Genomic DNA, 272,085 nt, shown 5'->3' with positions numbered 1-272,085 from the left:
TCTTTTGTGTACTGATCCTAGAATGTCTTCATATGCAATGTCTTTTTGTAAGTACAAATGTCACCAAACCATTGTAGAGACTTTGTTAGTAATCATTTCCATGCTTATGGCACAGCAGATAAGCAAAGAATTATTCAATTCTGGTCAGAGAAGCATTCAAGACTTTTTTATTATATTTAATTCACAGCTAAAATATAAACTGAAATATAAAACATGGTAATGCAGACTTCTGCTTCTAAGACTTAAATTTATCCCTTACACCAGCGTGAAGATCCAAGGTAGCTCAAAGAAGAAATTACACAGGCTCTTTTTGCCTTAGTTTCTCTGAGAGTAAAGTGAAAATAAGCATTCGTCATTACTGACTATGACAAAGTTTTCAGAGACTAAAATGCTCTATGTAATATTCTTCATTATGAAGCGTACAAAGGTTCTTCCATCTTCAATATTCACAATGAGTGTTTAAAGGCCTCAAACTTGAAGAGCACATTGTTAAACTTCTCTCCTGAGCAGAGCTGTCAGGGTGGAATAACAAAAATACTTCTCAAGCTGTTTTTATTGTGCATATCTACAGGACATAGGCAAATACCTATGTGATCTGCTATTTCTTTAAACACAAAAGTGTGGATGTGAGAACCACACCCAGATTCCAGTTTACAAACAACCCCTGTAATCTCTTTCCAAGTCAGGTGTTTCAGAGTGCTCTGTCTCTCTACTTATTAGCATTTTTCTAGTTATTTCCAAATCTATAACCCATCTCATGGAAGTTTGGTATTTTAGACAAGAAATTAATTTTTTTTTTTCCAAAGATAAATATTTTACTGGGCAATGCCATCAAAATAGCAGCTCAACAGGGCCAAGGACATCAGATACTGATCTTGTAAATCTATGGCTTTCAATTCTGCCTCTAATTGTGGAATAGCATGGATTCAGTAGAGCACAAAAGTATTTTCTTGTGTCAACAGAACCATAGCAATGTTCAAATACTTTTTGTACTTTGGCTTCAGTATCTTATGATACAGCTGTTGCTTTTAGTAGTCATGTCTCAGTCCTGATTCACATTCAGTGAACCAGGTGAACTTGATTCATGCCTATGCAGATGGCCATATTCAGGCTCACTGGGTATCTCACACACCTATGAGATCACCTGTCCCAGGCCTCTTGGTTCACATGCATTGCTTAGCCAAGCTGTATTGTGCACCTTGTAACAAAATATCTTCCCTCTTCCAGGAGGCCAAATACATCACCAGCCCTTCACTGTTTGTATTGACTTTTCTACGTTAGCCCAGTGTCTCAGTTAGCAAGTTAGCAACAGGCACCTCTGCCGAGGGCAATTCAGACTTCCTGCAGAGCGTTCAGGCAGGCAAGAGCACGAGGGATGTGCTGGTTTTAGCCTCTGATCTACTTCCCGGGTGCTGCAATCACTGCAGGCAGAGCTGCATACAAATATCCAAATGCCTTTTTTTTTTTTTTTCCCCCCATTGCAGAGGACAGAACCACAGCTGCATCTGTCCCTTCTCCACCCTCCAAGGGCTTCCTTTTCTCAAGAGCAGAGACTAAGACCACTGGTGGGATGATCCAAGCTGGGAGGAAAAGGAGAGGTACAGAAGCTGTGTTTTCAGAAAATGCTGTTCAGTGCTCAGTTACATGGTGAGAAGGGCAGAAATGACAGATTGAGTGATACTAGGGGACGAGAGATTGGCAAAGAGAACGTGGCAAGTAAAAAAGGAGTGCTGGGGTCTGCTACATCACTGTGGCGTGCTGCAATCCTGCACAAAAAATGCAAATCTCTTTTCTTTCAGTCAGTTAAGTCCTGGATTTCTATTACGCTCGCTGGCAACCTGCATGCAAACTCCAGAAGTTTGTACTAGGTCCTGCATTTGACAGAAATCTGTACTGGAGAGATGGCAATAGACGACCAAAGGCATCAACAGGCTATATGAGTGCTTCCAGGAAAACACAGCACAGATACTAACTCAGCAATAACAGCTCTGCTCATGCTTCCTGTGAATCCTCATAAGATGGACACATATTTAGAAACTAAAGGCTCTAGTTCAGTCCTCTGTGACTGACATACCCATGTTCTTCAAATTTCCATATTTTACATCAACAGGCCTTTTGGTAAAGGTGCCTTGAGATAGATGCAGTGTGATTGCCACAAATTACTGTTTTCTGGTATGGCCAACCTCAAAGCCTCCCTCAAGCTGTTGACAAGAACTTTGTATCTCTAGAATATAAGTAAGGATTCTGCTACCCATACAGCCAAAAGAGTTCCAGAAGAGGTACCCAACGTTCAAACTTTATCCCATACATATTTCCATAGTGGACAAAGTGGCATGCCTCTTTGGGCAAAGTTTAATACTACACCAATCCTTGTCCTCATGCTAGTATTGACCTGGAAGGGTCACCCACCTTGCTTCACATTTGAGTCAGGGCGTGAGCAGTGGGGACAACCATGACATTTAGACTGAAGCACGAGGCTCAGGTAGCAAAATACAATTGATACAAGTCTGGAGAAGGCTATCTGTTTCCTCACTTATGCAAAGAATAGCATGAAGCTATGCAAGATGAGCAACAGTAATGTCTACCCCCTCTCCAAATTCTCTCCTGAAGGATGCTGTTTTAAAGTCAATATAAGAACAAAAGACAATGTTGAAATGCAGGCAATTAAGTCTTTTCACTCCCTCCAAGACTTGTCACTAACTAAATAAGGTGGCTTACTCCTCTCTGGGGAACCGATTTGATGTCTCTGCATCTGTTGTGGCTTTATTCAATACTGTGCTGAACAGCAGAGAACTGTGTGGCCTTTTGCAATGCAAATACCTTTTTTCCACCTCTCATTTGCCTGGATCGGCCCCATTTCCAGCTCATGATAATATTCTGATAACTCTGTTCCACCCTTACTTTCCACTAACAAAAACAACATCTGCCATCATTGATGTAAATATGGCACAAAATACCGTTTCTTTTTGCCTTTACTAAAATGTAGAGTCCATACCCTCCAGAATAATTTCTCCAGTCAAACATGCTATGGACTTCTGACATGAGAGACTACAGCAGAATGAGCTGTCACAGTATTAAGCCACTCTTCTGCCCCCTTCTCTACAGCTTCTCCTACAGCTATACAATTAAAATATATGTAATTAGGACATGTTACTCCAGTCTCCAGGGAATATTTAGAAGATACCTACCTTTGACATGTTTTCCACCTTAGGTAAACAACACAGGTATCAGATCAGAAAAGTGCTTAAATATACCAAAATCTTAAAAACAATCAGGGAAGCAGACCAAGTTTATATAACTCAGACTGTTCAAACAACATAAGGAATGAATAGTTAAGAGAATAAAAATGATTGCTTACTAAAACAGTAATAGAAAACATTATACTTGGGACAGCAGTTGTATCATAGAGGCTTACCCTACACACAGATGAGTTCCTGAGATGCCAGCAGGTGACAAGCCAGGTAGGAAGAACCACAGGCTACTATGAGGCAGGAGTTTCTCATATCCTTATCTTTTAAGATAGCTTGCCAGCCAAGGATGATGTGCTCTAAAGCTGGAGAGTCTAAGCAAATGCCAAAGGCTAAGAAATTTGTGGCAGAACAAACTGAACTCAATCCCTTAATCACTGCATCATCATTCCTTACCAACATTAAGGTTAAGCACCTGCAATTTAAAAATCCTTGTATGACACTTAAAAGAAGAAAACCAGTTAGTGTATAAACAGAGGTTAGGTGTCTACTGCAGCGTTAACTGCGCTTGAGTTTCACACCAGGGGAAACTGCTTGTAATGCAAGATTGCAAGGGTGTTATCAACTGTCTCTGGAAGATTACTGAACTGCTGTTTGCATGCACCCACCTTGCCAGTAAGAAGCATCAAGGAGAAGCATCAAAATCTACAGATTTTGCACTGAAGTCTAGCTTTCGTATTTTCTAACCAATTTTACCTCACCATCAACTGTAATACTGAAAGGAGTAGGACAGTTACAATCCTCAGGGAAAAACCCAGTGACTTCTATCTGCTATACAGTTTCAAAGCTGTGGAGAGTAGCACAAGCTGACTAACTAATCAAGACGTTTGAACCGCAGATGGAGGTTTAGGCACCAAAATCTGAGGGTGCACTGCCGGCCAGTTTAGTCATTAGCAGGCAGAGGCCAGACAGGGATGAAGTCACCTCACCATGTCAGAGGGCATCCTGGAAAATAAAAATCTTGCTCTTATGTTGCCATGCCCTGCTAGGGATGAGGGAAGATGAGCACAGTAAGAAGTCTTCTAACCAGATGATTCACTTACCTTTCTCCTTTTGCAGGACAGAATCATCTATATTTTGTTCACTGCTGAAAGACTGTCCCTGCTACACAGACACAGTGCACCTAACCTCTGAGAAGCACTGCCTTTGCTTTAGACAGGGAGATGTGCTTCCCGCCCTGGAAAGGATAGATGCTGGAGAAGGCTCTTTAGGATTTTCCCTAAACATCCTTAGGAACTAGATTTCACACAGAAATGTCACTATGCTCAGTCCCAGGTGTGGTTACATGCTCCATAAACATGCTTTGGCGATTCAAAATTAGGTACAGTGGCAAGGTGGCACAAACCAACTTTCAGGTAATTTAGATCATCTAGAGGTCATGAATGAAGAGAAAAAAAAAAGTAAAACGGTACCCTGCACATCAAAGCTTCAACCAGCAAGCACATCAATATCAAGAGTGTGAAATGCTTTGGATCACAGCTAAGGATGAATCATCAGGGTTCCCCTGCCTACAGAAATCTGTGATGCAGAAAGCCAGCAGACTTTTACTCAGCCGCTAGAGAGCTTTGAGATGGGCTATATACACACTTGCATGCCTAGAGTATAGACCTGATAGAATAGGTAGTATAGAAGAGGGGTCCTCCTTATTAAAGTTGAAATCTACTCCAAAGATTTTTTTTTTTTTTTTGTGTCTGTATACTCTCTCTTTACAATGAGGAAGAAAAGTCCTAGCCCTAAAAAAACAAACCCAAATGGTTCCTTACATAAGGCCTCTAGAGTCAATGGCAATTTAAGCAGTGGGACAATAACTTCAGATTTTTCACAATATGTTTTCAGGAGCTTTATTTTAGTGGTATGTAGAAAGTATTTGGAAGCTGTGACCTGAAACCTGAAAGAGCACAGAAGTTCATAATGAATGCTGACATCTGCTTAACCTCACACCTCTATTTCTGTTCCTGCTACAGCTATGACTGTCACTGATTTTAATCAGTACCACTAACTTTCATACTAATTGTGGAACACAGAAGATTTCAACTTCCAGCTGTAAGCATGGGCAGTAGCAGGAAAAACTGAGGGAAAAAAAGCTACAGCAAAAAATTTGACTTTCTGTATTTAATTATCAGCATGACCTGTCTTTAACCCAAACACTATGGTTAATAGGTTTCCTGTAGCCATCATGTGATTAGACAGCTCTTGCACCTGTTAGCATATTTAGGCATATATTTTTGTGTTAACGGCCAGTGTGTCTTTCTAAATAAGCCACGACTACATTTTAAATTGCTTAAGTCAACTTCCTCAAGCAACCACAAAGCGAGAGGTTCTCGTGGGAAAAAAAAAAAGAAAAGAAAAAAGTGCTAGGCATCAGTTTTCAGTTCAGAAAACCTCAATTAAACCTACAAATTATTTTATCAGAAGGGAAAAGAAATTAGAAACTACCTGATTAAAATGCAGAATAATAGAGTGAAATAATAGGGTCACAGGTGGAAAAATATCTCTATGTTTTATCTTCGCTTTGAAGTGCTGTTCCTTTACCCAGATTATCATAGATGACAAGTTCTCCAAGGGTAAGCATTGTAGTATTAGTCTACAACACCTCAGAACAATATAACTAATTCCCATTTGCGGAGAGGACAAAAGGCTTCTGGCACAGGGCACCTCACAGAGTAGCTCTAACACCTGGAAAATAATCTCAGTAAAACAATTAAAGGGTTGTTTGTTTGTTTTCCTAAGAAACAGCACAGCTGTTTATCCTGTTCCTCCTTTCCCTTGCACCTCCAAGCGTTATCATTAATACAGTTTTCTCCATCCAGATTATGTTTCAGGGCCAAAAATTTTGTGAGCCTAATTTACACTGCTCCCCAAGTAACCCATTTTGACTCAATCCTCATCTCCACTCATTCCTTTGATAGCTCCTTGAAGGGCCAGACTCCCTGCCCGCACAGCACACCTGGCTCCTTTCCCATTGAAGGCGTAGGGGGATGACCATGTCTGGGGTGGGTTTCACTTAAAGACTCCTTCTGTTATCAGTCACGTAAAGGTCTATTGACTGCAGTTAGGCTTTGTGCGTAGTGATGCGCGCACGCATGCAAAGTGTCATCATGCCAAGTCCTCCCTGGTTACCAAGCAGTTGCTGCGACAGTGAGAAAGTGTGCTTGAGACTTTTGGTACAGCGACATGAAAACAGCTTTATTTAACTATCTTCTACCAGCATCGTTAATGGTTTCATATGTGGGAATGAATGGGAAAGATACTCTAATATAAAGTACCACAAGACTGACAGTACCAGTTCAACTGTATTTGTGGGTTGCATAAGACACAGTTCTCTAGAATAGTGAAGGCTGTGCACTTTTTTTTTTTAGCATGGACAAGACCTCAGATACTATCTGATTATCTGATTCTGGCTTGCAGTCAACTAATCCCTTCATATTTCCACACCGAGCTCTCGCACGAGCTCTGACCAGCCACATCCCCATGCTCAGCCTGCTCAAATTGGAGCAAGTATGCTTCATAAAAGGCTGCTCTGTGCTAAACATGCAGCCACCACCCAGCATCACACAGAAGAGAAAGACTCATGATTTGGGTCTTTCTTCCAGCTTGCCTTTTTATTTGCAAAAGAAGCCATTTCTGTGAAAGCTGAGAGCAGAGAACAGACTTGTGTTCAGGTCTGACATTTGCCCAGGGTGACAAGAAGTCTGGTAGCTTGTAAAAGAATTTGATAACTAGATAATACAAGAGTGGAAAAGGGGACCTGCTAGCTTTCATCTAACTATAGACAACAACCCGACAAATAACTAGCAGGATAAGCAACCTAATCTGCCACAAGGAAGCAACCAGGAGTTTGTTACCCACATAATCGTAATCAGATAAAGCCCTTCAATTTTCGTACAGAAATTGTGTTAACCTTCATAAATGCCTCCTATCTCATCTTCCCATGAAGCCATTCACTTCCGTGTGTCATTATTGCCTCTATAACACGCTAGTGACAACCAAGATGTGGTTATGTTGCCTCGGGGTTTATTGCTTGATTTCTGTTTTTGAAGTTGCCATATCTGCTCTGTGTACTAATTATGGTTTTATACTTATGGTTTGAAGAATGAAGTTTAAAAAATAGCAAGCAAGAGATGAATTGCTAATATGGAAAAGTAGCTGTGTTGTTTTGCCTTCGGTTTTGCTATATGGTTTTGACAAGGATGATGCATGTGTGTCTCAGGCATTAAGCATGTTGGGTGGCCACGAATTAGCCAGCTACAGATTTGGGGTTTCCTGCTTACTCACATTTTCCCTAGCCATTTATGAAGTTGAAAAGAAAGCCTCAGGAGTGTTAGGCTATATGATTAAAAAAAAAAATCCATCTGCACACACGCAAACGAGCACAGAGAGATAGCGGCGGGACGGGAAGCACAAATTATACCCTGCCCTGGCTATTCCCAAGCCCATCGAGGGACACATCAGCCCACCACAAGCCCAGAGAAGCAGAGAGGCACAAGGGCTGGCAGGAACCCAAATTAAGGACTTGGAATAAGGGGCACCCTGCTTGGGCCCCTCCCAGGGCTGTCCCAGCAGAGCCTCAGTCCCAGCATCCAGGCATGAAACCCATCAAGATGGGTCAATACTAGACCACCTTTTGGATGGAGAAAGGCTGCTGCCCAGGGGTATAGGACACACGGGATGTGGGGGAAGAGCATTTTGGGATTGCACAAGACTTACTACGGGATGTTTAGGGAAGGCACCAGAGGTAGGAAAAGGGATGGATTTAGGTGATTTGGGGATCAACAAGAGTGGGGAAAATAGAGAGGTAAGGGGATATAAAAGGTTGGCCAATGTAACCACTTGGCTGTTTGGGACACTTATGTGACCATACACTGCCTTATCTTCTTCTTTAATTGGTTTCTAACTCTTTTTCTGAGTGAGGGACTCTCTATTGATTATGCGTGTGTGTGTATGGGGGGGGGGGGGTGTGTCTGAGTGCAACTAGTGGAGTCAGACCACAGGTGGGAGGGCCCGTGTGTCCATGGAGTGAGTGCAGGTGTGTGAGTGTGCAGTGCTGGCAAAGAACAAGCTGACCTAGCTGGTGAGGAGCTGAACCAGCCTGAGAGCAAGGGGACTCTTTAGCAGTGAGAATTGTGGGAACTGGCTACTAGAGACCAGGGCCAAAAAAAAGAAAATATATTTGTTTCTCCCCATTCCTCATTGTCCTGCTCAGCCAGAGAGGAGAGTGGGATGCTGTCTTTGCTACTGTCTGGGAATGCATCATCAGCCTCACTGCTGGTTGGACCTGGGGACGCAGCAGCCTCACGTATCTCAGGCCACTGATGCTGTATTTTCCCCTAACAAAGTATTCTTTTCTGAATAATTATTATTACTCACACATAAGTTGTTGTCACTACTCCATACCACAAGCCTGTTTCATGATGTACTCTAATTGTCAAGAGAGACCTATACGCAACAAATTATTGTTTCAGCACTCTATCTTCTCAAGTACATTCTGACCTTTAAAAAAATAAAATGCAGTGGCTGCTATATTAATAATTCTCTGGAACTTGGATCAAGGCAATTTAATAGAGGAAAAAGTAACTTAACAGTCATGACAGAAAGAACCATCTATTTTTCACAGGAAAGAGCAGATGTGTTTGCTGTACACAGGCAAATCCCTCACTGGGATCATGATGGACCTCCCCATCTCTTAATTTATCCACCATCAGATGTTAAGGGCCATAGCCCTTCAGAGATGAGAAGTAGACATTCGACACCAAACACAGAAAACTCTGCCTGAAGAGTGTGCAGGCTATATAAACAGGAAAGGAAACACAGGCAGGGAGAGGCAGAGTGCCCTTCCCCAGGTCATACACCAGGTCCTTGACAAAGCCAGAAATAGAGCTCTGACTTCCTGAGCCCCCTCCATCCCGCAGCACACCTGGTCTCCCACGCGGTTAGGCTGCAGACATCGCTCTCGCGTAGAGACGCTCGTCAGACATCGGTGCATCTGGAGAACAGAGCAGCAGCAACCTCACAGGAGTAGCACGTTTACTCTTTTCAGGAACTGAAGTTTCAGCAGAAAAAATTGGGCCAGGAGGTATTACATAGCAATGACAATATTTTAATATTCTTCACTCCAAATTGGCTTTCTGTCCTTTTCTGGATAGCATTTAAGGGATTTGTTTTGCACTATAAATTCATGGGTTTTTTTCCCATGTAAGAGACTATTTTTATTACCAGACAACATCGCCGCAGAGCCTAGTTATACAACTGCTAAGAAAAACTCCCGTTTTAATCACTAATAAAAGAAAAACCTATCACAAGAAGAAATCACTCTACTGGACAAACTTCAAACCAAATATACAGCACTATTGTATCCCTTAGCCTCCGAACAGTGATGCATTTCACCCTAGAAGTGATACTTAATTGTGCAACTGATTTGAAATACAGAAATATTCATTCTTACATATTCAGTATGATGACTACTGCAGTGTCTGAAGTGAATGCTGGGGTCCCAAGCCTGTTGACCCACAAGCAAAATTCATCAGGTGAGAATCAGATCTGAATTTGCTCTTCTGGGCCCTTTTCTATCAGACACAGGGCAGCGCTTGGGATCGTTAGGTAAGTCACAAAATCAGAGCTCCAGGCGGTGGTGCCTCATTCAAGAGTAGCATCTGCGTCATTCCCACCCAGCAGCATACGTACTCAGTGCTCTACTTCATACCCCCAGGCCTGTTTGGCCATGTTAATGCAATAATAAGTAGGCGGTTTGGTTTCAGTTTTCTTATTTTTACTATAGCAGAAGGCTTTGGAGGAGGGTTTGAATTGTAACCTAAGGAAATTTTATATACAGTTTACATAGAGTTCTTAAGCCTCTGGGCTTCTTCCTCTTCCAGCAAAAGCACACCTCAGCTTAACAAAATACCCCATCCCTCTCTCCCAGGTTTGAGGTAATTGCACATATGTTACTCAGTGGTCACCTGTTGTTACCTCTCTTCACATTAAAACAATCATTCAAGTACCAAAAGGTGAGCGCCTCGGTACATACAGACATACACCATCACCACGTGAGCATCACTAGGAGTGTGTCCTGCCTCATGCAATCCTGTGCCGCACTGGTCCTGCCCCTGCTCATTCCCACCCACAGCTGAAGGGAATCCACCTGTAAAGCCTCCAAGCCAGGGAGAAAGGAGGTCTGGGCACAGACTGTGCTCCCACCTGCTTCCCATGGCATTTCAGCCCCTTTATCCTTGAGGTTTAATTGTCAAAGTCAAGGCAGAAGTGGCACAGCCCACCCTACTATCTCCTGAGGAGGGAGCAGGGCAGGGGGAGAGGGCAGCAAAGCACAACTCCGTGCTCAGCCACAGCCTTGTGTCAGGCAAGCGAGCGTGGCGACAGGCTGCTGCCCGGGAAGGAGGGGGGGGAAGCTCCTCTCACCCCACTTCTGCTCCTGCCCCTCCTGCCAGGGGCAGCTCCCCATGCACCACCAGGTAACTCATCAGAAAAAAAAAAAAATCCCTATTTTGAGACACAGTACTTTTATTTGGCAAAATCTTGCTGTTCTCCTCAAACAGCAGGCTATGCTGGGACTGAAGAACGAAGGCCTGAACGTTTCAATGATGCACATGCAGCCTGGAGTAAACCAGAGTGAATTAATAACGCTACACCTGGGCAGTCAGTGCACACGCTGCCTATTACCAGGAGGCTGCAAGCCAAGTGCCATTAACCTCCAAGGCAGATCGTTATTAGACCATAACACCCAACCTGTCATGTCTCATTGTTTCATTAACACAGTTCTGGAAAGCCTCTAATAAAGTCAGGGAAACTGTTGCCTCAAAATTAGCAGAGATTACAAGATTTTCCACGTGGATACTGAAGAGAAAAAAAAGGAAGTTTATTACAATAATTTTAAGGGCATTAGAGATAACTGTGATAATTTTGCTTCTGATCTAAAGCCCACTGAAGGCAGTAAACAGGCTCCTACTCTTTTCTTCTGAAACAGTGATTTTATTATTATAAATATGATTCTCCCCCACTCATTTCTTAAATTAAATTAGAAGTTGCCCAGCCCAGAAGAAACCTGTAATGCATGTACCAAAGTATTTGCATGGCTGACAAGCTGTGTCTTTGAATCTTCATGAAAGGCATATAATTGTGTTTAGTGCAATTTATTTGTCATTAAAGAAATAAGCTTTGATCCAAACATCTTTGCAACAGAGATCCAAAGAAACTAAAACTCCAGGTCTATTTTAAAGCAATGTGCATTTAACATTCATTCCTTTCCCTAACTAATTAGGAAATTTATTACCTAGTAGGTTATAGAAATATAACAAAGAAAAAAGTTATACTTATGTAACTTTATTAATGCCTCATAACTTATAGCTAGGCTAGTTTGTTGGATTATTTTTTTAAAGAAGGGATATTCTCATCTAATTTAAACTGAAAATCTTTGGGACAAGGATTATTGACCACTCCACCACCCTGGAAAGCTTAGATAGCACCTAACCAAGTAGGTCTCCAGTGTTTCAATGGGTCCTGAATGCCAGCTGAAAGAAATAAACAGAAATTTAACTGGGAAAGAAAGAAAAAGAGACTTTAAAATCATTCATGAATATGTTTCCATTAAAGTTGTTTAATCACAGTGGCAGCTTGTCTGCATTTAAATAACTCTCTGCAATGTACTTCTATCCATAAGGAAGGAACCAGCTAGCTGGGGTTTTTTTGTTTATGTTCTTTTTTCTTTCTTTCCTTTTTTGGTTTAATCAAGACATGAGCAAAACAAATGCTCCAGAATGTGATCAGAAAAAAAAGAAAAGAAAAGAAAAGAAAAAAGAAAAAACTCCAATAGAAAAAATTGTGTTTTTTCCTCTGCCAAATGCCTCCAGGAAACTTTCTGTGGGAGTTGGGATGTTCATCTCCCAGAATCTGGCCCCTAGTGAGGAACTGCAGCATGCCAAGCCAAGGGGGGGGGGGGGGGGTGGTAAAAAAGGAAGCAACTTCTACACCGATTGTGAAATAATCTGGATCATCTAATTTCCTATTACGCATGTGAAATATTTATTTAAAAGGAGGAAAGTTAGAAGTTCTGATTGCTTAAAAAGAAAGCCTTTAAAGACTGTACTAATTTGACTTTCAAACTGGTTCTTATCCACATGAAAGTTAGTTATTACAGCATTTTAAAAAAAATCACAACACTCGTAGCGGATGGGACTGTCTTTTGGCCACATCAGTGTCTGCAGCCTAGGTTAGCCTGTTTCCAACACTGGCAAATACCAGCTGCTTGGGGAAAACCGTAAGGCTGACAGAAGCACAAGGTAACACCTCACCAGATTACTCTGCCGGGGTCAACACAATTCACAGGTCTCCTTTGAGACTCCCTGACCCAGAACTCTTGAACCCACATGAAGTTCTAGCAGCTCTAGCCTCTGCTCAATAGCTTAGATGGCATTACAAATCACCACCCCTTGCTTTAAACCCTAAACCCACTAAAAGTTTTCAGGTCCCCTGGATGTCATAAGCAGCAGCAAACAACTACTTCTTTTTCATCTTCTCCTTCGCTGTGGCATCAAAAGCCTTTGTCCATCCTTTCTCAGTGGCTTCTTTCCCAAGAAAGGAAGCCCTGAGCCTATCTGCCCCTGTCCAAAGCTGTTCAGTGTTTTTGCCATTACCGCTGCTCTGATTTGAATCTTCTCTAGCTCTAATCTACCTTCTCTGATGTGGAGCTGCCCTTAGCCCTTTTCTGCGCTGTACTTATCCCATAGTGTGAAGCCTCAACGCAGGCAACAGTGGAACCAGACAACTCTTCCAAAAATCAGTAGCAAGGCAGGCATTTTGATTTTTGCATTCATCAATTCCTCAGGGTCTGGCAGACAAACACATTCTTAAAAACCCCACAAAACAAAACACCAAAAACCAAACAACCCGTACCCAAACAAAATCCAGGTTTTCATTTTAAGTCACAATTTTTGAGTGAAGGTAAGTCAGATTCGTTAACCAATATTTTTTTAAAAAGGAGAAGATAGTCCTAGAGCAGCCTCACTGATACGATCAGCTTAGTTAAATGAAATTTCTAATGGTACCATGCTAGTTTGAATTATCATTCATATGAAGATCCTTTTATTCCAACCAGACTGACAGAGAAATTGTCGTAAAGACAAAGCTACTTTACAGTGCCTGCACAGTACAAACAGCTCAGTCCTAGTGAATTTGTCTCCAGAATACCCCTGTTAATTTAGCTCTACCTTAAGGAGGGCCTGAAATATAGTTGTCAGGCTCCTAAGTGCAAAAGATCCATTCTGGAAAGTCTAGTTTTCCATTTGTTTTTAAGTAGCAACCAGCGCATGCCTTTGAGAACGTCCCAAGAGGTAAACTTGTGTTTCTGTCCCCAAATGGAAAGACAGAATTAGCTGCTGCTTCAGACATTTTCCACTCCTTTCCTTAGATTCATTGAGCTCTCCAGGGAGGCGACTGCAGAAGTAGATGAGGAAATCATGTGTATAAGGATGCGATGGGGCTGGAAACATCAGGGCATGAACTGCATTCCCCCTTGTCCTGTGATGACCATTGGCCAGATCTTGCAGGAGGATCCACAGGCTCATTGCTGCTGTCAGACCCAGCAATGGCTCAGGAAAAACTTTGCCTGTGGAGCGGTAGAATCCAGACAGGGAAGTAAAATACAGCTCTGCCACAACAACATCAGTAAGCAGAGAGTGGCAGCTCCACAGGGTCTGAATTACAACACAGGAACAGCTTCAGCTCCTTCGGATCTGACCCCAAACCAAGTGAACACTGGAGAAAGCAGAAAGCTTTGCTTGTAACTGAAGAGTACAAGTTCAGGCCTTTGGCACAGTCTTTAGGGAACAACATTTTAAAAAGCTGTGGAAGCCCAGCCACAGATGCAGAGATGAAGCATTCATAGCATGCATTCTAATAATTTCTGTTTATACAGCTTAGGAAAAAAAAAGCCTAACTAAAACTAATTCGTTTTTGTGTGGGAATCTGCTCTGGTTTAACTCAAAGGTCATTTTTAAGTCTGTGTGCATTTACAGTGCTAGACAAATATTTGTCAAATATACAGGCTGCTGGTCTCGTTTAAAGATAAAGGTTATGGGGGAGGAGGGGAAAGGAAAAAACCCAACCAATGCAGAACAAAAAACTGAATGAACCTTAAGGAAGAGCATCCATCTGCCAGAGGACACATTCCTGCTAGCAGAGACTGCCACCTTTTGGGGAACGGCTTGAGAGGCCGACCAGAAAAGAGGATGCTCCACCTTTCCCATAGATTTCCAGTCTTCTTTCTGTATTTGTCTGTATGTCAAGAAAGTCAAACAGCTTTAATTTCTCAGCTAACTTCCAGCATAGGAAAAAATAATATTTACAATAGGATCCCTGAACTGTGCTAGTTTGGGTTTTTTTTCCTACATTCCTTAAAATACAAGGTATATTTTTTACAGTCTGTTCATGTCATCTGCTGCTACTGTTTTTGAGTCTGTTAGCCAATTCCAATCAAATTTTCTATAGGGAAAATCTCTCCAATAACAACATCCTAACTTGCTGCCTGACAATTAGCAGCTGAGAAGAGCTACATTCAAATTCATGCCTCATTTGGGGAAAGCAAAGGAGGAACTTAGCTATGACACTTCTTGGCTGGTAGCAGCCAGACAGCATGGCCATGGCTCTCCACTAGCTACTGCAGATACTCCTTCTTACCCCAGGCCCCAGTGGTCACCCCAGACACAGACAACGATGAGACAAATGGGGATCATTACGGTAGGTAAGCCAGGAAGGAAAATAGATCACAGGTCAATTGGATTAAAACATCATTGGCTCTTCTACTCTTTTGGTGGCTTGTCTTGCTGATACACTGGGACAGAGCCCACAGGGAGAAAACTAAATACTTTCCATTCTTTGGATATGTTTTGTATGGATGCTTTTATATCATGTGTGAAACATTATTATTAAAGATATTAGCTTAGGATTTTTGGATATGTTTTACCTGCCATCTGTCATCAAAATAGGTCATCAGATTTAAAAAAAGAAAAATATTAATACTACAAAAAACTGAACTGTTATAAGTAATCTTACCACATTGTCCTGACTTCAGGTGGGATAGAGTTAATTTTCTTCCTAGCAGCTGGTTAGGGCTGTGCTTTGGATTTAGGATGAGAGTAATGTTAATAACACACTGATATTTTAGTTGTTACCAAGCAGTCAAGGACTTTTCAGCTTCTCATACTGGCCTGTCAACAAGGAGGAGCGGGGCACCCAAGAAGCTGGGAGGGGACACAGCCAGGGCAGCTGACCCAAACTGGCCAAAGGGATATTCCATACCATATGATGTCATGCTCAGTATATAACTGGAGGTTGGCCAGGCTGTGGGGCAGCTCAGGAACTAGCTGAGCTTTGGCTTCAAGTGGTGAGAAATTATGCTGTTCATCACTTGCTTTGTATATTCTTTTATTATTCTTAATCTTCCTTTTCTGTCCTATTAACTTGTCTTTATCTCACAAGTCCTACTTCTTTGTTGTTTGGGTTTTTTTTTTTTGTTCTCCCCCCCATCCCGCTGGTGGGGTGGGGAGTGGTGAACAGCTGCGTGGTTGTTCTAGCTGCTGGATGGTTTAAACCACAACACAGATCTGTTGAAGTAGAAGCAGCAAATTCAGTAATTTCTGCTGTCCTTCTACCCTCTCTTGACAGAGGGGGTTTGGGTTTTATTTTCCCTTTTTAAGCCTAATTGCCCAATTTCAATCCCATTTTGACAGAGACAGAGGCTTCAGGGATATTAGGTTCTTATAAGAGTCCTGACAACAGGCAGGGAAAAGAAAGACAGCCTCAACACCTCACGGAGGGACAGACTGCAGCCAGAGCTCAGCCACACCATTAGACACAAGTGCAGGAAACCAGACATCAGTTGATAGTTACAAGAACGTGCAGTCGCACACTGCTGCCTGCTCTGACTGGCAAGCGTTTTATCTCTCAGCACAACCTGTGGCTGCACCCCACTGTGAAGTCACTCTTCTAACCTGCCTTTTTCTGCTTCTATAAAAAACTCTTCTCACCAACACTGGATCTCCCTCACTTGCTTTCTCACGTAGGGAACCCTGCAGTTTCAAACTACAGCACAAACCTTCTGTACAGCCCCTGGGGGCAGTGACACCAAGGGCTGCATTTAGAATCATGGAAACGTTTAGGTTTGAAAAGTCCAATGTACACCCAGCACTGCCAAGTCCACCACTAAACCATATGCTTAAGTGCCACATCTACATGCCTTTCAAATTCTTCCAGGGATGGTGGCTCAATCACTTCCCTGGGCAGGAACTTGCCATCACTGGCCAGCTAAACTACCTTTCAAACCCATAAGATTTTTTCTTCTGTCACCATAAAGGAGACTCTGAGGACATTGTCCTTCAGAAGGTTCAAAGCCCATATATTTTGCCCTTGTACTGCAAAAGGGAAGAAGGCAAGAGACTGGCATTCAGTGTGTCTTCTAGAGCAATCTTTCCCAGCAAGTCTTCCACTCCACCCAGCTGCTGTCCCTGTAGGCTGCTACCTTGACCCCACCTGCATTTATGTAAAATTGGATCTACAAAGAGTTACCAGGACTGTGAATGAAAAATGACACCGAGAGGGAGGAGCAATGAATGCCACACGAGGTTCAGTGCTGGAAGGGCGAGAGTAAAAAGCTATTTGGACAGCATGAGAAATTTTGCTTGCAAGGGGCATGCTTCTTCCTTCTCAGCTTATTGAAAAGGAGAAGCAGCACATTGGGCTGCAGAGGGTACTGAAGGAAGAAGGACTTTGGCACAGCCATGTCAGACCCAGCACCTCAGCGGGACACATGCTAGGAGACACCCTGGTCTTCCTGTGCTGCTGATTTTTCTCTCCAGTGAGGAAGGGGAGACAAAAGATTAAGCTGAGCTTGGTGCCTCACCTGAAACATGCTGACACTACACTGGTTAGACACCACAACCCTGCAGCCTGAAAACAGCAAAAAAGCACCAGATTTCTCTTTGTAAGTCCTTACAGGCTTTCCTAGTCTTTAAAATGTACACTACAGATAAGTTACTACCTATTTATTCACATTTTCTGTGCTGAAATACTGTAGTAGTTACAAGCAACTGAAGCCCACATATAAATTCAAAACCCAAGGCAAATCTTGCAGCAGCAATTCTAGACTGAATCCAATTAGAACAGCACTTGTTACAATTCTGATGGTAGCCAGGTGTGAGGAGAACGCTTAACCTTAGAAGATTTATTCAACTGCAGCTTAAAGTCTAAAGCATCTTAGGGAAGGATGCTCTTAAAACTCCAGCTATCCAAGGGGCTACAAATTCAGCACCTCTGAATAAAGGATTGAGGCCATAATAATTTTCCACCTCATACAGGCTCCGGAAAGAATGTGCTCCCACCACCACAGGAGAACGTTCTCAAACATCAGCTTGTGCAAAGAGAACACAAGTCAGGCATTTTCTAGTCTTGACAGACAGAGGGATTGTTCACTGCACAGGAAGAACACAGAAGATGAGTTATTTCACCCTTGAAAAGCTAGTCTTGTCAGAGACAGAAATTCAGAATATCCTTTTTTAGACAGACATCTTTGAAGGATGCCACAACTCTGGTGAGCCAACAAGAGTTAATTCATTTCCTTGTTCTCCTGGGAAAAGAAAAAGCATCTTCTCCATTGGAATTGCCATAGCAGAACTGACACAGATGCCAATTCAGCAAGCTGAAGAACACTGTTGGGAATATGTGACAGCTAAAGGCTTGTCTGAATCTTTGCCCAGCCCAGACACTGACACAAGATTGTGCTGATCCCAAGTTTCCAGTATTCTATTAAGAAATGACAAATAACATGACCCCAGACAAGCCAAAAAGTAATTCAGCCCTTTGCAGTTCTCAACCCAAAGGTAGGTAGGCTCACTCTGAGAAGATGTCCCTGAAAACCAGTTAAGTGAAAACAATTTAAGCTGTCATGGTCTTACTGAGCTGCCTACAGCACTGCTCTGGATTGCCTCCCTTCTGCAAGCCTTGCTGTCTGTTGGTTTACTCTCAGTGTCAAGGGCTTACTTGGCTTGGCCAGGAAAATGGATCAGGGCAAGAATTTCTCCTCTGGCCATCCTATGGAATGGAGTGAAAAAAATCAGGCTCCAGGGGACCATTGCAGTAAAATAAAATGGATAAGCTACTAGACCAGCAGAAAATGTTCAAATATGTTTTTCCTTAGAACAAACAATAAGCTACTCACCAAAACCTATCGAGACAAGCTTTAACACCAGGATAGGAGAGTTTTCTGCAAACCAGCCACACCAAGAGTGTGCCACCTTAAATCACCTGGGAGAATTTTTTTTTTAACCTTGTCAGATGAATATATATTTTCTGTTCTAGGCACCAGAATGATGCTGGATAGACATGTCTACCAGCCTAACTTGCCAGTCTAGCTAAATCTAAACAAACATGTGAGCATTATTTTAGTCAAAGACAATTTTTAGTCCATATCCCTTTCTTGTTGCTCTGGTTAGATTACTAAAGAGATGTTACTTGAAACAGTTAAGTAGAATAAAATTCTAAATCATATATGATCAACTAGGAGATTTAGGACACTGCATACTAACATAGGGCAAGATTTCTTACAGCATTGAGGTACTTAGAAGTTGAAATATCTCAAAAAATTCAGCGAGGTTTGGTCATCTACATCCCTTTGGCTCTTTGGAACTCTACCCTTGCTACATTTAAGCAAATGTTTTCAAAGGTTGTTTTACCTCTAGTCTTCCATCAACCTCCCTTATTTCTAAAGGAAGGGGAAAAAAGAGAAAAAAAAAGAAAAAAAATCACCTAGACAACAGTTGTCTGCCCTGAGGTGAACATAGCAGCAAGTGTATTGAATTATTTTGAAACTTTCTAGCATTTCCTCTAAAATGACAACCAATATTTAAAAAACACAACAACAAAAAAACACCCCCAAAACCACAACACCGATGTAAAAGCAAGGCTGAGTTACAAAGCAAAGATGCAAGGATGACTTTTAGTTGGAAACCCCTCTGCACCCAGTGCAGCAAATGATAATCTCCAAGAGAGGGCAGTCTTAGACTAGGGATGATTCTCAGAGGACTTTATTATTGTTCTGCCTGATTTGACCACATGTATTAAAGAAGCTTGGTGTTTAGCACCGTCTATCAAAAAAAAAACCCCTGGATATATGTCAAAACTTACAAGTTAGCCTCCTGCAAGCTTCAAAGGGGAGGGAAATATTATTTCCCTTTTACAAATGATATAACATAAGGGACAGCATTCTCTATGTGGATTTAGTCCAACAAAAAAAGTATACGGTTAAGCACATGCTCATCTTTAAATGCACCATCAATTCTACAGCAGTCAACAATGCTTCTCCTCATTTCTGAGTTCACCAGCAGCAAGATCAAGGTGAGGGGCAATCACACAGATTCTGAAAGACCAAATATTAGCACAGCAAAAATAATGAAAAACCTCACAATTTATAGTGTTTTCCCCCCAAAGACAAAGGTTCTTCTGGGCTTTTTTTTTTTTTTAAAAAAAAAGTCAATATCAGCCAGCTACACTATGCCAGCCCTGCTGTCTGCTGAGTAAAGCAGAGGCTTTACTACCTAAATAATTAGGGAGAGAAAACTATAGCAGACCAGAGTCTTTACCTTTCTTCAAATCCTCAGTGAAGGCCATCTGGAAAAGTCAGCCCCAAAATACAGTCCAGTACGTTCTTTCTTGCCAGTGAGCAGACTAGCTTCTAGAAAGACACAAAACTTTCCACTAATTCCCACTGCTTCCAACCCCTCTGTGCTTTAGACTTATTTTGACAATGGTATTTCCAGATTGATGGTGGTTCCCAGGCCCTGGAGCAACACCACATCTCAGATGTCACAGAAGACAACCTGGCTGGAAATAACCCAAGTCCTACAAGCCACTTATCTCTACTTACACTGATGCTGAAGGCAGAGCCACCAGTTGACATGCAGGAAGAAGCACCCAGAGCTCTGGGGACCAGGGGCAGCAGTGCTTGTGCCAGAGTCAGATGGAGCAGCAGTGCACTGGGAACAGACACAGGCTGCCTGTCCTTCAGGAGCACTGGAGAAACACTTACCAAACTAGGGATGGACGAACAACAGTGAGCACAGTACTAGTTCAAATCATCTAAGTAACAAGATCACGATTCATGTACATGCATGTCCTGCTAGGGCACTTAGCCCAGCTGCACACCATCACACAGCACCTGTGAGATTCACCTGCTTTTGCCTTACAGGTGACAAAGGCCACAGACATGGTCATCCCAGTCAGAGAAACTGGAGTCCAGTGAATTCTGTTCCTTCAACCAGAATGACCCTCAGCATCTTAGATATGCACCTCATCCTTTTTCTCCATATGTCTCTCCCAAGCACTCACATGAAGCCAGTTTTGTCCATGCTGGTGACCAATTCCATTAATGAAATTGAACTTCAATTCCACTAACTGGTGAAAGAGGTCACACGCTCATTTCTTTTCTCCAGTAAGGTTAACCCACATAGATATCAGGAGTTTCATAACAGCAATAAGACTTTCGGGGCAGAACACATACACACACACCCAAAAAGAACACAGAGGAGAGATTTCTTAATGGAAATTAAGGTTTTTACTGTAATTTTAAGGCTGCAGAAGCAAGCAAACAAGGATCTATTTTCTCGCTCCCCTCACTGAAGTACTCAAAAATCCCCCAAACAAGCACTCCACCAGCTTCTGCTGCCAACAGAACATCACCATGGGAAACACCAAACAGCTCAAAGTTGCTGCCCAGCCTGCATACCTGGAAAGGTTTGTGGGTGTAATGAGACTTACAGCTGTACTATCCCATCAGCCTCCACAGTGGTAATATTCTTGGGTACTTTTGCAAGCCAGAACAGCTAACCCAGCTACCACTGAGGTTAACAGAATGATTTTCACTGGTTTCAGTGAAAGTTGGACCAGGCTGTAGCAGAGATGCTATCTACGTGGCAAGGTCCTTGGATGGAAGCATAGAGGCAGGCTTTTAATATTCTCTTCAGACAATAAAGCAAACAACTTATCTCAAGAGACCATGGCTTTTAAGAAGCCAAATGACCATTTCAGTAACACCCATACAATGCTGGGTATTTCAAATGGTTTGAAAGAAGTTGAGTCCATGAAGAGCTAAGCAACTACAATTCCCCAGCTCCAAACAAGAAGGGGGGAATCCAAAAAGCATAGAGTTAACCTACAGGTTAACCACAAACATGTTATTTTTTAAAGAAAAGCCAAGAACACAACTGTTTTTACCTCTCTGCAGAGATACGCTGTGTCTGCAAAGTGTCTTATTTTTAAACATGCAACAGACACGAAAACTAGCCCTTTTACAACCAAAGCACAGACAAAAGGATAATTCAAGAACATTACTGTAATTTAGGCCAAATGGTTTGGGTCTTCGGAAATAAAATGGCAGATGATAAAGAGCACTGGGATGTAGGGTGTGAGGCTCCTCTAAGGAGGCTGAGCCCACACCTGGCTGTGATCAGTGGCATCCCAGGTGCAAGCACTTGCCCAGTCAGGCCTCACCTCCCACCACTGCAGGGGAAGGGCAAGCCACTTGCATACACAAACACACACTCTTTACACCCCAGTTTTGTACATTGGGGAGTCATTCCCCTAACAGTAACGCAACTGGGAGCCCATTTTATTCCACAAAACAGTTTATAAAGCCGAAGGCAGCAGGCAGGACCAAAAAACATTTTTCTCCAGCAGAGCTTATATTAATCTAAAAAGGGATATCATAAGATCTGAAAGTCTCCTCTCCCCACTTCCCCCAAAGCCTGAGTCCATACAGCATACCTGGCAGCTGCTCATGACTGCTGACAGTAGACTGGCCTTTAAACCAGTCCCAAAAAGACTGGGAGCAAAAGCATCCAGCTTAGAGGAACAACAACTCCTTATGAAACTAGCAGAACCACACTTAACTCTTTGCAACAGACAAATTGCTCCATAAAACTGGGGGATGGCAGGCAGAAGTCCCACCATCTGCCTTTACTGACACCATCTTCCCCCACCCACGCCCGCCAGGCTCAGGGTGGCAGGGAGCACACCTGAGCACACAGGTACTGCCGAGCAGCCAGGACACTGCTGCGTTTCTGCGAAGGCACTTTCTTAATCTCTTCCTATCACACCTCTTCACTCTTAACTGCAATTTGTAAATCATTCTTCACAAATTATTCCAGGTTTCTTATCTAAGCAATGCTGCTTCTAGGATTACACAGCTGAAAACAAAGTAAAATTAGCTTCCCACACTTCAGAGCATGAAAAATCACCCACAGCACCCCCTCCCCTCATACAGGAGGGCTCACATCACTCACCCCTGCATGATACTGAAGCTCTCCAAGGTTTCTTTGTCCCATGCTCCCAGGGACGACCAGTGATTTCCTCTCGGCTGTCACTCCCTGTGCTCTCAACCTGCCCCTAAGAGCAGCTTGCCTTGCCCTGCCCTGCCCTGCGGCGGGCGGGCCGGGGCGGGGCTCCCGCCGCCGCGATGCCGGAGCCGCTGCTCCCCGTGCGGCCGCGGCTGTCCCGGGGCAGTCCCGGGGCACTCGGGGCTCGCTGGCAAGGCAAGGAAGCTGCGGGATCGGACGCGTGCCGAAAACAGCGTGCTCTCCGGCGTTCCAGCAACGCCAAGGGGCACAAGGCTCTGGCTCGTTTGAGTTTTGCTCAGCTGGTACTGCGAAAGCAAAAGGTCTCACTGATGAACTTACAGCTTTCAGCTGAGGCTTGTTTGACCTGCTGAGCTTTGCAGCGTTGGGATCGAAATATTGGACCGTCTTCTAGCAAGATCTTCCTTTCTGCTGCACTGCCTTTCTCCTCATCCCTTCTTCTTAGCCTTCCACTGCAGGAAAAAAAAAAAAAAGAAGAAGGTTTTGATCAGGTTCATCAAGACTGTTTATAGATAGGACCTCATCCTGGGCTCAAAGTACAAATCTGAGGTCTGGAGTCATCAATTAAATGAAAAGAGCCTGTACAAACTTTTTTTTTTTTGGGGGGGGGGGGAAGCTGACCTTGCAGCCTTCTTAAAAACCCAGCTTTGAGTTTAGAAAAATGTCTGGCTAGAGGGCCCCGGAATGAAGTTGCTAAACATGAAACAAGTTTTGGTTATCTGGTGGGTTGGTGCCTGCTTCCAAGTTTGCCCTTTGATTTGGTGCAGCCAGCCTCTTTGTGGGAGAATGATAAATAAATGCTGGGAAATGTAGCCTTGACTTGTAGGTGAATTAGCAAACCTTTTGTTTTGCCAGGATCAGTAATTCCCAACTCAGGTACTGATAAATCACAACTTAGCTGCCAAGAACCATGGGAATTATGACATTACTATTTTTAATTGTTAATTTGGGGCTCTTTGTAGTGGCTTCTGATACTTTAGAATAGTTTTATGCTACCACCCTGAGGGTTAAAAACCTCTTTTTACTTGTGGTGGTTCTCTTGAAATCAAACCAGCTGTAAAATACTGTCTAATTTTAGCTTAAAATAGCTGAAACCACCATGTTTCCTGTGGTTTCACATGAAACCATACACTTTGTGATGAGTGTGCCCGCTGTCAAAAAATGAGGGTGTAAGGCACAGCCAGGCAACTCGAAGGGTGTATTTGTCACCCCAGGGAAAGGCAAGAGCTGATCAAAGCTCAGAAGGACCTGAAGCAGTTAGGGAGGAGCTTTTTCTGTTCTTTGCTGTATTGCTACTTCTCATGACTTTATCAATGGATTAATGGTATTTCAACAATTTTTTTAGCTGTGGCTCCCAGAGGCTAGGCAGATACACAGAAATTGCCATTTAAAAAAAAAATCTAGCTCTCATCAATGTGGGAATAAGTTTAAAAGTATAGCATGGTTACCCAGAATGGCTCAGAGAGCACCTATCAGGGAAAGGCTAACTTATTTGTCTCCTTGATTTTATGATTTGAGGATACGTGTGTGTTTGGAATATGTGTATATGGTGAGGCAGCTGTCTTAAGACTATTTAGTATTACCTCTTGTGTGCAGTAAATAAAATGCAAAAGACTACCAACTCCTTCTGCCCCTCCCAAAAGTTAGCGTTAAACCAGTATCAAAAATAGTGCTTCTGTGCAGACTCGGTGTTCTGGAACTTCCAGTGGTCTCACATCTGTGACTAATTCTAGCTGTCATTTGAATTAACAACAAAAAATGCAGATTGATATCATCTGTCCTGTTGACTAAAACCCGAGAGTTAGCAACAATGAAGAGAAGTATTCAAAGTCGCTTGTGCTATTGCAAACCATACTTATATACAGGTTATCTACAGGAAGTGTTGTCAGATTCTGCAGAAAACAAAGGACAGGCCTCTCTACTGCCTTCATTCAGCCAGCCTTGTACATAGCATTGCTTTTGCAAACACATTGCCGATGGCATGCCCAAAGAATACCATCTTGACTGAGGTCAAACTTATCATGGATACATGATAACCTGAGTAGGGTTAGGTAACACCCATTTCACCTTGACCTGAATGGATTTTTGCATACCCAGCCTGATTACCAAATACTGTTTAGGTTGTTTTCTTGTTAAGAACACAATGCAAAGAGAATGCAGACTGAGACAAGACTTATTTAAAAAAAAAAAACAACCAAAACAGAGTAAGGCATGTGCATGGGGATATATAGGTGAATTATGCTCTGATTCTAACAACACTAGAAGGTTGACAAGATTGTACTTACTCTAACCTGACATACCATATGGTAGATGACTCTTCACCTTTTCTCTGCTAGAAATACCCTCTATTGCATGGCTCAAATAGTATTAAAAGGGTCTAGTCACATTCTCACGAGACAAAATGCCTTTTTACTTGGGCTACATTTGATATCTTTCCTTATCAGTGTGGATACTTCAGAAATCATGATACCTTAATTATAAAGAATGTATGTGCTCACCAGTGCTTGCTGGTCTGTTGCTGATAGAAACTGTGTGTAACTACAGGGGATGGCACGGCACAGAGGGGAATGCTTCCATCCCAGAGGTAGAGACAGCCCTAGTCCAAAATGAGGTGTCTGCCAAGAACATGGTAGTGAACACATAAGAGAATATTAAATTCTCCTGAGCACCTTCCTCCATGCTTATGAATCCACCCCTGAAACCTCTCTGTGATAATTTATTATAAATAAGCCCAAGTCATTGTGATAATCCAAGGAGGTGAGATAAAATAGAAAGAACAAAAATCCAAAATTATTTCTTATTGCATAAACTTTATTTCTAGAGATGAATGCCACTGAATGAGACAGCATGAAGTCAAATGATGTCATTCAGTCACAATTTTCTTGAGGAAATCAGTTTTCCATAATTAGGCTACTGTGCATATAACAATAGCTGAAATGCTTCATATATGATTGGTGTAGTGAGGAAAAGATTAAAAAAAGGCAGTGAAAACAGGGGCAAAAAGTGTACAATATGGTGCCTTTTTTTAAGAACTTTTTTCCTTATTTTGATAATCCCGGAAAATCTTTTTGAGAATGAAAAAGAGCACTATAGCAAAACAGAACAGGTAATGGTTTTGGAAAAAGTAGAAGGCCAGTTCCTTTACTGTATAAATAGCATGAATAATGATGAAGCAGTATAGGAACAAGGCATACTGGTTTGGGGGCCGGAGTAGGTCTTGGAGTCCTTGGGTAAACTGTAGAAAAAGGAAAAGATACACATTATGTCACACGACTATGTCCCACTTGCACTCAGTCCATGTGCTTCTCTGAGCACACCTGGCCCTCTGGCACACTTAGCTCTTAAAAAGTTGCTGTGAGATAAGCTGGCATGTGAACTGACGGCAAATCACCTACCCTGTGTTAGGTCATAGGTGATTCCCACCCATATCCATAACACGAGCTAGGTTTTCTCTCTCTGAAATGAAGGTAAGTGACCTCTGAATATTTACTGCAAGAATGAGCGTGCAGGTACACAAAGCAGTTCATGTGAAGTAAGTGCACACCCATGGTGAGGTTTTTGTGTATCCATCTCTACATCTGTGTGGCACAAACTGTTGCCTGCTTTTTTTCACTGCATGGTCATTTTCATACATTTACACATGCTCATGGGCAAACTTCCAGGTCTTAATTTAATAAGAGAATCCAGTAGTTAATTTTCTTAGTCCAGATGCATGTCACTTATTTAGCCAAATATATATTGGACCTGATCCTCATCTGTTTCACTCTGGTATAACTTCATTGATTTCATTGGAACTGTATTTACATAACGGTGATCCTATCCAGGCCTATGGTTTAGCTATATGGGGAAAAAAAAGCATATGGAAAACTTCAGATCTTCTATGGTGCTTAGCCAAGTGCCATTCTTGTGCACAATCTGAGCTCCTACGTATAACCGCAACACAAATGCTACAAATACTGTGTAAAACACACCCTTCTATCCTGTCCTGATTCAGAGCACAGAACATGCAAGAGAAGACCAACATGCAAGTACTTCTAAAACATTGCTGATTTAGATTCAGAAACTCTGCTTACTCTCTAAGTCAGTTCAATGTCAAATTGCATTAAATTGGAGGAGAATCAGGCCCACAGACCCCAGCGTGATCAGGAAAAGCCCAGACAACCAAGACTTGCAGCTGTCCCATTTGCTAAGCTCTGCGAAATAGAATGGTCTCTTCTGGGCTGGACTACTGGTAACAACAGACTCATATCCTGAACATATGATAACTTCATCTACTTCTGTAAAAAACAGGCTTGCAAAATCTGACTAATTGTATAGAAAATTTGCATTACTTTGGTAGATTCTTTCATCCACTCATTTATCCATGCATTTATTATCTGAGTCATCTAACTGTAACCCAGGAAATTGATCCCACTGTAGAAGCAGGAAACTGATGAGAATGGTGTTCAGAGCAGTTCCTCTGATGTTCAGGGGGAAAAATAAGGAAAAAATAGTTCTTGGATCCTTACATCATAAACTTAATGTGCGAGTTAACTGTTCTTTAATATATTTTATAGCAATGAATGTCACCATAGTTCATATTCTAGGGAGCAGAACAACTCCATTCTCCTTAAGTACGTGTACAGGCTGTAAAGATCACCTAGACTAGTTAAGTCTAACTTTAAAAGAAGTCATAGTACTATTCAACATGCAAAAGAATAAAACCTTACAAATAGCTTAACATAGAATGTGAATGTTGCAGTCTCTGTTGTGTTCAACCCTTTTTCCTTTCCCTACTTACTGATCTTTTTACTGCCTGTTGATGAATCTGCTCCATTCTCTCTTCATGAAGCCTTTGCTTTTCATTGTCCTCATGTTCATATTTCAGTTTAGCCAGCACAAAATCCCACCTCACCCTCTCAAGCTCAATATCAGCTGCTGTGACCTGCTTGCCACAGAACTGTTCCAGATCCTCTTCACTGGTGGGTACTTCACACTGCAAAGCGCTGGTTCCGCCCTTCATGTCCAAATGTGCCATACGACACTTTGCATCCATGCTCCCTGCTTTACTGTCTGAGATGAAAGATGATGTTGCGATGTCTCTGATGGCTCCCTGATATAAATTGGAGAAAGGGAGGATAAATTCGTATTTAAGCTGATAGATGAAAATAGAACATGTTCATCTAAGTCAACCTGAATATTTGGTCAAGTGATTATTCACACATTTGTATAACAAGTCACTAGTTCTCCAACATCCATTATTTCCCTTTAAAAAGTTTGTTCCTAGAGTTGGAAAAGAAATTTTCCATTGAATGTTGTCTTACAAAATAGGAACTATCCACCATATAAAAATTTTCTGATTTGAAATGTAAAGAAATTTTTAAAACTATTTAATTACAGACTGGTTGATCTAAACCAAACACTATGGCTCTTTTGACCAAATGGAAGGATTTCACATGTTGTGAATTTGATGTTAATCCATGAATATGGAACCACTGAGGTTACTTACCTCTGAGAAGTAACTCAAATATCTCATGATCCTCACTTTCCTTTGCACACTCCATTTCCTGGCTGATCTACATCTTCCATAATGCATTGTCATTTTACATCTGGAAGAATTGTATTTTCCACTTACCACCTTTTCATGCTGCTGCTTCTTGTTATCATTATTCTGGATTTCCTGTAAAGTTAGTTGAATATCGTTCTGATTTTCCTCAAGCTCTTCCATAGTTGTTTGGAATGAATATTCTGATCCCTCTAGATTGCTAAGTTCTTCCAAATCTCCTTGTATTTACTGGTCTTCAGCAAACAGTGTTCCTGTCTCAACATGGGAGACCTGCACTGATGTTAAAGCATCTCCATGGATGTTCTGGAACAGAATGGGGTTATCTATGTGCTGACAATGAAGCAGATGCCCTGTATGTAAGAAAAGGAGTAACTCTGAGAATAGTGTAGGCACATACACATAGGGCATACTGGAGCCTATATGAAAGTGGCTAGGGGCTTAATTCTCATTTACATTCCATCATGTTCCTTGCCTACATAGGAATGAAAAAAAAAAATCACTGGATATAGGTCTGTTGGTATATCTTCTGAAAATCTAATTTGTAGGCTTTTTAAGTTGAGAATTTCTCAGCAATTCCCTTTACAGTAACCCATGGAGCTGGCTGGGACCCCCAGAAAGTAAGAACAGTATATCACATTTCTTTAAAATGTAACATAATCAATATCCTTCTGCAGCTCAAAGAAGGATGGCTTGTCTTTAACAGAAATCTACCTTAGACTGGGGAGTTTCTTACTGCCTCCAGCATAGACAGATCACAACTTGTAGGGGTACATCTAGTCATTAGCTAGAAGTCAATACTATACTTTTAACTGTCTGGAGCTAGGTAGACATTTCAGCATGTGAACCTCTTGTTTCCAGGCTCATAGTACTTGCTGCATTTTATAAAAGTGATATAAGGCATAGATTTCACATCTGAGAAAAAAATTAAGCAAGTAAAACAATTAACTTATTTGTTATTGAGTTTGAGGAAGAGGAGCAGAAGAGGAAGAAAGTAAAGCAAGCTGATTCCCATGGGTAACTGATGTCCAAAGACAGGGCAGGTAGCAGCCTAAACATAAGGCAATGGTCTCCTTTTCACAGGATTTCCATACAGAAAATGTGAAACCAGCTGTCCCAGTTCAAAGGCGAGGCAGGACACAATGACTGCAGAGATGCTGCCCTTGGCTGACTTCATAACTGCCCTGTTCCCACAACAAACTCAGTTCTGTCACACTCCTTGTTCGACCATTGGGGCAGTATCCAGACTCTTTGAGGGGGACAGAGCTTACCTCTTCTGCTGTCACAGACCATCCTTCTTGGTCACTAGTTTTTCCCTTGTAAATACATCCAGAATGTCCTTGTGCCCAAATCAATTAGCTCTTTCTGGGAGGCAGGTTTATTGGATCAGATAATGCACCATGACAACAGCTATCCCATTTCAGTGTTCCTGAATAGTTTCTCTTCCAGGTGTTGCACTGAATCTCATGGATGTAATTAGCCCAGGAATATCTGCACTGTCCTCTATTCCCTACTGTAGATATGCCAGCATCTCAGTTTCCCATCTATAAACTGGAATCCCTTACAGGGACTGGTCACAAGCTCACAGTGACTTCATGATACAGTAAAGGATGTCCCTGTAGTAAGGTAATGTGAGCACTTCAAGAATCTTAAGGAAAACTTCCTTCTTCTCTGTTATTGAGAAGTAGGGAGACTCTTCTACTGTTATTAGTCCATATAAAGCACCTTTCAGAAAAGGATCTATCAGTTACTGATTATATCACGTAAATAAACACAACAACCTCAATTGCTTTTTGCCTTGTTCCATATATCATATACACTAGCACAAATTCAGTATATTTGCTCGGTAGGTGATGTGTGGAGAGATGAATGACAGATCCAGTGAAGATAAGAAAGACTAATGAAATTAATGAGACCACTTCCTGTTGCATCATTTATCAAGTGTTTTGCCAGTTTACAGCTGGATTTTCAAATCCCAAGGCACACAGAAGACAGAATGATACACAGGGCTCTGGAATTCCATCATTAGTTTTGACTGAAAATATTAGAGCGTTTTTAATTGGTTTTGGTGCCAATGATCCAATTACTTAGTTAAACATAGGTCCTATTTATTGAATAATCAGAAAAAGAGCAAGAAGGGATGTAGGATATTTGTGTATACCTATGTATTTACATCTTTACCTTATGCTTTCCAAAGGTAATGTGTATTTTCTAAGAAGACACTGAAATGGAGCTGTGGCAGTCTTTGTGCTTTTCCTGCAGTTAAGTTTCCAGAATTCCTGATGAACAATGCAGATATCATAATGCCTTAAATGATTACTAATGATATATTTGTTCAGACAGTCTCAAGACATCCTCATGAATGTATTTCCCCATAAATCTCAAAGAACTACAGAAAGGATTTTCATCTCTGTCCAGAGATCAAATATTGTAGTGCAGTTAGGAAACCAATATGGTTTTGCTGAATGACTTAATGACAAGTGGAAGGCATAGGATGCTGTATGGTAGGCGTGGAACATACAGTAAACAGGTACTTGCAAAATCATTCACTCTCCCCATACCCAAAACATTTTGATCTTTTGCAGCCAGACTCACTACAAGGTACTTTGGAGAGCTGTGAAGTTCTCAGCATCTCACATGCTCTTGTACTTGATTTACTGTATTAAAATATTTGCCTTCACATTCAAACCAGAGAGGAAGCTAATGTCATCTCTCGTCGCACCCGAAGAAGTGGAGGCTGCTACTTCCATTTTTAAATGATTACCTCTTTTGCTCTGTTTTGCTTTCCTCTTATCTCTCTAAACTTGCTGTCACTTTGCCAGCAGAGCTGATGTTAACACATAGCAGGAAGGTATACTGTTGCTGTCATTTGTGCTGCAGTTATTGCCATATATTGCAAAATTTTACTTTCATTTCCTTTTTGATATGATGTTTCCATGGTTGTAAGGACACAGTAGGCCATATAACGGTTGGGATAACTGCATCTAATTAGAGAGTGAGGAATGTTCATGCCTAAGTAGGAAGTCTGTCTTCACAACATATTTTAATATCTGAAGATAATTTCTTTATAAAGCCTAATGCGTGTCATATGGGCATCTATGTTGGAGGCCAAATTTAGAGCAGGATGAGATTGTGAGCAGGTGCAAAGAATTCCAAAGGAATTCCAAAGATGGACTTTTTTGGTACTCAGGCACTGCAAGTTCCTACATAATATTTAATAAATGGTCAGGTCAGCAAATGGAGTTGTATCTAGACACTTAACAGCTGTTTCAGTCCCCCCAGGTTAGATGACCAGGATCATACAGTGCTGTTACACTGATACAGTTACAGCAATGTTGTTTGGAAAAATGAGAGAGGGTAGGCAAAATACTTCCTTAGACTGCAGCTTTTAGGCTGTCAAAATAATAAGGTAGTCTTCCTTAGACACCTCTTGGAAAATAAATTAGTATCTGCTTTGTGGCACACATACTATTGCTATAGATTTTTATGGACTTGGGTTAATTTGTGAATTAATGGTGTGGTAAGAGGAGTTGTCTCCTCTTTACATACAGGGAATTGAGTCACTGGTTAAAACAAATTACATACCCATGTCTGATTTTTAGTCTTATGCCTTATCTGTGCAACCATCCTTCTTTGCTCATATTTTCTCCTTGCGAATAGTGCAGCAGTAGACAAGTTAAAATTCGTCTTAGAAAGAAAATAAGTATCACATTTCTCCTACATACATTGCCTTTTGAAAACACACATAGTTATAAAGTTACTGATGCACAGAGGCATTCATACCAGAAAGAGTGGCATGCATAGGAAAATCCTGAGCAGATACAACTAACACATGCACAATCATTCTCACATTGTGATCACACTGTGCATGCAGTGGACAGTCAATTTCTGTAGAGTGGCAACATCACTAGGTCTTCCAGGATGCCAAACATTTAGAAATTCCAGACAAATGGCCAGATTCTTCTTTTTCTGGTTAGACAAAACTTAGATGCAAGAAAAGAGTATGCATTTCAGTGAAATTAAAATAAGGGTAACCCTCATCAAATATAATGGCCAAAAATTATGATCACCAACTTTCCCAAGCTCTTTACAGGCTAAACTGCCTCCTCTATGTATTTTTTGATCAATCCCAATGAACCATTTTAAATTATTCTAGCTAATTGTACTTCACTGTTCTTTTTAGCGAATTTTGATGACCACTCAGAATATACATTTGAATTTCCTGAAGATAAGCACAAAACACATGGGCTGTACACACTGGATAACAAAGACAGTAATACTTAAGGTGTACTGAGAGAAAGTGGCATAATTTTTCTGTAAAACTCATTCTTTTGCTTTTTCTACAGTTTGCCTGATAAACTCAGGATCTGTTCCTGTGTTAGCACTGGGATACTTCGTATTCATGAGCTGATTTATCATGGTTTCTTTTCTTTGTGTACCAAGAAAAGAATTCTTCCATTTTGTTAAAACAGTGCACAGCTATTTGCCTGTAACATTTAATTACCACATACAAACATGCATGCATACATAAATATCTACATACATGATTATTTTAAGATAATTGTAAGTCATGAAGAGCAGAACAGGAAATATGAATATTTCTGTGGTCCATTAGGGCAAATTAATTTTCTGAGCGATGGTTTGGTTGAAGGATATGTGTGTTACAGTAATTCATCAAGATATGAAAACCCTCCAGGGATCAGATTACCATCTAGAATAGGTTAGCAAACCTCATTTTCTTCCATGACATTCTGCTGTTTTTCATCATCTGAGAATTTGGCCTAGAATATTTCATAACATTTCTGAGGCACTACAGGTAGAGTTCTGTTCTTTTACCTGACAAATAATACTGAGATGCCCAAACCCAGGTACTTTTTACATCAGTATTTCATGGAACACTGACAGATGTGTTTCATTGGCCCTACATTTTGGAGCTTCCAAAATTATTATTATTTCAGACTTTACCCTGTACTCATTAAAAATGTAACTATACTCCAGCAATAATAATTTCTTGAAGCCTGGGTCCAACCCCACTCACCCTGGTGAAAAGGTGCAGCCTGGCTTCTCCTAGCATTAGAACAATGCTGTCCAGTTGTCTAGGCTTGCAAGACAGTTAAAGATGAGAGCAGGAGGCTGTGCATGTTGTGTCTCACTGCTTTGAGTAAGCAGAGAAAACCAACAAGCATCAACAACCAGCATAAAAGAAAGCACCACCATTTTGATTGTCCTGAAATTTTATACTCATTTTACACACCTGTAATTGACATCATGAGATTCAAGACAGCACAGTATTGCTGTCATGGTATTTAAAGGCAGCTTTTAGTCAGAAATAATTATATGGGAATTCAAAGATATCCAGAGTTTCCGTAAGGAGTTGGTGGTTTGGTTTTGGCATAGGACCTTTAAGAACTATGAATGCATTTAAAATGGGAAAGGACTTTTCTGAACACCTGACATGAACTTCTACAGTTATTCCAGGTAGTATTAGAAATAAGCTCTGACTAAACAAAATTCTTTGTAAAACCCAAGCTACTTTTGATGCTGGTTTCACTGCAGTCAGCATATCAATCACTGAAGAAGTTTTTCCTTCCAAGTGAATTGCTCCAAGATCTAAGCCCAAAGTTTTGGTTAGGTTCTGGATCATTGATAAAGTCCATGCGAAGGAAAGGCCAGTCCTGAAAGATGAATGCAGTCTTTCTTCTGTTGGCTTTGGGCCATTGCTATAGAAGATAGTTTCTCCTATTGCTTATGCCTACATGAGTTTCACAACTGCTTGCAGATCTATTGGAATATAAGATCTCTTCAAAAGAATGACAATCAGCTGTCAAAATGTCATTTCTTCCTATGTAGATGTTGGTTGCGTGGTGTCTCATTTGAGGTAGTTCTACATTCCTCTTTATAACCACAGTTTACTGCATTCATTGGAAGGACAGGAGCACTTTCAATAGCTGGCAAATCTCATTTTTTTGAATATTCAGGATATCTGTGTTCAAATGAGATGATTCACTAAAATTATAGTGTATCATATCTCTGCTTAGAAAACTTAGCATATACACTGAGAAAGGAAGGAGATGGAAATACAGCTACTTGAGAAGCCATCTCCAGTGTTCTGAGAACAGAGAGGTACAACACATGCTGTTAGCAATCGGACCTGTGCTCAAGCCAGAGACACCATCACAGAGCTGACACCATGATTTATTTGGATACCTGCTCTTACTCTCCTCCTAACCTGGGAACCAGCTCATGATGGCAGCTGTACTTAGAAGTATCCCCACACTAACACCACTCACATTAAATGCCAGTCTAGTTACTCAGCCTGCTCCATTTCACACTATGTGGTCAGAACTGTCTCACTATGACATTAGCATTTTAAATATGTTTCTCAGTTATTAGCAATCCTCCTCCAAAAGAAGATAATTATTACTTCAAAGAGAAAAAAATCACTTCTCAAGCCATCAAGACTACATTTCTTCTTTTCTTTTTTTTTTTTTTTTAAATACACATCTGACATTTCTATAGACTTTTTGGGATGGTATTTTCCTCTTTATGACTAACTTTACTGAACACCAATAATATGTCTGTCTTGATACAAATATGTAGATGAGTCCCTTCTCCCAGGACCTTACCATATAAACCAAGGTCAGATGATTCAGTTAAAAGCCCAAGTTGTTCCTGGCACAGCTCTACTTCTGTAAATGGAACACATTACTTATTTACACTATCTGACTTTTATTTTTTTTTTCCTTGAAAAGGAAGTACAATTATAGTAAGAGCAATGGAAGCACAACAGTGTTTCTTAGTCTGGTGGGTGGAAGTTGATAATTCAGGACACACATACAAAGAGCAATTTGGGAGATGACACTTGCTGTTTCAGAGAAGTAAGGCAAAAAAGAAGGCAAGAAAATCCTTATAGGACAAAGATAAAAAAGGAGAAACAAGTCAAATACATGGACTGAATGAAGAAAGGAAGCTAACAAATAGCTTTAAATGGCAATTGCTCCTGAAAAACAAAGCAGATTAATATCACCAAGACTGAACTCCCTCATGGAGAAGGTCTAGGAACAAAGAACAATAGATGACTCAGGGAGAAGCAAAAGAGCAAAGAAATATTAACTGAACATAGACACTCTTGATGTGAAAGGCAGTCTCTGTCTTCAATCTGCATTTGTGTGTATTGCATGGGGAGGAAGCCAACATTGCACCATCCCAGGGCACACATCCCCTTGGCATAGTGTAACCCTGCTAACGCCATGTCTCTCAGCTCCCTTCACAGTCTCACAGCAAGTTAGTCAAGTCCTAAAGAACATTTCCCTTTTGGAGATTTGCACTTACTAAAAAACTTAACAAGCAACAGGCACCAGGTCTTCATACTTAGTCCTTAACATAATTCCTGCTGAGGTTTTCTACCAGCACAACTCATCTTCATCATCCAGGCTATCAGCTTCTTGTTCCCTGAAGGCAAATACTGACAGATTCTCTGTCAGCAAAAATCACTACTACCTAAGCATGCCCTTTTTCCAAGAAGCAACTCCCAGAGCTTCCCCTTCAACACTTCTCTGAGGCACCTAAAGCTGTTCTTTTAATTTTAACCAGGAGGTGTCTAGCTAGTAACTACTTGGCCCCATTTTCCAGCTTCTCTGCTGCTGCTCCAAGCAGCCATCTCTTCAAATGGTAACATCATGCAATATTGGGAAGGGCAACAGGGGAAGGTCATATCATAGCCTATACAGCACAACTCAGGAACAATGCTGACTATCGTAACACAGTCAAGGCTCCTTTACCCCCCAGTTTTAAAGACAATGCTATAAGGAATGACAGTCTTATATAATGAAGAAGAAAAGTGCTCTATCACCCTAAAGTGACCTGCTGTAGTTATCATTCTTGCTGCCAGATAAACTACTGTGGCAACATAATAACAGCAAAGAAAACGCATCATACTGACATAAGGCTTGGCAAACTATTCTGGAGTGAGGCCAGGAATGGCGAATGGGCTTGAACAGCCAGATGTAACAGCATGAAAGATTGGGCTATACAAAGACATAACAAACTTCAGGGAAGTGTCTATCACCGATACAATTACAAATGTTCATAGTATTGGGAGATGGAGCACACGCAACACTGAATAGTCTTGTGCTCTGTGTCTCCACTTGAATAGCAATTCGACTGTTCTTGAGTGGATATGTGACTGGACTGGAACAACCAACAGACGACTTTTCTCCATTACTGAGCTTTCTGCAAAAGCACTCCACATTCAAAAGGATGTTTCTGGGTCTCTCTGTGTGTGTGAACAGTATGCCTAATTATTGCCTGTATTGTCTAGGTGGCCACATAATGTATTACCAGTATCCAGAACCAGGCAACAGCATCAGTAGATGTGGGAAGTTCATAAACTTACTCTTAGACACAGTTTACGCCCCCCTCCCCCCGGCCCCACCCCCAGTGGAGAAGCTAAAGGAGCAGTATTTCATCTAGATCACAAAAAGGAAATGGAAACCCAGAAAAACCAGTCTCGGTGAGAGAGCAGAGAACATCTGCTGCAGCACTGTGCTGCATAGCCACCAACTCACTAGGTGAACAGGATATTTGGTGTTTGAAGACAAGATGAACATGAGTCAGCAATGTGCCTTTATGGGGGGTCAGGGGGTCAAAGCCATACTAGGCTGCATTAGCGAAAGTGTAGACAGCAGGTCTTATTCGCTCTCTTCTGCACTTTTGAGATGACACCTGGAGTACTGTACCAAGTCTGAGCTCCCCAGTACACAAAAGACACTGTCAAACTGAAAGAAGGCCAGCAGATGTATCCTAAGATGACTAGGGGACTGCAATACTGCATGAATGAGAGACCTGGGTTTGTTCAGCCTACAGAAGAAAAGTCTAGGGGGGGCATCTACCTGCTGTATTAACTACCTAATGGGCAGTGGTAAAAAAGACTGAGCCAGATCCTTCCCGGAGGCACAGAGGAAAAGGCCGAGAGGCGATGGGCACAGGTCACAGCCAGGGAAGCTCTGATCAGATACTAGCAAAACTTCTTTACAGGGAGAATGGTCCGGCACTGGAGCTGTTACTCTGAGAGGCCAAATGACCCTTGTGAACAAGGGCTCAGAGTCACTTTCAGGTGGGAAGAGCAATTCCCAGCTCCTTGTGTGGAGAAGCACTTAACTGAGCTGAGCTTTAACCATCACTCTATGAAGGGAGTTACCTTCAGCCCACCAATTAATAACAGCTTGTTTCTGTGTATGCCCGTGGCTCCATGCTGACCAGCTGCTTCGCTTGAAGTGCTTGCTGCAGGGACTCAGACTGTGCTGGGAGCTGCAGTTCTGGCTTGGGACGTGGGAGGATGTGGGTTGCTGATGTGTGAATGAGAGGGAGAGAGAGGTGTGAGATTTGAGGGTGGTGCAGGTTCGCATACTGAGCTGAGATGCCGATTTGTAGGAGTGAAGAAACACAGTAGGATGCTATAAAAGAGGGCTGTCTTTTTCTGTGTATATGCATTTTCTCTCATAGAAGGTGTCAAACATACCTAGAAACTCAGCGTCTCATAAGTCAGATTTGAAAATGTCATGTTTTTCAATCACCTACCATGGAGAAAGGGGAAGAAGAAAGTACATTTATGTTATTGTGAAAATCAGAGAACCCAAAATCTATTTTGTGAGTAACAGAAAAATGTCTTTATAAATAGTACTGTGGCCATCAATGGTATGCACTTCCTTTTATGTAAATCACGGTACTCCCCAGAAATCAACTAACTGGGAAGGAGAACAGATCTTTTCCACCCATAACTGGCTCTTGATTTTAGTGCCAGTTTGGTGATAAATGCCAGTTGAAATCATAGACATATGATGTGTTAGCATTATACGTGAGTTTTCAGAAAGTAGAGATGAGGTTAAAGGTTTCAAATCAATACATACCAGAACAAGGAGATAAAATAGCTACTAGTATATGACTGGTAGGTTCTATGCCGACAGTTGTAACAGGAGATAAAAAAGAAAACAGAAGGGAAGAGATTTTGAAGCAGTCACAGCTATTTCACACTCAATATCTGAAGGAAGTTGAAATAGAAAAGAAGTGATGCTCAGAAGGAAATACCTATCAAAGAGAAAGGAACTTGTTCCAGCTCTTAAGAATGGATGATGGGTTCGCTATTAGGTCAGATAAGCTTGTTGCTATGAACAGTGTCAGAGGCCTTTCAATCTTTATCTGTATGGTCTGATATTTTCCAAAAAGAGGAAAAAGCAAAGGGACGAGGTCACGGGATTTACCTGTAGGTAACCCATTAGGGTAATGTATGGAAAAATATGTCTTGAATGAACATTTGCCAAAGCTGATTAGAGAGCTTTTGCTGCCAAAGAATCTGGAAGACCTGGAACAGCTTTGAAGCATGAAGATCACAGAAGATGATACACAGCTGGCAAGATGTGGTGGGATTCAGAAACAAAGAAAGTTAACCAAATGTAAAAGGTGTTTGAGGAGGAAATGGAGGAGGTATGTCAATCATCAGCCCAAAAATCAGTAAGCAGGGATGGGAAAAGGTGGGTTGGACAGGACACACAAGAAGGCATCATACCCGGCTCAGTTGTTAAATGCTTCTGCATTTTGCTAATGTCTCCTTCCTTCAGAAAATACTCTTCAGAAAACCTCTTAGCCTGTTTTAAATTAGATTGGGGAATATGCCAATAGTGCAAACATATTCTCAGACAATGCCAAAACACTTCTTCTTGGGAAGCTCAAGTAGATGAGGTAGGTTATTAAAATATGATGAGTTCTGCCCTGAAGAAGGAAGGTTAAAAGTTCAGAAGAAAAAGAAATTAAAACTGAAAAAATATATTCAGACTGCTGAGAATAACTCACTTGATGGATGACTTCAGTGTTTTGACCTACCTCCTAAGGAAAGTTAGCTCACTCAGGTGACCACCTGACACCTGACATAGACTGTTCAAGACCTTATACCATCAAGTATTCAGGTCCTCATTCCCAGTTGCCTGACAGAGCATCCAAACTCTAACTCCTGCTGACACAGGCCTAGTATGCATTTTCCCTATTTTGCACAAAATAGTCATAAATGCAGCCTCCCTGTTTGACAATCCTAATATCTACTAATTCAGTGATTAGACTGCTCACTTGGTGAGATGCGGAGGTCTAAATTCGTATCTCCACTCCAAATCAGATGAAGGATTCAAACAAATTCAAATTCTACTTTTCAGTTTTCTGAAAATGTCACAGCTTGAAGCCCTCATCTCCAGCAAATGTGAATCCTAAGAGGAGAGTAAAAAGCTACCTCTGAAGAAACACGAGACAAAGTCTATTCCTCCCCTTAGCATTTCCAGATGGCTATCTTGAGGTGTCAGGATACCGAGCAGCAACTTTTAAATTCCATTGAGTTACTGTTGAATGCTATAGTTCCTAAGTCCCTCTCTGGGTTTTGTCCTTCATATATCTGCCTCAAAAATTTTAGGGACAGGTTTCTAAAAGTATCGGAGCACCTAATGACATCTCCATGATCATGTGAAGGTTTAGTCAGTATAATTTTTCAAGAGCAAATAACCATCTTAGGTGTTTGGCACTCATTAACTAAAAAAATAGAGATGCCAAAGTCATTAACTGGGTATTTGCATTAGTACAGCTAAAGACAACAAAAAATATGGCTCCTCTAGAGCTAGTAGGCAAGATCAAGAAGAAATAATATTAACTCAGTGTGTAACAGATGAAGATCTGACACAAAGCTCTCAGAATTCAGTTGATTTTTGTGGGTTGTTAGGATTGACCTTAGGTTATCCAAGCTGAAGAGAAAGTCTGTGGAGGTCTGGACAATGAATCCAGACAACTGAGTCTATTCTGTTTTTTAGCCACATGACCATCTAATGAGATCCATAACTGAGCTAACAGTTCAATTTTTTAAAAGTTTAAAAAAACCCAAACAATACCACTGCAGTATTTAGCAGCCCTATGTAATTTACTGTCAGTCAAAAATATAACACGTGGTGGAGAGGCAAATAAGATTTATTTTTAAATCTGAGAATGATTCAGTTACAGTAGGTCATTCCCCCCACAAAAGGCTACATTCTCCTTTCTCCATAGTGAATTCTATAGAAACTTCCTTGAAATGCTTTCATGCAATTTATCAGATTCTCTGCTGCCTTTTTTTTTTTTTCCAGGTAGTGAAGGTTATTGGGCATTTTCTTGCTCTTCCAATACAGTATTGCACGACTTTCATATATATATATACACATTTTGAGAAATTTTGTCTAGGCTTTCTTTTATCACTGCTCATGACATTTTCATACAAATAGTTTTTAGTGCCATTGTTAAAAATGGGAGATGTCTGCAGTCCTTTGTTTTTCTTTGTATTTGTCACACAAAGTCAAATGAAACTACCTCTTTCCAACTGGATTTTTCCTCGCCTGGTCTCAACCCACTAGTGAAGTACCTGGACATTCTAAAATGCATTGTCAATGTTTTCTGAATACTGAGGTATTTTTCCACAAAGACGGATACACACTACTTTGAAGAGGAGTCAGCAGGTCAAAAGCCTGATCCAGCGATGACTGAAGTAATTGTCCTAATTTTGTCCATATTTCCATATTACACAAGCTCTGTCCTACTAATTCAGCTCATGTCTATGAGGATGTCATCAGTTCTGGTAAGATTTCACATTCTTGTTCTGGCATAGCTCTAATGTAGGTGATAGATCAATGGGACATTCCCTGGGAACACTGTTTTGCATCTGAGTCCAGAAAACAGACTCTTTGTCTGGCTTGGGACAGCAGTCATCTACACTGAGCATCTAACACCTGCTGTGTACAGTTTGCAAGCCAGTGTCATCCGAACAGAGTGGGTAGCAGCAACCCCACAATTGTTTCTGTCTGCTGTTCTGGACACCTCCCACACACAGGCTTTTCTAGTACCTGCTTCTTATAATAAACTGACAATATAAAAGATGTCTTCCTTTTAATTTCACTTGATTCCATTAAGTCTGGCCTACAGCCTTCACCTATGGATAAAAAGACCTATTTTGTTCTGCAATGGTTCCTTCACCTTTTCTTTCATTCTGAAATATGCCAGACACTGGAATTTATACTTCCTCAGGTTTCTTCCTCAACAGTGATTACTTCAGTGCATGCACGGCAGGCTCTGCATTTACAGATTTCAGTGATGCTATGTCACGGGAGATACACTTTCAGAAACATTAAGGGAATGTACCAAAAACGTCATCCACTCTGCAATCCTCCAAATGACTCCACTGTCACTGGGACCTAACCAGCTTTACAGACTCAAGGCCATTCTGTACATGCTTTTTGCTAGCACACATTCATTACATAGAGACCTAAGTTTTATGGTTTTTATCTTTGCATACCCCGGCTATATGGAATAGATATGTTCTGTATCCTGTGAGTCTTTCCGATACTGGTAATGTTAATGCTTTAGAATGGGCCATGATTCCTTACATGTTATCTCACTTTATTTGTGCCTTACTATGGTACTTCTTCTGCATCCATGAAAAGAATTTTGCATAGTTTGTCACTGTTTGATAAAGCCAAAGCCCTGATAGAAATTAGTCTGGCCAGGGATGTCAAGGACAACAAGAAAAGCTTCTATAGGTATGTCAGTGATAAAAGGAGGACGAGGGAAAATGTGGGTCCCCTCCAGAATGAAATGGGTGACCTGGTTACCCAGGATATGGAGAAGGCTGAGGTGCTCAATGACTTGTTTGCCTCAGTCTTCACTGGCAAATCCTTGAGCCACACTGCCCAGGCCACAGAAGGCAGGGACTGGGAGAATGCAGAACCGCCCACTGTAGGAGAAGATCAGGTTCGAGAATATCTAAGGAACCTGAAGGTGCACAAGTCCATGGGACCTGATGAGATGCATCCGCGGGTCTTGAGGGAACTGGCGGATGAAGTGGCCAGGCCACTCTCCGTCATATTTGAGAAGTCCTGGCAGTCCGGCAAAGTTCCCACCGACTGGAAGAGGGGGAACATAACCTCCATTTTTAAGAAGGGTAAAAAGGAGGACCCAGGGAACTACAGGCCGGTCAGTCTCACCTCCGTGCCTGGCAAGATTATGGAGCAGACCCTCCTGGAGACTATGCTCAGGCACATGGAAGATAAGGAGGTGATTGGTGACAGCCAACACGGCTTCATTAAGGGCAAATCGTGCCTGACAAATTCGGTGGCCTTCTATGATGGGGTTACAGCGTTGGTGGATAAGGGAAGGGCAGGTGACATCATCTACCTGGACTTATGCAAGGCATTTGACACTGTCCCGCACGACATCCTTGTCTCTAAATTGGAGAGACATGGATTTGATTGATGGACCACGCGGTGGATAAGGAATTGGCTGGATGGTCGCACTCAAAGAGTTGTGGTCAACGGCTCAATGTCCAAGTGGAGAACAGTGACGAGTGGCGTGGAGAACAGTGACGAGTGGCGTTCCTCAGGGGTCAGCACTGGGACCGGCACTGTTCGACATCTTTGTTGGCGACATGGACAGTGGGATCGAGCGTGCCCCCAGCAAGTTTGCCGACAACACCAAGCCGTGTGGTGTGGTCGACACTCTGGAGGGAAGGGATGCCATCCAGAGGGACCTTGACAGGCTGGAGAGGTGGGCCCGTGCGAACCACATGAAGTTCAACAAGGCCAAGTGCAAGGTCCTGCACGTGGGTCGGCGCAATCCCAAGCACAACTACAGGCTGGGCGAGGAATGGATTGAAAGCAGCCCTGAGGAGAAGGACTTGGGGGTACTGATTGATGAGAAGCTCAACATGAGCCGGCAGTGTGCGCTTGCAGCCCAGAAAGCCAACCGTGTCCTGGGCTGCATCAAAAGAGGTGTGACCAGCAGGTCGAGGGAGGTGATCCTGCCCCTCTACTCCGCTCTGGTGAGACCCCACCTGGAGTACTGCATCCAGCTCTGGGGGCCCCAGTTACAGGAGAGACATGGAGCTGTTGGAGTGAGTCCAGAGGAGGGCCATGAAGCTGATCAGAGGGCTGGAGCACCTCTCCTGTGAGGACAGGCTGAGAGAGTTGGGATTGTTCAGCCTGGAGAAGAGAAGGCTCCGTGGAGATCTAATTGTGGCTTACCAGTACCTGAAGGGGTACTAATTAGGAAAGATAGTGAGGGACTGTTTATCAGGGAGTGTAGTGATAGGACAAGGGGTAATGGGTTTAAGCTGAAGGAGGGTTGATTTAGATTAGATGTTAGAAAGAAATTATTTACTGTGAGGGTGGTGAGGCACTGGAACAGGTTGCCCAGAGAGGTTGTGGATGCCCCATCCCTGGAAGTGTTTAAGGCCAGGTTGGACGAGGCTTTGGGCAATGTGGTCTAGTGGAGGGTGTCCCTGCCCATGGCAGGGGGGTTGGAACTAGATGATTTTTGAGGTCCCTTCCAACCCAAACCATTCTATGATTCTATGATTCCATGAAAAATATGACAGTATCCCTGTTGCTGAGATTCTATACCTTGAACTGTTCTCCAGTTATACACACTCTGTATCTTGTATTCTTCTGCATACTTGTGAGGTATATTTGTGAAACAGTGAAAACCATTTTGCACTCCATACATATTTTCCATATTTTCTCATGTGCGTGACATTCCTGTTGCTGTGCATGAGGCAACTCACATCTACTGTAAGCCTTTGGTCTCTATGCCCTTACATGATTTTTATCTTATAATGATGGATATGGCTGGCACCTACCAATTGCTTCCTTATCTCTTTTTTCACAATGAGTCTGATTGCTGGTTATGTTCACATTTCTATTATATGTACATTGTGATGCTGCTATTGAGTACTTTCATCTGCTCTTCTGAAATTACTTTGACACTATTTTTGTTTTTTAGTATTTTTGGTTTTTTAATAACTCTTTTAATAGTTTTTTCTGTATTTCTTTTGGACATCCATGACGTTATCCAACAACAACTACATCTGTGAAAGTTCAAGCTTTTATAGCTTTCCCTGTGGAAAACAACAGGCTTTGAGTAGTTTGAGCACACTCATCAGTTCTTTCTATCTGCTTCTGTGTGCTTACCGTTGTAGACTCATGCTCTTCCAGGATTTCTTTTTGCACATCTATGACAAAAGAAAATTGCCTGCCTGTCAGATATTTTCCTGCCTCAGTTCCTGTGAAGATCAGTTCTCACAATTACTTCCTCTTTGTTCAGTTCTCAAAGTCTGTTTCGCTTCATATTCTGCAAAAGGGAGCACAGTTCATCTTTTCTTCTTTGACGTTCTCTGTTCTCTTGATTAAAACTGTTCATAAGAAATGGAGACTCAAGGATGAGGCAAAATAACCAGGTATTTCAAAAGTACACTTGGGCTTAGCTGTTCAGTTCACAGGGAGAAGAGAAATGACATGAAGGAATCAATACCTTAGAAATATTTTGTGAAACTCACTTAAAAACATTCACTGTCTATCTAACCGTGAGAACACTTCAGTGTTTGCTGCAGGTCTGTTATTTTAATCTAAGACTCAAACTTCTTTCCATTTTCCCTTCTCTCTCCTTCTCCTCTCATCAGGAATGACAGCAGCATCTTCCTACTCACTAAGCATAAGCAGGGCACCATCTTTCCTTATCCCCCCTCCCAGATTGCCTTATATCTTGGCTCTGTTTAAATCTTATCACTCCTTCCTCCATAGTTTTGCAAAGACCGTCATGTTTTGCCTGAGAGACTGCCAAAGTGTTTGTCGATGGGCTGATAATCCTGTTGCTTGACTGCTGTCTCCTCCACTTTTCCAGCTCCATTGCCTCCAGTCCTTTCGCCACTCACGCCTATGCCAAACAGTACTACTATTTTCTACTTTGCCCTTTGCTTGTGTCTCCAGCTCTACCTTGCTTTCTTTTTCCCATCTTAGTACCTTGAACATAAGCTTCTTTCTTAAGGCTTTAAAGACTGCTACAAGGTAACATCGCTATGATAACTAGATCTCCTCTGATACAAAAATGACAATGCCAGTCCATGTTATTCTGCTAACAAACACCTCTGTGAATAACTTTCCTGATCTCTCATGATTGATATGTGACATGATATGAAAATCCCTATCAGAACCCAGGAAAACTTCTCTAGCACATTCTTCAACTTCCTTCTTAAGTCTTTTCTTCTCCAGGTCTTCCAGTTAATCATGAGTATTTTGGAGAGTGAACTAAGACCACTCTGTAGCACGCAGAATCAAATGGATGAAACTGCATCTTCTCTACCACAGAAGCCAGGAAACAGGAAGCAGACAGGAAAGAAAATAGGAAAGATGGCTTAGTAATCATGACTTTAAACCAGGTCTCAGGTAAACTTCATCCTGGCCTAGCTCTACTCCAGACTGCTCATATCAAGGAAACTCAATGTCATCCAGTTTTCCAGGCTGGAGAGACAAAGGGCTTCACAACCCCATGGGGACAACTCTGGCACAGCAGGCAGACAGCAAGGTCAGCACAATGGCCAGTGAGGTCAGCATGGCTGCTCCCTGCTCCCTGCGCCTGGTGCTGGGCTGACCTCAGACAGGCTTCACCAAGTTCTCTGCAGGGAGGATGAGAGGCTTGAGAGACAGAGGCTACTATTTATGTGCCCAGCCACATTAGTTTCTCGGATTTTGTATCTAAGTTCTCAATGGTAAGAGTAATACTGTCTAGTTTTAGAGTTTACTCACTCTTTTTTATGTAGATTTTGAACTACAACAGAATTTAACACCTGTGACAGGGAGAGTTTGCCTTTTCTGTTTGATCTTTATTTAATGAAAGCTCTTGTCCAGGTTTCCTGCACTTACTTGCTAAACAAACAGATCTTCAGACAACATCCATCAGCTTACCTCAACTAACGTCACCTTGAAAGGGCACAGAATTATGCAAGTTTACACATGATGATGAAAGTACCCAACAGTTCTTTCTTTAAAACTTTTTACGCAGCTGTAATTAGATACCTCCAGTTATAGTCAGTATGAAATTGTTCTCTTCCGAAAACAACGAGAAAGACTTTAAAGGTTCAGTCATGAGGATACATGGCCTGGAAGACAGAAGAAGCTTGAAAGCAGAAGAGTCCGTGTGATATAACAGGACTCAGAAGTGAGATAGGCTTCAAAAAACTAGGTGGGAGAGAAGCTTCTGCTTATAAGCACAAGTGACCTTTGATTTGAGAAAAGGAAGGTAAGCATGACATAGTCATCCTGCCAGACATTCATATCATCACTTAGAGCTCAGTCCCACATTGATGGTTTGGCATTTGGCACAGATGGCAGGGGAAGACATTTCAAGAAAGGAAAAGGACAAAAGCCTTTCAAACTGATAATTAAGTTTGTGAAAATGATAGTCAATAAATTGGTTAACATTGACAAGCTGTACTTCACACAGCTTAGAGATGCTGAACTATTCAGAAAAATGCAAAAACCACAATGTAAGAATGTAGAATACATGGTAACTCCAGTTAAAAAATGCTGTAGCATTAACAAGTAAAAGTTTCTTATATTGGGAGGGTAGACATATTAATGACTCTGGTTTCTGTATGGCTGGTTCCTGCTGTACCAGAATTCTAAAGGGAAGGCCTCGGGTTAAATCTGCTCTCTGCATAATACCATTCACTAGATTTGTACTGATGACAAATTTTACTTTTATCTCATTCTCAGTTTCATTCACTGTGACCCCTCTGCCTTTTCCATCCTGATGTCAGGAATCTGGGTCTTCAGTTTAGTTACCCTTATCTTATCCTTATCAGTAACAGAACAGACAAAAGACAAAGCAGCAGAGAAACCAGTCTGTCACTCCTCAGCATGGCTTCCTTCTGACAAGCAGTGACTCCCTTTTCCCTCTAGCCCAGCAGAGCTGGAGGAAGCTTCCTCTTGCACGTCACTATCTTCAGCTCTGAGATTTGACTAAAGGCAGCAAGTCCCTTTTCCCTTCCTCATCCAAAACTGTCACTCTTCCCAGATGCTTCCTGGATCATCAGTGTCCTCCAACAGGCAGCTTCACTACACAAAAATCTTCTGCATTTTCCTTTCCAGCTAACTTGCTGTGTGATAACCTTGAAGATACTGCCATACCCTCTGCAAGGAGGAGCAGAGGCCCACGGACTGTTCTCTCCTACGCTCTCTCTGGAGTGTTTACATACAGCCACTCATCTTTCCAGAATTCCTTGCTGAAGCTACCTGCCTGGAGTGTATAGCCCCAAATTTCTTTGGTTGGAGGGGAATATAGCTGAGGTCAGAACCTGTATTACAGAGGTCACATTTTCTTCTGAGGCAAGGGAATACTCAGTCAGCTCAAAAATACCCTGTGACTGAATAAATTCTGAAGGAACTGAAGCAGAGATTAGAGGAACAAATCCCAGGCAAGGGAAAACAAGCAGTTGTGATGGTTAATAGACACAAGGACAGCTCATAGGAAAAGAATAATGAGACATGGAGCATGATGTAAAAGAAACAGGCCAGATGGCAGTACAGCTGTGGGGAAACTCGACTAGCTCTGAAATGAGTCTTCAGTTATTCTGACTGCTGACTGCAGATCCAAGCCACTGACCGCAAAAAAAGCTCTAGTTGTCTCAAGAAAGTGGCAGTTCGTTAACAATTACCCAATTGAGAGAAAAGTGGAGCAGGTGATGTAAAGAAATCTACTACGGCACGTCTCATGAAGAGCCGTACAAGAATGTCCATGCCTCTCTTTCTTCCAATAGCACAGATTTAGTCTTTTGAGGTCATGCAATACCTCCATGGATGACTCAGTAGGAAAACAAGAAAATAAATCCATAAAGTAGGGTTGTGAAATAGTTTGAATATGTAGTAGTATGGAATTTCTGTGATACCATACATTTCATGAATACTTGTAGTCTACCAGTGAAAAAGACCACAAAGGAAAAACTTAATGCTAGTCTAATTCAATTTTCATAGAATTATAGAATGGTTTGGGTTGGAAGGGACCTCAAAAATCATCTAGTTCCAAACCCCCTGCCATGGGCAGGGACACCCTCCACTAGACCACATTGCCCAAAGCCTCGTCCAACCTGGCCTTAAACACTTCCAGGGATGGGGCATCCACAACCTCTCTGGGCAACCTGTTCCAGTGCCTCACCACCCTCACAGTAAATAATTTCTTTCTAACATCTAATCTAAATCAACCCTCCTTCAGCTTAAACCCACTACCCCTTGTCCTATCACTACACTCCCTGATAAACAGTCCCTCACTATCTTTCCTAATTAGTACCCCTTCAGGTACTGGTAAGCCACAATTAGATCTCCCCGGAGCCTTCTCTTCTCCAGGCTGAACAATCCCAACTCTCTCAGCCTGTCCTCACAGGAGAGGTGCTCCAGCCCTCTGATCAGCTTCATGGCCCTCCTCTGGACTCACTCCAACAGCTCCATGTCTCTCCTGTAACTGGGGCCCCCAGAGCTGGATGCAGTACTCCAGGTGGGGTCTCACCAGAGCGGAGTAGAGGGGCAGGATCACCTCCCTCGACCTGCTGGTCACACCTCTTTTGATGCAGCCCAGGACACGGTTGGCTTTCTGGGCTGCAAGCGCACACTGCCGGCTCATGTTGAGCTTCTCATCAATCAGTACCCCCAAGTCCTTCTCCTCAGGGCTGCTTTCAATCCATTCCTCGCCCAGCCTGTAGTTGTGCTTGGGATTGCGCCGACCCACGTGCAGGACCTTGCACTTGGCCTTGTTGAACTTCATGCGGTTCGCACGGGCCCACCTCTCCAGCCTGTCAAGGTCCCTCTGGATGGCATCCCTTCCCTCCAGAGTGTCGACCACACCACACGGCTTGGTGTCGTCGGCAAACGTGCTGGAGGCACGCTCGATCCCACTGTCCATGTCGCCAACAAAGATGTCGAACAGTGCCGGTCCCAGTACCGACCCCTGAGGAACACCACTCGTCACTGTTCTCCACTTGGACATTGAGCCGTTGACCACAACTCTTTGAGTGCGACCATCCAGCCAATTCCTTATCCACCGCGTGGTCCATCAATCAAATCCATGTCTCTCCAATTTAGAGACAAGGATGTCGTGCGGGACAGTGTCAAATGCCTTGCATAAGTCCAGGTAGATGATGTCACCTGCCCTTCCCTTATCCACCAACGCTGTAACCCCATCATAGAAGGCCACTGAATTTGTCAGGCACGATTTGCCCTTAATGAAGCCGTGTTGGCTGTCACCAATCACCTCCTTATCTTCCATGTGCCTGAGCATAGTCTCCAGGAGGGTCTGCTCCATAATCTTGCCAGGCACGGAGGTGAGACTGACCGGCCTGTAGTTCCCTGGGTCCTCCTTTTTACCCTTCTTAAAAATGGAGGCTATGTTCCCCCTCTTCCAGTCGGTGGGAACTTTGCCGGACTGCCAGGACTTCTCAAATATGACGGAGAGTGGCCTGGCCACTTCATCCGCCAGTTCCCTCAAGACCCACCGATGCATCTCATCAGGTCCCATGGACTTGTGCACCTTCAGGTTCCTTAGATATTCTCGAACCTGATCTTCTCCTACAGTGGGCGGTTCTGCATTCTCCCAGTCCCTGCCTTCTGTGACCTGGGCAGTGTGGCTCAAGGATTTGCCAGTGAAGACTGAGGCAAACAAGTCATTGAGCACCTCAGCCTTCTCCATATCCTGGGTAACCAGGTCACCCATTTCATTCTGGAGGGGACCCACATTTTCCCTCGTCCTCCTTTTATCACTAACATACCTATAGAAGCTTTTCTTGTTGTCCTTGACATCCCTGGCCAGACTAATTTCTATCAGGGCTTTGGCTTTCCTAATCTGATCCCTGGCTGCTTGGACAGTTTCTCTGTATTCTTCCCAGGCTACCTGCCCTTGCTTCCACCCTCTGTAGGCTTCCTTTGTTTGTTTGACTTTGCCCAGGAGCTCCTTGTTCATCCATGGGGGCCTCTTGGTGTTTTTGCTTGACTTCCTCTTTGTTGGGATGTATCGCTCCTGAGCTGATTTCATGTGAATCAGAATAATTCTTCAGGGACAGCAGAGCTCTCAAGTCAGATGTCTAGCTCTCATGCTAGATTTTAAAGCAGCTACTAGCTACCTAATATACAGCATGGTGCTGTTCTTGCCATAGTTAAATCGAGCAGCATTTCAGTCTTGCAGTAGTGTGCTGAGTGGAAGTTCCAGAATTCTCTTTTGGATGAATGGGCTATGAACCAAGAACCAGTCTCCAAAGGAGTAAAAAGTGAGTAGCAGCAATAACTTTAAGTTACTTCACGTGCAGGTTCCTAGAAGCTGTATATTATTTGACTCATCATCTGGGATTTAAAGAAAAATTCTGCAGCTGATATAGAAACATCCAGAATATTGCTGTTCCTTCCTATGCTACTAGAGCAGAAAAATAGCTTCAAACATAAGAAAGGCAGGATTCAGTGCCAGAATATTCAGGTATTCAGAGAAATTTTAGTGTACACCATCAAACACTAGCTGAATGGTTTGCCTAACTAAGCAGTGCCATCAGTCTGCAAGACATTGGCACTCTCCCATGCAGCTCTAGTGGTTTTCAGTGGATCATGACAAGTGTCAGTGCCAAGTGCTTGTCCTTGAAATATTAATGGCTGGATCAGGCTGCAATTCAGATGGGATGTCAACTGTCCCACCAGTGCTGGGAAAGGCAGAAAGAATACATTGGATTTCCTCACCTCACTAAATTTTCTGCTGTATATCATCTATTTTTGCTTTTTCCTACAGCCTTTTGAAACATTACAGGACATCTATGTGCCCCAAGACCAGATTGCTTTGTTTTTGTACTGCTTCATTATCACACTCCATATCTACATAGGAAAGGAACTGCTGTTCTTTTTCATTGAGAAGCATCAGCTGTTTGTTATTGTACTGACTCTTTTATATCTAATTAATAATCTCTGGAATTATTTGCTTGCTATTAGTTCTTCCTCTCCCATACCAGCCTTCACTGAAATTCCTGACCATAATCCACAACGTTCAGATGTAAGGATGAAAGGCACCTTATGAGAAGGATTAGCCATGTGATATGAGCCATTGGGGCTTTTTTCTGATACTTCACTTTTGGAGAAATCATCCTGTCCTCCTGATACCCTATCAGCCCTGTTTCACTGAGAATAAACTGTTTCTTTTATTAAAAAATAATTTAACTAATTGAATATGGTATAAGAATGGATGAAGCAAATATGTATTATGACATTTTGTCAGCTTCTTGGGAGCTAACAAACTGTTTTCTCCAATGCAATGCCAGCAAGAAGATCTGACTTTACCATGGGAGGTTATTCTAGATTATAACAGCTATTGCCAGGAACATCTGACATTGTACATACTTCAATGCTTTCTTCTCCAGGTATTAGTCTTAAAGTAAACCATCACCAAGGAAAGAGAAGATCATTACTTTTAACAAATAATGGCACAATCTTCTCCTGTGCTCACTTTAGGCAGTGCTGACCAGTTAGATTCTAGATTAAAGAGATTTCTGTCAAACCCCTTGATTCTAGATGATTGCTAAGCAGCAAAAAAAAGAAAAAAAAATCACTAAGCAAAACAAGCAGAGAAAAAGAAATTAACAGAAGATCAGGGGAACAAAGACTAGATCAGGGAAGAAAATACTAGGAAAGATCTGTTTAAAAGAAGACTGAAGTTCGCAGGTAAAGCCCTAATGCACTGCTGGGATCAACAGAGCATGGCAAGAGGTTATTTTGGGAGCCGAACCAGTTCACCGAGACACTCTTCATTATTTTTATACTGATGAGAACCAACTGAAGGGTATAAAAGGGATTACATGGCATGGCTGCCTACAGTAGCTGAGAACAAAACTAAGGAAGTCAGTTCTAGTCTCGTCTTTCTAATTCAGCCTGCACTAGACAAAAGCCCCACTGTGCACCTCGAAACCATTTAGAAAGAGAATATTCATACCTCTCTTCAGTCATAAATTCTACTACTCATTTTTAGAAGTTCTCTATGAGCCTCAGCTTGGCACCACTGTAAACCTATTTAGACTGTGGAAGCGTAGACTTCAACTAAAAATTAGCAAGCAAAAAGAAGACACGTATATCAAAACTTCATTCTCCACTCCCAAACTCTATTTGGTAAATAGAACCAGCCATAAATCCTGAAAATGTTCTTGGCTGGTTCTTTTTTATTAAACTTTATCACCCATGCAAGTCTGGGTTATCAGCTAGACACACACACTAATAAAGAGGAAGAACTCTTACAGCAGCCAGAATGTGAATTAGGAACATTATGCTTGATTTAGAGTTTGATGCAGAAGAAACAGATTTTACATCTGCCTTACTGGTGGATGCTTTTGCTTTGCAGCTAGGTTGGCATTCTTCACTTCAGGAAGAAGAAAGTTACTGGTATGCTGCAGTTCCAGTCCACTAATTTGATACTGCAAGGTGAAACTGAGATACCCACTGTTCAAGCATATCATCCTTTTGCACCTTCAACTGTCTCTGTCACTCCCCTTGGAAGAGTCTTTGTGGCTTCTAAGATCTCTACAATCTCTCTCTCTTTCCACTTCCTCTGTGATTTTTTTGGTCCATCCAGCTGTTCACTGTCTACTAAAATCTCTCTCTCCTGGGGATAAGTGAGGATAAAAATAAATATTTCATAATCTGCAGATCTCTTAAAATTCTAGAAGAGGAATGGTAGGCATGGTTTCCTTGACAGACTCTGGTTTCCCCACACAAGTTGGTTTGGTTTTTTGGAAAAAAAAAAAAGAAAAAAAAGTGTTTTGAAAAAAACCAACAAACCAAACCAGACCAGACGAAACCCAAACACATTATTTGCTTTATTGAGAGAATAACCCTGATTTCAATAGAAGGCCATCAAGAAGATTCCTAATTGTGTTGAAGATCTGAAAGTATTTCTTACCAGGCATAAGAAGTATGCCTGGAAGTGCCCTAACTGATCTAGAGCACCACGGCTGGCAGTGAAAGACCTCTGCCATTAAAGAGTGAAGAAATATGCTGCCAGTTGTTGGTATGGCCTGTGGCCTTATCTCCATCTTAGTCCTTTTGTCACACAGACTTCTCATGGAACAATGCCACTGATGAGGGTTTGTCTTATTATCTCACTAAAAAAATTATGTTCTTGCACAGGAACTGTGATCAGAGCTATCTTGTGGAGCATTTCATACATGCATATGCTTCTCACTGTAGACAATAACCACATTATTATCTACATTTATAAACAGCTACCTTTTTTTTGCAGTCCAGTCCTATGACTTCTCACTAAGTTGCAGCTGAAACACAACTTATGGTGAAATAAAGGATAGGCATCTTGCACTGAGCAGCATGCAGCAGCAAGGATTCTTAGCTGTTTTCAAGACTACAAACTTTTGGCCACACAGTAGAGTGACAACACTGACAAAAGTCTAAACATTTTGCCATAACAGAAAGCCAAATTTGTTCCTGGACAAACACCTGCCTGTTACTAAACAAATACCTTGGCTATTAGAAGAACGTCTTGTATGGTGAGATGTACAGAGACTACTTCCTTTCTCTTTGCAGGGTAAAAGATTGAGAGGACCTGACAATACTTACACCAACAGATTTCTGTAAGCACCCTGGCAACTCAGAGGCACAAAGACCATTAACCGTTTGAAAGCTAAAGTCAGAACACGTTAAAAACATACAGAAAAAACAATTTAGTCTCTCCAAACAGGTCTTCCTGGAGTCCCTTATCATCATGCCCTAAAGCACTGGTGAACTGTGACAGTTTTTTATAATTGTTTTCAAACACAGAACATTGCCCAGCCACTTAGACTGAGCTCTGAGATGACTGCACAACAGCGATCCGTTAAAGGCTAAACTTAGATGCTGCAATAAAGAGCAGTTGTGGGACCAGGGTTAGGCACAAGTCATTCTATGCCTTCCTATATTCCTCGAACCTTGGGGGCAGAAAGGATCCAATCTGGTCTCTGGCATGATTCAGAGCAGCCAGATCTGCTTAAATTTAGACCCTGCTTCTCTGAGCCAGTGGCCTTTGTGGAACTGTCTCCTGTCCTACTTCCTTACTCTAAGGGACATCACCTTTGTGGGTAAATAAGGGTTGATTATCTCCCCTCAATAGAGCACTTTTTTTTTTTTTTTTTTTTTTAAGGAACTCTGTTAATTATCCAACTTTTATAGCTGCAGAGTGATGGCAGCTGAAGCAGACCCAAGAGTCAGGTCCTACACATTATTAAGGATTCCTTTCAGGACAGGAAACCAGCTTGCTACTCCTCCATTGTTAATTCACTTTCCGGAGTGATGAAATGAGCTAAATGGCAGGTGCTGGCATGTGTAGTGGAAGCGTGTGTAGTAACAGGAAAAGCGGATGAAAGCTGCTACAATAAAGGAGAGAAGAAATTAAAAGAAGGAGCAGCACCATGAGGACAGGAAAGAATTGAGCAGCAGATTTAGGGTGACAGGCATGATGATGCTGTAAGAAAAGAGGAAATGACATGCTGTTTGGCATACGTAAGTTATGCATAACCATAAAATGAGGATTGAAACAGGCTTCATTACAATGCCTATGAGGCAAAGCAATCCTTATCGGATATAAGGATAACAAAGGAGGAAAAATAATGCAATCACTTAAAAATACTTTTCACCATTTCAAGTCAAATGATTTCATATTTTCCAGATGCCACTTTTTTGAAAGCTTACTTCATATAAGGAGAGACAGATATCTGTGTATAAAAGCCACATAATGAGTAGTTACTAAATGCATCTGATACAAAGTCCATTTTGGAACCTACTCTATATATTAGGACACATTGGAAATGGGCTTTACTCTGCTCAGAATGCCTCCCTGTGCTCAGTGGAGTACCGGACCTTCTGGGTGAAAATTAGCTGTTCTGATGTGAAAAATCTGTGCCTTTTCTAAGGATATTGCTAACAGTAAGCAGAGTCTTTTCAGCCACTACTCCGGTTTCCCGGTGAAATGTGAAGACCCCTTTCTCCTCATCCGGGGGGCTGGGTGGCCCGTCGGACAGAGCAGCCAACCCCGGACTGGGGGGCAGAGCCGGGGCATGTCACACGTAAGGCACTACACTGAAAGCAGATGTGTAAGGCAGAAGGTGCCGGCAGCCGGAACAATTGGGGGTGGGGGTGGGGGGGTGGGAGTGTGAAGTCAGCGGCGCACAGAGCCTGATTTAATCGCTCGGGCTCCGCAGGCCCGCCCGGCCGCCCCCGAGGCGCCGCCGGGGGCAGGGGGGAGCGGGCTCTGCGAGGAGGCCCGGCCCAGCCGACGTGACCCGCGTGGCGGCGCGGCGCCGCGGGCGGTCCCGCTACGTGCGGCCGCGACCGCCGCTTCCTGGGGCCGCCTCACTGCCCCCCGGCCTACGTGAGCGCCGGCAGCCGCCCGGGCTGCGCCGCCGCGGGGGAGCTGTTAGCCGACCCGAGGGGGCCCGGCCGCCAGGCGCCCGTCTCCTCGCCCGGTGCCTTCGCCTCGCTTCCTGGGGCTGCCGGGGGGGGAGCGAGGGGCGGAGGGAGGCGGCGACACCGGCCGCGGGTGCGGCGGCGGCAGTGTGGGGCTGGTCCGAGGTACTCGTTAGCGGGCCTGGCACAAGCAGTCGAGATCCGCAGACGAAATCTGCCCATGGTGCAAAGGCGGAATGTGCTATCCGTATTCAAGGAGATGGGCATCACGCAGGAAGAAAGGATGCCCTGTGGAGACTGAGATAATACAAATGGGCCGAGTCCAAGTCCATACCTTTAAGGATGAATAATCACAGTTTGTGTTTCAAACCGGGGCATCGTGAATTTGGAAGTGAGTGAGAAGGAAGGATGCAGGCTGTGAGCTGCCACTCCGATGCAGCTGTGAAAAAGGAAATGTGATGCTAGGTATTTCCAGTATGAAATGCCACAGTAGAAGTATATTCAGGAGACCATAGCTGAGATGCTACATGCAGTTCTGGTTGAGTCCTGCAATTCTGGTCACTCACATTCAAATACAGGTGAACTGGGACTATCATGCCTGCTGAGAAGACTTAAAAGGGAGATAAAGAGAATAGACAACCTGTAAAAGACTGAGAGCAGATACAGTCACTTTGCATAAATACCTTGAGTGACTTAAGCCTGAGAAGGAACAAGAACTATGTAAGCTAAAGGTGAAGTGTTTGCACAGAAGCGATCAGTGTGCAAATGGGTCGCAAATACTTTTTGGTTGGAAATCAGGAGATTTTTTTTTTCCCTGTAGAGAGTGGTAGCCTGCAACAGCCTTTCTATGGAAGTAGGAGGGGGAAGAATACTGGATACTTAGCTAGCTAGTGCTCTATCAGTTCATGACAGAAATTATATAAATATTTGCAGTAGCAGTGGAACTAGACTTGAGCAGGGTGTCCTTTCCAATCTTCTTTTCTTAACTGGGCCAGGAATGTCTAGATACCACAGTGATAGATCATGCAAATAAGTAAATACATTAATAGTAACAACATTTCTACTGTACTTATCCAGGCATCTCCAATGGCTATGCAAACGTGAATGCCAGATACGTATCTATCACTCAGGGAAAAGCTAGGCAGGTATTACTAGCTTCATGTTGAGCTGGGAAGACTGAAGTATAGCGAGGCTGAGTATCAGGCATGAGCCCATTCCAAGGGTTTTATTTTCAGTGGCAGCAAAGCTCCATTGGGCTGAACTAGCAGCAAACAGCAGCTCTGGAGTACAAATACCCATGTAGAAAGCTTTCCTAGAGCCAGTAAGAGCTCTACACCTGCCTGCTTTAAGAACCATCAGTTGCTTAAGCCTGGATGTGGACCCAGAGTTTCTTGGGAGTGGCCTACGTTGTACTGTAACACAGTTTTCTTTATATCCTGGAGATAATACAAAAGAATCAGAAGTAGCTGTGTCAATTAGAGCAGCCTCGAAGTGGCTCTATATTTCACTTGAGGATATCGCAGTAATGGAAGAGTTCTTCCCCTGAGTGAAAGAACAGTGTGACTGAAAAATAGGCCATGTGAATAAGTGGCAGAACTGAAAGAAAACCACAGTAACCCTAAATTCTCTTCTAACCATAGTGAATGCAAGTCTTCATTTACATTCAACCAGCAAAAATGAAGGAGCCTGTTACTCTGCATCAGCCCTTGTTCACTGGCCCATACTTCCCAGATACTTGTCCATGCTCCCAGTACAAGCTTGTAAATACAGGCAGTCCAGTGAAAAAGCAGACACTTGGCTAAACTTGGTGTAGGAAAAAAACCTGACAAAACTCACGGACAGACTTTTAAGAATGTATCGAAAGAAAAGTGTTGGTCTACCTGTGTAGGCACATACCTTATACAAAGGTCAGCTCTCAGAATGCTCATCTGCAGTGAGGAAAAAGATGAAGTCTGTCCCTGCTCTCACACGATCCTTTCTGTTCCACACCCCAACCCTTTGGTCTCAGGCAAAGCTAAGACACAGATCTCACCTAGAAACCATCACTCTCCCATTATATCTGAGTTCTGGGTTTTATATACAGCAAATAATACATCGGTCTATAATGAGTTCTCACTCGTCTTCACTTTTCCCTTGTTTTCCCCCCGCTTTTCCACCACTTTTCCGTTCCTTAAATAGCCAGCTTCTTCCCTTAAGCGCAGCAGAGCCCTAGCACCTCAACTTTGTAGCACTTCTGATACCTTCAGCACTCAACTTAGTGATAAGCTGAACCAGACATTCTTCTATGATGCTGGTTAAACCTTGGGAGTTTATTCCAGTTCTTTCATTGATTTGTTACAGGGTTTGTACAAGTGAGTTATTCTGTGTCAGTTTTCCCCACTGGAAAAATAATAGTTCAGTTTACTCTTATGATGTATGAGTGCTTCTTGAGTTAGAAAAGGCTGTCAATCTATCAGAGAGAAAAGAATTACCATGGAATGGCATCTGTTTATATGTGGTTTTGTTACAGGTGAGTTACTGGACAGCTTTACCTCATAATTTTTTATACTATCTATTTACATTTCTACAAACAGATCTCCACACTTCAATCCTTCACCTTAGAAATGAAATGGAAGAAATGAAAAAAAAAAGGCTTTAAACAACCTGTTTTCTACAGCAGACATCAACATGGCTTTTCTCTGTTATCATTTTCCTTTCTGTGAGCCGTTCATCCTGTTGACGCAGTACATATGACAGAAAAAAATTCTGGGCTGGACTCTGCACCATTGATGTTGAGTCATTAACACCATTGCTAGCAACCACCAAGTGAAAAGGTTGTATAAAACTCCTCCTTGGACCTTTATAAATGATGCCAAATGCAAAGCACTATTCTGTACTTTCTCACATATTCTAGGCTTCACATTTTGGCACATACAGTATAATTTCCCCATATTTCTTGGCAGCAGTCATGTTTGTATTTAGGCCTGCATCAAACAATTCCATAGGTTCATGTGAGGCTAAAGCTTGTCTTAAATAACTAAGAATGACAGGTAGGAAAATCCATTTATTTGGAATTTATGAACGCTGGATAAGGTTATAACATTGCTGTATCATGGAAAGGTTAAGGTTATAGTGAATCAACAATTTGCTACCACAGCTGGTGTCATATAACTCCCTGAAAAGGGAAAAAAATCTGAGTCACTGACATTAATAGTCTTCCATTTAAATAGGACTGTTGTAGAAGAAATGTATGGCTGCCCTTGCACCCCGTGGTCTGTAAGAGCTGGAATGTGTCACAGAAAAATCCCAGCAAAAGAGAAGGAACAAAGAGCAGGAAGTGGCTTTTGAAAACACGGGTGTTAAGAGTTCAGGGGACTCAAAGGAGCAGACTTTGACTGAGGGAAGTCTTTTGACCATTGTATTGGGAGAAGGAAAAGGTAACTTGTTCTGGGAGAGAAAATGAGACAGGGTTTGAAGCATACACAGACAGTCTGTGGCAGACTCCCTCTTGGAAGGGAAAGGAACAGGAGAGAAAAACATGAAGCTACACAGATTCTCCATGTCACAAAGGAAGTAGGAGTATGAAAAATATGGGGCACAGAATACGGCTGTTAGGGAGATATGCAAGAACTCTGAATGCCTGCAGTAAAATCCTTCCACAGAAACTAAAAGGCATGTGCCTCCCTCATCAGTAGAATTGGGGTTTTACCCAAGAAACCTGAAAAGTTGTGGATCTATGGTTTGCTGTTGTTCTAATTTCAGGTGCTTGCTTTCTTCTGCCTTCCAGTTTCCCGTATGTTCAGTCTCACTGTATTAAGATGACTGTTCTAAATTGGCCAATAGCGCCACTTGCAAATTACTCTCCAAGCAGTGTAATGTTCGGATAAGCTACAGTCATCACAACGTGTCTGTGAATAACCACCTACTCTGGTTGCATTTCCCTCCAGAAACCAGAATAAGTGCTGGGCTGCGATAGGAACCCAGACAGCAAGGTAAAATGGTAATAGGGACAGGGGCATCTTCATATTAATCTCTTTCAGCTGGTGATTTCCTGGTGTGATGAGTGTGTGCTGAAGCAAAACAGAGCACAGTGTAGGAGACTTTCTTCAGTGTTGCCATGGGGCTGGAATGACCATCACTACACCCTTCAGGAGTGGAAACTTCAGCCACTGATGGGGGAGTGCAACTTTGCTTGCGGAGAGCAAGCAGAAGGGGCAGACAGCCCTGCTCTGGCTCTGCTGGGCAAGCTTCAGCCCCAGAGAAGACCCACCAAGAATCATCTCAGGTTTTCAGTGCTGACACACTGGGGCCTGGCTGGCAGCTCCGTGCCCTCTTCTCTGACTAGTGGCAACGGGAAGGAAGGAGAGGCACGACCTTAAGGAGTGGTTAGCTACTCAGTTTTTATGGACTGGCAGGACTGTACCCTCTGTCAGTGGTCAGAGGGATAAAAGCAGCTCAAAAGCTTTAGGAGAAAGATGGTATCAGAGACTTCTACAAATGTCCTGGGCTGGGGGCTGGGAAACTCAAACCAACAAAAACAATAAAAAAGTGGCACAGCTGCGCTTGGTTTTCATTATCTCCAGACTGGGCATTAGATTTCAAGAGAACCCATGGGAACTGGGCCACCAAATAAAATTTCTCATAAATGTAAATTAAAGCACATTTAATCACAGGTGCAAATTGTGCTTTTTAGCTGTTCAGAGAGTACATTTTAGGTTGTATTGATGTCTATGTCTAAGCATTTCTTGTGTAAGAGCAATAAGATCCCTAGGTGTCTGAATAAATAAAGCATCTTTGCCAATAACAACAGATACAAAAATTGAAGCCACAGGTTCTAAATGATTACAAAATGTTCTCAGACATGTGAGGGCCATGTTAAACCATGATTTAAAATAAGCGATAGCTAATTTTTAAGGACCCTGTCTCTTGGTGACATCGGTTAGTCCTGAGCCATTGACTCAGACTATCTAAACAGGGAGAAGCTTAGGTGCTTTCTCTTTTCAGCTATGAAATGTAAACATTTTTATGAAGGCAGAAATTGTGGTTAACATGCTATATGCTTGAGAATACCTTAAAGGTCTCATGACTTAGTTGAAAGTAGCTGACAGGAAGCACAGAAAAACAGGAGCCTGTAGTCTAGTAGCAGGGACCTCATCTGAGAGATGAGAAAACAACCTGATTTGGAGAAGGGACAAGTCATGTCTTCCATCTCTTAGGTGAGTGTGCTAATCCATAGGCAATAGGTGATTCCAGGATGGGAGCTTTTCCTTCTGGAGCCACTTCTATTTTGAATCAAAAATAAATACGGTATTGAGAAAGGCACCAAGAACCTGGCCTTACAGCTAGCTGATGAGAGTGGTCTTCTAGGGTGTCCTAGACTCATGTTTGAACCTCTAGCCTTCTGGACCTAGGATGTAATCTTGAACAAGGCTCCCTTGTAAGCCAGGAGAGTACTTTAGCTACCATGCTTAGACTTACCAGATCCATCTGGAACATACTTCTTCTGTATCATTAATATTACAATGGTGAACTCGTTTCATCTGCACCTGCACCATCTTTAATGGTTTGTTTTCACTCTGACCTAGTTACGTAACCTAAAACTTTGATTGTCTAGGTCAAACTCAGATGTCTGGAAAGTCTAAGCATGCTTATCTGGGGAAAAAAAAAAAAGAGAAATATTTGCTTTCTGGAAAGTTCATGGTTTTGTCTGATATGAAATGGAGAAATACCTTCAATTTCAGAAATATTAATGGCATGGGAAAATGACTTCTTTGCAGTTGTAGTGCTGTTGTAGAGAACTGCAATAGAAATACTAAGAGAATGGTATGAATGGGAATTTTCTAGGTGTGGAAGTATTGGAAGGGATACAAGGTCAGAAGAGGACTATAGGAATGGCCTTTGCCAATGGCACCTAGATTAGCAACTCATTAGGGCCCTGGCGCACATACATGTGCAATTTCTCAGAACATCCATGTTGAAAGACAAAGGACAGTAAATCCTGATTACTCACATAGGTGGGACAGGATGGACAGACTAATCACTGTCAGCTCCAAAAGAATACAAAAAAGCATATGCAAAACCAACACATGGTCACCAACCTGCAAAGGACACAGATGTGAGGAGAACTCAGTAGCTGATGTCCTTGTCCTCTGCAACTCAGCACATAACTCTTAGTCTGTGTTTGAAAGGGTATTAGCAGGGCAATGAATAACTGATGAATTTGGACAATCTAGAATCTATGGTCTTTTTAATCCTTCATAAAATATGGTTGGTTATTACACTACAGTCTTCTGACTGTAAAACAGTTTAAAAAGAGAACTGACATACATCATCTCAACCTTTCTACTTACCCCCGTCATAACTGCTGGATGTCAGGTTTGTTAAAGTGGGTAGTACACAGGCCTCAGAACTACAACACCTGAGCTTGGATTTTGCTTATTCCACTGGTTCCTTTACTTGTCCACAGACAAGTGGCCTTCTATGATGGGATTACAGCGTTGGTGGATAAGGGAAAGGCAGCTGACATCATCTACCTGGACTTATGCAAGGCATTTGACACTGTCCCGCACGACATCCTTGTCTCTAAATTGGAGAGACATGGATTTGATGGACCATGCGGTGGATAAGGAATTGGCTGGATGGTCGCACTCAAAGAGTTGCGATCAACGGCTCAATGTCCAAGTGGAGAACAGTGACGAGTGGCGTGGAGAACAGTGACGAGTGGCGTTCCTCAGGGGTCGGTACTGGGACCGGCACTGTTCGACATCTTTGTTGGCGACATGGACAGTGGGATCGAGCGTGCCCCCAGCAAGTTTGCCGACGACACCAAGCCGTGTGGTGTGGTCGACACTCTGGAGGGAAGGGATGCCATCCAGAGGGACCCTGACAGGCTGGAGAGGTGGGCCCGTGCGAACCGCATGAAGTTCAACAAGGCCAAGTGCAAGGTCCTGCATGTGGGTCGGCGCAATCCCAAGCACAACTATAGGCTGGGCGAGGAATGGATTGAAAGCAGCCCTGAGGAGAAGGACTTGGGGGTACTGATTGATGAGAAGCTCAACATGAGCCGGCAGTGTGCGCTTGCAGCCCAGAAAGCCAACCGTGTCCTGGGCTGCATCAAAAGAGGTGTGATCAGCAGGTCAAGGGAGGTGATCCTGCCCCTCTACTCCGCTCTGGTGAGACCCCACCTGGAGTACTGCGTCCAGCTCTGGGGGCCCCAGTACAGGAGAGACATGGAGCTGTTGGAGTGAGTCCAGAGGAGGGCCACGAAGCTGATCAGAGGGCTGGAGCACCTCTCCTGTGAGGACAGGCTGAGAGAGTTGGGATTGTTCAGCCTGGAGAAGAGAAGGCTCCGGGGAGATCTAATTGTGGCTTACCAGTACCTGAAGGGGTACTAATTAGGAAAGATAGTGAGGGACTGTTTATCAGGGAGTGTAGTGACAGGACAAGGGGTAATGGGTTTAAGCTGAAGGAGGGTTGATTTAGATTAGATGTTAGAAAGAAATTATTTACTGTGAGGGTGGTGAGGCACTGGAACAGGTTGCCCAGAGAGGTTGTGGATGCCCCATCCCTGGAAGTGTTTAAGGCCAGGTTGGACGAGGCTTTGGGCAACGTGGTCTAGTGGAGGGTGTCCCTGCCCATGGCAGGGGGTTTGGAACTAGATGATTTTTGAGGTCCCTTCCAACCCATACCATTCTATGAAGTCATCTAAACCAAAGTTTCAAAATCATCAGCCTAACACTGATATTGTGTTGTCATTATCAGATACCCCTTTGTGACCTTCAGTCCAAAATCACCAGCTCAAATTCAGCTTTGCCTAAGCAGAGCTCTGATGCTTACAGAGATCTCATTCTTTTGCTGCTGGAGAGTTTGGTGGCATTATTCAATGACATGCTCTCATATCAGAGAGCGTATGTATAAGGCAGAGGACATGTATCAGGATAAAGATCAGAAAATCTAAAATTAGCCATCACCATTAAAGTAATTATTTTGCTGAGACTTTTTATCAGATGCCACTGTTAATGCCACCCCTACCTGGATGGCAAGACATGACACCTTCCCAGGAGAAACACATTCTTTTCCAGGCAACTTCAAAAGTCTGAGGGCTAATCTGTGCCTCAGTTGCTGCTGTCCTGCATCACTGCTCTTACACCAGACCAAAATGACTCAGCACCTCCTGTTGCTTTAGAACAGCAAACCAGAGATGGTATTTTTTTCTGCAATTGCCTCACAGCAGCAGCCAATGGTGAAGACTGTCTGTGGTGTAAGAAAGCTAACAGGCTCTGAGGCTTCACTCCTTAAAGTACCACAGGCTCCTTCCATAAAACCTGATCAGGTCACTTAAATGCAGTGTCCAAATCTGTTCATTTCTAAAACAGATCTTAATTCAAAGCTCATTTATCTCAAAATACAGTAAAATATCAGTATGTTTTGGATTCACTACAATTTTTTTAAACAAAAGATAAACTCTCTTTAACTATAGACTTTGTGCATATGTATGTGTGTGAAATGTGTATATGGGCTAAAAAATGTGAGCTCTTGTATGCAAAATTTAAAATAAAATGGTTTTTTCACTTTTATCATTACTTTCTGGGTTTCAGGAAACTTCTTTTTCCTATTCCATTTCAAAAAGAAACTTGCATTAGAAAATATATATAAAAAAAGAAAATGCAAAATAATTGGCATATTTCAGCTAGCTCATCTAAGAACATTGCAGATTTCACTTGGGTATTTCCTGCCTTGAAATCTGTTCTGGTATCATTAGACAGAGATAAGTAATCTGCTGAGAGTACCCTCTGCTCCAAGGGCCCCTCTGGGCTATGAAGAACTGGTTTAGGATCTCCCCATTGGCTTTTCTCCCAGCTCCAGCATATGGGGAAGATCAGGAGCACAGCTGGTAGGTGCTAAGCCCTAACTAGTCTCTGCTTCACAGGACATTAAGTGGCCCAGCACAAATTACACTAGCCCTGGGGAGGCTCCAGCTCACAGTAAGAGTTGTTGCGGCCCCTGCAGGACTCCAGAGTATGAATCCAAAGGTAACTTCAGATAATTTTGTTTCCCTGCCTGCAATCATTCCCCTCCTGCCTGAAGTGCAGGAACGGAGTAACTGAGCTGAAGATCGTTCGGTCCCTCTTCAGCACTAGGCTATAGAAGCCAAATTTCTTTAAATATTTTTCACTGTGAAAGCTGGATATACAAATCAAAAACAGTACTGCTGGCTCTTAAAGATTTTATTGTAAATCACAGCCACTAGTCATGTGATTACACCATTACACAATAAAGACTTTCAGGTTCCCAGTTCTCATAATTATGAAAACTCCAGAACAAGATTCAAAGCCCAGAAACAAGATGACAATTTAAGGAGCTCTAAGGCTCTTATTTGCTTAAAAAGAAAATTCTTGTGAGTTTTAAGCCAATTGTGATTTTGAAATATGAGTCACTATTTCTGAATATTTGGGTTTAGCAAAGGTGGGGAAACTACTGATTTTGTAGCACTAAAAAAGTTGTGGGTGCACACCTGAATACTGTTTTGGTGCATACACTGTTCTTTGAGAAGCATCCTGCATATCGAAGAGGAAGAAGAAACAAATACAGTGCAGTGTTTTTTATGGCAGCTGCCCCTTTTTTAACTGAATTTTGTGGAACATCTTATAACAATACCAGTTCTCACTGCAAAAAGTTGTGAAATGAGAGTTTGTCAAAGGCTGCTCTTTTCTTTCATTTTAATAGATGTTTTTTATGGCTCAGTTTTTGTTTGGCTCCCTTCTGTCCTCCTACTTCTGCAGCACTGCAGAGCCTCAGGATCATAACGGAGAGGAGATCACTTCTGTATGAAATAAGGTGGTTCCATAAATCTTGAGTCATAGTTGACCAAAAATAACCAGTTTCCCTTCTGTGGGTACATTCACAAACTGTACTCTCAGCATGTAACTTCTACAATGTATGTTCTTTACCTCAGCTTGCTTCAAACTTCAGGGTAAGGGGCATGTCTTGACATTACAGAAGTGCTCACTGGGCTGTGTTTTTTGACAAAGATGAAACTGGAGAAATTCCATATATGTTGCCAAACAGACTGTAGCTACCAAAGATGCCCATTGGGGTTAAAGCCACCATTTTCTTTCTAGTTCTGTGTTATACTTTGAAACACAGGTTTGGTTCTTTTCTTAGTAAAACCATTTGATCAGACAGGCTTAAATAGCAACAGTGCTGAATCAGAGGACTGGATAGTTTGGGACAATTTCAGCAGATGCTAAAGAGCCAAATGGACAAATACTGCAGTTAAGACATACTTTTGGAGTGAAAACTTAGAGAACAAAGCCTGAAAGAGTGAGAGCTCCATCTGCTTTCACAGTTCTCTGTGACCATCATAAAAGTGCTGTGCTGCAGTGACCATTTACACATGGGATATTTAGTGTTAATAATTTTCTTTTTTGCCAGGCAACTGGATCAAATAATCAGTTAATAATAAGCAGAAGTAAATCTCACATGAATATCTAACCAGAAATTCCTGAGGACTAGAAGTATAGTCTTAGAGATCAGTCACTTCCCAGGTTTATGGCTTTCCACTTTATGTATAGATATTCACTGGATATATCACAGCTAATATGCCCCAAGAAATGGAGACACTCTTGGAATTGACACAGAAACAGACTGCCTTTGATTTTCCTGTATTTTTTTTCCTGGCATGTACCTTTCAAATGTAAAGTTACCTGCTACAATTTGCAAGGACAGAAATTTGGCTACTTTGCTGCTCTCAACTGCCGCCAGCCACTAATGTAAGAATTAGATGAGGATAAACATCTTCTAGTAAAAAACCTCTCCTTTCTGACAAGAATGACATTTTCTCCAAACATGCTTTGTTTTGAATCCTTTTAAACATTTCTTATATTCCCAAACCAAAAATCCTGGAACTGCAAAAAAAAACCCAAATGAAAATTTCCAGAAGAACCTTTGGAAGAAATGTGCATTTTTCTTTTCAAGAAGGTATTTCCACCTCGGTCTAAGAATAATTGCAACAGCTTTTGAAATTCCATGATCACCTCCTTCCTGTCATGACAGAGAATGGAGCAGGGAACATGTGGGACACCATCTCCCATATAGTTAATATTTCTTTTCCAGTGACTAAAGAATATAGGGCTGAAGCCTCCTAAAAAAAAAAAGAAGTTCATAATTACTTTGAGCGTTGCCTGACTGAGGGACTCCTGGTCCTTGAAAAAGACCACTTACATAATCCTCTTGGTACCACCTCGGTTCTTTGTGGACCCTAGTCCTTGACCTTTGGTCATCCCTTCAGCAACTTCAGCTCTGTTCTTTTCCTCACCATTTGACTCCAGTGAAGTTCATCTGTGAGGCCTATAAAGCATGGACTTCATGCAATGAATGCATCTGCCTGCACCAGTTTTGGGTGCTGAGCCTTGGCACCCACAAGCAACTGCAAGTCACAGTGTATTGGCTCTGTCTTTGATAGTTCTCTTTGGTCAAGCTTGACAACTGCATTAGGATCATGGTGTAGGAATCTGCACGTTTCCCTGTCAGGGAGAAAATCTGCTTACATACGAGTGAAGCCATCTGCCTTTTGTGAAATTCAAGTGCAAACTCCAGTTTGTGTAGTTGAAGTTAGCAAGTTGCTAACACAGCCTCGATGTATCGCTCTGCGATATTTGCCTTGCTTATCATGTTCTTTCAAGTCAGATTGGGGAACAGTGCAAACACTGCAGCAAAAGGAAATAATGTGAGGGAAACTAACTGGGTTTTTGAAGGAACCCACTGCAGTATTAGGGAAACACTGGGAGGATAATGACTTTTCTGTCCTTTGGTGTGATTAAGCACATAAACACTCTGGGTTTAAGGGCACATTGGTAACTCAGATTTTCTGGTATTTGAAGCTGTAGGATGTATGTCAGTTTAAATCCAGATAGCCAGGGATTAGTATCAAGGCTTATTTTAATACAGAAGCCACACAGGATTAAAGGAACTACTTGCTTTTCTTCTCATACAGAGAGGGTGAAAATAACTCCTGGAGAGCTCAAGATTTATGCATCATTTAAGTCCTGTTCTGATGCTGCTAAGTAGAACATTGTGATGTCTCTGCATAAAGGTGACCTTAACCCAGCGGGAGTACCCCAAGGTGTTTATCTGTCCCCTGTCAAGACATGTAAGAGAACTGAAAGTGTTTCTAAGGGCAGATTTTATAGCACCAGCAAGAACCCAATTAAATTGTCCAAGAATTCTCCAAGGGTTTTTGGCAAAACCCTCAATCCAAATATTTTATTTAAATATTGCTTGAACTCCAGTACTGTGTTTCAGAAAAGGTATTTGTATTATTTAACTGTCTTCCACATAACTGTTTATAAATCTTGCTTCTAATCTAACCCTTTTAATCAAGTTCTCTATATTTTAAATTAAACCTCTATGTTGGGATTATACACTTTATTGCTGATTTATATCCTAAATCACTGGCTTTCTACAGTCCTCCAGAATATAACCCATACTGCAGGAGACTGGCATGCCAGACTTTTTGCTGGAGCCTGCACACCAGCAGATGTACAGCAGTCTTCACTGGACACACGCAAGTTAAACTCCCAGTAAGGTCAACAGCACTGTTCTCTTGTTGTTATTAGCAAAACAAAATCTCTGTCTCAAAGAGTTTAAATTCAGCTGTATTAATTATGATCCGTTAATCTGACTTCTGACAAAGGATAGACCAAATAAAGTAACACGGGAATTCCTATTTAAAGCCCATAGCATTCCTTTGAAAAGTAGTCAAACTTCTAGGAAGGCATCCTCTCTTGACATAAAGACTATGAAAAACAGGGAATTCAGTACACCCAACACCCAACTATCCTTCATTGTTAAAAACATGCAGCTACAACCTGAACTGTTGAAAGACTTTCAGATACCCATAACAGGCTAGATCTCTCAATTCTAATTTTTTTGAGTTTTCCTCCCCACCTTACCATGGGGATTATTGCCAGTCTATTGCCTACAGAAAGGCAAGCGCCTCTTTTTTTTTTTTTTTTTTTTATCCCTTAAGGAAAGTTTATTTTGACCAGCAATCATGTCACTGAATAAAGGCACAGAATCTAGGAGCTCTGGATGGCTGTGACTCCTGGGACTCTGTGGGAGCAGAAAGAGTACATTCATCTCTATGAATGGCAATGCCTGGCATTCAAGCTACCTTTCCAGTAACCACTGCCCTCTACTTCTGTGGGTCCAGAAAACCCAGGGTCTGTAGAGAGGCAGGCAGGCAGACAGGAAGACACCACGCATGTTCAATCCCCAAACTTTTGTATCAGCACAGAAAACAGTCACAGACTAGTTCCTAACAGAGACAAGAAAGCAGGATCTGTGCATTGCTATGGGTCTGAGGAACAGATAAATGCCACACCTAAATGTTCATTGAGGAGTTTTGATGATTTAGCTAAAAATATGGCATCACGCTGCTTTAGTTCAACCAGTGCAGCTCTGTGTCTATGTGCTTACTCTACTAGTCTGAGGGGGACACTTCACCATGATAAGTATGGTTTAAAGGGAAACACAGTTAAACTGGTGCAACTTTGTCCTTCTAATAAAACTGATACATTTCCTCTGTGCAGTGAACTGGCTTTGAGACCCCACTGCTTTGTCTGCATCATCATTTACACCTACAAGCAAAGGGTACCTTACCAAATCAGCAGAGGGATACTTCTTATCAGATCAAAAGTCCCAAGGTCTGCAAAATCAAGGCTAATCTAATAATGGCTTAATGTCTTTCCTCATAGGTTTCTTATTTTTTAAAGCAATCCAGGAAATGGCAGGAACTAAAGGTCCGTATGATTGATCTCCATAAGCTTCTGAGTATGGGGGCAATTGCTTATTTGACATGTTTCTGTTTCTATCCAGGTTTCTTAGCTAAGCAAATTCCTCTGTGTAAATAATCTCATCAAATGACACAGGGCCAAATACTGTCCAGCCTGTACTCTGTATCCGAGGTGCCAGCAGTTCTGGGACGCTGTATCTGTGGATCCCAGTGAAATGAAATCCTGTCCAAGAGTCCACATGACTACTACCATCTGACTAATCACAGTGAAGGTCCTTGCTGCTTCCTCCAGTATAACAGTGCTGGAGTGACTCTGTGAGGCTGAGGTGCGCTGATGTCCTGCCTACCAGAACAGTAGACTCCTACTCAGCTCAGTAAGCTACAGCCCTCAAAGAGCGTTAGCCTGAAAGAGAGAGACAACACTCAGAGCATGCAGTATTTCACGGATTTACCCCTGAAATATGGCAGGGATTCAGCTCCAGCTGTGACACATGCATATAATGTGCAGGCTCCGCAATTGGGCTGCGGTTCACTGTTCCAGGAATTGTCAAGCTATGGAAAACAGAATGCAGGAGGGGGTGAAAAATGGATTGAAGGTCTATTTCATTCCTTCTGCCAGGTCCTCTGCCAAACATATATGCCAGAAAGGTCTAATTTCTGTTCTTTTCTCCTTGAAGATCTCCCATTTGTGGCACGGGCTGCATGGACGAATATACACTCCACAGATAGCTAGCTCGCTGTGAATAAGCAGAGATCATATTTATCTAAGAACTCCCCTTCCCGAGTAGCCCCAATGGCTTGTCCAGAACAGAGTGCAAATTCTTGCCTGGCTGTCTCTCTTTATCTTCAGGAACAGGGGGTCCAGCACATCTGTATGTTTTGAGGTAAACAGAGGCCACAATGCCACTCACAGACAAATGAGAGGAGCTAGGGTCTGTCATAGTCTGTTTGGTTGTCAACTATATTCTGATACCTAAGAGAAACATTATCCCTTGCTTTGTTAAGCTTATTTGCTCAAGCTTTTTATATGAGGGATGATTCTAATGCTGTCTGCTTTAGTTATTCTGCAAGGCAGGAAATCTGCAGTCTCTCACTAAAATTATAGCAAGTCCCATATTTGCTATGTATATGTTATGTAAGAGTTACTATTCTGGGCTGTGCTAAATTTAAAAGAGAAATCTATCAGGGACTCCTACCAGCAACTTGGGCATTGAAATGTTCAGGAGGATCTCCTGCTTTGATTACACAGGTTGTGAGCAGAAAAGCAGAATTTAGAAGCTTAATTTAATTCCCAGTTCAAGTCAAGAGAAAATAGTAAAGCCCTAGACAAATTGTCAATGATATTGTCATTTAACATACTCCTAAATTTTAGTTACAGTGACACATAACATTTCTAAGGGGGCATATCCTGAAGCCCCTCACCAATAAATTACATTCCTTACCTAGACTGGCTGGGGACGGGTCTGGTGTGTGTTATAAAACCATGGATGGTCTATGCTCAAACCACATAGTCTTACTGGAAACTTGTAAAAATAACCTTTCTTCACTCCTGAATATTCACTCCTTAGGTGGGCTCACACAGAGATCTTGTACTGCTTTACCTCATAGAAGTGAATTTTAACTACTTTTAAGTGGTTAAAAGTGTCATGTGAATACAACAGAATATGTGTTAGATTGTTTGATGCTTTCACTCTAACATTTTACTAAATAACAATTTGATAACTACTTAATTTACCAGTACTAAGAAAATTAAGAAAAAAATGAGCTAAACACTAAGAGCTAGATTTTCAAATGTTTACAGGCACCTAAATGTAAGGCATAAACCTAAGTGTTTTGATCAATGTTTGTAACATGGTGAAGGCAGACTGTCTCTGAAAACTTTTCATTCAATGATATAGGACAGCAGATTACAAAAAGACCTAAATAACACTTTTTAGAAAGCTTTAGCAAGGCGGTGGATAAAGTGAGACTCCCCAAGGGATGATGCTATGACAAACAGGTCAATGCCTGAAACCGTGACTGATTCCACTTTGCTATCTACCCTACCCCAGGCCAATCTCATTCAGTTCAAATCCAGCTCCAAAGGCTATGTAAGCCATCAGAAGGTGTGGGAGCTTTCTCCCAAGTGTTACTGGAGCTGCTCTGTGCCTGCTGTCTCTTGGTGTAGCCCAGCAGAGGGGGAGGCCCATTCAAAACAGGGAGTAAATCAGCTTTCTCCAGCAGCCTCAGGGTCACACCACCAATCACCACCACCACCACTGGAGGAACGATGGCACTGGGGAGCAGATTATTTTTCCCAAATAATTGCAATTCAGTATTTTACCAGAAAACACGTTATCACAGGCCAGGCTCTAGGTGAAAAAAAGGTGTCTGTGGATTTTAAATCTCAGTGAAATGCTGGGAGCTGTATTTTCAGCTACGTGCACTTAGAAGAAGTTAGGTGTAGGCTCACCCTGAACAGGAATAATGCACATTTATCTCCATGGTATTTTACCTGTTCAGCAACCAGTGTGTTGTAGTGTGACAAGCAGTCCTTTGCTGCTGACGTGGTTTCCACTGCGAAGGTGCTTTCTGGTACACTGGGAAGGAGCTGGGGCTCGTCGAGACACCCAAAAATCCCCACACTGAAGTGGCAGGTCTCCGCACTGCTATGGCTCTCCACCCGGGCACACACCCAGCACAGGGAGGCATCGCAGGGGGGCTGCTGAAGCCCCTCGCTTGCTGCACCGAGAAGCAAGCGGCTCTACAACACTTTGAAATGCTTTTATTTCCCTCCATAACAAGAATGGCAACGGCTTCATCAGCCGCCCCCCTCTCCGGGTGCTGGCAGCGCCCCGTCCCTCCCGCCTGTCTCCTTGCACCACCCTCAGGGACCACAAGATGGCGCCGTGCCGGAGACGCGGCTCCCAACATGGCCGCCACACCAGAGGCGCATCGCGGGCAGTGAGCTGGGCCAACCCCTTCGATATTACTGAGCATGCTCGTTGTTCCACGGGCAGGCTTCCCCTGTGTCTCGCAAAGGCCTCCCGACTGAAAGTGCTGTCTGCAAGCATCCCAGAGCCTCGGATGTGAAAGCCTGGGCCTTTGGCAGAGCTGGACCAGGACAGGCAGCACCACGGTGAGGGCTGCGTGGGCCCCACTGCAGAGGCAGCTCCCCAGGCACTCAGGGGCATGCATGTTCAGTGACTGCAGCTGCTTTTCAGGTCCCTAGGAAAAACTGGAGGCCAAACATGGCCTCTTACCCACCCTTGTGCCCGGTGCTTCTCCAGCAGCACCTGTCACAGAAGATGGCAAGAAACAAGCTGGTTTTGTGCCCTAGAAGCTTAGGAAGGGGGAAAAAGAACAAGAAAACAGAACAAGCAAAAATACCCCGCAGAGCCGGAGCCCCTGGAGGTGGTCGCAAGTGCCACGGAGGAGAGGCACTGCGCTTGGTGGGGTGCAGGCTCAGTCACCCAAGCGTGTACCAAAGGACTAGAAGACCCTTGCTTATGGTCAGTCAGTAATACACAAAGAGCTCTTCTTGTCCCCAAATTTTCAGTTTTCATTTTCCTTCATTTAAGAAACTGAATAATCATATGAAGGTCTTCAGCAAAGTCCTCTAACAGCTCAGCAACAAAGCAGGGCACAAGCAGCAGGCCACCGAGCTGCTGGCTCTTTTGGGAGCGCTCACACTTCAGTTGGGATAATCAAAATAATGGTTACCACATCTAGTCAGAGCTTTTCAAGCAAAAGCTTTCCTGGAGCTGAAACCCAAACATGACTGAAACTCTGTTTATCCAAAGCAGAGAAATCCCATCCTGGTCTGATATGCTGTCAACATTAACGAGGATAATTGGGATCTTACTGCTCCAAAGCATTACCACTGCAACCAGTAGATTAGAATAACTGTGGCACATTTCAATCCAAAGAGAAGATAAGCCACATCAAGCAAAAGAAAAGAAGGTTTAGAGAAGAGTAGTTGTACAGAAAAATCTTAAATTTTATCTTTTGAAGCTGTATAAAAAGTTTCAGGTCTGTAGTCTACGAATAGCTGCAAATTGCAGATTAGTGAGAAAACTCTAAAAAATGCAAAAATCCCTGCACCTTTACAACACTTTCCATTGGGATAACTCAGCAACTAATTGCTATTGTCATTTCATGCAAGACATGACTTGCCATGGGAGTCAATACCAAAGCTGGGATTTTAATTTAGAACTTTCAGCCCTCAGCCAGCCTCAGCTTTGGTCTCTGTATAACAGTGCTGTGATAGAAAATTATCCCCACAGGGCAGATAGCACCTTTGGAAATTTCCTAGGTGGGGTTCCCCTTCATGCTGAAGTGGTGTTCAGCTGTCAAGAGAGCATCATCCCATGTCTTCCTCCCAGGACCCTCCTGGGACTTTCATGATCCAAAATCTACACAAAAAGGAGTGGACAGGCTTAAGAGGATGCTCAGTGCCCCTTGAAAATCTCCAGAAAATTAAATACTATTCCAGGCTGTTCCATCCTCCTGCGAAATCACCCTGCCAGAGCATCCAGAGTGGCTTCTGGGGCGGTGTCCGGGCAGAGACGACCTCCTCATTGCTGCAGCCACAGATCCCTGGAGGACATCTGAGCTTGCAGCAGCCCCATTGTCTGCAGAGGATCATGGAGGCATTTCTTTCCTCTACCGCCCCTCCTGCAGATTTTTCCTTGGGAAGGGATGATCTAAGCCCATGTGACTTGGGATTCAATATTTTTACCCTAATAGTAACTGTAGTGTGCTTCCCAAGTGGAAAAAAAAAATTTTGCTTCACTGCCACTGTTGAGCAGCTGCTTAATAGTCTGTACAAAGTATATCTCTGTGTTCAAATTCAGGCTTCTCCTTTAAGTAACTTACAAACTAGCCTTCTGTAAATGTCTTCTGCTTATGTGAGTGCCAGCGCTGCCCTCATCACTGGGGGAGGAGGGGAGAAGGACGAAATATGAGGTCATGTTCTAGTCACGTGACTGCTGCAGCATCTGTCAACTGTGATACAATTACTAAGCCATAACTGTGCATTTATGACATTCAAACCTGCTCAGCAAAGCCTCTCCTCCGCTCCTGGTGCCTTTGCCCTTTCTATACTGAGGGATCATCTTAAAAGTTGTCTAAGCAAACCCATACCATGAATCACAAAACATGCATTTTGGCGGCCGTCTGTTATACCGAATACTGCAATTCACCAGGAAAATCACATTCTGATTAAATTCTTTCCCTGTAAAAAGCTTCAGGGCAGTCTCTTGGGTGGGACTGTTTGGAGCAGCAAATTTAACCTCTGTGTTTCAGGAGAGCTCTGAGCCTGCCAGGCTGAGCAGGAGTGAATGCAGTCTGCTGCCCAGAGAAGCTGGGGTTTGAGACTCTTTTTCCAAACTCTCTGACTGCATGATTCTCACCTCAGCTGCAGTGTGGCTGCGTAGCATATGCAATCACTGGATAATGCAGTATTATTTTTTTTCCACTGACTGTTTTATGACTACAAGACAAGCCAGATCTGCTGCAGGTTATACATCGGGAGGTGCAGCAGCACACCAGTGGTTTCTCTCTCTCTGTAGTCTGCCTTCTGTATTGCGGACTCAGAAGCATTGCAAGCACAGTGTGGACAGATTCTCATTGTTTACAAGCTTCCATTTTTAACTGATGGACCATGGCAGAGAAGAATGGGTACTACTGCATACTAGGTAAACCCCCAGTTATTAGAACCATGTATGTATTTTATTGCATAGGGTCCAGCAATATCCTACTGGTTGCAAGTAGTAAATTCACCAGAACTGTACAAGTCCTTATAGATGAGCCCCTGTATGACACAGTTGAATCACTATACTAAACATATTAGCCAAATGCAGAATTTTTAGGAGAAATATAAGAACATTCATGCCATACCAAAGTTCAGCTAGCTCAACATCTTATCATCAACATGGGCCAAGGTTGATGCTCAGGGAATGTTTTTCTCTGAAGAGTGTTTCTTCTCCTAGAACATTGTGGCACCTTTTGGCAAAGTTGAGCAGTTTCCTGAATCAGAGATTGTGTTTGGATCATCATATTTAATAGCCAAGGATGGAATCATCCTCCACAAATCTTTCCAATCTTTTTAAAGCCCATTTATCCATTTTTGCTGCCATAACAACTGATGGCTATAAGTCCCACAACAGTATTAAACACTGTGTTAAAGCAATTGTTTTCTGTTTGTTTAAAACCTGCTGCCTGGTAATTTCCTTACATTTCAGTTCACATCAGTTCACATTTATCTCATATATTAAGCACCATAAAACTATTAGTCACATTTGATGAGTTATAAGCTGATGCATATACATGACTCCCCACTCAGCAGAGAGTCAGAGAGAAAAGTAAACAAGCTATCGAACTGGTGGGAAGAAGGACTAGAATCTTTGCTGGCAGCATTTCGGCTGTCTCTGACGCTGGTACTGGTGATGTGGGAGATGAGCTGTATTCTGTAGCTACCCCACAATACCAATCACATACCCCCAAAGGACGGAAGAAATCCGGTGAAGGGGGAATGACAGAAGAAATCCGGTAAAGGAGGAATGCAGAATCTCTAAGGCTTTTCTAGCTGTTGATTGGAAAGGGTGAACTGAGAATAAAATATCACCAGCCATTCCCTCTCAAAGCTGTGAGTGCCTTCTGCTTCTGCAGGCCCATTGGAGAGAAACTAAAGACACTGAGCTCTAAGCTTCTTCCCCTATTCTCCAGCTTGAAGGAGGGTGCTTACCCAGGTGGCAGTGAGCTGAGGGTTAGGGCAGGCTAAAGATCGTAGCAGATGATCATACTAAAGTGTCCAGAGGATGTGTTGGCCAACAATGGTTCAGGATGGAAATCGCAATCGCTGGAAAATTTGTGATTCCTGAATAATTTTTATGGAGTCTAAAAAATTGGCAGAGGTTAATTGATTAAGATATTATATAAGGGAGAGGTTTCTGTGAATGCTGGCAAAGGAGAAGTTAAACAGGCCTTGAATACAATTTCCTAGCAAAATTCTTAGTGACTAACACAGCTCTGATACAAGTATCAAGAGCAGCGAGAATGAGACCATCCTTTACATAGCCAAATTTGAATCAGATAAAGCCTCATCCAATGCTTTAGTGATCTAATTAGAACGTGTGGTATGAATGCAACGGGGGACAGGAAGTATATCACATCCCTTGGCAGAAAATGAAATTGTATGTCTGCAGGCATTGGTATACAAGAGAAATCAAGAAAAAAAGAACAGCGGAAAACAAGGAAGCATTTCATGTTCACTCCTAGGTATAGCTGTCTACTTGGTGGCATGTAAAACATAGCATGGAAGCTGAAGTCATCCCCACAGTATTTAATGAATTAAGAAGCAGTGTAGGGCCCATCTTCTCACTTCAGACTGTGTGATTCAGGCTGTAGGCTGCGAGTTCTTGTGTCAGCTCTAAGAATTTGGTGTGCGCTCTTCTGTCCTCTGCTTTTCTCCTGCCTGCCTTTGATTCTCCTCTTGCATTCTGCATCCCTGCAGCAGCTGGGTTTTTCTCAGACTGGAATTTCCTTGAAATACAGGAACATTTTACTGTAGTCAATAATACGATAGAGCCTCCAACTGCAGCAAGGTCTCCAGGAGTTGTATTACTATGAATGCCTTCATTTGGTATATGTCTTCTTTCGCATTTGATAAAGCAGCTGTGCAAGGAGAGATTTCCAGATGCAAGAAATTCTCTGAGAGCTTCCTTAATAGAAAAAGCATTTGATGCTTGAAAGAGCATAGTAACAAGTTGGCACTGCGTCTAAGCCTTTTATAACAGTTTAATTCACACCCTCTCTCCAAATGTAAATTAATCCAGATTGGGAAATGTTGGAAATCTGAAGCAATGTATATAATTTGGTACTAGTCTAGGGGTAGGAAAGGAAGAATAAAAGCAAATAACCTGCTGATATTAAGCCAATTTTTAAGCATTCTAATCTTGAGTCTAATAGTGCTGCTGACCCCAACAATCAGAAACTGAGAGTCAGACCCCAAATTTCCATCCCCAGACCTGCTGAAAATTCCTCTAGTGTTTGATTCACCTTTCCACCCTTTCTTCACAATCAGGATGGTAAAAATTTGAATGAAACCAAACTAAGTTAGGACTTAGGAAATTATGACTCCAGAGCATGGATTTTGAGGAAAAATAAACCTTTTTAGGTTCTTAATAAAACAATATGGTAGAAAAATATGATCCTTGCAAAAAAGTGTTTGCTGTGCATGTATAGGAAAAACACACACATGCAGACTGAATCACAGGTGGAAATGCTTTGTTCCATTTGCACAGATATTCCGTAACGCAGTTGCATTCTTTTTTCACAAAATTTTCCCCTCTAATGATGGCTTTTTAAAAACTAGGCCACTTCCAGTTAAAATGTTCCTAGGCATACCCCAGCAGAGCAGAAAGGCTGGCGTCCTGCAGTCAGTCAGACAGGTGGCAGGGCACTTGCACAAAAGCTGCCATTAGCATAAGCGCTCCTCTGATCTGCTGGTGCTGCTACTGCTTTTTGCAATTAGCTCTTCTCCAGTCTCTTTTGAAAGGATGGGTGGATTGGGCCCCGAACCTAGGAACTGTCTGGGGGGTGAGTGCACATTTGTATAGGTGATGCAAATGAGATTGAAGGTGTTTCGGTTACTGCAGCTTACCATTTGAGAAATGCAGGACGTAGCAAACAGGACTGATTCACCGTGGCCACAATAGAAGTAAATTAATGAAGATAGCAATAATTTTGCAGGCCTTGTGTTAATGCAGCATCGCTGCATGCAAACACACAAACCTGACTTCCATGTAACTATCCTACATCCAGCTCTACTGCCAGGAAAGGATTTGAGGTTTTTAACTCGGTTGAAGCTGCCTATGATTTTGGAGTACTCTGTAAGGTTGTTCATAATAATGCCGTGTTACTATCTTAGGAGGAAGGTGGCCTATATTACTTTCCTCTGATGTCTTTACTACATGCACTGTTATTTCTGCAAATGCTTGTGTCCCCAAGTTCCTGTCTGTATTTTTGGGCTTCTCATAGTCAGTAAGGTACTAGAGATCCACACACAGGAAGCAGCAACTTCTTTATCTTTTCCAGCTTGAGGACAACACAAAGAGTGCAGTTCCCCGTCTGAAAACATTAAGTAGAATTTTCTACTGGCTTTTCAGATAACCTGAAGCAGGATGACCAGTAAAGGAACTGGGATTTGTCTGAAGACAACAGGGAAATCTAGAACAACTCATCAAGCTTGAAATTAAAAAGATTTACAACCATTACTGCCAGCATTTTGGCAGTCATTCTGGTGAATGAATGATCATATTACTTATTTCTGGGAGAGGAAGGAGGCACAAATGGGAACATGTGAGATGATGTCCAGTTTCATTTAAGAATTTGTGAATTCAAAACCAAGCCCAATTTGACTTGGGAAGGAGCAGCTCTCTGAAAATATTTTGCCTGGTTCCAATGACACTTAATCACTGGTTGCCACAGAAATCTTCCTCAGGGGGAGTGTTGGAGTTGTCTGTGCCTGAAATCCTTTTGTTCCTCTCTTGCACTGCTCAACAGCACAAAGGCCATGTAAAATTTATTTCTAAAGCAAGATCTGCTTTGTTTGGATTCGTCCACTGGCCAAATTCAGACATCACAGAAGCTGATGCAACCGGGCTGACTCATGCCACCGCTGAATTTTTTTCAGTCTATTACTATAAGGTAAAGTCTTCATCAGTTTTATCTCCTTGGGCTCTTGTTATTGCCCAGCATCAACTGTCACTTTCCGATGATGGTTCAATGGGTGGAAGGAGCAGGAATTTGGTAGCAGTGCACTCATGCATATTCATGAATACGTCTGAGGTGGTTTGTCATTCCTAAGTTGGCATGATAATACCAGCTTTCCAATGGAAAACGTTTCTTCCTGTTATTCTTTAAAGATTTAATTTTAAATGCTTCATTTTAAATGCTTGAATTTATCTTTAAAACATTTTTTCTTTGCCCTCATCACCACAGCTTTTTTCCAGCCTTCCTGGGAGGAGGTTTTTCAGGTTATGGGAAAGGAAGGTCAAGAAGGTTGCAGCCACCTTTAAGAGACAGCTGTGGTATATAGTTTACATCACAAGGTGGAGGGGGCAAGAGGTGTGCATCCCCTGTTTCCACTGACACCACTGATCCTTCACCCCTATTATCCTGTCAACATTACTGATGTGCCACAGCATTTCCATCCTGTTTTAGAGACGTAGAACTGAAAAATGAAGTGATGAGTTCATGGCCGAGTTTTGACAGACCTTGGACTACAGGGTTTGATTACTTGTAGTCCTAGGTCAAAACTTCAGCTTCGCTCTATCTGTTGTCCATAAGCAGCTGAGTTCAGAGTTCTAAAAGGTGGTCATGTACCACACAAAGAGCCCACTCAGGTATTTCTGAAAATCCAGCTGTAAAATGTGGCAGTGAGATACACTGACTATTTTGGGATAACTCTCCTTTTTTTTCCCTTTTTTTTTTTTTTTCCAGAGAGGTAGGAGCTGAGCTTTGTTGAAAACTGGTACAGTGTTTGCGGCTTCAAACAGTTTTACATACATTTTTAAAAGCTAGTTTCTCTATATATACCTGCTAAAGAAGCCTGCTCATCCTTAGCTCACTGTTTTCTGACTGCCATTAAAAACAGAACCCATGAAAGCAATAAAGAAAATAGCAAACCGGTGATGAACCCCACCACCTAGTCAGCAGGAAAATGTTGAAAATCAAACCACCACCCACACACACAGCAAAAAAACCCCAGCCTACCATTCCCTCATGCATTTGGTCCTTACTAGAAACTTCAGGACTCCGGTAGCTTCAGATTTTTTTTTCTCATCCTGAATTACAGACCAACACATTGCAAAGATGCTCTCTCTGAAGCCATATTTTGAGGAGCAAGGAAAGAGTGAATTTCAGATCCTTAAAGCATCTGTCCTTCTTACTGACTGACAAACCCTTTTAATTAATGCAGAGGTAAGATTTCCTGGCAGTAGCTGTAGCTCTTATAAAATACCAGCTTCAGCAAAATTCAGACTTTCAGAAGCCAGGAAATACAGTCTTTAGGTCAACATTCAGGCAACTTTTAATTTTCCCTCCTGGGAGCTGGCAATAGAAATAGGGAACTGACAGTATTTGCTGAGTTGAGTATTGCCGCAGCCCTATCACTTCTGTGGGTGGGATCAAAAGACCACCATATAAAAATATAAATATAAATATATACCCCCCAAGACAGCTGCATGCCTCTTTTCATGACTGAGTTCTGTACATTGAGTCAGCAGCACTGGGAGACAGAGACATTTTAGTCACTGGCACTTGGACAAAGTAAAGTAGGGAAAATATTCTGTGGGCTTAATAATATATATATATGTGACTAAATGTTGTCATCTGGTGTGTAGTGGGAAAGATACAATTTAATTCTTATGGGATTGTTTCTAGGAAATTGGGTCAGAGTATGCATGTAAAGAAAGTGTCACTGTAAATACAGCCCACTTTTCCAAAGAGAAGGCGTGCCTGTGCTGTGGTAGTTACATAGGATGTTCTTCGAAAGACACTGAAAACGTCAATTATTTCCATTACAGATATATTGAGGCATTGCTATAAAGGTTGAAGTTAATATTGCTTTATTATCCTCTGTATTTCCTGATTTCTCAGGGGTTTGAATTATGCTGAGCTCAACTTTACGGAAGCCAGTGAGCAATCTTAACCACATGTTAGCAAATCTTTTCAGCAAAGTAATGTTTTTAATAGAGACATATTTTTTGTAGCTCTTAGAGGTTCTTTAGGTTCTTGTAGTTACTATTGCAATGACGGCACTACTGAAATGAAGCAAAGGGAGCCCTGTGACTCTGAAGGCCTGTTCTCTCCATTGCTATATGGAAGGTCACCACTCATTGAAATATTTGGAAGGTGAAGTTATTGACAGTGTGATGAAAGAATCCTCAGAAATCAGGGTTCCACATTGATTACAGTAAACACCTAAGAAGAAAATGATGGGTCTCTCCTCTTTTCCCTCTCCTCAATTTCCTATCAGGATATATACATAACCCTGCCTGAGAAAATTTCCAACAAGCTCTTCTCTTCCAGCCCTATTAAGCTATTAGCTTTTTGAAACTATTAGCACTTAAGGAGCTTCTCTTTGCTCTCTGAGACTCTGCTGCTGCAGGCATGCTTCACAATGAGCAACTCACAGCCCCATGCTCCCCTGTATACTCTAGATTCCCCAAGTCTGGATTTCTGTCCTCAGGTTTGTTTTTGAATCCCCTCCAGCATTCTCCATATGCCAAATTACATGGCAAGTTGTTGAAGAGGACAGCCGAGGAAGGACTTACCCTTTCCCTCCTAGTCCAGGGTGGGTTCAGGTCCTAGAGCTGCACTGAGCTGGGGGCTGCGGGGTTCCCTGCTTTCCCATCCACTTCTCCCATTCTCTGCCATCCACCCCCATTTCCCGGTATCCCGTCCATCACCATTCTTTACCTCCACGTGACACTAGACTTTACAAGCTGCTTCACTAGGAAGCTGATAACTGGCATGAGTTAAAATATGGCTACATTTTTTCTGTGTGAAACATCCTCAAATCAAGAAAGAGGTTTGTTTCAGCATTTACCTTTACAATTGAATCTTGCTGGTGTACAGAACATTAACTAGTTTTGGAGCTTACTTCCATCTATCAAGCAGATCAAGAATCAGCTTCAAAGAAGCTGATGAAAGAATTCCAGACTTCATGAAAATTCAAACCCAAATCCAGACTTCAGCAAAGGTTGGGGAGAATCCAGAGGTCAGCTTTAGGCACAGATTCATTTGTAATAAGTGGAATTTCAAAAAGGTATTTTTTCATGTAGATTTATTTAGAGTTGGAGGATTTGTTGGATGGTTAGTTGTTTTTTTGCACACAGGGAAATATTACCAGATTTACCAGAATTAATCAATAATAAATACTGGTAAGAACTAAGGGAAATAATTTGCACTGGAATTAGTACAACTCAGTAAAAATGACATTTGGAACACATAAGCCTTGCAATGATGACATCTATGCTAGTAAATTAAACAAAGGCAGGGTATATTCTTGAATGCTAAGACACCATTGTCAGCACTGTGACATCCCTAGAACATTTTTGGGGGTAGTTGTGGGCAGAGCAACACCAGGACTCTCCCAGGGAACTCACCAACGCCACACAGGAGTCAGCTTTCATAAGGCACCATTCCCAACAGGATGCGAGACATCAATGTCATGGATGTGGCCAGATCATGCCTGCCATGGAGTAGGCTCAAGCACAATTTAGTTTAGCTGAAGGGTTATAGCTTGTGGCCTTTGTGGCTTCTCAACGATTGCTTTCATTTAGCTAAAATGAAAGATTGCTAAAGCTTTAATTTTGCCCTCCAAGAGCCACATCTGGGATAATCACAGGCACGAGCAGCAAACTGAGAAACAACACAGCAGTGATCCTGGTGCCCTCTGGAAGTCTAGGGTGCAGAGAAGTACAAAACAGGAAACCTCTTATCTCATCGATTCATCATGCAATGCCCTCAACTTCCAGTAAGGCCAGTAGAACTGGAGGATGATTCGTAACGTGCAAAATGATGCTCAGTTTTAACTTTGCAGAACTAGATGTTTCAGGGGATTAGTTTTGTTGCAGAATACATGGTGTCAGAAAAGGGTCAGTATTCCCTATGCAAATCCTGCCCCGTTCCTGTAACAGGAACGCCTCTTCTGGTCTCTGGTATTGAGCCAAGGTTCAAGATCTTATTTCATTTCTCCTTTTGGTACACTGTGATACATAATAGCCATGCCAGACTACACAGTCTTCAGCACTGGAATGAGTCAGAGGTGTACACTTCTCAGAGGAAAGGGATGTTCTGGTCCCATGGTGAGGTATGGAGCCATATAGGTAGCATCAACAGAGGGTGTTAAGTGCTTAGAGGAAGCGTTTGCTTGCTTAGTCCTCTCTTCTGCGCCTGGGAATGGTGGAGACTCTAGCTGTACAAAAAGGCCCACCATAATACAAATTTTATTTCCAACAAAATGTCTGGTGAACTGCAAGTAATTGTCACCAAGCTGGCCTGAGGAAGAGAATTGCTTCTTTTTGACACTTAGCCCAGTGCTAAATAGCTGAGTAGTGATTTAATCTGTTCAGGCTCCTTCACTGAATAGGGAATAGCACCAAAAGAGCTCTAGCATAATTTACTTTATAGTTTAATACTATATCTTGAAATTTCAGATTTTTCAAGAAACCTCTGGGAGGTAGGTGCCCTAACAAGTTTCCAAGAGATTTATTTTCTCCGGTGCTTTAAAAGCTTGTGTAGAAAACTGCAATTTTTGTTGGCCTGAATGAAACACAAGCTTAATTTTAGACATGGGCCTGGGTCTGTGGACTTCTCCTATTTGAAATTAAGTACCATCTCAGAGCTTAACTGAATCAGATGCTTTTGCTCCTTTTTTGGTTGGCTGTTTCTTTTTCTTTCTTTTTGTCTTTTTTTTTTTTTAATATCTCTTCTACTTCTATCCATCATTTTCTTGTTCTTCCATCTCCCTCCATTTCCAGCAGCATCTTTCACCCTGCTTTGGCTTTCCCACTCTTTTTTCCTTCCTTTCTCCTTCAGGAATACTCTTTTCCAACTGTAGTACAGTATTATTATATTTAATTTCTTCCTTAATTTCCTAAGAGGTGCTGGTAAATAGCACGCTAAAGAATTTGGCAGAAAACGCTAAGTTGGGAGCTATTACAGGGGTCAGCATGGAATAAATAACCCTAGAGAAATCAAGAAAAAGCTTAAGTAAGATCTTAAGGAACATATTTTGGGGAAAAAAACAATCCAACTCACAGCTATTTCTTAGGACAGAGAAACGTGGAAAGTTGAGTATGTACCCGTGGTTTGTATCAGCTTGATCCTGTCAGTTTTAACCCTGGCTTCACTCACTCGCTCACTCACTCTCCTTTTTATGTGTTGTGTGCTGGTTGAATTTTTTTCAGGAATTAGACCATAAACTCTGCAGAAGAGAAACTGTTTTCCACTCTATATTTGAGCAGTTCCTATTAAAATCAAACACTTGCCTTAATGAAGGACGTGAGACTCTATTGTGATACAGTAGAATAATTATTAATAATAGTATGGCAATACAGCATTGCTGCAAAATGGGATGTATTCTTGGAATGTGTATCTAAAAGAATTGCAGCTCAGAAGTGGACAGCACTTGTTGGGTGCTTCTGCTTGGACAATAGTGTTGAAAACTGGGCACTTCATTACTGAAAACACTGACAAAGAGATTTCAAGGAAAAAAGGTATGAGTTAGAAGGGAACGTATTCTCTTACTGTAGGTTAGCATGCCATGAGCGTGAGGGAGTGCATTAACTGTGCAGAGGATGAAAATTCACTTTTATGAACATTTTTGAGATTTGTCTTTGTCCTAATTAGGAATGCAACCTGAAAATTTTGAAATCCTTTAAAAAAAACTCTGAGAAGAAAAATGAGGATGATTTAAACTTTCAATGATGTCACCTTTTCATTTATGTTACACTATATTCTAACACAATGCTACCTTAAATTGAAACCATAGTGATTTAGAAATGAAAATGTTTTGCTCTAAAAATATAAAAACTGGATGCTTTGAAGGTGACAGAACATTTTTCTGCCTTTCTTAAAACATTTTTATGGAATTGACATGATTTCAAAAAGTATTCACCTCCAAGGAGCTGCCGTTTCAGAGAAGAGGATTCTGATGTATTTTCTTTGACCATCTTTAAAGTGCTCCTGCACTACAGTTACTAAGAAAAAGCACACAGAGTAGTGTTTGTGACACTTTTCAGTGGCTGGTGCCAAATTTATTTTTAAAATATTGTATCTCATTCTCAGCAAAGGGCTTTAGTTTTGGTCCCGGTGCCACTGGTTTGCTACTGGAAAGCCATGTGTAAAGTTCACTAAAGACTCCCACGTCAGTTACAGCTGTGCAAAGAGGAAGGGAATTATTTAGGGTGGTTAATAAAGCATCACAAGCTGTAATAGCGTAGAGTGAGATGAGACAGTCGCGGGAGCTTGCCGTGCAGCGGACCACAGTAGGTTGCTCCCTGAGGAGAAGTGATGTTTCCCCTGCTTGCACCATTCAGCCCTGCTCTGAGAAGAGGACCACTACAGGTACAGCAAAGAGCCAGCGTGCTCTAGCAATCAGATGACTACAGCAGATGACCTAAAATGTGTCATCCTGGCTTATACCGATTTTATATACTGCATGCCTTGGCTTGGAGACATCCCCGTGTTCGTAAAACGTATTGTGAGGGGAGCAAGCACACAGTTGGGATCCTTTAAAGTGAGAGGAAATTAGTACCAGTGCTCTTGTAAATGATTAAAAAAATATTTGGGATAGAGTAGAGACTGACATGCAGAAGGAATTGGATCTGCAGCTACTGAATTGCCTATCCATTTTTGGCACATGAGAAGTGATTTGTTTCCTCTATATTAGCTGGGATACATAAACATTCTCTGCACTACATAATCTTGGGTAGAGAAGCAAAACTGTAATGATTGGATTCATAAATTGTAAAAATAGTGTTCTCACCATTTATGACAACAGTAGATCATTCTGACCGAAAGCCAGGCTTGCGTTACGTCCATTCGGATGTTACCTTCTGCTGCTTAGGGACAGCTCTGATCGAAAATGAGAGATTGATTGGTCTGAAAGACAATATGCTGCAGACAGGGCATTCAGATGACATTGCCCTTTTCACTGACTTTTCGCTGACTTTCCTAAAGATTTAATGTTCCTTGGAAGTCTAAAAGTTTGTTTTAGAGAATCATAAACTGTGGCTCCGATCTTGCACAGACAGGGATGCCTAAAAAAAATGAATCCTCTGAGTTTTGTGGGACCAACGCGAGTGTTACTCACACATCACTTTGAGCTTTTGCTGGGACTTGGCATTTTTAGGGGTGTTTCCTCAAATACTGACTACTCCCATGAAGTCATTTCACCCAACATGGGAAGACGTCCACCTCCATAGTGAGATGCGTGGCCACTCTCTTGCCACAGATTTATCTTTTCAAAATGTGTTGAGTTTAGATGATTAACAACACTTATTCCCTGGTTTCAGAGACCAAACAGGTCTTTTGCTGCTTACTAAGGCCTGGCTCCATCACTTTCTCTTCTTTTTTTCCTGCTGCTGGTAATTTCACATGAAGGACTTTGTGATTCTACGTCATGGTCCCACTCCATGTTCTGACTTGCAGAAGTCTGTATACCCCAGAAATTGCTTCCAAGAAACGTTTCTCTTCTGTCATCTCCGGGGTTTCACTAGGCTTGTGTCCTCATAGGCTTCCCATCATTTCTTAGACCTTCTCCTCTACACACTTTGCTCTGTTACTGACCTGAATTATTTGGAACAGGCCTTATTTCTAAGGGTAATCTAGCTATGTTTCTTCCTCCCAGTGAATGCTCAGCCTCATTTGTATAGAGAGGTCTTACAGAAGTCCTACAAAGCAAAATTTTAATTCCTGAAATGTAAAAAAAGGACTGTTTAGCACTCTTAGGTGCTGCTGAGGTAACTGTTCAGTGCATAAGCTAGAACTGGTCACAAACTATCCTTAGAAATTATTTTTTTGTGAAAAATTAGATTTCCCTGAACCATTTTTCATTTCCTAACAACTTTATAGTAAACAATGAGAAATAAAAGTACATTTTAAATATCACTAAGCTGAGAAGAGTTTCCCTTCAACATTCCATACTGGTTTATTTTACTACCTTATGAAAGAAGTTAGGGAAAAATGGTTAGATTTAGTGTCTTTATTAAAGATATTTAAAACAACATTTGTCACAGGTAACTAATTATTTTAACACATTTTTTTATATTAGTACTGCTGAAAAATGGAAGTGTATCACACAGATCAGACTGTTAATCTATCTGAAAGAAGGTGTGATTCCTGGTAAGGCATTCATCGTGCTGAGATAGAGCCGAGTTGAATTCCTGCACGGAGCCCCGTCAGTTGACACCAGCAGAGGCTTTAAGACATTCTTAGGGAGCTGCTGAAATTCAGAAAAGTTGAAGAGAAGAAATAAATTTCCAGGAACTCTCAGTGAGTATGCTCTCCTTATTGTTGTGCCCTCCTTATTGCACTGCTGTGGGTGCTTGCCGGAAAATGGCATCTGCAAAGGGTGAAAAACAAGTGCAAGAAATCCATCGTGGGTGAAACAGCCTGAGCACTTCCAGTCCTATGGCCCTAAGGGTCATTTCCGAGAGCCATATCGGCCATGGGGCTCGTGTGAGGTTTTATGAGGTGCCACTCCTGCAGCTACGCAGCTCCACATGGCTGTGCGACCAGCCAGCCTGGCGAGGAGAGCCGAGGTGAGCGTTTCAGTTTACCAGTTCTGTATCTTCATTTTCTCTAAATATTTATTGCAGACTAATTGGCCATCCATTGTCTGAGAGAAATGGGAGACTGGATGAGAATCATTTGGCTGAGATTGTGCAAGTTCAGAATGATGATTACGGGATTCAAGAAACAACGCTAGCAATTATGCAAGCAGCAGACTGGAGGAAGTACGCTTCCCGTTGATTGTGCAGGCGGCGGCCTGGGGTGCTGTCGCCCAGGGATGCAGGTGTTGGGTGCTCCTGAACATACACATTGGCAAGTACAGCAAAAAGGAAGTGGGTGTCACCTGAGCCGCTGAGTATTCGCATGGTTTAAACTCCCTCATGGGCACCTGGGAACCTCCAACCTCAGGTAGCATGAGTCAGATCACTGGAAAGCAGTTTCCCTGGACTTAGTCCCAAAACCCATCCAGGAATAGCTGCTTCTGTGGGACGTACCTGCTCATTAGGCAAAGTTGCTCTCTGGGAGACCTGTGCACCGAGCCCTGCGCTAGCTGCCAGCTGCCTCCTCGGTAAATCCAGCTTTCTTTTACAGCTGGCATTTTCCAAAGGGCTGAGGAAATACCTCCTGGTGCAACACTGGGGCAGCCTCTGTCTGCTCGTGGGTTTGGGTTGACACTGTCTGGATGAATCGGGAAGAGATCGCAGCAGAGCAGTCTTGGATGTCCTGCTTTTCCCCTCTGTGGTCTGAAGGCGTGAAAGTTTGATTGACTAAACTGAAAAACTTGCCAAGTAGTAACTTTTCTATTTTGCCCTGGTTTGAAAACATGTTTTATTGAATATTCAGGTAAGCTTTGTGCAACGTGGGATTTGCATTTATTTTCTCCCTCAAGCATGTCAGATCAAATAGAAACACAAACCAGACAACACAGAGGTCTCCTCGTGGTTTGTGCTGTTGTATCTTTTGTCATAATTGGATAGAGCTTACATCATAAATCTGAAAAAAAATACAGGCTAGAAAAGGCAATTGGTTTCTGTCTGACTTATAAGTTTATTTCACCCCATTTGAAAATGTGAAGTTGGAAACAGGTTGTTAGGGTGAAACCCTAGTGTTGCTGAATGGTGGGATTTTTGCCATTGACGTGAGTGGGAGCATAATTCCACTCATTTTTCATGCAGTAGCTACTCTATTTAGTTCTTGTCCTCTGGTCCTTCAGCCTTTCAAATGGGTACTCAGGACTGTTTAAACCACACGCGTTAATGTTCTTAAATACGTGCCCGCTCCTGAATTTCAGACCCGAGGACCATAAACTCAGTGCAGAAAAGAATCATTTCTCGTCCCGGTGATTATTTTCATACTTCGCGACTCAGTTACGGGCTAATGCCAGAGGATGCGACCGAAGTTTCCTTTGTACGTACAGGGCGATGGTGGGGGGACGGGGGTGTCAGCACAGGGGAATTAATGAGCCCCCGGGGCTTTCGCGGGGCAGGAGCTGCCCGCCGCGCCCCAGTAACTTGCGGAGCGTGGCTGCTCCCCGGGCAGAGCCGGGTGTTGCTGTGCATGCGTGTGCGGACAGCGGGGCCGGGGCGAGCAGCCGCTCACGCACGCCGGCTCCAGCCCTGCAGCCCCGGCGGCCACCCGGCCGCCTCGCCCCGCCGCCAGCCCACGCGTGGGGCGCCCCTCCCCGCCCCGCGGGGGGCCGCTCCCCGCCTCCGCCCGGCCCCGCGCCCGGGCGGGCTGCGGCGGGCGCTTCCCCTGCGCGGCGCGGCCGCGGCCGGGGGAAGGCGGCTCCCGCCGGGCCCAGCGCGGCGGCGGATGGCGGGGGGGCCGCGCCCGGCGGGGGCCGGCGGGGGCGCCCGCTGAGCGGCGGCGGCGGCGGCGATGCCGGGGGGCCCGGCGCGGCGGGGCGCGCCCGTGGGGCCATGAGGGCGGGCTCCGGCCATGGCCCATGGCAGCGCGGCGGTCATGCTGAAGTGCGTGGTGGTGGGGGACGGCGCCGTGGGCAAGACGTGCCTGCTGATGAGCTACGCCAACGACGCCTTCCCCGAGGAGTACGTGCCCACCGTCTTCGACCACTACGCAGGTGAGCGGGCGGGGGCCCGGCCGCCGGCGGTTGCAGCCGCCCTCCCTCCGTCCCCGGCCTTACCCTGCCGGGGGCGGGCGGGGGGGATCTATTTCGGCCGGGGTTTGCCCCGCTTCACCCGCTGTGTTTCTCCCCCCTCGCAGTCAGCGTTACCGTCGGGGGCAAGCAGTACCTGCTGGGGCTGTACGACACCGCCGGCCAGGTGAGTGCCGAGCGCTGCCCGCGACCCCCCCCCCCCCCCCCGACACCGACCCCGTCCCCCTCCCCGTCCCCGCGGCGCTCCCGGCGCTGAAGTTATTTGCAGGGCTGCGGTCCGGGCTGGGTGATTCAGAGGCGGGGTGGCGGAGGCCGAGGGGGGCGATTGATAAAAACCGGCTTTAAAAGAAAACCATCGATCCAAGCCTTATTCCTGAGGACAGGCTGGCGGAGACGGGCTTTATTTTTAGCGGTGCGTGGCCGGGTCCGGGGGAGCTGCGGCCGGGGCGCCACGGCATCGCCCGGCGCGGGGGGAGGCGGCGTGGCCGGCCCGGGCTGGGTCAGCTCTTGCGGGGCAGCGCTCCCGGCCGGGCAGCGCCCCGGGTCAAACCCCCCCCTCCCCGCCCCAGAGTGCCGACCCCCCGGCGGCCTTCAGGTGGGGGAAATGCGCCTCGCTTAGCACGGAGGGAACTTGCTGCCTCAAAGGAGTCAGGTCGGATAGAGACCCAGGCTGCCGCAGCTTGCCTTGTTTGTGCTGAACAGCTCTTCAGTAACTGGAAGGAGTTGTTCAACTTCAAGGTGGGAAATAATAAAATGTAATTCTCGGGCACTGCCTTTGAGATATCCTGGGTTTCTTCTGCTATCCCAGACAATTCGAGTGATTCATTTGGTTAAGATTATCACAGCTGTTGTGAAAGATGCTATGTCAGTGTGTATCTTAAGTAACTTTATGGATGGGTAAAATGCTGGATGTTTGGACGGGTCACTGGTGTAGCGGCTACTAAAGGGCTCCATTACTTAAGTCACTTCTTGGTCAGCTTAACTCGCGCGGCACCAGCTGCGGGCCGAGCGTGGTCTCTGGGTTAAAGTACTGCCCACTCTCTGGAGATGCCTTATTGAAAGAGAACAAGTTTGTGAAGGGCCTGACCCCGGGAGGTGCAGGCATCTGACTCCCAAGGAGATGCGGAGCATATACGGAAATGCTGCACGGGTTTTTGTAAAGTTGTGTATTCCTTATATTAAAACTTCTTCTTGCAATGTGAGCATGTGTTCTGGTCTCACATGACCTCAGACATGCTTCCTTGTTGTACAGAGCAACTAGTAAGATAATCTCACTGGACTTGCGTAGTCTGAAGCCATATTTTTAACCATGTTATTCCTATACTTTATTGAACAACTGCTGCCTGAATTAGGGTACCTTTTCAGATCTGCATACAGCCTTAAGTAAGGGAAGCAGCACTGAACCGGTCTTTTATATCTTTATTAGGCCTGGAAACAGTAATAAAATGAATTCCATGAGAATTATAGGAAACAGCCCAATTTCCAGAAAGCTGATACCTGAAGGGTGAGACTGTCCCAAAAAGACTGACTTCATGATTGTCATCTCACTGATGTAAACACAAACTAGTCAAACTTATGCCAACTAAGTGCGTTTCTTATTACTGTCACAGTCCTGGTTTTCAGTAGTAATTGGTTCAAAACACAGCTTATAAAATATTGCTTAAGTAGGTTACAAAATGAGGATCTAGTGCTCAGAAATATAAGGCATTTGGTTAATATGCTACTATTTTTTGCTTTTTTTATAATTAGCGTCGGAGAATGTGAAAGCGACCCTAGCACTACTGCACATATGCATAGCTTATTTGTGGATACTGTCTCAAACTGCTTGTGCTGGCTTGTTGCTATTAATGGGAGTGTGTGTTGTTAGCTCTGTGTAACCTTAACTAAAGTGGTTTTGTGGTATCCCACTCTGCCTGAATGTGCTGAATACAAAACCGAGTGACCTTTGGCCTCCTCAAAAGCTAGAAGGGTAAAGCGGCCAGTTTGCAGCAAACAGCAAGCGATGGTATTCCTGTTATACTAAAAAAAAAACCTTTTCAGTGTGAAATTGTATATCCAGATGTGTAAAAAGTTGAGGTAAGCTTTCCCCCCCACCCCACCACTAATTCTGAGAAGCTGAAATGTTAAGTTGGAATTACGGATCAGTTTCTGATGTACCCAGGACCAGGTCTTGCAGGCCTAATTCAGAGGAGCCTCACCTCACTTAGGGTGTTTTAATGAGGCTACCTTTACAAATATGTCTGGTCTCGGCAAAACTCCCCCTTTAGTTAGACTGGTGGTGCTAATAAAATCTTCACCATTATCCCCATCCCACTTCAGGTTATTTGGGGAACTGGTGGACATCTGGGGCTGCCCACGGGAGCCCCATCCCAACATCCAGCACAACTAAGGAGATGCTCATGGGGAGTCTGTGTTGCCAGTCTAGCAATTTCATTCTTTCAGCTGCTTTGTCAGAGAGCGTGCTGACAAGCCTGCCTTCCCAGAGCTATGTGATAACAGAAAGCTTACTTTAAAGCCTAAATATATATAGTGAAGAGCAGAAAATGGCATGAGTGGATGGTGCCTTCCCTGTGTTGAAGAAACAGTGTGCTGCATCTGGTATGTGCCTGCTGCTTGCACAGACTTCTGTACGGCTTGGATTCTTTGCTGCTCAAAGTCGGGATTTCTGTGCCAGCATACATCAGTGCTTTTATTTCTAATTCCGTCACCCCCAAATAGTTTTACTGTAATGTACTGGCCTGATAGTATCATTTTATCAAAACTTGGCAGTGCGTGATCGCTATGGTATCTAAGCAGTGCACAATCTTCAGCGTGTTTATACTCCCAGCTCTGGACAGAGTACGTAGGTACAATCTATAGATCTCATTTTGGGGGAAGAGGGGGGAGGGGGTAGATGGAGGTTCAGACAGTGACCTACTCTAAATGCATGCAGGAAGCCCATAGCAGAGGAAGGATTAAAGACCTTTTGATTTCTAGCTGGTGCACAGCAGGCTCATTGCCCTGCAATACTGACTTACCAGCCAATGGGTCTCTTCAGCTTGCACGGTGATGTATTTAGCACCTTGTGACAGACTTCTCTTTGGCAGAGGAGTTGCAAGCTTTTGAGTTCATGGCATCCAGAACTCATTTCAAGCTTGCTTCTTCACAACACACACAGGATCACGTGTAGTAACTACACCGATGACATAATGCCTCACATCTTTGCCACTTTAAAGCAGGTTGAGAATAAATGTATTAAAATCCTATTTTTTCTGTGTTATATATAGCAGGAAAAAATACCACTAGCAGTTCACAAACTTCAGTTCGTACACAGACAGACCTTCCCCCCTTTGTCCGTGTGTGAATTCAGGCGCAGGCTTTTCTCTGGCTGAAAATACTGAGGCCCTGGTTCAGCAGAAAATAGTACAGCTGCTGGGCAGTGGAGGCTCTTGGAGCCCGTTTGGGTTTGCAGCTGTGGAGGAAGGCTCCCATGCCAGGGCAGCGGGTGGGAATTCGGTGCTGATGGTGTTCGAGAGGACATTCCTCCAGCAATTCCTCCCAGAGGTGGAGCCAGCAGCTCCATTTAGCCTTGCTGCTGCACATAGCTGTGCACTGAGCCTGGGTGGGCTTGGAGTGGGTCCTGGTTTCCCCGGGAAGAAGAGAACTGTGGAACCTGCCTACATCGTGTGGAGCTCGGAGCATCAATGCACTGAAGTTTAAATGTGAGGCGCTAGTGATACTGATGTTTGGGTGCCTTTGGCTTTGCAATAGCCTCTCTTGCCTTGGGACACTGTGTGTCCGTACTGCTCTTCATTGAGCAGAGGCATGTAGCAAAATCAGCCTGGGCAGAGAACCATGGCTTCAGCAGGGATCTGTTAGCTTCCCCGTGTTGGAGTGCTTTTGAACTAGTGACAAGTGATTACCATTTTGATCTGCAACAATACCAAAAATAATACTGCCAGCTCTCACGATACTAAAACTTTTGGAGGAATGTCCGTAAGCACTAACGAAGAGGTGTGCTGCGTGTCCCCTTGCCACGTCCGAAATGATCAGGGTAAGCGGGAGGACACCCAGGAGTTACCTCTTGGGGATTTCGCTCCGTATTGAAGTCTGCTGCTTAAAATGGCAGTTGGGGTCCATCCTCCTCTCAGTCCCTTTTGCTGTGGGGTTTTCATTCATGGTATCCTTTTCCTCCAGTATGCGCTGACCACATACTGGTGGAAGCCGTGCTCTGTTCCTGTGTCTTTGCTGTGAAGGACTGTCAGGACCTGGAGGGAGGATGGGGGGGATGCAGGAGCAGAGTGGGAAGAGAGATGCTGAGGCATGGCACCGCTGGCTGGTGCAGGTTTGGCACCACGCCAGCCTCTGGGCAGCGCAGAGCAGGGTACAGAAGGAGCAGAGTGAATCTTACAGTGGTGCAGTGCCTGATAATAACATTTATATCCCTCAGCATCACTTACTGTTGCGATACTAGCGTGGCCTCGTTGGACAAGAGCTGAGGTAAACTGTGTTCTTTGGCTTTCCACTTTTACTCCTCTGTCTTAAAGGCCCTAATACGTGTAGGGCAAGCTGTACTTCTGATACAGTAAAGCTCTCGGTGCCTTCTCAACTGTCCCCAGAACAGCAGCCACAAAACATGCTAAGCCCTAGAGCAGAACAAGCCGCTTCTTGGTTCCTCTCAGTTCAGATACCGATGGCTACTCCGGTTGCAGCCGCAGCCATCTTCATTCAGATACACTGATTTTTTGGTTGTAATGGAGGCCCTGATGTTAAAAGCAGTTTTATATAAAAGTTGGTTGGGCTGCTGAAGGGCGTAAAGCTCTTTCAAATATTAGCAAGATCAGTGCCTGCGTTAAGGCCAGGTGTAAAAACAAATGGTTATAACTGTGAATGTGCCTGTGGGAAAGAGAGGGGTGGAGGTGTGGTTATTAAAATGGATGGTCACCAAACTTGTGGTGGTTGCTATAAATAAAACAAGAAATAGCAGTAATCTTTGTACTCCTTGCTGGCTATTTGTCTCAGCTTTGGTTGGTAGCCCTGGTCTAGCAGGTCCCACTTCAGTATCCTGCTGAAAGGAGAGGCAGCTGCCTCTCCTTTTGATTTTGCCTCTCCTGATTTTGGCTGGCCTGTTCTGAACTAGAACCGTCCCTCCTCAGACCACATTACTCCTTCTGAGTTGCACCTACCAGGCAGCCGTAGCACCAAGTGCAAGCCTGGAACGTGCAAGCACAGTCTCTCACAATGCAAAGCCTGCCACCCTTTACCGTAGAGCTGTAAACATTGAACCTGTAACGTGATGTTGGCAGATCTAAAAATGAAATGGTAGCCATTAACATCCTGTCCCCTTTCTGTCCCCCCCCCGCACCTCCCTCCTCCAACATGCGTTTTCCCTTACTCCCTTTACATTGTCCCAGCTGAGCTGGCAGCTGGCGCTGAGAAGCTGTGAGCTCACTCCCGGGTGAAGCTGTGAGCTCACTCCCAGCCAGCGTGCTGGCCTATGAATAGCTCAGCCTCCGCTGATGCTGCTCTGCGCTTCAGGACGTTGCCAGCCATGTAGATTTAATGGCTGTGCAGCAACAACTGAATCTATGCAGATAAAATAAAACCACGCCTAGATTCTCCCTTTGAAATTTAAGTTTTTCAACACAAAAGAAGGAGGTGAAGTGCCTGAGCTTACAATCTCTTATGTTGAGAGTTCTCTAGACAGGTGTTTAAGCAAAGACAAGCTTTCCCTTTAACAGGAAAGGGACTTGTACCTTCACATTTGCTTTTAAAAATGGCCTTCCAACAATAATAATCCCAGTGCGAAGCTTACATTCAAACGCCTCTTTGTGAGCTGTGACTCACGCTTTGAAAGCGTCGTATCTTTCCTAGAAAGGTAGGTAAGTATTGTTGTCACCAGATGGGGACTCTCAGGATGGGAGATGCTGCTCTGAGTTCCCAAAAGCATCCACTAAATATATGTGGCTAACTCCAGACAGTTATGCGTCATTTTCAGAGTGTCAAAAGCCCCACAGCATTTCTGAATAGCAGCACTGAGTTATGTTAAAATCAAATGTAAGGGATAGGTTTGAAAATGTAGATCCAGACTGTCTTTGCCAAATTAATGGTAAGTTAATGGCAGACCAAAGTAAAGGACCCAAATTGGCAAGCCAAGTTTGAGAGGTTCTCTGAAACTTCAATTTTTGATATGTTAAAAGCACATTTTTATGAAGACTGTTGACCTAGAGAGACTCTTGCTAAACATTGATTATGTGGTCAAGTAAAATCCCTTTTTCCAGGGTTAAGAGTCAGTAGATATCCTTTAGTTTGTGACAGGGTTTTCTGTGAATTTTACTCATTTATAATTTCTTCAAGGTACAGTCACATCTTTCAATGCTATCCAAACATCACCAGCTAAAAAGGCAACACTGAATACAAGCAATAATTTCTGCTCTTCCAGCACAATGTTATTGCATATCCTCTTACTTTCCGACTTCATTTTAAGATGGGGTGTGCACCCGCACTTATTTGAGTATCGTGTACTGTACAGCTGTACTGCGGGAGGCAAGAGTGAGGGAATGGGACAACTGGGTAAGGTGGCGTGAGCTGGCTGAGCTTTTCCGACAGAGAATGTAGGAGACCCTGGGAATTTTTGGCAGGCCCATAGTCAGACTTCTTGATTGAAATCTGTTGCCTTTGCAAAGAGCTCTTTATATTTTGGTAAATATGAAAAGTATAAAAAATGCACTATTTTTCATTTATAGCCTAACTTCTGATTCATCCTCCAAACTACATCTTAAAACAAACCAAATATAATTTAGACTAGAGTCCTGCCTCTATAGCGCAGACCTGCAATGCAGAAGGACTTACAATGTGTGCTAGGGTCTGATCCAAAGCTGTGTGTTAGCAGGCACCCTAGTGCTGATTTCGGGAAGCTTTGTTCCTGTTCCTTTATTGAGAACACATGGGCAAAGTGGACGTAAGACTTACTTCAGCAATACCGAGGTTTTGTCAGTCCCAGGCATTCAAAGCGATGAGTCAGCTATTCCTATCCGCAGACAGCACTACCTAAAAACCCTAGGAAATCAAAACGGCTTGAGACTTTTTCTTTTGCCCCTTGCTGGATTTGGGTTTTCTTCAAGCTTTTGGGTTTCATGTATTCAAGTTTTCTCAGTGTCTGTGGGAGACTAGAAATTTATCTTTCATTTAAAGGTGAAAAGGATGTGGTTTTTCTTTATATGATCATGAGACTCCAGGAACCTAGGCTTTAAGAAATAATAGAAAGCACACTGATTCCAAATCCTGCAGTTTTAGTGTGAATTATAAAAATGAACATTACTAAAATGGATGCTTTGGGACAGAGCTTCAGGACTTTTTTTTTAAATCTCCAAATTAGCAGTTACATTTCTAACAAAACTGCCCTTCCTCTAATTAGAAAAAAAAAAGCAAACTGAGGGCAGAGAGGAGTTGCATCTTTTTGCTGCTCTGTTCTGTGGTTTTATAAGCAGTCTATTGGTTTGGACTGGTGACTGGATGATTTGCGTTCAGAAGTTCAGAAAAATGTGTCTGAAGGCCGCATGGCACTTCCAGCAGTTGTGAAGAAGTTGTGTCATTTGACGCGTTAGTGGCTACTGTCCTTAGTCTGTTTTGATCCTGCTCTGTGCTGCATCCACGTTGTGGTAGGTGCGCAGTAATTCTCTGCGATGGCTGGCGCTCGCTGGTGTGTGTATAAAAATGCAGGTGGCAGCGTTATTCTCCGGAGCAAAGGACCATCGATCAGCATCCTAGGTGAGCTTATTGCTTCAGATGAATAAAACACAGACTGAAAGTGCCTCAGGCAGCTTGCACTCTAAATTGGATGTAGCCACGAATGCTAAAAGATCATCTGTAGGACTTAATGCTCTTGTTGGTCTCATTTCCAGTGGCGGAGTCCGTAAGGGATGGATGCCAGGCGTGACCTGGGCTCATCTTTAGTTAGGACCAACAGATAGCCCACCCGTGGGCAATGAGATGGCTTACATATTCCTCACTTAAGAAAGAAAAACTGTGGGCAGTTTTTCAACTGCCTTAACATCTGCTGCTGTGAAATCGTTGAGTGTTTTACCACATTCTTCAATGGAAGCTGTTAGCCCTGACAAATCGGGAGTTGACATAAAACGAGGCGCAGAAGACTCTAAGGAGCTCTTTTAATTCCAGAAACCCTTTCAACCTGATGCGTTTATTCAATGTGGACATGATGGCACCGGTACTTGGCACTTCATCTTCCGAGGAGCTGCATGATGGGAATTAATCTTGAGGAGCTAGCGTGAAGGCTTAGTCTTCTATCTTACAAAGCTGTTGCTCAACACTGGACTCAAGAACGTGCTTTTGGGGGTTATTTGTAAAAACTGGAAGGGAATGGGACACCTAACTGATCAGTCTTTCTTGCCTGGGTAGGATTTATATAGTTACTAAATGAAAAGATGTGTCTGATATGATACAGATAACTATATTAAACCATCTCTGATCCATAGTCTGTTTTCTGTGTGAGAACAGATTTATTGATGGTCATGCTTCTGTAAAGACAAAGTGAAAGAACCCATCTTTCCTAAGAGCAGGTTCTGCAGAGGATCCGACCAGATCCCCCCCGTACCAGAGTGAATTTTATTTTTTTCCTTTGATTGCCCATATCTGAAAGAATGGAAAATCCTGATTGTTCATGGCTGCAGTCACCAAAACTGGGGTGAATTCCTTTCTTGGAGAAAGTGGAAATCCTGTGTGGGAAGAGTGCTGTTCATAAGGTCACTGATGGTGAGAGAGGAACCGGCATGGGACTGCGCCACAGCCTTGTGATTTCTCGTGGGTAAGGAGCGAAAGCGCCTGCCCACGGCAGGCAGTTTGCCACTTCTTAGGAGCTCCGTAGTGGATAAGCAACTGGTATAAGGCGTTTAAGAGAAACTGTGCTCACCGATACTGCTTCCAGTCAGTTGAATCCATGTCCTGTTGTTATAGACGCTAAAATAAGTCTTATAGAGAAAATTCAGGGACTTCTACTTTTAGAAAACCACGAAGAAGCCAGCAAGTTAAAGTTCCTGTGGTGATGGAGAGGAGGGAGGGAGTGTTGTGTTGAGACTGTCTAGGAAAATAGTTTAGCATCACCACATGGCAAGATGCAGGATTTGGACAGTATTTAATCCCGCATTAAGACCGGGATCAATTCTGATCACTTAAAGGCAATTTTATTTATAATTAAAGGAATATTCCATCCTTGTCTCTAATGCTTTAAAATCCATCTTACTAGGCTCCATCTTCCAGCTAGTTATTTCTCTCTACACAGAAAAGCTTTTCAGACCTGTAAGCAGCTGCATAGTCCTTAAATATGCCAGAAGGAAAGTTTTGTCAAAAAAAAAAAAATCGTAATTCACAAACCTCGGGCTTTTTCAATGTATAATTCATACCGCCTTTGAACAGTCCTCCTCACAGGAATTTAGAGATGGATTTAGATCAGCTTACTTCATTTTTAGAATACAATGGAAGAGCACTTACCCTGCATTCTTGCAGCCTTTTCTATAAATTAAAAATAGATGCTGGGCCCAAATCAGCAGCTTTTTGCACTGCCTGGGAAACCCGTGCGGATGAGCCACAACAGGACAATTCTGCTTTCTTTAGCAATGCAAGCTGTATGCCCAGAAGCCTGTGAAGAGACAGAGGGGTCTGTAGTGCCTTTCTCCCCTGCAGCCAGGGAATAATCACCACAGCTTGTTTTGCATGTTCAGAAGCTAGCGGCTACAGATGTAGGTGACCAAAAAATCAAACGTAGCCGATCAGCGTAACAGGGCTTGGATTGCAGAACTGGACAAGCAGTCGTTTTACGGCAATGCTGTGTCAGGCCAAATCGCCGCTTGCCAAATGGCCCTGCATTAGCGGTGCCTTGTCAGCGGCAGTGCCAGGAAGTCAGCGTCCCGGGGACGCTCCGGCCTCCTTCCCTGCAAAGGGTTACAGCGTCACACACCCCAGGCTGAAAAATTTTGGAGAGTTATTTTAGCCAGGGAAGCAATTTGTGCTTGGCATGGGGCAGTACAGACCACTTCCCTCCCTCTCCTCCCCCACCCAAGCATCTCATGGAATCAGAAACCGCAGGGTGATTCAGTGGGGTGAAGTCTTGTTTCCTGGTGTGCTTCTGGAGCTGGCAGTTGCTCTCAGAGGCTTTGCCTGGTGCTTGTGGCGAAGTTGCAGATCAGCTTTTAATTCAAATAATCTGGGGGACACGGCAGGATGTGTCCACTGGGGTAACGATGAGCTGTTACTAGGTCCATGGGGCGCGTGTTAGCTACAACAGTTGTTATGGTTCACTTGTTATGTTTTCCAAAAATTACAGGGGGCCTTCTGAAACAGAAATTTCTTTTCAGGAAAACTATGAAAAATGCGGTCTTGAAGGATAGCTTTGAAATGCATTTCAAAAATTAAAGCATGGCAATTCATATTGAGAGAGGACTTTTGACTGTCGTTACCAAGCCCTACTATGAAACGGGTTACAACTTGGGCTTTTAGCTGGGATTTTGCTCTGCAGAAACTGGCTAGTTGCATATGTGGGCCTCACTGAGACCCTTTTCAGCAGCAGCAGTCATAACCCTTCACTGCGTAAAGGTTGGATTCCTCTAGCAACTCCGCCTGATGTCTATTTTTGGCTTCCCCTCTAAAAACAGATGGTTGGGAGTGAGAACCTCCTCTTATGATTGCTGTTGTAAGCTGTGAAAGCAACAGATGGTTGCTAACACCGAGATCACAAACCTAGAGTTGTTGAGCTCGTTTTTCTTCCAGTCATGCAAGCTTTATTTTGTTCCCCCCCATCCACTTTATACTTTCTCCAAATAGAAAAGAAAGAGGCTTATCCTTTTGTTTATAAGAGTTTGTCAGTATGATATAACTAGAGACATAGCGTTAGCATTTCTTTCCTAAGCTGCAAAACACATAAAATCATTAACTGCTTGGTTGCACCAGAGTATAATACGTCGGGCCTGAATTAAAACAGAAGCATGACACATCTTGCTCAGGGCCCCTGACATACCAGAATTCAGTTTTTCCTATTTGCTTAAAGACGCTAGCCTTCATACTTGGACGAAAAAAAACATAAAATCAAACAGATGTAGGTTAACATCTTCGCTACTTCTAAGCAGATCTGAGAGGTATGAATTTCCCCAAAGGTCTTGGTCAAGGCGTGGGAAGATACTGACTGCAAAGGTGACTCTTCTAATTGCCTTTCATCTCCCCAAATTGGCTAGAAAGCCCCACTACCATCCCAGAGGAGGAAGAGGCCTGTGGTCCCACATTACTGAGAGAAGGGTAATGGGTTTAAGCTGAAGGAGGGTCAGTTTAGATTAGATGTAAGGAAGAAAATCTTCACTGTGAGGGTGGTGAGGCACTGGAACAGGTTGCCCAGAGAAGCTGTGGATGCCCCTTCCCTGGAAGTGTTCAAGGCCAGGTTGGATGGGGCTTTGGGCAACGTGGTCTAGTGGAGGGTGTCCCTGCCCATGGCAGGGGGGTTGGAACTAGATGATCTTTGAGGTCCCTTCCAACCCAAACCATTCTATGAGTCTATGACCTCTGTCCCTGTCACTTTAACTTGGGCAGGGAGGAGCGTGATACCATAAAACAGGGGAGCTACAAGGGCTCTAGTATTACGGGATCTCAGTATGCCTGCACCTCTTACTTCAGTTTTCTAATAAATACAAGAAAATAATGCTTTTTGTGGGTCAAGAAGGTTGTCCAGAAATTATTGGACTTCACTTTGTCTTAATTTATTTTTTTAAGAATATCCCACTGCACGTAAGCCCTGTACATCAAAGGCTTTTGGAGTGCTCTGCAAAGACTAATGCATTATTAAGCTGGCAAACCCCTGCGGGTCACTCCAACAGATGGGAAGATGCAAGTAGAGAGAGGATAATAATTTGCTCAGGGCTACCTATTGTGTCAGCAGCAGAGTTAGGAATACAGTTTGTGTGTTTTTAACTATGTGTCTCAGCTGATAGCCATGGAATTGAGCAAAAGTATTAGTTCAAAATCAATTCTGCTTTTAGTCTGAGCAAACCCTTGAAATGAAGAAGAATATAATGCTGCAGAATTGCAATACCAGTCTTCAGTCTGCATACCAAAAGTTCCTCAAGACCTGTTTTTGAGCAGGTAAATGTCAGGAAAAGAAATAGCCAAATTTTGGACATGTTAAATCAAATCCACCTGAACATCCAAAATACAGTGAAAATCAGTGATTCAGTATTCAAGTACAAGGCAGCAGAAAATCTCAGAGGCAGATTATTAGGTACTGTAACATGGAAAAAGAGACCTAAACGAGAGATTTTTAAGGAGCTAAGATAAAGGCAATGCTAGATTTAGCTGCAGAATATCAAAACTAGGGCAAATGAAAATTTAAAAGTATGAGTTTCCATTCTCCCCTCTTAAAAACAAAATAAAACCCCCAAACAGTCCTTCACAGTTTGTAGTTGAGAAGCCAACTCATTAGTTTCTCCATCTCCTCACAGAGATACTACGTAAATGATGGATGGTCCTGCTGCACTGTAGTATCTTTCATAGGGATCACAGCTCCATGTAACATTAATTAAGCCAACATACTTGTGTCCGATTTGTTTAAAGTTATTAGAACTCTCATATTTTCAGCATGTTTTTCTATCTGTATTCATCTGCTTCAGCAAACAGTGAACAATTTTGTCTTGAAGTGCAGAGTATGGTGGAAAATGAGCCATTTCACTATTATAGCCTGGAGTTTTTGAGACTCGTACTGCATATTTTGATCCTTACTGGCTTTCTTGCCCATCTTATTCACATTCTTAAAATATTCCAGTTACATTCTTTAAATATTTTTAATGCCTAAATATACACGCAGTGCATCCTCCAATTAGATTGGAAGTCTAATTGCTGTACAGTGTGGTGTGTACATGCACTCAAATTGGAATTTATGTTGACTGGCTAGTATAATTAGATTTTGCCATCGCATTTAATTTTAGAATAAACCACGTTTATTTCCCTTATACTAGATTCAGGAAATAAATTACAGTTGAAGCAATGAGATTTTTCCAGGCTTCTCTAATATTCAGTCTAAATTAATTTGATATTTCAGATTCTTCCACCAAGTGCAGCAATTATTTAGGCGCAATACAGCAGGGAAAGTTTTCGGGTTCGATTGCTGAGGGGCTGTTGGGGAGCAGAAGGAGTCTTTAAGCCCAGACAGCCTACTAGATGCCGGTAACATTTAAGCCAGGGTCTCTCTTAGGAGGACCCAGGACCGGTCTAATCATGAGGCTTTATTAGAATTACCTGCTGTTATTAGTATTGATACAAATCTAATTTTCATATCACAGACAAGGTTCAACGGAGAGCCTGGCAGCACTGACTTGTTTGAAGCAGCAGGATGGGTGGGGATAGCCAAATTCTCTGTTAATTTGAGTAAGCGTGAATGCAGTGAAGTCACTGTAGGGAATACCGTGTACATCTTTGGCCGTGGTACACGATGTATTCAATCACACTGTACTTGCCTTCAGTTTAACTTCTTCATTACACGGGATGGACCCACAGCTTTGCCCAGTGCAGATGGGACAGGGGATAAATCAAAAGGCATATAAATAGATGCAGGGACAGGAAGAGTTCAGCAACGCACATGCCTTAAAGAGCAGTAACATTGCTCGCTCCCACACGACTGCTGATGAATACTTGGGAAGTAAGGTGCAGAACCAAGATGTGGCTAAATGTACAAGGATTTCTGTCTAATGGGATTTAAAAAGATAAACTAAATATGAAAGTTTTGAAGTAAACCATGCAAACATAACTCAGCTTTGAGATCAGAAAATGATTAGTATTTGCTATGAATAAAAGGTCCGTCTCTAATTTGACATGGATTAACTAAGAGGTATTTTAAGGTCAGTGGACTAACAGTAATTTCTGGTGACAATGACATGTTTTCTCCATTCCAATATTTAATGCAGACAGTACTCTAATTATTGCAACCCAGGTGTGATATTTTTAGAAGATGTTGAGTGTAGTGAAGGCACCTCTTTGATATTAGGCATAAATTATGACTTTAAACTAATTTTTTTGTTTTTTAAGAAAACTTTTTCAGTAATACCCTGCATACGATTTAGTAGGGCTGAATTTGAGAGCAACTGACAGATCTGCCTGCGTGTTCTTGCATGCAGATTTTGTACTCCAGGGACCAGTGTAATTTGCAGTTGGGAAGCTTCTTTTAGGATTTCAATCTCCACCCTAGATAACAGAGTGGCAACCCCGAGCAGGATCTAACTACAGTCAGTAGTAGAAGTGAACCATAAAATACATGCTTAAACACAGAATTGAATGCTAAATAGTTTCAAGTTGCTATTGTGATTTTTTTAAAAGTTATTTCTGCCTTCTATGATGAACATCCGCAGATGTGGAAAAGACGTGGTTACTAGTTTTTTTTTCTTTGGACACGGGGTAGGAGCCTGACACTAGCAGGGAGACAACTGATCTTCAAAAAGGCCTGTCAAATGTTGCAGTTTCACAGTAGTTTCAGTTACTGTGGTTGTGAAATTAGGAGCCCGTGTTTACAGCTAAGCATGCTCTAGCTTATTGACAAAACCGTAGAGTATACGAGACTGGTATCAAAATGACACATGAGAATACTGATTGCAAATAAAGAATATTGTGTAAATAGACACTGAAGAGCATTGGCCAGTTGGCTTCCTTGCTAGTGCAGTCTCCTCCGGTGCTTGTTCCCACGTGTGTTTTCTCCATTTCACGATGAGGGTAAGGGCCCTCCTCCCAGAGCTGTTGACTTCCAAATGAAAACATGGGTCTAACAGAAACTCTTCTGAGGAAGTTCTCACGTGTTTTCTGAAGTTCTAGTAACACCATCTTTAAAACTCAACAACTAATCAATGAAGGGCTTTTTTGAGGGTGCAACTATACGTTAATAATCTGGTAATGTGACAGTTGCCAAGGAAATGAAAATTTAATTTTCTGGCTCATTTCAAACATGGAGTTGAATTACATTTTTGTCTCTACATTTAATGAACAAATCGTTCCAATATTTGTGAGATTTAATTAAGATGGGGAGCTTCCATGGGGAAGAGGGAGGCTGCTGCAGCAGCCATAATAAAATAGTGTTTATTGTGGAGAAGAAGGACTAAAACCAGCATTCTTTGCTGTCTCTGCAATGCCTGGGCTCAGTCTTAGTAACTGATGTTAAAAAAAAAAAAGAAAAAAAGCAAAAAACCTAAGGTAGGAATGGTACGGCACTGGTTCACTGCTATAGGCCAAAGGAAGCCCTGCAGAGAGAACCTGGGGCATGTTCTTCCTTCCTGCTCTTAGATAAAAAATATGGCAAAATCTACTTTCTTTCTCTCTTGCTAGAGGGACTCTGTTTTACAGTAGGGACAATGCTTCTAGGTACCTCTGTTGCCAGGGTATTGTATGCCCTGGCAGTAGGACTCATGTCTTTAAATGATATGATTCTAAATGACCAAATAATAATCTTTTCACATTACCACCCCCCCCCCCCAAAAAAAAAAAAAAGGCATTAATGTTCCCCTGATAGTGTTCTTGATCTTTAAATTCTGTTTCTCCCCACTCATTGCTGGGCTTGTTTATAGAAAGCAGAGTCTGGACAAAAAGGGTCCCTTCTGATCCTTACTTCGTCTGCCCTGATCATTAGCAACAGGACAGTAATTCTTCTAAGAGACAGAAAGAAAATTCTAAGGAGGGACTTAAATATCACCTCTACACATGATCTAAAAGAGAACATGTAATTTAAGTGTGTTAAATAGCCTAAATGGAGCCTAGCATAACCTGGATGGCTCTACAGCAGTCACATCTGCAAACAAATGCTAACCTTTGATCTGCAAGCATGTGTGAACCATAAGCCTTTCTTTTTCTTTCCTCCTTAAAGTGAAAACTTTTTAAAGGGTAGTATTCTGTATATTCTCATACAGAAGTTAAGTTTTTATCAGTATTAACACACAGGGGGGTTTATATTATATTCACATATAATTCCCCTCATATCACACTTTGCTTTCACAGCCACACTAACCTGGAATAGTTGTAAACATTCAGAAAGTTTGCTTCAACAAAATTCCTGAAATGTGAATGTTTCTGAATATAACTGTTAAAATTAACAAAATACAAGCAACAATATTGCAGATAACAGAATTTTTCTTTCTCAGGAAGACTATGATCGTCTGAGACCTTTATCTTATCCTATGACCGATGTCTTCCTTATCTGCTTCTCAGTGGTAAATCCTGCTTCATTTCAAAATGTGAAGGAAGAGTGGGTACCGGAGTTGAAGGAATATGCACCTAATGTTCCCTTTTTACTAGTAGGAACACAGGTATATCTGGTTCTGTTCTACTTTATTTAAACAATTCAGGTCATTGTATGGTGCCTTTTCTTTGGGCTGTAAGTTCAGGCCTGACAGGACCCGAACAGCATCTCCTTCTTGCTTTGGAGGAACGACCCTAACATGTGGCAGAAGAACGTAGATCTGTGGTGTTCTCTAAAGAGCTACCTCCGTTTTGTTAAAATATATGCATTTTAAACAGGGTGGCAAGATTGGCTGCATCCCTCTGTGTGACTTTCTATAGTCATGGGACCTAAGGAATAAAATTGTCTGTTCATGCCCATGTTACTTGGGTCTGCAACTATTGGTTACATCCAATATTTGCTGAAGCAAAGGAGCAAGGGGAAAAGTGAGACAATTTCCTCTTGCTTCTTGTGGGCAGTGGTCTGGGCTTCAATTACAAAGTGACCCACATGTTGGTATTATGTTTGGGTTAACCCTTCTGCCACTGCTGGGTATAGATTCTGGTATTCCAAGATGATCACTTCTAATTGAAGAGCTGAATTACAGAATAAACATTTGTTCCTTCTGGATTAAAGGTAGTAGTTCACAGCTTAAATTTCCAGGGCTTTTGGATCAGGAAGGGTCCACAGTCTGAATCATGACATGACTCCATTTTTATACATTTAATACTCCATTAATTAAATAATTTTGCTTTAAAAAGAGGGTATCATATAGCGTGCTGACTTTTGTTTAGAAAAAGTATTCCAACATGACTGCAATCTTTCTTGCTAGATTGATCTTCGCGATGACCCAAAAACTCTGGCAAGACTGAACGACATGAAAGAGAAGCCCGTATCTGTGGAGCAAGGACAGAAGTTAGCGAAAGAGGTAAACCAGATACTCCTAAATGAAACCAAAGCAAAGAAGCAAAAAGCCCTATTTCCAATTGACTTTTTCTTCCTTTATCACTTTGCCCATTTTTTTTACCAGTCAACATATGAAATCTTATGACTTGTTACCAGTTAGCAATATTTACTTACATTGTTGAATACAGCTAACAAGCAGACCTGTGTAATAGCACTTCCCTATTAGTAATACTTGTAACTTTCTGCATAGACACTTATAAAAACTACATAAGCATTAGTCAGAGAGAATTAAAATCAGAGTGGTTGAGGTTGGAAGGGATCTCTCCTGCTCAAGCAAAACGTTGGAAGCATCTTTAAGAAATCATTTGAGAATGCTACACTACCATTTTAACACACTGCATGGATAATGCTTCTCAGGACACTTATTTTTGAAACATAAATTGGTTGTGTAATTCTTTTTTGCTGTTTAACGATCAAATGACCTTAGGACCCCACTGCCAATTGAAAGAGCTTATTTAATACACCTCCTTTATAAACCAAACCAACTTAGGTACATTCCAGATCTTTGGCCAAAAGATAAATCTTTCCTCCTACAGGGGGAAGCAGATTTAGAAAAAATTCTAGATCACAGCCAAACATTGTGATGGCACCGTAGAAAAAAAAAAAAAAAAAAAAAAGCAGAACTGCACAGATAGAACTGAACAGCTGAAATATATTGCTATTGAATGAACTTATTTTCTTGACAGATAGGAGCCTACTGCTATGTGGAGTGTTCAGCTTTAACACAGAAAGGACTGAAGACCGTTTTTGATGAAGCTATTATAGCCATTCTAACTCCAAAGAAACACACAGTGAAGAAGAGAATAGGCTCAAGATGCATAAACTGCTGTTTGATCACGTGAGATACATTTGACAATGGCCAGGCTTACTGTGAAATTCTACTGAATTTAACTACAATGCATTAAGTACACGGTGAACTTGCTACAGGTTTGAAAGCTAAAACTACGATTCTGCCTTCTACAACCAGTGAAATCCAGAGGAATAAAATCAAACTCAATGAACTTGTAATAAGAAGCCACCACATCTGTTACAAATATTTTATTCAGACTGGAAGGTACAATCTCTCAGGGTTACATAGTCTAGAGGAAGCAAAAACTGCACCATGTTGAAACGGCATCTATGTGATTTTATTGAGTGGAGATGCTTGGCCTGAAATACTCTAAATGAATTTGGATAGTCTTCTGCTTTGACTATACATACATACATATATATATATATCTTATAAAAACAACAACTTTTGCACAGTCTGTATGGAATCTGCACAAAGAAATACCTTGTCTCTTTTTGCTCCAGTTATCTGCTTTTGTATGTAAGCTGCTTCCGGTTCCAGTGTATCCACAGAGGTGCAATAATCAGACCAGCCATATAGCCAAAGGTAGCTCCGAGGGAACAGGAAATGGGCCATACCTGAGGGGAGAACACAAGGTAAAAGCAGACATTGAGGAAAACGTTTGTGGTTTTTTTGTACTTCGTGAGCACAAATTCTCAGTGTAATCTAGGTACTGAAAGACAGTACAGTCTTATTCTACTTTAAAGCTTGACGTGCTTTCCTAAAAATGCCAAAAGTGTAACAATCATCTTCATGAACACTAAATGCTGTTGTACAGTTTTTAATTAATATGCATTAAAATGTAACCAGGCTTCTGGCTATTGCAGACTTTAGTTTGATATTCCCAAAGCTATGTGAAAAACTTATAAGTATTTGTATCCCCTGAAATGTTCAGCTAACCTGACTCCCTGTTCTGCTGCACACGTTTGGAAACCTACAGATTTCTTGGCAATTTCTCCTTCTAATCTGTCATGGTGTTCTGAAATTTTTAGAGTTGTGTGTATAAATGAACTAATATTCAAATAAGGCCAGAGACTGAGATGGATAGAGGGTTTTTCTTTCTTTTGGTCTTGAAAAGTAGGCAAAGGGATGAATTTCCCTCTGGCTAGCAGTAGGGAGGGAAGAAATTTGGAAACTGACTGAACATCTTGCACCCAGGTTCAGTAGACATGTAGTAAGCCAGTTACGTTGAAGACTGCAAGAGGGCGTTAATTATAAGCTCTATTTCCTAGTAAGAGAACAGGGAACTGACTCAATACAGCTGACTTCACTTTCACAAACCATCTAGTACTAAGACAAAGTAGTAATGGGGTTCTTCTCCCCCTCATTTTTTTTTTAATTGGTATTGATTTGCAAGGAGGAAGGGCCAAACCCAAAACTTAACCAGTCTGTCCTCAGATGTAGCTTATATTACTAGTCAACTACATATTACATCTGATGACAGTCTCAACTAAGTTGGTGATTAAAAATATTTATTGTAGAATAAACTGAATTCCCATCCCTCCTCAAAATTCTCCTTTGCATATATATTTTTTTTTTGCAAGGACAATTTTCCACTTCCTGCTGTACAGTGCATCTTCCTGAAGCAAGTACAGACTGCATTCTCCTATTCTTTTTAATTTTTAAATTGAGTGGGATATTTCCACCTTCTATAGTACTTCAGACAGAGAAATGCACTAGACATTAAAGAAAATATCCACATCTCAGTGTCCAGCCTTCTTTTCTACTTCATTTTGACTTGCAATTCATGGACATCAAATGAACTTACTCTTAATGGTACTGGTTCCTCCTGTCATTCATTTTCCTAGCTCTGATTCTTCTCTTTACTTCATTATCACTTGGAAAAATGCATTTATTCACATCCTTTGATCATGGGAATTTTAACTAGGAATAAGAGTAGCGTATTTTGTCCTCAGCTGTTTCATCTTCACAGTGTCCTCAGCTGTTTCATCTTCACATTCCTTAGCATTTGCAGTTTTATATATTATTTGGAGGTCTTAAGGAGTGTAGCAAAGATGACTATAAACAAGGTGCCTTAGGTACTCTTTATTGACCTTGTTTCATTCTTCCATTTCTGGACATTCTGTTTCTGCTACTTGTTTTTGTTGCTGGATATTTTGGCTGTTGCCTCTCAAACCAAAGACTTGCTTGTTTTCATTCATTTAACAATGGCATTGTAGATGTTCTATAAAAAGCCTTGAGATGCTTTGGCATGGTAAGATGTTATGTATATTTAAAACTCACATGAGTTTGTGGCCTTGGCTAAACTTATGCTTCAGGTGGATCTTTTCAACTTTAAAATGAAATGTAATCAAGTTATTTATAGCATTTTGCAGGCTATTACACACGTATAAAGGACAAAACAACAAAAAAAGTCCCTGCAATCCCAGCTGCTCACTCAGTAACGTTCAGTTGAAACAGGACTCTTACTTTCTCATCCACTGAGGAAGTCAAAAACCACCCTAATATCCACAAAACTATGGACAGAGGCTTCATAACTCAGTCTTTTTGCATCAAATTCTCTCAGTGATAAATAATCCTTCATTAAATTTTACCTACATTAGGTGAATCTGTAGTTACCTATTTGCTTTTCAGAAGTATAGGTAGGTGTTGGACTCTGAATTTTCCATGTTCCCTGAACAAAAGAGTCAATATAATATCCCTGATGACCCATTGACTCTGTATCTTTTGGTATTTTGTGTATAGTGGGCAATTGTTGGTATGATTAAAAGGTTCTCTGATGATTGTTGTAGCTTGGAACTTTTTTTTTTAATAGTTATCTAACTTTTCATATTAATTATGCCTCTGTCTGCCTTCCAAAACATTCAATTTCTGCTTCACTTTTCAAAAATCAGTGTTACCTCACACACGTTTCAGGCTGTCTCAACACATGACTCTGACCTCTGAAATCCAACCCTCACTGGTGGCAGCTGGCAAAGATAGCGGGCAGAGGGAAGAAACCATACAACACTTCAAATCACACAGAAAAGAAACGCCACCTCATCCCTTCTAGTGGCATAGAACAGATGAGTACTAGGCCAGGTACTATGCTGGTCAGGTGGTCCAAAATAGTGCTGAAGGCAGTTTGATTGGCCTTTTGAAAACTCCCTAAGCACAGGAGTTAAAAGCCTGGACTTAAGAGCATTGCTGTGCTTTTGCTATTTTCTCTAACCCGCAAGGCAGGGCAAACAAACCCTAACAAACAGGTAATGATACTAGTTCTGCACCTTTTATTCTTGACTGCTGGCCTTTAGGCTACATATAGCCAGATGCACCCATGGGTATATCTAAAGCAGCAAGTTATCAAAGACAGATTAAGATGTGGCTCTTAAGCACATCAGCTGCACTAAAATAACAGCCCTTGCATATGCTTTTTTGTCCGTCTAGAAAAATGAGTTGCTTTATTCTGCATTGGCTGCTGCCCTCATTTTTATGAGACTCAATCACTTTCCGCTGGACCTTTTTAAGTGAATTCAACTTGCTTGATCGGTCTGCTTTTGCCCTGTCTTTCATATTACCTTTTAAACTTGGTTTAGCTTCCCTGACTTGGTACAAACTGCCTCTAAGTGACAAAAATCTAAGCAGCTAATATCCTTCTGCTTGTTCTAAGAGATTCCATTCTGCTTGTTTAAAGTATGCAACTTGTAATACACCCCTCTCATACCCTGAGAACTTTTCAGCTCAGTTTCTCTTACTTCATGCTCCTTTCTGCTGTGAGGAAGCTGACACATCCTACCCTAGTACTGATGTCATGCCTAGGCTAGGTCAGCAGCAGGGCAATAACCACATTAGGCAACATCACCCAATTTTTTTGAGGGGCAAGACGGTTGATTTGGAGAGAAAAGTGTGGGGAGCACAGGAAACAGGACAGAACATTCTTCAGTGAAGTGTCATGAAATGCCTTGTCTGTCCCAGTACCTAGGAAGCATCAGCTACCATCCTCATAGCCTAATACAAGAACAGTCAGTTTATGTATCAAACACATGCAGAAAAGTGCAACTGTAACAAACTGCATATGATTACTAGGAATCTGAACAGAGGCTTGGCAAAAACAAATCTCCACCTACATGCTGAACAAGCACAAAAATTGCATTTTCAAGGGACAGAGCATGAACCACTGGTTCATGCAAAACAATCCCGACTTCTGCTATTTGTTTAAATTTTCTTTTCACCTTTTCATTTTATCTGGCAGCAGTGATAGGACTACATTTCTTTAGGCTAGCTAAAAAGACACTGCAGAACTGCAAGGCTTCTAGTATATATTAGAACTCATTTTAAGAATAAGGACTCAAAATAGGAATTGCCAACCTTTCAGGACACAAATGAGCTAGTTTCCTCAGCGCTCTTTAGAACACCTATGAACTGATATGAGAAAGCTTATCATATTGCATGGAAAGCAGAGCATGTTGCAGGACTCCAGCAAGGTATCTAGCTCTGCTGTACTATGCATGTAGCCAGTTAAATCAGAATTCTTACTGCACGACAGTTTTCTCATCTATTGCAAGCCTGTAACTTGCATCCCATGCAATGGAAATTACATAGACGTTGAGAACGACATAAAGGCCAGATTCTTGCGGGCCAGAGCAGCAACACCCTCATAAAGTTTTCAAAGATACTATGAAGTAAGCAGATGACTGCTGGAACTTTAATTACACAAAAGCAAATACAGTGGGACAATCTACTGTACTTTTTTTTTTTTAGTAGACTAGTCCTATTCTTTAGATGAGTGCTTTTCTCATATTCCTAAACTATATTTTTTTTGTGTGCTTACTATTTCAGAAGATCCATTTCTGACTGTCAATTAGAAAGCTATGTAATATTTTTTGTTTCATTTTAAAACTGAATAAATGAGCACAATTACTTTCCTTCCCTGTTTCTAACATGCCTTAAATTCCTGATTGTTTAGTCTGTACTGTCTTAAAAATTTCAGTACCTGCCTTCAATCTATTTTGGTTGCATGCACATGTTAACTAGAAGTGTCTTATCACATTGTACAGAATGTATGTGTTGACAAGCACATGCTGAGGAGAAGAAAGCATGAGGTTTTTTTCAGGCTGGCATTTGTAACTAGAAGTTGGTTTTGTGGATTTCTGTTCTAAAGTTATAGCAAGCATAACTGCCTTTGATCTCACCATTAAGGTTTACATTATGAAAACATATCATTAAATAAACAATGATAACCCCACTAAAGTGGAACAAGCTTCTACCTCTGTTTAAAAAAAACCACAAACACTGGATATTATCTCTTCCATTCACACAAAACAACTTCTTTTACAACAGAACTTTCACAGTAGATAGTAGATCCAAAAGCAAATAGAAGAATGAAACTCTGAGCTGTGTTAAGAATAACAAAGTAATGTGAAAGTTTATAGCCCTGTTTCAGCATAGTCAAGTAACCACCAAGAACTGTACCCAAGATTTCCAGATTATTTTTCAGGTTGCAAATGTTGGAGAGGTATCTAGGTTAATATTTACAGTCATATTGGCTAAATTACATGGCAGTCAATCAACTCATCTGAGTTATATCAGCATTACCTATTATGTTTGTGGTATCCAGTATAAAGTGAGAACACATCAATTTCACTTTTATCTAATGAGATGAAAACACTAGGCAGAATATTGTTTCAAAGTCACTTTTCATCATTAGTAACAGGTACTACAGATCAAAATTACGTTACAAGAAAAACAGATGCATAGGTGGGCACGTGCACCATAAACCCAGGAACATGTTTTAAATTAAAAGTCTGGTATCAAGACATGCAATAAACCCAGGAACTTCACAACTTCCAAAATGCAGTTGTTGTCAATGACTGGTGTCTGGAATACTAGTTCCACTGCATGTGAAGCGTGCTGATAAGGGTTTGGTCTTTAATTATACCATCTTGTTCTGCAACTAAATTACCTCAAGCTGAGCAGAGAAAGGATGTCACAGTGTGTCTAGTAACACCTAAATGACGCTGTTCTGTTTCAGGTGGTGGTGTGCCTTAAGGTGCCTCTTCTCAGATGACGCATGAAGCTAGGATCCTAATCACATGCGTTTATTAAAAATACACCATCAACTTCAAATAGGCAATCTGAAAAAGCTGAGCAACTATAACAAAGGAAGTTATTTTCTATTTCTTTGCTAGAACTGCCTTATATACACACTGTGCATCAAAGGGCTAGATGCAACTAGAGATGGATGTACAACTCTTTAAACCCTTTGAACATCATCTAGAATAGGCTTATTGAATGATCATAATTAAGTGATGCAAGCTATTTTTAAAATTGTTTAAGAATTAGATAGTTATCTCAAAACATTGGCAAAATTATTCTATCACCTGACACTTGTAATAAACTGAAACACATCTTGCAGAGTAAGTCTTGAAAAGTTTCTGGTTTTTTTTTGTTGGTGGTGTTCGGTGGTATTTTTAAAAACAGAAAGGTAACTACTGTAGGGACTAACTTGCATTCCTGTAAGGCAACTATCTTTACCTTTGTCTGAAATAGGCTTAATTCTGCAGACCTATAACCAGGAGCAACCATAGAGTAGTAGGCCTCCCCGACCAACTGTTTTGCATAGCTGTAAAATAAATTTTTCTGAAAACTAGCAGAGGGGCAATAGGCATGGCCAAATTAAAAAGTTACTTTAAGAACATCAACAGAATAATGAAAAACAATGAATCATCAGGATGCCAACTGACTTCCAGCAATATATTTTATACTTCTAACAGAAATGCTTTATATATTTTTCATTTCCATTCTGAAACATTATTCAGACAACGAATGTAATTTTATTTCTAAAACAATATTCTGTTCCTATTAAGTAATATTTACTTAGCGTAAAAGTTGTTGTGTGCTAAAAAAGGCACATTTTACATTATTATTATTTTTAAATGTAGACAGGCCCACTAATCTGAATATCCCCTGTATGCAATATTTTTCAAACATAAACATGGAAAATAAAGTGAAAATTTTCTGAGACATCTGTATTTATCTTGGTTTTGTTGCATGTCACAAGAGGTATGCGTAAAGAACCAACATGTTTTCTTTGGTTTATGAAAAACTCAGGATGAAGTAGCATTTTGGTCTTAACCATCAGCACATGAATTGGAACTCCTTATGATGAATTTTGTACCAAGTTTACTCCACAGAAATCTGAAGTACTTTGAAATAAAACCAAATTCTAGTGAATATACCAGACACATTGACATCTGATTTTCTGATCAGGTAAGATATAGGTAATGGTACTACAGACTTCTCAGCTTCTACTAATATATCTCAACCATGATGTAAAGGGATGACTACCATATAATTTTTCAGTTGTTCTATTACGATTGCAAGAAAAGATGCTAGTCTCAATAGACAGCTAAGGACTGGGAAATAGCTTAGCAAAAGTGAACCTCATGTCCCTCAGTCGCTTTTTCTTTTAAGGCCACAAAGCAGCAACAAAGTGACATCAGAAGTGGTGCCTATGTATCAGTGTGGCAATTCAGACAAGGGGTGCCTTACAGAAAAGCGCAGGCAGCTTTATTCAATACTGCACTGGAATTCCAGCATCCTCAGTACTCTCTTTCTTTCCTTCAACCTCTTGTTTGCTTCAAGTGAGTGACTACAGGCCATTTTCATTTGAAGTAATTTCTGTGAACAAAAGTGACTTCACTGAAACAGCTTTACATACTCCACTCTCTGAACTGGACTACAGTCAATTTAAAAATAGACTGTAGACACTCTGAAACTGTCTACAGTTTAAAGTGTAGACATTAGATTTGATAAAGTTCTAAATCCTGATCAAGTGGAAAAACATACCAATTCAAGACACAATGCTTAACTTTTTGATGTGAACCTCAGGCTGTATTAGATTGTTCTAACAGAGCTAAATCAATACCAACAGCACTCCCCATTCCAAACTCATAGTGCATTTCTGGACCTGCTGAACGTGAAATGTTTTTGCCAACCTTTGACATTTCAGAGCTACAAACAGCACAAGGGCGGCAGCAGGAACTCTTTGGTTTGCTTTATCACATGTTATTTCTCAACTATTGTTGTCCCATCCAATTCTTGTAGTACCAATTTGGCCTTGTCTACAACAGTCCTTAAATAATGAATTGTCTGAAGCGAAAGGTACAAATGCAGCTGTGTTTCCGTAACATGTTACACCACAAACATTAACCATAGCCAACAGAAACATAAGAACCAGATTTTGCAACAAGCAGGCTTAAAGGCCTTAACACTGCTCTCTGAAATAATACCACTTTAGTCTTGTCCATATAATAAGATTTAAACCACATTTTTGTTCTAGAGTAGAACCATTTCTACTACAGGTGTGGGTTTTTTTAAAATTTTGTTTACAACAAAAAGTCTAAAATACAAAAAGGAAAACAATCATTAATGAAACCTGTTCTTATCTCAAAAGCTTGTCTTGACTCCAAAGACTAAGCTATTCTGTTAGAGTCCCTTTTTGGATCTGAGAAGAGTAAATCCAAAATTGTAATCCTCAAGCTCTCTGCTTTTAGGCTAATACAAGAAACAGCTGATGTCAAAAGCACAAGAGCTTAATACTTTATTTATACAGATGCCTAGAAGTAATTTGGTTTTGACTGGGCTCTGATTACTTTTAAGCCTACATTAAGATCTACATGGTTTGGTGTGGGCTTTTTGGTTGGGTTTTTTTTTTTTTAGACCTTGCTTGGGACTTAATTTGTAGGTGTTCCCGCAAGCATACCGACTGGATTAGGTTCTATGCAAAACACTGTCAGTCCATGTCTTTTTGGGGGATTTTTTATTAATTATTATTTTTAAAATAAAGAACCTCTTACTGCAACTGCATTATGTACAGGTATCTTTACGTTTAATAATCCAGTGGTTAGATCAGTCACTCAGGAGATAGGCAATCTGCACTAAAGATTTTCTTCCCAAACGAAGCAGATCTGCAACAGCAGTACAGTCCTTTATGAGGGCCATTCTTCTTTCCCCTGCCTTAGGCTGAAGACAGCACAGAAAGCACCTCTCCTCTTTCATTGCTACAGTGAAAGAATTCACTATGAGTTTCTGCAATCACCTGACATCAGGTAGCAAAAGGAATACTCTTGCAAAAAGGGGTTTCGTTGCTAGTGCCCAGTGAACTTCTGAAGAGCAGAAATGTCTCTTGGCTCTGAATATTTCTGAGACAGCAACGCAGAGCTACTACGTGCAACTCAGTATCTGTGTTGTTGAATCCATAACTACTCAGTGGGCACAGCAAGACGTCAACTGTTGCATGAAGTTCAGTGCTTCCAGTGAATCTGATTTATACATATCTCAGCTTGGCTAAACTGAGAAGCAGTGTTTCCTGGGCAACTACAGAAAATGCCTGGCCAGGATACTTTTTTTTTTTTCTTCTGTGCCTTGGTGACCAATGTTTAAGTGATCACCTTCACAAAAAAATTATCAATAGGCAATTGAAAACTTCCGAGAGTAGTGAACAGGATCTCTAACAAGCTACTTTAAAGAGGTTCATTTCTGCCTTGAAGATTTGTTACCATTTTGGTGCTTCACTGTGTTGCTTTGCTGAAATAATTTGACTTTAAAATCTACATTATGTTTTAGAAGGAGCTTCTTTGATTTCCCCTTATACTGCAGATCTTAAATAGCACTTAAAACTGCAGTTTTCAAAGGCTGTTGAAGTGGCAGCCTGCAGGACTGATAAGCAAACTTCTATGGCTTCTCTTGAATTGCTCATATGATGATTAAAGTAATGATCAAGCAGTTCAAACCCAAAATGGAAAGCAAGATTTCTTTCCCCACCCCAGTATTTTAAACCCTACAAGGTAGAAGATGGAAAAGTGGGGATAGGGAAAAATGAGGGGAACTTAAGGGAAAGAACACAGCAGCAAATGCCCTGGATCTATGTACAAGAAAATTGCTTTGATGCAGGAATTGATAGAAACTCTCCCCTGCCAACTTTGGTATCAGGAGTGTGTCAGAAATGATGGTGGAGGTGGTGAAGGAAAAGGGAAGTGCAGGTATACAGCTTCTGCTGCTGCCCGAATTCTCTGGGAAGCTTTCAAGCCCAGAAACAGCTAGTGGCAAGTTATGGTATTTGAGGTTTCTGCAGATGCTTTGCTGTTGTGAAGAGTCAGATAATATTCAGATGTCTAAGTATAAATTCTAGAGTTTAACTTTTGTCAGTCAAGTTTGGCTTTTATTGACTTGGAAGAATTTTCAAACAGAAAAAGCTGCCAGACCACTACCAAACTTGTGTCTCCTTCTACAGGAAGATGGGAGAATGGACAAATAAAGTAAAAATTTAACTGTACTTTAAGTATCTGTCTTGATCTATTAGTGTCTTTGTTTTGTGAATCAGAAGCTACTGACTTAATAATAAGTTTTCCTTACATCATTGATGCATAAATGGTGAAATTTTAATACATGCCACCTTAGCAAAGTCAGATTTTGTGCCTGTGTGCGCACACATGCATGTATCTGCATCTGCCTAAAACAAATAGTCACATGTGTGGGATTCATTTGTCTAAACATGGGTGTCCAGTATGGTTTCAGGCATCCTACTATTCTGTCTAGTCTCCAGCTACTGCTCTAAGAGGCAATGGGTCTCCTTTAGGTCCTGTGCCATAGCCAGCAGTCCCACATGATTTTCTTGGATGCATCAGATGGCACTCAGTATTACATTTAGGTTACTGAATACCATCCAAAATACAGGTACGTACTCTAATCCTAAATGCTGACCAATGTTTTCTGCAATTATTATTCACGCACACAACTGTTTTCATGCCAGAGGACCAAGTTCTATACTAGGAAATGCAACCCTCAGAGTAGCTTACTTACACCAGCAAAGAGGAGACAGAGCATTTTGGATTTTTTTTGACAAACATAAACAAAGTATGGAAATGGACAACATGCCATTATATGCTATATAAAAGCAAGTTTTCATTAACACTTCTAGATTGAGTCAAAGCACAACTGACAGTGAAGACACTGCGACAAATCTTGACTGCAAGAATGGAAATACAACAAAACAAAACCTGCCAGATGTGACATGCCATTTTAAAAACCCAGATGAGCAAGAAAAAAGTGCTCACCTCTCACTGGATCAGGAAGGTGAATAAGACTTCACAAGAAGATAAGAGATTGCATTTCAGTGAATCCTTTGATTTTTGGGTGACATTCACATCCATCAACAATTAACTAGTGCCAACACAAACCTATGTCAGATTGATGGCGAAACATCGTGCAAGAGTAAACCCAAGTGTGTTTAGAGAAGAAAACATGATTTTTTACTTCAAGTATTAACCTAGTCCTCTACTATTATTTTTGAAATAGAAATTTTAATATCTCATTACACTGATGTAAAGAAAGGCTGGTGGCATGAAAGCAGGTTGTTAGCTACTTCCGGAAGACAAATTTCCATTGCAGCTGTAAGCCACAATGTCTCTACATTATCAGAGAGAAAAGTGTATCACCTGTTACAGTGATTTCTGAAAGAAACCTTTGAAAACATTTGCTTAAGAACAGGCCTGGCAGATACTACTCAGCTAAGAGTGTATGAATTTGGTAACCTGAGGAAAGAAAATATCCACTGAGGACATTAGGAAAAAGCGTTACTAGTGTAATCATTTTCTGGCAATTGCAGACTTCAGTTACATTTAATGGAATCACTTCTCCATGCCAACAAAAATATTAAGAAAATAGCGCAGACGTTTGAATTTATAAAGACAGAATCTGCAATGCCAGCCTTACATTTTTTTATTGTACAACAACAAAGCTAATGCTTGCCTTCCTTTGAAATCAGAAGGTGAGTTTTTAGTACAGTGCTTTGGCCACACCATTTCCACAAATCAATCCAAATCCATTTAAAATGCATTCTGTTAAGTGCTTTTATGGAAGCTAGAGGGAAACTAAAACACTAGGAAAGCATCTTTCCTTCCCTACCCATAAACAATAAAAGATACCAGACTGAAGGCAGACAAAGTTGGAGCCATCTTCATCATTCCACATTTCTCCTCCTGCTTGTCTAGCTTCTTCACATCAAAATCCTTACAGCTCTTATTTCATGATAAAATTTGCATACCACAGACACTCAGAAATCTATAACAAAGAACCTATTAAAAAGGGAGGTAATAATTCTGCATTTTACATCCTTACACTGTAAGCATAGATGCTTCCAATGACTTTTTAAATGTTTGGCATAACCCTGTAGGAACAGCTTATGACTAAGTCCAATATATGCCTGTACATTTTCAGAGCAATTTTGTGTAGGGTGCATATGCAGAAAATTTTTATATTTATGATAAAGGTGCAGATACTAACCTGCCAAGGCCGATCCCAATCAAGAGGGATAGGAAATGCTCCAAACCAAGCTCCTAGTATACTGCATATGGTGGTAATCTGTAGACTGCTTTCCCAGATGGACATAGCTCTGTAAAAACAGTGTGTTACAAGATTTCAACAGCAGTAAAAGTTACCGTGTCAGAATGTTAGATCTGATTTCTCCAAACATTTTTGAGACTACAAACAGATCTAAAAATCAATATATTTGATAAATAGCATGCAGGTTTCTCCTAAGAGAGAACACACTCTATGTAAAATGTAAATTGCATATTTTAGCTATAATCATAATCTTTCTATACCGAACATTCAGATTTTTTTTTTTCTCTTGAGATGTTTACTGCAAAAGCTAATTTATTTTACCTGGAAATACTCCTATTGAGCTTGAAACACTGTTTGATTGAGCAAGTTAAAATATCACAACGATACTGTGTGCATTGCAGGGAAAAGCACATATAAAAGGGTAGCGCGGGATTGTACAGAAAAGAGCAAACACAGTCACAAAGTACTCTATGGTGGTGTCCTGTTAATATCTGATGGCTACGACAATTTGATATTTAAAATAGAAGTCCACTATGTGAATATTTTAAAGCAAATTTCCATCAACTGAAAAGAAACATTGCAAATAAACGTAACCTGCATGTTGCAGCCCCTCAGCAACACTGCATCCACGTTGAAGTACACTGGCTGCAGGATAAATTTATTGCATGCTAAAGAATTCTTGCATCGCCAATCACGGCACATATATTGTAAAAGATGTTAATGACTCCAGTTGTCAGTTTATGGCCTTCTACCACTACTGACTTCAAAATTTTGGAAAAGTTGGGTTTCCATTTAAAAGATAAGCACTTATTGTCCATCATCCATTTATGAAGTAATTGTTTTGCTTTTCTCAAGCCATGACCACTTGAGTACTTGATACCAGTTAAGAAACAAGAAGAGAAGTTCAGAACACAGTAGGGAACAGTTGAGACAGAAGAACCAGGTTCAAATCCCTGCTCCAAATCAGAAAGGTAAAAGGATCTGAATCTTAACATTCACTATATCTCAGATTATAAACACAAACCTATCTTTTATGATTAGAAGACTAGCTGGATAGTAAACTCCAAATTTCACATGTGCTCTTTAGGCTGCAGACACAAAAGCTTTAACCCTAGATCTTGTTTTGAAGAGCCTAAATTTCTGACTTTACTTCTGAGTACTGATATTGACCAAACAGCTCACAAGTGTAAAGCAAACATTTTTTATTGTTTGCAAAATAAAGGTCATTACAGATTATAATATTTACAGTGCAACATTGACATTTTAAGCAGAAACAGGAACTGTTTCTTCTACAATAAACCCATCACTCTAACTCACAACACTTGATTTCAACTCACAATCCTACTAGCTTTCCCTTTAAAGGGAAAGGTCCTGATTTACCTCGAAAACTTTAGGAGTCTGCACAGAGAAAATGACTGTAAATTATTTTCAGAAGATGAATAATTAAGCAGAGAGCTGTTAGGCAGCATGGGAAAGAGAACATTCACTATAGCCTTAAAGGCATGAAAGAGCCAGCAGAATATACCAAGGACTGACTGAGGTACATTTATACCCCACATGACATTTTATCTGGTAAATCTACACACATACTGCTACACCATATGGAGATATCAGACTGAGTCCAAAAGCAAAACAACAGAATTAGCACGGCACAGTGCCCAAGTGAAGAACAGCCATTGGCAACCATTCGAGCTGCTAATTCAACTGCCGCAGCGTGGACACTGGCTACTCAAATACAACCTGACTTGTCCTCCAACGTTATCCTGCAGGAACAATGCTTTGATTTACCACGAAGTTAACAACTCCAGCAACATTTATAAAAAAATAAAGAAATCTATAAAACTCAAATTTTAACTAGGAATAAACTATAACTAAAAGTATGCTGTAGGCAAAACTAATGATATTTAAGATGATAAACGGCCACTAGTGGCACAAAGGCCTTTTAAAGCCCAAAGTAATTATTTAACCCCTTGAAATAATACAATACATTATGTGCTGGTTTTAATTAAGAGCATGGTTAACATAAAAGAATTTACTAAGACAGCTACTGGATAGACAAAATCCGGAATTCTGCACTGTGGCAGGACTGAAATACAAAGTAGCACACCACTTTGATAACGCCCACCTTTACAAAGACTATTTCCAAGTCTGTAAGAGTGTGCAGTTCTCAAGCAAGTGATGAAATAGGTGAAATAAATTCCGGAAGGAGCCCTAAAGTTATAGTTTTATACTATTTTTCAACGAGCGCCAAATAAAATCTATTTCCCACCCAGGTGACATCTTATAATTGCTCTTATACCAAAAAATTTAACACAATTACTCAGACTAGCGATTTGAAACAAACAGTCTCCAAAAAGAGCAATAAAAATCAGCCACTAAAAGCTGCTTTCTTCAAGGCTTTTATGCAGGAGGCTATTTCGGCCAACAATTACTGAACAGCATTTAAAGAACAGTCACCTGCTTCTATTAGTGCCAATAACCCTTTCTGTACCTTTTATTTCCCTCTACCCACTTACAGCAGCACATGACAGTATATGATCAGTGTTGTGACATTGGTCACAACACTAGACGTCAGAACACAGAGTCCAGAGATAGCTGGCATGGGCCCACTCCTTCCCAAATGTAGAGATAGTGAAAAGAGCCCTATTTACACCTTGCTTGCTTAGAACTGAAGTTTTCATGATGTAGCTTACTTTACTCACACATTCTATGTACATACAGACTACAAATATGTGCATAAGAACAAATTGTTCAAATTTCTTAAAGTAATTAATTAAAAAAAAAATCTATTTTTTCCATCTAATCAACATTTCCAATTAAAAAGTGTACTCAGTTTGAAAACACAGGGCACATGCAATTTTCTGTCTGAGCTACAACTGTGTTTCATACAATTGTTTCCTGTATACAAAAACACCCAAGAACACCTCCCCTCCACCCTGCCAACAATCCAAACTTTATAACACAAACTATAAACCTGCGGTGCCACAGATTACACGTTATCATGAGACAGCACATATAATCCACCTCCTAGAGGCATGGGCACTTAAAGACCGATCTTGTAGTAACCGTATTACAAGGGATTTTGCTAGCAGTGACTGCACTTCCAAGTGCTGCAAGTGGAAACAGAAAGCTAAGCATCTCTGCAGAAAAAATAAGCACTCTGCAAGATTATCCTCCAAATATTTAAGTTGGACTGACTCAGTTGTACCATAGTTACTATGATGCAAGAGATTACATACACGTTACCTGAATGTAACTTTATGAATCATCCTATGACGACACATTATGCGCATCAGTATTTTCACACTAGACCACCTAACACATAGCAGAAAGCTATCCAGAGCAATAGCTAGGTAATTAATATCTGTTACTTTTTACATTTGATATATCAAGATAAATTTTGTTTTTCTTTTGTCTTTTATTTCTGCAAAGACAATTGCACAAGCACATTTTGATCTTATAAATATTGCACAGGTAAATAAGAGTAACAAAAATAAATGCCACTAGTTACTTCGGTCTAAATTGTATTCTGATATTTTTAAAACAAATTTCTTTTTCATGCTAAGCTATACTCTTAACGAGACTGTCCAGCTTGCTGTCCCAGCACAATTCAATATGCTAAACTCATCTTTCAAGGCAAACAGCTGTGTTGATCTTACCTAACTGTGCTTTTCCCCCGTTCAACCAGTCCCACCTCATTCCACATGGTTAAGTTAGAGACAGCCTTTTAATACATCATGTCTATACTCAGCTCACGCCTAAGTGCAAGACGTTCCAACTCATTCATGAGGTCAAATGAAAACCCAGAGAATTATTTTTAAAAGAGCAGCTTGCTACAATCCACAGAAAAATTTGCTACAATATTTCTTTGTAGTCTATTTTCATTCAAAGGCTAGTCTAAATAAACATCATTATTAAAGACACATTTTATTTAAAGAATGTCACATAGCTCACTAGTAAGAGGTATGCACAAGTTGTCACAGCAAAAGTGTCAAAACAAGACAACCCTGTTTCCTATGCAATAATTGTGCTGAAATAGCATTAAGATCTAGACTAGGAAAGAAACAAATTGACAGGCATTCAAAAAATTTAACCTGGCACAAAGACAGACTTCTGACAAACATCTATCTGACAAACATCTGAATTGAACTATTATTTCCAGTTTCAAAACCTCCAAAGATGACCAAGTGAATCAGCAATGATTTGTTTTACTAAATAACTCCATGCTTTTATTAAATTCTTGCAAGGTGTCATTTCTATTACTATATTCATGCCTTGCACTGAAAATAAAAAATCAAGCATAACAGACTTGAATAAGGATTCAAGATACTTTTCAGTAAGCTGAGACCTGAAATAAACCAAAAGTCAGTATCTGAAACTACTATGAAAAGTCTACTTTTGTCCTCCTCTACAGAAGTTTAAACCAAAAGTAACTCCACAGGTCAGAGGTGTTATACAACTTTTCACTTTCTTTTGAGATGAGACTTCACCCTTATGAACTATTAAAAGGGAACGAATGCTAACATCTTATTATTAAACCTCAAGCACATGTGGGGCTGCTTTATGTTTCAGTGTCCCAGCCTTTCAAAAATCCTGTTATTTAGTGAGTGAAAAAAGGCAGAAGAGAGAGAATATTTCTGAAAAATACATTATCCTTGATAGATGCTAATGTCATGGCTGTCACTGAAGTGAAAATGAGGTAAAAAGGCTCATTTTACTTTAAACATACTCTTGAAACAATTTAATGGTTGAAAACTCTGACACTGAAAACAGCTTTGAAATTTGAAAAAGAGCATGGGCAAAAGTTACATACTTAAGACCACAGTAAATGATATATAATTTTCACCATTATATTCAAGTTAAAAATACTATTAAAATAGTGTTTGTTTTGGCTTGTTATTCCTATTTGAAAAGCTGCATTCACAAAGGTACTATTGAATCTTGTGCAAGAGTTTCCCTTTACGGCTTAGTCTCAGGTCTCCTCTTTATTTGACAATCATCATGCTGGACTGCACAATGCTTTTACAGCAGTAAAATGTGCATTTGAATCTTCACATCCTTCAAACACATATATAGTGAGATTTAGTGTCTGGACACCAAGACAGTTTTGGTGTCTGGACACCAAAACGCCAGGTTTCTGACTTAATGCGTTCAAAATAAATAATAGTTTTGTCAGAAAAGCCTTCATAAGCCTGTAATTACAAATATGAAAAACATCAATAATTCTGAAAATTTTCCTTTCTTTACAAAAAATTCCATGATATACTGTTTACATTAATTCTGTCCATTTCTATTCTGGGTAAAATCAGAAACTTTAGAATAGAACTTACCCATTTTTACTAAATACCCGTATCCATGCCTGTATGTTTGGTCCCAGCATACACAAGCATTGTAAAGTAGTAAAGGTAGACAAGAGAACTGCAAACAAAAACGTCTCAGTCACTGACCTACAAAGAAGGAATATTACAAAACTGAAGTGAGGTAGTTACTAATTTTCTAAGAGTTCCAAGCTTTAGGAAAAAAAAAACCCCTCTAAGTCAACTTGTGAAAGCATGCATGGTTTATTAAACCTCATGTGGAAGAATGAAGTATTTTCTTCTTACTCTGTAGAACAGTAAAGATGGAAAGAATTCTGGTATCTGTTATCTCAACAAAGACTGAACTGCAGCAATTATTTTAAATGCCTGATACCTGTAACATTTTAAAAAACACACGTGTACCTCATACAAAACACAAGTTCTGAATTGAAGTACACTTGGATATTTACTTCATTATTCCATTTATTTTTCTAGTTTGATGTTGTGGAAGCAACCACGAAACCAAACTACATGATGCCATTGTTAGTCAATAACTTAGTACTTCTCTCAGAAATCAGACTGCTTCATGATCCTCTTTTTTTTTTTTCTTTTTTAATCATTCCTAAAAATTAAAACACTAATATCAAAAGGATAAAATCTATGCCAGATGCATGTTTTAGAATCTTACGGGGAAAATGACTAAATGAAACTTGGAAAAATGTTTGTACCCATATGTTTAACATAAATAGTAAAGTAAAAGGAGTTGTTTGTAACTGTCTTGAACAACACATCTCCAAATATACAGAAATTGTAAGAGGCAGCTTCTAAAAAAAACCCCAACCAAAAAAACCAACCAAAAAAGAAACCCAAACCACGCAAAACCCAAACCAGCCACCCTTCTTCCCCCAGCCAGGAGCTTATCCTTTAACTTCCAGTGTACCATGAAATACACAAGTACTTATACCAATATCTGCAAGGAGAACTGCCCCTTAAAACGTTTAGAGAAAAGTAGAGTCTTCTGACTTACTCTATGAGAGGTGCTCCATAAAGAACAATAATCGCATGAAATAGTATGCAAGACATGAAAAAGTATATACAGCATTTTAGAAATCTGGATATCTAAAAAAGAGCAATAAAATATCAGAATGTTTCAAAAGAAAAGAGAACATAAGTAAAATACATAGTCTATATCTTATCAATAGCACTGTACTCTAACCATTTCTTTAATTTCAGCTACAGCACAATATGATAATAGCATGGCATATTTCAAAACAGTTTTCTCTATGTTTAATACTTTAAATAATTAATTAAAAATGACCACACTCCATCTACATTTTTTTCATGCACCCTAATTATAAAAGGCAAACATACAAAAAAATAACTGGAAATTATGAGATAAGAAGAGATAATTTTATTAGATATTTTTACATTTCTGTTTTACATCTGTTATGTCCTTTCATTAAAAGACATCTTTCACAGAAAGTGAAAAAATATTTAAGAGCAAGAAAATACGTAATATGAAAAAAGACATTCAGAAACAAATGTAATACTTAAAATTAGGTGAAATAAAAACCATCACATTTTGAACTTTGCATCTTACGTTCTAAATCCATTTAAGAAATGTCCATGACTTTCTATAAATCTGCAAAACACATATAATTTTCTATGAATTTAAACAACAGTTTCTGGGTACTCACTATATCATACAGAAGCTGATAAACAGTTCTGGTAAGGTCTGTTCTGATCAGGTCACCAATAGAGATCCATAATTTCACTTGAACACTTTTTTGATATTTATTCCTTATGCTAGGTTGGGATGAAATCTCACCTAGAACATGAAGCTTGCTTCATTTTAAATCACAGATGGTTAACATACTAGTTTCCATAATGATTTTGTGTATTTCACATCCCCCTCAGTCAGCAAAACTAGACAGAACTTTTGCATACAAAGATACTGCTTTTAGGGATGTTTGCTTAAATGTTTAAGAATCACCACATCAGAGCACTTAACCCTGTCTGACTCAGCAAGTTGAGAGTGCCAGACTATCTACCTGACTTCAAAACACTGCTGTAGTCCCCTACTCCTGAATAAGTTGTGCTTCTCCAAATTCCCTCTGTTCAAACCTATTTTGTTGGGATTCATACCTTTAACGTTCCCGCGACAAACTGTTACTACAAAAATTTCTCCCAGATTTAGATTCTTCTGTATGCAAACTTCATCATTCAAGGAAATGTAGTCATTTTAACACTTTTCCATGTCATTTTTTAAAATTTACTAGCTTTGTTTAAATTGTAATGAGCTTATCTCAAATTCTAAAGACTATTCTTCTTCCTTTAAAGTTATTAGAAACTTATGACTACACATGAAAAAAGTGTTTCTTCATAACACTGAAGGTCAGGCCTGGACTATGAAATGAGTTCTGCACCCATTCAATTTTGCTGTTTTTTGCCACCATGCAAATTGTTGGAAGATCAACGGCTGGGACTACAAACAACAATATATTGACAAGAAAAAAGAAAGGCACAGAGTCACTCACCTGAACAGGTTATTTACAGGTAGAGAAAGTTTTACATTACAAAAATATTGGAGAATTTATTATTCTGAAAGGTGCTACACTCAGCTCATTCATGGAAAACAAGAATTCACCACCAAAAATTGTCTTCTTTCTTTCTTATTTGATTATTTCAGTGAAAGAATTTGCTTCCCCTCCATATTGTCTGGTAGCAACTTAAGAATAAAAATCTTACCTTGTGAGCAAATGAACTTCTCTTAGGAGTCAGATTTGGTTTAAGGACTAAGTGCAATATTATATTAAGGGTACTAACACAAACAGAACAAATACACAGCCACGCGAGGTGCGTTCCCAAAATTGTGAATCCGTCCCAGAAGAAAGCCGGCACAACTGCCGTCAGAACAATTGTAAAAACACAGAGAAGGTTGGCAGCCAAGAGCCTCCTTATTTCTGCTTCTTTCATTGTGTTCCCTATTAACCGGCCACCTGCAAGAGAGCAAGTCGCACCCCGTTACTGAAACACCACAAGCACTACAGCGTAAGGTTTTTTCCTCGTCGCCGTACACAAGGCAAAACTCTGAGCTCGGTTTGGGGCAAAAGCGATTATTTTAAGGCAGAAGAATATAATTCATTTGAAAAATCAACCCCAAACCCACGGACACAGCAGCACTGCGCTCTGAGAGCGCTCGCACCGAGCGGGCAGCCTGCCCCCGCACCGGCACCCCTCACGCCACCGAGCGCGCTTCCTGACAGAGGAACCGCCTCAGCCCCTTCCGCGCTCGGGCTTTCCCGACGGCCCGGGCCGGGCTTCTCCTCACCGCCCCCTCTCTAGCCGGGATACAGCGGCGAGGCGGCCCCCTGACAGGCCTCGCTCAGCGGCACCTGTCCCGGGCTGTAGGGGGTGGGTAGGGGGTGGTGAGGGGCTGGGGCCGGGCCCGCCTCTTACCGCAGCGTCGCTGCCGCCGCCGCGGTGCGCGCGCGGGGCCGCCCGGCAACGGAAACCGGCGGCACCTAGACGTCAGTTCCGGGGTGGGTTCGGAAGCGGCTGTTTGTTGTGGTGGGGGCCGCCATGGTGTGCGAGAAGTGTGAGTGGGCTGAGGGGGTCTGGGAGCTCTGCTCCAGCCCGCCGGGCCCTGTCCTGTCCTGTCCTGAGCAGCAGCTACGGTTCCCGGGCTGTATGGGGCGGGCTGGAGGTGGCGGTTCCCTCTGTGTGAGCTGTGTTTATCCCACAGACAGCGCCTGTTGCGGGTGTTAACGCAGTGTAGTTTTAATTTTTTTTTCCTTTGTAATGTTTCCTTATGTAGGCGAGAAGAAACTCGGTACGGTAATCACTCCCGATACCTGGAAAGATGGTGCAAGAAACACTACAGGTAATCTTGGGGAGGTGTAACGCTTGTTTTTCAGGTCTCTTAAGGCCATTTGGGCACCTGAGCTATCTTATGATCTTAAGGCAAAAATTTGAGATAATTAATCAGGTTAATTTTTGACTCCTGCAGTTTCTCTCCTATGATAATTTAACGCATTGGAAATTTATTTATCTTGGGCTCTTTGGTATTGAACTGGGGTTTTTTTCCTCTTTGTATGGAATGATGATACACAGAGCACAGTATAAAGTATTCTGTTGTCCTGTGCTTTAATGCTGTGCTATAAGTTTTATTTTTCATTGTGACTTTATTTGCACGTGTGTAAAAACTATAAACTAAGTTTTTTAAAGTATGTTTGGAACTGGGAAATTTATTGGTTTATGGTTTTATTCTTTTTGTAGAAAGCGGTGGCCGCAAGTTAAATGAAAACAAGGCATTGACCTCAAAGAAGGCAAGGTTAGTATTTAATACCGATTTTGACTAAAAAAGTCACTTTGCTGTAAGTGAGGTCTGTTTTCTGCATATCTGGGCAACTGCTCAAAACTTATCCAAAATACACTTTAAAAAAAAAAAAATTGTGGGCATTATGACATTTGATTAATTGGTATAAGTATGTCCACGCATATTTCATGGGTGCTTTCTGCTGAATTGTAGAGCGTGGACAACTATTTTACTGCAGTTCTCACCCAAATTGCTAGGGTTTGATGCTTTTGTTAGGAGAGGAGCTGGGAAGACTTATTTTCTCCAAGATTGCCGGTACAATCTCTTGAGCATTTCCTTAATGTCCGGGGGACGTTCTGTTGTGCAAGGAGGGCAAGGCACTGCTGGAAGGTGTTTTAAGTTCAAAATAGTCTTGTATCTTACTAAAAAGATATATTTTTAGTTCTGCTTTTGTTAAGTTTTTGTCCGTAATGCAAGAAATCTCTCTTAATGGGCAAAGTGGGAGCTTTTCTGTAGACTTTGTGCAGCATATTAGAAATAATCCTTGTATGTCCCTTTTCTAAATTACAGTTTTTGCTGGAGTTTCTGTCTGTGCCCTCTGGCTTAGACTTTTTAGGATGAGGTGGAGGAAATACTTTATTTCCAGGTGTATAAATAAAATGATTTTCCTTTTTCCCAGGTTTGATCCTTATGGAAAGAACAAATTTGCAATATGTCGGATTTGTAAGAGTTCTGTCCATCAGCCAGGGTCTCATTATTGTCAAGGATGTGCCTATAAAAAAGGTGAGTTTCATCGAGTACCAAGTTACCTGAGTTTGGTTTGAAACTAGAGAGCAAGTGGAACTCTTAAATTTGTTTTGCCTTACAAAGAGAAAGCTGAGATTTAATTGCTATCTTCAACTACTGATAGGCAGGTGTAGAGAAGATGGAGTCAGACTCTTCTGAGGTGCACAGTAATAGAATAAGAGACAATGTACACGGGTTAGAATGTGGGAAATTCTAATTACATATAAGGAAAGCAATTTTCATTGTGAGGGTGGTCAAATATTGTAATAACAGGGACCCACAGAGGTTGTGGAATCTCTACAGGAGATATTGACAGCTTGACTTGAAAAGCTCTGAGCCAGCCTTATCTAAGTTGGCCGTGTTTTGAGCAGGGCAGAGGCAGGACTAGACACTGCTGGACATCCTTTCCAACTGAAGTCATTCTGTGATTCTGCTTCTTTTAGAATGTTTCTAGTATCTAAAGCAGTAGAATTGGAAGAATAACTGTAAACTTAATCTTGGCAATTGCGTAGAAAACTCATCTAGCAAGTTTGATTTTTCTTAGTTTAAAAAAAAAAGTGATTTTTTTGTGAAAACTGCTTGTTGCAGTCTCTTTTCTACTTCCTTCTCCCCTCTCCCTTTTTTATAATAGTTAAATCTAAAACTCTAAATACTGGTCTCAGAAAAAAAAAAACAAACCCACAACAAAAAACAACCCAACCCCACCAAAAAAACTACCCCACCCTCAGCCCAAAACCCCAACACCCCAGGCCCATCTACCCGCCAAAAAAACCCTACAAAACAACCAAATATCCAACTTCTGATCTTGGTAAAGTGATAGGCTAGCTTAATAAAAGTAGAATAGCTGGGGAGTAAAAGGCAAAGAGGAAAAAAAATAAATAGAGTTGTAAAATCAATTAAGAAAGTGTCTCTGAAGGCAAATCATGCTCATGGTTGTCTTTGTGCCTGCCTGTATTCTTACACATTCAGTGGCTTAACATAAGCCATTGAAAGGTTCGATTCTCTAAAAGGAGAGCGTGGTCCAGTTGTGAACATGCTTGATGCATTGTAAGTCAAGCTTGGCTTAAGATGAAACTGAAAAATGAAAAAGAAGAATGTAATCGTTGTCTCTAGAAAGCAAGATATTGCACTGTGCAGTACATGATGTATAAAATCTTTCTGTACTTACGAATTATGTGTGAATTTACGGCACTGAAATTATGCTCATACCTGGATGCTTTCTAGCTCCCATGTTATAGTACATTTTCAGTATTGTTAAAAACTGTTCAAAAATTCCTGAGAGGGGAAAAAAAAATCGATTTCAAGCAAATTTGTTGGAGAGCCTTAAGGACATCAAACTTTTACTAGTCTTGTGATTTTGAGTAGGTAAGCAAAAGGGCTCAAACTTGTAGGGGAAAAAAAGCAACATGAACATTTATTAATACTGAGGAATCCACATAGCACACAAGACATGGAGTGAACCAATTGTTAGATGTAGAGCTACAGCTAACCAGTAGTAACTTTTGTTTATGAAATTACTTTAATTGATCTATAAATGTGTACTGTGTCATTGAGTCAGTCATTTAGCAGCCTGCTGTAGGAGGGTTGCCTTTTCTATTTGCTAGATGCTCACCAGATGGCTGCCTGAATCCCATATGGTAGAACCTCGTCTTAAACTTACGGCTGGTTTGGGTGGGCTTTGGGATTTTGTCTTTGCTTGTGTATCTTTACAGGTTGAATCTGGTTTCTTCATAAAATTTAGAACTCTAAGTGCTTTAGGTTCTAGTTCAGACCATCGAAGACATGATTGTGGCATGTTTCTTGAAGCAAATGCAATCATATGGCTTAGCGCTTCAACTGTTGCCTATCTCTGAAATTGAAAGGCAATCTAAAGTTAATTACTCCTCAATTTAGACCTGAAGTGAACAGCTCGTGGGCTGGACTTTGCTCTCCAAAGTAAATCATGTGGCATGTTCGCTGCTGTTCTCTTTCCTAATGGACTCTTACATATGTGTCCAGTCACGTAATGTCAATATATGAAAGCACACGATTTGGAGGCAGTTAACAGGAATAGTTGCCACTTGACGGGTTGTTTTTTTTTTGTGTCTGCTGATGAATTGTCTTGTAAAACGAGATGTGGCACTACCAGACAAAAGATTTAGCACCTTTCTGCTTTAGGAGGGAAACAGAAATGACCCACCCCTCTGCTCCTCCTGACCTTGTGTACTTTTTGCTCCTCTAGTCTTCTGACTTGTCACTCTTTGGGTTTAGGTTGAAGTCCTCTGAGTCATCAGTGGTGATCTTCAACTCTGAAGTATTCTTGGTGTCCATTGTTTCTCACTTCTATGACTCTGAATAGCTTAATCCTATGAAAGTGTATTCTTCTCAACTTTCTCAATTGTCTAAAGCTCCCCATCTGTTAGTCTTCCATTTAGCAGTCAGTTTGTTGGTGACTATATTTTCTTAGCCTAGCTACTTTCTGTCCATCTTGGGCCTCGGTTTGGCTGTAGGACTTACAAAGATTAATAATACACCATTTTTACCAGATGAGAGCCTTTCCTGGCTCTCTTCCAGTATTCCAGCAAATGACAAAGGCTTCAGGCAGTGTTGTGAATCATAATGCTCTCAAAATAGAGCTTTTTTTTTTTTAAGTGGCAGTGTTACACATATGCTGCAAATAGTAATTTGTATTAGAAGTCATATTATTACTTCTGAATTTGCAATATCCGGTGAGCAAATGCACAGTTAGATTGTCAATGAGAGCTCACTTAATTCTTTGAAAGTGATCTTTACAAAAAACATAGCAACTATGTTTTTGAAGAAAAACTTTAATGATTATTTTAAAATAATTTACACACCTTTTGTGTGCTTATAGGCATCTGCTCAATGTGTGGCAAGAAGGTCTTGGATACGAAGAACTACAAGCAAACTTCTGTCTAATTGTATTGATTAGTCTTTTTATGAACTTCTGTGTCTTTGTACAGTTACTTTTCTCTAAAATAATTTGTGAATATTACTTTCTGGAAGATAATACATTTACTTGGAATGAGATGAGAGGTAAAGACAGCCTGATTGTTTGCCTAGAAATGTACATACTATCTGTTTTTTATTGTTTTAGCACTAATGTTAACTGATACTTTAAATTTAATGGTTTGCAGCAACTGATACAGTTCAAAGTGAATGAGAAAATCCTAGTGGATGGGTCAAAACTACGTTACCATCATAACACAGATATGAGATTAACACTTGTATTCTTTTGCAGTATCTTGAGTCTTCTGCTTGTCTGATAGTAATATTTTATAGATGTATAAAATATGAGCTTGTATCACCTCATTAAACTAGTATCTTCATTTAGTTCTATGCTTATAGATATTTATAATTATTCTCACCCCAAACTATTACATCCTCCCTTCTAAGTATTTTTTCCCAGATTTTAATGCAATTGGCGTGTTGAAGTTAACCAACCCTACTGTAGGTAGAAACAAAATTACACAAATTGTTAAACTACTGGAATCTAGTGTGTTACTCTGCCGGTAAGACTGATTAGCTATTCCCTTGTTAGCCTCTCAGGAGGCTTTACATATGGTATCTGGTGGTCCAAGGCAATAAAATAATAAGCATCAATTTCTAATGCCAGGTCTCAGTCTCATCATTTCCTAAGTTAGTCTGGCTTTTGAATACTTGTTTTGAAACTGGCTGTTGAATTCTATGATGTAATTGCTTATATACATGTCAAATTTGAAAAATCAAAACAGGCTGCCTTCTCTTCAGCATTGGTTTGATAAAAGTCCTGAAGTTAGTTTCTCTGGACGTGAGAGGCTGAGTGTGGCTCTGCATTTCTTCTGTCCTTTGGTTGATTTCTACATAAGAAAGCAATTTCTCTCATGGAGAGTAGTAAGTGTCATTGTGCATGCATTTTAGGGGAAGAGAATGGTACTGTTAATTCATGGTGGGGTTTTTATGAGACCTATTTAAGTGTTTACTCCTTCCAGCAATCTGCTCTTGGCAATCTCTTATGCTTTGCAACTTTCTTTCAATTGTAACAGAAAAACTATCAATGGGAATTTCCTTATGAATAGATACTCTGGTTTAGGTTTCCTTTTGTTTTCATATCTATTAGTGAGACAACTGCATGACTACTGGAGACTGAAAGTCGCTGTTCTTTCTATGTGTTAGTGGGAGAAAATAAAACCTACGGGAGATACAGTTATCCTCTTTGCTTTTAGCTCTTGCCATGCTGTGGTTGTGCTGTATGTAGCCCTCTAAAGGGGGTTGCCTGACATTTTCTGTCACCCTTAACTACCCACTATTGAGCATTTGTCACCAAAGTTTCTTGTTTCAAATGTGTTGATGTGCTGCAGTTGCTAAAATGGTAATTCTTTTCAGCATTTTATATTTACTAAGAAGCTTTGTCTGGATAGTGGAATGAGCTGGGTCCCCCAAAAGAAGAGGGGAATGCTGCTGCTTTTCACTTTAAAAGCTTCACTGACATTAACAATTCAATGGAGGTACATGGATTAGCTAGCTGGTAATAGCTGGCAGCCTGAAAAGTTATTTCCACGTGGTGGTGGCCACTTGTTTCCAAACATGTCAAAGAATTGTAATATTAGTGTACATCTCTATGGCACATCCTTTGTATGGATGAAAAGAAAATTTCTATAATTGGCTTCAAGTTCTGCAGTAAGTGCTTGTCAGCAGAGTGTGTGGCAATTTCAGGTGGCAGATTCTCCGATGTTCTCCGAACTCTTCACCCTTTATGGGTGTGTTCTATAAGAATGATTTGATTTTTTCCTATTCTGTGAACAAAACTTCTTTTCTTGTCTTCCTAAAACTTGCCAATATTTCTATTTCAAAAGCATGACTTTGTAATTCTTGAATACATGATATGAATTGAATGTTTATTGTACTCTGTAAATATTGGCACTGAATGAACTCTTACCTGATTTTGTAACTGATTTAAGAACAACAGGGATTAAAATAATATGATCCTTTGTTCATAATTGTGAATAGAGCTTTTATGCACCTGTATCTTATTACTGGGCAGCTGCTTTTGCATGTTAGAATATATTTTTGTTGGAAAAGGACAGGTTTTGTTTTTTAATAGTGGATACAAACAGTGGTTTGTTCTAGTGGTTTGTACATGCTTGGGATCTTCTATCTGTAGCTCTTAAACCTTCTTAGCCTTGTGAGAGGTTCAGTTCCTGAGGTCTGTAAAATTTGCTGATGTAACAGTCAACTTTCAGAAAAGCCCATTTTTCCAAGCATTGTTTTGGAGACCTATTGCTTTAAACTTAGATTACAAGCCCTCTCCTGCACCTCTGAGATGCACCACTGTGCAAGGCAATCTTGGCAAAGAAGCATTTAAAGTTAGCTTTTAAACTTATATACACCTTCAGTATAATTGAATTGTCGTATAAAAGCGTTTTTGTTGATACTAAAAATGTCTTGTTAGTATGGGACGCTTTTCCTGAGACATTATGCAGTGAAAAAGAAAAAATCTGTACTGGAAAGTTGCCATTTTTGTTTAATGTACTGAGAAGAACACATTAATGTTCCCAGATGATCAGACTGTCCTCTAAATCACAGGTTACATAAGAGATTTGTGCTGCCAAATTTAGTAGGATTAGAATTTTCCTCAGTACTGCTGAATTCCTATACTGTCCTTGCTGTTTCTGCCTGTTCGTTGGCCAGAGCTATTACTGAGCTAAGTATAAGCAACATTTTGATGCACATTACTGAGACAAGATATTAGCTATAAAAATGTTAACTGTGCCTGTAGCAGCCTGTCAGATGAAAACTCAACAGGAACTGTTGAAGGGTCCGTGTTGTGACAGGATATTCTCATGGTCTTCCTCATGCTGTTGGTTTGTGTTTGGTTTGGCTTGGCTTGGCCTTTTTTTGGTTTTTTGTAACCCTTTTCTTTCTCCTGCAGAAGCTGGAGAAAGGGCCATCCAGGATAGTCATTCGGCAATACTGTTCCAATGCATTAGGACTATTTTAATTGTTTACTTGTAGAAATGTGGCTTTTTTCCCCCCTCTTAGGTTTATTCTGTTCCATTATCAGAAGGATAGCAAGAAAGACTTTGTCTTATATACAAGGATGTCACTGACCACTCTGCAGTCAGTTTTTCTTGAAAATTGCCCAGACTTGCACCAATCTCTTTTTAGCAAGATAAGAGATGTACAGGTTTCAGATGGTAAGTCCGTTGCACCTACATGCTTGTTCTGTTATCACTCCTATCATCAGCCCTTCTCTCTGCAGTGCCTCAGACTGCACAAATACTGCAGTTCTGTACTAACTGAGCATCGCTCTGCCCAGAGACACTTAGGCCAGGACCCTCTGCCAATCTCACTGTCATGTATTCTGAGCAAGAGTGACTGGTACCTTTGTATTATCAGTGGACATAAAAGGTAAAAACCCAGCAGATTGAATGAAGTGGCTGCTCAAAGTAGTGCAATGAACCATGTTGCTATATTTTCCTAATACAAAGCTGTAAGTTTCCCAGACGCAGAAAGAATTCATTATTCATTGCAAGACAGTAAGCCAAGAGCAGGACCTGTGGCTCTTTACATCTGGTATGGCCTCTACACTGAGAGTCAGATTCTGGGGCTAATAAAGTCTTTAATACCCTCCTCAGGCAAGTCATTGTTTTCCCTGGATTGAAACTGGGGTTCCTGATCTCCTGTAGGTATATGTGGCCTAAAGATGGGCCCCTTTCTGTCATTTGCTTTGGATGTTGGAGAATCCAAGAATGGTTTTTGGGATGTTGCTGCCCAGTCACTGACTTACTGGTTGCTTAATAGAACGATCTGCTCAGTGAGCCTTGGTTCAGCACGGGATCATGCAAGTATCTCTTTTGCTTACAGTATCTTACCAGATCAGTAGTTTAGGAAAAAAAAAAGTGGCAGGGTACAAAACAGAATACTGGTGACAGGAAAACTCACCCTGAATATCATGAGAGAATGAACACATTGCCACATCACAGCTGAGGTTTGCTGCTAAGCAAAAATATTTTTGCTGTCCCAATCAGCAGAACTGGTTGGACAGTCTGATAACGCATGATGACAGCCCTCACAAATAACAGAGCCAAATGTTGTTTTTAGTGAGGATTATAAATGTGCTTCACGTGAAGACCAATTGGTTTTGAACTGCTTGTCTTCCTCCCAGACTTGTGCTTTTATGGAAGAAGTTATCATCTGAAATTAATCAGAAACTGATGTTTCATCAGCTTTTATGGGTGGGGGGCATAGTTCCCTTCACAGAACGTGCTTGAGGTATGCATGTGTTCATTACATCTGGCTAACACCTGCTGAAAACATGAGTTCTTTCTTGACAATGAATGCTTACTTCACCCACTTAAGGGCAACAGGAACAGATGCGTTGAAGGGACCTGGAAGAATTTGTTTGAAATCTTGCCAAGAAACTGAGGGAAGAGCTGAGTGGAATTTTCTCCATATGGGTATCACTGATAAAGATTACTTTCTTACATGGTTCACGAAGAGACTTTTGACATTTTTTGGCCTTGCTGCCATTCAATTGCGATAAATAGCAAGTAGATTTTTCAGGCACTACTGAATTGATGGTCAAATAACTACCCAATTAAGCAGACATTTCCAGATTGACTTTCTAGTAGAAAACCTCTAGAAACTACTCCTTCCTTTTTGTCTCTCTCTTTGCACTGAAAGATGCAGACTGAACGTAGCAATGCTAGTGATTCATTAAGCATAAGCACTTCCAGCAAATGTACATACTATACGCTTGTCTGCCAAGTGGTATTAGGAAAACAAATGTTGAGGGTTTTTTTTTTCCCCCCTGCCTCATCATGGTTTGATGATTAAATATCAGTGTTGTTAACTGTTTCAGGTCACATGCAAACACAGAACTCACAGTTGCGATTTTCTACTGGTTAATGGGTCTCATCACAGGCATCTTAAATATATCATTATCAGTCCAGTCTTCAGGAAATCATTTCTTACTGTTAATTTTCTGTTACTCCTTTTGCTGCCATAGAAGGTAAAGATTCCAAGTTTATACAGCTCCTAGATTTTGTCATGGGCATTTACTGTTTTGATATGTTTGCTACTGTTCAGTAAAACATCAGTGGAACTGAGACTGTGTGACAAAAGGCATGGCTGTCAGGGAGCTGGCATCCAATTGTCATCTTTTATTGATTAAAATATTTAAATGCTAATTGGATTAAGCAAAGACTTTACTCTGCCATCTTAAATCTCTTTCTATGGAACGCTTTTGAAAAAGTGATGATGACATTTTATGGCTTCCAAAATTGTTTCCTAAAGGATGGGAAGTAAGCAAAAGTGATATAAGGGAAGACTTATTCTACTGATTTTCAGATTTGTTTGTTTTGTTTTCAGGTAGTCCCTACTTATTAGGCTTTCATAGAAATCTTTAAAAGGTCAGGCATATTTTGTGTGTGCAGTGGTGTCAGCCTGAGTTTGAAGAGAGCCTGAAGCAGTGACTGAGATATTAGTTGCTCTAAGCTTAAAATAGATCCTTGTTTGGACAATGAAATATTAATAACATTAATTGCTGCCATTCTCATCAGAACATGTGAAATCTAAATTCAGAAACTCACCAAGCTGGCACATTTGGTCAGGCATTGGAACAGGCTGCCCAGAGAGGTGGTGGAGTCATCATCCCTGGAGATGTTAAAAAAACATGTAGATGTGGCACTTTGGGATATGGTTTAGTAGACATGGTGGTGTTGGGTTGATGATTAGACTTTATGATCTTAGAGATCACAAGAAGCTGGGAGAGCACAGCCAGGACAGCTGACCCAGGCTGGCCAAAGGGATATTCCCTGCCATATCACATCATGCTCCGGATATAACTGGAGAAGCTAGCCGGGAGGCGGGATTGCTGCTTGGAAACAGACTGAGCATTGGGTTGTTGTTTTTTTCCTTCCACATGTGGTGAGCAATTGCATTTGTGCATCACTTTATTATTTTTATTACTACTACTATTATTATTCTCTTCCTTTGTTATCCTATTAAACTGTCTTTATCTCAACCCACAAGTGCTTAGTTACCTGCTGGGGTTAAACCACAACGCAGCATCTTTTTCACCAAGTATTGCTCCTTGTTTGGTTCAGAGATGCAAATATTTAAAGGTAGCTGGGGACCTAATTCCCATTGAATTGGTTTCATTGAGAACGGGTGCTCACATCAAGCTGTGTAATAAGGTATTGCACAGTATGAATGAGGCACAAAATGTGGCATATTAGTGATGGTATATAAAAAATGTCACTTGTTCTATCTGATTTACTGTTACGGCATGTTTATTTCCAACAAAGTTTTAATAAAAATTCAGCTTGCCAGTAGCAGGTAAATAGTGACACAATAGTAGCTGATCTTTTCCTTATGCATAAGGATCTGGAAAGAGTTTGATTCCAGAGATCTTGAGAAACACCATCATGTTACCTTGTTGGTTCTGTATTCCCTTCAAAAAGTGGCAAACAGGACTTCTGAACTGGAAGTTCTAGCTAGGGATAAGTAAATTACCTTCACAGGAGGAATGAGGCAGCCTGTTAACTGATGATTGAGCCTTTTCCATATATCAAAACAGGCTGATAGTGCAGTACTGACTTTATATGCATGGTATATCATTGCATGATACAATGTAGTATAGCATTCAACCATTTTCCAATCTGTCCTTAACCAATAGGTTAAGAAAAAGGATTAAAATTTTTTTTTGAGGGGTAAATAAATACAGCTTTGTCCTCTTTGAGTCCTGCAGAAGGCCCCGTACATAACATTTCTATGTATTTGAGAGTCCTAATTTCAGGATGTAGAAACATTTGTGCAGAGGAAAGGGGCAGTTCTGGAGAGAATGGCTCTTTGCAGCCACTTATCCATATTTCATTGTAGTCCACTTAAGCAAATTCCTGCTAGTGACTTTTAGGAATGGGCAGATAATTGCCTCACTGTTTTTCCAGAGGGCTATGACTTCCAAAGGGCGGCTTACAAGGTAGCAGTTTCTCAAGCACTGTGGCATGCTTGTCTTGCCATGCCAGCTGGGAATTTTAACTTGCACCCTAATTCTGCCAGCCAGAAAGGATAGAGGGCAGTGTAGAAGCAGATTACATCAATCTTGTATCTTCTGGCTCTTCAGAGGGGGAATGCTGGCTGAGGATATATGGGGGTTTTTTTTGTTGGATTTTTTTTTTATCAAAGCATCTTTTGGAAAGTAACCAATAGAATCCTTTGAAATGGGACAGAATCCTTAGGAGCACGGATTAGGGGTCTGGATCCTCAAAGGCGTGTGGTCACCCAGCTCTTACTGAAAACTGGGTAATGTCTGAGTGTCTTTGGGGATATGTAGCTAAGTTTGTCCTCTGTAGGCTTTGTTAGTAGTTGAGATGAGTTGGTTTGGTTTTGATTTCTTGTGTGGGGATGAGTAGGTCATTTTAGGTTCTGGCTAGTAAAATGTTACAGTGGCATTATGCTGCAAACAGTGAGAGAACACCTTGTCTGTTTTTTGTTGGGTAGCTGTGAATTAAATACTTTTATCCTTTAGCAAGAATTTTAGGAGACTGCAAGGTGCTAACAAGAAGTGAGAACAAAGCTGTGAAAGAGCTGTTTCTCTTGTACAGATTCTCCAAACATAACACAAACATACCACATATGGTAATCAGTGTCTGGCAATTGTTTTTACTCTTAGTGCCGTAAAACTGTGATTTGGAATCTGTTTCCATTTGCTTGATCAGCATGAGAAAATTTTTGCTTGGATTTTGAATGACGCTGGTGACTGTCCTGCTGTTTATCAACACTGAGCAATACCATGCATATGTGTCCACAAATGTTAAATGTTCAGCCTTAGTTTAATATTCTAAAATATAAGTCTGGATAAAAGTTCACAGGAGGATCATTCTTAACTTCTGAGAACAGCTCTGAAATGAAGTGCCAGTTTTCAGTAGTCAATATTTAAACATGCTTCAGTTAATCAGAAAACCTGTATATCACCCACTGTGTATTCCTCTTTCCTCTAAGAATGATCTGCCTTTTGTCTCTAGAATGGAGTTCATTGTGAAAGTCTGACTGAAGACATGTTCCTCCTCTTCATCTTGGGAATCTGATACCTAGAAGCCTTTAAGCATTAAGACCTTAACACAGCTTAGGTAGCTTCGCCCTCAGATTGTTTTTTGAGGATCTCATCCTTCAGCCCCCAACACCACACAGGCTTTTGTGCAGGAAAGCTGCAGTGCCCATCTCAAGGCTGAAGATCCAATTGCGCGTGAGTTGGCCTAACAATGAAGCACTGGAACACCTATGTCTCTTTTTGTGGAGCTAGCTGCAAATGACTTCACCAAGATCATGGTATCTGGGTCATTAGCAAAATCAGCTTCGGGAGCTGGCTCAGAATCTCCTAAAAGGGAGATCACAGTGATACATTGGAACTGTGTAGCTGTTCCTGATTTTTTAATAGCAGAGATTATGATTAAACACCAGGAATTATTTTACTTCTACAACTGTGGGCACCCCAGCAGGTTTCTGGGGTGCATTCAAAGAAGGCATTAGGGACTCCCAGTCCTATTAGCATAAGCCAGTGAAGCACATGCCTTGCATTCTGCAGTTCAGCTATGGTTGAACTCCTTTGCTCCTCCTCTCCAGACCAGTCTTTGTCAGGCCAGAGTTACACCAGCACCTACTTATTTTAGTCCATGTAGTTTATAAATGTAGTTACAATCTTCTAAGGCCAGCATATGAAAACCTCTGCTTTGCCTGTGAGACCTCTGTCAGCCAAAACAAAGAGATTGTGTTTTACCAGTGTGATCTCTTTCCAGTGCATTATCAGCCTTGCTATCAATTATAAAGCAACCTCCAATACCACAGTGTGTTTTTTGCAGTTCAGAGTACAGTAGGAATATAGCTGCATCACTGGCAAACATTCTTATTTTTGGCTCTTTGGTATGTGGACCATTTTTTTTCAAAGGTAGGGAGCATGCTCATTATTTGATAGCCTCAACCCCTTCAACAGAAAGGTGACCCCCTCATTCGTGAGACGTCTTTTTTTCTAGCCAGAAAGAGGCACCAGTCTGAAAGTTACAGGGATTCCTGATTCGCTTACAAAACTAATCTGGCAAACCTAGCAGATGACCAGCAGGGCCATCAGCAGTTGCCAGTAAAATATGTACGCTTGGTGGTTAGATCTTAACTAAACAGATAACAGAATCTACCCTTCATACAGACCTTACCTTACTGCCAAGCACCTCCCCACTGAGAAGTCTGGGCAATAGGAAAATATTTGCAGCATGCCCATGAGGCTATTTCAGTTCAGGGTGAGGTGCCAACTCCTCAATTAAGTACCTCTCACAGAGAACGCCCTCCTGCCAATCTCTTTCTGCTTGTAGATGATGGCAAGTGTTTTGTGTGCAAGCTTTCAAGAAGGCCGATTGGGAAATGCTGTCAGAAAAGATACCATTTCTGTGGCATGAAACAGTCCTGCCATGAAAAAGCTGCAAATAACTGTATAAGCTATAATAAAATCATCTTATGTAAACCCTAATTTCCTACTAAGAAAAATATTTTTAGATCACTGTCATAATTGTTGTTACTGGAATAAGCAAACCACAAACAAACTATCATTGGCACTGTTCCTGTTGTCTGTAAAAGACCCTTACCTCCTAATCCTGTGTGAAGGGGAAGGTGTTCCCAGAACTTGGGATGGAGATGGAGTTTCACCTCTGTACCTTGTAGCTGTTCCCTGGAGGTCTTTCCAGTTCTTCAAGTTGGGAGACACTGCAGAACTATCTGACAGGATTTTTTCATGGCTCAAAGGAGGCACAGCACTACCACAGTATCAAGACTTCAGTCTGAGCTGTGAATCTGTCCCTTTGAGTGGTTCACCATCATGCAGTCTCAGTTCTGAAAATGAGATTTGCCTCTTGCACCTTAACTATAGTATTTCACAGATTTGGTTGTCTGTATACATCCAGTTACCTTGCAAGCTTTTGTAGTTGTCCTAGTTTTGGCTGAGATAGACCACCACAAAAGGACTGTGGGGGGTTGACCCTGGCTAGGGGCCAGGTGCCCGCCAAAGCTCCTTTGTCACTCCCCTCCTCAGCTGGACAGGGAAGACAAAATATAGTAAGAGGCTCGTGGGTTGAGATAAAGACAGGGAGAGATTGTTTACCAGTTATCATCATGGGCAAAACAGGCTCAACTTGGGAAAATTAATTTATTACCAATCAAATCAGAATCAAGTAATAAAAAATAAAATCAAATCTTAAAACCACCTCCTCCCACCCCTCCCTTCTTCCCAGGCTCAACTTCACTCTCAAATTCTCTCTCTCCTCCCCACGAGCAGCACAGGGGGATGGGGAATGGGGGTTGTGAGGTCGGTTCATCGCACGTTGTCTCTGCTACTCCTTCCTTCTCAGGGGAAGGACTCCTCACACTCTTCCCCTGCTCCAGCGTGGGGTCCCTCCCGTGGGAGACAGTCCTCCACCAAGTTCTCCAATGTGAGTCCTTCCCATGGGCTGCAGTTCTTCACGAACTGCTCCAGCGTGGGTCCCTTCCATGGGGTGCAGACCTTCAGGAATAGACTGCTCCAGCGTGGGTCCCCCACAGAGTCACAAGTCCTGCCAGCAAACCTGCTCCAGCATGGGCTTCTCTCTCCATGGGGCCACAGGTCCTGCCAGGAGCCTGCTCCAGTGGGGGCTTCTCATGGGGTCACAGCCTTCTTTGGGTGCATCCCCTTGCTCTGGTATGGGGTCCTCCATGGGCTGCAGGTGGATATCTGTTCCACCATCATCCTACATAGGCTGCAGGGGGACAGCCTGCCTCACTATAGTCTTCTCCACGGGCTACAGCGGAATCTGCTCCAGTGCCTGGAGCACCTTCTGCCCCTCCTTCTTAAATGACCTTGGTGTCTGCAGAGTTGTTCCTCACATATTCTCACTCTTCTCTCTGGCTGCAAAAAACTGCTCCTAGGGTTTTTTTTTCCTTGTTAACTATGTTACCCCAGAGGTGCTACCACTGTGGCTGATGGGCTCGGCCTTGGCCAGTGGCAGATCCGTCTTGGAGCCGGCTGGCATTGGCTCTGTTGGACACGGGGGAAGCTTCTAGCGGCTTCTCACAGAAGCCACCCCTGTAGCCCCCCCCCACTACCAAAACTTTGCCATGCAAACCCAATACAGTAGTGCAACTGCTTTCTTCATAAGTATCTGATGCATACCTGTAAAAAGAAAGGGTATAAGTGCTGAATGACTTTTAGGAGTGATCCTAGAAGGAAAGGTGAAGTCTAAATAAAGTAAGGACTGAGGAGGTTTTCTGTGCCAAGTCTACAGGGCTGCCCATTGTCACAGCAGTACAGGCATGTATCAGAAACTGTAAACACTGAGCTCTTGAGCTGTGGTCTTCAAGCCTGCATGTCTTCCTATTAATACCAATAGGAAATTCAATACTGCATCTGAAATTCTCAAGAGGTCATTAGTAAGTCAGACACACAAAGCATGGTAGTTGTAGAGGTAAACAGTGCGCATGTAGAGGTGCTTTACAGCTGAGATGCTAAGAAGCTGAGCAACTCAGTTTCTACCAGTTTCAGAATAAACTCAGGTTCCTCCAGTTTCAGAATAAAATTATGTTTAACATTGTGAAGGATGGGATGCCCAGGAACAATCATTCAGTTCATGAAGATAAGGTGACATTTAAAATGGAAATTTTGTTTTGACAAGCCTTTTTATTCCTATAGCTAGGCATTTCACCTGATTTTATTCAGCTAATAAAACACTACTTTAATATTCTAAATGTTTGTATCATATTTGAATTCCAATTTGCACCTAAACGTAGCTTAACGCTAATCAGGAATCAAAAAGAAATCAACCGTAAGAAATATCAGCTACCTTTTTCTAGCAGCATAAAATATAAACATTAGAAATCTGAATAAATCTATGTCATGTTAAATAAGTGCTTGTGTATGTAGAGAATGTGTCTTACTGATTAGCAAAAAGAAGACCCAATTTAATGTAGAGGCTATATTCTGCTGCAAATGAATGCTAGATTACTAATCAATGAGAAACTAACTTTTTTTCAGGAAGTAACAAAAACATGGGAATGGAAAATGATAAACTTTTCAAGTCAGGAATTACCATTTGCCAAATTAAATCATAATTAAAACAGTGATTCAAATTATTAATCAGTCTACTTTGAGGCACAGTTTATGCATGTCTGGATCACAAGTAGGATTTTTGGTAGGGAGGAAAGCAGGCAGGTATATTTTTGAACATTCCAAATGATTCAAGCTGCCAGGGGTTCGCACAGAGTAAGTACTGGGGCCATAAACAGAGAAAGCTTTAGCTAAGCAGCATGCGTATAGACAAAGTGTATGGCTGAAGGAAAAAAAGTAAGTTCTACTGGAGAGAAAAAAAATAATCTGGTTTGTTTAAATGTCATTCTAGCAAATAAATGCAGTGGGAGTTTCACTTGTGGAAGGATCTCAAGATTAAGCCAGTGAATGTAAAATTTGGATTAAGTTTGCATACTGCTCAGCTTTGGGTAGAGATACCTCCTTGGTGTAGCTTGCATAGCGTTTACATGAGCAACACTCTTGCTATAGTCATTCACTTTGGTGGGAATTATGAATTCCTGTAGGAAAGCAGCAGCTTTACCCTTTACTAGGCCATCAGCTTTCAGCTACCTAGCTACAGAAATAAATGTAACTCTTATCACTTTTGGTGGATATCTAGAGTGACCAGCTCTGGACTGCTTTATGCCACAGATACAACTACTTTCACATTTCACGCTCCTCAAACTACCTTCTTAAGAAGCTACTGTTTTACATATCCCTTTAAGGATGAGTATTTGCTATTCTCGTTTACCTTCTTGGCATAAAGAATGCACAGCATTTTTGCCTTCTTTATTCTCTTTACTATTATCTCCTGTTTTATTTCATTTTATTCAACACAACATCTAAGACTCTGAAAAACAGATCTTTTCCATAAAACGGCTGGACAATAACTAACTTAGAAAAGAAGGGTAGTAAGTGGTGCTTATAAAGGGAGAAGCTGTCAATATCATTGATGGTCATCATCTCATCATGACCTTCATCAAGACAGCGTCACTAAGTGTACCTGAATGGACAGAGATGAGCTTTTACTGGAAAGGAAATATCTGAAGGGATTTACGGTTGTAATGCAACAAATAAGCTGTACAGCCCAAAGATCCAAAGAGAAGTTTGCCAAATGGGAAATGCAGGTATACATTCCAACCCTTGAAAATGGCTTTAATGAAGAAACCTGCAGTTAACCTCTGGGGTTACTCTGAAGACTCAGTAGTTCTAAGAGGAGGTGGGGCTTTGCATCCAGACCTGCCCTTTCCTTTTTCTGTGCATTCAAGAAAGTGAGGATTCTGCTCTGGGTTCAAATCTGTGACTGAGGTACATTTCCAGTCTCGAACTGTTCACCTGGATCTGAATGTTGCTGAGATTTCACTGAGTTTGAGTTCTGACCAATTTCAGTCCTGGTCACAATGTAATAAATTTCTAGGATTAAGCTTGATCTGTTTAACTGTTTGTTTTACTGATTGCAAATCAAGGCACAGTGATATGCCCTTCTAAATGTGAAGTCTTACAATACTTGTAAGGTCATTTTTCAATATTTTGACAAATGACATGGATTTGTTATACAGGAAAAAAATCAAATAAACTCTGAAAAATCGAAGTAGAATCCCAAGTTTACAAATAGTGAATGTGCTGAGATGAGGGGATGAGAAAATAGGTCTCCCATGCACAATGCAGCAGTAGAGGAACCTCTTCCCAAACATATGAATTACAATGAGAGCAAAATCAAGTTGACACACAGAAGCCATGATCCCTGAATGAAATGCTAGTTGCAGCAAAAGCACTGGATAAATCATTATTTTCAGTTTCACAAATAAAAGGCTGCAGCCCAGAAAGCAGTGATAAAAAAGAATAAGTATTTATTTGAGAGGAAGGAGGTTTTCCAGTATTGGAGAAATTGAGCAGAAGAAGATGTAATTCACTGAAGGAGATTTTTTGAGTAAAGCAATTTTCACATTTTCCATAATGTACCTTTCTTTTGTACGTACTTCTTCCCTGCAGCTTATCTCGCATTTTCTTGATTCAAATAGTTCCCTTAAGTCATCACTGCAGTACTGCCTAAAAAATGTCTTTGCCAATTATTAACAATGTTAGAGTACTATCATAGCCTTAAGCTGGCCAAAGAGCTGAGCTGCTTGCCACAGGAAAACCAGAGGTAAAGGCCAGATGAACTTAGCAAAAGAAGGGGAAAGCACAGTCAGGCTAAGTACAAAGGATGAGCTCTGTAAATCTCTCTTCTCATCACACACTAAATGTTCATTCTCAGAACAAAGGATAAACAAAATTGTGTATGTTGGTGTTCTTATTTTTGTTTCATTAATGACAAATATGTTTGTAACTACTTGCTGGTTCTTCTCTTTGCATGGAGATAGCTTTTTTAGTTGGTCTTTAAATAGTGACTCATAAAGGACCCCTACTAAAAGGCTTATCCTTGGCATACTTTCAACAAAAGAAATAATGGGAGGACTTTCCTACCTACTGCTATGTGAATATCCAGAATTAAAAAAATAAAAATAGCAATGGTTGAACTAATGTGTGCAATGGATTTCCAAAGGAAAATGAAGATTTTAAAGCATACAAATATAATCTGTGGGAGTAAAGTTCAGATTATTTATCATCAATATTATTAAAAATGGAGAAAAGGAAATAAAAGCCCTGGGCAGTTTTGGAAGCAGGACCTTTTAGAAAAGAAACATTTTTTTTCCACTAAAAAGATTCTTTACACGTCTGATGTGGTAGACCCATGAATTAAAATAGGCCATTATAGCAAGAGGATATCTCATTAAGTAAAAATGATTTCTCAAGATGTAGGAATATGGTGCTGTTCAGAAAAGAGGAAACCAGCCAGCCCCTGGCTGCCTCCCTTGTATCAGGAATGGCTGGTTTTCCTGGTCTTGGGAGGCACGTGCTAAAATCTTACAGCTCAGACCTGTAGGGCATATTTCATGCACTGCAGGAGACAATGGGCAGAGAAGGTCCTGAAGAGGTTCATAGCTAGGAAATGACAATTACTGCCCAGGGGCCCTCCTGCCCTCTCGCAGGATGGGGTTATAACTGGTCTGGATGTCCTGCTGAGCCCTACAGTGTCCCCAAGATGGTGGCACCAGCAGCCCCAGATGGCTCACTCCTTTTTGCATCTGACATTAAAACTGGCACAAGAGGAGGCTCTGGGAACCCTCCTCCACAGCCTTGCTAAAACAGGACGTCCTTAGGTTTAGGGCCTTCCCACAGGGGAAAGGACCTCTGTTTACAGCAACTCGACTAGCAAAAGAACAGGTAGAAAAGAATCCTATTATCACAACCTTCTCCTAGTTGACTGGTATTGAAATTTATCTCTTTTGGGGAAAGGCTGTCTTTACACAACTCTCAAAACTTTCCATCAGAAGGTGCAGACCTTACTGAGTGAATGGCTCTATTTACTTGCAGCAATTTGAGCCAGGAAAATCTAAACACCCCTGATCTCAACAGCTAATTTCCCATTACAGAGAACATGTTCTTCCCATACCGTCTAGGATGGAGAAATTAAGAAGAGGGAAATCTAGAGGAGTAATACTCAACCACCAGTGAGAGAGCAAAAAGAGCAGTGTGGTGCTAGCCAGACAGGCTTGCCTGCAGCTGAGAAAGGGCCATGCTACCCCATAGGTGCCTTTGCCCAAAGAACAGCTTGCCATTCCTGGGGCATCCCTGCCTCCCCCAGTCATCCCCCAGCCTGCTAGTGAGATTGTGGGGGCTGTCAGCCCAATATAGCACAGCATGAGCTGGTATGGCATGACCTGTCACAGCTGGCTGTGGCCTATCCTGGTTTGGGACATGCCAGCACAGCATGGCATGGCACAGTCCAGTATGGCACGAGCTGGGCCATTATGGCACGGCACAGCGTGGCTCAGTGTGGCATGGCACAGCTGCCTGCCCCTCAGCTCAGCTGCCTGCTGCCTGGCACCCACAGACCCCATGTTTCCTTGGTACAGTCCTGGCCCAGCTTTCCCTCCCTGCATGCTGCATCCATCTGAAGCTGCCTTTGAGCGATGCTAAACAGCCTGTTTTCCTTAGTCTTGCTTCATGTATCTTGCACTCCAACCATCCAGGCTTTCCCTAATGACACAATGGCACTTTAACCCATGCTATTATGAAATCAGTCTTGTACTGTGTTTGGAAAATGTTCATTACAAAGAAAATTCTAAAGCTAGCAGAACTGGTGTTGGGCTCCCAGTACCAGCATGAGCTGTGCACACAGCATTAAGCAAAAAGCAGGTTTGCCCTGCTTGGTATGCAGAAGGAACCTGTGAGGCTCTGTACTGGCCAAATCAGAACAAGGTAAAATCTGTTCATATCTATCAATTTGAGACAACATCTTTATGTATAGTAGTGGCTGTTCTGGATCAAACAGTAGATAATCTGCAATTATTCCCCGATTTTGCCATTCACCTGAAGTATGACATTACTGATTTTCCTTTTACTCAAGCAATTAGCTGAAATTAATCTGTGAACCATTGGCAATCATCTCATAGATATCTGCAAGGTCTGGTCTGCATTCAGCTCCAAAGGGAAGTCAGAAATGATAGACTCATCAGCCTAACTTCATGCCCTGGAGAGTTTTGGCATAAAACACTGAAGAATGACTGTGTGAGAGCTGAAATAAGGCACTGATAAGTGTCCACCCACAACAACCCCCCACTCCCTGCCTCAATTTGTTATTAGACGAACCAGTCTAATTTTCTTCTTTAAGAGGATAACTAGCCTAGCAAGGAAGGGAGAAATTGTAGATGTATGTATAGAAAATAACCACCTAAGTAGCAGTACAGCAGAAAAGTATGTGGAAACAACAGTATTTTACAAACTACAGATGAGTCAACTAAATAGCGTCATTCTGGGCTGAATGAACAGGGCTGTCATATTTTAAACAAGGGAAGTAATTATTCTGCTCTACTTGATCCTTTCAAAGACTCGGTTGGAAAACTTTGTCCTCATGGCAGATTTTAGAAAACACAACTTAGAGCAAAGACTAAGGAATTAGTTTGTTCACTTAACAACCAGAAGGTTACAGGTAGAGATTTTAACAATTTTCCAATGCATGTATGGATGTTATGAAATGTAGTGCTCAGCTGTTCTTCATCCTTACAACAGTAGCATATTTCATAAGGTAAACATATATCATAGAATCATAGAATTCTTTGGGTTGGAAGGGACCTCAAAAATCATCTAGTTCCAAACCCCCTGCCATGGGCAGGGACACCCTCCACTAGACCAGGCTGCCCAAAGCCCCATCCAACCTGGCCTTGAACACTTCCAGGGAAGGGGCATCCACAGCTTCTCTGGGTAACCTGTTCCAGTGCCTCACCACCCTCATAGTGAGGATTTTCTTCCTTACATCTAATCTAAATCTCCCCTCTTTCAGCTTAAGACCATTACCCCGTGTCCTATCACTCCATGCCCTTGTAAACAGCCCCTCTCCAGCTTTCTTGTAGGCCCCCTTTAGGTACTGGAAGGCTGCTGTAAGGTCTCCCTGCAGCCTTCTCTTCTCCAGGCTGAGCAAGCCCAACTCTCTCAGCCTGTCCTCACAGGAGAGGTGCTCCAGCCCTCTGACCATCTCCGTGGTCCTCCTCTGGACTGGCTCCAACAGGTCCGTGTCTTTCTTGTACTGGGGCCCCCAGAGCTGGATGCAGTACTCCAGGTGGGGTCTCACCAGAGCGGAGTAGAGGGGCAGGATCACCTCCCTCGACCTGTTGGTCACACCTCTTTTGATGCAGCCCAGGACACGGTTGGCTTTCTGGGCTACAAGTGCACACTGCCGGCTCATGTTGAGCTTCTCATCAACCAGCACCTCAAGACCTTCTCCTCAGGGCTGCTCTCAATCTGATATATCTTCCTTGCTGCAGATAAGGCTGATTTATTTTCATCATTTGATTACATAAAGTGCTAAAATAGGTAGTATAGGGATGCTGTATAGTTGCCTTCATTGCGGCTTTTCAAGAAAACGGACCAATACCTTTGTGCAGATCACAAAAGCTAATGTCTTGACAATAATACACTGGAAAAGATAAGGTAAATATACCTAGGATGGTTATCTAAGATATATATTTATGTTTATTTGTTTATATTTTCTGGTATGGATGTATATAGATACAGATCTTCTCTATATCATCATAATTTGTATACTTTTTTTTTTTTGGCATATGATGCTTTATCATCATTTAGCTAACATAATACTATTAACAATATTTTTGCAAAAGTCTAGTTTTAATTGGTTGGCATGCTATTGAAAGTAAAATTGTTCTAATTGTCCCAAAGTTTCCCTACAGCCTTTGATCCACCCATGATTAAAGCTGGTACAGAAAATTTTCCTGTCTCATAAAAGAGAGAACACTATAACACGAATAGTGTTATTCCACAGTGTGGCACTTCCACCAGCTTTCACAGTTGTTCATAAAAAGCAAAGCCAAAACCCTAACCAGCTAACCATGAGCACCCTTAGTTGTACAGGAAGGTCCTCCTACAGGAGGAACCCTTTCCAACACCCAAACAGCTTCCTGCACTCACATGGGGTGAAGGGTACTTGGGTGGGGATGCTGTCTTTACTTTCCTCGGATCAGCATATTGAAGCTCCCTGTACTGTATTTTGAAAGAGTCTTGTTGCCACCTCTAGCTAGGCTTCACTTTATGAATAAAAAGGTAGAGCACAGCACTTGGAAAGACAGATGGGGAGAACCTACCAGCCTACAAGGAGAAGAGCAATCCATCAAGAACTCATGTCTAGCTGTTACTTAACAGCATGTTACTTTAAGCATGGCCTACTAGGCTTGCTGACCTGGGGATTTTTGTCTCATGAATCTGGCTTACCAGATCCTGGTTTGTTTTAGAAAAGTTTTCTTGCTTATCTTTTACTATTTCTGCTAAGTCCCCATTTTAGTGCAGGCTTAGGTCACAGAATTAGGCAGAGAGGTGGGTGTTTCCAGATTCAAAAATGAAAGGAGTTGTGAAAGTCACACGAAGAGCTAGATCACTGGATACTTGCGGAAGCTGCATAAAATCCTGGGCTTACACAAAACCTGTTGACACAAACCCTGCCACTCTTACAGGCATGTGGAGCCTCGAGACTGAATGTGGAGAAGCCTCATTCAAGAGGTGGAAGCTGCTCTGACAGGCAAATGTCTACCTCCATGCAGAAACCCATCTAAGACCACAGCCTGTGCTTAGAGTCACAGACTGTCTGGTCAATTGGAGAGGAAGTTTTGCCGGAAAGCTGGGATGCATCTGAGTAAATCTAGATGTCAACATCTAAATGTCAAAATCTAGATGTCAACAGGGGTATACACAGGAGCTGTCTAACCTCTAACTGCTGCACTACTGTCTTTTTTCCTTTTCCTTTGTGGTGATTATGGTGGGTTGACACTGGCTGGAGGCCAGGTGCCCACCAAAGCTGTTCTATCACTGCCCTCCTCACCTGCGCAGGGGAGAGAAAATATAACGAGAGGCTTGTGGGTTGAGATAAGGACAGGGACAGATCATTCACCAGTTTCCATCATGGGCAAAACAGACTCAACTTGGGAAAATTAATTTATTTTATTGCAAATCAAACCGGAGTCGAGTAATAAGAAATAAAACCAAATCTTGCAACACCTTCCCCCCACTCCTCCCTTCTTCCCGGGCTCAACTGTACTCCCAAATTCTCTCCCTCCTCCCCATGAGTGGCACAGGGGGACAGGGAATGGGGGTTGTGAGGTCAGTTCATCACACGTTGTCTCTGCCGCTCCTTCCTCCTCTCACTCTTCCTCTGCTCCAGCGTGGGTCTCTCCCACGGGGTGCAGACCTTCAGGAACAGACTGCTCCAGCATGGGTCCCTCCCATGGGGTCACAAGTCCTGCCAGCAAACCTGCTCCAGCATGGACTTCTCTCTCCATGGGGCCACAGGTCCTGCCAGGAGCCTGCTCCAGTGGGGGCTTCTCATGGGGTCACAGCCTCCTTTGGGTGCATCCCCCTGCTCCAGTGTGGGGTCCTCCATGGGCTGCAGGTGGATATCTGTTCCACCATCAGCCTCCATGGGCTGCAGGGGGACAGCCTGCCTCACCATGGGCTTCTCCATGGGCTACAGGGAATCTCTGCTCCAGTGCCTGGAGCACCTCCTGCCCCTCCTTCTGCACTGACCTGGGGGTCTGTAGAGTTGTTCCTCTCACATCATCTCACTCCTCTCTTCCGGCTGCTGTTGCACAGCAGATTTTTTCCCCCTTTCTTAACTCTGTTATCCCAGAGGTGCTACCACTGTGGCTGATGGGCTCGGCCTTGGCCAGTCTTGGAGCCGGTTGGCATTGGCTCTGTCAGACACAGGGGAAGCTTCTAGCAGCTTCTCACAGAAGCCACCCCTGTAGCACCCCCCCTACCAAAACCTTGCCATGCAAACCCAATACAGTGATTCATCACACATGACCTGGAAGTTTGATGTCTGGTCTGAGCTAATCACCTTGTGTTCTCCTTACCATTACTGGAGAGAAAGATCTATTTCCAGACTGTGATTCATCCCATCTTAGATGTGCATCTTACACATCTTCTTCTGGCATGGCTCCTGCAGGCTGGAAACACACAGTGTGAGTCCCCCCCTGTCACTAGGTCCGGAGATGGCTTTGTGCATGGCCTGTGGCTCAAACTCAGACACCCACTGCAGACTGAAATTAGGATCTTGGAGTTTCAGTGAAACGTTCAAACTGAACTTTTACTCCCTCTGTGAATTTAGCTCACATTCCCTTCTCATTCCCTACCTGGCTTGAGAAATAAAACCAAGTGCCTTTTAGACTGTAGATGGTAGGGAGAGATGTACAGAAAATGAGAGTCAGTCAGTCATGCATGGATATTTAGATAGTACTGCCATACTTTGTGCATGAGGTATGCATGAGAAGTCATACTGGCAGTGAAATCAGCTGGCAGTGGGCTGTAGGAGTGGATTTCTAATACGTTGACTGTTACCTCTTCTGAACTTCAGAACTGAAAATATTAATGAAAATCCCCTAATCACAAAAAAGGCTAGGTGCAATAAACAGAAGTTCCTTTTCCTACTAGTGTTTTATCAAGGTTTTCCAGCAAAGATGAGCCTGAAATATTGTATTATGACTTGCAGACTTAGGTGTTAATCAGACAGATAAAGAATAATATGTAACAGACAAGAAGTTCCTTGAAATTTCATCCATGGTCCCCTGATTTGGTGGGAGAGTCTGCGTGCCTCTCATGGATCAGAATGCACTGGAAATTCACAGGTGATACCACAAATTAATTCCTGTGAAAACAGCAAGCAATTTTCTTATGAACAGCAGAGTAGCATAAGATAACTAGGTATGCAGAGCTAAGAAAGTTTTCAAACATTTTATGAGCGGTGTATTATGTAGTTGCTCTTTCAGTCGTTTCTGTGTTGAAGAAATTTGGGTACAGTGGATGAGCAGCAGATCATACAGAATTAGATGGGATTGTCAGTAATCATTTTGTACCAGTAACAGAGCCTTGCAGTTTCAAAGAGCTATTCATATATGCATAAGCATTTGCATGTATAAATGTTTGCCAAAGCTATATTATATTCTGTATATGACACAGGTTTCCCTCTAGAAAAAAAATAACTTGATGCATTTTTAGATATTTTTGCAGGTCTTCTAACATCTCTTCCAGTTTGATTTTACAGAAGGATCGAGGCAGACTATAATGTTGTAGTTTAAATAGCATTTTTTAATCCATTTGCATATTAGCTTATGCATATTAGCTGACATGCTACATGACTTTTCCCCTTTTTAAATTTTGACTTTTTGGACAGCCTCTGGCATGATGGCAGTGCTGACTCTGTTGAGAGTCTTTGGGAAATGTCATGGCACAGAGAATAATTATCTAGCACAGTGAGACAGAGGCATTAACAATACTAAGCATTTCAAACTGAATCAGACCTCCAAACTATCATAGCATTTTGCCACAAATAATTTTGTGAGGAGGGAATTGGCTGCCTTATTTTGAAGCTCTTAGGATTTATGGTTTTCCACCTTACTCTGTAGTCTTAGAAGCAGTTAACTTACTTTTTTCCTTTTGTTCTTTTTCTTTTTCTAAGATGAAAGCTGAGAGTTTCACAGAACTCTGGAAACTTAAATCAACGGATTGCATTTCATGAAATTCATGCAATTGTGAACAGCACAGAGATCCTACCTTCTCTCCAACTCAATAAAGACCCAGAAAGGGTAAAAACATCTGGTTTTTACATTAGGTTTTCACTTCTGGAATAAATCCTGGAATAAATGTAGTTCTGATGTTCAGCTCTAGCTCAGCTTCCACCGCAGTAAATGAAACAGCTTCTGCTGATTCCAATGAGAGCTGAGGCAGACCCTCATGAGCAATGCTGGGTTTTTTTCACATCTCTGCATTCAGAAAACAGTCCAGTACTTTGTGACAGTTCCTAACTCACTTTAAATATGGGGAACCTAGTGGAAGAAAAGAACTTTAATGTCAGATCAAACCAGGCACACAAAAGTGCATCAATCCTTTTAGGTCAATAGGAACTTTCCATTGACTTCACTGGGCATTGAATCAAGCCAGATAAATCAAAGCCTATCCATAAATTTAAAATCTGAATTGAATCTAAATAGAACTGATAGCCTCAAGAGAGGTCCTAGGTAATAAGCTTCATACATTGCCAAGCCAACATTCAGAGGGCATGTGCACAGCAATACAAAAAGTTTAGACAGAGTGCGTTGAAGTGTGGGGGGGAATTGCTGAAAGCATAAGTGAGTAGATTTAAATATAGCAGCAAATCAAACTTAAATTATCAAACATATTTTAGGCTATGTAATGTGTAAAAAATACTAGATGCATCTTCTGACCAGGTTATGGCTGCAACAAATATTTTTCCAGAAGTCCTATGGAAGTAATATCTGCAGCTCTGGCTGCAGCCTGTATCAGCACATTCAATCAAAAATGACTCAAAGCAGGACTTGTGTAATGTCAGTAATAGATGTGTCAAATCAGGGCCTGCGAATACTCTACACAAATGACATTTCTTAAGACTGGATTCTGTTAATGACACTACATAGGACTGCATTTGGCAAGCAGTACAGATAAAATGTAGTAATTGTGCACTGGCAGTTTGTCTGCTTTGTCCTGCTGTCACTCAGATATGCCCACAGCTTTCCCCATTTCAGTCCTGACATGCTTTTGTCTTTCTGGTGTCCTTAGTTTTGAACAGAGTTACTGGTGATGATAACAGTAATGCCATATGGTTCCAGTGCAGATGAGGTCTGAGTGGCCCTAGTCCACCAAAAAAGAGCAAATGGAAACTGCTGCCACCACTAGCTGAGATACTGCTGTGTGAGGGGATAGATGCCAGCATTGCTACTGTCATTTTGCCAAAATGTCTAAGTACCAATAAAATGTCTACATGTGGCCAGAGAAGATGGAAATGGCATCACTAATTCTGAGGGATTCTTTATAGAAGCAATGAATAATGTTTCAATTTTGAGTCTCTGGCTTTTCTCACGTTTCACTTTCTTCAAAGCTTTGTTTTGGACCAGGCTGTTTCTGCTAATCCTTCTTTGTTCGGTGGGATAGCTGGAAGTTTCAGTTAGTTTTGTAAATGTTTATTCGGCTCTACAAGTGTTAATGAAGGTTTTGCAATGACTCATGAGAGCTCAGACCGTGATTCATCTAACCTCTACTGAAAATTCTTTCCAGAGCCAGGTCCCCCAGACGGAGAATGCTTTGTCCTATGCTCTCACGCGCTGTATGCCAGGCTTTGAGATCTGATTCATTCCCTCAGCAGAATCCTTCAGCATTTTAACTTGAATGGCTTTCAAAATGATAAGATACAATTTAGCTTTTAGTCTTAAAGTAGTTCTTCATGTAGTATTGCTATCACTTCAGTGTATTCCTACTTATTTCTTCCTGCAATTTATCCTCCAGATTACTATTTCCCTTTTCTTCTTGCCTAGCCATGTCTTACACTCAGAATATAATGTTCTCCATGACTCATATTCCAGGCAAAATGCCATTCATCCTAATAGAGTGAAACAGAGTATATTTTCCTCCTATTAATTTACCCAAATCTGGTTTTTGTTCAGATCATTTTCTGTACTTTGAAATAACTCTTATTTGTTCCTAACATCTTGTAGCTGAGGATCTCACCACATTTTACAGTTTAATAGATTTTACCTTAAAACTTCACTATGACGCATGTAAATACTAAAATCTGTTGGGGTTTGGGTTTTGGGTTGGGGTTTTTTTCAAATGAAAAATTCAGATATAGATAACTTATAAAATTTCTTAATGCTTATAAACTGGTAAGTGAGCTGTGATCCAATTAAATATCTCATTATTCCTTAGCCTGAGCTTAACTCCTACTTACTTGGTATATAAGCAGAGTTTCCTAGGTGAACATGTGTGTAAAACTCACACTTTTGGAGGTAAAAATTCTGGCATGATCTGTATCACATAACAAGTTTAGTTTTAAGTTGGGAAAGTTAGGAAACACAGTTCTGACATCCGTGGCCATTTTAATGCTTTATAATAGTTCTGTATTGTGGATTGAAAATACTGATGTGGTCTGTATCACAAAATGGCTCTATTTTTGTAAGCTGCTTGCCAAGTCTACAGAATGAGCATCCTCTTTACAGGCTGCTCATAGATGCACCCACCAGCTCATCCCTTTTGAACCTGAACATCAAACTGTGAGCAGTAATTGTTTCTTTCAGCCATTCCTGATAGCTTTTGGAGGAGAATTATGATGGATCTATTTCCAACCTCATATTGGGAATGATATGGCTGACCTGTACATTACGTACTATTCAGGCATATCTAGTGGATATGTTGTTATTTTTCCTTTTATCTTGTCTCCTATAAAAAAGGGTTAAATTAAACCCATTTATTTGATGTTTTGCTTGCTAGAGGGGAATTTTTGCTTATTGAGCATTGCAGCAGTTATCGTTCAGTTTTCAGATTCCTGGCTTTGGGCTTGAGTTGATGCTGTGTAGGTGGTTTTGTAAGGACACCTAGAAATTGAAGTTAGCCTTTTGAAGCTAATCAATCTTTGGCACATGATCTACAATTACAATGTTAGGAAATGAGACCCTGTGTGTGAAAGGAGTGCTTAAGGCAGGACTGCTCAATATCAGGGCAACAAGGCTGGATTTGGCCCACAAATGCAGTACTACTCTCCAGCTTGTGCTCATTCTCAGATTGCCTGAATTGTAGTCATGTGTCAGCAGGACTTGCCTATGTACTCAGGACTTCCCTGGATTTCGGGGAGCGGTGTTGCAGCAATTAGCTGCTCAGACAGACATGACTTGAACCTTGAGGTGGCTGATTCTCAGAACAGGGTTTTTATCTAAAGTCCTTATTTCCATTAGATTCCTAATGAATGGGTAATAGATTCATGTCCTGTCACTGGTCCTCTCTTTCTTTAAGAATATTTAACCTAACTTGCAAAAGATAACTGTGTCAAAATGAGACTGAAAATGACTCCATCCTAGGAACCTGATCTACCCACATACTAGAAGAGTGACAGAGTGCATCCAGTGGGCATGTGAAGTAATGCTAATCTGCAGAGGAACTGCACATGAGATTATGGATTTATGTTTGGTTCACAAGCAAAGCAAATTCCTGAAATATTTCACTACAAAATGTTTTCCAATTTTTAATGGCAACTGTGAGTCTTCGCTAAACCTTCTCACTGAATTTAGTGGAGATCAATCACACTGATGTGAAATAAGCCCCTTCACTTTAGATTTATAAGTACATTTATGGATTGCATTAGTGCTCTTGGCCTGAGAATCAGACCAGAAGCTGAATGCTCAGCAGACAAGCCACCTTACTCATTGCCAAATCCTTTCCAATGTCACATCTTCACAGGATAGATCTTCCAGCTTTCACCTGTTGTCTGAATATGATCTGCATGCTTTTGTCCTAGATCTATAACTTTATGTTCAATTATATCTTCTGCTTGTGTCCAGTTGACCATGCCACCCAGATTATTCTATATTATCGACCTGTCTTCATTCTTCACAACTCCTGTATCTTTTTTGTATCTCTAAACATCATTCTCAGTTAGGCATAGGTATACTCTTGTTTTCCCTTTGGCATGTTTGTCTGCCCTATGCACCCTCACACCACAGCTTCTGTATGCAAGTTTGTTGAGGCAGCGTAGTTCTGGTAAATGCAAGACGTACAAGCGACAGAGACACAGTGCCTTCTGTTTGCTCAGTCTGCTTTATGGTGGGCTACATCACATCGTTTCTGTTGCCTGTGGACTGGGCCTCACTCTGTAAGCCTGTAAGCCTACTGGCAAGAAATACCTGTAGTCTTGCATCTGTACATTGACATCTATAAGAGGTTCCTTACGACAATCCTTCTCATCGCAGGACGAGGATCTAGCATCTGTACTGACAAATAACTGCAAGACCTGAGCCCCCAAGAGACAGATGATTGCACCCTCTTGCATATCCTTGGCAGACAGAAATTCCTCTTCCCACAGAACTCCAACTGTGTACAAACAGGAAAATCTGACTGGGAAAAAAGAACAGTGTCAATAACTTGAAACAATAGAGTATCAGAATAGAAATGCTGATGACCTGTCAAATATTCCTTTTCTTTCTGTCCTTTCTTGCTAGTAATTTAATCGCAGTCTTCCTGCAAACTATCAATATCATTATCTCACAGATAATAGTCTCATACAAACTGCCTCAGGAAAGTCTGATACTGGCTTGCAGAATGGCTGCAGATTTTTTTCCCAAAATGTTGCTGTAAAGCAGTACACAGTAGATATTATGCATTTCTGATTTAAAGTTATGGTAATTTGTTTCTCATTCCCTAGAGTTTGGTCATATAGTGAGACCAGTAAGACCATCAGATGACCAAATATGAAATTTTCTATTCAAGAAAACACTAAATCTAGAAAAAAAGAAAGTTTTTTATCAACTTTGTTATTATGTAGGCACAATACAGTTTGTAGCCATTTCCATTTTTTCATCTCGCAATCAGTGTCCATAGTTAAGTTATAAAATAGGTCATCTAGTTTTTTATATCTAGCAAGACCACCCAATTTTTTAATCAGAAACACCTTTTTGCAAAGTTTGGCTTCATATGCTAGAGCTTAAGTCAACCTGTAAGTGTCAGGTATCAGGCTAAGACTGAGGGCAGGACTCTGACCATCTGCTTGCCACAGGGCTGTTATAAGTTTCTTTGAAGCACTTTGTACCAGTGACTGTCAGAGAAAAGGTTTTAGACTACATGAATCTGGACCTGCCCATGCTGGTAACATCCCTGTATTGAAACTTGATTTCTGAATTGCTGTCCTCTCTGTAGACTCCAGCACTAAATTACCTGTGAGTTTACTTGGGTTACTATCATCTTCTACAGAATTTTTTTCTGTCACTTCCTAGGTAATGAGACATTTTAACAGTAGATTTTGAACTAATTCACAGAACTACACAGAGACCAAACTATGCCAGTATTGCCATTACATGGAACATTTTTGTTTGTTTTAGTCAGCCTTTCTTTATGTGTGGACCCTTGGCACCATCTAGTGTTTGAAAATGTAGACCAACTCTAGACCACTGAGCACAAGCACATCACTACAAAGTGGTTTCAGCCATAATAAAAGCTAGTGGTGCTCTGAACCATCACTTAAGTAATTTCACACAATTACGTTTTTCCAGTTATAAAATACAAATATATTGGACCAGGATATGGAAAAGACTTTCCATGCTCGTGATTTCCAATCCCTTGTCTCTCCCATGATGTTACACTGGAATTAAAAGATGAATTCAGTATCGCAAATGGACATCTGTGTGTCCACTAGTGGCAAATGTACAGTACTTTTCATGGAAATAAATATGGTGTTAGATAAATCTTCAAGCACAGCTTGGATGGAGAAAATTATTTTCTGCTCCTGTGCTAGATTAGTGGCAGCTTCTGACCCAACCATAACAGCAGCCCTCTGCATCCCAAATTTAGCTGCTGATTATCCCTCTTTCTAGGGAATGATGTTGACCTTCCAGTTCTTGCATGAAGTTCTGCAGAAACAGAACCAAAATTACATATATATGTACTGTATAATTACATATGCTACTCTGCAAAATCTACCAGCAAATCTTTTCTGTCAACAGTTTGCATTTCATGGGTTTGCTACCAAAACATTTGTTTTAGTAAGATCAGTAAAGTCTGTATAGTTTTAGCACAGAATTCTATGGCTTCTAACAAAGCTGAGACAGCGTAGTCTCTGATTTCTGGTACCTTGGGACCATTACTTGCAGCAACTGAGTGAAAAGATCTGTGTGAAATGTACAGTGTGGTTAGCCAAGTGTGAAAAGGAAAAAATTGCTGTGATAGCAAATTACGCTTCCTTCTATGTGCTATAGAAATGTGGTCAGGCAAAAAAAATGACATCCCTTTGTTAGTTTATGCCAGGCCGAATGAAAGCCAGGGAGAGGAGATAATAATTTTTAACTGATAGCTTTGTCTTGTTCTTGTGACTCCATGAATGTGACCCAGCTGCTGGTTACTGAGGTATTGCCAGGAATGGCTGGGAAAAGACAATCTGCTATAGATAACTAGAGCTAGAGGCAGAGGATGTGTGGAAGACAGAGAACAGAGAGGATATTCAGCATTTAAACTAAACTTTATGGATTCTCATACATACACTGAATTTGGCTATGCATGGAACAGATTATGAGTGCTTTCCTGGAAAAGCAATCAGCTGGACTAGAGAGCCTGGCCCATCATTAAGGAAATAATTGTGATTGCCTTTCCATGGCTCTTGAAGAATTGGACACCTGGCCTAAGGCTGTCCTGGTCACTCCTCGTCCTGGTCAACGGAGAGAGGCAGCACATTTGGGAGGTGATTCAAGCCTTGTCTCTAAGACATTTATTTTGGAATGGGGTGAATTCAGAGCTCAGAAAGTATTTTTTCCTTTCCCAGACTGCAGAGGAGACCAAAAGGGGCTTAGCCATGATGCCAGTTTTAGATCAGTTAGGTGGGATGAATCTTCTACTAACTTGGAGGAAGAAACAAGGCAAGAAGACAACACCTGAAGAAAAGCGCACCATTAGTGGTGTGAACTCCCTTCTCTGTTCTTTATTCAGCATACTGAGGGTAAAGATAATAGGCATGACAGCCTTGAGACCCATGCCCTGTAAGTATATTAACTGATCTGGATGCACTTGACATCTCTGTTCCCCACTGTCCTCTGCTGGTGGACTCCATTTACATTTGTTTCAGTCTGGTTTTGTTGTATTGAACAATCTGATGAATGCAAGGATCTACTCATAAAACAAGTGGCAGGACCAAGCCTTTCTCTGGGACTGATCGCACCCAGGTCTCTGTGCAAACTAACTGACAGCACTTTACTTGAGCTGTGACTAGTCTGGTTGTGGCTGGTGGATACAGGCCCTGAGGCTCTCTTTCCTCACAGCTGTCACAACATGACATGATCTACCCTCATCTGTCCCTCCGAGTCAGCTCAAGACCCTTACGCAGGGCTTGCCACAGTCCTTTCTGCAGACAAGAACCCGGGGTTACATGGGTCACAAGCTGAGCGTGAGTCAGTTATGTGGCAGGATTGCAAAACAGACAAATGATGTTCTGGGAAGTGTTCATAAAAGGGCCACACATGAGCCAAATAAGGTCATTTTTAGGGGTCTGTTTGCCACTTGATTTTTCTTCCACAGCTGGAATTGAGAGTCTCATTCTGGGCACTGTGTTTTAAAAAGAATGAAAAACTAGACAGAGCTGAGAGAAAAGCAATGGAGATGACAGGCAGTTCAGAAATCCTGAGCTCTGAGAAAGGACAGAAGGAAGTTAGGCTGAAAAAAAAAAAAAAGAGGAAACTGAGGGAATGGGAAATACAGCAGTTTGCTGAGTATGTTTTCAGTTGTCATGAGGTTGATTCAGCTGTTGTCTATGTCCAGTGCAGGTACAAAGTTAAGAACTAATTACCTTAATTTGTTACAAGAGAGATTTGGATTAGCAATTAGAAAAAATTTCTAGTTAGAAGGGCAATGAAATAGCATGAGGGGATGCTGCTTGTGGTCACTGTGGAATCACTTTAATTGGAAGCTGTAAAAAATAAGCATCTGTCAGGAAGAGCCTGATATATGTCATTCTGTGCTGGTGCTAGGGAATGGAGTAAATGATATCAGGAAATCCCTTCCAGCTATAGATCTCAAAGTCTTGTTAATGCTGTCAAAATTCAGGAAAACCTGTATTTACTTTGCTCAGATAGAGTGACAGATATATATATAAACCTATCCCATCAATTTAACGATATGCCTATTTTTTTTTTTCCCTAGAGCTTGCATTCCTTGGCTGCCTCTGGATGTAAATTGCAGTGGAGGCAGGAACCCACTTGTGCCTGACTACAAACCTGTGAGTACCTGTCTTGGACAAGGACTGTGCTGCCTTCCTCCGTGGATTTCTCACTTCCATCCTGGATCACTGCACTCATTCTCATCAGAACAAAGGTAATCTGAGCTAATTCAGAAGTGTGTACCTGTACACTATGTTGTATCATACACAGATGATGGCATGGTATGGGGGTTAATCACGGTAATGCCTTGTCTCAGAAAAAAGCCAGTAAAAACTAAATGCAGTGAACCTATTTAAATGTTTGTATCACTTATATTTTTAAAGTACAGACCAATATAGAATGTAAGGTCCTGTGAAAGATAGATTCCTCACTGAATTGTGCCACATAGGGACCACAGGGGCAGGAGTTTACACTTTATTGATGCAAGCGCTTACAAAGTTCTCCAGCTGCCCAGATATCTGAAAGATAATTATTAGTTTTTTCTGTCTGATGCAGAAACAGAAGAGGGGAAGAAAAGTTACTAATGGTGACTATCCCTTGGTAAGAGGAAGAGGCAATGGAGCCTTAAGAATGAAACATTTTTTATGCTCCCATTTATTTGCTTACACACTGCCTGCTAGAGAGACTATGCCTCAACAGAGAATATGGATATCAGAATGAAGTATTAAAAGAGATCTTGTACCTCACTTCCTGTGCTGGTTTTGGCTGCAATAGAGTTAATTTTCTTCCTAGTAGCTAATATAAGGCTATGTTTTGGATTTGTGCTGAAAACAGTGTTGAAAACACAGGGATGCTTTTGTTACTGCTGAGCAGTGCTTACACAGAGCCAAGGCCTTTTCTGCTTCTCACACCACCCCACCAGTGAGTAGGCTGGGGGTGCACAAGAAGCTGGGAGGGGACACAGCCGGGACAGCTGACTCCAAATGACCACTTCCTAAGATGTTCATAATTGTCAGTCATCCTGCAGATTTTACAGCTGATACTAAAAGGAGAACAGTTTATTGCCATATTGTGTCTTGAAATTTATATGTGCCTATACTCTTTAATTAATGACCTTGTCAGGTAAGAGCTGAACAAAGGAGGATAACATAGTGGTTAAGCATGTAGTTCTTCCAGTCCTGCTGTATGGTATTTTAAATAGTAAGGTGTAATATTTAACAAACTAAATAAACAGGCCTCCAAATTGGCAGGAGAGATAAATAGTGGAAGAGCTAGAAGTATAGGATATAGGATGGCTCCTATGACTGGAGTGTTGGAATGGAAGGGTACAGGCTCTTTAGCAAGGACAGGCAGGGGAGACGAGGAGGGGGTGTCGCCCGTTATGTCAATGACCAGCCCCACCTGGGGATGGATGAGGAGCCAACCAAGAGCTTATGGGTTAGGATTAAAGGGAGGACAGGGACAGGGGACATTATAATGAGGGTCTGCTACAGGCCACCCAACCACGAAGACCAGGGAAGAGAGGCCCAGGAAAGCTGGTTAGTATTCAAGGATCACCTCCTCCAAGCTCAGAAGTGATGCATTCCAACAAAGAAGAAGTTAGGCAAAAATACCAGGAGGCTTGCATGGATGAACAAGGAGCTTCTGGACAAAATCAAACGCAAAAAGGAAGCCTACAGACAACTCTTCTAGATATGATTGTTTGCATATACAGATGCAGGAGCTGGTGGGTACCACAGTGTATGGATTTTGTCAACTATCCTGTTTAGGTGCGGTTTTGAATGTTAGACACTAGGTGGTTCATTTGCCTAATCAGAAGCATCTAGTGTCTTCTTAGAACCTGACCAGTCTCCAGCTGTTGCTGCAGAAGGGCTTAGATCTCCTGTAAGTCCTTATCATACCTGTCAATATAATGCAGATGTCTTGGACAACCTAGGTCATCTAAAACAGCATAGAGCCCTAGCTCAGATCTGTCATGATCACTCCCAAGATGTCTCTGTGGCTGGGAAAATGGGATACATTTGAAGTTCAAAGCTTGTATTTTCTGTATAGAATAAAAGGATTTTCTTTGTCTTAGCTAAATGGGTCATTAGGAGAACTATAAGCCCTTCATGTTTTTGAGCATGAAAGGAAACCCAGGTCATGAGCTGTCACATGCAATGAAAAACTGTAAGTATATAGTGTGTCTATAATCTGTATATAAACCACAGTGAAAAGTGCCAGTTTTGATGTCACCTGACTATTTTCATGCAATCAAAGGCTGTGGAGTCCTTTGATTAAGTATTTATGAGATTTCAGTGGCAGCAAAGACTGTCACTATTTAAACGTGAGTAGACTTTTGTGAGAACTCGAGCCATTGTGTGATAAGAACGTACTAGTTATATGACTTGCATGCTTCATCGCAGTTTTCTACATCTATGGATTTCTTTCCAAAGATGATTTAAATATGCTTCATGCTATGTGACTCAAGCAATTTCATGAAAGCAGTGAAATGAAATAAAATGGAATAACCTGAAATCTTAATCATTGCTCTAGAAGCACATAATTTTATTCTGTATCTTACAATAGTAGGGTGATGTGGAGTTCTTAAATCTAAGTTACATCATATGTAATGGCAAAGAAAAATGATGGATTTTAAAACTCTAAAAATGTTAACAAAAAACCCCACAAACCCTTATGATTTTGGGGTGCTGCCTCATGAATTTTGAATACTCGTCATTAGCAATACTGAGATAAGATGTTGCGCTTTAACTTGTCAGGGTCTTGAGGCTGTTACGGCTATTCAAGCACAGCGCACTCTGTGTGTTGCTCCACTGGTCTACACTGGAAACCTCAGTGTTTCCAGTAGCTTCAAGCTGAAGTTCAGCACTAGTGAACCTGGAGTGCCAGCAATCCCACACACCTCTCTCACTTTGTAATTTCTGTGAGCTTGACAGGAATCCCCTACACCAACACTGGATCTGTAAAGGCAAGTCATTGCAGGATTTGCTCACCCAGACATCCACACTGAAGGAAAAGCAGCTGCAGAGAAAGGATGGTGGATCAGGAGAGGGTGCATGCAATACTATGCTGTGTTGGGTTTGCATGGCAAGGTTTTGGTAGCGGGGGGGCTACAGGGGTGGCTTCTGTGAGAAGCTGCTAGAAGCTCCCCCTGTGTCTGATAGAGCCAATGCCAGCCGGCTCCAAGATGGACCCGCCGCTGGCCAAGGCCAAGCCAATCAGTGCCTCTGTGATAACATATTTAAAAAGAAAAAAAAAAAGTTAGAGAGAGCTTTTGCAGCCGGAGAGAGGAGTGAGAAGATGTAAGAAACTCTGCAGACACCAAGGTCAGTGCAGAAGGAGGGGGAGGAGGTGCTCCAGGCACCGGAGCAGAGATCCCCCTGCAGCCTGTGGTGAAGGCCATGGTGAAGCAGGCTGTCCCCCTGCAGCCCATGGAGGAAGGATGAGGGGGTGTAGAGATTCCACCTGCAGCCCATGGAGCACCCCACGCCGGAGCAGGTGGAGGCACCTGAAGGAGGCTGTGGCCCGTGGGAAGCCCACGCTGGAGCAAGTTCCTGGCAGGACCCGTGAAGAGGGGAGCCCACGCCAGGGCAGGTTTGCTGGCAGGACTTGTGACCCTGTGGGGGACCCCACGCTGGAGCAGTTTGCTCCTGAAGGTCTGCACCCCGTGGGAGAGCCTCACATTGGAGAAGTTCGTGAAGGACTGTCTCCCATGAGAGGGACTCCATGCTGGAGCAGGGGAACGATGAGAGGAGTCCTCCCCCTGAGGATGAAGAAGCAGCAGAAACACCGTGAGATGAACTGACCATAACCCCCATTCCCCATCCCCCTGTGCTGCTGATGGGGGGGGAAGGTTGAAGCCGGGAGTGAAGTTGAGCCCGGGAAGATGGGAGGGGTGGGGGGAGGTGTTTTAAGATTTGATTTCATTTCTCATTCCTCTACTCTGTTTTGCCTAGTAATAAATTAGATGAATTCCCTCTCTAAGTTCAGTCTGTTTTGCTCGTGACAACAATTAGTGAGTGATCTCTCCCTGTCCTTATCTCAACCCACAAGCTTTTCATTATATATTTTCTCCCCTGTCTAGTGAACAAGGGGAGTGAGAGAGCGGCTCTGGTGGGCACCTGGCCCCAGCCAGGTTCAACCCACCACACATGCTCACATGGGCATGCCCCAGGGGCAGCTTGTGGCATTTTGGCAAATACAACCAAACTTCAACAATCTTTCACAGCCCTGTTTGACCTTGTTAGAGGAGCAATCACCCTTCAGTCTTTTCCTGATAGTCCCTGCTTTGCCTTTGGAGTCACTCCCCTACATACCCCAGTGATCTTTGCTGATGACATCTGGGCATGTGATGTCATAGGCTAGCCCTGGAGAGGTGATCTGCTGGCTGGTAGTCAGACTTCTCCTCCATGAATCCATTGCCTATCCAGGGGTGTCTCTTTCCTTGCGGGATCTCCTTCAGAGGCAACTTCCCTTCATGCCACAAGAATCAACCAAAACACATACCCCTCCCAAGGGCTTCGGCATGGCTGATGCGCATATATGTCAGAGTTCTCTGCAGACTACCAAGTAAGGAAATGATAGCCGTGCAAATGCCAACCTTTTGCCCTCAGCAACATCCTGGATGTTTCCTTTCTGCCTGGCTTAGGGCTACAGATCAATCAACTGTTCTGGCCATTTTGGCCATCACCACACTGGCTGCTGGGAAGGCAACTGAATTTGCTGGAGTTGTCAGCAGTAGCGCCACTACTGTGACTAGCCTAGAAGTTGATCTGTGACACACAGCAGCTTGGGTTCTGCATGTTTGCAGGTAAATCAGTTCTCTCAGTAACTCCAGCATAGCCTTGACTGGCCAAAGCTACTGCACATGCAGCAGTCAATTGCAAGAGCATCCGTTTTTTGCATCTTTTGTGTTGTTTTGTTTTTTTAAAGTGGCCAGCTAGCAAGCTTATCTTGGTTCTCTGCTGTTTGGACTAGAAAAAATGGACACAGGGAGGTACCAATTAGCCAAAGGCCTGGTCAGTTCTTTTGCAACCTCTTCGGTGCTTTCCATCAAGGCTTATGTGTCCTGTGTGACATAGGGCATCCAGTGTGCTTGGTGGGTTTGGTCACACTTGTCAAATCCTGTCTTGGGAACACCTAAATTTGGTACACCTTTGTACTTGCTCTAGCACCTCCCCTCCTGGGATCCCAATATGTCCTGGTTTCCTACCTCCAGCCTGGGTGGACTAAGAACCTTCCACCTCAGCTGGCCTTGGGGGAGTAAAAAGCAAAGGATTAGGCAAGACAGCATGCCTTGTAAGGTAATCAAACATTCTTTAAACTATGGTACACACTATGATAAGCCTTGTTCTAGAAAAAGATGTAACTTGAGAAAAAAAATAATTCCTGGAACAGTAGTATCAGGGATGGGTACACCTCCTGGAAGGCCGAGGGTGTAGCTAGATTGATGCATGTGGCATGCACACTTCTGGTATGCAGTTTCTTGAGATCTGGATAAAAATCCACTTTTCAGTGCAAAGCAAGTCAGTTGGGCTGTGCCAGAGCCAAGTCTGCGTGCACAGTGGCTTCTGGACACCTTGTGGACAACCACCAACTTTGACCTTGAAAGTGGGTTTGAAAGCAAGCTTCGAAGCCATGGATGTATCCAGGAAGAACTAATTCTGCATCCTTCACTTCTCTGGAAACTTAATCTGTGAGTCACTTAACTGACTTTCACATCCTTATTCACTGATCACACAGCAATGTACAAAGGGAAGATTACAGAAGTAGCAAGTCCAGGATTTGGGTACTTCTGCCTCAAGTCACAGATGCTACATCAAACTAGTTGGGTTCTCCTCTAACTTGGATTTTGAATCTGCAATGAAATTTTGTACATAAATAAGGTATTGAATGGCTTCCTTATGACCAGGTTTGTCTTTTTTTAACACATGTATGCATTTTTTCTCTTTCAAAAAGTGCCTGGAGAGAGAAGGATCTGTGCAAAATTGCAGGATTTACTGAACGAGCAGAGGGGGAGCAGGAGGAGTGAAGGGACGACAGGTCGTGCAGGGCAGGACAATAGAGAGGAGATCTGGAGACAGAGGCAGAATCGTTTACTTCAGAAGTACACAAACTTCTGCAAACTCAGAGCTTTGTTTTGGTCTCATTTGAATCAGTATAAAAGACTGACTTTGCTGAAATCTAGAGGTCAGAGCTAGGCCTCTAGTCTCCTTTCTTTCTGGGGCCTTCCTAATTTATCCATAGCTTTGCTCTAGATCCTTAGCTTTCCAAGGTGGAATATGCAGTAGATGACCATAAAGGCCAGATGCTCAAAGAGTGCAAATGCACCTGCTCATGCAAGGGCATGCAACTCTGCCTCAGTGGCCACTGTTACGAATCTGCACATTGCACAAACAGATTGAACAATACATGGGAGGCGAGCTTCGGGCATGTGCAACAACGATGCACTTGAAATGTTGCCACCAAGTCATTCTTGAGGATCCGTACATCTAAAAAGAACTATTAACTTTATATGTCAGTTAAGCAGACAATGTTAGTTCAAATAATGGTTTGGATTTTTTTTTTAACTGAAAAGGAAATGATTAACAACAGACAAGGTAAACAATTATCTAAACAATGAGCTTTATTGCAAAAATATGCAGTAGGCTGAGATGCAATTTCATATGATGCCATTCTAAGTCCTAAAAATCATGTTAGAACACTGAAAAGCTGACTGGCATTTAACTGTAATGGAGCTGTAACACTAAGAGAAATTTATTTGAAGAAATATTAAAAGTGCCAGGATTATTAATGTACTTATAATGCTCTCTACTGTCTCGCAAAGCCCCGTATTCTTCCCTGCTGATTTTTTCTCTAAAGCAAAATAAACGTTAGCAATAATAGTGGCTCATATCACCTTACAAAGCTGTAAAATCATATACCATAAGAAATGGGAATTCTTTGCCAATGAAAATAGAAAAAGATTTTCACATTCTCAACTGTCTTAGCTTTTGGTATTTGGAGTAAAACCAACTCTCTTTGAAAAATAAAGTTTTATTTTATGGAAAACTTATGTTCTTTAAGAGCCCAGAAGCTATAAAAAGAGGCTTTCTTGAAATCACTGCAATTTTTAAAAACAATAATGCAACTCAGATATTTTCCTAAACAAATTTAATTCATTCCAGTAAATATCTCACAAAAAGAGCAAATCTTTCTAGCAAGCCAACGTATCATACCAGAATTTGCAATTGCTTTTCAGTGTCTCTCTGTTGTAGCATATTGATGAGATCAATCAATAAGAGTTGAAGAAAATTTCAGAGGTAGAAAAATGTGTTGCGACAGAATGAATGACACATGGGAATCCTGCAGCCACAGTGTCAGTGCTGTTACAGGGCTGTGTCAGTACTACTCCGTCAGGAGCAGAAGGCAATGACTACACAAAAAATATAAATTTTTTCAGATTTCCTAAATGTGTCACGTGTTCAAATTACAGATGAATTCTATGGAAAACCTTTACCTTAAAAAAAGTAGAAAGCAAAGTTTGTGGATCTTGGGATATAATAATTTGAAGGTCATTTAGGTCTCTAACTCTGCTTCTTGTGCATGTGAACATATTTACTGTTCCTCATGTGCAAGAGGAGTCCCCAAGAACACGGGCTCTTTCTCTATGCCTCTTCATCTCTTCATTTATTCATATGCCCTGCAGCCAGAAAGACTCATCGCAGATCATCTTGTCTTACTCCGACAAAATAGAGGCTGTTGGATTTCACAAATCAAGCCCACCATTTCCAGTAGAAAGATACCCAGCCTGGCTTTTGAAATAGCAAATGCCGAGAGGTCCACAAGCCAGCCTTCTCCAATTTCCCTGCAGCCCTGAAGATAAGCCCAAGAGCTCTGGCCCCCCAGATGAAGGGAGCTTACCTGTGTGGAGTGAGTGACTTGCAAAAGCACAGGAAAGTAGGAAGGATTCCCTCGGAGTCCCTCTTGCTGAAGGAAAGCTCCATTTATTAGGGTAGAATTTCCTTAAGTTACATGCAGAAGCCCAGAATGAAATCTACAGTGTTGGATAAGGGTAGACTACTGAAAATTTGATGAAAGTGAAAACTCCTTTTCAAACTTCTTGATTTTGACAATATTTACTGCAGATCACAGAAGTCACAAAGCAAACTGAGTCTTTTTTTCTGCCAGAGAATCTGAAATCACACAGCAGTACTAAATGAATAAAAAAGAAAAAGAATAATTTCTAAGTCCTTTTCTTGGCTCACTTCATCATAAAACACATTTCAGTCATATTACAGAAAGCCCTCTGAGCAAAGCATGAATCTGCCAAATTTTACACCCAAGGAAGGGGAAAAATGTGAAGAGACATCTACAGATAATTCCTCAGATCGGAGCGTGCTGTATTGCTGCACCAGTAGGTATCAACCTGCTCTAACAGCACCATAGTTCTATGCTGTGTGAAAGGATGACCAAGAAAGTCAAACAGATTTCAAATGCATTCAAATTTGAAGGGAAAGTGAAAAAATCAGTTGTCTTTATTCATAGTCTAATGAATTTCAGCAGTACTTCATAAAACGCCCTTAATTATCAGTGTAAGTTCAGAGCATGCTGAAAAAAGATATGACCATCTTTGTAACCATTCTGAGAACACAGTTTAAACACTAATAGGAATTAGTATCTTCCTGACAATGAGAGAACTGCACATCTGACTACAAATTAAAGCAGAAATTTAGGTCTCATTTGAACTGAGACACCTCAACCACGACTCTGGAGTAGTCAGCAGAGATCTCTGGATTTACTCCTGTGAAGAAGACGACAGAGCCTGATCCTGAATGAGTTTATTGCTTTCTGCTCTGTGTGCGCAGAAATCATACAGAGAAGAAGAATTTCGCAGATTTTAATTGAGCACTTTGATAAAGAGGCAAGTCTGTTCTAACACACTTATGTTTGTGGGTACAAAAGGGAAAAGAATAATAGAATGAAACCAATCTTACAAAAGACAAGTAAAGTTATATAAAAGTCCACATTATTGCTATTAAGTAAAAATAGTTTTTAGAATTACTGAGACATGAAACCACATAATCATGGGATGGGGGTAGGGGAGGCATTCCACTACCAAAAAGGAGTTACAGAGATTTGGGAACACAACAAAACAGCTGTGAAAGTTCTTATCTAAACTTGCTATCTTGATAGTGTCCATCACAAGTACACTGCAAGCATTAGGAGGACAAAAAAGAAGTTAATCGTAAGCATTATTCATGGTTGTTGAAAAACTGTGAAATCTCTGCTGTGACACAACCTGATAGCTTTTAGCATTTGGTATTTGTAAATCAGAATGAGAAGCTAATGCAATCGACCCAGAAACTCAGCTAACGATCTTCCAGCAACTCACCACGAAAATTTAAAAAAAAAAAAAAAATTGAAGGCAGAGTTAAACTGAAACACTGACAAAACTAAATGAGTTCCCAGTAATAAGAAAAAAAGAAAGCCAAAGTGATATTCCAGATGGAGATTATTTGGAGTTACAGTAGTGAACTGTGTAAAGCTAAAGGAATGGTAATAAAGAATGAAAATGAATCCGACTATTAAACGGAGGGGATAGGAAATGGTGCCACTGAGAGATGGGTGCGATACTCAGCAACATGAAACGGGATACTCTTTGCAAGAGAGCGGCTCCAGAGCTGACAATCCTGCAACATGTCAATTCTTTTCAAAGCAAACCCAGCAACTCATTAAATGTCAGATCATTCATAGCGAGTTATGAAAGCCAACTTGCCCATGCGCTATTACTTGACAACAGGGATCAGAGAACGGCTAAAATAACTCGCTCCATCCTTCCCTTGCGCCATAGAGCTGCTCTGCAGTACTGACTCTGGGAGCCTCCTGCTGTAATAGTGAAAGCTGACAGAGGACCCCATGCATCAGCGAGATGGGTGCTGCAGCACCTTTGCACGGGAGCCCTGAGGCCCTGAGGCTTAGTGACAGTGTCCAGTGAGCATTCACCAATTTCCTCTTCACTCTTAAAGGTGATGGGATAAGGGATAAAAAAGATATCTGGAGCGAGAGAGAGAGTTTGAAGAGGGTACCCTGGTACCATCAAAACTAATCATAGTCAAGGTCTCAAGTGCTTAGTAGGGTTTCTGAACTTCTGTGCCCCAGCCAGGCAGACAGTGCAGGTCAGAGGGCCTCCCTCCCACTGGGGGAGCAGCGGCAACAGATGGGAAGAGGACCCCAGGCACAGATCTGCCATGCTCTAGGGCATCAAGGCATCCGAATCTTTCTTAAGGCTGGAAGAGTTAATTATAAATGTATTTTATTTCAATGTGATCTTAGGCTGCAGATGACATTCACACTTAGAGGCTTCTGCACAGCTCAGATTCCAGTTTGCTCTCACCTTTCTTTACCAGAGACCACCTCCACCCAGCTCCGCTCCAGCTGGATCCTCCACTGCGCTCTCAGACAGCCTGGGGCTGCATTAAATATTTAACCTGGGGAGTGGCAAAATCTTTTCCCTGCTAAGGACTGAAAGCCTACTGAACACCTTTAACAGGTCACAACTTGACACGTCTTAGCATTATCCAATAGTAACCAGAAAAATAAATAAACCATGTGTTGGCAAGCAGCCTGAAATAAAATCACAAGTCACATTGAGGCTCGACTCCTATCTCCCTCTCCCTTCTTGTTCCTTTCTCTCAGCAATTTAAAATCTTATTCTTCCTCAAAGCAGCCATTTAAGGCTGAGATCACGGAGTAAAGCCATAGCCTTCAAACACCTTTCTTTCTCCTATTGTCTAAAGAGGTGCACAGCAGTAGCTGGGAAGGGCCTCGTCCTCCTGGACAAAACCATGAACTCCAAAATCTGGGTATCTTCTATTTCTGCACCAGCCTCCATTTGCCTGGCCTACTGCTGTTGTTTGCTGCTTCTTCAGTTTATTCACCCCCTCTTCACTCTCCCTGCCCATCCTGGTTTTCACTCTCATCCTCCTCTGTCCAGCCTCCTTCCTACACAGCTGCCCCTTCCTTTCTTCACCTCCTTAAACCTCAGTGCCTCCACACATTCCCCTCTAACATCCAACACCAGTATCTTCTCTAACAGTATGTTTTGACCTCTCACTTCATTCACATGTGCACACACCCATTATGTGACTCTTACACATGAAAAGACATGCATAATACAGAAGTCAATGGTTAGTTATCTTCATTCATCAGGTTGAGTGGAGATGATTTTTTCACACAGGTATCTGCTCTTTAGAAAGGATTCAGAGCAGTGGTTGGTTCCCTACTTTGTTCCTTGATACCATGTTCAGGATCATCCAGGAGGGAAGGGACAGATTAGACTGGTTCTGTCCCTAGGGTAAAAGCAGCAAAGAGAAAAAAACGCAAACAAACCATGTGAAAGCAAGCAGAAGAGACCAAAGTCCTTCTGACAGAAGTCAGCCCAGACCAAAGGTTTAGCAGGAGGAACAGTGTCGCAGAGGAGAACTTTGTATGCCAAAGATCACATCATATGTGGTAAAAATGTGAAGCCAGATGTCACTGAATCTTCAGAAGTCACATGTGTTGACATCCTCTGTACAGTTCCTAGGGGAAGGAAATATTTATATTCAAAGCCGTCTGCTTCTATATTGTTTCTTGTTATATTTATTGCTTGACAGTGAAAAATTGATCTACACCTGTTATATCTAAATCTTTTAACCAGTTTGAAGTATACCAGAGCAGAACATCTATTTGACATTTAAAAGAAAGAGACAGTTGTGTACTGTCTTTAGCTGTGACACTGTCAATCAGCTCATTTTTATGTTTAATACGTTGTGCTCACAAAATACGTGAAATGTTTTCTAGATACAATGGGAATGTAATCCTGACCTTTAAAAAAGAGTAAAATCTAGATAGTTCACTGGCACATTTGGTATATTTTACTGCTAATACATATTTAGCACAGTCTTAAAATTGAGACTCTTACCAGAGCTAAAGTAGAGTGGTAAGTAAAATTCAGTAAGAATGTCCTGAAATTAAACTGTATCAGTCTTTCCCACAGTTCCTGTGATATGTTCCAAATGGGTGGCAGTCAGATGGTAATTATAAATCACTGCTTTCAGTTCTCTAACTTGAGCACTATCCAAGATAGACAGTGAACACCTCTGAAATAGCTTATACAGTCACCTCAAAGACTTCAGGAAGACGCTAGGTTTGCTGTCGTTCTGTAGGACTTACATAGCAAAATCTGAAAAGTGTCTTCTCACATCAGTTTTTTTCACTCCTTTGCAATTTGAGAAGGCGTTGGGCAGCAGCGGAGACTCTGGAATTATCTTCTGCAGACTCAGGAAGATGGCACTATACTGTGTCATTCTCAAATCACATTTGAATTTTTTTTTCAGGAGCAGCATTAGAAAAACTTTTTTTAAAAATGAAAGTTATTGGTACTCATGGGGGGGCGGGGGCATCCTTACTCCTGAGTGGAATTCAGACACTTTTTATTGGATCAAATTCTTCTATCTGTCACTAACTCACAGAGATCTATTAATATTGTTCGAAGGAACATGCACTGTTGATCTGCGAAAAGTACAGACTAGGTAGGTTTCCTACTTGCAGTTTCCCCTTGCACAGTTGACAGGATCCTGTGAAATGTTCCAGCAAATTTAGGCTGGAATAATACTAGAACAGCTACAGAAAGTGTTGGATACACAAGAACAACTGAACAGTGGGCAGTAGGGACCCTTTCAAAATGAAGGTTAAGAACACATAAATGTATTTCAAACAAAAGTCCTAAACGTGGTGAAATTTGTGCAGATGCTTAACATTTTACTTTGTGCGTAGCTCCATTTAAATCAATGAGACTCTTCACAGCATGTAAAACTTGACACATACACAAGCTTTTGCAGGAGGAGGGCCAAAAATTTTTTTTGGAAGAGTGTGACTTGCTTGGAGATATTCCAGGAGAAAAAAAACATGTGGGGCTTTGTATAAAATTTTTGGCACCATTCTACTTATTAAACAGACATGAATTCACTCAAATAAGATAAGGTCTAGACATTTATATCAAGTATGTGGAAGTTTGTGCCTATTCCTAAGTTTAAAAAAAATAGCAATAATGCTTATAGATTTGTATGCTGGGTTAAATTATTGATATATATTTATTTAGAGTTTTATAATTACCTATCTTACTTATTTTACTATCTTACCTACAGTTCTGCTACCAGGCAAAATTTGCTCTGTTAGCTAATAAACTGCTATAACTTTCAAGCAGACTGCACGGAAAACAGTTTCTATTATTTACTTTATGACCTTAGATATGGCGAAAAGTAAATCTTCCTGTCTTACCTCAAACTAATTCAATTCTAAGTATATAAGACAAGAATTTATTGTTCAATTTCCAGCTTGCATATTGAAGAGCAATATATTCATTTCAGGAACAGGGTCTAATTTTAGATCGGTATTGAAGGTGCGATGAAAATGTGAATGCTGGGAGTGGCAGTAGGACTTTTCAAGAGCAAGCCCAGTACAGTTCTTGAACTACAATGACTATGAGATGAAAGAAATCATAGAATAGACTTAACTAGTCTAAGTGGAACCTCTTATATACCTGAAATTATTCACCCCCCCAGTTGTTATCATGGGCATGGCCTCAAACTGCTTCAGATAAATGCTTCGACATTATAGCTCTTCAAGAAAACAGAAACAGTCATTTGGCGCACTGGGTGCTGCACGGCTCGGTGGTAGAAGTTGGCAGAACTTTAAATAAGCAGCCTAGGAAGACACGTGGAACATCTGGCAACAGCAGCTACTTTTAATCACACAGGCCACAGGTCACATTGTACCACAGTGCACAAAATCAGTGTCACATTTAGCAAAGCACGTTTACTTGACCACAAGGTGTCTTGAGGTCAGATTTAAAAGCTTCTGCAGGTGTAGACAAGAACCTAGCAGGATTTTCACAAGCCCCTAAGCACTTATTTCCCATTGGTTTCTCACTAGGACTGTCTTTGTAGAAATAATTTTAAAATACTTCAGAAATACAGTGTTAGGCGTCTCAAGGCACACTGCCTTGCTTCAGGCTGCAGAAAGCCAGAAGCTGCCGGCTGGGTAACTCTTTTTCAACTACAGTTACTTTTAGGCCAGCTGTCCCATGTCCGTACCAAAATCCTCTAGGGCTCCTAGTCTGCAAGTGCTGGAGACCTGGGTGAGTTAACAGGGACGACTGCTACATGAACTGGGTACATTTTAGTTAACAGAATTGCACAGAAAGTCTTGGAAGTCTTTTTCGTCCCCTGTGGTGTGGTAATCCCTGTGGATTTTTCCACACAGATTGCACCCCATATATAATAAATAAAAATAAATAATAAATAAAATAATAGTTTCTTCACCATTTGGGCTGGGCTTGGTGCTTCAAAATCATTTTTGCAAGCAGAGATAGCTCCCCTCTCCTCCCTGGTGCTCTCCAGCCCCCCACCCAGACTGGCCACGCTGGACTGTGTCAGGCCCTTCCCTAGGCGTGCTTTCCTGCACAACTTCTGCATTCCTATTTTTAAAAGTTGTACATTTTGAAGACATGGGAACACATGCTCTTTGCAAGATAATCTCTAGTTCCTTCCCCATTCCACACAGTCACGCTGCTCAGTGCCAATTTTAATGCATTGCTGGAAGGTCTGTTATAGAAATCTATATAATCTATATTATGGCTTGCCTGAGAAAAAAAATGGGGGGTGGGGAACGTTCCCAAGGAAGTTAATTGCATTTTCCATTTTCAAGATTTCAGAGTGTTTAGAACTAGCAGTAATGAATCCAGAGCAAAGTCCTTGGAAATGCTATACAGCAAATGCAAGGATCAGCAGAGTAGCACTAGATGGCACTACAGTAATTTTCACTCAAAAAGCATAGGCCAAGCCCAGGGAAAGACGGACTCGGGTCCAGCTCTGAATGGGCAGCTCAGATTTACTGCCTAAATTTTACCTGGGTGGCCTGGGGAGATTCTAAGGAATATGAGACATAGCAGTCTTTCCAAGGATTATGATATATAGCCTCGAATAGGTTGATAAATGATATAATATATATGATGAAGATGGCTGGAAAACTACCTGATGCTTTCATTTCACAAAGTGTCACCACAAGGTACCTGCAAACCTGTCATGTTCTGTTCAATCCAAGGTCAGGATATCCAGATTCAGTACATCTAAAACCATCTCACTCAAAAGCACACCAAAAATGTTAATGTGTCATCTAGGCAACTGGATAGTTCAATGTCTGCCTGCAGACATAAACTGACTGTTTATAACTACAGTGGTTTGTGTCTAAAAATGAAAATTTGACTTAGCATGCCAAAATCAGCTAGATTTTAGGACTAACCTCAGAGCATTTCCTATCATACAGAGTTAAATGCTGACTACTGCCAATTTCTTTTAATGTTTCCCACAAGTGATAGCTAACATCAAAGCTTGATGCATATCTTGTTCCTAATAACAGACAATCTAGCTTGTTGTCTCTAACAGGTACTGCAATAAGCTGATTTGAGAACTGCTTTTAGAACTTTGCAGAAGCATAGTCTTTTATAGGAACAACTGAGTGCTTCTGTAGCTTATATTATCAAATACTCATAGGAGAAAATAGAGGCTGTCAAAAAAAATCATATTCATTTTTGTAATTTGAACTGTTTTAAACTAAATTCAGGCAGTTGTTGCAATTCAAAGGACATGGTCTATCTCAAATTTGAATTCTAAAACATCGTAGAACCAGATTTATAAATCTTGTAAATCCTTTTAAAGGAAACATCTAAGTGCAGAATATTCACTACAACAGCACTACAAGTTATTTTTATAATATCGTGATTATTTTTCTATTATGCATTTCTGGGAGTTATATTTTGCCTTCTGTTATGCTCCAGGTTCAAATCTTCGAAGGGTAATTAGTATCTATTTCACTGGAATCAGTGGGAGTTAGATATTTCAGAGATAGGGAACTCTGACATTTAAGTTTTAATGAGAGATTGGCATGAATGTTTAAGTTTCTTCACGTAAATCTTATTCTAGTTATATAGCTACATACACTTTAGGGATATTGCCAGCTAAAAGGCCATATACCTGTCAGTTATAAACAAAAAAAATCTAATAGTACATTCCTTTACTACAAGAACGGTCTCTATCAATGGAAATAGCCCAACTGGAGACAATAGGTTTGCTTAGAAAAATAAGCACTAGAACCAGGAGTATTATTTGACCAGAAGTTGTGCTCCCACCCAGCCAGTATGTGCAGGTTAACCCAAATGGGCTTTCAACACAAGAAGGGTGGAGAAGAGAGGTCATAAATGTCAGAACATAAAAATCTAGCATTGCACCATTGCTTCAAATTGTGAACATTTAAATAGCATCATTTCATAAGAAATTAAATGCCCCTTGTGCTGGAATTGGACTGTTTGTCCATGCAAGGCTAAACCTGTGGTAAAGATGAGAGACATATGGTGTCCAGAAACACTTTAAACTGTCTCTTTTAGTCATAAGCCACTGCTCTTTGAAACGATTCCTGTGTGGTTCTGAATATATCCTGAGAAAATGTTCTAGCTGTCCTACTTCTTCTAATGTGTACTCTAATAAGGGTTGCTTTAATCTGTGCTTTAAATCTTCTTTAATCTGGTCACCATTTTACACTTTGAGACGTACCCCCGAGGCCTCCTCTTGCCTCAGAAGAGGCTTGAAAACAACCATAACTTGCTGCTGCTTTCTCAGACATGTCTATGTCTACATTCCTGGAGTCGATGTTGGTCCTGATAGACGTGTCCTAAAAGCAGACTCCATCCTAGATGCAAAAGTGGTCTGTGTAGCTGGCAATGAAGCATGGCATTCACAGAAATACACGCTGGTGAAGTGAAGGTCTGATGAGACATGCCGTTTGTTGTTCAGCCCATTTTGCAACCTGAGTGACTTAACCAAAGTCGATCGCCACAGCCCATTTGAAATCCAGAAGAGCAACTGGAAAAGTTTCCCGAACAGTGTGGTAAGCCTGTGGGAAGCGACAACAATGCCCCAAAGCTCACTGTTTTCACTGTCACCCCAGCAGTGCAGGGTGACACAGAAGTGGATGAAACAGTGCCTTACCTTGAGCAAGTACAGCCACAGCGGTGGTGTATCGCTGCCCAGCTGTGCAGGCTTGGGAAGAGGTATGTGCTTGACAAATGTGCTTGGTTCAGTGCTAATTACATTGCCAAGCCACTCTGTGTGTGTGTATGTGGGTGTGTGAAGTGAGGGATCAGGGAGTTTGTCTTACCTACCTCTGTTACCTGAGCAGCGGGTGTCTTGCCTAAACCAGTCACCTATGTTCCCTTTGTGTCAATGACAAGGTAGGTAGGGTAATACATCCTGTTCTAACCCGGGAGATAAAGCTTAGAAAACTAATTTAGAAAATGAATAGCAGCTATTTAGTTAGCTGACCATGTGATAAAAATCTTCCCTCGTTTAAAAAATAAGTCAAGTAGCTGGAACTGCAGGTGTGCACCACTGTGCCCAGAAAACAGCACACCAGCAGCATCCTGGATTGCATTAGGAGGAGCATTGGTCAGAGGAGGTGATCCTTCCTCTCTACTCAGCCCCGGTGAGGCCACACATGGACTGCTGTGTCCAGTTCTGGGCTCCCCAGCACAAGAGAGATGTGGGCTTACTGGAGAGAGTCCAGACAGCACAGGGTCACAAAGATGATTAAGGGACTGGAGCCTGTCTCATAGGAGGGGAGGCTGGAAGAGGTGGGACTGTCCAGCCTAGAGAAAAGGAGGTGCAGGGGGATCTTATCCATGTGTACAAACACCTGATGGGAGGGAATGAAGAAGAGAGAGGCTGGCTCTTCTCAGTAGTGCCCAGAAACAGGACAAGAGGCAACAGGCACAAATTGAAACACATGAAATTCCATCCGAACACAAGAAAACGCTTTTTAAGTGTGAGGGTGATTGAACACTGGCACAGGTTGGCCAGAAAGGTTGTGGAGTCTTCATCCTTGGAGATACTCAAACCTCAACTGGACACAGTCCTGGGCAACCTGCACTAGCTGACCCTGCTTGAGCAGGGGCTTGGACAAGGTGACTTGGAGAGGTCCTTTCCAACCTCAACCATTCTGCAACTTTGTGATTCTGTGAATTTGCTTTAAGAAAAGAAAGCTTCAAGTCTTTACTGAGTCAGTACTATAAGGACAAGCTCTTTTAATGTCCAATCTGTAGTAAATCCAGACAGCCCTGACACAAGAAAGAAGCGCTAATTTTAGCATAAACCTGGTTTACCCTTATGTAAATGACACTGGATTCAGATGAATTGTATGTTTATTAGGATTCCATCCCTTTCACTCTCATCTGTCTATAATTTTCATTTGTGCAGCTCTCTTCAATTATGGCTTTAGTTGTATTTAGTTTGTATTCTCAACAAAAAAACCCCCAAAACACCAAAATCAAACCCAAATAAATAAATAAACACACAATGTATTTTCTGTTTCTTGATGGACAGTTAAGACAATTTGAGATGTGCTCTCTTTTTACTACCTTGCTATTGATTACTGATCTATATTTGTATTTATGCATACACACATGCACATGCTCAGACACAAGATCATTTAATTTAAATCATTCAGGTGTTTTGATATTGTATGGACTCTTTCAACACTTTCTCGCATTCTTTAAGTTTAGCCGTCAGCCTTCAGAAATCACATTAGTAGCCACTAACACCGAACATTGCTGAGTATAGTCAGATTTTTATGAGAGTAAGAAATCTAAGTCCTCAATCCTACATCACTGATCTTCAGTGCTCTGAAAACACAGAGCAAGTTCAAAGCTTCTTTGCTGCAAGTGTGGAAATCTCCAAGTGGAGTGAAGCCACCAACCAGAATGTCTCCCAAACCAGTTCCTGGGAGGCACTGCCATAGAAGAGTATCGCCTGCACAGGTATTCTTGGGGACTGTTTGGCTGCTTCAGTTTACACCAAAATTATGCTGACAGTCAAGTGACCTGGGGAACAAAGAGATGTTTTAAAGCAACTTTGTAGGTTGCTCATACCTGTATTCAAAAATCTTGGCCCATGTCTCTTGCATTGATTCCTTACCTGTTTGCACCTCAATTTTGTTCTAAAACTCACAAAGATGAAATAACACAACCCTGTTCCTTCTGGTGTTGGGCAGCTGAGTTACACATCATTTTGCTTTGCCTCTTTCTAAGTATCTTCAGATGAAAAGAGGTATATCAGTGCTGAAAACTGGTCTTGTATCGCATTGTATCGCACAAGGAATGGTCTATGCATCTTGCAGTACAGCGCACAGTCACAGGGACCGAGCACTGAAAATACAAACCTGGAATGTATTTGGGTGACATTAACTAGGTTTCAACCCAATCTTTTCCTACTGTTGCTGTAGCCTGAAAAACTATGCAAATGCATTGCTGCTGAAGAAAGGAGGGGAAACGAAACAAGTCCAGGCAACAGAACCGCCAGCTCACATTGGTATTGTGCCATGGTGAAATAAACGACATCGTTCAGACAAAATAGTGACAAAGAAAGGTCTCATCAGGAATATAGCTGCTTGAATAGGAACGGCTCTAATCTCAGCAGTGCCACAAATCCCCTTTGAGAAAATGAATTTTGGAACACTTTAAATTTTTAACTGTTTTTCAGTTTCCATGGAATAGCGCTGTGCCTCGGGCCACTTTAATAACATTCCTGGCTTGCCCTGCTATAACAATTTGCAAAAACTCATCCAGATGATTTGGGTTTTAATATCAAGTTGTTTTGGAGAACATTCATGGTTGGAAGTGTATAATAATATGTTTTATTATTGCTGTTTAAAAAAAAAAAAAGGAAAGCTAGGAGATAAACACTTTGCTTTTGCCCATTGGGGAGCTCTGGTTTGTTATTACATTCTATGCAATGATAATTAATGACTCCACAACCAGCACTAAAAAAGTGTTCCCTGGCTAAAATTTTCAAAAGTAACTAATGATTTGGGGTTTCTTTGCTTTTATGTGTTCAGTTTGAAATATCTTAAAGAGGGACTTGGTTTTCAGAAAATGCTAATTACTGACATTCTGCAAATTGTCTACCTTCCTCTGAAAACCTTCAGACCCTGTCATATTAAGTTCATGGTAGATGCTGTTTACTGGTAACAGAAGAAAAGTATGTCAATTCACAAATTAGTAATAGAGCACCAGAGCAGATCACAAATAAATCCATTTCAAAGGAAAATATTTTAAAATGATACCTTCCTTGCACCTGCAAGAACAGACTTCTAGACTCTTGGGATGATTGGAAGCTACTTAATGAACAAGCATGTAAGCAAAGAGGGTAGGCTAGGGACCGGTTCTAGCAGTTGTTTTGTATTACTCAGTAAAAGAAAGATCAAGACCACATCCTACAGTCTTGGGTGGTGCTCGGACATGTCAGAGTACTTTTGAATGTCACTGTATGCGTTGTGCCTGCCTGCAGCTGTCCTGGAGCCTGGCTGTCCTTTGCCCAGCAGGAGGAATCGCTATTAACTGTATAAAGTGGGAAACCTGCAACTGAATCAGAAAGCTAATGTTTCAGCCATGGTGTCAATGCTCCTTCAAGGTACCCAACGATGGAGAAAGGAGCATCATAGATGTTCTTATTTCATCCACCCACATGACTCAGCTTCAGAAAAATCCAGAAAGGCTTCTAGGTCTTTCTCCCAGCTCAGCTGCACTGGAGCAGGCAGAAGAAAGCAAAGGAGTGAAGGAGTAAGCAAGTAGTTGCTTCTGAGCTCCTCCTCTGCCACAGTGATTACACCAGGGTATCCATATTTCATGCCCCTCGACTTCTAGTCATGTTCAGTTAGCCCAGATTAAAAACCTTTGGACCTGTGGCTCCCCAGCTTGGTTCCAGTCATTTAAGCAGCCTTGCCTTTTCTTCAAAGGGCAGACCCTGGCCAGAGCAGGTGTGCTGGATGTTCAGGTCAGCATTTCAAAAATACATTTTGCATACCTGATGGTCTCACATTTTTAAGTGCAAATTTGCCTTCTATTCATTTGGGCAAGATGCAACTTTTGGTCCTGTAAAATTAATGATGAGTATGCTTGCGAACAACCAGATTGCTGAGCTGCGGCTGATTTTACATGCAAGCAAAACTGTCAGAGGTCAGTGAAGGCAAAGCAGGGTAGCACTTGGTAGCTCAAGGTGCCTGGCTGCATGGAGCTGGCTGGCCTGCTGATGAGGGTTCCTCAGTTCTTAACCCTAAGTCTATCCCATGTTGTGATTATTTTTGTTGAATTAGACATGGGGCAAGGCTCTGCACTTGTGTGAGCTTGCTCTGCCTTCCCCAGGATTGTCCACTTTTGCTTTGCAGAGGTGTCTGTCCCTAGTGCAAGTCCCCCTTCCCAAATCTTGTGGTTTATCTAGTACATGCTCATCATCCTTTTGCTTCAAGGTGTCATTTGCTGACAGGATTTATCCACAGACACCAAGATTTCCTTCAGTAGGATAATGCAAGTGGTTATTGTTTTACTCCACCTCTCTTTCCTTGCTATTATCTCAGATTTTCCATCACTAATTCTCCTATGCCTGGCTGAAGGAGAGAGGAGTGTTCATCTAGTTCCAATCTGAAGGGAAAAAGCCTGGAAGGAGGCAGCATTAAATGACCACACTTCTGAGGACTGCTCTGACTTGCATGGGCAATCCTCTGGCTGTGTGTCACTATGGCCTAGAAGAAGCACCCTCGCATGGGAAAGTCCTACCACTATAGCTGCACCATGGTTCTCACAGACGTACAGACTTCTGGGCACAGGGCAGGGATGCTGGGTCTGCAGAGAAGGCTGCTTGCTACGTCAGCCAGAATTGAAAGGGTGCCATTTTGCTTTGCTGAACTAAATTCAATTTTACAACTCCCGACGCACTAACTGAGGTTTGGTATGCGACTGATGCTGCTGCTAGGAGTGAGAGAACATGTGCCTCGACTAACTTCATCAAAGTTCATAAAGTTGTGTTCCGAATTAAAAAGTTTGATTTAAGGTCTATGCCTGCATTTGCTTTCTCAGAATTGTTCTAAGCTGCAGAGAGGATAAACCCTGGAGAAGGGAGCAGGAGAAGGTGCTCGGAGCCAGAGCTGCAGAGCTTGCATGGGTCAGGCAATTTCTCACACAGAACCATCATCAGTGAGGGACACACTGAGAAGCAACGATCTGGCAGAGCTGGGCTAGGGAAATGCACTTAGTGTGGTAGCTCAGGGCTAGTGAAGCCACCACGGTGGTTGACAGCACAGAAAGTGGGTAGCATCCCACTGCCCAGGAGTGGCAGGCGGAGGGCACTGTGCACGGCATGGCCAGCAGTGCTGCGCTGCATTGTTGGCAGCACACACAGGAGCTGGCGGCAAGCCTGGGAAATAAACATCCAAAGATGAAAGCAGGCCAATGTGGGAGGTAGCAGCCTGCTCGGTTTCCAGCCTCTGATCACCTTCTTCCAAGCCCTGTTTCCTCACAGTGTTCCCTTGTCCTCCCACAAGGAGAAGGAAGGTTTCCTCTGTCGGGAAAACAAACTGCCTTATGAAAAAAGGGATTGCCCAGATGTTTTCCCAGAGAACTCCTTTGCATTCAAGGGTGTGTGTGCAACCTGAGAAAGAAGGTGATCTGATTTCTGTTTTAGACTCATTGCGGCCTCATAGTCTGGAGCATCCACAACTGCCCATAGCTTTCTCATATCCTTCTGAGTCTTACTGATACAGCTCTTTAAGATGTCCATACCAATGCATTAGTACGCAAATACCACAGCAAGTAGTGTCATGGTTTGAGGTCTCAGTGTGGGTCCCTTCACCAAAATCTAAGTATATCTCACAGCTGTGGGGTTCAGGCTGGTGAAGCCTGGGGACAATAACCACCAATTGCACAGCCTCCATCCTGCTGGGCTCTGCCTACAACCTAGCTCTTCTGGTATTAGGAAATTTTCTTCTTCTTTACAACAAGACATGTAGATGTGGCCCAAGGTCTTTTCCAACCTAAAAGATTCTATGATTCTATAAGTAGCAGTCTATTTTCTTTCTTTTCCTCCATCCTATCATCAGATCCCCAAAATGAAACATATGGTAGTAAGAATAAAGCAGTTGATTATTTCCCTCTATTCAGTTACTAGTTCTTTGCCTGAGTAGCAGACCAGAATTGCAGGTGATTTCATTAGGTGAAGATGACTCTTGTTGAACCTTAATCCTGACAAAAATGGTGACATCAAGAGGATTTGCTTTATGAATAGAAAAGATATAGCAAAGCTGGGATTTTATGTTACTAAAACTTTATACTTCTGAGAAGTTTCTAAATAGCATAAAAATATTTAGTACATACTAGAAATGAAAATGAATGCTAGTTTGCTACAGAAGTAATTTACAAGGGAAACAGCCTACAAGTTGAAGTTAAAACTGACTTATGGAACTTTTATACAAGTGGAGTCAGTACTGGGTAACTGCAGAAAAGATTGTCATGGTTTAATCTCAGCCGGCAGCTAAGCCCCATGCAGCTGCTCGCTCCTTCCCAGTGCTATGGGGGAGAGAATTGAAAGGGTAAAAGTGAGAAAACCCATGGGTTGAGACAAAGACATTTTAACAGGTAAAGCAAAAGCCGCGTACACAAGCAAAGCAAGACAAGGAATTCATTCACCACTTCCCATGGGCAGGCAGGTGTTCAGCCATCTCCAGGAAAACAGGGCTCTGTCATGCGTAATGGTTACTTGGGAAGACAAACGCCATCACTCAAAATGTCCCCCCGTTCCTCCTTCTTCCCCCAGCTTTATATGCTGAGCATGATGTCATAAGGTATGGAATATCCCTTTGGTCAGTTGGGGTCAGCTGTCCTGGCTGTGTCCCCTCCCAACTTCTTGTGCACCCCCAGCCTACTCACTGGTGGGGTGGTGTGAGAAGCAGAAAAGGCCTTGCCTCTGTGTAAGCACTGCTCAGCAGTAACGAAAGCATCCCTGTGTTTTCAACACTGTTTTCAGCACAAATCCAAAACATAGCCCCATACCAGCTACTATGTAGAGAATTAACTCTATCTCAACCAAAACTAGCACAAAGGTAAGCGATGCTTTTGAAGCAAAAGCTCTCAGGTGATGCGGTGATATTAAATGTTACAGAATCACAGAATGGTAGAAGTTGGAAGGGACCTCTGGAGGTCATCTCATCCAACCTCCCCCAGTCATGCAGGATCAGCTAGAGCTGGCTGCCCAGGACCATGTCCAGATGGCTTTTGAGTATCTCCACAATCTCCCTGGGCAAGCTGTTCCAGTCCTTGGTCACTCCCACTGTGAAAAATTGTTTCCTGACGTTCAGGCAGAACATCCTGTTTCAGTTTGTGCCCATGGCCTCTGGTCCTGTCACTGGGCACCACTGTAAAGAGCCTGGCTCTGTCCTCTTTACGTCCTCCCTTCAGATATTTATATACATTGATGAGATGCCCTGAGCCTTCTCTTCTCCAGGCTAAAGACTCCCAGCTCTTCCAGCCTCTCCTCATAGAGAGATGCTCCAATCCCCTAATCATCTTGGCAGCCCTCTGTTGGACTCCCTCCAGTAGCTCTGTATCTCTTGTACTGGGGAGCCCAGAACTGGACACAGTACTCCAGGTGTGGCCTCACCAGTGCTGAGTAGAGGGTAAGGATCGCCTCCCTTGTCCTGGTGGCAACACTCCTACCGCTGCCCAGGATACCGTTATCCTTCTGAGTGGCAAGGGCACATCACTGGCTCGTATCCAACTCGGTGTCCACCAGGACAGGTGTCCACCAGGACCCTCAGGTCCTTCTCTGCAAAGCTGCTTTCTAGCCAGTCAGCCCCCAGCATGTAGGGGTGCCTGGGGCTGCTGCTCCCCACGTGCAGGACTTTGCATTTCCCTTTGTTGAGCTGTTAGCCTAACTAGATCCTGGCTATGCTGCCTCTATATTTATTTTGCCTGTTGTTACTACTTGTTAGCTCATTCTTTCTTGCACTGTTTACGTAGGACTGCCAAGTGGCAATTTAGCTGCATCTGTGCTGGGTGCACATGAATCCTTCATGAGTGCTACCCTGTTCTAGAAAAGTGAATTCACAGATTGGCCTCATCAGTATCATTTTAAATGCAACTAACATCAATTATGTATGTTTCATTATATTTTTCATCCTCTTCCAAGGTGCAGAATTGCTTATACAGTGTATTATTTCATCTTTGGGGGTTTTGCTGGTAATGTATATGCTAGGCTGTGTTCTATATGCAGAAGTATTCTGAAGCTGCCTCTTCTCCAAGCCTTGGCCTCTCCTCACAGGGCAAGCGCTGCAGCTTCCCTTGGACCTGCACAGTGGCCTCCACTGAACTCACAATTCGTTGAGGTTTTCCTTGCATTCAGGGACTCAAAACTGGACACGCTATTCTCCATGTGGCTGAGTAGAAACAGACACTCACTTTCCCTGACCGACTGGCTACGCTCCTGGTGGTACAACCCAGGATGCTCTTGGCCTCCTTTGCTGCCAGGGCACACTACTGGCTCGTGGCCAACTTGCTGTTCACCAACACCCCACGTCCTTTCCTGCAGAGCTGCTCCCCAGCTCATCAGTCCCCAGCCTGTACTGTTGCAGAGGGCTTTTTCTTCGCAGGTGCTGGGAAGTTGAATTTCCTTGCATTTGTCCTTGCTGGATTTTAGACTTCCCATCAGGCCATTCCTCCCAGTCTAATTCCCTTTGAATGGCAGCTCTGTCCTCCAGCTTATCAACCGCCCCACCTGCTTTGGCATCCCCTGCACACTTAATGAGCACACACTCCATCTCCTCCCCCAGGTCACCGAGAAAGATGTCAAACAGAACTGGTCCCTGCAGTACTCCACTTGTTACTGGCTTCCAGTAGAGTACAACCCATTGACCCTTACCCTCTGAGCCTGAGGATCTAACCTTTTTTTTCCCATCTAACTGCCCGCCCTCCATAGTGTAGCGTCCCAGTTTGTCTGCTAGGTGCAGAAAGATAAGATGCGCTCCATTACTTGGAATACCAAGTTGTCTTTTTGTACTGGTGCACCAATGAGCGATTCCTTTGTCCGATGTGATCAAGTGTTCTTCATCTGTACTTCAGCCAAGCAATGAATTTGCTCCCTGTTAAAGGGAGGGAAGCTGCTTTGAATGGGGTATTACTCCCTTCCAACAATACCCACGTGTCTCCAAGAGTGTCCATTTGTAAGGATTTAGTAGTCCCTTCTGCTTACAAGGAACCATTTGACTTCTTCAAACACAACGCCAGGGCAGCTGGAGGCGTTAGCTACACGAGCAGCTGCCACAGCAGGTATGTCAGCCAGGCGCCCGTCTCTCTAGGAAAGAAAAAACCGCGCTGGGGAGCTGCTCTGAACACTTCCTAAAAGCTGTTAAGGGCGAGCGGTGGGGCGCTGGGGAGCAGAGCCGGGGCCTGCACCGCTCGCGGGAACCGGCCGAGCCCGGTCCCATGCCGGCGCTCGGTGCGATTTTGGGAGGCCGGGAGAGGTACTGCCTCCTTGGGGCTGTCCCGCAAGGCCAGGGCGGCCGGGCACGTCTTAACCGGTGCCCGCGGGGAGTCTCTCGGCCTCCGCTCCGGGGAGAAGCGCCGGGGGCTGCTCCCGCCGGCCTGCTCCTGGCGGCCACGCCGCTCCTACTCTGACGCCGAGTATCATGGGTGAATTTCGGCACGGCTGCGGCTTCCGCGTGCTGCGGGCAAGCACGGCCCAGCGGCCGAGCCGCGCTCCGACCCGGCACAGCGGAGCGAGGCGGGGCCGGGCCGAGCCGAGCCGCTGCCCCCCGGCCCGGCTGCAGCCGCCACCGCCCCTTCCCCCGCCGCTTCCTCCCGCAGCCCCCTCCACGTGACCCAGCCCCTCCCCGCGCCCCTCGCCCGACCCCAAAATGGCCGCCGGCGAACCCCTTCCCAGATTGGGCATCGTGCCCGACTCCAAGATGGTCGTCAATGGAGGCTATCCGGAGACATCCTAGCGGGTCAATCCGAACGCTGCGGCTCGGTAGGCTGAGCTAAACCCCGCCTCAGCCAGCCTGCCGCTCCCATTGGCGCTGCGGAGGGCCAGGCCCGCTCTCATTGGCTAGCGAGGTGTCGCTCCCGCTCTCTCCGCTCCAGGGCCCGGGGAACTATTTTCCATTCGGCGGAGGGGGGCCGGGGAGGGGGCTCCTCCGAATCGGTCCGTCCGCGCCGAGCGGCAGGCGGCGGGCCCGGGCGGGGCGGCGGAGGATGCTGCGGCCGTTGGGGCCGCCGGGACGGCGCTGAGGCGTCGCTGTCCCCGCCGCGGCGCAGCGGTAGGTGACTCCCCGTAGAGGTTCGGGCTCGGCGGACGGGACCTGCGCCGCTCGCCCCCCGGCGGCGAGAGGCGGCCGCTCCCCGCCGCGGCCCCGGCCCCGCTGCTGCCCGCCGAGGCCGCGGCTCCGTGAGGGAGGCGGAGAGCTGCCGCCGTCTCCCGGCCGCGGGCAGCCAGCGCCCGAGGGAGCCGGGGGAAGGGACGGGGCCGGGCGAGCGGGAGGGGAGGACTCGGCTGCGCACCGCTGCCGCGGGGCTCGGCCGGGCTGGGGCGCGGCGAGGTGCCCGCGGGGGAGAAGGCCACCCTGGGCCGGGGGAAAGGGGGAGGTAGTGGGGGCAGCTCCGCTCCGTGCCGGCCGCCCTCCTGAGAGAGACGGGGAAAGCCGCGGCTGGCGTTTGCAGCGAAGCCCGGGCGCTGGGAGTTAAACCTGCCCCAGCCCGGATCCGGTGCCAGCACCCCGAGGCAGTCTGCCGGGGGTGCCCCGTGTCGGGCGGCTGCTCCTCTCGGGCTTCCAGGCTCGTTTTGAAGGTGGTGCAGGAGCAGGGGGGTTTGGTCGGCGGTCTCCTGTAGCTGTGTTCGCAGGCATGTTTGGCCATATGGAAATCAGCCTGGCAAAATCGCCGTTAAAGAGTCTTCAGGGCACAGGACCTACTGTTAACCCCTTCTGTGGAGGGCTGGTACGTGAAACATCAGGCCGCTTCTCTCATGAGCGCTCGCGAAAGTTTGGAAGTCGTCTTCATATGCATCTAACGCAAAGTTATGAATGGCTTCTGGGAATTGTAGAAGCAGTAAATCGTGTTATTGCTGCTGCTATTAACTTTGTAATTCAGTACTGGCACTGAATCACAATAGCTTAATCCCGTGGAATACACTTCTGTCCCTGATGTTTGTTTCATCAGGTTTGTGTATCATATCAGCATGTGTTCTTATGGACACAGGATGTACAGTAGTTACGCTTTCATTCCCTGAATACTTACAGAATGCTGCTTTTTTTTTTTTTCCTGCCTTCTCTAAAGATTGTCAAAGTTTTCTACAATGTTTCTATGATTGTAAACTGTAAATTTTATGCTAATCATCATATGGGGTACCATATCCCATCCTGTGAGCTGCGATCCCTGACCATGCCATGCAAAAACCACATTATGAAAAATACCGTGCTTTTCCACTGAAACTAATTCCATTATGGTTTGTGGCATTGCCTCATTTGGTAAAGGTACAACTGTTCTCGCATAAATTGCAAGAACTTCAGGAGCGCTTTTGTTAGTGCAGTATACTCCTATAACAGGAAAATACTTTGAGGATAGATGTGGCCTAAGTGAACTATTTGCAGGGAGATGACATGAATGGATAGTGCTACTAAAGCTTGCATTTATAGAAATTTACTTAAAAATAATTGTTCCATAAATTTGCACGGAAGTTGACTGGATCTCATTTTAAACTGATCTGCCTCCCTGAGAAGACAGGTGAACTAAGTATGTGCATTTGGATATCAAGACAAGAGTGAAAATCTTGAGAGATTTTTTTTCCTGGCTTTAAAACATTTTGCATGGCTATCTAAATACTTCAAATGCTTCAAATACATTTGTGTGTTCTGTTTTTTCTTGAGTTTTTACTTTATCTTAACATCTTCTGTGTAATTATTTTTTAAACTTCAAATTCCCTTAGAGAAGAGCAATTGCATTTCAGGGCACTTTTTTTTTTTTTTTTTACCTTCTAAGTGAATGGCAAAAAAGATCCTTCTTTGGTTGCAAGTACCACAGTAAATATTTTAGTAGGTTTTTAAGTGTGTTATCATTTAACTTTAGAGTAGTTTCACTTTAGTAATTTTGTTAATATCATATGAATTAGCATCCAGTACTGGAAGGAGATTTTTCAGTTGCTGGACCTTTTAATATGAACTGCTTTGCAGAATCAGTGTCTTAATGTGCCTTTCTGGAGGTGCTTTTATTTTTATTATGGGATTATACAATGAGGGTGTAATTCTTAATTTCCTTTCATGTAAACCTGGTTAACATCAGTTTAGGGATGTTACTCCAAGATATGATACTCTTACAAAAGAGACTTCTTACACAAAGTGTATTTGCACATCATGGAGACTGTAATTTATGGGTGCCAGAAGTTTAGAGTCCAACGAATTACTGAGGAGGATGGAATGTCTTTTCATAAGTCCATTTCAGGAAGGGAAGTTGGGGTTATGTCGCTAGATAATGACCATGGAGTACATCATAGCCCCCAAATGCCATTTGCCTAATTCACTTAGATCTCATAACTTTTCTTCTGAGTTCAAATCTCTCATGGGCCACTGTGCACACAAATGACATTAGGGCAATTTTGTAGTTAAATTGTGTTACATCCATAGAAATTTTGAGGTAGTTCACACACCTCAAGATCTCGTGTTGTGTGGGTTTGTGCCATTAAAGGTTTCCTACTGAAGATGTCATGCAGCCCTCAGCCTGAACATAACCCGTTACCTTGAATATCCCCGGTTGATGAGGTTGCTACAGTGAGATATTGAAAGAAGACAAGTTTCCATGTTAACAACCTCCTATTCATTCAGTTGGCAATCTGTAAACCAAGATATTCAAGTGGACCTGGTATCAAAGCAAGGTCTCTGTCAGAACAGATTTAATTATTTTTGTGGGTTTTGTACATTAATAACTATGGCAGAATGAATTAACTATACTTTTAAGGTGCATTCTTTGTCAGTCCAAAGCAAACTCCAAAAAAGAAAACAAAACAGTTTTGAGACCTGATGGACTGAGCTGCTGAAATCTGTTCTGCTTTTCCAGTTGGTCTAAATGTCTTGCATCTACTTTGGTTTCAAAATTACATTAGCAATACAGCCAGCTAGTGAATTCAGACAGCTGGGTAGCATGCAATAGCTTGACATGACTTCATATGTATGAAAGCATTGGAAAAATGGCTGGGCTAGTCCTTGGAGGAATATCTAGAATTTCTCTTCTATTGCTCTTTTAATGATGGCAGGTACATCTAAGAAAGAGAGAGCAGATGGAAGGTATTATAAATCAAATGTGTTCTATTAGAAAGGGGCTTTTTTAATCTTCTTTGAAACATGTGAAACCTGTCACTCTGTGCAAGGTTCTAGAGAGATGACTGTTCATTGAATTTGATGTGGCAGTTCATGTGTTTCCCTGATGGACTGATAACCCAAGATGGTATAATACACATTTTCCTGGTCTCATTCATTATGCTTAAAGTTAAATAAGAGATGTATTTTAGTCTAATCATCACTATCCTTTGTAGTGATGACTGCTGTTAATAGTTGTAAACCACCTTGTGCTGTGTTAGCCTGTTGCTAAATATCTCAATTTTTGGTAGCTACTTCATGGGATGCAGATGACTCCATGTAACTTTCATACAGTAGGTTTATTATTCTTAATACTTAATTAAAGTGGTAATGTTTCATTTACTGCTACAAACAGTGAAAACAAACATTAAAATTTAAACAGGATACCTTTTTCTTCACTAAAATGTACGTTCCTGACTCTGTAGATTGAAAGAAAGAACTTTTGATGTAAAAGCTTGACCATAAATTCTTAAAATATTGATTCTTATTCCAAAATATTAGAATAAGCTGGCTAGTTAAGTAATTCTTGAGTAGATGTCTATTTTAGGCTGATTTTCCTTCCATCTTGTTTCCCCAAGAGCTATGCCTAGTAGTTTCTTTAACCTTAAGGGGAAATTAGCACGTAGTATTATGTTGTGGTATTTATGCCTAGAGGCTTCATTAAGGCCACAAGGTTTGGTTGTGTTGAGCAATATGCAGTACCTCCCCTCCATCTGATCTTGGCCTGCACTGTATTGAGATGCCTGCTGCCTTCTAAAGATGTCTACCTAGTTTAAAAAATGCATTTTGATTTAAGGGGTTTGGGGTCAGAAAGATGATCAACTTTTCTAATACTGTTAACCTATGCATTAGTTTGAAACAAATATGCAATTGCTCCATTAAATAAGTGCCCCGAAATCGTATGTATTTGTGTGGCTCGATTGTTGGACAGCTTATTTTAATCTTTGAGCTATATCTAGTTAAAATATTGTATTTAAAGTTTAGTAAATGTATGCTATACCTTCTGGAGTCCTTATACTTTGTCAGCTCTATAAATTATCTCTGACACACTGAATATTTTTCACCAGCTAACATAGCTGTTAGTTAAGTTAAATAAAGGAGAAAAGCCCACATGCTCTCTCCATGCATACAGCTGGACATCTCTGTTAAATTTTTCAGCAAAAATGAAATTTTGATTGCTTTTTAAAGCTTCATGAATACACTAATTGGTGAATCATCTAATGTGCAGTTTAGTTTCAGGAAATATGAAATGGCTTACTAACTTCATGGTTATAAGATTATGCAGACCTTCTGAAAATCTCAGTAAGAAAATGTGTGCAGTGGTGGTGGTTGATATTTTTGGCTGTGAGAGGCTGGCTAAAACTCAGTGTAGTTATGCATAGTCTGCACTAGTTTATATGGTAGAAATTCCTTTGAAGAATTATCTGGAAGGAAGAAAGAATAATTTTACAGGTTTTTCTGCTCTTGGGACCCTATCCAGATTTTGTTAAAGATGATTGCAGTCAGGAACCTCTTCTGGATCTGTAACTGGTCCTGAATTCCTGGATAACGTGCTAGTTGCTTTTCACCCTGTGCTTTTACACAGCCGTGGTTGTTGAATTCTTCAGCCTTAATGTTGGACAGCTGCAAAACATTTAAAGCCTATCTGTGAAAGATTGGGATAAGAAGGAGGGGGAGATAGAGGTTGCCCAGCTCAGTAATACTTCTTGAGGACTCTGAAGTATTTTCTTTATGTAGCCATATACGGTGTGTTCCTGGCTAGCTGGATACTACTTGATTATGTACTGTGTTATCAGCTGAAATATTTAAATCAGTAGTCCTTTCTTGTGAAAGTTTGGGTCTTTACAGTAGTTGAAGAATCAAAGAGATCAGGAATTTGCTTTTTTGCTGCAGTAGAATAAGAAAAAACTTCAGTGCGGTGCATGAGGTCTCTTTGTAAACTCAAGGTTTTTATAAAAACTATTCTTGTTGTTGAAGATGCATGGAGCATTTTTAGAATATTGTTGTATTGCAGTATATATTGCAATACTTATGGTGAGCACCAGTTTCTTATAGGCAGAAGCTTTTACAGTGTGTGGAAGTGCTTCAGTGATTGCTGATCAGAGTATATTTACAGAGGTGAAATTTGAAAGATTGTTTAAAAATTTAAGTACAGTAGAAACAATCAAATAGTTTTTCTGCAGTACTAAATCTGCTAACATTTTTGTTCCTCCTCAGCAGAATGAATTCTGATAGTAATTCAACAGCCAGCCTGGCTCCCAGATGAAATCATTTGGGCCTATTGCTCAAGGCTCAAATGTCAGTCATAGGATTAAGAATTGTAATTCTGGGATAAAAAGGTCTGGCACTTAGCACCTTTTACATATTTTCATTAGGCTCGTAGAGACTCAAAGACTGCAGTTGAATGAATTAGGCTTGATCAAGGCTGTGATAAAAACTAATCAAGGTAATCTCTTAGAATATTTGGCCTTTAATAACAAAAACTTAGCTTGTAGTGATTGCTTGTGCTAGTTGGACTTAATTTTCTTCATGGCACTTGGCTAGCTAGGGATGAACAGGTTTAATGGAGCAGACCTGCAAAAAACTTGAACGCCAGACTTCCATCCCCAAGATGTCTCTGACTTCTGATACCTTGAATTCTGTCTGCTTAGGTACATATGTTTTTATATCTGACTATACACTCTGCCTCTGTACCTTAGGCTTTTGGTTTTGCAGTAAGGCCTGTGCAGCAGTTTGATTTACTGACCGATTCGCTTATGGAAAAAGTACCCATTACTAAACTTCGGTTTTGAGAGCTTTTACATTTGGCCTCTGTGAAGAAGGGGAAGTATTTAAATCATTCCACTAGTGCCATAAGAGGTCTCTTACTCTTTTGAAGTAGCATATGAATAAAGTGAATAAATTCTAGACTACAAATTATCTTTAATCTTCAGTTGACTGGAATCTTTCTGTGATAGATTTGGTTAAAACTTATACGGCTTAGATGATGCTTTGTTTTCTTAGATCTTTAATTTTCACATTTCTGTTGGAATGGTGAATTACATACTTTTTTTTTAAACATATGTTAAACCTCACTTGGATAGCAAGTGGAATTCAATTAAAGATAAAAATAGCATTTTAAAATTGGTTTGTAGCTTATTACTTCAGATGTGCTGGATGAGTAGTTAAACCAGCAATTTTATCAAAACACATTTTTATTTTAAATTTGCTCAATAAGTTAAAATTTATATTCACTTGTGTCTTGCAGTGTTTTAGACTTGGTAGATCTTATTTCTCATTCATTGGTCTTACTCATGGCTTGGAAGAGGAAAATAACTATGTATTTTTAAGCTGCTAAGTAGTTGTGGTGGTAAAATTATTAATGCATAAGATTGAGAAGTCTGGCTTAGAGGTTATCTTTACTAAAAGAACATTCCTTTCAACTAAAAGCTAGCAGTCTGTGATTGTTTCCAACTCCCTGCTTCTGAGCTAGGATAATGCCAAGTGTGCTACTCCTATAGACTCCACCAAGAGCCATCTCTCCACATTGTCATGTTATTTACAGCTTGAGTCCTCCTTAGAATTGTGGCTGTTTAGCAAGGGACTTGAGTCTGTCCCTCCTGGGGATACCTGGCTTTGTTAACATTCAAATGATTATTTTTCCTTTTTCTGAAATAATATATAGGTTGGGTTTCTGTGATCACTTGGCAGAGAACCAGGAGAGATGCTGTCAATGTTCTCTCACCTTGATCGTAGTTAATAAAGCTTCTGTCTGACCTGTCCTAAATTGTACCTGCATTATTACACACTTGGAGTCCCCAAATTCTCTGACACAGTTTTTCAATTTTTATTCAACTAGTTCATTTAGTCCATGATATTCTCCTTTCTTTCATCTTCTGACTTAGTTGGTAATGGCTTGTTGAGGGAGACCAGCTCTTGAGTACCGGCATTGGCCTAAGAGTGGGCTGGAGGGTGTGATGGGGTGAGGGGGTGCCAAGGGGTGACCGTGTTGTGTTGTCCCTTCAGGCTGCAGTGACTTGTTCTCTCTTAAGTCTGTCTCATCTAACCACACCCTTAATGTAAGAAAAGTCTCTTGAATCCAGTGAGCAAAGTTTTCTGCTACCAACATCTCACTGGATATTTCTATAAGATCTCGCTAGTGGATTAACTCATTTGGACATTTGATGTTCTTTAAAACTTTGGGAACAAACATGATCTGCTTTGATTTTGCTTCATTTTTGTTTATTTCTTTGTTTATTAATAGTAAGTCAAGGCCTTAATGCAGATTGTCACAATGCTGGGTAGATTTGGATATAAATTGGATTTAAAGTTTCAGTATCAGACCAACTTTATCTTCAGTAGATAAACCACATACTTTTTTGAAGAAGATCCTCATAATTATTGTCCTTAAGATTTTATTTATGGAAGCAAGAAATTTGACAACAGGACCTCTGGTTCTTACAGATATAAGACAAAATATATGTACTAATTTAGATTAAGATTATGAGATTGAAATTTCTGTTAATATAGTCTTGGAGAATGCAAAGGTACTACCCCTGGGTTTAAGGCCCTGAACTGCGAAGTACTGACTCTGGGAGAGGATATCAAGGATGTGCTTATAATAAACAGTTCACCTCTTCTTATATTCTTTGCTGAGCAGCATGTATTGGCCAGACAGTTGAGGGTTGGTTTTTTTTTTCTAGATATACCTTTTGATGGTCTGGGCTATTCTTAAGTTGCATCCTTTTACTGTATTTCAGGAGCGTGTTGTCTGCCTGTTAGTATTTGCTGACATCATTAGTTTATAGCCTGGTTTGTCCCATCTTGGATTATGACATTGTGATTGTTGGTTTCTTTTGACGACTTAGTTATCTTCAGAAGAGAATGTTTGGAATGGACTTTTGGAGAAAATCTATGTTTATTCTGGAAGCTTAACATATTGTGCCCTGGTAAACTTTGGAGAAATACTGATTTTTCTAATTCCTTTTCACTTCCTCACTTTGAGGATGAAAATTCTTTTTTGTTCTTTATTATAAAGATAACTTAGCAATTAGTCCTCGAGTATGACAATTCCAAAATAACTTATCTTATGGTCTTCTATGGTGCTTTCATATCTCAATTAAAATGGTTGCAAGTCAATTAAAATGGTTGCAAGTTCACTAAATCCACGTGGTAGTCTATTAGAGAGGTATTTTTATTGTGCATTGAATTATTTTCCAGCAAAATTTATTTGAATAAATACAAGGACTCTTTCAGATTGACCTGCTGATCTATTGTTTCCCTTTACTGGAACTAAAAAGAGAAAATCTGGGAATCTGTCAGAAGTTTTAATTTTTAGAATGCTGAAACAGTTGTGCTGTAAGAAGTGAGAAACCTGCTTTGCCTCAAGAGTCTGGATTGACCAGTGTCAGTTCTCATGTGCAGATGATATGGTTTTGTCCTCTCAAATTCCTTGGGGTCTGAAGCATCTGTTAGAGGAGTTAGCATTTTTGTCGGTAGAACTGTTAGTCCTTATATGCATATGACATGGTTTTGTTCTCTCGAACTCCTTTGGGAGTGAAGCATCTGTTAAAGGATTTTCCTTCTTGTCAGAAGGAATGTGACTAAAATTCAAAACTATCAAGTAATTACAATCATCTATAGCTCAGAGTTGCTTATGTGGATGACTGACTGCTGCATTGAACAGGTTTTCTATTTTGGTATTTGTCTACCAGTTGTGAACAGAATAAACGAGGGTGGGGACCTTAACATCCAAACCAGTGGAGTAATTTGTGTCTGAAAAAGTAGGTGTCATCTTGTATTTTAGATTAAGGTTTGGACTTAGATTCAGTATGGCATGTGGTTTTGGAAAAACATTTTGTTCTGCTGTAGACTATCGAGATGTATATAATTCAGACAAAACTGACTTTTTGTTGATTAAACTTATACTTGTTTCCAGGACTAGGTCTGGAAGCCAGCTTCTAGGGGCTAACTCCTAAGTGGTCTGAAAGTTTGAAGTCTGTCTGGTTTTGTGTGTTGTTTGGTTTGTCCCTTCCCCACACTGATCACTGTTGTATTTTTTTTGGTGAGTGCTGTTTGGCTTTTTTGCAACTAGTTTTGATCAGAATTTTAAGAATGGAGAAAAAAAAAAAAAAGCATAGCATGATTAACATATCATCAGTTGTCTTTTTGAGGCTATCTATATTTAACTGATATTTGGAAGTCCTTGTTGGTAGTGAGCTCCAGAGGAACCTTACAGCCCTGTTTTCAGCAATACAGTTGGTGTATTTGGGTAGAAAATATTGTCCCTGAGCATCATAGATGACAATAGATAAGCTGAAGATTTGCAGTTATACCTATTTTGTAAATGGTTCTTAACATATAAATGACTTTGGTCTTAGTCCTGTAAGTTCTTGTTTATAGGCTCAGAAATTATCATGTTATGAAATCATGTTTTCTTCCAGTTATGCAAATAATTCCCTTATTTTGACTGTGTAGCAGTAGAAACAAAGACTGCAAAAATGTACGTAGCCCATGAATTCTATAATATTTTTTAAACTTTAGTCAAATAGGAGAGATGAATTGGTCTTATACCATGATAAGCCACTCATCTCAATGCTAGTAAAGTTAACGTGGCATACTAATAGTGTATCTATGCATGGTTGAGGAATATGTCATCCCTGTACTTCCTTTAAAGCCTGTAATAAGTGAAAAGAATCTCGATTTGCCAGTTTCATCGACAGAGGCGTGTATAATTTCACACAAGTTGCTTAATGGGACATCTGCAATGGCGTTTTCTGTTTTCTTGAGAAATACAAAGGCATTAAGATTTTTTTTTTCTTTCCTCATCATCCCAGAGAGCAGTGAGTAAAGCAAACCTGAAAATTGTGGAGAGAAGAGAATATTGTTATGTAAGGAGATAAAATGCTGTACAGCTGTGGTTTACAATTTGTTCATTACTATAAAATTATATTACTTTTTTAATATGCTTTGTTTGACAAAAGTTTGATACAGTGAAGATGTGCAAAGAAATAGCTTTGCCTTTTTTGTTATGCAGTATAAATCTAGAAAGAGGCTAGTCTTGTTCAGGGTCCGTTCTCAATTTTTTCCTGTAAACTCACCACTTATATTTCATTTTCTGAGTTCTCACAAATGTTAGGCTTGGTTTCTTCTGTTACAGACTTGTGTTTCTTTGTACCTTTAAGTTATAGCTCTAATGCCAAAAAAATCTGCTTTGCAATTTAGTTTTGGCTAACTTGAAGAGGGTCAGTAATTATAGTTACTGTTTCCAGCAAGTTGAGTTTTTCCAGCAGTCTTTCTATGAAGAATGTGACTGTGGATTAATTGAACATAAAAATGAGTCAAAAACTTTTTTCTGCCAAAGGCAAGCATAGCAGTAGGTGCTAGTGAGGTTTTCAAAACTCTGTTACCTAGGTGATTTGTAGATCTAATGTTAGCTGTTGCTCAAGGAAGTAAAAAAATGATTTAATTCAGTGAGAAAGTTATTGGGGTGCAGCTTACTTGTAAAATAGATAGCAATTTTGTGGACGTTTTTTAATTTTTCACTCTTAGAAACAAGTCAATGTCAAGGCATTTTTAAAGCCTACTGCCTCCGAGTTTCCTGCCAACAGTGAGGTTGTCTCCAAAGCATGGTACCCTGTCTTTCTCAAGTTATTCTGAATTCAGAGAGGATAGTACGTTAACAGTTGTTGATTTAAGAATGTGCTGACATCACGGATGACATTCCTAAGAGAACTACTTCTGCCTTGCTAGTTTACATGCATTCCTTTAGTGTCCTGGAGGGGCTGAGGAGGCTACAGCGGTGCTCTGTGCAGCAAAATAGTCATTGAATCGTGTGTGTGATAGTATTCAGCTGATGCCTCTCTTCTGAAGGATATTTTAGTTCTGTGGTTTCATTAATCACTGTAAGTTTTCCTAATGCTCGGTGTGCACTTTTCTTTTATAAAAGCACCGTAGTACTGGTATAAGGAATGATCTGGAGGGAAACACTTTGCAAATATAGCTGAGTTTATTATTAGCATGGAAAAGTATTCTTCATCTTAGCTGTCATTACTGTGCTGTCAGAAACCCTCATGGTTTGCGTATAGCAGGAGTTACGGTGGTGTTACAGATACAGGTGCATTGGCAAAGATTCTGATTTGGGACAGTGATGGAAACCAAATCAGGATAAGAATGTCAATGTACAAAGCTACCGCTCTGGTACAAAAGCTTGCTAGGTAGGCCTAACGATACAGCACCACGTGCAAATCCCTTAAGCGCAGATGAATCCAGTGCTTCTGATCCTTGTTTCCTACGCATTTAGCTTTGCATGTGTATTTTATAATCTTTTTACTCGTTTTGGAGTAGAACCATGTATTTAGCTCTAATGGGAAGTGATTGTACTTCAACACTGGAGGCAGCATAGGTAGTTAAATGCCTGTCTGCAGGAGCTAAGCCTGGGACTCAAATAAATGCATGTAGAAAACTGCTACTCAAAAGACTTTGCAAGCATAGTTATCCTATACATGCAGAAATTAAGTAGATGGGAGTAAACTGTATATTTGTGGACTTTGATTGTCATGCAGGGAGTGCACAGAAAGAAGATAGACTTGAGCCTCCTTGGTGAGGAGCAGCAGCAAAGGAGTGTATCCATAGAGTGAGGGAGGAGAAGGGGGGAGGATCTGCAGAGGTGAAGCTTGCAACATGTCAGTAGTAGCTCAGCCGCTGGTGGTGGTGATACCGAACTTGGGTGCAATCCCTGGGCTGTAATTTAATGCCAACAGGTGATGGTGTTAAAAGAATTATTGCTGCTTTTGCATCTTTCTCTCCTCTCATCAGGTAGAGAGGACATATCACCATGGAAATCTGTTGTGGGGGAAATCTGTTGGAGGAACATGTTAAAGTCCTTGAATGTGTCCAGAGGAGGGCAACAAAGCTGGTGAAAGGGCTGGAAGGCATGTCCTGTGCGGAGCAGCTAAGGACTTTGGGCTTGTCTAGTTTGAAGAGAAGGAGGCTGAAGGGCGACCTCATTGCTCTCTACAGCTTCCTGAGGAGGGGAAGTGGAGAGGGAGGTGCTGAGCTCTTCTCCCTGGTATCCAGTGATACGATGTGTGGGAATGGTTCAAAGCTGCGCCAGGGCAGGTTCGGACTGGACATAAGGAAGCATTTCTTTACCGAGAGAAAGGTCAAACGCTGGAACAGGCTTCCTAGAGAGGTGGTTGATGCCCCAAGCCTGCCAATGTTTGCGGCATTTGGACGATGCCCTTAGTAACACGCTTTAACCTTGGTCAACTCTGAATTTGTCAGGCAGTTGGACTAGGTGATCATTGTAGGTCCCTTCCAACTGAAATAGTCTATTCTATAAAGCAAACTAAACCTATCCCCTCAACAACAAACCACCAGTATTTAGAGAAAGGTGTAACTTTGGACCAAGTGTAGCTATATTCAAAGGTATTCCAATTTTAGGCTAGCTGCCTGTAGTGCTCTTCTTGTGATACTTCAAATAGCTTTAAATTTCTCATAGTGGAAGTTGAGCAATGGTAACTGGATGTAAAGAGTTAGTTACCAGAACTGTTTCTGGTTTTATTTATATATGATTTGAGGTTAAATAGAATGTCCGTGACTGCTTGGAAGGGAGTCAGATGCATGAAGAAAAACCTCTCATGGTCATTGTGTTTTCTTACTGTTAACGTGGGGTTTTTCACCTCTTCAAACTCTTTGAGGGGTCTTATCTGGTCCTTGTGGACTTTAGCTCCTGCTTACTGTGGGCCTAAAAGTCTGCTATTTTCTGTAACAACATAAGAGGATATTGTCTTCTGTGTATGTCCATGTTTCTTGTTCGCTGCCTCCACTCAGTGCTCTTAGGATGGAGTATACTGTTGTACAGGATCAGGGCTGTGAAGTCTTCCAATTGAGTGTAATATCTCTGAGGCTTGCAAAGGTCACTTTGACTTGCCTTTCATACAATATTTTCTGGAGAAAACAAGATGCCACAGAGGATATTAATGTTACCTGATCTCAGTGAGTAAAAAAATAGCTGGAATTTTTAGAGAAGAAGATAGTTTTATGTTTTATTTGTGCTTGCTGGATCATCCTGCTCTGTCATTTCACTGGGCCTGACATTGACCATTACACAAATAACTCCGAGAGCATCTAGCTGTTCACCCATCAGTTTGCAAACTCTTCATGGACAATTTGAATAGTTGTGATTCTGTATCATTGACAAAGGGTCCTATTTTGTTGCACAGCTGCAAACTTCTGTAGCAAAGTGCATTGCTGCATAAGTGAGAATGGGAGTTGACATGAGTCATTGTTCCCACTGGTGTTCTTCCTTCATCTCTTACTTCCATAGATAATAGGAAGTGTTAGAAAATTTTAAGAGGTACTATATTCAGTTGTTTATAACTTTACTGAACCATAATCTTTTGAAATACTTCATACCTTTTATGTGCCTTGAATTTAATTTTGTTTAAGGCTTTCAGCCAAAATTCTTCATCTGTTTTCAGAAACAAAACTAGAATAATTGTCTGTGCCATTTTTTTTGTGGCAGTCTTTTCTTTGAAATATTGTAGTGCACCTCTGAACTGGAACAACTACTTGAAATTTGTCGGTGGGTGACCTCTGGCTGAGCTGTAATGTTTTAATTTTATATGAAGATCTGCCAAAATTGAGCCAATTCTCTTTTTGAAAATTTGTGATCTGGACATGGTAACATTTCCTGGAGACTGTCTGTACTCTGTGTGCTCAGCAGGATTTTTCTTTCAAGTACATCTCTGGACTGCGGTAATCTGTGCAGAGCCTGGGAACCAGAATTGTCCCAAGTTAATTCAGGGGTTGAGGGGGGTCTTACGGCACAAAGCCAGGTGGGAAATCTCTGGAAGACAGCCGGGGCACACATCAGCTCCAGAATCACGCACTCATTCCTCCTCCTCTCCTGTCCCATCAGTTCCCCAGTACCTCCAGATTCCTACCAACACCTGTAGTCTTGACTGTGACTTTGACTGTGTTAAGACTTTTTTTTTAGAGAAGGTGAGGTATTCGTACTGGGCTAAAGCTTAGCTTCTCCTGTATGATATGTTACTTCTGAGCATAACAAGGATGCTACTCATCATACTAATGAGTAACTGTGAGTTGTAGGGAGCGTACTCAATCACTCCATACGAGTAGGGTGTACACATTGGTTGGTACTGATTGCTGTGACAGTCATCCAAAAAGGCTCTATCTGGTTCTTCAGAGACCTTAACAGATAAAATCTGGAAAGACTACTGAGGCAATGAACCTAAAGGTTTATGCCTTCAGGAGTTCCAAACTGGACTAAGTTTGGCTGTACTTCTATAAGGATAGCTGAAGATGTTCCACACAAAGTCCCTACTTCCTGAATTTATAAGATGAAGAGGTGGTGGTTTTTTAAAGACAGATAAAATATAACTTCGAAGAAGTATTTTTAGGTAGCTACTCGGCCTATAAAATTCAGACTGAATCAGAAAGCTACAGAAAGCCAATGAACATGGTCTGATAATGGGAAGTGTTAGGTGATGGTGATAAATAACTTACTAAAAAAAAAGGGGTGGGAAGCCTTTTCAAAGGCATATCCCTCTTGTTGGGAAGAAGGCTTTAAGCCCACCAAGTAGGCTGAATTTCTCTGCTGCTTTTGAGATGGCTAATTCAAGCTTTAAGATGGCCTTGCCCATTGCCACTGTACAGCTTAAAGTACCTTTTTTTAATGCATTTCCCCTGTAGCAAAATCCATGCCAGTTACGTAGATACTTCAAGTTGTGTGAGGTAACCTTCACTGAGCTTCATTGCTGTCCTTCCTCTGAACTAGCAGCAGAGCCCATTTCTTTCACAGGTAGTTAGTACCTGGTTGAGCAGGAGTTTCTTTTCCATGTTTGTTCAGTCTAGGAGAGAACAGAGTTTGCTGAAAGATGTTCCAGTCTGGCTGCTTATCAGAACTCTTATGAAGGAAAATCTGTCATGACCTGAAGAAAAATGAAGATTTAAAGTTACCTACAGGTTAGTCCTGTGTGCTTATGTGCCACTGATGCCAGTGCTATCAGAAGTTTTCAGTCTTATGTATACTCAAACACTAGGTAGTGTTCTCTGGTTTTCCTCTTCTTCCCCCCACCTGACTGGTAGACTCCTGCCAATCTGTAGCAGAAGAGTTTGAGATCTGTGTGAAGTTGCACAACTGGTTTTAGTTATTCAGACCTTTCAGCTTTATCTAATGGTTTGAGGGGTCCTCAAGCTGTGGCTAATCATGGGGAAAATTTCTTAGTTTTCATCCATGAATGAGAATTTGGAATTCTTGTTCTTGTGATCACGGTGCATGTTTTCCATCAGGAACTCCTGGCCACTATGTGACAGTACCTAGATGTGGAAAGTGCCACGTGTCTCCTAATGATAAATTGAGGAAACTTATGTTTCTATATCAAGAATCAAATTCTTTTTCATCATGGAGGATACTTAAGGTTCATAGCTTCCTGAAATCATTTATTGAACAGGTTGTCCCTGTCTTGAAAATGTTTATGTAAATTGTCTGGTATTTTAAGTAACAGTTGAACCATCTTTTTGAAAAAATGAAGAGGAATAGTTCTTGTCTTATGTTAATAGCTTTTCCTGTTGACAGTGTTGTGGCTCCTGGATCTTCTGAAAACTACAGTATTTTTCTAGATGAGTCTTAGTCTCAAAGTTTCATTTTATCTTTTTGCTGCACAATTATGACTTTCATTTAATCTCATTTAACAAAACGTTTCCTGGTGTAAGGAGCATCTGTTTTAACCTTAAGGAGTGGGATTTCAGAGAAGTGGCTAAATCAGTGTTAACAGCTCACTGCTGCTGGCAGAGATGGTTCTTCTCCCTTTCTTTATTTGCCTAAGACCCTGGAGCTTCTCTTACCCTCAGGCTGTCACCTGTGTCTTCTGGCTTCTTTTTCCTAGCTGAAGTGCTGTTTGTCTGGTGCTTCTGTTAAGTAGCTTATAGTGAAAACAGAGGTAAGATGAATATTGGAACCTGATGCAAATGTATGGGAGGGAAGCAGGGATATCCCTTTTAATAGCAGCAAAGCAATGGGAGGTTAGTTATGGACTATCACCCTTAGGGTGCCTTGGCTATGGCTAAATTCTGTTAATGAGAAACAACGTAGAAAGACTTGCATGCTTCTGTTCCTTTCATGCAGGGAGTGATAAATTATCATCTTGGGCTGATATGGTGAAATAGCATCAATCACTCACTTTGTCTCCATTGTGTTTTGGGGTTTGTTTGATTTTGTGTGTGTGTGTGTAGGTGTGTTTGTGGGGTTTGTTGTTGTTTGGTTGTGGGTTGTTGGTTTTTTTTTTTTTAAAAAAAAATACCTGCTCTCTGACAATTTAATCACCCAGTAATCGTTGTCTGATTTAGGTTTGCTCAGTTTTATGTGGTGCTGCAAACTCTTTCTGCATGAAATGCAGTCTTTTAAACCATTCATACAACTGGATTTCTGCTTTCATAGATCTGATTAAGGGCAAAAGAGGATTATTAGTTTTATTTGTCTCGTGCAGCTGGTAGTGCTGTTGTAAAGATTCATTTTTCTAGTCTGTTCCTTTGCTGCATCTTCTTGGAGTTCCTGCAGCCCATAACTTATACTTACCTGTATCAGACAGGAGCCCATAGGTACTCAGGAATTTCCAATACTGAATGAGCTGTTGTGTGTGGGTATTAGAGCGGTATCGTGGGTTAGTGAGTTGCCATTTTCCTGTTGACTAGCAGGAATGCACATTAGCTAACCAGCAGGTTATTGGTCTATGACTAGGTCTTAGTGAAAACTGGAGTCAGCCTTTTGGGTGAGATGGATAGCATCAAAAGGCAAAGCAGTTATATATTTTATTTTCAGAAGAATTTAGGAGCTCACCAAACACATTTTTCTTAGAAAATTCTCATCCTGTGGGGGCTCACTTACTTAATGCACGCAGGTGCTTCTTTGCTAGAATAAGCATTTCATTCAAATAGTTTTGATGTAACTGATTGTATTATGTAAAGCCAAGAAGAAAGATTACATTTTAACAAAAAGTATCACTTCCTGTGCAATAGTATCCAGTGTCCTAAAGATAAGATAGTAACATAATAACCTAGTTAACACCTCAGTTGTAATGGACTGAGGCAATAGATGCTCTTAAGAGGAGAGACAGAGCTGATTTTCTTACCAATGGTTGTTCAGTCTCTCTAATGCATCACCTGCGCATATAGTCATAGTCTTACATTTTTGACAACGCAAAGAGTTAGGTTTTTTGCTTGAAGCTTTTATGGTACATCCCGATAGTATGTTTCATGGTCATTCTTGTTTTACATGGCACAAGAGAAGTGTTACTTATTTTTTTTTTTTTTAATTTTAAAAACACAGAAGTCTCCTTGCTCATGAGTAGAGACCAAGAGAGCCTCTAAATTTACTCATTAGTCTTTTTTTATGTAAAGGTGCAGAATATAACAGGAGAACAGGTATTGCAAAGAGCTGGATCCTTTACTGTGCTGTCACTCTAGGAAATGTTTTTTTTGTGTTTGTTAGAGCAGTAACTCTAAACTTAGTAGTTTATAATCTCGTTACCTGGAGCTTTTTCTTTTTAAAGATTGCTAATGGATTTTTGTATTAGTGTTGTTTAACATCACTATCAGTTAAAGGATTGGTGCAGTTGTTTGTATAATGTGTTCAATTAAAACCAGAGCAGTATACGCCATGCTCTAGTGATACCAGTGGATTGACTATGAAGTGGTTCCATTACAACCTCTTGTTTTCACAAACACCATAATTCTGCATTAATGCTTATTGATTGAAATGTCTTTCATACAGAGACTATGTACAAGTACTGACTTCACCTTTGAACATGTCTAAATCACCAGTTATTTAAGTTATGGAAATATTCATGCTACTGTACATTGTTGGAATTCTTGACTAGCAAGCTAAAAGTAAAACACCTGAAATATGAAGCTTGGCAGAAGCATAGGTAGAGTCGCTGCTGAGCAATTTGCTTTAAAGAAATTTAGTTCTGACTTTTCAATATTTATACTTAAACTGTCTTGCATAAAAAAAATCTGAAGTATATTGATGTCATGTATATATTTTATATATATTTTTGTGTGTATATAATTAGACACTTGTTGGTTCAGTAATATAAAACTCTGCTAAGCTAACAAACTGATATATATTTTTTTCTCTTCTAAGAAAAATCCTCCTACCTCAGGGGCTGAACTTGTAAGACAAATGCTTTAAACTTTATTTATTTGAGTTTTAATATTGCAAAAAGACCGGGTAGAATTTCAGAAAGCTTCGTTGATTTCACTGAAATCATGATTCCTAGTAGAGGTCAAAATATATTCAAAGTGTCTTTTCACACTTCTGGAAGTGCCACTTGAAGTTCCTCATGCAGCCTACTTTTAGCTGGTTTCTAGAATGTTGTGGGGTTCTTTACTTCCCCCCTCCTTTTTTTAAAGATGCACTGTAATTTACCATGTATCATAAACTGTCATTGCACATAGTTTATATGTCCAATATACAGAATATCCAGGACAGTCTTAGTTTTGATTTTCTGGCATTAGTCCATAATTTTAAAGTTATAACAACACCTTTAAGCTAATTTTTGGTGGCGTTTGAAACCCAAAATTTCAATTCTGCTGCACTTCAGTAGTAGCGTTGATGTTGCAGTTGGCTGTGCCGCAGCGTGACCCTGCACAGTGAGGCTTGGTGAGCGCTCAGTGGCAGGGCTTGCAGGTACAGAACCATGAAGCATGGGTTCCTTTTAGCTGGAAAGTTGCAGAAAACATGTTTCCGATAGCTCCAACAGGGTATAGTCTAGGATAAAGTTGCCTGTGGATCAAAGTGAAAACATGAAACAGGCTAGACCTACTGGCAGCCTTCCAGCAGCTTCTCCTTTGCAGGGTTTATATTCTTTTACCTACCCCAGCCCAGCCTAGGGAACCAGGTGCTTGCTGCCAATTAGTCTTGTCAAGACAGCCCAGAGCTTCTCTTGACAAGCCTGACTGCCGACAGCAGCTGTGGGATAGTCTTAGGTAGGATTTTAACTCCTTGCTTGCCAAATACTTGGCAGGTTAAATCCCCAGTCTCATTCTGCAGTTATTCAAATATGCTTCTATTTTATGGAAACATGTTTTATACAGAAAGTGATCTAAGATTGCCAGTGGTGCTATAGTGATAAGAGTTTACTTGTCAAACTTCTGGCATGAAAGAATGTAACTCAGGAATTAAGTCATTATGAAGGTCACTTTATAAATTTGTGGATGCTATTAGAACTGTCCATCTCAGGCCACCTTCTGCTTCATGTAGAGTGGAGCTGGATAAGACACCGGGCTGGTCCAGCAATTTTCTTGCAATAGCTTGAAGTTCAGTCTCTCCTCAGTATTGCAGTGGCACAAGGGAGTTTGACAAATGTACAGGTCATCCATTAATATAGTTCTACTATAATTTATAATTAAATGTTTCATATTTTTAAACGTTTCAAGTAACTTATGTTGCTGCAAAGACAAGCTCATTTTTAGTTGTGGAGTTTTCCTGAGTTTTCTTGTCTCTTACATGCATGTATGACCTTGTTACTATCAAGTGCTTTGCTCCAGTAATGTTAGCAGTGAACAAAAAATACAGATGCTATCCTTAAAACCTCAGTGGGTTTTTTCTTTTCATCATAAATGGCACATTTATTAACTGAGCAACTCATAGTGTGAGAGAGTATTTCTTTTAAGTGCATGTAGCAATATTTAGTCTTCAGGTTAAGACTAACTTCTTTAGTTGCGGTTCCTAAAAAATTACAGCTTAGGCTTTCACTCTTCTCAGTTGTTGTGGTTCTAGAAACTTTAGAACTTTTGGGTCCCTTTCACTCAAATTTGAAAGAAAGGCAGCTTTATTTAATAGGTCTTGCAAACTGCATGAACAGCAATACTGCTTTTTGCTATATAGTAACCATTACAGATACATCACTAGAGAAAGACAAGTAGAACTTTGTTTTTATGCATTTTAAGAGGTGGCAGCTAGCTACTTTGTGTTAGTGAATATGGTCTTTTGCTTGGTCAGATGGAAAGGAAACATGGGAAGTAGCTGGGTGCACTGTAAAGGAGATGCTTGTAAGCTGCTGGGGGGCAAGGGTACTATGGTGGGGGAGAGGCATTAGGCAGGCTGTTGAGGTTTTGAAAAATGTAGTGAGAAGAAATAAGACTGTTAAAACAGTGTAAATTGATTCCTGAGCAGAAGAACTATCTGTTTGCAAAATAGCCAATTTGCAATTGAATGAAATGTTCTGTTTACAAAATATCTTAAATGGGATGTTTCTACTGAGATAGTCAAGGATGTGGGATATGATTGACCCATCTTTTCAACTTTGCTTCCAATTTTCTTTGCTTTTAGTGAGGCATAGCTATTAAGGTATGCTTTTCCTTAACTTAGAACTCCCAAGAACTACATACGAATAACCATTAGATCATTCTTTATATCAATTTGAGACCTATTTATATTTTAGAACTTGATAGAGGAGGATATGCTTCGTTTGTGTTCTTAAAAGTAGAAACAAATTCTGCCCTGCTAGGGGAGAGCTCCATAACTTTTTCTCCGAGTACTTACAGCTTTTGCAGAGGTCATCAAGAGGGCTGCCGTACTTAACTTGAACGCTGACTGGAACCATTTATTCTGCCCGCATAAATTTAAAAAAAGTATATTGGCAGTTTCTGTTTGAGGAGAGTTAAACATAGCAGTACAGACAACATTATTTCAGCAATTCACCTAGAGTTCTCTTCCCTAGCGGGTACCTTACTTTGTGAACTTGATGCTTTTTCTTTTACTTTTTCAAATGATAAGGTGTCTACTCTAGGGGGTGGGGAGGTAATTTGAAGGAAAGAGCTTCCATTTAATGTTGCTTGGGTGGATTTACATGTCACAATGTGCGACTATCAGGATACTGTCTAATTGATTTGAGAATGTCTTTACTTGGAATTAATATGCATTACTGTCTTGAACGTACAGAGCTTCTACCATAGATATCTACCAATATGTGGAGTTCTCAGTTGATCTGTATGGCATTATTTCTGTATTAATATCTGAAACTTATGCTTGCTCTATGTAGTTCTGTGATCCTTATGTCATCAGAAGTACTAGCTTTGTTCACGATGGTTGTATCATTATCCACTAGGCTTGTGTAAGTGCAGGTAAAAGTATTTCAGAAACAGCAGTCTCTATTTTTGGTTCAGTTTTCTTCACATTCTGTTCTTTCATTGATGATTTTTCTGTTTCAAGGATTTTAGATTTTCTGAACAGAATTGAACAGCAACTGTACAGTATTTTCTAATCTAACATGTGAACACTTGTAGTCCTGACATAGTCATTTTTGATCCCCAAAACCTAGCAAGGGGCTACAGGGATGTATCCCACTGGTCAAAATATCTTGGAACGATATTTTTGAACTGAAGTTACCAATGTGTATCTGCTTGGAAAGAAACTGGCAGAACATCAGCTATGCAAGCTAAGACTCCTTCTGCTCATTGTTGAATCTGCACCAAGGAGAGGGAGGAGATTACTTCTTACTTTCAGGTTGGAACAATGGCAAAATATCATTATTTTTCTTTGACTTGACAGTCTGCCAGCTTTAAGACCTTGAAACTTGTAGCTTTCCCTGTGTTTTAGCAGGACACATCAAGCCAACTCAGCATTTTATTTTTGAAGTAAACATTTCAGTGGCTGAACTTTCAACATGAATGTTCAAAGCAGCGGCTTAAATAGAGTCCTAATCTCTCTCTCTGCAACCAGAGCCCAACAGTTGATTAATATATAGGCTTTGAATAGAGATTTCTCTTCAAAGTAGCCGTCTAAGGTCTTAATATCATGAGCAGAACAGATCAGTGCTTCTGTGGAAGGAAGCAGTCTTGCCCTGGCTGCTGCTTCCTCCCTCCTCATCCGCTCCTCCCTTGTGTTAACATGAATGTTTAGACAGAAGCCATAAACCAGATGGAGTAAATGATTGAGACTTTTTCTGAGAATTCATTTTAGTCTGGATCAGTTCCTTGAGCTGGTTGACTGAGCAGCCATACGGTGTACAGACCACCTCCTGTACCAGCACAGCTGGCCAGGAAGAGGCTGATGCCATTTCTTTTTGTTGCAATGCTGACTTACGCCAATTTCATGTGTTGTTGGAATTACAGCTCAGTGTCCTTTACCTCTTCTTGGCAGGCTTGAGTTTTGAGTTGAGGGTTCAGACCTTCAGATTCTTCTCCCTATGCAACTGCACTCCCAAATTATCAGAGCCTGATAGGGCAAAATACTACTGGTTGTTTTTTTTTTTTCCTAATAAGGCTTTCATGAACACTTGGGACACTTGGCCCCTTTACCTTGTCTAGTTTAAAAAATAAGTGACCTCTTCTTTCCAGCCCTCCAAATCAGTTCTTCAAGCTGTCTGCAGCGAGCACATTTTTGTGTGTGTGTAGAAAAATGCATGGTTCCACTTATGCCAACATATTCCTTGGTTTTTTTATGAAATATTGTCTCTAGTATTACAGTAGTAATTCATTATTTCTGGCATGTGTATTGGAAGGGAGGAAATTGCTTTGTAATCCTTAGTATTGCCCTTTTTCCTTCCTCAAGTGGATTACTTTAAACAGTAGGTGTTTGCCAGCCTTATTCATTTTGACTGAATAAGGTTGAGGAGTGCTTATGTGAGCAGCTTTGTTAGTGCTTCCCTAGGAGTTGTAGCCTATAGCAGGCATTTGGCAATGTGCAACTAGGACATTAACCTCTTCAGCAAGCATACCTTAATGGAAGCAAATGTCTTTAATAATGGAGTCTCTCCTCACTGCTCAGTGATTCATTTTAAAGTAAAGAACAATCCAAATAGAAGTGTAGTCTCCCTCCACTCCTTTTACTTCTACTGCCATGGTCCAAGGTGACGTGCCCCACGATCACTGAATGTGTTGGCCTGCTTGCCTGGGTAGGCTTGTGCTAGCATTGAGCTCAACAGTGTGCCAGGAGCAGAGAGACTGTGATTTCTCTCCCATTTTTCCTTTCCCTTTCACATTATTGGTTTTTTGACTTGCAAGAATTGTCTAGTTTTGTTTTTCTTCAATGTTTTGTCCTTGTTATCTTTCAATGTTTTGAAGCTGTCATCATATGAAAATACCAAAACAATGAATCTGTAGATTTTGTTATGTTTTGTTTTTGAAATAAGCATACTATACCTGTTTTGTAAGGTGGCATACATTATGCAGTGTATTGGCTTTTGTGAAGAGGGGACATTTTTAGGAGTTCAATATTTTGAATGTTATTTACTATATCAACTAATTTTTAAATTGGGTAACACTGTGAGAGTGAAACAAGCGTATTGTCTTTAGGACAGAGCACAACCTTGGCTTTGAATGTTCCTCCTAGGAACCCTCAGTCGGAAAGCTCTGGCTAGATCTTGTGACACTTCTGGAAAGAGTGGTCTGAGTTTTCACAGTAATCTATTAATATGTGGTATTTCAGGATTGCAAACAGGTTATAACGGTTGTGTTTATTTACATCATATTATACAAATGGTTTTCCTAGCTCTCTTTGTAGTTTCATCATTTGTACACTCAGAATACTTGAAGACTACACTCATGCAAACTTCATGGCTTTGAACGTCTCTAAATTTACTGCAAATGGGAATATTGTGTTATATAGTGTAATATAGTTACTACTGCTCATTGCTTCTGTAATCCTGGTAGAGTACTTACTACCTGTTATTTTTTTTTAAGATAAATTATGCCAGTTTAAAGTAGACAGAAATAATGTTTAGTTGAAAAGAGATTGTTTTAGGAACACTATATAACTTTTCTTTTTCTTAGAAAATCTTCAAATTGATGAATTCACTTTGTGGATTTCGGTGGAATTAAATTTATTTTCTGTTTAGGCTAAAATAACCACTGTCAGTGCTCCTTTGTAAAACCCAGATGGCTTTAGGGCCAGTTCAGAAGTAATTTGTGCTCTGTGACTGCCACAAGAAATCTGTGAAACCACACATCTGTTGCACATTGATTTAAACTAATTTAAAATTACTAGGTTGAATATTAAATACTTTACCAATGACTCAAGCTTTATTCTAACACAAGGCTGAGAAGTTTAACTGAGACATTCAACCAAATTCAAGAAACTGTTTTCCATTAGCAAAGGATGGTTCCCAAAGCAACCACTCCTTCCCGGAGCCACCGGCCATTTGTCCAAGAGGCTGTGTCAGCTGGCTGGCAGTGGTGATGTGAGAGGTGGTACACTGAATGTTCATGTTTCTGAGCAGAACTGAGGGATAATAGTGATGTATAACATTAAATACTATTAAGCATGAAATTTCAAGATAAGCTTCTGTGTCCTTCTTGTATTTTTAATAACTTAAAATCGTTAGCATGCTGCCCCGTTGCCACCTGTGCCCAGTAAAACAGCATTACTGGTTTTATTTGGAATGCAGGTATGTCTTCAGAGGCCCGAATGACCTATTGTTTTAAGTAAGGCTCTGTTGAAAATTATATGGCTCTTATCCTAGCAATTTTACCTTTTGTTTGCTGTGTTAAGGCCTTGCTGTAGACTTGCTAGGAACATAATGGGGAAGAAAGAAATGGGCGTAGATGTTAAATTTGCAGAAGAACCTTATTTGTGCTTTAATCTTCATTTTGTACTAAGATTTTGTACTTGTAACTCTCTAGAAAGGTTACTTTTATGGAATCTGTCAGTAGTTGTAGTATAGCGTAACTTTAAAAGTGTTTCAGCAATTTTGGTGCTTCCAGAGGTGAATGGAAACTAATAATGTTTAGTATTCTTCTGACTTTACTCTGGACTTTCTGCCTACAAATATTAACATTTAATATTCACCTAGTGATTGCGCAACCCCATACTTTTTCATTCCAGTAAATATGCATCAGACTTGAATATTTTTCTTCCTGTTCCACATGTAAAGTGTTAACACAAGTTCCCAATGTTTTCTGTTAAATCTTATTGCTGTCCTGGGCTTGGTTCTAGTGTGGAGAAGCAAATTATTCTCCTCTGTCCTTTTACTGTTAGATTTCTGACAGTGGTGTGAGCATACTAAATCCCTCCACTCCTCTTGGACTTCTGAAAAACAATGATGATTATTTTAGGGAAGTGCTGACCTACTCTTTTAATAAAGAACTTGTCTTGTATTCATTCCACTTTCCCATTTTTAGAGTCATGGTTCATATTCCTCTTGCTTCACAATCATATAACATCCTTGTGGCACGTACAGCAGTTGCTTACCTGGAAAAGTAATATTAGAAAAGCGTGTATTTTTAGCTGCCTTTTGATGTGATGTAGCAGCTGGAAACAAGGAAGAGAGGCAGTATGAGGTGATCTGACAGCACTGCCAACCACAACTTGGGAACCACTGCTTTGGGCTCGAAACCAAAATGTGGGGAAACCATTTTTACAGACCTGAGTATGCCCATTGTGCCTGGCACTTCAGTGGTCCAGATGCTGTGGCTTCACTCTTGATTCTCAAAAGCTTTGTTGAGGGTCCTCCCCTGGACTCCACTTGACAAACGTTGTTAATGGATGAAAAAGAAAGTTCTGTGAAGCTTTTTGGTTTATGTTAATATGCATTAAAATATATAATGAGCAGGCAGTTCCATGCATACATTTAAGATATAATTAGTAAAATATCCCATTGATACCAGTGACTTATTATAAATATCTAAATTAAAAGATATTCTAACAACTAACAAAAATACCATTTTTCTCTTTATAGTAATTATGTCCACACCTCAGAGAAGGAATCTGGCAAATTCATGTTGAGGTATACTCTCAAGACAAGATACAGTGACTTGTATGCTTTTCTGGGTAAGAAGAGTATCTGTATTCTCTTGAGTATGACAAGAAGTAGTTAACCTTTTAAATTTGACTTTGGAAAAGTACAGTCTGTCGAGCCAATACGGTGGGGGTTTTGTGGGTGGAGGGTTTTGTTTGTTTTTTCTTTGTTCTTGAAGCTTTCTGGGCAAGTGCAGAGAACTTTCCACCGTCTAATGGTCTAAAGACATTCTAGACTCATAGTGCAAAAAAAGAGCAATAATGAGCAATTTTAGAATAAAAGACACCACTGAATAGTGTATGACTGTTTGGTTAGAAAAGTAATTCCAATTCATTGTTGCAAAGATGTGTGCTGCTTCCAGCCTGATTTCCCAAGGGCATGGAGGTTATATACTCTGTCTTCCTTTTCCCTTCCCCAAAATTTTAAACATCTCTGTGACTAGGAAGAGAAACAAATATACAGCTTGAGAAAAATGGGTAGAAGTCAACATTATATGACAGGCTGGCAACTAGCAAACATATGCTGCCTCCTGGTCAGTGTGTGGGTATTCTGAGACGCTGCAAACAGCTATGATTATTGTGATGGCATGATACGTGGATGTATGGTTCCTACAAATCTGTACCTGATCTGACTTTATTAGTTCTGCTGCTCTTGGAACTCCCCTAGTTTGGTCCAGACAACTCCAGGAAAAAAACAAATTTAGGAATTTTTTTTTTTTAAATCAGCAAGACATTCCTTGTTCATTTGCTTCCACACTTTCACTTTTACATATGCACAGAACTCTATAGCATCTTCTATGTCTGACATTTCTCTGCAAGCGTCTTCCTCCTTACTAACTGCTTGGGTGTTGTTCAGATTGTCATGAGCACTGTGTTTTAGGTAACTTTTATCAGTAATCTCCAGAGACTGCTAAGGCCTGATTTCCCTGCTTCCCTGCTCCCCTCCCCACATCCACACTAAATTCTTAAGGTTTTATTCACGCAGTTGGATGTAGATCCCTAGCTTTCTGGGTTTGCTGAAGTGTCTGAGGAGGGGGTGAGGAAGAAAGCTTTTTCTGCTTTTGCTTTCTGTTCCTATAACAGTTAGGTGTTTCACGTTCATTATCCTTTCATGATTCGCATGTAAGCTATACCTCTGACTCTTCCTCAGTCTCAGTGGATTCTACTATAAAGGCGTGGGCTTACAGCTGTGCTTCTGTCTTAAGGGACTTCTAGACTGCATCACTAGAGTATTGTTTATTTGTTTATCATCCACATTATTTCATGAGACCCAGTGCATTCAATCACTGCTTCGGATTCCTTTCTAGCTGCGAACAAAGAACTGCAGCAACAGGAATGTTGCTTTAAAATAATATTTTCAATTTTCAAAGAACAGAGCACTTTTTATTTAGTTAAATTAGATAAGATGACATGTTTTAGTCCTTTAAGTTTAGCACTTCTCTCAGAACTTAATTAGATCTAATTTAGCTTGGCATTGCCTGACTTTTTTTTTTTTAGTACAGAATTAGCCTGTTTCTCTCTGTGCTAGGGCAGTCCTGTGTTTTTCACAGTCTTGTTCCAATTATCTAGCTTGGTCTCTAAAAAAGTAGTTGCAGAATACACACTGCTAATGTTTTTAGCTTTTTACTGTATCTTCATGATTCACTGTCGTCATGTTTTTGCTGTGGACCTGCTTTCTTTTTAAGTGCTCTTTAAGTAATAAAGCCAGACAGTTTGGGGTTGGGGGTTTTTTTTCAGATGTTTCATATGTATGGCTTTTATTAATGTATCAGAGACTTTATAATTCTAAAATTCTGCTGATACCTTACTGCTTTTCCTTGTCTTTTGGTGATTGCCTCGTCTAAGAATACTGAATGCTTCTTTTCCCCGGAATTTCTACTTTTGTGCTAATTTTTTAAATTTTGTCAGTTATAGCTTGGAATTTCTGACCTGTGGCTCAAGCTTTTGCTTTTAGATGGTGTATCTGGACATTTGCAGTGCACTTGTTGGATTTCACTAACTGCTGTCATTGTTTGGAGTGATTCGAATAGTTCTTCAGGATTTGTTTTACTGCTGCTTATTGGAAGCTTATCAGGGAGCCGTACCTTACATATGACTTACAAATTCTTCTTAAAATGAAGAATTTTAGACTGCATATTCCCTGTCCGTCAAATACACCTATGCAATGCTACCTATGTGCTTAATGATCCTGCAAAAAACCCCAGAGGGCCTGCTTGTAAATAAAATGTTTGTAATTTCCCAAACACTTTCTTCATAGTGATTTTTCTAAATATCACAATGGTGTGATACGTGTCACTTCTACATAACCATACAAACACTAGGCTGCTTTTTCAAATGTCTTGTGTTCAATTAACAGTAGTCTTGTGTCTGTAAGAACAGACATCTGAAGATGTATCCTTATTTTTTTTAACTATATTTTTATTTTAATATTTCTTTTCCTCTTGAATTTAGATAACGTAATCCATGGATAAAGTGGGAAAGATGTGGAACAACTTCAAATACAGGTGCCAGAATCTCTTCAGTCATGAGGGCGGAAGCCAAAATGAAAATGTAGTTGTGACCTCCAGTAGTTGCTCATCTGCTAAAGAGAAGGCTATCCAGATAACTGATTTGGCTCAACAGCAACCTAACAGCCCTTTGAGAGAAAACATTGCTTTGCAATTAGGCTTAAGTCCTTCAAAGAATCCGGCAAGGCGGAACCAAAACTGTGTCACAGAAATTCCTCAGATTGTTGAAATAAGCATTGAGAAAGAGAATGACTCGTGTGTCACCACGGGAGCTAGACTTGCTCGAAGGGACTCTTATTCTCGACATGCTCCTTGGGGTGGGAAGAAGAAGCATTCCTGCTCTACCAAAACCCAGAGCTCCTTGGATACTGAAAAAAGATTTGGTAGAACACGAAGTGGTTTGCAGAGGAGGGAGAGAAGGTACGGGGTGAGCTCTGTCCATGATATGGATGCAGTATCAAACAGAACAGTAGGTAGCCGTTCTCTACGACAGCGTCTACAAGATACTGTTGGGCTGTGTTTTCCCATGAGAACTTACAGCAAACAGTCCAAACCTCTGTTTTCTAACAAGAGAAAGATCCATCTCTCTGAACTAATGCTTGAGAAATGTCCTTTTCCTGCAGGCTCGGATCTGGCTCAGAAGTGGCATCTAATTAAACAACACACAGCGCCTGTGAGTCCTCATTCAACTTTTTTTGACACATTTGATCCTTCCTTGGTTTCCACAGAGGATGAAGAAGACAGGCTTAGAGAGAGACGTAGACTTAGTATTGAAGAAGGGGTTGATCCCCCTCCCAATGCCCAAATACATACTTTTGAAGCAACAGCACAGGTAAATCCATTGTATAAATTGGGACCAAAGTTAGCCCCTGGTATGACCGAGCTGACTGGGGACAAAAACATAACACCTCCGGGGAACTGTGACTCTGAAGAGGACACAACAACACTTTGTCTGCAGTCACGCAGGCAGAAGCAGCGTCAGATGTCTGGAGAGAGCCATGGCCATATCAGCAGGCAGGGGGCTTGGAAAGTGCATACTCAAATTGATTACATCCATTGCCTTGTGCCAGACTTACTTCAGATCACAGGTAACCCGTGTTACTGGGGTGTGATGGACCGCTATGAAGCAGAAGCACTTCTGGAGGGTAAACCCGAAGGCACTTTTTTGCTCAGGGATTCTGCGCAAGAGGACTACCTCTTCTCTGTGAGCTTCCGTCGTTACAACCGATCGCTACATGCACGCATTGAGCAGTGGAATCACAACTTTAGTTTCGATGCCCATGATCCCTGTGTGTTTCACTCCTCCACTGTTACAGGGCTTCTGGAACACTACAAAGACCCTAGCTCTTGCATGTTCTTTGAACCGTTACTTACTGTATCTCTGAACAGGACTTTCCCCTTTAGTCTGCAGTATATCTGCCGGGCAGTAATCTGCAGGTGCACTACATATGATGGAATTGATGACCTTCCTCTGCCCTCAATGTTGCAAGACTTTCTAAAGGAGTATCACTATAAACAAAAAGTCAGGGTGCGATGGTTGGAGCGGGAACCTATAAAAACAAAGTAAATGGAAATCAGAATAAGCTTATAGAATATGCTTTTTATTTGTGTGTTACAGTTTAACTGCAGTGAGCGCACCAACAACGTCTAGCTTTCCTGCAATATCCTATTTAAGCTGAGTGTTAGTATCCTGTCAGATGCTGCCTGCTGTTAATCCAACTAAGTTGTGATGCCTCTTGGAAACAATAAGCAGACACAATTCTGCACGTTTTTCATTAAGGCCTAATGAAAATATTTTTGCTAATTTCTAAATATTTTGTTTCACTTTTATAGCTGTAGTAATTGGATGAAGAAACTATGAGGCATTTTCCATGGGGCATTCATGTAATGCTGATAAAGGCTTTATTAGAGGAGCATTTTTGCTAATATTTGAAGTATTTTTTTAAAATTATCTCCTTGAAAACTTTCCACTACTCAAAGTACTAATATAGCTCACAGACAAGTTTCCAAATACTAGTGAATAGGAGTATTTTCTTTTTAATGAAGAGCAGTTCACTAGAAGCAGCCCATTAGGAGTTAATAGTGTCTTGATGCTAACAGATGAATCATGCTTTTCTCAGTGTATAAGGTTTCCTAATCATTGAGACTTGAATATGCCTGCTCAGTACTGTAATTCTATTTTAAACACTTGGAGATTTAAGTGGCATTGTTAGCAAAAAGTAATACTGTCTTGGACAGTTAAATACCTTCCAGTGTGAATTGCTGATTCAGTGGCAGGACATGGGATTAGATTATTACCATGAAACAAAAGGTTATGGTTTGGTTTTTTTTTTTTTTTCTAAAACTGAATTTGGTGGCCTGAGTGCTAGTAACTTACAATGGAAGGTAATAGGGAAGAGAAAAAATGTTTAATTATTTAAAGTCGTCTGATATTTTTATGGAGAAAATTAAAGTGGGTGAATTATAATCAGAATACAAAATCTGACATAGCCAAAATAAGCGTCAGGTTTCAAAGGTACTGTTACACTTTATTTGTAAATATCTTTCCATTTGCGCTTTTAAAAATATTTTAAGTAATATGCACTGATTATAGTTTCAACAGATTACTTGGAGACAAGATTCTAAGTTCTGTTTGCTTATTTAATCGGAGATGGGACTTAGAATAGTTCTGTCTTAGACATTTTTGCACTAAAATTTTGTTGGAATGCCCTGACCCCTGTTTAATGTTTTGTACCAATTATGAGTGCTCCCTAGTTTCTTTACCAGCTGCTACAGTATGTCATTACTTACTTCTCTATGGCAGTGACCTGTGCGAGGTAGGGAACATTTTGGCTGCAAGTACAATAAACGTTATTCTTGTATGCTACACTAACCCTTCTATCGATGTATTTTTCTGCTTGCTGTGCCTTGTTCTGGCTTTTTGTGCTAATAAAGTACAGTATGTTCAGTGTTATACTTGTATATCTGCTCTGTTTTTATATATTCACGTAACTTGTAGCAGTTAACTGAATTTTTAATAGGCTTTTCTTAGTACTTAGTATAGGTAATGCACAAATAGTGTGCAGTTGAATATTGGTTGGTCAGCACACCATATTCCTGCTTTTTGTTACATGCTTATCAGAAACCTAACAGTGTACACCATTGAATAATGTTTCTGTAGTCACTGCAAATGAATGGACTTGTCTGCAGGCATAGAGCGTTTTACAGTTTTTGTAACGTAAAGGGTAAATGTTAAGCAAAAAGTATTCTAAAACATTATTGATCCCCTGCAATGGTTGCTGAAGGTGTTTGAGCTTGTTATACGGCTAACTGCTAGGCTTAATGTTTTGATACTCCTCACTGAGTAAGGAATGGTTATTCCTCTAAATTGACAGTACAGCAGTGGCATTTGTTCACTTTTAGACTATTTTAATAAATAGATGCACACGCAAACTGGCCAAATGTCCTGTTTTTACCAAAGAATACTGTCAATTTATTTTGGGGTATTTTTTTAGTGAAAAACTTAAGAATGGAGAGGTGCAATTTCTGTTCTATCAAATATTTATCCCAAGCTATGATAAACCAAAGTATTTGACAACTTCACCTGAACTTAAGTAATGTATACATTTATGTTGGTAGAGCTTAAAACTTTTACATCGATGGCGTCGTCATTTTTCTTGAACTTACAATGCACCTGAAGGGGAATGATTTCAATAATCTTGTAATGACTGGAACAGCACTACATAGAAGCTTATACTGCAAGGGGTTGAGCTGAAGCACCCAGAAAGCACTTTAAAACATGTGTTTATATGCTTGTGGAAAATTTGTGATCCCATTATGCATTCTTTGTAGTAGCTTATCTTCTTTCATGTGTTAAAAGACTTCAACTGTTAAAATGGAACTTTGTTTAGAATATGTAAATACTAAGTTTATGTAAGTATGTGTACAAATGTGCTAATGGTCACTTACGTTTTGAATTGTGTGTGTGTGTCATTGGATATGCAACTCCTGGTTTAAAATCTGCTCTAAGCATAAAAAGAGGAAGAAAAAAAAAGTCACCAGCATGAAATTGCACCCAAGTGTACCTTCACTGTGTCGTTCTCACTGTTCCCTCAGTTGCATCTGAATTCCAGATGAGTTTACTCTAAATCTTGCTTTCAGTAGTAGTATCGTACAGTCAACCTGCAACCAAGCTTTGTCCCAATGTAGGGACCTGTTCTTTGTTTACACCCGTTGCAGTTGCTTGTCATAAACTAGCTGATGAGATTCTAGCTGTGACATTATCAGTGTGGTCCGGAATACAGATTCATTTAATTTTTTACCATGTGGTGGAATCTTTGGAAAGAAAATGATAATAAAATCCCCAAACCCTTATCTCAGAAAGTTTGCTCTTGCATTTGTGTAAATATTCTTTATGGAGAGGATTTGTTTCTCCCTTAAAACACACAAAAAAGGAATGGTCTATTTCTCTACAACTTTTTTAAAGCTTTGCTTCACTGAAATATACAGAATAACTTGCTGTTGTGGTTATGCTAAAAATAATCACTTTTTAAATTATAGTAGACTTGGGCATTGACTACTCAAGTCACAGTGTATTTCTTCATGAATACCTTTTCAGTTCTAAAGGCACTAAAGTGTTAGTATGTTCAGAATGCGAGTAGTCGATTCCTCGTTTCTGTTTGAGGGGTATGCTTTAACTTTAACCTTCTGATTTGGTTTATGAAATCTTATACATGTCGTCTTCAAAAGATGTGCACAAACCACTGATTATTTTTTTTAATAGGATTCAGTGTAATATGGTATGCTAGCATGATTCCTATATATTTTGGTTACATGACAGATAAGTATTTGAACCTCAATCTTGTAAAGTGTTCTTTTGAGGTGATACTCCTTTCTACGGAAAGGGCTATAGAAAGGGCTTGCTCAGTAGGATTATTTTGCAAAAAAACTTACAAAGATCATTGACCATATTTGAAAAGAACAGGGTGGTAGTGCTATGTGGGAATTAAAGTCTTTGAATACTTAGCACAACTTGGTGGGTTTGTTGTATATAAATATACAGATCATTGCAGTTTAGAAAGTCGGCAACAGCTCCAGTTTACCAAGATATGGAAATGAAATTTAACTAAATTGAAATTAAAATTAATTTCCATATAACATGTTATTTAACACTGAAAAATTGTTGTGTAAATAAAACAATGTCATTAATGCCTTGACATATAGTGCATGGAGGTTTTTTTACTCTAACTGGATCATGGTTTATAGAACAGAATTGAAAAATTAGGGCATTAAATCCAAATATTTTTAGAAATCTATGTCCCCATGGAACTGGAGAAAAGTAACTATACTATATTTTGACTGTATATGAGGGTCTGCAGGTGGGGGGTTTTATCAGTTTTAAAGGCATAACTCTTCTGAAAATACTCTTAAGGACATGTAGACACTCATCCAGATAACTGTCAGAATGAGACTTAAGATAATAAATTACAAAGCCATGTTTTGCATTTACGTACTTTAAATTGTGTGCATGTGAAGACTTGTTGCTTACAAAACAATAGTCTTTAAATCAGAAGCATACAGTCTCTGAAAGACCTGTCTGTTGTGTATCCATAGTGTCTGATGAGATGAATTCAAGCCTTTGCTAGACGTCATCCCGACAGTCACTCACATCCTTCAGACCACATTTAACTTTAAGGTTCTGCACTACTTAGAAGCAAGCAAAGATTCTGAATTTCTATGATATAAACTGGTTTGCTTTAGTCTCCATGTGCAAGCCAAAATATTTGCAGACTCCTTTAAAGCTTGTCTCTGCTGCAAAGTTGCATGTAAGACTGAAGCTGTCAAGTCAGAAGTTGCTGAGTACCGGAGAGATGAATCTGCAGGGAGCATGGGAGGATGGTTCTTTTTTCTTAAAGCTACCTTGACATACAGTATTTAATGGAAAAATATGAACCGAATCTTCTGTGATTCTGTCTAAAATAACAATATTTGTCTCCTTTTAAAACCATTCACGTTTAAAATTATGAAAGCTTTTTGAGTCTCATTTTCCTAAAGTGTTGTGATCATGTATGTGCCAAACCTTAGTCTGCAAGAATCTACATAGCCCATGTGTATATATATATGTGTGTGTGTGTTAATAAGATGCCTTCAAGCACGTGTGCTTTCACGGGCTTTTTTTAAGCTACCTGAAGTACAGCAATATGGTGAGAATTAATATATTGGAATTCTAAAAATTCTTTTTCTGTTTGTGCCTGGCATGCATTGCAAATAAAAGGACTATTTTATTTGTATCTTCAGCTGTATTCATATACCGTAGATAGTTGATTGGTGTGTTGCCACACTTACCTAAACAGTTGTCTCCCGACTGTGACCAAAGGAGATATTTTGTTCATAATTGCTTTTTAAAAAAATCTTAGAATAGACAGAAGTCAAATCAGTTGGCTTTTAAAATATTAACTCTTACAAAGCATGGTATAACACTGCTAATTGCTCTCCCCTTTTGCAATACTGATGTACAAAGAATCATTTAGCTTCACCATGGGTTGAGTCCCAAATGCAGTTGATTTTAAAATGTCTGCATTTTAAGCTTCTTCTTTTTTTTTTTCCATTTTTAATTGAAAATGCTACTGATGAGAGCTTTGAAAAGAAAAAGGCTTGATGTTTTCTCAGCAAGGTAAAGTAAATGTCTTGCAATGAGGTAAGGATCTCTTGAAGATGCTTTTTAAGAAGTTTCCCCCCTCTCACTATGTCTTAAATCAAGAGTCTTTAAAAGAAAAAAAAAAAAAAACCAACTCTCATTGACTTTAACCCTACAGTCGTTTAAAGACTGAAAAGAAATCTGGTGGTTTTAGTTAATTTACTTGCGTGTTGCCATACCGATTGAAGAGTAGTTGTTTCAAGAAGCAAATTTTAAATCTGTTATTTCAATGAAGCATTGCCATTTCCTATTTTTATAATATATTCTGTTTACAACAATTGTGTATCGATAGGATGTTAACCTGATACTGTCTTTCAATCTGTTGTTATCAAGGTGTAACTATTGTGTATATGCTTTTCAAGCTGAATCAATACTCACTTTGTAAATTTGCATTAAAGCTACAGCTGTGATCAGCTAGGTTTCCTAGGGCCAACACAACGTATTTATGAGCTGAAGCTCCTGGTGCTTGACCCTTTTTTTCCTGTCTTCGCTAGAAAAAAATACCTAATTGTGTACGTGTGATATAGCTCATGTGGCAAATTTCCTTGTTAAGCACACAGCTACACTGACAAGCAGAAACATATCTGAACTTGCTTGTCTGGAGTAAAGCAACCTCTCCGATTCCTCAGCAGGAGTTGTAACTTGGTGGCACGTTGGCAAAGAGGAAGCAGAATTAAGTTTTGCTCTCCTCTGAGCAGCTGTTAAATTGAACATGGCGCGCGCTTCCTGTGCGATAAGGTATATTAACTTTTTAGAGCCCTGAGAATTTTAATAGCTTTTGGAAGATACAAAAATACTTGGCTGCTCTGTCACTTCTTGCTTTCGTACTTGTGGTTTTGCAAAAGCATGGAGAGAGAGATTTATTAAAATTCAATCTATGTAGTCACCAACTGTATAAGCACTACTTTGTAATATCTTTACGGAGATAGCAAATTCCTACACGATTATATTTAAACTGTTTTGGGAGAATGAATAATGACACTGTGGGCACAAATTAATTCAGATTGCACTATCAACTTTCTTACCAGAAGCCTTCATTCTTACAAAAAAAAACCAAAAAAAAAAACAAAAAAAACAAAACCCCTATGCGATCCCTGCACAGAAAAACCGTAGCTTTGGTGATGCGCTCTTTGGTAGGTGTCCAAACAAGCGGCACCCAGCCGGTCCCTGGACCTTTTCCCGACATTCCAGCCGAAGGGGCCCTGGCAGGCCCGCCGGGCACTCGAGGAGTTGGCTGGCAAGCGTGCCGTGCCGAGTCGTCGCCCGATGCCAGCGCCTTGTATAACTGCGCTGGTTCAGGTCTCCCTAGCTTAGATGGTTTTTAACCCGCTGCAGCTTAAATGTTTCTCCACCCTGCCTAGTTTGTCTTTGTTAGCTGGTTGCCAAACTGTCTTGCATCTTAATATAGTAAGAAAATAATGTGATTTATGGCTACCCAACTAGTGTATTAAGTAATAGATGGCTCTGTCTTAATAAATGGGGTATAAACTACCATATCGTTTTCTTTTTATATTTGTTTGGGAGCAAAAAGCTGTGGGTTTACTGAGTTTATTTTAAGTCTGTACTGTAAATACATATTTTTACAGATACTTAGTAGTCGTACATGTCAATGGGATGAGTAGTTAGATCTAAGTGATCAGTAACTCATGTTTATTCCAGTCCATTTCTGTTGCATCTAAAATACTTGAGTGAAGAGATCCAGAGACTGATAATTATCATCTTTACAAGTTTTATCACACTCTGAAATTCCAGCAAGCTCTTAATTTAGCGAGTTTTCACTTAAATCTCAAGGGTTTTTCTCCCCCGTTGTGGGCTGAGTACACATTTTTGTGACATAAATGTGTGTATTCTAGAGCACAGCCCCCGTGAGCACAAACTGAGGACCAGATGTAGCTGTTGTCCTGTAAACAGAGAGAGTTTCTCCTTTGTGCCTGATGGGAGCTGCTCCTACAGCAAATTAGCGCAAACGTGATAGATTATAAAATGTGCAAAATGCTGCTGGTGAGGAGTTACAGCTGGGCACGACAGCGGTCGGGTGACAAGCTGAAACAGCGTTGTGGGCTGCTCTGTGGAACTATTTCGGGCTTCATAATTTGTTAATTATATATTTTCTAGAGCATTGCTCCTAAAAATACATTTAGTCTAGGCTCCTTTGGAGTCTTTATCTCTCATCACTAGTGAACTAATACAAAACCAGAACCCTGAAAACAAAACTGTGAGGTTTGGGCTGTTTTATATAGAGATCGCCCTTCACTGAAACATGCAGAAGGTTAATTGTCTTAAACTCAGCTAAAATAAATCCATAATTGATTAATAAATGAAAGTTACAGGAATTAACTTACCTATTATAGTGGTGTGTTTGAAATATGAAGTTCTAATGCTGTTAAACTTGTGGCAGAGATCATCATTCGTAATACTATATGATTAAGTATTTTGAGTGTTTAGGTGAGGAAGATGCAGGCACAGTAATATTTCAATAGGGTTTCAAAACACCAGGTGATCTGAAGCTAAGATTTTTAGAATCAGTGTGTGTCATGTTCCTTGGAGGAGGGAATTTTAGGAATCTGTCTCGGAAAGCTGTTTGTGTTGTGACTTTGCAGGATGTCAGCAGTATATAAGTATCTCGAATAGAATATATAGGTATCTAGAATGAATATAGGAGAGGCCCTGGAGTGAACGTGGCTGGCTGCACTAGTGCAAGTTGTGCAGAGGAGAATACGTACCTGTAGCAGTGTTTCTTGGGCTTCTAATTGTCCACAAGCATTTATTCGGTCACCCAGGTCAAATGCTGAGAAGCAACGCAAGAGCTTTCCGCATGGTAGAGATTCCTGAAGCAACGTTACTGCCACCAAATCCAGAGGACCTGGACAAATGAATCCGTAAGAAGGGTTTGTGGCGTCACTTCACCTCAGAAGCAGCTGGTGGAGTCAGGAGCGTTAGTGTGGTTCCACATCTGAGCTTCCCAACAGTCAATGGGATAGCTAAGGTGTGGGACAAATAGCGCGGGCATGACCTGCTTGCAAGACTGTTCTCGCTTCGCTCTCCCCTCAGGTGTCCTGTGGCATCTGGGAAGTCAAGGTTGTAAAGCTCCAGTAGGGCTTTCGTAGTCTCCTCTTAAAACTTGCCGAAATGAATAAAAATTGCTATTTATAGGGTCTCTAACTTTCAGAATAGTGTTAGTTGTAGCTCTCGTCTGATATGTTCAGAGGAATATTTAAGTTCATCTCTGTTTTAAGAGTGGGACATGGACTTTATAAGAAGGCCACAAAGAGCTGCTTGGAATCGGACTTGCTAGGTGTGGGGTAAGTTGGACGTGCTGCAACTCGCTAGCTCGGGTTTCCCTTTAGTGAAAGAAGAATGATGATACTCGATCCGTTTGTGAAATCCTTTGCACTCTAGTGATGAGCAGCATAGAAGAAGAGCTGGTCTGTGTCATTTGAGAACGTCTGACACCCTTCCTTCACCAAGCAGCAGACCCGAGGTAGATATGCGTCCACTCTCAGTATTTGTAATAACTCACCGCTGTGGACGCAATATACGTGATACACAGGTATGTAGGGTACTGAGACCCATATGCCCTTTATTTCCTAACCCAGCTCTTTGCCAAGCCATAGTTTGGGCTTTCCCCATGTAAAGTGTTTTCTCCTTGCAAGCCCTATTGTGGAGACACTGGTTTTGCCTCCTCGCTTCTGTCATTTTATTTTGTGTATCCAATCTGATAAAGCTGATAACCTGCAAGCAGTGTGCGAGGCGAATTTCCTGGCATGAGCCGGTAAATTGCCGAGATTGTTATCATTCTGTACTACAGAAGCACCCCGTTTTATTTATACACCGTTTGTCTTCGGTTTCATTATGCGCCAAGAAGAAAAAAGCCAGACTGTTCCTTCAAGCGATTGCTTGTATAACCATTCATGCTATGGGCGTGCGGATGCCTGATACTTAAGCCAAATACTTTTCTGCCCTAGCGATGCTCGTAAGGGTACTTCTCCTTCCCTCCTCCCCAGCCTGGCACACGTGTTGCGTACTCTTGGTTGGAGGACGCTTTCACCCTTGTTCTTCTAACTATCCAGTTGAGCTGGAGCTATCAAACTTTTCTCTTTAAATGAAAAATTTGCTTTCTTGTCTTTGTGGGCATGACTTTGCATAAAGGCTGTGGCTTTAAGCTGTTCCAGATGTGCCGGAGCCACTGCTGACCGTCAGATGAGTACTGCCAGTGTTTATGCTGTTCAGGAAAAAGCTGGTGGGAAACATTCTGTGAGCAGGGAGTTTAAGCCAAGAGTTTGCAAGAAGCATCAACAGTTTCAGCTATTTTTTCTGGAAGATTTTAGTTTCATCTTAATTCCATACTTCAAGGAGTCTTAATCCTTATGCTGGGTCACCTCAACTAGAATTTTTTTTTTTTTTTTTTTTTTTACATTGGAGGGGAAAGGAAAAAAAGGGAAAAGGTACTTATAAATAAATAATTCCAGCACAAACTTCGAAAGAGCCATTTCCAAGACTGCTATCTGTGTCGCTTTAAGACCTCCTGAATTTCTTAGGTGTCTGGTATCTCTCACAGGAATTCAAGACTGGCACCAGCTCCAGAGATACAGTTGCCCAGAAAAGTTGAGTGATGTTCTGAACCACTACTTGGCTGCGGCTCTTGGTAGATGCCTTGAAAGTCATTTTCCAGCAGGTCATCACTTACTGCACTACATTCTTCGCAGGCATTGGTGCCCTCCAGAGCTTGCCCTAGGCCTTGGTTTCTGGCAGTTTAGACCTTTTAACAAAGGTCTCGTTTCTAATCCTTGCGCTCCTCTTGGGACCAATGCCACCTAATGAAACAGCCTAAGATGGTCTGAGGCTCTGAATGTGGTTCAACCTTCCTTTACTTCTTGGGAAGACCTGTTGTAGGTGGAAAGAGGGCCAGGCATAAGACTCCATCCCCATCTCAGACCAAAGAGAGAATGGATCTGGTGGCCAGCCCTGCTTTCCATCCCCTGTAGTTAGAGAGCTTTTACTACCCTCTTCTAGCCAGAAGTCTCGAGTTCACAGGAGAAAATCTGGCTTGGCTCCTGCCCGAGTGAGCCTGCAGACCAAATCCCTCTGTCCTAACAGGGCCAGTTCTGGCATCCCCCTTGTCATGTGCAAGATAAGAGATTCTGCCCAGTTGATCAACGCTGTTTCAGACCTGCTCACAGATTTTTTTTTTAAATCGGCATCTCCACTCAAAGCTCCATTTGTTGCCCTCAGTCTGTGAGTCATATGGTCCTCAGTGTTAAATCATGGCTTTGCTTTTCTGTTGGGACATACCCTAATTAACAGTAGAATGAATGCCAAAGCCAAGTAATTAGATTCTCTGCCTGAAGTTTAGTCATCTTTTTTTTCCCCAGGGACGTGTTCCTCTCCCCTTTCATTCTGGCACGGTGTTTGGTGTCTGAGCTTCTTAGTTATAAGTTTGTCTACAGCCATCTTTGCTGCTCAAACACTATTTTTTCCTTCATCCTGCAACAATTAGAAACCTTAAGGATTTAGAAATACTTCCGTTTGTTCTCTTTTAATTTTCGTCTCCCTATGTTATTTTAAATTCCCTTTCCTTGGGGGATATTTAAACTGGTTTAGACATCTATGAAGATCGGATCACTGAGCCCGTGGCAACCATTCTGATGGCTGTCAAACCAATGAAGAAGGTGAGCAATACATGCCCTTACAGCTGGCCCTCCCTGTACTGTCTCTGTCTTGAGAAAATTACCTTTTGCACTTCCTTTACTTTTCTATCTGAGGCGAGTTTTGTTTGTGCTAATTACTCTGTTTTTTTCCCAAAACTGCAGATGTTCATATCTGAATCGTCCCATTTTATCTTGGATATCGAGGAACCTTTTGGTTTTCTATTTGAACGCCATAAAACTGGTTGGGAGGACCTTCCACGACAGAAGTTCAGAGCTCAGCTATTTCATCTAAAAGTTGTGGTACCAGAGAGCTGGTTGTCACACCACCTATAAGAAAAGCAAGAGGATGGAAATATTAAATTTGGTCAAAATACCACCCACCACAGCTTAGACAACTCTGATGGACTGGGTGAGGCAAGCAGCTACCTGGAACTGTGGTCACATCTTTACCGAGGAGCATGCTGATGTGGGGGCTTCCAGGTACGGTGTGGTTTTGGCAGGACGGTGCCCTGCTGACCGCGCTCCTATGGACTGCAAAATAACTTCACCACATTGTTTGCTCAGGTTCAGGGAGGGTGGCGGGGTAGCACGGTTGTCTGCCAAGTGAGTAGTCTGTGGAAATGGATGTTGCTCCTGGAATAGTGACACTTCTGTGACCTGTTCTGAAAATACATTTAATCAGAGTGACTTTAATGGGGGGGAAATATATACACTACATCTGCTCCAGACACAAGGCAAGCAAAGCACGTGCCGCTGGGCATTGTGTACATGGTTGCTGGTGTGCTCCGATACGTTGCAGCTGGGATGTAGTGAATATGTGCTTTATCAGATAGATTTATTCTTTTTTTATTAATTAACTTCTCTGAGAAATTTCAAGCTTACTGAAGTTGTACTCGAGAGGATGCTTTTCTGTGCCAAACCAATCTCTTTGCATGGATGAGGAAAAGGCTGGGAAACTCTAAGCAAACGCCTTCACTTAAAGCTTTTTGTACTAAACAGTAAATATACAAAAGGAGTTTGAAACTTTCTTACAATGTTTTCCTGTACAGAATGACCTTCCAAAGCTGCATCTTCATTCTACAACTCAATTAATCTAATGTACTTGTGCATATATATGTCTCCAGCTTCCCCCCTCCCACAACCTACTGTGCAGTTGTTGGTCAGCACAGACGTTAGGCGGAAGTCAGACAATGTGCTTGGTATGTGCGTGATGAGTCAAAAGGTACTGGAACCTGGGAGGAGAATGACAGGACTGGGATTCCTTCTGAGTCGCACGAGGTTCTGGAAGTGCCAGCTAGACCTGGATTGGCATGTCGCCTCCCATTTTCTGTAGGGTAGCTTTTAGATCTGGAAGTACAGAATTTGGAGCCGCAGGTTTTAATTATTTACGTGTATTGTCTTGATGCAATTGGTTTATTCTGCAGTCATTAAATGCTGCTGTTTGAGATGAGAAATTACTATGAGTTTACAATGGGGACTTAAGGGAAAGCTTTGAGGCGGTGTTTTGATTGATTTTGGGAACCTGAGTAACTAGACTCAGAAACGGTGAACTGGGTTACGCAGCCCTGCCTGTCTGTGTGGGGCTGTGAAGCGTTTGTGGGTCACCTTCTGGGGTGCAGCCCGCAGCCCTAGCTCCCCAGTCAGCCAGCCTCTCAAATTATTGCAGCTTCCGAGCTGCATGTTTGTACCTTGTTTGCATGGAAGCCGTGGTGTGGGGAAGGTGCGTGCTCACCTCTTCCCTCAAAACGTCTCACAGCACGGACGTGCTGTCCCAGACCCTCTCTGTGAGGCCACAGTCCTTCAGGAACACAGCTGTGCTTTGTTCCCCGTTAGCATTAGGTCACTTGTCCAAATAAGAGATTTCTTGTTGTGCGTTTGCTGGAGGAAAGCCTGAGGCTCCATTATTCCTTGCTTACCACATCTCTCTTGGGACCCAGTGCTATTTGGTGGCCTGTTAACACCGCCCGCGTACTCATCCTCTGGCATGTTGTCCCGTTATGGGCTGACTCGGTTGCTCTTTGTCCTCAGCAAATTGGCTAGGGTTGTGCTCTGGCGTTCTCTGTTGCTCCCGGGTCTTCTATGGATATCTACAGTCAAACTAACTTTTTTGGGTATCACACGTGTAGTCATCCTGGAACACGCTTGTCAAAAGCAGTCATACGTGGCCACAGCAAAGGCCTCGCGCTCAACTCAGACTGTTGGGGAGTTGAGAAGGCTGAAGGTTCAGCCTGCCGTCTTCCAACAAATGCAATGGGCTTTGGGAGACATTGTAGGTAGTTGTTAATTGTATAAATGTGCCCCTCAGGACACACCCCAAAGAGTTTCGATCATGAGCCCAGCAATCACTCCTGCAACAGAGAAAGGGTCTTCAGCCTCCCAGGGATGATCAGAACAGGTCACGGAAACATGAAGCATGGGAACTCACCTACATGTTATCGCTTGAATGAGGTCCTATGTGTATCTGTGCTTTGAGTGTATAATTATGACTAAAAATGTGGGCATACTTCAAAATATACTCAGATTTTAGTTTATTTTTTTAAAGCTGGTATGGAGGCGAACAGTGTAAGTAATTCACTGCCTTTTCTTTCTTATAGTGATTGTTGAAATTTAAACAGACTAGACTTGCTGTTCTGGTGATGATGCTTGCTAGATTTTTTTTTTTTTAAACATCTATTTAGTTAAGATTTATGTAAAATTTACTTATCCTAAAAATGTTAAATGGGTATGTAGGAGAAAAACTTCAGAAAATGTTTTGTTGGGTTTTTTTTAAATTATAGATTAGTAACTGTGCCATTAGAGTTTTGCGCTGCAAACTGGGACATAGCCACATTTCCATTCATAATGGGACTACTCATTTTGGGATGAAATCTCCTGTTTGAAATCCTATTTATCGTGTGAAGCAGTAATGTCCCTTAATGGCAACACTTGAAAAGTTTAATCTGTAAAGAGACACATTAAAACTAGTGAAAGTAGTGTCTTGTAAAAGGTAAAGAAAAAAAATCAATTAACTAAACAATCTTTCTGTTATCAGAGCTAGAGATAATAGTCTAAATATGTGTCATCTTTACATTGAATTGTTTGTGATAATGAAGGAAGTCAGACTGATTTAGCCGTGATTACTTCTGAGTACACAAAGCCCCAGTAATGTGTGTCTTGGATTTGAGGGTTTACTAAAGATTTTTTTTAAAGCAATCTGCATTATTTGCAGATTTTTTTTAAGTCTCTCCTGAAGCTGGGCAGGTCTGACAATAATGAATTCATCACATAAAAATCATATTCATCTCCAGGCTTGATACCTTAAAGAGCAGAATCTGTCTGGTTAAACTAGAAGATACTCTTGGAGATGCGCTGAATGATTTGAGGTAAAGGAGAAAATATTCTGCTAAGCGTAAGTGTGGAGGTAAGCAGAGATGCCATGCTGTGGTAGGAACGCTGGCGGCCTTGTTAAGGATGGCTGAATGCTGACAACAGCTGTTTTCCTAAATTCAGAGATAACTCGAATCCCCACGCACCCAAGCTTCTTTGAGAAACCTTAACAGAAGCTGGGGGCTGCCAGCTGGGTGCGGAGTGTATTGCTCCAGCAAACTCAGTCTGTCTCCACCGTGCTCCTCGGGGACCCTGAGGGGACCTTCCTGCGGGCACCTCGGAACAGCCTGTCTCAGAGCTGAAAGTTTTCTTTGCCTGTCACGTGTGTGATTCCAGCGAGGCAAAATCACATTCTGGACAAATTGGATGGGAGGAAAAAGGCCCGGGTCAGCAGCTGGTGTACCTAGCCAGGTTTTTAAGCTGGTAGAAGCAGTAGTAAGCCCTCCAGAAGAGATCATTTCACTATCAGAAGAAGCTGGAGAGCATAGTACGCGCACAACTGTTATTTCAGACTACTCCTCCCTGCCCCACCCCAGTTTGTTTAAAACTGCTAAACCCCAAAGTGTTGGGCCAGTTACCAACTGGACAAGGAGCACTGCAGCTCAGCTGGCCCAAGGACGTTGGATGTGGGTGCGCTTGTTGGAAAGCTTCTGAGTGGTCATCCTGACATGAAGACTTCGTGGCAGCCCCATGCCAGGAGTTCCCTGGGTGCACGACTGGAAATGAGCCGGGTACAAGACTTTTTGCTTCACTTTGCTTCTCTCTGTCTTGGGAGTCTGAAGCCACAGTTGCTGTCATAGGTTCTCTGCTTCATTTGAGATTTTACTTCAGTTATTTTTCTCAAATTCTTTGCTGTCCCTAACTTTTATGGATTTAACTTGTTCTTTAGAAAGTCGTAATTCTATCAGTGAGTTTTGCTCTCTCTGTAAATTAGAAAGGAGGGGGACAGATGACGCCAGGGTTTGCTAAATGGTACTTTGCCATAGGTATGACTACACTGGTCCAAAGCCTGCCCTGACAGCGAGGGGCTGAAACTTGCATCTGTAGTGCATGTGTTTCATGGTTGCTGGATCTTCTTGTACTGACCAGACTTTTAATATCAGAAGCTAAATTTGTCAGAAAACATAATTTCCCTTTCAGTTGAACGTGTACAGCTGTTGCAAACACTGCTGTGTGCTGGTACCAAAAAATACCACATTTTTCTTCTACAGTTTGAACGGGAAATAATTGTGGTTTTTCAGATCCCACTTTGAAGTGGCGGTTGTTTATAGCTGACTGACTCTAACAACTGTAATTGTATGTGCGGTCCTGCTCCAGCTGTGCACTGGGCACCATGAGTCACTGTCCAAAAACATCCCTTAGGTTCAAACCCCTCTTGAAAGAGACAGTTCTAAAATTCTCCTGAATATCCTCCTCTCTGTGATCAGAAAGTCCCCTTCTGGTTGGGCAGCTCTTGTTGTGGCCATTTTAGATGGATCTCCTGGACTTTGCATAGGCACATCCTACGTTGCATGCTCCCCAAACCGGAGCTGGGGACAGAGGAATGGGCTGTCCCCAAGGAGCCGCGGCTCAGCCAGCGATGGGCATGTGTGGTGATCTCACCCCACAGCACAGCGGACAAACACACACGTCACACGTGGGCCATTGTGTGAATCACCAGTGTCACCCTGGACCCTTTCCTGGGGAGCCTTCCCACCGCTGCTGCTCACCCCCTTTGTGCCGAGCTGTGAGCCGCTTCTGCCTCTTTGCTCCTCACCGCTGTACCTCCAGCATTTTTCCTAGAAGGTTAATTTGCCATAAACACCAACCGAGAAATCCAGGAATTTGTTCGCTTTGTCAGAAGAAGCCACAGTTTAAATACCCTTGTATGAAACTGTTATAAATCTCACCAGGCTTTATAAATTCTTTTCCATCAGCAGAACTCAAATCAATTTATTAAACCTCTAAGTATCACCTGGTGTGGCTATAAAAATAAAGAAACTGAGGCAGAAAAGTGGAGTTCACCTCGTGTTGCCAAGTGGCCGGTAAGAAAGGTGGCGAAAAGGAGGTTATCCACTTCCCGCTCTCTTCCCAGTAGCTATTGCTGTGCCGCAAGTAAAGTTTAAATACTTAAATATTTTTTTAAGTTCCTTTAAAATAATTATAATAAGTGCTGCCTTATTTCATACATTTCCTGCCCACATAGTGTATTTACATATTGCATGTAGTTGGAAGGTATTATTAGAGATCCCTGTTCAGGCACCTGAGTCATAGCACCTTTAAGTTGCCACCATAAATAGGCACGTTTGACTGAGACTGCTTGTGACGTGACGCCTCAGCCTGTGCGTTGAAGGCTCTGTCTCCCACCGATAGCTGGGGCAGACCTCAAAATCAGACTTCTTTTCTACAGCAAAACCCTGTTTGCCTGGTTGCCGCCAGATATTTGCACAGGCTTGGGACCCGAGCCTGACCCTCAGTCTGTTGCTGGCCTCATCAGGTGGGATGAAGATCACCTTCAAGCCAAAACACCCATGAGACATCCTCTACGTGAAGCATGGTGGGTCCCAGGGGCTCGGTCACTGCGGTGCCAGCACAACTGTCCACCCTGTGGGCCCGTCCGTGTCAGCAATGCTGGAGGCCAAGTGCTAGTGCTCTGGGAGATTGCAAAGCTCTAGGTCTGTGCAAACCAGCTGGCCAAAGGCAGAAGTTAGGCACCTTGGTCTGGTTTTCTTATCTGCTGAGGCATGTAGGAGGTGGGGAAAGAGCTGTCTGAAGGTATCTCAAGCAGCCGGGTCTGAAACGGACTCTATAGAGCTACTACCTGTACTAATATCTAGTTGAATGTGCAAATATCCAAGAAGCGTCAAATCTCCCTTGCCTAAGCTGGGAATGTGGCCCTGGTGCTATGTGGGTTGTCTGATGCTTTGGGAGGTCCTTGACTGTGTATGTGTGAATTGTACCTACTCAGTAGGACTCGTTCTGCCTCAGGATCAGACTTATGTGAATCCACCATGCAGCCCTGAACAATATGTGCAGTAAGACTCTCCAGAAGTGTTGTAATACCCTCAGTGGAGGCAGAGTATGTGCACCATAGTGCGTGTGTGCCTTGGATTCCCAGTTTTCTGGTAAGCCTGAGTGGATTTACTTGCGTGGTGGTTCCAATCACTGTTGGACACACAGAAGTCTTGGGAAAACATGGATAAACATTGTCCATCTGGACAGAAGCACTGAGATGGAGAGTGATTTTTTTTTTTTTTTCCCCTAGGGGATGCTGAGTATATTTGGCCCATAAGTGCACCCCTGCATCTGCTTTGGTTAAAAAGTCAGTCCTGTACATTTTCCTGGGTGATGTGACATTTTATAGCTCATCAGATCTGACCCAGTTGTTGGGACTGCGAAGAAGTGTTTGCTGTGGACTCCAAGAGATCAGCAGCAGTCCTGGAAGGGTGCTGAACTTGGGCTCTGTCTTTTGACAGCCATCTGACTACGATGCAGAGCAGGATGTGGTTTCTCAAGCAGAAGAGCCGCATTCTTGCAGGAGGCTATGGGCAGAGGGAACTTTAATTTTAGTTATTGAACATGGAATCGTTTATCTGTTTATGCAGCCCTTAAAAGGGAAGGAGAGCATTGTCATTCTGTGCAGTCCTTTGTGGAAGCATTGTAATAGCTCAAGTTGTCCTTCAAACAGCCAAGTGGCATGGGGTGTGCGAGACCTGGAAGCATTAAGTTAGACCTTACACATGGAACTGGCCTGACCTCATGTCACTGTCTCCCACGCTGCACGTGGAAATCGTAGGACTTCAGCACCGTTAGTACAGTCTTCACTGGGTCTCCAATGACGTGGGGGTTGGTTGTTTTTTTTGCAGATTAGCAATCTATATGATGAATGATATCACAAAATTCTGTCTAGCAAAAACTGCTGCCAACATTTTAAAATATCTACCAAATCCTCTTCCCATTAAAACAGTCTTGTTAAAGTTGTCTGCTCCAAACAGAAAGATGTTTTACTGAATTCTTGGTTATGCGGTTTTCCTCCTTGGATTTCTGTGAAAGCATGTGTTTCACAAGGCATATCGAAGTTGTCTCATGGGCAAAAACACGTAAAGAAGCAGCACGTCATTTTCTTGAAATCCCCTGTAAAATGTTGCCTTAACCATGCAGACAGTTTTCAGAGGCGTAAGAGGAAAGAAGGGTGCTGCAGACAGTCCAAGCCTGGGGCTGTGGGAGATCTGAGCGGTGCCTGTGGCTCTTCAGTTACCCATCAAGAAATAACCCAAATGTGCTTGCTATGCCTCGGTTTCCCCATTTAGGAAGCAATGACTGTAAAGCATCTGGGTTCTGCTAATGAAAAATATAGCACGAGGTCCACGTGTTGCTGGGTTGACTCCTCGGCCATACCTACTGTTGTGATATATAAACCGGGTTCATGCTCCCGGGAAGAGCTCACTGCAGCACTTCAGGGTGTGGAGCTTCTCTCTTGCACTGGCTCCATATCAAGCTCTTTCTCCTTAATGCAGCTGATACATGGAAGGAAGAACAAGCTCTCTTATTCCTTGTCTTAATTCCCTGCCTGGTTGTTTAGGGTGAATCATTAACCAAGCACTTGAGTCTGGCAAAGCAAAAATGTTTGTTGAGTGCCTTTTGCAGACTGCATGGAGCCTTGGCCATCTGCAGGAGGAATGGCTTCCCTCTCCCACAGGAACAAAAGCACCGCCGAGTCCTTCCGCTCGCCACCATGCTTTAACCAGACCTTGCACTTCCGGTACATTTATATACTGAAGTGTGTATGTATATATTTTGAAGTTCTGGTGTTGCTCTTGCTTTGGGGGTGAGGAAAGGGAACGGTGGATGTGCCCTGTGGAAGGGAGTTGAGAGGTATGTTAACTTTTCCTTCGATTCATCCTTCACAGCCTAGTATAGAGGTTTTTGGTAAAAGGAACAATAATCCTTTTCCTAGCAGCAGTTAATGAACTGAAACTGTTCTCTGGGATGACGTTGACATGCCAGGTCTCTGTAGATGGAAAATGACTTCTGGGGTCCCACAGGAAAGGACTGCATAGTCTGCTGCAGGTCATGGACAAAATACCCTTCTGTGAAAGGTGGGGTGGTTTTGTTCGATGGCTGCTTCACGTGTGTGTTTCCTCCGCAGATCTTTCTGCTCGCCTTGAAACCATTGCCTTGGTGTGCTGGGCTGCAAATCCCTGGGGGCAGTGATGAAGGAACAGCATGGTCTAGATAAACTCTACTTAACACACTTATTCAGATGGAGGTTGATTGGCTTTGTCCTTTCTCCATGAGCCAAGACTGAAGAATTACTGAAATGCTGCAACATTATCAAGCGGGTGAGTGCTTTCATTGTAAACCTGTAAATCCCCTTAACCCCTATTTGTAAGTGCTGAATGGAAGCCCTGCGAGCCCTCCTTCTCGTAGACCCTCAGTCCCATTCATGCCACAGATGCAATGCAAATACCGATTTCTCCTTTTTAAATGCAAGAGCATTTATCTGTCAGTCCTCAAACCGTATTTCCATGATATAAGAAGGGTTGTCCGGATAATTATCCAATACAGTTACAACTGCATCAGTTTGAACAGATATTCTTGTCTGTGCTTTTAAAGCGAATGGCCTTGATTTTGCAGCAGTCAATGAGATGCCACCTGAATGCAAGAGTTTGGGTGCATGAAGCTGTTTGCAGAGTGAGGACCTGTATTTATATTTCTTCTAGAAAGTCTTGCTATACTGCACACGAACCCCATTTAGAGAGTTTTCCTGAGACTACATATTCAGGCCTTTGTTAGTAGGACATGTCAATGAGCTTGTTCGACATTAACTCTTCCAGCTGTGCCTCTATCTATTATAATTGTCCTGATTTATTAGGTCACAGTTCATTTTCTGCAGCATCTCCTTGCCCGCTCAGCGCTCGTGGTGCTGAGATTGAAGCCGGGCCGTGTGGCAGACGGGGCTGTGATGTATCAGACCCAGGCTCAGGCTGTCACAGGGACCAGCTGGCCAAGGAGTGGCAGTGCCTGGCCGGTGGGGCAGAGGCGCTGGATGTCCTCCAGCCACCAGTGGAACTGCTGCTCTTGATGGCTCTCTGTGGGTGGGCGAATGCAGTTGTTTCACAAGGAGCATGAGTCAGTGTTTCCTCAGCTCTTATCAGCTATAAAATTGACATGGAATTTTGGGGTTGTTTCACATTGAAATCTAATCAAATTTGGAAAAAATACGGAGATGTCAGATGGAAATGCTGGTCTCTCCAGCCCACCCTCGGCTCCATACCTTCATCATCCAACCATGGAAAGGCTGTGGAGGTATGACTGGCTGAGGTTATGGGTGAACAAAAGCTGCCACTGGCTGGCAGAAAGCAAACCCCTTTCTCGCTTGCCTCACCTCCTCTTCCACCTCTGCAAGTCCAGGTGTCCATCCCTAGCCAGTCCTATTCCTTGTCCCTTTACGTCTTCCCTCCCCTTTCCTCTGGCTGTGCTAGCTCCCAGAGGCAGGGCCATTTTGAAACAATATCTGTCTCTCTTGGTCTCTTCTCTGCCAGTCTTTCCTCTTGCCAGGGCTCCCGGCCATGTCTCTTCCTTGCTCCCGAGCTCCTTGGGTTTTAGTTATGCCTCTTGCTGCACTAGGTCTGTGTCTGACCTCCTCCTTCACAGCTCAAAGCGAGCCGTGTTCCTGCAGCTCTGCAGGAGATAAGGGACCTCTTGCCCACAGCAGAAATAGCAGGTAACTGCTATTCTCAAAAGCCCTTTACTGAGCCCTTAACCGCAGTTTTTCCTTGTTCTGTAATCTGGCCAAAGTTGGGTAGATTTTAATAGGGATAGACACATTTCTACCACAAAGGCCACCTCTCTGCCAAATTTCAAAATTCCCCTTCTGAAGCTAGAGATCTCATATAAAAGATTGTCTGGATTTATTTAACGCATGCCAAGCAATGTATTTTCCCCTTAATAATATTCCTGGAAATGGCTGAACTGTTTTGGCTAAAGCAGATGCCGAACTGTTTGGAATCAAATTCTCAGTGCTAAAATTTGGCAAAGTCAAGTAACGTGCCGTTTTCTGTCGTTGACACTGGGGAAGGAGGAAGAGGAGGTGGCACTGCTCGTTGGAAAACCAACTCCAACCAACCAGTGTTTCTTCTAAGAAACTGTCAGTTTGAAGCCAGTGAGGAACACCCCTGTGCTTGTGCGCCCGATGCACCGTGCGGTTTGTTACCACCTTCTTAAGTAGTGAACATGGCAACCCACAAGCGTCAGTGCTGCTTCCAGCTACCTTGAAGTGCTTAAATCTGCCCTTTAAACCATCCTGGCTGCTCCTCTCTGCCTTTATCACGCCTGGGCTTAAGGCTGAATCTATATGTGGAATCTATAGGTGTACATTGGAGTTTGACCCCCAAGTCATCTGTATTACCACCTTGGTGCTCATTTCCAACCTGGCAAGTACATCTGCAGAACCCCTCTGTGCCAAAGAAGAATGTCCCTCGTGGACGTTTCACCATATAGTATCTATTCTGGGTTAAAGCCTTTACAGGGTTGTGATGTGAATGAGGACAAGGCTCCTTCCCTCTTCTCTATGCCCTGACTCCTTCCTCTGTTTTTAGGACCCGAGGCAGAGGGACATACAACTCCAGTTCTCCTTCCTGGGTATATATAATGCTTTGGTACATAAATGGATTGTGAAATGCTCTGGTACCTCTTACCAAATTGGTTTTGTCACAGAAAGTAGAGATTTCTTGATATTTCATATTAAATTCTAAAATTTCTTGGTATTTCATTTTAAAATTAATAACTGACTGAACAAACAAAATCAGTTATATTCTTAAAAAAATGGTGTGCCTACTCACCTCAGCACCCAAGCTGGATTATCATGCCCTTTCCAAGCTTGTGCTATGCAAGCCCTTTCCATAACTTCTCTTGCTCCTCAGCAGTTTTCTCAAACGATACTGGTACCATAGCATGGGCCCAGCACTTATTCACAGCTCTGCAGCTAATAAATCTCTTTTTATGTATACAGTGTTTGCACGCTGCAGCTTTGGGCTAATAATAGCCTCTAAAGACAGTTTCAGAAGTTGCTTACCTTTCCCCAGGGAACAGGACGTGTCTTTGTGATTTCCTACCTTCAGATACAAAACCCACTCGTGAACTTGACGGCATAGTGAATGCAGTGTGAGACTCATCCTTGCTTAGACTCTTTTTTTTCATCCTTTACGTTCTGCTTTGCCTGCTGGGTCGTTTTCTGCCTGTTTTCTCCAAAGCTAGTGATTTCAGTGCAACAGTCTGTGTATCCACGGTAAGTTATTGCTCATAACCCAAGTAAGGTAGCTGCTGTGTGAGGTAGCCCAAACTGACCCTGCCACTGCTTTGGTAGGAGAAAGAAGCTGTTCTGGAAGAGCACGGCGGTCCTGAGCGTGCCTCTGGGCTTCGTGCACACAAGGGCTGCTCAGAGGAGCCCCTTGACCCTGTGCCGTGTCTCTGCGACTCTGACTGATAACAGTGAGTGCAGTTTGTGTTGGGGCTTTGTTCTCCACTCTACAGAGAGAAACATTAAACTGCAGAATGACTAAGTGCCTTTTCAAAGGCCACATAATGAATCAGTGAATGAACAACCCCCAGCAGCTCCAGCCCCCCCTTCTCTCTGCAGAACAATGCCTCTTTCCCTGTATCCAAATCTGCACGTAGTATATGTTGCATACAGAATTATGTATTTCAAAAGAAATTTGGATATTAATATTTATATTGTAGCGATGCCACTGCCCTCTGGGCTCTGTAAATAGCAGCACCACAACAATGTGGATTATTCCTTTTATGCAAAACCCTGGCCAGTGAAATAGCTTGTCAATGCAAAATAAAATTGCTGCACAAAAGTTTGACAGCTACATTCATTATATATGTCAATCAAAGGATCCTAAAGGCTTTATTGTCACTGTACAATGTCTGAACAATCTGCTAGCCCAATATGCTGCAAAGTTATTTTCTCACTACTCCTTTCATTTAAAAAATAGCCACCAATAACTTTTGTCAAAGAGCCTGAGAAAACTGCACAAACAGCAAAGAAATCTTAGATTTTCTTGGGTGTCTGCGGGCTGGAGGCATTCCAGGCTTAACTTGCTGTGCTATGCTAACATAGCACAGCGCTTACAGTAGATGAGATCTGATCAGAAACGCAGGACACACAGATTAAATTACTGCACAAACCCCAGAGCAGGCTGAGGCTGTGAAGATGGCACGGCGAGTTAGAAAGAAAAAGTTACGCTAAAGAGAAGTGAATTTAACCACTTAACCTGCTTTTTGTCTGCTTTTGCCAGGTATCAGATATAAAGGCTCCTCTGTCCCAGGTCTCCCCCAATGTTAGGATTGACCTTTTAAATTGTCCCAAGTTATTTTTTGAAACGTGGGTTTCGATAAAGTCTTGCTCTCAATAGGCTAGCCTATAACTTGAGGGGAGTTTTCCATCTGACTTTTTTTCCAGCATGCTCTCTTCACCGAATGTGTCAAAAAGCAGCCATCGGTTATCAATTTGTTGTAATTGGGGCACGGGGGCGGACAAGAGCGTGACCGTTTTCCCCAGGAGGTAAAACCCCGCCGCGGGTGCTCCCGCAGCAGCAACGCTGCACCCCGGGCTGCCCCGCTGCCCTGCGAGAGGGAAGCCCCAGGGCCGGGCACCTGGGTTTTGGCCCAGTTTCGAGGGGCGCGGATGCCAGCTGTGCGCCAGCTGTGCGAGTCCTCTGCACCTTTGCAGCAAAATGCCGAAGAGCCACGAGAGGGAGCTGGCACAGCTCTGGGAGCCGCAGCGCGTCCCCGGCTCCCGCTCCCCGGCTCCCGCTCCCCGGCTCCCGCTCCCCGGCTCCCGCTCCCCGGCTCCCGCTCCCCGGCTCCCGCTCCCCGCTCTCCCCGCTCGGGAATGCCCCGGCATCGCCAGGGAAGTGCCTTTGCTTGACAGCGCTGCTGCAGCAGCAGGCAGTAGGAAAGTAATCGTGGGAGTTCACCTACCAGCGTCCTCCTTGTAGATGAAATGCAGCGGCGTGGTCTTGTGCCGCGACAGACCGTATCAAGTTTGATTTATGAGGGTGTCGTAGCTTGACCAACTTTAATTTGCTCTGGGCTGGAGCTTAAATTAAGCTTCCCAATTCAAAATATTTTGGAGGTTGGTTATTTCCTCTAAGCTTGGTTCTTAGTGTGTGTTGGTGCGTGGCTTTGTTTTCAGACCCTGGTCATGGGTTTCGCAGGAGCAGCAAAACCTCAGGAGGGAGCTTCCTGCATGAGCCTCCGGCTTCACCTTTCTGGTCACTGCTTTTGGGATGAGACGCTGCTTTTGCCCTGGGCTAAAGGGCACTTTTCAGCTGCTGACCTAACAGTGTTCAGTGTAGCCCTGCTCTTATGTTTGGAAGTGAACCGTGGGGATGCTCCGTGAGGATGCACACAGGAGATGTTGCAACAGGAATGCTAATTGTGACAGCTAGTCTTTCTACTGAAAAAGCACAGTGAAGAAATGGAAAAATGGAAACTTCTACAGAGTTGTGGTGTTAATTCATGTGCTAGAGCGCTGTGCTGCCCACTCACCATCCCGAACTGCATGGCATTTCCCTGAGGTGCAAGGCTTGCTGCTGCATCATGGGCATGTGTTTGGATCACAGGCAGAATTAAACATGTTTTTATAATCAACAGACTCCACAAGTAACTTGGTGGTACATGGGAGTAAAATACACAGACCAACGCTTTCCACAGTGTTGAAGTTTGTCGGGTTTTGTGTGTTCTCTCCTCATGCAGCATTGCCCTCTTTTTGAGGTCCTGCACAGAGTCCTTTTATTAATGTTTTAAATCATTACCACCGGCATGGCAATGGCATAGAAGTCTTTCAGCACAATTACTTTGTGGTGAGCACCAAATGTCGTGAAACAGTGTCTGTTACCTGTGACAGATCTGACAGCCAAAACGACTATTTTTCATTTCAGCTTTGCAAGACTGAAATCAACTGAGTGTAATTAGGTGATGCTTACAGGATGCAAAAGGATTTCTGTAAGCAGAGTGGGCTGTGCTTTTCTTGCTAGTCCATCGCTGGTCAAGGACAGGCTTTGTAGCGTGTGGGTGCAATGATAAAGACATTGCAAATGCTTTTCGTGCCGTGGTAGGGCTAGGAGCTCCAGTCGCTATGCTTGGTGTTATACACAAAAAAACCCCAACCGTACCCAAGTCTGAAGGCTCAGCCGAGAGCATCACTGCTTGTTCATTCATTCTGACCCTAAAGGAAACCCTCCTGAAGGACCTGGGGGATACATCGAAATGAGCAGTGAAGGAGAGGGGTGCCCAGCCCCTCCGCTTCAGTGAGTGCAGAGGTAGCAGCTGCTTCCCAGGGGGGATAAACCCTCCTGCGCGCTTTGCTTGGCTGTCTTGCTTCGCTGCCTCGTGGGAAAGCGTTATGACTCCCTCTGCTTGGGGGATTGCTCACACTTCTGCACCCGCAGACCTCGTCTGTAAACCCTTAGCAGAAAATATGTACTGATATTGGGATGGGTTTTGCCAGCTAGGAGCTGTTTTCCAGTGTCACTCACTTTTAGTTGGCATGTGGAACCACTGTGGTATTTTCTCAATGTTTAATGTGACCTAATTGTGCACTTCCACTGTCTGGGAGGATCAGCTCTTCTGGTGTGACAGTTGCCGTAAAATTGGTGGCGTTCAGGAGCCTCTCCAGCATTTGCAGCTCGGTGTAAGCCACAAGTTCCTTGATTTTGCTGTATCAGCCCAGCAAAACATTGCGTGGCTGTATGTGCAGCCAACTGCCTGGTAATGGCTTGTCGATGTTTAAAATAAATGTAACCTCCAGCTGTCTAATTTGCTCTGGGGGGGGGGAAAGGTTTTCTAATAATCTTCTTATTTACTCGGCACATTTGGTTTGAAGCAGATGGAAGTAATGGGTTGATCTACAGGACAAATGACAAAGCAAGAGGAGCAAAAGTGTGTGAGTGGCTGCATCGTCAGAGGGGAGTGGGCATTTTTGACCCTGGGGTCTCACTACTGGCCCTTTCTAGGGTTTTTTGTTTTGGGGTTTTTTTTTTGGTAAGTCAGCCTATTGAAACTGCAGCCCACCAGCTTGCTCCTTTGCGCACGGCCAGCTGTTTCCCTCAGGTCCCCATCGTCACCTCTCCCTATCCTCTACCGGGGAGGGGAAGGGGCAGAGCCTATGGAGAGAGGGGTGGAGGTGGCTGAGGTGAACAGCACCTTCAGCTCAACCACGCTGTGCCTTCCTTGTCTACCCCAAATTTGGGGTGCTGGAGCCTCCCTGTTGCACCATTTGCCTCCTCCCAGTGGCCAGACTGGGGAGCCCCTGCGTACTTCTGGCCGAGCTGGGAAGCGCTCCTTCCCCAGCCACTGCTGCAGGCACTGGCCCCGAGCAGGACCGGGTCCTCCACGCAGGCTGGCGCTGGGGCTCTGCTCTCCCCGTTGGGACCACGCACGCCACTGCCCCGGCAGGCAGCTGGCAAGTTACAAAGTATGGATCAGCATAGTATATTTTTTTTATGTATTAACTAGTGCAGCTGTCCTGGAAAGGGTTAGAAATCAGTTCTGGAAAAGGCTGCAGTAGCTGTTGGTGAAGAGTTCTGTTGTGTCCTTAATTATTTATAAGCATCAGGATATGACATTGTGTTCACTCTCCAGTGGTGAGAGAGACTGCAAATAATGTAATAAATTACACATGCAAATTCACACTTTGAGTAAGTTTCGTTGCAAGTTCTGAGACTTAACAGTGAGGAAATATCAGAAATAAGGCTGCTGCTTAGTATTTTATGTCAGGCATTTTTTTTGGTCAGGCAGTTGGACTATAGATGATCATTGTAGGTCCCCTCCAACTGAAATATGCTGTGCTATGCCTCTGATGGTACAGCCTTCTCCTACAAGGTCACAGATTTGCTTGCCACCCCTGCCCCCATTGCTCCCACCACCTTTTGCTGCAGCGGGTGTTGCTCAGGGGATGAATTGGAGGCAGGCTGCTGCCCACAGGGCCCTGCCCGATGGCCTCGGGGCCAGGCAGGGCCGCAGGAGCACTGCAGAGGGAATGCTGGTTTTGGCAGCTGGATGGCATCAGGAAAAGTGGGCTTCTCTCCTTGCCACAGGTTTCCAGGGTGCTGCCGAATAAGTCAGGAAAGCCAAACCAGGGCTCCTTCTTGGGCTCAGAAACCTCTGTCGTATGAGATGCAGTCCATGCCCAGAGGGGAATCTGAAGAAACTTGCAGGAAATGTCATTTGCCGTGTCCTCAGGGAAACAAGCCTTGCGGCATGGTGCTGCACGGGGAAGGGAGGTGGGTGGGTGTTGACAGACCACTGCTATGCATCATCCCCTGGGCGTGTTTGCTCAGAGCACGGTGCACTGAATCACTGACACATCCTTGGGACTGTTATGCTCTTCCGTAAGACCATAATGTAATCTGCTGTATTGCAGAAAAGCCTAGAGGCTTCAGCAGATTTTTGAAGTCCTGTTGTGTCCTGTGTCATATAAAAAAGATCTAATCCCCATCGCAAACTAACTCAACCTAAGCAAGCTGCTACTATACTCTATCAAAGGATACTTAAAGATGTTTCATCAGTCTTGAGCTGGAATATGGAGTGCCACCATACAGTATTGTACATTTTAACAGGCCTCTGAATGTTGACGATGTCAATGGTTTGACCTGGTGATCTTACAGTGCTCACACTACTGCTTCCACCTCAGCAAACACAGGTTTAGAGCATTTCTGAGATGTTCCGGTGCAGTTGAGAAGAGGACTCTGGAGGTCACAGCTGGAGAGAGGGAGGTCCCAGAGCGACATCACCCCCGGGGAACAGCGATCTGTGCTCTCCCCCAGCTGCCAGCACTGCAGGGCTGGGCAGGGCAGTGTCTCCTTCTTCGTGCAAATCGGGGAAGAGCAGGGAAGGCTAATTGCCAGGTAAGGTCGTTAAGTGTTTCATTCTTAACTGAACCAAGAGGTAACAGCGCCAAACTTAGAGTGATAATGTCAGAAGCTTCAAAGCCACGCGTTTTGTAATACCCAGCAGAAGAGAGGGGAGGAATTAAAATAGAGATTAGTCCACATTGTATCTTTGAAGCTGGATGCGTGCCTGTAGCTGTGGTTCTGAATTGCTTCTCAAGCTGGAAGGCATGTGGATGGGAAAGCTTGCGAAATATCAGATCTCATAGGATTTCTGCTGCTTGAAATTAGTCACGTTGTAAGATTTGGGCACTGTCAAGACTTAGTCCTGTTTTAAAGTGAAGACTTACTTTTAAAATTAGCCTAACTGTTAATTTGAATTGGGTCTTTGCATAGCACCTCTTCCAGCTGCTGCAGTAATGCCTGTTAGTGCAGCTATAAATAAATAGTGCTGAGTATTATTTAAAATGTGCACAAGCGATGCATATCCCCGGTATCGAGCCACAGCATGGCCTCTCCTGGCACTGCTTGTGGTTATGGAACCTATGGAAGCATCTCTGATGTGGAGCAAGCGCCTGTTATGCAAGCATGAACTGTGGTCAACATGGGCTGTCCTGACGTGGAGCTCCTTTCGCTGTTAGAGAGAAGAAACTCATTTTTCTCTTTGCAGACTATTTCTTACACTTATTTTATATTGCTTTGAGTTAAAATGCAAATAGAGGAGAATTTGGGTGGGACGGTCATTTTTTAAAAATTTTTTTAAATACTTTTGTGTGAAGGCTTTGTGGGTGGCTTGATGTCCTTCATATCATGTCCGGATATAATTTAAAGAACTTGAAGATCGTGAAGTTAAGGACCCAAGCACTAGGGAATATCAGAATGAAAGGAATCAGATTAAATTATGAACTGTGTAAATTCACTCCCTTGTATTGCACTTTACAACAAAGCCTGTGGCTACGCTGTACGCAGGGAAGAGCTGTGCGATGTGCCAGGGCAGCTGGATGTCAGAAGATTTAGCCCTGCACCTGGAGACGAGGGCCTCTTGGACCTGTGTGAACCAGGCTCGTGGCCTCATGACCAGTTTTGGGATAATGTTTGTGGGGATGCCAAAAAGAGCATTCCTCACTGCGGTAGTCTGTGCCAAATCCCAGTCCCGGGCTTTAATATTTTGGAAGCAATAGGACTTTTCAACAAAATGGGTAAAATTGTGGACAACTTCAACCTGGGCAAAACTGTACATTTCAGAATCTCGTCTTGGTGATGACTGAGAGGTCTTTGTTGATTGCAAAAAAAAAATCTAATTGCATCAGACATGGTATCAAAAAATTTGGATATATCTTGACGAAGTTATAAACAGCTGAATATAGGAGAACGTGATGGGACGTACCGGGAAGCTTGTGATAACAGGTGGCCCTACGCCATCTGTAATAATTCTTTGATACAATCAACTGGGAGGGCCAAATAGTAAGTGCATTTAGGGGTGTGGATTTGGTGGCTACAGCCTGCTCCCATCAGTATTTTAAGTTTTGCAGAGCTTCAGCTTTGCATGTGCGTTATGGTTTTGGGTAAAATTAATCAGTTTAGAAAATCAGCCCTACTCAAGAGATCTCTTAAATACAAACTTAAATTCTCATGGATGTCTTTGGGACTTTGCAGTTAAGCATTTCAGTTAAACCCGTTTCCTTGCATTCTTCAATATCTTTTAGCATGTACTTGCTAACTGTTCACATGCTACAGTATTAGAACAAAATTTAGAGTTTTGCTGAACATGGAGGCAAGTTTGGGTTTGTTTTCTTAATTTAGGTATTACAGCTTCTTGGGCCAATTTGAAGTAGGTGTTGTACACAAAATGATGGTGTTATATATAATCTATTTCTGTAGGAAAAGGAACATATTTTACTACCTATTATGGAGTGTTCTGATGCAAAGGACAGTTTATTTCTAGCTGTATTTTTTTTCCTAGCCCTTTTTTAGTGCCGTCAGTCTTGTCCTGTGTTATTAGGACAGTAGTTTTCATCACCACCCACTCTTAGTTGTAAAGCAATGAGATCATTTAATTTTTCATTTTGTGGGAAAGCTTGCAATTTTGAATTTTTTCTTGATACAGGATGAAAAAAAACCCAGAAAACTTTATAAATCTTGCTAATCAAATGATGCATAGTAATTTTACCGGGTTTCATAGAACTAAAAAAAGTTTTCAACATAGAAAATGGATCATTCTATTGCGGAAAGGTTAAATAGTGCATTTAAATCTTACTAAAACTGTTATCAACTTATAAGCTTATAACTGCAAAACCAACAAATTGTAACTATTCTGGCTTCGTCAGTCATTTTCTTCTTGGTATGAGTGTTTCAGCTGATCTGTCCGTGTCCAAAACACATTTTCTCAATGTGTCCTGGAGCAGGTGATTTCTTCCTGTCCTCCTTCCCGCTGAATGGGCCTCGCGTGAAATCTTGCTCATGCTTATTTTGTGCCAGATGGGTTGAACACCTTTGCCTTTCAGCAAGCAGTTACGTTTATGGAAATAATGCCTTACGGAACTGGAAATTTAGGATTACAGATTCAGGAGCCTTCACTAGGTAATGCATAGTACAACAAAGCAGAGTTCTTGTAACCCCAGCACCCAAACACAAACAACTTTGAAACTGCTCCGGAATAATTTAGATCATGCTCTCAAAGTTTGGATACGTACTGATTCCCAGAAGGGATAAAATTGTATTTCTTCTGTGCTCTGGCCTTATCTTTGAACAATTTTATATAAATCTTTACCTTACCCTGATATGTGTGCACATATTTTAAGAGTGAGAGAGAAAGCCCAGAAATTAGCTGACTAAAGAAGAAGTGCAATTTAAAACCAGTCGAGACCGAGCACGTCCCTAGTGGTAGAGTTTCATTTTTTCCCAGTGCGTCTTTGTCAAGAACTATCACTTTCTGGCCTTTTCACACTGAAGTCAAAGAGGACTTGACATCTTCAGAAGTATGTTTGCATCTAGTCCGATGATGTTCCTGTAAAATTGGAGATCTAGGTCTTCTAGGAATGCCTGGTTTTGACTGGGCCTTACTGCAACACCTTGTCAGAATGCTCTTACTACAGAGCAAACCAATGATTGTATCATGGATGCACACTCAACATTTTGGCTTTACAAAGTGTGTCATACCAAACAAGTGTGTTTTTTCAGAGACCTTGGGTCTAACTCTTACCTACATTTGTAGGATCCACATGGGACACATAATGTTCCCAAATCCTCTCAGGAGAGCCACTCAGATAGGGGAAAACAGTCTTTCTAGCTCTGTAACCTTAACAAAGATTGCAGTATTCCTGCAGAGCAAATATGCATGACATCTGGAAACAATTATTCCTTTAAAAATCACTCTGTGAGTCAACATTGCAAATGCACTCAGCACTGAAAATGAAAACTAATAAACACTGAAGTTTCCAGTTATCCCACAGTCTGAGTGACCCGCACTGGAACAAAGTCATTTCTAGAAAGCCTGAGCAGGGTGGGCACAAAGCCAGTCCTGGATCCCAAAGCTGGCCAAGCTGTGCCAAGACAAAGAAATAACGTTTGTATGAAATCAGATGGCCAGGGAAGTTTTCCTTCTGTTATATTACGGGAATAGGGGGGAGTACGAGGAACCAGATCATGCTAACAGACCTTGCCCATCAAGGAACTGAACACAGCACTTACGGATTTAGAGCCAAATCATACTTTCTGGTGATATGACTCATAGTTATCTGGTCCTTTTAGAACAGTCTAATGTAGGATCATCACAGGGGCTGGAAAACCTACAGTGAAAAACTAATGTGACTGGGGTCTACTGGGCTAGTGAGGGAGCACGGATGCTCTGCTGGGTTTTGCTGGCACAGTGGGTCTCAGGACATTTCTGGAAAGGGAAGATGCTGAAGCAGATCCTGATTGGTTTAGATCTCACCAGATATTGCCTTCAACCTTTCCCCAGCAATGTGGAATATGACTGGGAGCTGCTTTCTCCTCTCTCAGCTACATTAAGGTGTGCTCTAATACAGCAATTCCTAGATAAATTATTTTATTAAAAAAACAGGGAGGACTATGGGTCTATACCAGGCTGTTACTAGCCTGGTTTCCTACAGAAACGTAAGTTTGTCTGGTTATGCTGTGTCAGTTTGTCTTTTGGCCATTCTTAAGATGAAAAAAATATTCAATTCCTTGAGTTTTGTGAAAACAGGTGACTGTGTAGCAGGGAGAGCCAAGACTAGCATGAGCTCAGCAGTGCTCGCGAGCAGCAGAGGACTCACCCCAGCAAGGGGGCTCTGGGGAGCCCCAGGGTGTGCCAGGGAGCCCCAGTGGCACAGGCAGAGCTGCAGGACATGCAGAGCCAGCAGCTCCTGGTGGCACTGCCTTGTTTTTAATCCAGCATTGGATCCAAACACCTCTCAGAGGTGGGCCTCCTTCCTCGTCCTCCCATGCGCCGAAGAGCAGTCTCAGTAGGGCACGCAGGCTGCTGTGCCCATGTGAAACCTCCCTGTCTGGGGGCTTTTCCGTCCCCTCTGATTCCCTCCAGCCTTTTTGCACCTGCGTGGTGCCCACTTGGCGCAGGCTGGCATTGCCATGCCCACGCCGGTCTGGGGAGGTCCCTTTTGCAATGCAACTTGCTGCTGCAATGTGTCTCCAGTAACCTGCAGGGCTTGCTTAGGCAGAGGAGGGATGTCAGAGAACGTGCACCGTGCCTTTATAATGATGCACAGTTGCTCCGTTTTCAATAACGTTGATTTTGTTGCATATTCTTCTACTTAGTGCCAGGGGCTCAACAAAGTCCTGAGGTGTTGCACTGTCTAATGAAATACCAGTTGGAGTCAAAGGCTTTAAGTGTCTCACTTCCCATCTCAGAGTGCATCAGGGCAAAAGCTTTGATGTTGCTGTGTTAAACGGTATGATAGATGGTTCCCGATTTACTTAAGACAGGAATAATACTTATTTTCGGGGCTGCAGGAAACTCAGCTGCTTAATGGTCATGAAGATCCCTGAGTACCTACATTTCTCCAGAAGGCCTAGGTGGTAGTGCTGATGAACATACTTGTGATGATAAACATTGTGCCCAATTTGCATGCCAGCTGGATCAGCTACTTACTTGCTATTCTTTTTGCAACCATCGTTTTTATCATAAATATTTTCCAGACGTACATCAGTAGCTCATATCGCTTGGCTGGCAAGTCTAATACAAGTCTGTCTTAGTAAGCCAGACGGTTTGTACAAAACAAGCTGACTCTGTACCCCAGAAAGTGGTCATTTCCTGATTCTTTTGAATCTCTGAGCTCTTTCTCAATACCTACGGTACATCTGCAGGCAGATTATGGTGAGAACGTTATAACTCCATAGGCATTAATGGAGGAAATGGTATTTTGCTAGCTTGCATTATACCTCTTTCCAGTGAAATACTATTTTTAAAATAACTTCAGGTTTGATGGCTGTTGGAGGAAGTGGTTAGGACCCCAGTTCTTAATCTTGAAACTGTAGTTTGCAGCTGTAGTAAAACATGTCACTGAAATGTAGGTGTGACTCTGTCTTGCATTTTCATATGGAGAGGATCTGGCGGTGAAGGGTCACTCCTGTCACTCCAGAACTGTGACCCGTGTAGGCAAAGAGGGCAAAACCGAGGTGAGGTACGGGAAGGGAGATAGAGGAAAGAGAGCTGCAAAGTGAGAAACGCGTGGTGGGAGGAATGGAGCTGATGTGCAGGGAAAGGAGAGGAAGGAGGTTAAGCCAGCAGAAGTAGCACAGGTTTGCATTGCAGCCCTCCAGGAGGCCGGAGGCAGGGCCTTGCTGAACAGACTCCAGGGACAGCCCAGGGCTGAGACTTGTGCTGCGGCAGGTGAGGCAAAGGGATGGCAAGGGGCCATGCTGCTCCTTCCCTTCAGGAGATGATTGAGGACTGCGCAGGGAAGGGCAGGGGAGGTGTTTTGCCAGCTTGTCAGGTTGTCGTGCTGCCAGTGACATTGGTAATCGGATCAGGATGGGATTTCCCCCTCACCTCAGGGTGGCAGGCGGGGTTTGTGTTGTTCTCAGCACCCTGGAGCAAGACTAGCTTCTGAGGGTCATCAAAGCATTTTCCCCTGGGATTTGTTATGAGCTCTTCTTAAAGAGCATGAGGTGGCTTGTGATGAGAGCAGGAGGCATAGGTTGTTTGGTTTTGTTTTGGTGGTGGTGGTGGTTCTCCTGCATTTTCTGTATGGTGGTTGCCTGTGATGGTCCCTCCACAGTGGTCCCTGTGCCGGGCACCCTGAAGGCCTGTGGAGGGCAAGTCTGGAGCAGCCCCTGGGCTGCGGTGTCTGTGTGGTGAATGAACAGGTAATTCCATTTCAGCTTTACTAAGCAGTTGGTTCACTGGCATATCTGAGACACAAACTCCTAATTTAGGGGTTTTTTCTTCCTTTAAAACTTATACAAGTAGAAGAGTGGAGAAGTGGGAAGTATACTGAAGTCCTTGCAGACTCCTGTCTGATGGTGACTGGTCCAGATTTCATAGAATCATAGAATGGTTAGGGTTGGAAGGGACCTCAAAGACCATCTAGTTCCAAACCCCCTGCCATGGGCAGGGACACCCTCCACTAGACCACGTTGCCCAAAGCCTCATCCAACCTAGTTTTAAACACTTCCAGGGATGGGGCATCCACAACCTCTCTGGGCAACCTGTTCCAGCGCCTCACCACCCTCACAGTAAAGAATTTCTTTCTAACATCTAATCTAAATCGACCCTCCTTCAGCTTAAACCCATTACCCATTTCGCACATTTCATTGTGCTTCAGTATTTTCTTACTACTCTTAGACTTGAGGCATGCTGAGAAGTCCTCTAAGGGACAGACAGTCTGCTGACACGAGTGCAGAGGGTGTTCCTTCCTCTCACTGCCTTACTATCGATAGGATGCAAGTCCAAAAGGCTCTTAGACTCTAGATTTTTGACTGCAGGAGGTCCCAAATCCAAGCTCCCCAGCTACTAGTGAGGGGATGAAGAAGATAATACAGTGCCGTGTACCTGCATTTTACCTTGACATTTGGTGCCAGCTCTGTGAGCTGCAGCAGACAAGCTGTAGTCCCTGGAGGCAATGCAGGGGCTGCAGAGACCTTCGGTGGTCATAGAACAGGCATCTTCTCTTCCTGCTGTAGCCCACAGCTCTAACTAGTGATAGAAGGTGTATTGGAGGCTGGGTGAGATTGATGGGGTGACATTGCTGGTATCTTTGACTCAGCTGGTTGGAACATGCTGGACAGTAATGCATTCATATTTGAATCCCTTTGTTATACAAATGGCTGATTAAAAAGCAAGAAAATTGCTTGCAACCAAATGTTGTAGCAGCAGTTTGTTTCTGGTGGCCTAAATCCACTCTTCCAGTGTTTCTAGCCAAGCAGTGAGGCACAGGATGACTTTTCTTACTGCTCTAGCTAGAACTGGACAAACTTCAGTCATGTCTGCAGACCCTTCATGCTGCCAACACTCTCTAAGGATTCTGTTTTCACATCTGCTCCATTCCTATTTCGACAGCTAAACAAAAGTCTGATTTTAAGCAGAGACCAGTCTCCACCCAGTTATTCTCACCTTTGCATTGTGGTAAGGACAGCTAGTGTGGAGGCAAGCATCTTCCAAAATCCTGCTTGTTTTGATGCCCAAAGAGGGGTCTATGCACTTCTGAAAATGCCTACGCCTGCTGTGCTACTGCATGGTGACGTGGCTGGGAAGTGGCACCTTAAAGAAGCTCTTCCTTCTTTCTGGCTCACGCTCTGTCTTAGTGCAGCAGGAGAGCTTTCATCCTCTGTTTACTGTCAGTTGCTCAGCATTCATCACTTACATCACTTTCACATACGCTTTACTCTGGGCGGATAAGCAGTGATAAAAGAGCTTGTTTTATTTTGGTGCCTTGACCCGAGTGATTCACTCAAATAATCTGATGGCGCCTAGAAGGCGTGATTAAATAGCTATGATTGATTAAACAGCAATGATGGCTCCGGCTCTACGTTGCACGGACGTTTCTTTGCACTTTTTAAATCCTGGCCCTGTTGATAGCTGGTGTGTTATCTAAACTCCCTTTCACGGAGGTTTGCCAAAGTGCACAAGAGTCCATCTGAGAAATGCTGTGCTTGGGTCATTTTTTTAGATCGGGGTGCAGTGAAGAAACAGCATGTCCAGTTCTAAATGTACTGTCCTTGACAGACGTGAAATAAGCCTACTGATTAAAATAGCTGCCTAGTTCCCAGTTCAAGATCTTACTGTATAACATCAGCGTTTGGCTGCCCTTCTGATAAACTTGGAGAAGGACCGATTTCCATTTTGCTCCCTTCGAAAGGGAAGAGGTTGGAGGGTTGTCATGCAGCAGGAATGCACCGATTCTAAGAATTTCTAAACAAGACCCACTGCTTTGCGAATGGCAGCGGGAGACGGGATTTATGGGGAGATTACTTGGTTAAACGTAGCCTGAAGGAATGAAAAATGAGCAGCCCAAAAAAGAAATTTGTTGAATATCTTGGCAGTAAAATTGAGTGCCCTGATTATGAGCAATACTGAGTTATCTTTCTGCAAACGGATTTCTGAGAGTGGTTTTTTTCAACCCATGCCCTTTGGAGGGGCAGCTCTCGGTGACATGTACGGTTGTAGCTATTCCTCATAAAACGTGATGGGACAGGCTCTCTTTTTCTCTATGCAACTAGGTGGAGTCCTCAGTGGACGGTCAGCTGCCATAACAGGGGTGCTGGTGCTTTCTTCCCCTCAGGCCTTCCTCGGCTGGTGGCTGCGGAGGATGGGAAGGAGGGCCGGCTGCAGGGGTGCAGAGCCCTGGGGTCCCCACTGCAGAGAGGGACAGCGAACAATGGGGGGGACAGAGATGCCAGGGGTCCCTGCTGAGGCCGAACCGGTGTCTTGCGAGTTCAAGACCAAACTGGGGAGATCAAAAGGTATTTTGATCCCTTTGCTATGGCTTGCACTGCCAGAGGGACAGTCCACCCCCCGAGGCTGATGGGGTGCCTCCCCCTCTAGGTGCCACCCCGAGTCGCACATGCGTGGCTGGCGCAGCCTGGGACGAGTGACCACGAGACTGCAGGGGTTGGAGGTGACGGGTATAGAGGTTGTGGATGAAACTGTGGCTTTACTGGAGTCTATAAACTTCTGCTATTGCCTTCGGTAGAATCCCTAATTTTCCTGTGATGATTTTTCCATGCGTGTATGCACCGGCGTACGTGTATATGTGAATCCAAGAGCCACACAAAACTGCTTCCACTGGCAAAGCATCCCGTAGGTGACAGTTCCTCTGAAATTTTCCATTCAGCTATCTGCACAAATTTAATACTGCGTATGTCTCCAGGATTCTTGTTTTTGCCCATGTGAAGCTAACTGTCTATAATGAAGTCATGAGTTATTTGACTAAAATAAGAACTCAGACTTCAAAATAAGAAACCCAAAACCAAACCCACAGCTATTTTTTTCAAATCCTAAAAAAAAAAAAAAATCGTATTTCCTTTTTAAATTAATCTCTCACCACTTAGTATGAACTTGCAGTTCTGCGAGACACGGAGAGCTTTTTTTCAGCAGATGCTAAACCTGAAGTCAGTGGAAGATCTAAGCAAGTGGTTAAAGGTGAGCATGTGCTCGGGCGCTTGCTGAATTGGGACAGAGCGTTCAGTGTTTTCCTGAGTTGTATCTTATGTTTCAAAGGAAGGACCTTTGTTTTGCCAGACGGTTCATTTCTATTTTGCTATGCGCTGAGAGCTTGGGATAATCCCATTTGGAGAGAAGCAGAGAGGAGGGAAGGTTACACTTGGGAAAAGCTATTTTCAGTAGTTCTGTTTTTTTCTAACCCCATTTTCCTAATTATGATCGGCTAATGCTGACAGACTGGTTCACAGAAATTAAACCCCATTATACAGTACAAACAAGTCAATGAGGCCTGGAGTCGGACCCTACTTTAACATAAGTAAAATAAAGATCCCCTGTGGCTTTTAATTCCTTTTTATTTAGTTACTTAATTGAACCTGCACTGTTCTTCCTTTGTAGCTGATTGCCACACAGAAAAGGTAATGAAACAGAAAACTTTATTTTCTCTCCAGTGATTTTTTTATGGTAATCACGGAAATGTTTTTACTGCTTCCTTTTGGGACATAAAAATTCTCAATATAGGCAAAGGGAAATCAATGGTAGTTAACTGAAGGCATTTACATGGTTGGAAGATTAAATGTTGTGGGGGTTTTGTTGATGGTGTTTTGGGTTTTTTTCCATGTTGTGTTTTTTTTTTTTTTTCTTCTTCTCTGGTAAATCAGCTCAGATTTTTCAGAATAGAATGAGTCTGGCATTTTATTGTCCCTTTCTTTTTTTCAAAGATGAATCTACAAAGTTTAAGGACCTGGTCCAAAACCCACCGAAGCCAAATGGGAATTGTTCCATCTAATTCAGTGGCTTTGGATCATGCTTTGGAAGCATATATTCAAGGCATATTTATATATGTATACACAGATGCCTATCTGCTCCACATGGCATTTGTCACAACTGCGATTAATCTCTGAGCAAGATAGGGAAGGAAAATTTGGGGTTTTTTTCTGGATTTAATGAAAAGCTGATGTTAATTCCCCAATTCTATTATTTCTTTTAAATCTCATTCGTCTCATACTTCTCTCTGTTTCTTTAATTTGTGAAACTTGGTTTTCTTAATTTTGTACATGTTCCCCCTTCTCCTCCCTTTTTATTTCGGTGGGTGCAAGGGTCTCGTGGACACAGTGCACCCAGCACTCGCGGCTGCACCCAGCACCCCTACCCTTCGTGAAGCTGTGGGTATTTCTTGATGATGAACTCTCAGAGCTGGCTGAGAGTTAAAGGACTCAAGTCTGAAAGTCTAAAGGAGTTGCCAACTTTCCCCACCCTTTGCCTTTGTGCATACAGCTTTTTGCCTTGAAGCAATTTTAATAAAGACTATGTAACAACGTGGTGTTGGCATAGCATGAGCAACATTATTCCATCTGTTTCTAGGGAAAACGTAAAAACATGTGTTAGTATAACATTAAGGTTCCAATTTTCAACAGTTAAAAATCAGGCAACACTGAAGCTACAGACTGCTTTTCAAAACTATTTAGTGATTTTCATTGTCTTTTTTTTTTTTTTTTTTTCCTTTGGATATCGAGTTCAGACACCTTTAAAAAAGTCTCCTGTTTGAAGAGCTTTGAGCACCCATTCTTGGAAACAAAGGCTCTATTAGCTATGTCAGTTTGGGCAGCCAAAATTATTGCTTTCTGTTGATAGTGTTGCAGAGCTGATATTTTAAAGAGTATTTAGTCTCTCACTGTAGAGATGAATGAGGGCTGTAAAATTGTATTTGCAAACATTCATCTTAACTTCTATGAGAATTAACCTTACATTAGGCAGAGGGCTTGAGCATGCTAAATTTAATATTTTGCCAAACTCAGATCGGTATAATAAAAGAGCTTTAGAGAGAATACTCAGTGCTTTTCTGAATCAGGGCCTTAACACCTGTGAATAATTACAAAGCTACATCACGCAGAAATTTTACTATACATCACGTTTTAAACAGTGATGATGATAGAATATCCTGACAGTGCAATTGTGGTTATTTGTGCCAAAATTCTCATTTTAAGAGTTAATGCTGGTACAGTCAGGAAACAAAGCGATGCAGCATGTGGCTTCCTGGCATTCATACCTAGTGAGAACAGGTTTCGCTATCAGTGCTGCAAACCCAAAACAATGTTCTCAGGGAGATATCCATCGACACAGGGCAAACAGGTGATCAAGGAGTGAACAAGAAAAGGTGCTTTGCTGGACCTGATACTATGAACAAGAGCTGGTTGGAGACATCACGTGAAGTCGGAGGCAGCCTTGGCTGCAGTGGCCATGAGATTGTGGGGTTGAAGACCCTAAGAAGGAGGGATTAGGGCCAAAACCAGGACCACAGCCCTGGATTTCAAGAGAGTAAAATGCAGTCTCTTCAGAGATCTGCTTGGAAGAATCCCATGGAATACAGCCCCAGAAAGGAGTCCAGGAGAGATGGGTGCTTGGGAAAGGACCATCTCAGAGTAGGAAATTAAGCAAAAGTGGCAAGAGGCCTGTATGGATGAGCAAGGAGTGCCAAGCTGAATTCAGACATACAAAGTGTATGACATGGAAGCAGGAGCAGGTGACCCAGGAGGAGTGTAGAGATGCTGTCCAATTTTGCAGGGATGTGGTTTAGGAAAGCCAAGGTTGACCTGGAGTTGAATCTGGTGAGGTATGTGAAGGGCAACCAGAAAGGATTCTGCAAGTACACAAACAGCAAAAGGAGAAGTAGGGAACATGTGGGCCTGCTGCTGAATGGTGCAGGGGAACTGGTGACAAATGACATGGAAAAGGCCAAGGCACTTCACACCTTCCTTCCTTAGTCTTTACTAGGAAAATCATCCTCCAGGAACTGGAGACCTCTGAGACCTAGGCATACTGGAGGGACTCCAGTGAAAAGCCACAAGGATGATTATGGGACTAGAGAAAAGGCTGAGAGAGCTGGGTATGTTCTGCTTGAAGATAACTTTCAGAGAGGATCCTATGAATGTGTGTAAATACTTGATGCGAGGGAAAGAAAAGGGAACCAGACTCTTCTCAGTATTGCCCACTGGCAAGACAAGAGGCAATGGGCATAAATTAAAAAGAGGAAGTACCATCTGAACAGGAGGAAACACTTTTTCTGCTGTGAAGGTGGTCAAATGCCAGCACTGGTTGCCCAGAAAGGTTGTGGAATCTCCATCCATAAAGATATTCAAAACCCAACTGGACACAGTCCTGGGCAAACCTGCATTAGCTGGCTGTGCTTGAGCAGAGAGGCTGGACAAGATGACCTCCAGAGGTTCCTTCCAACGTCAACCGTTCTGTGATTTGCTAGTCTCCTATTTAAATAATCATCAGTTCATAGAGCGGAAAAGATACCATACAACAGGTAAGTTACCACACATCGTGGTTATTACATTTTTAATGGTAAATAGTGAGTTCAGAACAAGAGTACTTTGAAGGTTTTTTTTGTGAAAGCTCTTTAATCAATATTTCTAAAGAACAAACTCATGTTGTGAATGATCCATTAACAAAACTTAGATAAAATGTGTAATTATGAATAATGATTCAAGCAACCCTGCTACTGCTGATTTTGTATGACTGTGTACTAGCATCTATGGCCTTTGGTTTGACCCTTAGTCACCAGCAGAAATTGGTTGAATTCAAGTGGCTGACTCCTACAGAAGTATTTAAAGTTTTCCGTAATAGTTAAATAGTTCAAAGCCTCTTTCATGTTCATCCTTGGAGTGTTATTGTATTAAGTCCATCCTAAAAAGATATAATAAATCCATCTTTTTAATAGATATTACACAAAAGTAGCAGAGCAAGACATTTCTTCTCTAAAAGAAATTATATTTATGCTAGGTATGGATAACACACTCAGCTTACAGCAACCACAACTAAATGTTATCCCATTATTTGATGCCTGCAATACATTCAATATAGATTGTACTCCTTATCCAAAACCTTCAGGTAGCATGAGGTTCTGAGATGGTTTTGATGGTGGTGGTGGCAGCAGGGGGGTTTTTGGTTTTTTACCTTTTTTATTTCTTCTGGGTTTTTGTATAATTTACTGTGGATGCCATAGTAAGAGAGAGAAAGCCATCATTTCACGATGGCTGCTGTGTTGTCTGATATGGTTGTTTGCAAATAAATCCAAGTACATGCTGAGAGGCAGCACCTCTGTTCTTCCTCATGCTTTTTGTGAATATGGCTCCACTTGTGCTCCTAGACACCGAGTGCATGTGAGCTGGTGGCATCCCCAGCAGCTCTGGGCTGGCCTTCTGAGACCAGCGTGGACTTGCTCCCCAGCCCTTTGCAGTGCTCCTCCGCGAGGGAGGCCCTGTGGATCCTTCACATCCCCCCGAACGCTGGAACTGGCTGCTCTCAAATCTGCATTTTTAATTTTTTTTCCATGAGGTATGACTCATTAGAGTCATCAAGCTATGACCTCGTAAAAATGGCTTTTCTAGAGCCATAGAAACCACAAGATACCATTACAAGCCATTTCATTTTCGGTGACTAACGGGAGGTCAGCAGTAATAAGACAAGAGGATATTCTTAACTCTTTCTCAGATTCCCTTTTTCCTCTTTAATAAAAACAAAGCTCACCAATAAATGAAATTCAGCTCAGATGGGTATTCTCTGTACATGCTGTGCCAGTGACTGGTTAGTTGACAGAAGACTACCAAATGTCTGTTGAAGTTTATTAGGTTTTCTTCCTGCAAAGACTGTTTGCCCCTTGCAAGGTATTTCAGCTACTTCAAAGGTCTCGAACCAGCTGCTTCTTTTTTTTTTTCTTTTTTTTTTTTTCATTCTCATTTGTGATTTTATGGATCATATAAGTGAAAGTGGTAAGGAGCAAATTATCAAGGTTGCAGACTGGATCCCTAAGCAGATAAGCAGACCTTCACGGCCAGACAATAGAGCAAGTCAGTGAAGTCAGTGTAGCCCTGTTCTGCAGTGAAAATTGCAGAGCTGGGACTCAGGGGGTCTCACTCATTAATTTAATTGTAGCAAATAAAGAAATGAAGAGGGTAAGAGAGCAAACAGACACAGAAACACACTTTTGAGCTTACAAAAAAATTGAGCTGCATGTGCTGTTGGCCCTATTAATGTAAGTGATTCAACGTAGACAAACTTTCAGACCTATGCAGAGCTCTTGTAAAAATTAGCGTGAGCAGTATGCTGAAAAATGTAGAGGCATGGGACACATAAGCAAAGACTGGAACTAAACTTAAGGTTGGCAGGATGGGCAATGCATGACTGGAGGTGGAAGGCTGTGGAGCATCACATGCGCTTTAATTATCAAGTGCTTTTTTAATGTCTGTTGGGGGCCTACTCAACTTAAGATGTTTATATACGTATGCAAGAGTCTGCAGTTTAATGGGCTCTGCATTGTGCTTAATACTGAGGGAGGACTGTCGCTGGGGTCAGAGACCTACCCAGCCAAAGCTTCGCTAAGGGACCCTAAAGTCAGCATGAGCATGTGTAATATAACACAAAGGATCGTATGTCGTATTTTTCTGCCTCTTTTCCCATATTGCTTTCTCTATATTGTTATACCTGTTCTCAGCTCAGTGCAGGCCTGAAGGATTATGGCAGATGACTCGTGGACCAGACACCGGTGGCAACATGTTTACCCTGTGTCTGTTGGCTGAGTGCTACTGACTGAAATCAATGGCTCTACCTCAAGTGTCTGGTCTTGCTTGGATCTACTTGAGAAATGGCACTTACTCTTCTTCTCCGTGTTTTTACCTTATGAAATCTCCGAGGGTGTGCCAAACTCACTCATGGCTTACCTCTTCCCCACCAGGGGTGAACAGATTTAGGGAAGCTCTAAATAGCACAGGTAAGTGAGGAGATTTTATTTTCTGAGTTCTTCATTTGCCTTTGTGTAGAAAACTTCTAAAAATGGTGAATAATTGCCAGTGAGGAGATAACTGTGTTAGGGACAAATGGATGCCTGTGCAGTTCCTCCCAGCCACAGTCTGGGGGAATTTAGGAAGCTGTGTGTAACCACAGGGATGTTTCTTTTCTACCTCAAGTAGCTGGGGCCATTGTAGGATTCATTTTCTGTAATTTGGCCAAAAACTGTTCTAAAAACTTTCCCTATGGCAAGGACAAAGAGCTTTTAATGCTAACCCCTGAACCTTACAGGTACTGCAGTGGGAGGACCCCCTAATTCAGAGTGAGACATGGGCTCCCCATTAGCCACCTTGTGTTGTGCCTGGCCTCTGGATCACCCGGACAGGTCCTTGCCAGGCAGCGTTGTCCTGGGTCCAAGAACCAGCTCCCCCTTCCGAGCCACGTGCCACAGCCAGCTGGGGTCACCAAACGGGATGAGGTCTTGTGGATACTGTGGGAAAGCTGCGAACATCGTTTCCTATAGCTACATTTTGTACAGATTCCCACTTCAGATTTACAAACGCAAAGGCTGTGCCATCTCCAAGGACACACATGATGAAACTCAGAGGCTTCTTCTCAGGTGGCTACATCTTCAAACAAGCAGACTAAATGAAAAGAGCATTATCAGAAGGTCTGAGTCCTCTGGAGGTCCAGCTCAGTCATGCTGTTTAGTATCTACGTACCTGTCACTTTGCTTTAGTTTCATCAAGTAATGAAAAGTGATGAAAACCAAGGAAATGAGCTAAAGTGACCCCATGCTGGATAAATTGAACATAGTGACAGACTAGAGGCAAGGGCAGGCTCCCCTGACTAGAGTGATATACAGATGATGGATGTGATCAAATACACAAATGCTTCTGTCCTATGGTTTTTACTGGAGTTAAGGTGTTTCCTGCCTGTGACAAGTGATGAGAAGAGATTTTTCAGGTTTCTTATTGTAAAATCTTTCATAATGCAGATGTCTTCTACATGGTCTTCAGTACCAGCAAAAAAGGGGTGTCTATGAAACCTTAGAAGCATAAGAACTTTTCAACGAAGTGATGTCTAACACCACTTTTTCTTGTACGTTGTTATTGATCACGTTAATGGCCCTCGTTGACTTCCTTTTTGCAGTACCAGGGGATCATTAAGTGGGCATTCCTTAATATTTTGGTCTAGAGGTTACTTGGCTAGAGATGAATGTAGTTATACTTTCATTGGCCTGCTTCTGTTTTACTTTCCACTGGCTGGAAATTTCCTAAAAAAAAATCATCAAAGTAAATCTGTCCAATGCTGTGGTGATGAGTCCTGGGGAGAAAAGCAGGCTGTATCATTTTTAGTACAGAATTGAAAGACTTAGTCTGGGGATGCATGAAGATGTGTCAGGCTGTGCCAGAAGTAGAATTCATCCGTTCAAACCCAAGAGTAAAAAGGGGCTTCAGGTTTCTATGAAACAGAGCTTAGATACTGCAGTCAGCTTTTCGCCTGGCTTTAGAAGTAACTCTGACAAAGTCAATGCGATGTAATGTGCAGTGAACCGTACATCACAGTATCCATTCAAAATCCTAGTGCAAATACTGAGTATTTGAAGACTTAAAGTAATTGACGTCCTGTCAGGAGCAGAAATGAGGACAGCATCAACACAGAGAATGTGAATTGGATCTTTTCCTGGGACATTGATTTATGGGCTTCAGACTAGAACACCAATAAAAGTGACTTAAAAATGGCCTGGCAGTGATGCATTATTTTTTGTTGGAACAAAATGTATGTGTAAGTGTATACATAACACATATAGTAACTGATTGGAAGATAATCAGATTAAAATATTGATGTGAAGATCAGGTAAAAATCTAGCTTCTTGCCTAGCCATCTTACACAAATGAAACACGATAACCCAGAGACTATTTTAAACAATTACTTCCTAAAATTCTACCTTGCCTTGACCTTTTCAAACTTGCCATTGATGTAAAAAAATGGAAAGTTAACTCATTAGGAGTCTGAATATCAAATTTTACCTTGGCCTTTCAGGTAGGTCACGCAGGAAAATTGTACATGACTCTAACGGCTACTGCAGTAAAACACAAGTCCAGAGTGGATATGTAAATTTTTGAGATATCTCATGAGCTGCTGTACATTGGCACTCCTCGGCTGCTACCTGAAGAGATGGTTTGATAGGCATTTGCTTAAGAACCTGCGGTTAACCTAGACATAAGCACCGGACACAGGTGAACCAAAGCTGTCCTAAGCTATTCAAGAAGCAAACCCATTAAAGACTTCAGGTGTGCTCTGTCCATCTGTGGCTTGGCAGAATATATAACTCAATGCCACCTGAAGCTGACAAAGGGTAAGTGCTCATTGGAAGGATTGGCACATATGAGGTCATTTTGGCTTTCCCTGCAAACACCTGTCATACAACATGCACAAGGAACTGGACAGAGCTTTTTTAATCTTGTGAAGTGCAAAAGGAGAACAGACATAGAGATGTGCATGAGAAAGCTATTTTTCACTCTAGATGAGCAAGTGTTAGACAGGAAAGAACTTTAAAGTTGTTATTTATTGAGAAGCTTGTGTGCTGTGTATTTAAGTGGATGCTGGAGATGATAAAATCATGCTCTCCCCCCCTTTTTAAAAATGAGGATAACATAGTTCAGCTGCAAAAATTTTAGCACTGATTTTGTACTGGGTACTAGCAGCATACTTCTGCACTGGATCCCACTGACTCTGTTGCATTGGACAAACTGGGAGTGTACTTCCTGCAGAGAAGGAGCATGGTTTGCTCTCCTGCTTTTTCTTGCCTGGCCAACAGATGAATTCAGAGTCAACAGATCAGGTCAGGAATAAGAAGGACCTAAAGAGATCAAAATAAAGGTAAGTGTCAGTGTTCACTAAAGTTTTTTTGTAAAAAGCAGCCCATAAATGTTCCCAGTGTTCCTGGTTACTGAAAGCCCCATTTTGTAATCTGGCTGGAGTGAGCTTCAGGCTGTGCCCCTCCACCCACAGACAGGTATCTCCTTTGGAGAGGACATAAACATACAGTTACTCATGGGAACAACGCAGAAGTTTTTTCCCACTCTTAACTTTATCTAGCGTGGAAAATTTGACCCTAAGCATTACATTTAGAGTGCAATTGGTTTAGCAATACGTGGGGATTTGAATCCTGATGTAAGTCATTTAAACAGGTGCCACGTCATATTAATTGCAAACAAAAGGCTTGCCGCACCACCTATCTGGTTGCATTAGTTAATGTTAATGAATTATTTAATTATTAAGACATGTCCTCCAGCATCTGCACATTCTGCTGGAAACTGGTCAGCTCGGGCCCTTCAACTCAGCAGAAATCTGGCCATCACCAGTGGGGGTGGGGAGCACGGGAGGAGGGTACTGGGACAAGTTTTCTGTGCTGTTATTTTTCTAACCCTTTCAACAGTTTCCCCCTGTGCTGGACTGCAACACTACGATCAGTTTTCTGTGCCCTTAGCCTGTTATCTCCCCGGCAGCACCTGGGGCTTTGCTTCCCTCCGGTCAACCGTTGGGGGCTTATTACTTTTCAGTCTTACCCACTGTCACCTGTGCACAATATACAGTTTTTCTCTGGTTTACTGTGTGCTGCTTTTGCATTTCTGCAAAGTTAACCAATTTTTAATCTTAATTTTAAGCAAGTCCTTAAATCTTGGACTTTAGGCTATGCTTAGAGAAAGAGAAGAGGGATTGGTTACCAAATATTCTCTAACACCTTTCTGAATTCAGCCTGCAGCTAGTCTTCAAACCTACAGTCATCTTTTCCAGGGTTTATCGACCCTGGATATGATGTTAACAAAGCAGGCAAGTCTGTCCAGTTACATTGCTCTTTATAAAGCCCTTGCCATTTGTTGTTTGTTTCCTTTGGCATTGAGCGGATTCCTGGATACCTTTTGCTATTTTCTGTCTTGTTTCCTCTCGCATCCCCAGGGCCTCAGGGCAGAGCCCTCCTGCCCTAAAGGAAGCTTCTACCATGGCTGTGGCAGGGGAGAGAGGGGCCGGGGGAAGCATCCGTCAGGGATGAAAGCAGGATAATGACACACAGAGGACGAAATTGCATTAAGCGTGAGGTCATGGGGTACTCGGTGCCCTTATTGCACTTGCCTGCACTGCCCCAGCTCTCCTCTGTTTTTCCTCATGAGGAATCTGCTACATAAAGACCAAAGTAGGAGGAGATGAAGAAACCACTGATTGCACTGGAACAAAGAAGGGTGGCACTGGGCTTTACTGGGAAGATGAGGAAAGCCCGGGGTATGGAGGAGGAGGTAAAGGTGGTAGAGGATGTCCAGGTCCTGCCCCACAGAACAGGAGACTCCTAAAGCTGCCAGTCCTACACTGAGAAAATGTTCAGTGGTAGTAGAACAATGCCAAAGATTTTTTTTTTCTTTTAAAAAACCACATGTTCAGACTAAAAAGGCCCGACAGCATTCCTCCCGTCCTCTCTGAAGTTAACGACAGCCATGGACACGCTACATGAGGCAGGACCGAGCCAGTGCCACATGCATCCTGGGCGAGGGATGTGATCTTCCTCTCCTTGGTGCTGGGCAGGGGGTTATCTGGCGGGGGGGGGTCTGCGTTTGTCACAAATAACACTGATGGTAATGGTGTCTGACCAGGGGTGCTGTATTAGCCAAAACTTTCAGGAGCACGCTCTCTGCTCAGGGGAGGGAGCGAGGGCAGACGTTTGTCAGGTGATCTTGGAGAGACTTTCAAGCAGAGTGTCCTAGATCCTACCTGATTTGTTTCTTGAAGTATTTTATGTCCTGTGTGTGAGCAGAAAAGCTGTTGCAGTTTTAACTGCTGACTGTAATTTGGTCTGGGCTTTGGGAGTTAAGCTTGGGCTCTGAGAACTGGGTCTGGACTCGGGGCACATCTGCAGTCTTGCCCCACAGGCTTGGCAGAATGAGGAGCCCCAAAACCAGGTTTTGTTACCAAAGCAAAAATGCCTCTTGGTGCACATGTACAACCATGGCTATTCATATGTAGTCCCTTGTTAGATCGAAGCTGTCACTTTGCAGACTGTCGGGCAGGGTAGTGTCCCTGGACTGCTGTCCATGTGCAGGTGCGAAGCTGTCACCCTGTTGGCGTGACGCTGGTTTGCACGCTGTCAGCAGGTTGCTCCTGTCTCGCCATCATTCATTTCCATGAAAGCATGTGTGTGCTAAAAGACATACATAGGTACAAACGGGTGTATGTGCGTGCATGCATGCCATCCACTGCTCACGTGGTGCAGAGCATCCTTTAAAAGGCCGGTCACACTGCAGAATTAATATTGAAAGTCTTTATTAATAGGAAGTGATTAGAAGCATTGTTTGGTATAAATGCAGCTTTATTCAGTGATTCACATTCCTAGAAGTGCTTAATTCTCTAAGATTCCCCTTGCTCCATTTTGGATTTTATAGTACCAAATGCAAAAGCAAACCTTTGTTTTGTTGCGTGGCCAGTTGCAGTCCTACAGTCTAATTTTCCTAGACTAGACTGGGCCGCTGTTTGCAGTACAAGGCAGGTGGACACAAGTGGATGAAGAAATAGGGATGGGAGGGAACATGCAGGATATGAGCAATCCCTTGACAGGACCTGGGAGAGGCAAGCAAAACTCCAGTAAGAGTGGGTCATACAATGTAATGGCAGGTGCTTTGATTTTCCAGCTCTAAACTGCGTGCTGTGTTGTCCTCTCTTCTATGGTCTTAGAAACGGATCAGGCCAAAATAATCCAAAATCACACAATGTGCTTATCTTTTGTTGGAGCCCTTGGAAGTGGCCCGTGGGCCACAGAAGTTGAAACAAATTAATTTTAGAGCTTGTCTGTCTTCTTGGAGTTTCCTGACTTCAGAAGTGAGGAATGGATTTCAAGATGTCTTTCACAGAAGTGCTCTGGGACTTCATTTACTGATGGTTTTAGTACAGTTTTGATCTTCAAGTGAAAAGTCCAGTGGAAGGACAAGTGACTGCAATTAATAAAGGAAAATCATCTCTCATTTTAATGTTCAGTTCTTTTATATACATGTTCATAACAGCAAAGTTGTTCTCACTTGTCTCTACCGATATTTGGTTTCAGAGGAGAAGGCTGCAGCCTGATGGGCAAAGCAATGACTGTTTACCATTTGGTTTCATCGCGGAGATTGGATGTGGCAGCATCTTATTGTCATGATTGTTGCCTGAACCAGCTAGGAAGTTAAATATTTCATTGTGATGATTTTGATACTTGCACTCATCTCCCGTGGATTCATAACTGAAGACATCACAAAACAAAACAAACCTCCCCCAAACAATTGTGTGTGTCTAAATTGCCTACATATGTTTCCTGTTCCCAGTTATACGCGGCTTTCTTTTTAATATAACTCTTGGCATGACAGAAACCATGCTGGTGACATTATTCGTATTGTTGGCCTAGAATGTTTTCAATAACACCAAGTTTGTTGGGACATAGCGTGAATTAGTTGTCAGTTCTTGAGAAGTAAAAATTTAATTGCTGATCAAATGTTTAAAATATGACTTGTATTAATGACAGATTCCCATATAAATTCTTTCTTGTGTCCATTAGGCAAGAAGCCAAAAACTGGCAGCGCGGCAGCTCTGCTCAGCAACTGCAGTTTGGAGGTCAGGTCCAGGCTTCTATTCTGGACTGAAATTCTCATGTTTTTCTTTTTTTCTTTTTTTTTTTTTGTTTTGTTCCTTCTTTTTTTTTTTTTTTTTTCATTTGGCAGGAAAGACTGAAAATAAGTTTAGGCCAACATGAAATAAGTCTTTCCCCTATTCTATTTTTCCAAGACAGTTATCAAGCTGACAAATCAGTTATTGTGCAGCTCTATCTATTATGCTCTGTATAAATCTATAGTTCCTACCAAACTGGTCTCCATCACTCCACCTTCTTTCATAGCCACCATAAAATGGGCATGGAATCAAAGTAGTTTTTGCAGATGTCCCTGCAAAAAAAAGTGGACTTTTACCTGTGAAGCCATAGAAGAAGCGAAGGTAAACCAAAGCAGAAATTTTTACTGACTTCAGCTCCAAATGTATTTTTACAGACAAATCTATCCTTCCTTCCTGTTTGTGTTGAGATTACCAGACCATCGATACTGTTCTTCACTTCTTCTGACTTGCACATGCCTCTCTTGACAATGTAGTGTGCAAACCAATTAGTCACACTCCACTGAAGTACTGTTAATCTAATAGATAGATCACCATTAGGTCAGGGAAAGGAGAGAGATTACTGTGGGAAGAAACACTGGTGCTATACAGGAGCCCACTGGTGATGGGGAGCGAAGAGCGTGATGCTTTCCATTCCATCAGCACACCAAGGTCAGAATTTTCCTTCTGCAGCTGTGGGGGGGGGACGACAAAGTTAATCCAGGATTAATGATGTCAAATTCCCTTAACACACAGAGTTACGAGTTCAGGATAGATGTTCCCAGGACAGCAGACCAAATGGGTCATTTGTCTGTACCAGTATGGCAGTTCAAAGTTTCTTCAACCTCTTTGTCCAGGACCTTTTGCTTACTCTAAAAGCAAAACGTGAAACCTGCTTGTTCCAATGGCTGGCAAAAGAGCCTGACCCGTGGCCCCTGTAACCTCCCATGTCTGTGCTCAGCTTCTCAGCAGAGTCCCTGAGGTATCTGTCTGAAGGTGTGCACCAGAGCGGGTTGACCCTTCATGGCCAACAGAGTCCTTCTCCAGAGCAAGTTCCCTTCTCCTTTTGCTGGCTAAATGTTTCTCTGTGCTCATTTCTTTACCTACACTGTCATCGTCTGGAATTTGCCTTCAAGTTAATCACATCAGTTAATGT

General features: G+C 41.9%; 4 protein-coding genes across 12 annotated transcripts; 3 read left to right on the top strand and 1 right to left on the bottom strand.

The window, feature by feature from the left end:
- Window positions 1-89,107: 89,107 nt before the first annotated feature.
- On the top strand, window positions 89,108-114,644 carry RHOQ (ras homolog family member Q). Its single transcript, XM_054821834.1, has 5 exons — window positions 89,108-89,625; window positions 89,769-89,827; window positions 105,810-105,974; window positions 106,719-106,814; window positions 107,539-114,644. Exons 1-5 carry the CDS (start codon window positions 89,484-89,486, stop codon window positions 107,692-107,694), a joined length of 618 nt encoding a protein of 205 aa, XP_054677809.1. The 5' UTR covers window positions 89,108-89,483; the 3' UTR covers window positions 107,695-114,644.
- On the bottom strand, window positions 104,638-128,848 carry PIGF (phosphatidylinositol glycan anchor biosynthesis class F). Of its 2 annotated transcripts, XM_054821832.1 has the most exons (7): window positions 128,783-128,848; window positions 128,072-128,322; window positions 126,351-126,442; window positions 125,357-125,473; window positions 119,967-120,075; window positions 108,126-108,259; window positions 104,638-106,782 (listed from the first exon to the last, which is right to left on the bottom strand). In XM_054821832.1, exons 2-6 carry the CDS (start codon window positions 128,297-128,299, stop codon window positions 108,146-108,148), a joined length of 660 nt encoding a protein of 219 aa, XP_054677807.1. In that variant the 5' UTR covers window positions 128,300-128,322; window positions 128,783-128,848; the 3' UTR covers window positions 104,638-106,782; window positions 108,126-108,145. The 2 variants fall into 2 exon arrangements, with proteins under 2 accessions (XP_054677807.1, XP_054677808.1); XM_054821833.1 differs by lacking the exons at window positions 104,638-106,782; window positions 128,783-128,848 and adding an exon at window positions 128,655-128,696.
- A 14-nt stretch (window positions 128,849-128,862) lies between these two features.
- CRIPT (CXXC repeat containing interactor of PDZ3 domain) lies at window positions 128,863-134,037 on the top strand. The gene is made up of 5 exons (XM_054821831.1): window positions 128,863-128,921; window positions 129,141-129,206; window positions 129,602-129,656; window positions 130,321-130,424; window positions 133,282-134,037. Exons 1-5 carry the CDS (start codon window positions 128,906-128,908, stop codon window positions 133,344-133,346), a joined length of 306 nt encoding a protein of 101 aa, XP_054677806.1. The 5' UTR covers window positions 128,863-128,905; the 3' UTR covers window positions 133,347-134,037.
- On the top strand, window positions 129,623-222,914 carry SOCS5 (suppressor of cytokine signaling 5). Of its 8 annotated transcripts, XM_054821822.1 has the most exons (5): window positions 129,623-129,656; window positions 130,321-130,424; window positions 163,777-163,947; window positions 216,716-216,807; window positions 219,226-222,914. In XM_054821822.1, the coding sequence occupies exon 5, from the start codon at window positions 219,238-219,240 to the stop codon at window positions 220,846-220,848; it is 1,611 nt and encodes a 536-aa protein (XP_054677797.1). In that variant the 5' UTR covers window positions 129,623-129,656; window positions 130,321-130,424; window positions 163,777-163,947; window positions 216,716-216,807; window positions 219,226-219,237; the 3' UTR covers window positions 220,849-222,914. The 8 variants fall into 8 exon arrangements, with proteins under 8 accessions (XP_054677797.1, XP_054677798.1, XP_054677802.1 ...); XM_054821823.1 differs by lacking the exon at window positions 216,716-216,807; XM_054821827.1 differs by lacking the exons at window positions 129,623-129,656; window positions 130,321-130,424 and adding an exon at window positions 155,556-155,681.
- The last annotated feature ends 49,171 nt before the right edge of the window (window positions 222,915-272,085 follow it).

This window comes from Grus americana, chromosome 3 (assembly GCF_028858705.1).
Source record: "Grus americana isolate bGruAme1 chromosome 3, bGruAme1.mat, whole genome shotgun sequence".
Taxonomy (NCBI): Eukaryota; Metazoa; Chordata; class Aves; order Gruiformes; family Gruidae; genus Grus; species Grus americana.
The sequence above is the reverse complement of the archived record's forward strand: the minus strand, read 5'-3'. Positions and strand labels throughout refer to the sequence as shown.

Bases quoted from the DNA above. Each gene is read 5' to 3' on its own strand.
- RHOQ (XM_054821834.1), top strand. From the start codon at position 89,484: ATGGCCCATGGCAGCGCGGCGGTCATGCTGAAGTGCGTGGTGGTGGGG. The intron at 89,828-105,809 runs GTGAGTGCCGAG...TTTCTTTCTCAG, and splicing joins TGTACGACACCGCCGGCCAG to GAAGACTATGATCGTCTGAG. The intron at 105,975-106,718 runs GTATATCTGGTT...CTTTCTTGCTAG, and splicing joins TTTTACTAGTAGGAACACAG to ATTGATCTTCGCGATGACCC.
- PIGF (XM_054821832.1), bottom strand. From the start codon at position 128,299: ATGAAAGAAGCAGAAATAAGGAGGCTCTTGGCTGCCAACCTTCTCTGT. The intron at 126,443-128,071 runs GTAAGATTTTTA...GCTCTTTTTTAG, and splicing joins GAAGTTCATTTGCTCACAAG to ATATCCAGATTTCTAAAATG. The intron at 120,076-125,356 runs GTAAGTTCTATT...CTGTTTTTACAG, and splicing joins CGGGTATTTAGTAAAAATGG to AGCTATGTCCATCTGGGAAA.
- CRIPT (XM_054821831.1), top strand. The intron at 129,207-129,601 runs GTAATCTTGGGG...TTCTTTTTGTAG, and splicing joins TGGTGCAAGAAACACTACAG to AAAGCGGTGGCCGCAAGTTA. The intron at 129,657-130,320 runs GTTAGTATTTAA...CCTTTTTCCCAG, and splicing joins TTGACCTCAAAGAAGGCAAG to GTTTGATCCTTATGGAAAGA.
- SOCS5 (XM_054821823.1), top strand. From the start codon at position 219,238: ATGGATAAAGTGGGAAAGATGTGGAACAACTTCAAATACAGGTGCCAG.